Source organism: Lampetra fluviatilis (genome assembly GCF_964198595.1).
Source record: "Lampetra fluviatilis chromosome 74 unlocalized genomic scaffold, kcLamFluv1.1 SUPER_74_unloc_1, whole genome shotgun sequence".
Taxonomy (NCBI): Eukaryota; Metazoa; Chordata; class Hyperoartia; order Petromyzontiformes; family Petromyzontidae; genus Lampetra; species Lampetra fluviatilis.
The window spans coordinates 224,368-512,725 of record NW_027620433.1 but is presented as its reverse complement, the minus strand read 5'-3'; the positions used below and the strand labels follow the sequence as shown (position 1 = coordinate 512,725).

General features: G+C 45.7%; 5 protein-coding genes and 1 pseudogene across 5 annotated transcripts; 1 reads left to right on the top strand and 5 right to left on the bottom strand.

The window, feature by feature from the left end:
* The first annotated feature begins 121,324 nt into the window (after positions 1-121,324).
* Positions 121,325-223,444, top strand: LOC144953873 (uncharacterized; annotated as a pseudogene).
* On the bottom strand, positions 129,502-135,934 carry LOC144953867 (uncharacterized). Its single transcript, XM_078884520.1, has 3 exons — positions 135,391-135,934; positions 130,367-130,987; positions 129,502-129,515 (listed from the first exon to the last, which is right to left on the bottom strand). Exons 1-3 carry the CDS (start codon positions 135,932-135,934, stop codon positions 129,502-129,504), a joined length of 1,179 nt encoding a protein of 392 aa, XP_078740646.1.
* Positions 137,488-205,237, bottom strand: LOC144953866 (uncharacterized). The gene is made up of 9 exons (XM_078884519.1): positions 205,232-205,237; positions 203,796-204,318; positions 198,445-199,263; positions 196,475-196,581; positions 146,762-146,942; positions 141,316-141,819; positions 140,957-141,252; positions 138,641-138,751; positions 137,488-137,607 (listed from the first exon to the last, which is right to left on the bottom strand). Exons 1-9 carry the CDS (start codon positions 205,235-205,237, stop codon positions 137,488-137,490), a joined length of 2,667 nt encoding a protein of 888 aa, XP_078740645.1.
* Positions 223,445-253,901: 30,457 nt separating the features above from the next.
* LOC144953872 (uncharacterized) lies at positions 253,902-268,503 on the bottom strand. Its single transcript, XM_078884525.1, has 4 exons — positions 267,852-268,503; positions 262,960-263,199; positions 254,989-255,595; positions 253,902-253,948 (listed from the first exon to the last, which is right to left on the bottom strand). Exons 1-4 carry the CDS (start codon positions 268,428-268,430, stop codon positions 253,902-253,904), a joined length of 1,473 nt encoding a protein of 490 aa, XP_078740651.1. The 5' UTR covers positions 268,431-268,503.
* A 1,480-nt stretch (positions 268,504-269,983) lies between these two features.
* Positions 269,984-274,364, bottom strand: LOC144953871 (uncharacterized). Its single transcript, XM_078884523.1, has 3 exons — positions 273,261-274,364; positions 271,137-271,286; positions 269,984-270,103 (listed from the first exon to the last, which is right to left on the bottom strand). The coding sequence occupies exons 1-3, from the start codon at positions 274,362-274,364 to the stop codon at positions 269,984-269,986; spliced, it is 1,374 nt and encodes a 457-aa protein (XP_078740649.1).
* A 2,168-nt stretch (positions 274,365-276,532) lies between these two features.
* On the bottom strand, positions 276,533-279,586 carry LOC144953870 (uncharacterized). Its single transcript, XM_078884522.1, has 2 exons — positions 278,506-279,586; positions 276,533-276,537 (listed from the first exon to the last, which is right to left on the bottom strand). The coding sequence occupies exons 1-2, from the start codon at positions 279,584-279,586 to the stop codon at positions 276,533-276,535; spliced, it is 1,086 nt and encodes a 361-aa protein (XP_078740648.1).
* Between the last annotated feature and the right edge of the window lie 8,772 nt (positions 279,587-288,358).

The window sequence follows — 288,358 nt, the reverse complement described above, 5'->3', positions numbered from 1 at the left end:
GGCCGGCGGTCGGACGACCCGGCCCTTGCGCGTGGACGGCTCATGTAGTCACCACGCTGGTCGCGCAGCCGCCGTCCCGGAATCCTATGCGGAACAGCAGCAGCCAGCATGTCGTCGTCGCCCGAGTCGTCGGAGCAGTGGACCACCAGTCGTGGAGACCAAAAAGGCGGCCCGTTGATTTCTGGTTTCCCCGTCCACGCCGCCATCTGGTCCCAACGCTTAATATTAAATTTAGCGTCCAGGCAGCGCGCCACCCATCGCGATGTAAGCGGTTCGTGGCAGCACACTGGTAGCGAAATGTTGAGCTCCTGAGCCAACTCCAGCATACGGGAAAGGATGAGAGGATCCAAATGGTCGGCTGTCGCGTCGGGGTAGGCAGCCATGGCCAGCGCCATCAACGCCCCCCGATAAGCCAACGGCGATTCCTCCGATGCTCGGCGACGCGACATAAATTTTCTGGTGGCTGACGTCGGTGGGTCATAAAATTCTGCCATCTCTGCGAACGCGTCCCGCAGTGTCTTCTTCTTGGACGCCGGGATGGAGCGGAAGACCCCCAGAGAAACATCATCAAGCAGTGTAGGTAGCGCTCCCAGCGCTTCATCCTCCGTCCAGTTGACGGATCTAAAAGCTGACTCAAAGCGCCACGTAAAAGCACTCCAATCGCCCCCGGCGATAAATTATTTACTTTGTGGAAGGCGATGTCCGCGGTGGCAAGCACGCGCCGCGGGCGTCTCCGACTGCCGTTCCCGCTCTCCACCCGTTGCAGGCAAAATGGCGTCCGGCGGCCGCGTGGCGGTAGGCGCGCCCAAAATGGCGCCCGACGGCTCCGGCGCAGCCACCCCACCCAAAATGATGGCGTCCTCCTGCGTGGCAGGAGTAATGGCGGACGCAGATTCCTTTGCAGGACCCCTTCCCGTGGCGTCCAGCTGATCGGCGATCTGGCGACCCGCGGCTGGTGAGGAGGCCACCGCGGTCACCAGGCTAAGCAGAATGGCGCGTAATGACTCAATCTGCTCCGCCATCAGCCGCCACTCGTCTTTTGTTCCTGCGGTGGTCGCATCTTCCCCCGGTCGACGCTGAGAGGCGTCGAGGAGAATATTATCAGCAGGCGGCATAGGGGCTGTAGCTCCCAACAGCTCATCTTCATCCGTCTCGACCTCTTCCTCCGATAGAGGCACGGGCAGGTTATTTTTTCTGGGGTGCTTGGACATCTTGACGATCGTCCAAACAGTCGCAGAAGCACTTCTGACACCAGTGTAATAATCCTTCTGAGACGGCTTCGGAATCGGTCCTCTTTATTTTCACTTCCACAATACACTTTACTCACACACTCTCCGTTGCTGGCAGACTTCACACCAGTTCCCACCGCGCACGTGGCACCCAGAGCCCCCGTACGCGCGTGGCTCTCGCTCTGTTCGTTTCCCAGTCTGCTCCCGATCGTTCTCTCTCACTCTCTCTTAATCCCTTCGTCACGTGGTCCCCCCAGCCAATCCTCCATGGACAGCCTTGACCATTCTCCATGGTTCCCTGTCAATCCCGGGACCACGCCTCTCATCCGGCTCCCCATTAGCTGGGGCCCCGAATGGCTAGGCCAATCACTCCTGATGACATGCCGTGATCACGCCGTGATCACGCCGGGGCCATGCTCCCTATCTCAACCCTTATTGGCTACAAAGCAGGACCGGCAAGCCAATCCCCACGTGAACCCTCTATGGCTGTTATTACACACGCATGTGTGCGCCCACGTGTGTGTGCTATTGTTTGGACTCATTGTGCCCTTTCTGACAAAGAAGCCTGCACCGGGACTCAAGGTAAGTGAAAATAAACGTTTTTTTTTCTATTTGTGTTATTTTATTTTATGTTTTATCTACTGTAAAATATTTATTACAGCATTACATGCAATTGTACATTATTTATTTTCATTTATGAGTGAAACAATGCTTCCCTTTTTTGTTAAACCATAACAATTTCATAGTTCGACCTCAGGAACGAAACCCATACGTTTGTAAGTCGACAACAGCCTGTACATACGACTGTTCGTTAAATAAGTTGTTGTTATATAATTCATTATATAAATACAGTACATTACTTTATTTTAACCTACAGATATGTCTGTAGGTTGAACGGCACTCAGACTGTCTATACGCATATTCGTATTTTTTTGTTAAAGTGAATGCATTTTCATATATATGTATACATACCTTACTAATTGGCTGTGTCAGGTGGTGGTGGGTTAACATCAAATTTATATTTACGTGACCTAACCCAATAGCATGTGTAGAGGAGTCGGAGACTGGGTTACTCACTGGTTTATTCTTCAACCCACAGCCACACTCGTTCCCAAACCAACCCTGAACACGCGTCTCACAGCCCCGTTTAAACCCTCCATCTCCGCCGTCGTTCCCAATACACATCCGCGTCTCACGGGCCGGGTCCGTGTGATGTCAGTACCCTTTAACCCTTGACCCCGGTCTAGTATATTCCCGTGCGTGATTGGTCCGTGTTATGCTGAGTGTGGAGATTTAATGTCTGCGTGGTGCGAGTGCGTTAGGATGGCTCGCAGATCTCATACACCCCCCCCCCCTTCCTTGAGAAAAAGCCATCCTCAGCTCAACAACTGTATGCCTCAGCCAGTCAAAGCCAACTGCGGCCTGTCGAATATAATTTCAAAAACAACAACAAAAAGTGCAATGAAGGCAAAGTAACACAACACAATTCCCCCTCTGTCCCCTTGTTGACAAGTGCAGCGCCTCTATCGCAGACTTCTCCCATGATTCGATCCCTCGACCGAACACAACAGGGTTTCAGGGATGTCCATGTCCACAGCTGCGACGAGGTGGCGTGAGCGAATTAAGGGGCCCCATCCTGTGGCCAAGTCCTCGGCCGATGCTGCGGCTGCATCTTTAGCCACGGACTGGTGCTGGCGTCCCGGTCACCTGTAGTTCTGCAGGATGGACAGTGGCTGCATTGTCAGTCAGACGCGTAGCAGGCTGCGAGTGTGACAACCTCCTCTCATAGGGGCAGCTCGGCCGAGATGTAACGTTTTAGCCTCGAAGGGTGCACGTACGACCTATGCTTTCCCATCTGAATGCGAACACAATGAGGTCACAACACCTGCACCACTGTGACTGGGCCCTGCCAGGATCGGTGCAGTTTCGCTGACGTCTGTAACGGTATCTGTGGGCAGTGCAGCCAAGCCAGGTCACCCACTGAAAAGAGATCTGTGACCGGAGGCTTAGCCCGCAAGCGCTCGTTTGTAGCTTGCACAGACGCGAATGCTGCCGAGGCCGCCTCGCGAGCATCATGCAAATACTTGAGCAAGTGGTGGAATGTGGCTGGCCAATCTCCTGCACGTGATGGGACAGGGCATAACTGTGTCTCAATCGGAGGGCTCGGTTCACGTCCATAGATCAAGAAAAAGGGTGAGTATCTCGTTGCATGCAGCGCCGAGTGATAGGCTGTCAAAATCCCAGGGATGCGCAAATCCCAGTCTGTCTGCTGATCATTGAAAAGTGACACAGCATCCCCGAGATGGTGCGGTTAAAGGGTTCCACCATCCCGTCCGTTTGTGGGTGGTAAGGGGACGTCCGCACCTTTTTGACACCCAGCATGTCACAGACCTGCAAAAGCTTGGAGGAAAAGTTTCTGCCCTGGTCCTCAGCAGCCGCTCCGGAGCCCCATTGTCAGTGACATACCCATTTACAAAGGCGTCTGCTATGGACGCCGCAGGCAAAGGGCCATCGTGCAAAGTACTCCATCCCCACCAGTAGGTATCTACTTCCTCGAGGAGTGGCGGGGAAGGGGCCCAATATATCGAGGCCCACCAGCTCGTTTACCCAGGAAACTTTAATGGACTGCAGGGGAGCGTATTGCACAACCGGCGGGGGCTTCCTTTCCATACAGTCCGCACACGCCGATATCTCACGGTGAATATCGGTGGATATGCCTGGCCAAAAATAGCGAAGGCGTAGCGCAGCCTCGGTCTTAAGCCTACCTAGATGGAGCAACTGTCGGGTGTGAACATCGTAGCATATCTGACTCCACAGGGAAGTGGGCACCACCAGGACTTTACAGTTCTCAGCCGTCTCCCAGCTCATCAACAAGCCTTCCCACATGAGGAAATACTTCTCCGACGTGGGGAGATCGTCAGCGCATGCCATCTCCGCCAGACGGCGAAGCGGTGCTAAAGCCGTGTCAGCCTGCTGCCGGTCCCTCCATTCCAACAGGGTGAGCCCCAAGTCGCTATCAAGCGAAAATGGTGGCCCCACCCGGTCCATGTCCCCAGCGGAAACCGGCGCCATGATCTCGGGTTGCGCCACGGCCGCTGGTCTACAGTGCGTGGATCCATTGCCGAAGGTGCACTTAACGGGGGCTGCCAGTCTGGACAATGCATGAGCGTTTGTATACTTGATTTCTTTCCGATGCACCACTCGATACATATACTCTTGCAGCTGCTCCAACCATCGGGCCATCTGATCGGTCGCTTGGTCAATGCGGAGTGAGTACTGCAATGCCGCATGATCCGTCTCAACAGTGAAGTCGCGGCCGTACAGGTAGCGCCGAAACTGCTGAACAAAGTGAACGGCAGCAAGCAGCTCGTGGCGCGTAACGCAATACCACTGCTCGGCCTGCGACAAGATACGACTTTCGTATCCATGTTGAACAGGTATGGAATCGAAAAATCGGGGTATGCTAGTGGCGGCGCTTCTGTCAAATGGTGGAGCAGTGTCAAGAACCTGTCGGTCTCTGCCTGGCCCCAAAGAAACGACTGCCTCTTCACCGTGAACGCATGCAAGGGATTCGCAATGGTTGTAAAGTTCTCGACAAAACGGCGGTAATAGGATACAAACCCCATGAATCTGCGGACTTCAGGCATGAACGTAGGTGTTGGCCAATCATGGACGCACGCCGTTTTGTCGGGATCTGTCGCGAACGCCAACGCATTAACGACATGACCCAAGTATTATAGAGAGGAGCGAACCAGATAGCATGTTTTAACTTGAGGTTCGCGTCATTAATTTTCGAAAATACCTGTCGCAACCGGGTCAAGTGCTCCTCAAAAGTGCTAGCGAATATGATTACATCGTCCAGATAGCTGAGGAACGACTCCCACAGCAATCCCACAAGTACCAGCTCCATCAATCGCTGGAAAGTGGCGGGAGCCATCTGTAAACCCATCGACAAATAGTTGAAATTAAAGAGACCTTGAGGCATTCTGAAAGCCGTTTTCGGTCTGGATTCGGTATCTAGTGGTAGCTGCCAGAATACCGCCAAAAGGTCTAGTGTGGAAAAAAATGTTTGCTCCTGCGAGTGCATCCAATGAGTCGTCTATGCACGGGAGCAGGTAGGCATCCACCAAGGTAACTTTGCTAAGCCATTTGAAGTCTATGCAAAACCGCAAGGATCCATCCAATTTTTTAACCAATACAATCGGCGCACCCCACAGACTCGTAGATGGCAATATGATGTCAGACTCCATCATCTCCTCCACTGCACGCCGCACATGCTCCTTCTCGCTCGGACCCATCCTATAGGCGTTCTGCCGAATGGGTGGCGCATCGCCCATATCAATGTGGTGCGCCATCATCGTTGTGCGACAAACATCATAGGGACCCTGACTGAACACCTCTGCAAAGTTACTCAAAGTCCTGAGCTCCCCCGATACCCTTGCCGACAGATCGGTGTTCTGTGCTAGGAGCGCGTCTATCCATGACATATTCTCTGCACCGACAGACCGACCATCCAATTGCACATTTTGATGGTCTGCGCCTCAGGTTTCGAATGCATGGGACTGATATTTGCAAACAAGGTCCCTTCCTGAACGGTAATGGGTGTGTCAGTCTTGTTAAGGACCTGCAGGAACAGTGGCTGATTTCCACGCACAAGCGTGTCAGCCGCTGCTAGGCAATGGCGACCCACCAATGATGGCTCCACGGAGACGATGAGCGGAGCATCCGACCGGGAAGTGACGAGCGGGGTGCGATATCAAAGTGGCATCAAGGCCTGTGCACCAGGCGGAATCGAGACCATAGTCCCGACCAGCGCCTGAACTTGCAGAAGCTGCTTCGGTTCCCCGTCTGGACGCATGAAATACAAGCTACCACCGACGGAGTTTCAACGCAGCCTTCGTCCGTCAAGATGCGAAGGGGCATGTGACTCAACAGGTCCGTGCCCAGCAAGCAGGGAACTGTGAGCATACTGGAGACCAGTGCCGGAGCCCGTACTTCCAACTCCCCGATGCCGACCGGCACTACCACTTGCCCTATTATCCCCATGCTTCCCCCATTTGTGGCTATGTACCTGCCTGAACCGGAAAGAGACGACACTGTCCTGGTAACAAGCCAAAGACGTGCAGGGATATGACGCTAGCCGACGCACCCGTGTCAACCAACACGTGGACGCTAACCTCTGCAACCGAGCCTACCAATATGGGTGTCCCTGCCATAGCCGCCACCATCCTTCTGGCCAACTGACTTCACTTATGTGGCCCGGACCTTCAGCGGGAATCCTTGCCGCCACCCCCGGGGAATGAGATGCGTGATGTGGTGAACCTGGGGTGGATGGCTCCGGCCGGGTGTCCGCAGTGTCAGCACTCACCTGAGTCAGAACGGCCGCAGACCAAGGCTGACGATTCTGGCTGGTCGTCCCCGGCGCACTCGTCCTGATGCTGCATCCGCGGGCGATGCGTCCCTCACGATCGCAGCGATGGCAGATTACTTCTTTGGTGACTCGATGATGCTCTTCTGCCACGCGAGGTTCCCAGCGCCGGGGTCAGCGCTCCACTTCTTGACGTCACCGCAGCCCGATGTGATGTATTCCACACTTCGCGCGGGTCCCACCATCTCTTCGTAAGCGCAGAGATGTCGTGCAACCCATAGCGAGGTGCTGGCTTCCTCCTTCACCACCGGCAACATCACTCCCGCCTTCTGTGCCATGGCAAGGAGCTGCTCCGCCAGCAGGGAGTCCATGCCCGGCTCGTTGAGCCGCGGGAAAGTGGCTTCTGCCAGCGCCATCTCCTTGTAGACGCCCTGCAGGGATCCTCTTTTTGCAGGCGGAATCCGGTCGAACACTGCCAGTGCAGGGTCGTCCAACACAGTGGGCAGCATTGTCAGAGCTTGATCTTCTGTCCACTTCATTGCCCGGGCGGCCGTCTCGAACTGGTGGACAAAAGCGCGCCATTCTCCCGATCTGGACGCGAACCTCTGTATCGTGCCCAGCTGGAGGCTCCATCCTGGTCCTCCCTCCATGGGCTGCCTCGACTGAGTTTCTGGCTGAATTTCACTCCCGACCTGTGTCCTTTCCCCTTGCCCGGTCAGCTGCTCTCCGCTGTGCTCCAGTCGTTCATTTCCCCTCGTTGCCGCTGCTGTCGGAGGATATCAGGAGGACAGACCAGAGTTTTCTCCCAGGTCCCATGTGGGACCTGCTGCTCCATCCCCTGATCGATGCTGCAGAGTGCCGGCTCGGGAAGGCTGACCGAAAACCACTGTGGGTGGCCAAGTGGAATGTATGAATGTTCACCGCGGAGGAGAGGCTGCCACTCCTCTGTCGGGAGCTGGACTGGTACCACCTGGATCTCTGCGGTATTCAGGAGGTCCGGTAGAATGGCTCTGCTGTCTGCCACCATGAGAGTTGGAGAGTCCTCTACTCGAGGCAGGTGACTGGCAAACAACAGGGCGTGGCTCTTCTGCTGAACAAAATAATGGAGGTGGCGTAGGAATGTGGCGGTTAGGTGTCAAAAGCTTTAAGCCCCAGGCTTCTTTAGGCTCACCTTCCCATCAACCAGAGGTGAGGAGTGGTGGTCATAGAGACCCTAGCTGACAGAGGAGGTGTTCCGGCTGGCTGTGAAAAAGCGACAGGCCCACTCTCACCGTCTACAGCATCCCACGTTAGAGAATGAGGCTTATCACAGCCTTCGCTCGGAGGTTCGGAGAGCTGTGCGGTGCTGCAAGGATGGGTGGTGGTCACGTGTTGCTGTGGAGATGAGTCTGCCTCAGTAGCCCATGATTACAAATCACTCTTTAACTCCATAAAAAAAGTAACTTGCAGCACCACACCTATCACCATCATTAACAGAAAAAAGGTGATCTGATTTCTCACCCCCAGGAACAGGTTTACAGATTTGCTGAGCATTTATGGGATTTATTTGGGGAGGGGAAATACCCCAGCCTGGAACACATCATGGGACAAAGTGGGGATGACCCTGCTGAGACTGCCGTGCCTGAAATATTGGAAGAAGTGGTCACCCCCTGGGAGTGGCTGGCTGAAATCTCATCTATTGAGGAAGGACGGAAGGTGATCCAGAGTCTGAAATCAGGAAAAGCACTGGGCAGATATGATTTCTCAAGGGAAATGCTGAGGGAGGGTGGCGTTTGTGCACAGATTGCCGTATATTACATAATAAGTCTGAACTACTTGGCGGGTTCTGCAGGATTGTAAGGATGCCCTGGTGATCTCCCTCTTTAAGAAGGGGGACCGCACAGACTTTAACAACTACAGGGGCATCTCCATCAGTGTGCCTGTAAAGGTCATGACAAGGATTATTCAACATCACCTTGCAAAGGCACGCTGAGGAGAGGATTGCGGAGCCCCATTATGGTTTCAGGAAAGGGCGGTCCTGCCATATTTTCTGTGTGTCTGCTAAAGCAGAGGTGTAGAGAATTCCAACATGACCTACATCTCTGCTTTATTGTCCTTGCCAAGGCCTGACTCTCTGTTCACGGTCATTAAGGACCTTCATGATGGTGGGCATGCTCAGGTAAAAACTTGGTTTTCGTACTCAAGTTAAAATTGGTTTTCTTAGTTGTCCGCCGACCCGCTTCGAGCAGACATATAATGAACTTGTCCGTGTTTGGTGAAACCCAAGAAAGTCATCCATATTTATTTAATTGGTTTTAATGACCTTCTGGTGGATTCCCCCCTCCCCTCACCCCCGCCATGTATCTGAGGAGATGCTGATGACCATGCTCATCAGCATCTCCTCAGTGACATGACCATCAGAGATACGTTCTGGTGGTTACCGGTCTTAAGAGTTTTTGACAAGCAGAAACAGTCCATATTAGAACATTAACAATGAGCAAAACAAACAGCTCAGCTGCTGAACAGTGGTTAATTACCACAAACGGAGTGCCAGTTTTAACATAAGTATTAAAACCTTGTTTGTTCATATGTTGTCCACTGACACGCTCCAATTAGACATATTATGAACCCATAACAGAGCTTGTGACAGAGGGGAAAAAGGTCTCGCCCTCTTGTTCACCCTCTACTGGTACACTGCGGCTGAAAGGGCCACGTTACTCAACCTGCCTTCCTTTTGGTCCAGTGTATCCAACTTTTACTGTGTTGTGAATGTATGTTGAGACTTCCACATGGCTGCTCTGCAAATATCCACCAATTATGCGCCTGCCCTGCTCGCCCAGGACAATGTCATTGGTCTCGTGGAATGTGGGTGGTACCTACCCAATGGTATAGCCCCTCTTAACCTATACACCCCCATGATGCATTCTCACACCCAAGGGGCTATCCTCTGTTCTGACGGTGGTTGACCCCTCTTTTTGTGGCCATGCAACATGGACAGTTGATTGGACATTATCCATAACTTTGACCGCTGCAAATTAAAGGCTTACTGGGTCTAGCCTATGCAATATTTTTTCCACCTGATTCTGGAAGGGGAAGGGTAAAACGCTGAGATGACAATTTCCTGATTTACATGAAAATCTGGCGAGACTTTAGGAACAAATCTCGGTAATGTTCTCAATACAGCCTTCTTCTATGATAACGTTAACGGTGGCTTAGTTACCAGAGCCTGCAGATCACTCACTTTCCTGGCTGATGTTATTGCCAAGATAAACTTTTTAATTTTAAGCAAACGCTCAAGAGTACGTTGCTAGCAGCTCGAATGGTGGCCCACATAGGACATTCAGTACCCAATGTAAATTCCACGGGGCTCCCCCTGATCTTAATTGCTGTTTCTTCTGATCATTTGCCCTATATAGCCTAGCCATTATCCTGCTAGTGCCCACTGTGCTCCTGTGGGGGTCGCTGGCCCCCGAGATCCCTCCCTCTGTACCGCTAACGGCCGGGTTAACCTCATTACTCACCCCCTCGCTGCTAGGCGAACCGCTGCTGGGTTCTTCACCCATGGGGTGAGAGCCGTCGCTCGAGGATTCCCCTCCCCCGCGGGTCCGCGTAGTAGGCATGGTTAATTACGTACGCGCACACCCACACACAGCTCTGCGCGGCACTCGCTCAACACTGACCACTCACGTTAGGATCGCGCACCTGTATTATACACGTCGTGAACGTGCGCGCACACACACGCATACAGCTCCACACGCGATACCCACTCTTGCGCCGCGCTCGCCGCCCGCTGGCCACTCACGTTATGATCGCGCACCTGGGGTACGCCGATTACGCACGCCGTGAGCTTACGCATACACAGTACCACACGCGTTCACACTTATAACACGAGATCACACGAGGCCACGATCAGCTATTAATGATTTATTGTCTGCTACCTGGGACTGGTTGTTGAGTCAGTATGAATCGACGAGGCTGCCTTCTCTACTATCCCGGGACCTATTCCCTATTTATCGTTCACGAAATACTTTTACCTCCTTACTCACGGTTCGAGGCACTCGACGTTCCGTGGGTTTTCCTCGCTGCTTGCCTCGACACGTCGCACGGACGTCCGGAGGGCAGAGCTGGGGGCCGCCTTGGACGCTGGCTTCTTGGAGTAAGAGAGAGTCTACCTCGCTACGCTCCCTTTTTATCCTAATTCCCAGACTCAGGCCCCTACCCCCTTCCCACGTACCGTGCGCCTTCGCTATGCTAATTAATCCTCTGTCCGCGCGGCGTAAACTCTAAACAATGGCTCGCGCCCCCCTTGCACGGGCACGGCGGCTTCGCGGCGCCTCCACGGTGCTTTTGTTCCGCTAATCAATGAGCGACCTGCACGGCGCAAATTCCAATCAATCCCTTTCTCACGCAGGCCCCCCCATTATTGCAGTTCATGCGGCGGCGTCCGTCACAAAGGTGCGCCGTGGGAATTTGTGCACGGCTCCCCGCGTGACCCCGCTCTCCCGATTACTCATACTAACAGCCTTATCCTTTAACTCCCCTAACAATGGTGCCTGCGTGCCCGAGCGTAATTATGCCGTCCCTCCGCTGCCTGTGCGGGGGGTGCCTGATTATGCAATTCAGATGCGCTGCGTGTTTTCTAATGATGCTCCTCCATCACAATGCTTATTCCCCCTGCCTGCCCCGTCGATACTTGCGTGTGTGGGGGGAAATGCGCCTCAACCGCGGTGGCCGAATGCCCCACGCCGCGACCACACCATATTAAGGCCGGTCGCAGCGCCGCGGCGCAACGTAGCACGGGGGAGGTCATCCAATTCCCTGATCGCCGGAAACCGTGAGAGTTAATCCCGATAAGGGTTTCTCGGATAAAAACCGGTCGATCAGGTGTCCTCCCCTCCCAGCTCTATGGGGGGGGGGGGGATGCGTGCGGGTGTGGTCATGTGAGGTGCGGTGAGGGGGACGAGGGGTTGGCTCCGTTGCTTGGTGGTGGCGAGGTCGGGGATGGGACGCCTGCCGAACGGCTTCGTGGCGGGGGCATCACACTCCTTTCTACATTCTCATGGGATGCTGCAATGGCCAACACCCTGGCCTTCAGTGTGGTTACCTGAGGTATTCCACAGGGTACTGGGTCAACGTCCTGGTTAAGGCACCAGGCCTTATGTTTACTCCAATAGGATCTCCTTTTGGACTTCAACAGCATCTGCTGTACGCTATCATGCAACCCTAATTTCTCAAACTTAGCCCTTTTCATTTCCATATAGTCAGATTCCTTTCTCTTAGATCCTGGTATGCTAACCCCCAATGGCTGAGGAGGTCAATCCTTTGCAGCAACTGCCATGCCGGAGGAATCTGCATTCCCAATAGGTCCGAGAACCAGGCCCTCCTGGGCCACATGGGTGCTATTAGTACTGCCGATACTGCTTCCTCTGCTATATTTGCCAGTACTCTGGAGATGAGAGGGATCGGCAGGAAGAAGTACCCATGATCCTTCCCCCAATTTTTTGCCATGGTGTCCATCATCAGCGTCTCCGACTGCTGGTACTGCGGTGCGTGGTGACGCACCTTTGCATGTTCCTGACACGAACTAGTCTATCATGTGTCTGCAGAACCTGTCAGCCACTTGAAAAAACATCTGAGGATGAAGTTACCACTCTCCTGGGTCTAGTGTGTTGCGACTTAGCCAATCCACTGTGCAGTTCTCTACACCCGCTATGTGCCTGGCTACCATCCTTACTACTCGACTTTCTGCCCACAACATCCACCTAACTGAATCTCTCATTACCGCATTGCTTTGGTGACCTTTCCTTGTTTACCATGGCCACCGCAGGGACATTGTCACACCTGATCAAAACATTACTATCTACCACCAGATGTTCCAAATTCGTGTAAGGTGAGACGAATTGCGAGTTCGAGCACGTTTATGCTCTCCCTCTTTTCTTCCCTCGACCATCTCCCATGAACTGATGTGCCCTGGTAGCATGTTCCCCAACCAAACTGGCTTGCGTCTGTCTCCACTAGTACGTCTTCTTTGAAAAATCCTATGGGGTTGTCCTCTTGCAATCTTGGTGATGTCCTCCACCATCTCAGATTTTGATTGCCGCCTGTGTATACCTGACAAAGATGTTCATCTCGTCTTCAGTTGGGTCTCAGGTTTCTAGCAGACACCACTGAAGTTGTCGCGTTGACATCTAGCCCATGGTACCATTTAGACAATGGCTGTCATATTACCTAACACCAAAACGGACTGCCTGTCACTGCATCCTCTCCTGGTGATCAGTCTGTCTACTTCGCTTCCCAAGTTTTAAAAGTTGGTCTTGGTCGGGATTACACGACCTCTCTCCATGTTGATTGTCGCAGCCAGGTGTGAAAACATCTCCGTCGGCCAAAGCCTACAATAGCGTCTCCCTCGTATGGGCTCTCACCAGCAGGTCGTCTAAGCAAGGATAGATGTGTAACTCTTCTTTCCTTAAGAGTGTAACCAGTACATCTAGCACCTTCGTGAATACTTTTGGTGCTGATGATAATCCAAAAGGGAGCACCTGGAATTACCAGTGTTTTTCTAACACCTGGAACCTCAAAAATGCGTGATCTCTCCTCCAGATTGGTATGTGCAGGTAAGCATCCTTAAGATAGACTACTGCTATCCATTCTCCTGGCCTTACAACTCTGGCTATTGCCTTTATAGATACCATTTTTAATTTACTGGAACGTATGTGCTCGTACCATCTCCTGAGGTCTAAGATACCCCTGAAGCCTCCCCCCCCCCCGACACCTTGGAGGTCATGAAGTACCTGGAGTAAAATCCTGATTGTTGTAATTTGCTGGGGGTCTCCCAAATTTCCCCTTACTCCAGAAGCCTTGCCATTTCTGCCTCCAATGTTTCCTTCTTTAGTGGGTCTGATGGAGGTCTTGACTGGACAAAATGTGTCCCTGGTACTTGTTCCATGAACTCTAGACTACCCATCTTTCACTATATTCCGGACCCACTTATCGTGTTTGGTCCCGGCCCAGACTGAAGCGAACTGAACCAGTCGTCCCCCAGTCTGTTGGGTGGTGGGGTTACTAAGTGCCCCCCCCCCTTCCTCTATATCACTTGGGGAAGATGGCAGACTGAGATAATTTCTCTACAGCTCCTTTTGAGGCACAAGCCTTTCCTCTGCCACGCCCTCGATGAGACCTGTTTCCTCTCCAAGACCTATGTCCTCAGTTTTGAGAATTGTCTGTACTTTGTGACTTGTAACAGCCCCTCCTGCGGCTGCTTGGCAGAAAGGGCTAGCGAAACGGCTGTTGTTGAGGCCGATATGTCTCCCTCTAATCCTTATGCTCTTTATCATGCTGTTCTAGTGCCGTTTGGGCCACTTTTCCCAACAACAAATTCCCTTCCACTGGGAGCTGAAACAGCGAGTTTTGCAGGGCCTGCTGTACATTTAGTCATTTCATCCACAGTACCCCCTGAGTGGAAACTAACAATGCCAGTGCCTTGGTGTTCCAGTTCACCAAATCTAGTCCAGAATTTGTGGTAAAAACCATAGCTATCTGGACCTGTTCCAACACCTTTTTGAGGGCTGTACTGTTGGCCCTATTGTGCTAATTTCTCACAAGAAGCTACATACGTACCTGCTCGTGCAGACATAGAGGCAGCAATAATCATTATTTTACTTTCCTTCTCTGCTGTCCTATTATTATCTGGAAAAAATAGTGGCGCATCTTCTACCACCTCGGCATTGTGATGTATAATACTCCTGACCATTGGTGCATCTACCAATGTTAGAGCCATCAATGCTTCCTTTTGATCATCTGGAAGAACATACAACTTGTCTAGTCCCTTAGATATCTTAAAACCTTTAGTTCGTCTGGCCCACTCTTGTCACAACATATCTACAATGTGCGATCCATGGGTTACTTCTGTCACCTTGCTACCCACTGGTTTTGCAAACACTAGTGATTTCTTAACTACCTCCTTATCCTCAAAAGTGGTCTTGGATAAAGTGGGTGCTACCACCTCCAGTGCTTCAATTAAGCTTTTCCTCAGCCGCTTAATTTCTGCCTGTAAAAAGTGTCTGGCAAACACCTCCTCACTTGTCTCAGAGTCTTCGGAAGAGGAGCATTCGCCATCCTCTCTAGGTCTTTTACTGAACATTTCCTCCACTGAGTCGACCCCCTCACTTGGCTTCTTTTTACATTTTACAATATTTACAAATAAAAGTGGCCCAAGTCACTCATGCTACCCGCTAGTGCACTCCCCGTGCTAACTAACACACTGTAGTTCTTTACTACTATTACTACTGCTCGCTAACTCTTAATAATAGTTACTAGCTACAAAGTTCGTGAGCTTCTTGAGCAGACACTCAAAAACACTTAGGTGATGCTGATGAGCGTGACCACAAGGTACACGGGAAGGGGGAATCCACCGGATTGTCATACAATTTAAATAAATAAATATGGATATGCTTGCGTTGTGGCCGAAACGTCGTGAGAATTATTTTATTATGTTGTATTTTTATTATTTTATTATTTCCCTTCTACATGACTTTACCGAAAGAACCAAGAAGATGGATATTTTTCTTGGGTTTTACCGAACATGAACAAGTTTATCATGTCTACTCGGAGCATGTCAGTGGCCAACATATGAACAACTACACGATCGGGAGTCGGAACCATTGCCTGTTGACCTTGGGGTGTGACAGGATTGTCTTTTGGTTCCCACATCATTTAACATCTATTTCAACCACGTAGTTTGTGAAGCCTTCGATGGCTGTGCCGGTGGAATTTCCATCTGGTACGGATACAATGGGAGGCTGATCAATGCACGGGTGTGGTCAAGACATGGCTCTATATTGGTCAACCATGTTATGTATGATGATCTTGTGATTGCTGCTCACTCAGAGGAGGAGTTGAGGTGAACCTGGAGCATGCCACAAAGAGGTGGGGCCTTACCATAATCCCCACCAAAACTAAGCACCTGCCTGGGAATTTTGGGCCATCAGACCCTCCACCCCCACAACTCCCAATTGGTGATGGGGCAGTTGTGGAGTTAGTGGAGAGTTTTCCATACCTGAACATTGTGCTCATGACCCGCTCCAGTTTGACAGCAGAGATCTCATTCCGAATCAGTTGAGCGGCATTATCTTTTAATCGGCTGCATAACGCTGTGTGGAAGCAACCTGGTATGTCACTGCACACAAAACGTCGAGTCTTCTCGGCCATGGGCATGCCTTCTCTTCTCTATGCTTGCGAAACGTGGACTACTCTAATGGAACATCATCGCCAGTTAGAAACATTTAGGCTGGCCTGCGTACGCTTCATCTTGGGTTTAAACAGGCTAGATTGTGTGACGAGATAACAAATCCTTGAAAGATCTAGACAAAGTCCCATTGGTGAGCCCGTCCGACAGGCAAGACTGTGTTGGCTGGGTCATGTAGCCCACGCACCCAGCCACCGCATGCCTAAACAGCTTTTATTCGGACGGATTTAGGGGGCTAAACGGGCGTGGGACGGGCTAGAGAACAGATAGAGTGATGTGGTACAAAATGATTTGGAGTTGAGTGAACTTGCCAAAGACTGGTACCAGTGGTGTCAAGATCGGCCTCTGTAGTGGAGGCTCGTGAAGGACGCGACTGGGAAGTTGGAGGCATTGCCCTCCAGCAACATCGGAGGGCAGAGGAGTGATGCTCACAACAACGAGCAGAATGCCGGGTGGTTAAAACTCAGCAAGTTGGCACAGTAGGGGGCACAGGTGGTGCATCGGCCAGTCATCTCACTCAGTCGACCCATGGCACCTGGGTCTGTCCGGTGACCTCCTGCCAGCGGGCATTCGACACTTCACATGGCCTTAACGTGCACATAGCCTGGTACAAGCGCCGTGGTGATGTCACTGCCACTCAGTGGAAAATGCGGTTATTTGTGTTGTGTGGGTGCGCATATATATGCCCCGTGTGTGTGCACAATTGTGGTTACTCATTGCACCCATGCCAAAAAGCAAGCCAGCATCAGGTCTCAAGGTAAGTGACAATATTACCTATAAACATCATTTTTTGTCTGTCTGTCCGTCTGTCTGTCTGCGTATGCGTGCTTGCGAAGGATTTGGCTAGAGAACCGTAGGGGTTACGTTTAAAAAAAGTAGCCAGGTACCACGCCCCTTGGTGAGCCAGCGCTATTCCGTTTTCCCATCCGTCAACTTTAAAGTAGTTAAATAAACAATTTAGTGCGATTTGTATTTATTTAATTGTTTCCCCGTGACGCTAAAGCTGCCCGGGGGTTGTCATCGGTGGTGGATGTGGTGGATTTCCCATTCGAGTTCAAAATACAAAAAAAAATACACGCAACTCTGAGGTGAATTCATCAAAGTTTCATGTTCTCTTCTCCCCCCCTCCCCCACCCCAAAGTATGCACTTACTACTATAGGGTCGGTAGATACTAGTATTATAGCGCTTAGATAGTATTATTGTAGCACGGGCGGGGAGATGGTGGGGGCGGGGGAAGCGGCCCAGCCCCCAGCCTAGGCCAGCTAGGCAATCTAGGTGAGGCCGGGGGCTCTGCATGAGACTAGGCCTCACCACGGAACTCTGTCAGGTGAGTACTTTGTGCTTTAGAGTCGGTATATACTGCTTTAGAGTCAGCATGTACTATTGTAGTGATAGCAGGTACCACCACAGTATGCACTGTTGTAATCATAGCAGGTCCCACCACAGTCAGTATGCACTACTGTAATCATAGGAGGGACCACCACAGCCAGTATGCACTGCTGTAATCATAGCAGGTACCACCACAGTCATTATGCACTGTTGTAGTAGAAGCAGGTTCGACAGTCAGTATGCACTGCTGTAGTGAAAACAGGTGACACCAAAGTCGCTATGTACAGTTGTAGTCACAGCAGATACCAACACATTCGGTATGCACTTGCGTAGTGAAAGCAGGTACCACCTCAGTCGGAATGCACTGCTGTAATCATAGCAGGTCCAACCACAGTCAGTATGCACTGCTGTAATTATAGCAGGTACCACCACAGCAGTATGCACTGCTGTAATCATAGAAGCTGCCACCACAGTCAGTATGCACTGATGTAGTGAAAGCAGGTACTACCACAGTCGGTATGCACTGCTGTAGTTATAGCAGGTACCACCACAGCAGTATGCACTGCTGTAATCATAGAAGCTGCCACCACAGTCAGTATGCACTGATGTAGTGAAAGCAGGTACTACCACAGTCGGTATGCACTGCTGTAATCATAGAAGCTGCCACCACAGTCAGTATGCACTGCTGTCGTGAAAGCAGGTACCACCACAGTCAGTATGCACTGCTGTAATTATAGCAGGTACCACCACAGCAGTATGCACTGCTGTAATCATAGAAGCTGCCACCACAGTCAGTATGCACTGATGTAGTGAAAGCAGGTACTACCACAGTCGGTATGCACTGCTGTCGTGAAAGCAGGTACTACCACAGTCGGTATGCACTGCTGTCGTGAAAGCAGGTACCACCACAGTCAGTATGCACTGCTGTAGTGATAGCAGGCACCTCCACAGTAGTTATACACTTCTGTAGTGAAAGCAGGTACGACCATAGTCGATATGCACTGCTGTTATGATAGCAGGTACCACCACAGTCAGTATGCACTGCTGTAGTGATGGCAAGTACCACCACAGTCAGTATGCACTGCTGTAGTGATAGCAGGCACCTCCACAGTAGTTATACACTTCTGTAGTGAAAGCAGGTACGACCATAGTCGATATGCACTGCTGTAGTGATAGCAGGTACCACCACAGTCAGTATGCACTGCTGTAGTGAAAGCAGGCACCTCCACAGTAGTTATACACTTCTGTAGTGAAAGCAGGTACGACCATAGTCGATATGCACTGCTGTAGTGATAGCAGGTACCACCACAGTCAGTATGCACTGCTGTAGTGAAAGCAGGCACCACCACAGTCAGTGTTCACTGCTGTAGTGAAAGCAGGTACCACCACCGCAGTATGCACTGCTGTAAACATAGCAGTTACCACCGCAGTCAGTATACACTGCTGTTATCATAGCAGGAACCACCACAGTGAGTATGTGCTACTGTAATCATAGCAGGTTCCACCACAGTCAGTATGCACTGGTGTCGTGATAGTAGATACTGCCATCGAGTTGGTAGATACGGCTATGTCGAGTTAGTAGATACTTAAACAGTCAGTATATACCACTGCTGGCTCAGTAGATACTACTGTGCAGTCAGTAGATACAACTACAGAATCTTAATTTTGGAGCTTTTGTGACTGCAGGAATTATTCTTTGTTTTTTTCGGTAAAGTCACGTATAAAGATAAAATAATAAATTAAATAATAGCATACGACGTTTCGATTGCAACACAAGCAATCATCATCAGGTATAATGAAATAGCGACATAGAATCTAACCAGAAAACTATAGACAGACATATAAGCAGACAGATATCACCAAGATACATAGAGAGAGCAACCCAGGTACAGAGAGGGGTGATCGTCTCTGTGGGGTGGCCTTGCTAGGTTATTTAACATGTCGTTCGGGCAATATACCAGATTACATATTCACATCCGCTGATGCTGTAACTGTGATCAGGCTTGTGACGTGCAAATTGGCATTTCCAATTATTTTCTCCAACCGTCACAACAATGTCATACAGAGAATGGAAACGACTGGGCCACGATGCATTCCATCTGGTCATCATCACCGTGTCTAAATGCTGCATCGACGGTCGATTCAATTGCAGCTCAAATAGAAAATAACATCACTACTCTTCTTCACGAACTGGTGCCCATCCGAACAAGCATGAAGAAAATGGGGAAAGCACGCAGTAACTGGCTATCACCTGAGGTGATCACAGTGATGCCTACGCAGAGGCTGGAGCGTCTTTGAAAGAAAACTAGTTTCGAGACTATCCGACTCACAGTGCCGACTGCCGGTTTGCAAAACGACTCATTATTGAGTCTCTCAGATCGTTCTCTGCTCTGCTCGTAAATGACTCGGCTCATGACCTCCATGCTTTATGGTGTGTCGTGAAGGGTATGCTACACTCCAACCACCCGTCAACTAGTCAACAAGGTCTGTGCACAGTACTTCTGATGTTCTTTGCCAATAAAATAGTGACAAGTTTCTAACCTGAAGGCAACGCATTCTACCGGTCTGCTCTCTGAGTTTTATTAATCTGGAATGAATGTAAAAGTCGAGACTCTGTCACCAACGTCAGTGGCAGAGATGTCGATGTTCATCGCACGGGTGCCAAAGAAAAGATATTGCCACGAGACTACAATCATACGTCGATTCACAAATCATGTTTGGACGTGATCGAGCCATTGATAGTCCACCTGGCTCATTTTTAATTCAGCGAGGGCTATTTCCCAGACCAGTTCAAAATGGCAAAGGTAACACCACTCCCAAGAAAAAAGTTGGCTTAAGCCATAGTGACCCCACAAACTATCACCTGATCATAAACTTGAGACCTATTTCAAAGGTCATAAAGCATATTTTCTGAAGTGGTTACTTCCCCATGTTGTTGCAACAGGAAGATTCAACCAATTTAAGTAGGCATACTGGCAGTTTAACAGCACTGAGACGGCTCTACCATAAATGACCGATTACCTCTAGAAGATAATGGATGGCTGGTGCGCAACAGTATTGGTTGGCCTCGATTTCCCAGCCGCCTTCAACACCATTGACCGTGATATACTCATCAGGTGGCCATGAACAAGGTTCATAGGGATGGGATAGTTGCTTAGAGCAATTTAAGATGAGCTATAGTGAAAACACAACTTTTGTGAACACTTGCTAATTTATATATATATGTACTTTACAGTTACACAAGATTAAGTATGCAATGCATGGCATAATACATGCTCCTCGGAATGTATTCATCAACCGATTCATGTGTTCATTGCTATATGCAGGTGCATTGTGCGAAGGTGGAAACGAAGCTTGAAATACTTGAGGTAAAACCCATGTTTCATACCCCACACTACATGCCAACATATGCATTTCTATGAAGGTGTATGTACATTGCAGGACTGTGCAGTCATTGAACAGAATTCTGCTCTACCATACTCCTAAACCGACCACCATTTAATCTGCTCTCAGCGGCTTGCTTCTGGATTCTGTTGTTTGCAGATTTAACATTCATAAATGCAATTCTTCAGTTGTTTGGTCTCATACAGCATATGTAATGCCCTACTCAAACCCTCGGACATACTCTGGAATCACAGCAACCTTTGTATAATTGATGCAGGCTCATCTGATCATGTTGCAGTAATCTACAAGATGTACGTATTTTGCTTGCTCTCTTCCCATCAATGCTAGATGTCTCACTCTACTACTTATATATCAATTACTGAGGCCTATGCCCTTTCCTACCTCTTTAAGGAAACTGCTTTGTTACGCAAAGCCACTCTTTTAACCTAACTGATTTCTGCCACGAAGCCCTCATTCAAATAGCTTTGGATGATGAAAGCAATGGTTTATAAACCTGAGCGGGTCTGGAGGAAACCAGTTGTTACCATTATTCGACAGTTTTATTTTTTATACATCACTCGACAACTACAAGGATATCAACTCTCAAGTGATAAATGTCATTTTTGCCCACCCAATGATAAACCAGGAAGTTTAATCGTAAAATTATATTTGCCACTTTTAATCCCCTTTTTAATCCAGGCCAATAACTTAATAAAGTAATCTCTATAATTTTTTATATAATCAGCACCATTTAAGTTCAATTTCAAATCTCCCACATTTGTTCAAAAAATCTTTAGCGTGTAGTTACCACACTGTTTCAGTAACATTTGTCCTTAAACAACTTTATTGATCCATTTCAGTCAGGTTTTAGACCAGGGTGCAGCACCGAGACAGCTCTGGTGAGGGTCATCAATGATTTTCTAACGTCTACACATACATTTTTTTCAAGTATTCTCCTTGATCTAAGCACAGCTTTTAGTTGTCTTGATCAGAGCCTTTTACTTGATCAGTTGAAACTCATAATAAAAGTATCAGACATTGTGTTGCAATGGTTCCACTCCTTCCTTGCAAACCGTGTCACTATGGACAGTTTTAAAATCTGTTCTCGGTTGCACTTTATTCAGTGTGTACATGGTCCTGATTGGAGCTTGGCTTAAACAGCAAGGGATATGTTACCATTGACACAAGTGTAGTGAGTCACTCTGATACACTAATAGTAGGAGACATTTTATTTACTATAGCCTTCACAGGTACAGGGAGTAACTACACTATGGTCAGGACAGTTAACACACTGCCTGACTAATAACGCCGAGGAGGTGAAGAGAGTGACGAAAACTCCTGCAGCACGACGGGTTCCACTCCAACCAACAACCTCGAACCTTGCTCAGGACCCCCCTTTTATCCACCCAGCATAGCCTTGCTCCACCCTCAGTCACGCCCCCCGGCTAGAACCTACTAGAAGGTTCCTGGGCTTTACCTCACGTGTCCCCTTTGTCACTTTTGCCCCACTTCCCTCTCTCCGGCTTATCACATTACCTGCTGGCAGACAGATCCCCTTCACTGCCAGCGACCAGCACTATTTTCCATAGTGACCCATTCGATGTCACTACATCACCCTTCCCGTGAAAAAAAAAACAGCCGTCCCAGCTGACCTCCATACCCCGCGTAGCAGGACAACAAACACAACAACAACAATCATCATCCCGCCCGCGAAACGAATTAACAACAACAATAAATAACCAGAGATAACATTCGCAAACACACGGCAATAAAACCGGCCCCGTCAGCGTTCCACAGCCCGCGAGCAAGGGAAGAACCTCAGGTCAACCGACAGCTACAGCCCGGCTCGTGTCTGCAACTACCCGCCAGATGGCGTAGGAATAAATAGAATAAAGGATGGGGCGGGTTTTTTTAACCTGACAGTGTTGGAACGGATCCTTTTCGCCGGCCCCTCAGGCAGGACAAGGATGGGTTTCCTGGAGACCACGGGGACATGTAAATTGTCTAGCGGGCGTGGCCCCTCCCGGGAAGAAGATGAAGGGAAATAAGAGGTGGGTGGCGGTCGTTCCGTGCCCCCTGGCTCGCCTGTGGACGGTGCCGCCGGTGGTTCCGCGGGTGTCAGGCGCTGGGATCCTGTAGGTAAAAGAAAGGAATCCTGCTGAGGCATACCCTCCGTGGCCATACGCCCGGGCTCGTCCGACACATCAGACACCCGGCTGTCTGCTATTGGGGATGAAACGACATCACAAGGTGGGAAATAGGGTTTCAGCCGTGACGGGTGCACATACCAATGCCTGCGACTGACCTGGATGTGCACGCACTGTGGCCTCCTGACCTCGATCACCTTTACCGGGCCCTGCCATGGTCTGTGCAAATTTTGCTGACGTTCCCAGGGGCACCTGGGGGCAATGCAGCCACACCATGTCCCCCAGGTTCCATGGGTTTTCGGATGCATGGAGTCGCACAATCTTCTCATTGGCAGCTTGCCGTTTGGCCGAATTACCCCGAGACGCCTCTCATGATTCCCCCAGTTGCTTGAGGGTAAGGTGTATGGGCGTGGGCACAACGGCCCTCTTTTTGCCCAGATCCATGTTCAACTGAACCTCCCTCGGGGAATCACATTCCCTCCCATACATGAGTAAAAACGGGGAGAATTCAGTTGAGGCATGAGGGGCCATTCTGTACGCGGCAAGAACACCCGGAACGTGCAAATCCCAATCGGACTGCGCCTTTGTGACCTATTGGCACAGCATGGACATGAGAGTCCTATGCAAGTGCTCTACCATCCCGTCAGTCTGGGGATGGTAGGACGACGTCCGGATCTTTTTAATACCCAGGGAATCGCACACCTCCTTTAATAATTTCAAGGAAAAATGCAGACCTTGTTCTGTAAGGAGACGTACCAGGGCTCCCTTATCTAAAACATAGCCATGTAAGAATGCGTCTGCGAAGAACGCGGCTGACTTATCCGGCAAAGGCCATGCCACCGGCCACTGGGCCAGGTACTCCACGCAAAAAAAATTTCCTCTCTGGGTGGCGGGAAGTGGCCAGAGGAAGTCAAGAAGAATGAGCTCACTAAGGGGGAAAACTTCAATGGACTGCAACGGTGGCCAGGTCTACCTCAGCGGGGTCTTTCGGTGAGTGCACTCAACACAACCCTTCAGCATGTTGTGGACATCCTCTGACATCCCGGCCCAAAATAAATCATGCTTCAGGGTTGATAAGGTTTTCCGCATCCCAAGGTGCATCAACCTCTCATGGACAGCCCGCGTCACTCTACCCCGCAGAGCAGTTGGCACGACGATGCAGTAACGCTGCACCTCCTCATCCCACCTCATCAGTAACCCATCATGGAGGACCACAATGGTCCCTGTCTACTACCCTTCACTCCGACGCGGTGCCGCAATTTTAACAGGGAGGCGTCCTCCACTTGGAGGCGTCCCCACTCCGCGTGCGTGAGACCGATCGTGTTATCGTGGAAATTGGTTGCTGCAGGTGGTAAAACATCAACCGATGCCACGACGGTGTCCTGCAATCTTGCAACCACAGGTTTACAACGGCCGGCACCCAACAAACATGCACATTGGTTCTTTGGCAGCACTCGCGACAACGCGTCTGCATTACAGTGGCGTGTACATTTCCTGTAGGTGACCGTAAATAAATTATCCTGTAAAATTTCCAACCAGCAGGAGAGCTGGCTGGGCAAATTTACGATGGCCAATAATTTGTGGCGCATCACACAATAACGCTGCTCTGTGGGGGACAAAACATGGCTCCCATAAGCAACGACCCTCTCAACCCCGTTTACCACCTGTGATAGCAAAGCACCGATTCTGGTGTCACTGGCGTCTGTGTCTAGCACAAATGCTAAAAAAAATCGGGGTACCCAAGGGGAGGTGCGTTGACAAGGCCGTCACGCAGCATGACAAACGTGGCATCCTCCTCCTTCCCCCACCAACATATTTGGCCTTTCACGGTGAGAGTGTGGAGCGGTTTTGCGATTGTCACAAACTGGGGCACAAAGCGGCGGTAATACGACGCGAACCCGACAAAACTGCGAACTTCACCCACCGACGTGGGGGTTGGCCATGTGCGCGCACACGCAGTTTTGTTGGGGTCCGTGGCTATCCCAGCCTCACTGACAATGTGACCCAAGTAGCGAACCGACGTCTGCAGGAGATGATAGGCTGCCCGCACTTTGACAAACACCGATCGCAACCGCTGCAGGTGCTCCTGGAACGTACATCCGAAGACGATCATGTTGTCCAAATAAATAAGGCATGAATCCCATTGGAGGCCTGCTAAAACCAGCTACATAAGTAGCTGCAACATGGCCGGAGCCGAGTGAAGTCCCATCTGGATACAATTAAACTGGAACAGACCTTGAGGTGTTCGGAACACAGTTTTGACTTTAAAGCTCTCATCCAGAGGCAACTGCAAAAACCCTAACAACAAATTGAGGGTGGAAAAAAACCGCGCACCTGACAGGGTGTCCAATGAATTGTCCATCCATGGGAGCAGGGATGCATCTACCACGGAGACTTTGTTCAACTTGCGGAAATCAACACCAAGCCGCAGACTCCTATCGTGTTTTTTTAACAAGAACGATGGGAGCTACCCACGGACTGGTGGTTGGGGAGATGATATCGGTGGCCAACATCTCGTCGACCGCCTGTCGAACATGGTCCTTCTCATTGGGACTGAGTTTATGTGAATTCTGCCGTATGGGAGCAGCATTACCCATATCAATGTGGTGCTGCATAAGGTACGTGTGGCCAATGTCGTATTTATTCAGACTAAAGATGTCCGAAAATTGCCAGAGCAGTGCACACAACTCGACCAGCTACTCGTCGGATAAATTCTCAAAGCACAGCGCATTCATTAACGACTCGTCAGGCTCACCTCCTCGCTCCACCGAAGCAACGACCTCTGTGGCCACATCGCCGGCCCACCCCGCAACACGCTGCCGTCGCATGGGCCAGAACCGTACGCGCCTGGACAACCGTGGCACCCAGGTTGATGCTCAACACCTGTAGGAAGGGTTCCTGGTCCCCCCTTACGATCGTCTGGGCCCCCACCAATGCGAGACTAGACCTGCTCTGTTTGAGCGAAGCGCAGGCTTGTGCCAGCTCCTGGTGCTCTGTCTCGTCCTCGCGCAGGCAGCCACCCCGGCTCGCCGTTGCGGGTTGAAATGAGCCTGGATGCAACGGGCTACCTTGAGCGAAGTCAGGTCCTCTTCCTCCATTGCAGGCAGAAAAATGCTCATCTCTTGGGCCAGCGACAGCAGACTCTCTAACACCAGGGAGTCCAGCGCCGCCTGCTCCATCTTGGGATATGCGGCATGGGCCAGCGACAGCAGCATGCAGTGAAAGGCAAGGGGTGTCTTGGTCTCCCCCCGTCTTTGTATGACAAACTTCCGATGCTCATTTGATGGCGGGTCGAAAATCGCCGCCATCTGGGCATACGCTTGATGGAGCGTCGCCCTGTCTGCCGGGGGAATGGCGTCAAATGCTGCAAAAGCATTGTCGTCCAGGGTCGTTGGAAGATCCCGCAGCACCTCCGCATCGGACCATCCTGCGAGGGCGTAAGGCAGTCCAGTCGCCCCCCACAGCTACAAACTCTTACACGAATGGCAGATATTTCTTGACGGAAGGCATGTCCGGGCTGGACGCCGATGCCAGGTCGAATTTGGCATGGAGTGATTCCCACCCAATCGACAAAATTGTGGCTTGCACAGGCTGGGGCTCTGCCACTTCCCATGCTTGGATAATGTTGGAGCCGTCCACTTGCTGCGCCTGTGCAGCTTCTACCACTGGCTCCTCCACGTGAAGCTGCGCTACCAGCGCTGCCGCCATGGAAAGCAGGTCCACAAAGCGCGCATTACGCAAGGGGTCGCTGTCCCCCGCACTCTGCTCCATTGGGATCGATGTCGGGGGAACCATCTCACCGTCGTCCTCTTCGCCTGAGGACACAACGGTAGGAGCCTTCTCCAAATGTAGTGAGTCACTCTGAGACACTAATAGTAGGAGGCACTTTATTTATTATAGCCTTCACAGGTTAAGTGAGGGAAAAAAGTATTTGATCCCCTGCTGATTTTGTACGTTTGCCCACTGACAAAGAAATGAGCAGTCTATAATTTTAATAGTAGGTTTATTTGAACAGTGAGAGACAGAATAACAACAACAAAATCCAGATAAACGCATGTCAAAAATGTTATAAATTGATTTGCACTTTATTGAGGGAAATAAGTATTTGACCCCTCTGCAAAACATGGCTTAGTACTTGGTGGCAAAACCCTTGTTGGCAATCACAGAGGTCAGACGTTTCTTGTAGTTGGCCACCAGGTTTGCACACATCTCAGGAGGGATTTTGTCCCACTCCTCTTTGCAGATCTTCTCCAAATCATTAAGGTTTCGAGGCTGACGTTTGGCAACTCGAACCGTTAGCTCCCTCCACAGATTTTCTATGGGATCAAGGTCTGGAGAGTAGCTAGGCCACTCCAGGACCTTAATGTGCTTCTTCTTGAGCCACTCCTTTGTTGCCTTGGCCGTGTGTTTTGGGTCATTGTCATGCTGTAATACCCATCCACGACCTTTTTTTAATGCCCTGGCTGAGGGAAGGAGGTTCTCACCCAAGATTTGACGGTACATGGCCCCGTCCATCGTCCCTTTGATGCGGTGAAGTTGTCCTGTCCCCTGAGCAGAAAAACACCCCCAAAGCATAATGTTTCCACCTCCATGTTTGACGGTGGGGATGGTGTTCTTGGGGTCAAAGGCAGCATTCCTCCTCCTCCAAACACGGCGAGTTGAGTTGATGCCAAAGAGCTCCATTTTGGTCTCATCTGACCACAGCACTTTCACCCAGTTGTCCTCTGAATCATTCAAATGTTCATTGTCAAACTTCAGACGGCCATGTATATGTGCTTTCTTGAGCAGGGGGACCTTGCTGGCGCTGCAGGTTTTCAGTCTTTCACGGCGTAGTGTGTTACCAACTGTTTTCTTGGTGACTATGGTCCCAGCTGCCTTGAGATCATTGACAAGATCCTCCCGTGTAGTTCTGGGCTGATTCCTTACCGTTCTCATGATCATTGCAACTCCACGAGGTGAGATCTTGAATGGAGCCCCAGGCCGAGGGAGATTGACAGTGCTTTTGTGTTTCTTCCTTTTGCGAATAATCGCACCAACTGTTGTCACCTTCTCACCAAGCTGCTTGGCGATGGTCTTGTAGCCCATTCCAGCCTTGTGTAGGTCTACAATCTTGTCCCTGACATCCTTGAAGAGCTCTTTGGTCTTGGTCAGGGTGGAGAGTTATGAATCTGATTGATTGATTGCTTCTGTGTACAGGTGTCTTTTATACAGGTAACAAGCTGAGATTAGGAGCACTCCCTTTAAGAGTGTGCTCCTAATCTCAGCTCGTTACCTGTATTAAAGACACCTGGGAGCCAGAAATCTTTCTGATTGAGAAGGGGTCAAATACTTATTTCCCTTATTAAAATGCAAATCAATTTATAACATTTTTGACATGCGTTTTTCTGGATTTTGTTGTTGTTATTCTGTCTCTCACTGTTCAAATAAACTTACAATTAAAATTATAGACTGATCATTTCTTTGTCAGTGGGCAAACGTACAAAATCAGCAGGGGATCAAATACTTTTTTCTCTCACTGTAGAGGGAGTCCTGACACTATGGTCAGGACAGTTAGCAGACTGCCTGACCAATATCGCCGAGGATGGGATGTGAAGATGGTGACCAACGGGTTCCACTTCAACTAACAACCTCGTAACCTTGCTCGGGGTCCCCCTTTTATCCACCCAGCGTGGCCTTACTCTGCCCTCAGTCACGCCCCCCTTCTAGAACCTACTAGAAGATTCCCGGGCTTTACCTCACGTGCCCCGTCTGTCACCTTTGCCCCACTTCTTTATCTCCGGTTTATCACATGACCTGCAGACAGACAGGGCTGCTACATTAGCAGATCCGCTTCTCTGCCAGCAACCAGCGCTGCATGCCATAGTAACCCATTCCATGTGACTACACGTGGACAATACAATAAACTATGCCCAACTCGGATCGGACTTGTGTGTCGTTGGCATGTGTGCTCTCATATTCGCTCTCTCTCATGAACTATTGAAATGTATTCCTCCCACCAGCTGTCCAAGGTTGGCCCCCAACAATCTGGTGATACACCATCATAATTTCCATCTCACAAAACGAAGCTAGAAATCTTGGCGTCTTCTTGGATCAGTCTTTATAATTTCATTCACATGTCACAAAAGTTGTGATGACATCATTCTTTTATTTAAGGACTGTTGGCCCACTGGCACCACATTCTCTGTTCTGAACATGCTGAGAAACTGTACCCTGTGCTCGTTTAACAATGCTTTGCTCCCCGAAGCCCCGAGTAACCACCTGAGTAGCCTGCAGTCTGTCCACATTGTCACAGCCCGAGGCTCATTCGCACTCTTCCTCACGACCTCTGTATGTATGTTGAACTTCTTTCACACCATACGTAACCAGCCGTGCTAATGGAATAAATGACCACGTTTCACCTGTGCTGATGTCTCTGCAATGGCTTCCATTTTAAACGTGAATTGTGTTTATAATTCCTCCTACTTGGGTGTAGGGCTTCAAATGGGTCTATTGCAGCTTATATCCAGGATTTGATTCAGACACACACTCCACTATCCAGTCATATAGTAAATTAAATATTTGTGCTATCCTTGGAAAGTTGTATTAGTTTCCTCTTCGCTTCTTATAAAATGTAAGGATGTAAAAAAATATTAAATTCTGAAGATGACCCTTTACATAAGACCTGAAACATTGGCAGCAGCTGCCACTGCACTGCTCTAAAAGTGGCGGATTGAGTTATTTACCACAGATAAACCACAATAAAGGTGATATTTTATTGATGGCCATGAAACACTCATAATTGTAACAAATTGTGAGTCTCAATCGCTACACTGGAGATTTGACACGGATGTGGTATTGGTGGAGGCTGTGGAAGGGGGGGGGGAGTTTGCCCACACAAGAATAGGCAGTGGTGGGTGAGGGTATTTGTTTAGGGCAACTAAAGATGAGCTCGAGTGAAAACACAGCTTTTGTGAACACTTACTCATTGCTATATATGTACTTTACAGTTACACAAGCTTAAGTTTGCAATTCCTGGCATAATACATGCTCCACGGAATTTGTATAACTGTATTTATTACCTGATGCATGTGTTCATGGCTATATCCAACAGAATGTGAATATGGAACAGAAGGAAGAAAAAGATGAGGTAAAATCCAAACTTCACAACACAGTCAGCGACATTTCTATTAATGATGTAGTCTCATTTGATCACTGTGCAGTAATTACTAACATATTAGCATTGGTGCATAGGGATTAGTATGTCAACATAAGCATGTAAATTAAGGTGTATGTAGATAGTAGGACTATGCAGCCTTTGCTGCAAATTCTGTATTATTGTTCTCCTAAACCATCCACCACCTGATCTGCTCTCAGCGGCTTGCTTCTGGCCTCTGTTGATTGCAGATTGTAACATTCATGTAATTGCCCCTTTACATTATTCAGTTACAAAAAGTCCTTGCAATTCTTCAGTTGTTTGGTCTCAAACAGCATATTTAATGCCCTACTCACACCCTCGGACATACTCTGGAATAACAGCGACCTTGATATAATTGATGCAGGCTCATCTGATCACTGTACAGTCATCTCCAAGGTGTGCTTACTTAGCTCACTCTGTTCGCATCGATGCCAGAAGTATCGCCGTATGATAAACTCCACTAATTATATATCAAATACTGAAGCCTTGGCCCTTTACTGCTTCTTTAAGGAGGCTGCTTTTTTAGTACAAAAATACAGCACCGATAAATCTCTGGTGAGAGTCATCAATGATTTGCTAACGTCTACCAACAAAAAACACAGCTTTTAGAACAATTGACCTTTGCATTTTAGTAGATAAGTTGAAACTCATGATAGAGGTATTGGACAATTCCTTGCATTGGTTCCACTCCTTCCTTGCAAACCATATCACTAGGGGATGTTTTAAGATCTGTGCTAGGTTGCACTTTATTCAGTGTTCATATAGCCTTGCTACCAGAGGCTCACTTGCACTCCTCATCATGACGATGTCACACCTGTGCGGATGTTTCTGCATTAGCTTACATTTCAAACGCGAATTGAGTTTAGGATTCCTCCTACTTGGGTCCGTGGCTTCAAATGTCCTTACTGCAGCTTATATTCAGGATTTGATTCAGCCACACACACCAATATCCAGCCACATGCTCCAATATCCAATTCAAAAGCAAATGTAATAATTGTGCTATCCTTGGAAAGTTGTATTAGTTTCCTGTTCACTTCTCATAAATTGAAAGGTTGTAAAGAAAGATGAAACTCTGAAGCTGACCCTTTACATAAGACCTGAACCATTGGCAGCAGCTGCCAGTACACTGCTTTACACAGGCCTGAAAGAGTTATATACAACAGATAAAACACAATAAACGTGAAACTATATTGCCTGGTCACGAGACACTCACAATTGTGACAAAGCATTATGCTTGAGACTTCTCAGGTGTGGAGTATGGGTGGAGGCTGTGGAAATGGAGGGGGTTGTTGTCCGCGCAAGAATATGTAGTGGTGGGTGAGGACATTATTAGAGCAATGTAAGATGAACTCTAGTGAAAACACATCTTTTGTGAACACTAACTTATATCCATATATGTACTTTACAGTTACACAAGCTTAAGTATGCAATGCATGGCATAATACATGCTACACAGAATTTATATGAATGTATTCATCACCCGATTCATGTGTTCGTGGCTATTTCCAGGAGCGTGTGAAGAAGGACAAATCTGAGGTAAAACCCACGCTTCGCAACGCAGTTAGCGACATTTCTATTATTAATGCAGGCTCGTCTGATTACCGTGCAGTCATCTCAAAGATGTGCGTACTCTGCTCACTCTCCTTACCATAAATTACAGATGTTGTACCATATGTTAAACTCTGCTAATTACGTAAAAAAAACTGAGGCGTTTGCCCTTTCCTGCCTGTTTAAGGGGACTGCTTTTTTTAAATACAAAGTTTAGATCCCTTTACTCCTCTCAATACCTTACTGATTTCTTCCACTAAGCCCTCCCCATATCTTTTAGAATATCTATGGACGATGAAATCAATGGTTCCTAAATCTTACCTGGTCTGGAGGAATTCAAGCCTTGTTTTTTATCGACAACTCTTTAATACATCACGCTACAACTACAATGATGTCATCTCTCAAGTGAAATCTGTCCAATTTGACCGCCGAATTACGACCAGAAAGTTAAATAGTAAAATTGTATTTTCTACTGGTAATCACTTTCTTAATACAGGCATGTAACTGGAATTGAAATATCTGCTGATCATTGCAATTCTCAAGGCAACAGTTTTACTTCTCTAAATCGGCACTATTTAATCACAATTACGACCATCACCAATAGTCCAGATACCTCCATATTTCCACCCACATCTTTGTAAGGGCACCACAATTTAAATCCAATTTTAAATCTCTCACATTTGTTTAAAAATACTTTAGCGTGTAGTTACCACACTGTTTAATTAACATTTGTCCTTAAACAACTTTATTGATCCATTTCAGTCAGGTTTTAAACCAGGGTGCAGCACCGAGACAGCTCTAGTGAGGGTCATCAATGATTTCCTAGCATCTACAAATGATACGTTTTGCAAGCATTCTCGTTCTCCTTGATATTATCGCAGTTTTTAGTACGGTTGATCAGAGCATTCTAGTTACCAGTTGAAACTCATAATAGCGGTTTTGGACATTTTCTTGCAATAGTCCACTCTTTCCTTGCAAAAATTGTAACTATGGGCAGCTTTAAGATCTGTACCAGGTCGCACTTTATTCAGTGTGTACGTGGCACTGCTTGGAGCTTCGCTTAAACAGCAAGGGCTATGTTACTATTGATACACGAACAACACAACAATCTATGTTTAACTTGTATAGGACTCTGTGCAGTTGGCATGTGTGCTCTCATCTTCGCTGTCTCTCATACACTTTGAATTTCGCAGAATTTTCTCTAAGTTAATGGGGATGAAAGAGAGATCCCTCTCATTGACTTCCCCCCCACCAGCTGTCCAAGGTTGGCCCCCATCAATCTGTTGATCGACCATCATTATGTCTGCCTAACAAAACGAAGCTAGAAATCTTGGTGTCTTCTTCGATCAGTCTTTGACTTATGTTCACATGTAACAAAAGTTGTGAGGAGATTTTGCTATTGAAAAAATGTTGCCCCACTGGCACAACATTCCTTGTTCTGAGCATGCTGAGAAAGTGAACTTTGTGCTCGTTTTGCTCTGTGGAGCCCCGTGTAACCTCCTGAGTAGTCTGCAGTATGTCCAAAATGTGACTGCCCGAGATTCACTTACACTCCACTTCATGACCTCTGTATGTATGTTGAACTTCATTCACACTATAATTGGCCAGTGTTGCGAATCGGAGACGTGACCACCTCTCACCTGTCCTGATGTCTTTGTATTGGCTTCAGACCCGAATTGAGTTTAGGATCTCCTGTTTGTGTTTAGGGCTGTAATTAGGGCATAATGCAGCTCATATCCATTCGTTTATTCAGGCACACAATCCACTACCCAGCCACATGCCCCAATATTCAGTCCTATAGTAAATGTAATAATTTTACTATCCTTGGAAATTTGTATTGGTTTCCTGTTCGCTTCTCATAACATTAAAGGCTGTAAAGAAAGATGAAACTTCAAAGCTGACCCTTTACATAAGACCGGAACCATTGGCAGCAGCTGCCAGTGCACTGCTTTAAACAGGGCTGAGTGAGTTATTTACAACAGATAAACCACAGTAAACGTGAGATCACATTGCCTGGCCATGAGACACACAATTGTGACACATTGTAAGTCTGAAGCATTATACTTGAGACTTGACAGGTATGGGGTATTGGTGGAGAATGTGGAAGGGGGGAGTTTGACCACACAAGAATAGCTCGTGGAAATACAGCATTTGTGAACACTTCCTAATGGCTATATATGTACTTTATAGTTACACAAGCTTAAGTATATATTGCATGACATTATATATGCTCCTCGGAATGTGTATGAATGTATTCATCACCCGATTCATGTGAACATCGCTATGTCCAGGTGGCGCGTGTGGAGGCAGAAACGAAGCTCAAAGTCTTTGAGGTAAAACCCATGCTTCACAAACCACACTTAGCATGTTAACAATGGTGCATATCCTTCTGCGTGGAAACGTATGCATTTATATGAAGGTGTTCGTACATTACAGAATTGTGCAGCCATTGCTGTGAATTCTGCTTCACAGTACTCCTAAACCGACCACCATCTGATCTGCTCTCAAGAGCTTGCTTCTGGATTCTGTTGTGTTCAGATTTAACATTCATGTAATTTACATGATTCATCCTCTTGGTTCTTTCAGTAATGTCACGTAGAAGGGAAGTAATAAAATAATAAAAATAAAACATTATTTTATTATGTATTTTATTATAAAGTCACGTAGAAGGGAAGTAATAAAATAATAAAAATAAAACATTATTTTATTATGTTTTATTTTTTTTAATTTATCACTTCCCTTCTACGTGACTTTACCGAAATAACCAAGAAGATGAATCCCTGCAGTCACGAAAGCTTTAAATCGAAATTTACATCATGCAGTTACAGAAGTTCTTGCCATTCTTCAGTTATTTGGTCTAACGCAGCATGTTCAAGGCCCTACTCACACCCTCAGAAATACTATGGAATAAGTGTGCTCCATGAGCTTCCCAGTCAGCAACCTTTCTATTTTTGATGCAGGCTCATCTGATCACTGTTCAGTAATCACCAAGATGTGCTTACCCTGCTCGCTCTCTTCCCGTCAATGCCAGATGTCTCACTGTATGCTACATTATACTAATTACGTATCAATTACTTAGGACTTTACCTTTTCTTGCCTCTTTCAGGAGACTGTTTTGTTGTGCAATCTCACTCTTCACACATTTACATCACTTAACTTCTCTCATGATTTAACTGATTTCTGCCACGAAGGCCTCCCCATGGTATTCAGCAGAACTATAGACGATTAAAGTAATGGTTTATAAATCTTAGCGGATATGGAGAAAGTCAGGTACAGTATTACTATTTATCGACAACTCTTTAACACGTCACTAGACGAGTACAAGGATGTCAACTCTCAAGGGAAATGTTTCCATTTTGCCCGCTTAATTACTGACAAGAAAGTTTCATCCTAAAATTATATTTGCCACTTTAAATTACCTTATGAATCGAGGCCAGTAACTTAATTACTAAATCTCTATAATTTGTGATAAAATCTGCACTATTTGCTTGAAATTACTGTAATCAGCAATGGTCTCGATACCTCCAGATTTAAACTCACATCTTTGGAAAGGCAGCACAATTTCCGTCCAATTTTATATGTTTAAAATACTTGAGCATGCAGTGACCACACGTTCATCAATATTTGTAATTAAACAACTTGCTTGATCCATTTCAGTCAGGTTTAAGACCAGGGTGCAGCACCAAGACAGCTCTGCTGAGTCATCTTCTTGGTTCTTTCGGTAAAGTCACGTAGAAGGGAAATAATAAAATAATAAAAATAAAGCATAATTAAATAACGTTCACGACGTATCGGCCACAACGCAAGCAGCCGTCCTCAGGTGAAGACCAGGTATGTCGGGGAGACAGCGTCTGAATGACGAATGGCGCTGTCTCCCCGACAGACCTGGTCTTCTCCTGAGGACGGCTGCTTGCGTTGTGGCCGAAACGTCGTGAGAATTATTTTATTATGTTTTCTTTTTATTATTTTATTATTTCCCTTCTACGTGACTTTACCGAAAGAACCAAGAAGATGAATCCCTGCAGTCACGAAAGCTTTAAATCGAAAAAGCCTTGATGAGGTTCATAAATTATTAGATAATGTTGACAAACAAAACGCTACACTATGGGAACCTCATTTGCCAGTAAAAATATGATAATTGGTTCTTTACCCTTCTATCTGGCAACAAAACTGACACCTTTTTACAAGGAGTCATGTTTGCATAGACCGCAATACCTGCAGTCATAATACAAACAAAAGAACATAACTCTGATAATGTGCACTGTCCTTAAAGTTGATTGATCCACACCCGAGACAGCTTTCCTTAGAGCCTAGTCTCATATGGGTTGGACCAGATGACGCCAAAAGGCGCACTTTTGTATTATGACTGCAGGTATTGCGGTCTATGCCAACATGACTCCTTGTAAAAAGGTGTCAGTTTTGTTGCCAGATAGAAGGGTAAAGAACCAATCATCAAACAAAACGCTTTCAAGCATTCTCCTTGATCTGAGAACAGCTTTTAGTATTCTTGATCAGAGCAGTTTACTTGATCAGTTGAAACTCATAACAGAGGTCTCGGATATTGCCTTGCATCACTTAACTCCTTCCTTGCAAACCGTGTCACTATGGGCAGTTTTAAGATATGAGCTCGGTCGCATTTTATTCAGTGTGTACATGGTCTTGATTGGAGCCTGGCTTAGCCAGCAAGGCCTATGTTACCATTAACACATGGACAGCACAATAAACTATGCCCAACTCGGATCAGACTCTGTGTCATTGGCATGTTTGCTCTCATATTCGCTCTCTGTCATGAACTATTGTACGTGGCAGAAATATCTCCAAGTTAGTGGCGACGAAACCGCGATCCCTTTCATTGGCTCCCCCCCACCAGCTGTCCAAGATAGTCCCCCATCAATCTGGTGATCGACCATCAATGTCTGTCTAACAAAACGAAGCTAGAAATCTTGGTGTATTCTGGGATCAGTCTTCATCATTTCTTTCACATGTCACAAAAGTTGTGAGGACATAATTCGGCGATTGTTTTTTTCGCTGTGTTTGTCCCCACCTTAGGACGGACGCTTCTGTTGTGCCCGAAACGTCGTGATCTAATTTAGTTGTTTTCATTTTATTTTATTTTTACCTACGTGACTTTACCGAAAAAAACAAAGAGTATGGATCCTTTCAGTCACGAAAACTTCAAATCTGAAAGAGGACATAATTATTTTATTCAAGGAATGTTGCCCAACTGGAACTTTATTCACACCATACCTTGCCAGCCGTGTTAATTGGAGACATGACCACGTCTCACAGTGCTGATGTCTGCATTGGCTTATGTTTCAAACGTGAATTTAGTTTAGGATTTCTCCTACTTGGGTGCAGGGATTCAAAAGGGCCTCCTGCATCTTATATCGAGGAGTTGATTGAGCCACACACTCCACTATCCAGCCACATGCCCCAATATCCAGTCCTATAGTGAATGTAATAATTGTACTATCCTTGGAAAGTTCTATTAGTTTCCTCTTCACTTCTCGTAAAATGTAAGGCTGTAAAGAAAGATGAAACTTTGAAGCTGACCCTTTACATAAGACCTGAACCATTGGCAGCAGCTGCCTCTGCAATGCTTTAAACGGCTGAGTGAGTTATTTACAATAGATAAACCACAATAAACTTTATATTCCATTGCATGGCCACAAAACACTCAAAGTATGCGATATTGGTGGAGGCTGTGGAAGAGGGGTGTTTTCCCCACACAAGAATAGGTAGTTGTCGGTGGGGACAGTTTCTTAGAGCAATATAAGATGAGATCTCGTGAAAACACCGCCTTTGTTAACACTACCTTATTGTTATATATATATATTTATACTTTACAGTTACCCAAGCTTAAGTATGCATTGCATGGCATAATACATGGTCCACAGAATTTGTATGACTGTATTCATCACCCGATTCATGTTTTTTCATGGCTATATCTAGGAGGAGCGTGCAGAAATGCTGAGAAGGATTAATTCCCTTGAGGTAAAACCCATGCATAACAAACCACATTGGCATGTTGTGTTTACGTGACAACCCTTACTAATGGGATGTGTCTGGTGGTGGCGGGTTTCACAACACTTTTATATATTTATACGATCTAGCTAAAAATGTATATGTATTATGGATAGCACCAATGGTGCATAGCAATCTGAATGCAAAGTATACATTTCTATGAAGGTGTTCGTACATTGCAGAACTGTGCAGTCATTGCTGCGAATTCTAATTTACCGTACTCCTAAACCTGATCTGCTCTTAGCGCGCTTGCTTCTGGATTGTGCTGTTGGCAGCTTTTAACATTCATGTAAATGCCCCATTGTATCATTCAGTAGCAGACATCCTTGCCATTCATCAGTTGTTTGGCCCTACTAACACCATCCGACAAACCCTGGAATAATTGTGATCTATTGGCTTCACAGTCAATGATCTTTCTATTATTGATGCAGGCTCATCTGATCACAAGATGCGCGTACTTTGCTCACTCTCTCCCCATCAATGCCCAGATGTCTCACCATATTCTAATCTCCACTATGTATGTGTAATAACAGCCATAGAGGGTTCACGTGGGGATTGGCTTGCCGGTCCTGCTTGTAGCCAATAAGGGTTGAGATAGGGACCATGGCCCACGCGTGATCACGACAGTTCATCAGGAGTGATTGGCCTAGCCATTCGGGGCCCCAGCTAATGGGGAGCCGGATGAGGGGTGTGGTCCCGGGATTGACAGGGAACCATCGAGAATGGTCGAAGCTGTCCATGAACGATTGGCTGGGGGAACCACGTGACGAAGGTATTAAGAGCGAGTGAGAGAGAACGATCGGGAGCAGACTGAAACTGACAAGAGCAGGGTCACGCGCGGACGGGGGCTCGGGGTGCCACGTGCGCGGTGGGGACTTAGTGCGTAGTCCGTCCTCTCTCCGTTGTCTGCCAGCAACGGAGAGTGAGTGAGCAAAGTGTATTGTGGAGTGGAAATAAAAGGACTGATTCCGAAGCCGTCTCCCGAAGGATTATTACACTGGTGTCAGAAGCAATTCTGCGACTGTTTGGACGATCGTCAAGATGTCTAAGCACCTCAGAAAAAAGAACCTGCCCGTGCCTCTATCGGAGGAAGAGGTCGAGACGGATGAAGATGAGCTGTTGGGAGCTACAGCCCTGGTGCCGCCGGCTGATGACGCTCGCCTCGACGCCGCAGGACCGAGAGACGAATTGCGGCTGATGGCGGAGCAGATTGAGTCATTGTGCGCAATTCTGCTAAGACTGATGACCGCGGTGGCGTCCTCACCAGCCGTGGGTCGCCAGATCGCCGATCAGCTGGACGCCGCGGGAAGGGGTCCTGCTATGGAAGCGGGACCCGCCATTGCTCCTGCCACGCGGGAGGACGCCGTCGTCTTGGGTGGGGCGGCTGCGCCGGAGTCGTCGGCCGCCATTTTGGGCGCGCCTACCACCACGCGGCCGCCGGACGCCATTTTTTCTGCACCGAGCGGAGAGCGGGAACGGCAGTCGGAGACGCCCGCGGCACGCGCCTGCCACCGCGGACATCGCCTTCCACAAATAAAATAATTTATCGCCGGGGGCGATTGGAGTGCTTTTACGTGGCGCTTCGAGTCAGCTTTTAGATCTGTCAACTGGACGAAGGAAGAAGCGCTGGGAGCTCTACCTACGCTGCTCGATGATGTGTCTCTGGGAGTCTTCCGCTCCATCCCGGCGTCCAAGAAGAAGACACTGCGGGATACGTTCACAGAGATGGCGGAATTTTACGACCCGCCGACATCGGCCACCAGAAAATTTATGTCGCGTCGCCGGGCACCGGAGGAATCGCCGTTGGCCTATCGGGGGGCGTTGATGGCGATGGCCATGGCCGCCTACCCCGACGCAACGGCCGAGCATTTGGATCCACTCATCCTTTCCCACATGCTGGAGTTGTCCCAGGAGCTCAAAATCTCTCTACCAGTGTGCGGCCACGAACCGCTTTCATCGCGGTGGGTGGCGCGCTGCCTGGACGCTAAGTTTAATATCAAGTGGTGGGACCAGATGGCGGCGTGGACGGGGAAACCCGAGATCGACGGGCCGCCTCTGGGGTGGTCTCCGCGACTGGTTGTCCACTGCTCCGACGACTCGGGCGACGACGACATGCTGGCTGCTGCTGTCCCGCATAGGATTCCGGGACGGCGGCTGCGCGAGGGCCGGGTCGTCCGACCTCCGGCCGACGTCGGCCGCGTGTTTTAAGTGCGGCAGATGGGGCCACTTCGCCCGTGACTGCCGCTGCTGACCTCTGCTGTCGCCTCCTCAGCCAAGGGGACCTCCATCTCCTCTACCTGCTGCGGAGCTGCAACAACCTCGGGCGAGTCGGCACAAATCGGACACCCGGCAGGTCGTGTCACATCACTCATCCACTCGCACTCATTCTTACACTCCTAAGGATAATTTTACTTCTCCTGCTCTATTGACACGCTCTGCTACACAGTGGAAGAAATTGGCTCGCAGGATTGTGGCTGCGGCGTCGGGCTCGTCGACGGTACGCGGTACCATCGACGGCGTTGACGTCCGTATCTTGGTGGACACTGGCGCATCGGCTACCATCATTTCGGATGTAATTTTTCATTTGTTGTCCATTCCTGCGTCGAGAATACGCAAGGTTAATGATGCGTGTGTTGCCGCCAATGGGGGGAGCATGGGTATCTGCGGACAGGTGGATGTGAGCATCGCTATCGGAAATATTACCGCCGCAGGACCTGTGTCAATTTCTCGCTCGCTAGCTGTTCCATGCTTGTTGGGTACGGATTTCCTGCGCCAGATGCCGTTGCGAATACGGGTCGACCAGGACTGTTTGGAAATGCCGGGGGGTCGTAGGATGGCGTTCCTGCATTCCCTGCTGGCCAAGGCGCCTACAGGTAACGCAGTTACTGCTGTAGTTGCGGCTACGGTGGAGGTTCCATCTGGAGCGCAAATGCTTATTCCGCTACGTTACCGAAAACCACTTCAAATGGGAAGGGGTGCGAAAGGCGTGCTATTATCCCCATCGAATTCCGTATCGAAATCTTTTTCTTTGGCGGCGGCACAAACGATCGTGCGCCCAGGTCAGGCACCTTTCATACAGGTCTTGAATGGGGGACCTGATCGCGTTGTTGTTCCGGAGGGATCGGTGCTGGCTCACGCCACTACCGATTTCGCCTCTTGTGAAAAACCGCCGCGCGCTCGGATGCCCGCGGATGGGCCTCCGCATGATCGTTCACAAGAACGCTGGATCGCGGATTTATGCGGAGAGAATTCTTCCTTGTCAAATGAACATAGGAACGCCTTGCATTCGCTGTTGCTGCAGTACGCTGATGTGTTCAGCAGAAATAATTTGGACCTCGGCCGCACATCTCTTTTGTCGCACCATATTGAAACCGGTGCGGCGCCTCTTGTCTGTATGCACCCTCACCGCATGAGCCCGGCGGAAAGGGAACACGTGCGTGGGGCGGTAGATGAATTGCTGGCGGCGGATATTATCTCGCCATACAACAGCCCTTGGGGCGCTCCCGTCGTTTTGGTTAAGAAAAAAGATGGTGGTACGAGGTTTTGCGTTGATTTCCGCCGGTTGAACAAAATCTTGGTAGCGGACGCGTACCCCTTACCGAGGATGGATGACTCATTGGATGCTTTATCGGGTGCTAAATTCTTTTCCACCCTTGACCTGTCCTCGGGCTTCTGGCAGCTTCCCCTCGATGACGAGTCAAAAGCCAAAACGGCATTCCGCACGCCGCAAGGCCTCTTTGAATTTAATCGGTTGCCGATGGGCCTGAACGCGGCTCTGGCCACGTTTCAGCGGCTCATGGAATTGGTGTTGGCGGGACTGCAGTGGGAAACGTGCCTCATATATCTAGACGATATCATTGTCTTTAGCCGCACGTTCATGGAACATCTCCAACGCCTTGAGACAGTTTTTCAAAGAATGCGTGCGGCTGACCTTAAGTTTAAACCGAGGAAATGCCACCTCCTGCAACACTCCGTCCGTTACCTGGGTCATATTGTCAGTTCGGACGGTGTATCCATCGACCCTCTGAAAACAAAGTGTGTACGTGAGTGGCCCACACCCACTTCAGTGGGTGATGTTCGGCGGTTTATTGGATTCGCTTCCTATTATCGCCGCTTCGTTAAGAACTTTGCGACGTTGGCAAAACCATTACACGTTCTGACGTGCAAAAATCAAAGGTTTAAATGGGGGGCGGAGGAAGAAAGTTCCTTTATGGCACTTCGGGACCACCTCGCCACGGCACCTACGTTAGATTTCCCAGATTTTTCACAGCCGTTCATCCTTGATACGGATGCTAGTGATATCGGCATTGGGGCCGTTTTGTCGCAACGTAAGGACGGGGTTGAGAGGGTGGTGGCGTATGGCAGCAGGGTTCTGTCCACTGCGGAAACGCGATATTGCGTGACAAGGCGGGAACTTTTGGCAATTGTCCATTTTGTTCGATTGTACCGACCGTACCTGTATGGACGGAAATTCCTGGTCCGCACTGATCATGCGGCTTTGCAATATTCCCTAAAATTGGATCAGCCGTCAGGCCAATTGACCCGGTGGTTGGAATCGTTACAGGAATTTTCCTTCGATATAACATACCGAAAGGGGGACCGTCATGCGAACGCTGATGCGCTCTCAAGGCTGCCGCCCGTTCCTCCGTGCACTTGCCTGATGGGCACGCACCGCTGCGCCGCACCGCCCACGTCGCCCTGCCCGGTTATGGGGGCGATAGCGAATGAGGACGACGCAGGGGCGAAAGCGAAGGAGGAGGACCAGCAGGTGTCGGTGGACACCGATGATACCTTACGGCTGCCGCACACGGTCTGGTTGCGCGAGCAGGAGGCCGATGCCTCGCTGTCTCCGCTACGTAAATTGGTTGGGAAACAGAAATCGCAATTGGCGGGCTGTAAGTGGCAGATGTTCCGGGGTAAGTCGGGATTGCTAATGTGTACCGACGGGGTGTCTGACCGACCACGCTTGGTGGTGCCTACTTCGCTTCGCTACGACCTGCTCCGTGCTCTGCACGCTGATAAGTTGATGCACCTCGGTGTCCAAAAGACTGTGGCCGCGATGCAAAAGGATTTTTTCTGGGCCGGTATGACGGCGGACATCAATGATTTTGTCCGCTCGTGCCATGATTGTGCGAAGAGGAAGCTGCCTCGGAACCACTACGTACCACCGTTGCGTTCCATTGAAGTGTCCCGTATCAACGAATTAGTGGCTCTCGACATTCTGGGGCCGTTTCCCCCGATGGCTAGGGGCAATAAATACCTTCTGGTCGGGGTGAAATATTTTTCTCGATGGCCGATGGCCTGGCCTCTGCCCGACCAAACGGCAGCGTCCATCACCGACGCTTTCTTGAACGGGTATGTCATGGACAAGGGGGCACCTGAAAGGCTGCTGACAGATCAAGGCCGGAATTTCTCCTCTAAATTGCTTAGGGAAGTTTGTGACGCGCTAGGTACAAAGAAAGTTCGCACCTCCCCATACCATCCACAAACAGATGGTATGGTGGAACAATTCAACCGTACCCTTTCCGCTATGCTTTGTCACACGGTCAGTGAAAAGCAAACCGATTGGGACTTGCACATACCAGGCGTCTTGGCGGCATACCGCATGGTTCCACACACGTCCACGGGATACTCACTGTTTTTTTTTATGTATGGCCGTGAAAATGTTCCACCCATCGATGTGCAACTGGGTACGCCGAGTAAACAACCGTCCCGCTCCCTGCCTGACCACGTGCGTGACTCGCTTGAACGAGTAACGGAAGCGCGAGAGGCTGCCCGGTGTGCGACGGCCCGTGCTCAAGCAAGGAACGAACGGTACGTGCGTCGATCGCATACTCACATGCCTTGGTCAGTGGGAGACCTGGCTTGGCTCCACTGCCCCCAGGTACCGGCGGGCACATCCCCTAAACTGCACAGGCCATGGCGGAGGCCTGTGATGCTCGTAGATGTTCGGAACTCGCAAAGTATCCGCGTTCAATACGGCAAACGTCGGTGGTATGTTCATTCCTCGCGACTTAAACCCTATGTTGACGCGCGTGTCGGTCCTTCAACACCAATAGCTGACCTGCCGGGTTCTGCTGGGCCAACTACGCCGCTTGACACGCCCGTTGATCCCAGGGGGGACTGTGTTGTGCCTCCTGCAGATGAACAGGTTCTGAGGGCTGAGGAAGCCCCCGCTGCCCCCCCTCCAACGGGGCCCGTCCTGGACGTGACCAAGCACCAACAACCGACTTCTTCTTCGAGCCTGCCACCTCCTGTCCATCCGGAAGCAAAGCGACCTTGCGCTGGGAGCGGAGAGGGTCCCGCGTCGCGTACGCGGTCGAAATCTCTTCCGTTTCGTTAACGTTTGATCGTTCACTGATTCCCTGTCGTTACCGCGCTGCAGGGGTGCCCTAATGTATGTTGTGATTTTTTTTTTTTTATTATGGGTGACTGTTTTAAATGTTGTTAGGCGCGGGAACGCCGGTTCACCCTCAAATTGTTTAACGCACCTTGGTGCCCTAATAAGATGTTGCGGAATTGGTTCTTCACCCTTTTCCCAGCCGAGACGGCTAAATTTTTTCACCGGGGGGGGGGGGGGGGGTGATGTAATAACAGCCATAGAGGGTTCACGTGGGGATTGGGTTGCCAGTCCTGCTTGTAGCCAATAAGGGTTGAGATAGGGACCATGGCCCACGCGTGATCACGACAGGTCATCAGGAGTGATTGGCCTAGCCATTCGGGGCCCCAGCTAATGGGGAGTCGGATGAGGGGCGTGGTCCCGGGATTGACAGGGAACCATCGAGAATGGTCGAAGCTGTCCATGAACGATTGGCTGGGGGAACCACGTGACGAAGGTATTAAGAGCGAGTGAGAGAGAACGATCGGGAGCAGACTGAAACTGACAAGATCAGGGTCACGCGCGGACGGGGGCTCGGGGTGCCACGTGCGCGGTGGGGACTTAGTGCGTAGTCTGTCCTCTCTCCGTTGTCTGCCAGCAACGGAGAGTGAGTGAGCAAAGTGTATTGTGGAGTGGAAATAAAAGGACTGATTCCGAAGCCGTCTCCCGAAGGATTATTACATATGTATCAATTACTGAAGACTTTGCCCTTTACGGCCTCTTTTGTAGACTGATTATTACATACAAATGTTAGAACCCTTGACTCGTTTTCAGGCCTAACTGATTTCTGCCACTAAGCCCTCCCCGTGGCATTCAGAAGAGCTATGAAAGATGAAATCAATGGTTTATATTCTGAGCGAGTCTGGAGGAATTCAGGTTTAGCTATTTATCGACAGCTCTTTAACACGTCACTAAACAAGTACAAGGATGTCAACTCTTAAGCGAAATGTGTAAATTTTGCCCGCGTGATTACAAGCCATAAAATGTCATCCTAAAATCATTTTGGCCATATTAAATCACCTTTTAATCCAGGCCGCTAACTTAATTGCATGATTTCTTTAATTTGTGATCAAATCAGCACTATATGTTTGCAATTACTGCCAACAGCAATGGTCCAGATACCTCCAGATTTCCACCCACATTATTGAAAAGGCACCATAATTTCAATCCAATTTTAAATGTTAAAAATACTAGAGCATGCAGTGACCACACGTTCATCAATATTTGTCTTTAAACAACTTGCTTGATCCATTTCAGTCAGGTTTTAAACCACGGTGCAGCACCGAGAGAGCTCTGCTGAGGTTAATCAATGTTTTGGTAATGTTTAAAAAAAATCTTTCAAGCATTCTCCTTGATCTGAGCACAACTTTTAGTAGTCTTGATCAGAGCAGTTTACTTGATCAGTTGCAACTCATAATACAGGTTTTGGATATTGCCTTGCAATGGTTCCACTGATTCCTTGCGAACCGTGTCACTATGGGCAGTTTTAAGATATGAGCTCGGTCGCATTTTATTCAGTGTGTACATGGTCCTGATTGGAGCCTAGCTTAGCCAGCAAGGCCTATGTTACCATTGACACATGAACAGCACAATAAACTATGCCCAACTCGGATCAGACTCTGTGTCATTGGCATGTTTGCTCTCATATTCGCTCTCTGTCATGAACTATTGTACGTGGCAGAAATATCTCCAAGTTAGTGTCGACGAAACCGCGATCCCTTTCATTGGCTCCCCCCCACCAGCTGTCCAAGATAGTCCCCCATCAATCTGGTGATCGACCATCAATGTCTGTCTAACAAAACGAAGCTAGAAATCTTGGTGTATTCTGGGATCAGTCTACATCATTTCTTTCACATGTCACAAAAGTTGTGAGGACATAATTCGGCGATTGTTTTTTTCGCTGTGTTTGTCCCCACCTTAGGACGGACGCTTCTGTTGTGCCCGAAACGTCGTGATCTAATTTAGTTGTTTTCATTTTATTTTATTTTTACCTACGTGACTTTACCGAAAAAAACAAAGAATATGGATCCTTGCAGTCACGAAAACTTCAAATCTGAAAGAGGACATAATTATTTTATTTAAGGAATGTTGCCCAACTGGAACTTTATTCACACCATACCTTGCCAGCCGTGTTAATTGGAGACATGACCACGTCTCACAGTGCTGATGTCTGCATTGGCTTATGTTTCAAACGTGAATTTAGTTTAGGATTTCTCCTACTTGGGTTCAGGGATTCAAAAGGGCCTCCTGCATCTTATATCGAGGAGTTGATTGAGCCACACACTCCACTATCCAGCCACATGCCCCAATATCCAGTCCTATAGTAAATGTAATAATTGTACTATCCTTGGAAAGTTCTATTAGTTTCCTCTTCACTTCTCGTAAAATGTAAGGCTGTAAAGAAAGATGAAACTTTGAAGCTGACCCTTTACATAAGACCTGAACCATTGGCAGCAGCTGCCTCTGCAATGCTTTAAACGGCTGAGTGAGTTATTTACAATAGATGAACCACAATAAACTTTATATTCCATTGCATGGCCACACAACACTCAAAGTATGCGATATTGGTGGAGGCTGTGGAAGGGGGGTGTTTTCCCCACACAAAAATAGGTAGTTGTCGGTGGGGACAGTTTCTTAGAACAATATAAGATGAGCTCTAGTGAAAACACCGCCTTTGTTAACACTACCTTATTGTTATATATATATTTATACTTTACAGTTACCCAAGCTTAAGTATGCATTGCATGGCATAATACATGGTCCACAGAATTTGTATGACTGTATCCATCACCCGATTCATGTGTTTTCATGGCTATATCTAGGAGGAGCGTGCAGAAATGCTGAGAAGGATTAATTCCCTTGAGGTAAAACCCATGCTTCACAAACCACATTGGCATGTTGTGTTTGCGTGACAACCCTTACTAATGGGATGTGTCTGGTGGTGGCGGGTTTAACAACACTTTTATATATTTATACGATCTAACTAAAAATGTATTTGTATTATGGAAAGCACCAATGGTGCATAGCAATCTGAATGCAAACGTATACATTTCTATAAAGGTGTTCGTACATTGCAGAACTGTGCAGTCATTGCTGCGAATTCTAATTTACCGTACTCCTAAACCTGATCTGCTCTTAGCGCGCTTGCTTCTGGATTCTGCTGTTGGCAGCTTTTAACATTCATGTAAATGCCCCATTGTATCATTCAGTAGCAGACATTCTTGCCATTCATCAGTTGTTTGGCCCTACTAACACCATCCAACATTCCCTGGAATAATTGTGATCTATTGGCTTCACAGTCAAAGATCTTTCTATTATTGATGCAGGCTCATCTGATCACAAGATGCGCGTACTCTGCTCACTCTCTCCCCATCATTTATACTTTACAGTTACCCAAGCTTAAGTATGCATTGCATGGCATAATACATGGTCCACAGAATTTGTATGACTGTATCCATCACCCGATTCATGTGTTTTCATGGCTATATCTAGGAGGAGCGTGCAGAAATGCTGAGAAGGATTAATTCCCTTGAGGTAAAACCCATGCTTCACAAACCACATTGGCATGTTGTGTTTGCGTGACAACCCTTACTAATGGGATGTGTCTGGTGGTGGCGGGTTTAACAACACTTTTATATATTTATACGATCTAACTAAAAATGTATTTGTATTATGGAAAGCACCAATGGTGCATAGCAATCTGAATGCAAACGTATACATTTCTATGAGGGTGTTCGTACATTGCAGAACTGTGCAGTCATTGCTGCGAATTCTAATTTACCGTACTCCTAAACCTGATCTGCTCTTAGCGCGCTTGCTTCTGGATTCTGCTGTTGGCAGCTTTTAACATTCATGTAAATGCCCCATTGTATCATTCAGTAGCAGACATTCTTGCAATTCATCAGTTGTTTGGCCCTACTAACACCATCCAACATTCCCTGGAATAATTGTGATCTATTGGCTTCACAGTCAATGATCTTTCTATTATTGATGCAGGCTCATCTGATCACAAGATGCGCGTACTCTGCTCACTCTCTCCCCATCAATGCCCAGATGTCTCACCATATTCTAATCTCCACTATGTATGTATCAATTACTGAAGACTTTGCCCTTTACGGCCTCTTTTGTAGACTGATTATTACATACAAATGTTAGAACCCTTGACTCATTTTCAGGCCTAACTGATTTCTGCCACTAAGCCCTCCCCGTGGCATTTAGAAGAGCTATGAAAGATGAAATCAATGGTTTATATTCTGAGCGAGTCTGGAGGAATTCAGGTTTTACTATTTATCGACAGCTCTTTAACACGTCACTTAACAAGTACAAGGATGTCAACTCTTAAGCGAAATGTGTAAATTTTGCCCGCGTGATTACAAGCCATAAAATGTCATCCTAAAATAATTTTGGCCATATTAAATCACCTTTTAATCCAGGCCGCTAACTTAATTGCATGATCTCTTTAATTTGTGATCAAATCAGCACTATATGTTTGCAATTACTGCCAACAGCAATGGTCCAGATACCTCCAGATTTCCACCCACATTATTGAAAAGGCACCACAATTTCAGTCTAATTTTAAATGTAAAAAATACTAGAGCATGCACTGCCCACACGTTCATCAATATTTGTCTTTAAACAACTTGCTTGATCCATTTCAGTCAGGTTTTAGACCACGGTGCAGCACCGAGAGAGCTCTGCTGAGGTTAATCAATGTTTTGGTAATGTTTAAAAAAAAGCTTTCAAGCATTCTCCTTGATCTGAGCACAACTTTTAGTAGTCTTGATCAGAGCAGTTTACTTGATCAGTTGCAACTCATAATACAGGTTTTGGATATTGCATTGCAATGGTTCCACTGATTCCTTGCGAACGGTGTCACTATGGGCAGTTTTAAAATATGTGCTAGGTCGCATTTTATTTAGTGTGTACATGGTCCTAATTGGAGTTTAACTTAACCAGCAAGGCCTATGTTACCATTGACAAATGGACAACACAATAATATATGTCAAACTCGGATCGGACTCTGGGTCGTTGGCATGTTTGCTCTCATATTCGCTCTCTTTCATGAACTATTGTACGTGGCATAAATATCTACAAGTCTGCGTTGATGAAACCGCGATCCCTTTCATTGGCTCACCCCACCAACTGTCCAAGATAAGCCCCATTAATCTGGTGATCGACCATCAATGTCCGTCTAACAAAATAAAGCTAGAAATGTTGGTGTCTTTTGGGATCAGTCTTTATCATTTCGTTCACATGTAACAAAAGTTGTGAGGACATCATTCTTTTATTTAAGGAATGCTGCCCAACTGGCACCACATTCTTTGTTCTGAATATCCTGAGAAACTGGACCCTGTGCTCATTTAACAATGCTTTGCTCTCCGGAGCCCCGAGTAACCTCTTGAGTAGCCTGCAGTCTGTCCAAAATCTGAGTGACCGAGGCTCATTCGCACTTGTCAACAATGACGTATGTATGTTGAACTTTATTCACACCATACCGAGCCAGCCGTGCTAATCGGAGACATAACCACGTCTCGCTGTGCTGATGTGTCTGCATTGGCTTGCATTTTAACGCGAATTGAGTTAACAATTCATCGTACTTGGGTGTAGGGCTTGAAATTGGTCTGCAACTTATATCCAGGATTGGATTCAGGCACAGACTTCACTATCCAACCACATGCTCCAAAATCCAGTCCTAAAGTAAATGTAATAATTGTACTATCCCTGAAAAGGTGTATTAGCTTCCTGTTCGGTTCTCATAAAATGTAAGGCTTTAAAGAAAGAGGAAACTTTGAAGCTGACCCTTCACATAAGACCTGAACCATTGGCAGCAGCGGCCACTGTCCTGATTTAAAGGTGGCTGAGTGAGTTATTTACAAAAGATGAACCACAATAAACGTGGGATTCTATTACATTGCCATGAAACACTCAAAACTGTAACAAATTGTGAGTCTCAATCGCTACACTTGTGATTTGACACGTATGTGGTATTGGTGGAGGCTGTGTAAGGGGAGTGTGGGGATTTTGCCCACACAATAATAGGCAGCGGTGGGTGCGGGAAGTTGCTTAGGGCATATTCTTTGGTTCTTTTCGGTTAAGTCACGTCTAAAAATAAAATAATAAATCAAAATAAAACAACACATTACGACGTTTCGATTGCAACACAAGCAATCATCATCAGGCATAAAAGAAATAGCAACAAAAATCTAACTAGAAAACTATAGACCGACATACAAGCAGACAGACATCACAACGGCACACATAGAGAGGAGTATACAGGCACACGAAAATTAAATAACCTAGTAAAATATTGAAATGTGATGTAATACAACACAGAGAGTCGGTTAACACACAATTAACGCATGGCCTGGTTGACTACGTGTTTCAAAATTTGCTAAGTTAGAATTTTAAGTGTGAGCAACAAATATCTAACTAGAAAACTATAGACAGACATACAAGCAGACAGACATCACAACGGCACACAGAGAGAGGACACAAATCGGCTGTGTGAGCAACAAAAATCTAACTAGAAAACTATAGACAGACATACAAGCAGACAGACATCACAACGGCACACAGAGAGAGGACACAAATCGGCACAAAGAGATGGTCGTTTCTGTGACGGTCCCTTAAATATAGAGAGGAGGGGGAGGGGACGGGGGGAGGGAGAGGGCGGGGAGATCAATGGGTGCACGCCAACGTACTCCTATTGTAAGTGAGATGATAGACGCGGCACGGGAGGCAAACCTGAAAATTAGGACAAACGCGGCACGGGAGGCAAGCCTGAAAATTTAATTGTGTGTTAACCGACTCTCTGTGTTGTATTACATCACATTTCAATATTTTACTAGGTTATTTAATTTTCGTGTGCCTGTATACTCCTCTCTATGTGTGCCGTTGTGATGTCTGTCTGCTTGTATGTCGGTCTATAGTTTTCTAGTTAGATTTTTGTTGCTATTTCTTTTATGCCTGATGATGATTGCTTGTGTTGCAATCGAAACGTCGTAATGTGTTGTTTTATTTTGATTTATTATTTTATTTTTAGACGTGACTTAACCGAAAAGAACCAAAGAATAATTCCTGCAGTCACGAAAGCTCCCAAAATAAGATTGCTTAGGGCAACTTAAGATGAGCTCGAGTGAAAACACATCTTTTGTGAACACTTATTCATTACTATATATGTACTTTAAAGTTACACAAGCTTAATTTTGCAATTCCTGGCATAATACATGCTCCACAGAAGTCGTATGAGTCTTTTTCACCCGATGAATGTGTTCATGGCTATATCCAACAGATGGTGAATATGGAACAGAAGGCAAAAAAAGATGAGGTAAAATAAACACTTCACAACACAGTGAGCGACAATTATATTAATGATGCAGTCTCATCGTATCAATCTACAGTAATTACTAACATATTAGAAATGGTGCATGGGAATTAATATGCATGTAAATGAAAGTATATGTTGATAGCAGGATTCTGCAGCCATTGCTGCAAATTCTGTATTTTCTGTACTCCTAAACCAACCACCACCTGATCTGCTCTCAGCGGCTTGCTTCTGGCCTCTGTTGAATGCAGATTGTAACATCCATGTAATTGCCCCTTCACATTATTCAGTTAGACACGTCCTTGCCATTCTTAAGTTGTTGGGTCTCACGAAGCATGTTCAAGGTCCTACTCACACCATCGGACATACTCTGGAATAAGTGTGTCCCATTGGCTTCCCAGTCAGCGACCTTTCTATTCGTGATGCAGGCTCATCCGATCACTGTGCGGTATTCTCCAAGGTGTGCTTAATTAGCTGACTCTGTTCACATCAATGCCAGATGTCTCGCCGTATGAGAAACTACATTAATTATATATCAATTACTGAAGACTCTTTGCCCTTTCCTGCCTCTTTGAGGAGACTGCTTTTTGAGTGCAATAATATTGCACAGATACAGCTCTGGTGAGTTTCATCAATGATTTGCTAACATCTACAAACAAAAATCTTTCCAAGCATTCTCGTTCTCCTGGATCTTAGCACAGCTTTTAATACAATTGAACATTGCATTTTAGTAGATCATTTGACACTCATGATAGAGGTATTGGACAATTCATTTCATTGGTTCTGCTCCTTCCTTGCAAACCGTATCAATATGGGCTGTTTTAAGATCTGTGCAAGGTTGAACTTCATTCAGTGTTCATATAGCCTTGCCATAAATGGCTCACCTGTGCTGATGTGTCTGCAATAGCTTATATTTCAAAGGCGAATTTAGTTTAGGATTCCTCCTACTTGGGTCCTGGGCTTCAAATTTGCCTCCTGCAGCTTCTATTCAGGATTTTATTCAGCCACACACTCAACTATCCAACCACATGCCCCAATATCCAGTTCAATATTGAATGTAATAATTGTACTATCCTTGGACAGTTGTATTAGTTTCCTGTCCACTTCTCATGAAGTGAAAGGTCGTAAAGAAATAATAAACTTCAAAGCTGACCCTTTACATAAGACCTGAACCATTGGCAGCAGCTGCCAGTGCATTGCTTTAAACAGGGCAGAGTGAGTTATTTACAACAGATAAACCACAATTAACGTGAAATCTCATTGCCTAGCCATGAGACACTCACAATTGTGACAAATTGTGAGTCTCAAGCATTATACATGAGACGTATCAGGTATGGGGTATGGTTGGATGCTGTAGAATGGGGAGGGAGAGTTTGTCCACGCAAGTATAGGTAGTGGTGGGTCAGCACAGATGATTAGAGCAATGTAAGATGAACTCTAGTGAAAACACATCTTTTGTGAACACTTATTAATGGCGATATATGTACTTAACTGATACACAAGCTTAAGTATGCAATGCATGGCATAATACATGCTACACAGAATTTATATGAATGTATTCATCACCCGATTCATGTGTTCGTGGCTATTTCCAGGAGCGTGTAAAGAAGGAAAATGCTGAGGTAAAACCCATGCTTCACAACGCAGACAGCGACATTTTTATTATTAATGAAGGTTCGTCTGATCACTGTGCCGTCATCTCCAAGATGCTCGTACTCTGCTCACTCTCCTTACCGTCAATTCCAGATGTTGTACCACGTGCTAAACTCTACTAATTACATATCAATTACTGAGGCGTTTGCCCTTTCCTGTCTCTTTAAGAGGACTTATTTTTTAGATACAAAGTTTAGATCCCTTTACTATTCTCAATGCCTTACGGATTTTTGCCACTAAGCCCTCTCCATATAATTCAAAAGATCTATGGACGATGAAATCAATGGTTCCTAAATATTAACGGGTTTGGAGGAAGTTCAGCTTTGTCATTTATCGACAACTATTTAATTCATCACCCAACAACTACAAGGATGTCATCTCTCAAGGGAAATCTGTCCATTTTCCCACCGAATTACGACCAGAAAGTTTAACAGTAAAATATTATTTTCTACTGTTAATCACTTTCTAAATACAGGCCAGTAGTTGAAATTGTAATATCTACTGATCATTGCAATTCATACCAACAGTTTTATTTCTCATAAAATCAGCACTATTTGCTCACAATTACTGCCATCACCAATGGTTCCCTTAACATACGACCTGAACCATTGGCAGCAGCTGCCAATATACTGCTTTAAACGGGGTTGAGAAAGTTATTTACAACAGATAAACCACAATAAATCTGAGATTCCATTGCATGGCCACAAAACACTCAATATTGTAACAAATTGTGAGTCTCAATCGTTATACTTGAGATTTGACACGTATGTGATATTGGTGGAGGCTGTGGAATGGGGGGGGGGAGTTTTCCCCACACAAGAATAGGTAGTGATCAGTGGGGACAGTTTCTTAGAGCTCTAGTGAAAACACCACCTTTGTTAACACTTATTGCTATATTTGTACTTTACAGTTACCAAGCTTAAGTATGCATTGCATGGCATTATACATGGTCCACAGAATTTGTATGACTGTATTCATCACCCAATTCATGTTTCCATGGCTATATCTAGGCGGAGTGTGCGGATATGCTAAAAAAGATTGAAAAGCTTCAGGTAAAACCCATGCTTCAAAACCACATTGGCATGTTCTTTTTACGTGACAACTCTTACGAATTAGCTTTGTCTTGTGGTGGTGGCGGGTTTAATGACACTTTTATATATTTTCCGATCTAAAAAAAAAACATGCATTATGGATAGTACCAATGGTGCATAGCAATCTGCATGCAAATGTATGCATTTATATGAAGGTGTTCGTACATTGCAGAACTCTGCAGCCATTGCTGCGAATTCTGAATTACCATACTCCGAAACCCACTACCAACTGATTTGCTCTAAGTGGCTTGCTTCTGGATTCTGCTGTTGGCACCTTTTAACATTCATGTAAATGCTGCATTACATTATTCAGTTGCAGACATCCTTACCATTCTTCAGTTGTTTGGCCCTACTAACACCATCCAACATACCGGGAATAATTGTGATCTATTGGCTTCACAGTCAATGACCTTTCTATTATTGATACAGGTTCATCTGATCACTGTGCAGTTTAATCCAAGATGCGCATACTCTGCTCACTCTCTCCCCATCAATGCCCAGATGTCTCACCATATTCTAATCTCGACTATGTATGTATCAATTACTGAAGACTTTGTCCTTTACGGCCTCTTTTGTAGACTGCTTATTACATACATATGTTAGATCCCTTGACTCGTTTTCAGGCCTAACTTATTTCTGCCACTAAGCCCTCCCCGTGGCTTTCAGAAGAGCTATGAAAGATGAAATCAATGGTTTATATTCTGAGCGAGTCTGGAGGAATTCAGGTTTTACTATTTATCGACAGCTCTTTAACACATCACTAAACAAGTACAAGGATGTCAACTCTTAAGCGAAATGTGTAAATTTTGCCCGCGTGATTACAAGCCATAAAATGTCATCCTAAAATCATTTTGGCCATATTAAATCACCTTTTAATCCAGGCCGCTAACTTAATTGCATGATCTCTTTAATTTGTGATAAAATCAGCACTATATGTTTGCAATTACTGCCAACAGCAATGGTCCAGATACCTCCATATTTCCACCCACATCTTTGGAAAGGCACCACAATTTCAGTCCAATTTTAAATGTTAAAAATACTAGAGCATGCAGTGACCGCACGTTCATCAATATTTGTCTTCAAACAACTTGCTTGATCCATTTCTGTCAGGTTGTAGACCACGGAGCAGCACCGAGAGAGAGCTCTGCTGAGGTTAATCTATGTTTTGGTAATGTCTAAAAAAAAAGCTTTCAAGCATTCTCCTTGATCTGAACAAAACTTTACTAGTCTTGATCAGAGCAGTTTACTTGATCAGTTGCAACTCATAATACAGGTTTTGGATATTGCCTTGCAATGGTTCCACTGATTCCTTGCGAACCGTGTCACTATGGGCAGTTTTAAGATATGTGATAGGTCGCATTTTATTTAGTGTGTACATGGTCCTGATTGGAGTTTAACTTAACCAGCAAGGCCTATGTTACAATTGGCAAATGGACAACACAATAATATGTCAAACTCGGATCGGACTCTGGGTCATTGGCATGTTTGCTCTCATATTCGCTCTCTTTCATGAACTATTGTATGTGGCATAAATATCTCCAAGTTTGCGTTGATGAAACCGCGATCCCTTTCATTGGCTCACCCCACCAACTGTTCAAGATAGGCCCCCATTAATCTGGTGATCGACCATCAATGTCCGTCTAACAAAATGAAGCTAGAAATGTTGGTGTCTTTTGGGATCATTCTTTATCATTTCGTTCACATGTAACAAAAGTTGTGAGGACATCATTCTTTTATTTAAGGAATGTTGCCCAACTGGCACCACATTCTTTGTTCTGAATATCCTGAGAAACTGGACCCTGTGCTCATTTAACAATGCTTTGCTCTCCGGAGCCCCGAATAACCTCCTGAGTAGCCTGCAGTCTGTCCAAAATCTGAATGACCGAGGCTCATTCGCACTTGTCTTCATGACGTATGTATGTTGAACTTTATTCACACCATACCTAGCCAGCCGTGCTAATCGGAGACATGACCACGTCTCGCTGTGCTGATGTGTCTGCATTGGCTTGCATTTTAAACGCGATTTGAGTTAACAATTTATCGTACTTGGGTGTAGGGCTTCAAATTGGTTTGCAACTTATATCCAGGATTGGATTCAGGCACACACTCCACTATCCTACCACATGCTCCAAAATCCAGTCCTAAAGTAAATGTAATAATTGTACTATCCCTGAAAAGGTGTATTAGCTTCCTGTTCGGTTCTCATAAAATGTAAGGCTTTAAAGAAAGAGGAAACTTTGAAGTTGACCCTTCACATAAGACCTGAACCATTGGCAGCAGCTGCCAATTTCCTAATTTAAAGGTGGCTGAGTGAGTTATTTACAAAAGATGAACCACAATAAACGTGGGATTCTATTACATTGCCATGAAACACTCCAAACTGTAACAAATCGTGCGTCTCAATCGCTACACTTGTGATTTGACACGTATGTGGTATTGGTGGAGGCTGTGTAAGGGGGTGTGGAGATTTTGCCCACACAAGAATAGGCAGCGGTGGGTGCGGGCAGTTGCTTTGGGCAACTTAAGATGAGCTCGAGTGAAAATACATCTTTTGTGAACACTTATTCATTGCTATATATGTACTTTAAAGTTACACAAGCTTAATTTTGCAATTCCTGGCATAATACATGCTCCACAGAATTCGTATGACTGTCTTTTTCACCCGATGAATGTGTTCATGGCTATATCCAACAGATGGTGAATATGGAACAGAAGGCAAAAAAAGATGAGGTAAAATAAACACTTCACAACACAGTGAGCGACAATTATATTAATGATGCAGTCTCATCGTATCAATCTACAGTAATTACTAACATATTAGAAATGGTGCATGGGAATTAATATGCATGTAAATGAAAGTATATGTTGATAGCAGGATTCTGCAGCCATTGCTGCAAATTCTGTATTTTCTGTACTCCTAAACCAACCACCACCTGATCTGCTCTCAGCGGCTTGCTTCTGGCCTCTGTTGAATGCAGATTGTAACATCCATGTAATTGCCCCTTCACATTATTCAGTGAGACACGTCCTTGCCATTCTTAAGTTGTTGGGTCTCACGCAGCATGTTCAAGGTCCTACTCACACCATCGGACATACTCTGGAATAAGTGTGTCCCATTGGCTTCCCAGTCGGCGACCTTTCTATTCGTGATGCAGGCTCATCCGATCACTGTGCGGTATTCTCCAAGGTGTGCTTAATTAGCTGACTCTGTTCACATCAATGCCAGATGTCTCGCCGTATGAGAAACTACATTAATTATATCTCAATTACTGAAGACTCTTTGCCCTTTCCTGCCTCTTTGAGGAGACTGCTTTTTGAGTGCAATAATATTGCACAGATACAGCTCTGGTGAGTTTCATCAATGATTTGCTAACATCTACAAACAAAAATCTTTCCAAGCATTCTCGTTCTCCTGGATCTTAGCACAGCTTTTAGTACAATTGAACATTGCATTTTAGTAGATCAGTTGACACTCATGATAGAGGTATTGGACAATTCATTTCATTGGTTCTGCTCCTTCCTTGCAAACCGTATCAATATGGGCTGTTTTAAGATCTGTGCAAGGTTGAACTTCATTCAGTGTTCATATAGCCTTGCCATAAATGGCTCACCTGTGCTGATGTGTCTGCAATAGCTTATATTTCAAAGGCGAATTTAGTTTAGGATTCCTCCTACTTGGGTCCTGGGCTTCAAATTTGCCTCCTGCAGCTTCTATTCAGGATTTTATTCAGCCACACACTCAACTATCCAACCACATGCCCCAATATCCAGTTCAATATTGAATGTAATAATTGTACTATCCTTGGACAGTTGTATTAGTTTCCTGTCCACTTCTCATGAAGTGAAAGGTCGTAAAGAAATAATAAACTTCAAAGCTGACCCTTTACATAAGACCTGAACCATTGGCAGCAGCTGCCAGTGCATTGCTTTAAACAGGGCAGAGTGAGTTATTTACAACAGATAAACCACAATTAACGTGAAATCTCATTGCCTTGCCATGAGACACTCACAATTGTGACAAATTGTGAGTCTCAAGCATTATACATGAGACGTATCAGGTATGGGGTATGGTTGGATGCTGTAGAATGGGGAGGGAGAGTTTGTCCACGCAAGAATAGGTAGTGGTGGGTCAGCACAGATGATTAGAGCAATGTAAGATGAACTCTAGTGAAAACACATCTTTTGTGAACACTTATTAATGGCGATATATGTACTTAACTGATACACAAGCTTAAGTATGCAATGCATGGCATAATACATGCTACACAGAATTTATATGAATGTATTCATCACCCGATTCATGTGTTCGTGGCTATTTCCAGGAGCGTGTAAAGAAGGAAAATGCTGAGGTAAAACCCATGCTTCACAACGCAGACAGAGACATTTTTATTATTAATGAAGGTTCGTCTGATCACTGTGCCGTCATCTCCAAGATGCTCGTACTCTGCTCACTCTCCTTACCGTCAATTCCAGATGTTGTACCACGTGCTAAATTCTACTAATTACATATCAATTACTGAGGCGTTTGCCCTTTCCTGTCTCTTTAAGAGGACTTATTTTTTAGATACAAAGTTTAGATCCCTTTACTATTCCCAATGCCTTACGGATTTTTGCCACTAAGCCCTCTCCATATAATTCAAAAGATCTATGGACGATGAAATCAATGGTTCCTAAATATTAACGGGTTTGGAGGAAGTTCAGCTTTGTCATTTATCGACAACTATTTAATTCATCACCCAACAACTACAAGGATGTCATCTCTCAAGGGAAATCTGTCCATTTTCCCACCGAATTACGACCAGAAAGTTTAAAAGTAAAATATTATTTTCTACTGTTAATCACTTTCTAAATACAGGCCAGTAGTTGAAATTGTAATATCTACTGATCATTGCAATTCATACCAACAGTTTTATTTCTCATAAAATCAGCACTATTTGCTCACAATTACTGCCATCACCAATGGTTCCCTTAACATACGACCTGAACCATTGGCAGCAGCTGCCAATATACTGCTTTAAACGGGGTTGAGAAAGTTATTTACAACAGATAAACCACAATAAACCTGAGATTCCATTGCATGGCCACAAAACACTCAATATTGTAACAAATTGTGAGTCTCAATCGTTATACTTGAGATTTGACACGTATGTGATATTGGTGGAGGCTGTGGAATGGGGGGGGGAGTTTTCCCCACACAAGAATAGGTAGTGATCAGTGGGGACAGTTTCTTAGAGCTCTAGTGAAAACACCACCTTTGTTAACACTTATTGCTATATTTGTACTTTGCAGTTACCAAGCTTAAGTATGCATTGCATGGCATTATACATGGTCCACAGAATTTGTATGACTGTATTCATCACCCAATTCATGTTTCCATGGCTATATCTAGGCGGAGTGTGCGGATATGCTAAAAAAGATTGAAAACCTTCAGGTAAAACCCATGCTTCAAAACCACATTGGCATGTTCTGTTTACGTGACAACTCTTACGAATTAGCTTTGTCTTGTGGTGGTGGCGGGTTTAATGACACTTCTATATATTTTCCGATCTAACAAAAAAAAACATGCATTATGGATAGTACCAATGGTGCATAGCAATCTGCATGCAAATGTATGCATTTACATGAAGGTGTTCGTACATTGCAGAACTCTGCAGCCATTGCAGCGAATTCTGAATTACCATACTCCGAAACCCACTATCAACTGATCTGCTCTAAGTGGCTTGCTTCTGGATTCTGCTGTTGGCACCTTTTAACATTCATATAAATGCTGCATTACATTATTCAGTTGCAGACATCCTTACCATTCTTCAGTTGTTTGGCCCTACTAACACCATCCAACATACCGGGAATAATTGTGATCTATTGGCTTCACAGTCAATGACCTTTCTATTATTGATACAGGTTCATCTGATCACTGTGCAGTTTAATCCAAGATGCGCATACTCTGCTCACTCTCTCCCCATCAATGCCCAGATGTCTCACCATATTCTAATCTCCACTATGTATGTATCAATTACTGAAGACTTTGCCCTTTACGGCCTCTTTTGTAGACTGCTTATTACATACAAATGTTAGATCCCTTGACTCGTTTTCAGGCCTAACTGATTTCTGCCACTAAACCCTCCTCATGTCTTTTAGAAGAGATATGGACGATGAAATCAATGGTTCCTAAATCTTTAACGGGTCTGGAAGAATTTAAGCTTTGTTTTTATCAACAACAAGGATGTTATCTCTCAAGGGAAATCTGTCCATTTTGCCCGCCGAATTATGACCAGAAAGTTTAACAGTAAAATTATATTTTCTACTGGTAATCACTTTAAAAAATCAGGTATGTAGCTGGAATTGTAATATCTGCTGATCATTGCAATTCAAGGCAACAGTTTTACTTCTAAAAAAATCGACACTATTTAATCAAAATTACAGCCATCACCAATAGTCCAGATACCTCCATATTTCCACCCACATCTTTGTAAGGGCACCACAATTTCAGTCCAATTTTAAATCTCCCACATTTATCTTCTTGGTTCTTTCGGTAAAGTCACGTAGAAGGGAAGTAATAAAATAATAAAAATAAAACATAATAAAATAAAATAATTCTCACGACGTTTCGGCTACAACGCAAGCAGCTGTCTTCAGGTGAAGAATGAGACACTGCCAAGCTAGGAGCTTATATATAAGCTGGGTTGGAGGTGGAAGGAGAGAGCCTTAACAAAAAGAATGTGCATATCAAAAGGAATTTAGCATATTCATGGGAAATGCGTAGGAGGTGGGCGGGGGGGTTTCAAAGTCATATTATGCCCATGCATTATGCAGGACCAGCAGCATCAAAGGGAGGGGATGGGGGTAGCATTAACAAAGGGAAGGAATGTTAATAGTATGTAGCTGCAGTTACTAAACAACCACGTAGAAAACTAAAGTATAAACGACATAAAAAACTAAAGTATAAACTGCATAGCATCATCAGTATACTTACTATACTCTAAAATAAGCTGAGTTACTAACAGTAAGTAATACATTACAAATCTACGTCGTAAAAATTATATAATATGCTTCCATCTAAACTTTATTCTCTTACATCACACGAGTATACACCGTACTATATACTGCCATAGACAAACCCAACATTAAATTATATTCTGTATTGCTATAAACCACCCTATACCTCATACATTTTAACATAACACTATGTATTATTCTACCCACCCTAATGTGAATCACACTGCTATATGTTTACTATACAATTACGATACTATATATTACTTTTTACATTGTATTAAGCATATAAATGTTATACTATTTGTTATTATACACTGTACCATTGACCGTCGTGTCAATGGGTGAGTCGTGGGGGGAAACTTGCAGCGGAGCAAAGAATCCATTCCCTGCGGAGAATACAATGCCAGTGAGTGGAACGCGGTCTGAAAGTCACCGTAAACGTGAACACAATCAGTTAAGATCCGAAATGGTTTATTACGTCCTTCCAATGATTGCTAAGCCAGAATCCATCTTCTCGGTTGAAATTGTCTCTGTGTTTGTATATGTGGATCGCCTCATGAACGAATCTCTCATGATAGCCAGATGGCTTGCAGAGAACCTCTGTCTTGGAGAAGTCTCTCCGGCGCCCCCTTGTCCATAATGTACCCAAACAAAAAGGCGTCGGTGATGGCCGCGGCCGACTGATCGGGCAACGGCCAGGCCATCGGCCAACGGGAGAGATACTCAACCCCTACCAGCAAATATTTATTTCCCCTCGCCGATGGTGGGAAGGGTCCCAATATGTCCAGTGCCACCAATTCATTGACTCGAGACACCTGAATCGACTGGAGAGGCGGCACGTAAGGATGTTTAGGCGGCTTACGCCGGGCGCATTCAGGGCACGCGCGCACGTGCCCTACGACATCTGTCGCCATGCCGTGCCAAAAATAATGACGTTGTAACGTCAACAAGGTCTTCTGCACCCCTAAATGTAAGAAAGTGTCACAATGGAGGGTTCTAATCAACTCGAATCGCAAGGACGTTGGTACCACCAGGCGCCAACGTTCCTGGAACCCCTCCCGCCACATAAGCAGACCATCTCGGAGAGCGGTTTGCGGCCCCACAGCCGTACTCGGACTCCCATTGTCCTTAGCAGACCGCTTCCGCAAGGACACCAATGACTCATCCATCATCTGTTCCCGGATCCAGACAGACCGCGGCAGATTCAAAACCCCGTCAGCCGGTCCCGGTTCCATCGGAGTGTCCGACTTCTCGACGGCCAACGTAAGCGGCTGAGGGGGGTTTGGAATCGGCGAACACCTATGCGTCCCCGACTCACATTTACAAGGGGCGCGCCGCGGTAATCTGGAAAGTGCGTCAGCGTTCGCATGGCGCACTCCCTTCCGATGTTGAATTTGGAAGGAAAATTCCTGTAGCGTGTCCAACCAACGTGCCAACTGTCCGGATGGCTGGTCAATTTTAAGGGCATATTGCAAGGCCGCATGATCCGTACGCACAATAAAAGAACGACCGTAGAGGTATGGTCGAAATTGCCGTAGGAAAAAAACAACCGCCAATAATTCTCTGCGAGTGACACAGTAGCGGGTTTCCGCAGGAGACAAGACTCGGCTACCATACGCCACGACACGCTCTACACCCCCTTTAGACTGTGATAACACCGCCCCAATACCTGTGTCACTCGCGTCCGTATCAAGAATGAATGGGTGATCGAAATCGGGATAATCCAATGTTGGGGCCGTGGCCAATAGATCACGCAGACTCCGAAAGGCCGCCTCCTCCGGCTGTCCCCAAACAAACTTCCGTCCTTTACCCGTAAGGAGATGCAAAGGCCTCGCAATCGTCGCAAAACCCGGCACAAATCTTCGGTAATACGAGGCAAATCCCAAAAACCGCCGAACATCCCCCACGGTGGCCGGAGTCGGCAAATCCCGGACGCACGCCGTCTTTTCCGGATCCGTGGACACTCCCTCAGCGCTCACAATGTGCCCCAAATAGCGGACGGACCGTTGCAGTAGGTGACATTTCTTTGGTTTGAATTTCAATTTGGCAGAACGCATCCTCGTGAACACTGTCTCCAGCCGCGTCAAATGCTCATCAAAAGTGCGGCTGAAGACAATGATATCGTCCAAATATATAAGACATGTCTCCCACTGCAACCCCGTCAAAACGAGCTCCATCAATCTTTGAAATGTAGCAGGGGCCGCATTCAATCCCATCGGGAGACAGTTGAATTGAAATAACCCCTGCGGCGTACGGAATGCGGTTTTCTCCCGTGAGGACTCGTCAAGGGGAAGCTGCCAAAATCCCGAAGAGAGGTCCAGTGTGGAAAAGAACTTAGCCCCCGACAATGCGTCGAGGGAGTCATCCATACGCGGCAGGGGGTACGCATCTGCCACCGATATCTTATTCAATTTGCGGAAATCAACACAAAATCGCAATTTGCCATCCTTCTTCTTAACCAAGACGACTGGAGCGCCCCATGGGCTGTTAGATGGCGATATAATGTCCGCAGCCAACATGTCTTCCACTGCCCCCCGTACGTGTTCTCGCTCCGCAGGACTCATCCGATGCGAATTTAATCGAATAGGGGCAGCATCGCCCGTCTCAATGTGATGGTAAAGCAAGGAAGTGCGGCCCAAATTTAAATCATCGGAGCTGAACACATCGGAATATGTCAACAGCAATTTACGCAGCGCACCACGTTGCTCCATGGACAGGGAAGAATTTTCGTCACATAACTGAGCAACCCAACGATCATCCGAACTCCTTGGCTCGGAAACCCCAGCAACAACTCCCCGGCTATGTGGCCAATCATGGGTCGCAAACGCCGTAGTGGCATGTGCCACAACCGTACCGGCCGGGACACGGACGTTTTCCCCCCCCGCATTAAGCACCTGTAAAAACGGTAATTGATCCGGCCGGACGATGGTCTGTGCCCCCACTAACGCCAACCCGGTTGTTATCGTGGCGGACGGTGACAACAAGACCCCTACTGCTCCTAGCCGATCAGGCAGGGGCTTCCGATACCGCAAGGGTATAAGCATCTGTGTACCAGGTGGGATGTCCACAGATGCGACGGACAGCGCCTGCACTTGTACGGCCGAAGCAGGTCGCCCCCAGGGCGACGGCAGAAACGAGATTTGACGGCCCCCCGGCAGTTCAATACAATTCTCATTGATTTTGATCAAAATGGGCATCTTAGCCAAAAAAATCGGTGCCTAACAAACAAGGAACCGCCAAAGATCTCGATATCAACACAACACCCGAGGCCGACACATCCCCAATAGATATCTTAGCATCCACCTGACCCACGATACCCATGCTACCCCCGTTCGCAGCGACGCACGACCCATAAACCGGACGCACAGCCCCCGACGGAATGCCCAACAGATGGAAAATGACATCCGATATAATAGTCGCAGACGCCCCCGAGTCAACCAAAATGCGCACGTCCACACCTTGTATGGACCCCGGTACAGTGGACGAACCCGTAGCGGCCGCGACAACTCTCCGTGCCAATTTGCGCCACTGCGTAACTGAATGAAAAGGCCCCGTCGATGGCCTTTCTTTAACAACAACAATAGGATCGCTGTTGTATATGTTGGGTGTGAAAATTTTGATGTGTTGTATGCGTGCGTGGGTGAAATTATTATGTTGTATATGTGGGTTATGAATATTCAGTGAAAATAATAATAATCAATCGAAATTTGGCCAAAGGTGTAATTATCCGGAAATACTTTAATCCATGTAATTACGCACATTTAATTATGCCAATTCGAGAGGTAATTGTAGTAATTATGCGAGTGGGTGTAATTATGATAATGCAAGTCGTTATGATAACCAGACCCCGCCTCGGTGACGAGGGTGGGTTATCGATCGGAATAAGGCAATTAATCGTATGCAGTTATGCAGGTGTGGTGTAAGTATACAAGATTAACTTAGATTAACTCGGCATCGTTGTCTAGGTTCGTCTCATTCTCGCTTATTTAGGTCCCCGGTTCGCCCCGTTATCGCTTTAACATTTACTGAGTATGTGTTAGTGTGTTTATAAAGGTCACCAAGTTCAGATCTCAACGCAGAAGCAGATCTTATGCATAGATTTCAGGAAGGAATCACACAACCACTTCTGTATTAATCAATTTATTACTAATTCAACCTCAACTATGATATAGTATGCGAACTCTCAATCTCGGAACGTCAGTACGGCATCAATACAGTATCATCAACGATTGTCTGATTTCACTTGACAACGGCACATGGATCCCGCGTAACGCGATGGTTGTTAGTGAGAGAGAGTCGTTAAAACATGCAAATACTATGCTAAGAAAACCTTAACGTTAATGAATGATTATACTTGAAAGATTATACGGCGATAAAACACAATCAAAACAGTTATTATTCTTAAAGGCACCAATCTCAACAGATACATCGCAGGTTATCTGACAACAGAGTGGCTCGGCGGAAGGAGGTGCCAAGAATCAATTCGTGTTGATGGATCTGTTGGGAATTTATGCGATTAAGAGTACAGTCCACTAAATATTAAAGATAATACTCTTACAAATGACGGATGGCCATCACTCGGTCTCGAGTTTTTCTTCACAGCCACGGATGGCTTATGGGTTCGAGTGGGTTTGAGTGGTAAGAGTTGTCTTCAATAGTCAGTGTTCGGAGTCGGTTCTTTATGTCAAACAAACGCCTGGTGGTCGTGTGGTGAGGGGGCGGTGCGCGTCATACGTATTAGTCGCTCCTCTGTCGCCGTGGGGAATTGGTTGGATGCCTGTTGATACGCTGTCGTAGTTCGGAACCCGGTCGGTAGGTGGCGCCCGCAGCTCGCTCGCAGCGCACCGTCGTCCTCTCGTCACCAGACCGCGACCCTGGCTGCCAGCAGGGGCTTCTGACGCGGCAGGTTGAGCTGTCAAGCGGGTCTTGCCCGCCTGCAGAGGAGACGGGGAGCTGCTTGAGTCGAGCCCCGAGAGCCAGCTGAACTCGGCTGAGTCCCAGAAGCTGAAGAGTCGAGCCGACCCGTTAGTCGCAGCTCGGCTGGTGAGTTCGACCCTCTTGGTCGAACTCGGCTGATGAGTCGAGCCGACCCTTCCGGTCGAGCTCGCTCATGAGTCGACCCTGTTGGTCGCACTCGTGATGAGTTGACTCCTGGTCGAACTCGGCTGATGAGTCGAGCCGACCCTTCCGGTCGAGCTCGCTCATGAGTCGACCCGTTGGTCGCCCTCGTGATGAGTTGACTCTCCTGGTCCAACTGGTTTCCAATGCTCAGAGTCCTTTCTTTTATGCCGAAAAATCCCTTTGGGTCCTGCCCACAAGGCGGGGTTTTCTTTTGATTTACTGTGTCAGGATCTGTCCGTGTGTAGGTGTGTTCATGTGTGTGTCCGTACGTCCGTGTGTCCTTGTGTGTATCACCCACGGCATTTTCCGTTGTCATACTCCCTCCATAAAATCCATGAGCAAACAATCAGATGTTACAAATTGCCTCGAAGTCGTCTCTCTGTCTGGGTGCGATTCATCCCTTGTTTGGCCTTCTTCATGAACCAAAACACAGACGTTACAAATCGTCTCATAGGCGTCTTTGTCCGTGTTGCACCACCTGGAGGGAGGGGCACACTCCCCCCGACCCTCGCTGACGCATGAAGAAATGATTAAAAGTTTTAACATTTGTCCCTTACCATTTCCCAGTTATGATTCTATGTGTAACCTAAGGTCTGTCATTTCCCATCGTGGTGCTTGACTCAAGTGGAGGTGTTTCCCCGAGCACATACACACTCCCATCCCGCGCTGCGGGGATACAAAGACGGCCGGGATCTCCCTTTCTCTCCGACCCTGGATTTAACATCGCTCTTTTATTATGTATTTATTCGACCTGGTGGTGATTTATCCCGTTATGCTTCGGGTCGAGTTGTATCAATAACTTTAGCCTACCCTGTTGTTAAACTCCGACTTTAACGTTATTTTAATAGCAATACAGAATAATTGAGCTTTTCGACTTAACTAGGCAAACACGAACTTTTGGTAACCCCCCCCCCCCCGCAGCCTCGCTGTTCAGCTGAGCCTGCAGCCTTGAGAGAGAGAGAGAGCAACACCCTTATTTTCGTCTCACTGTGGTCATCCAACCTTCTGCTCTGGGAGTGTGATTAATTTCAGGACAAGGCCCCCTCACGTTCAGACGTGCAGTGGTTGTTAATCAGCCCCCTCTCCTGTGTTCACAACCTTGAGCTGAGTTTATCTTTCAGCTGCAGAGAACAAGGCGTGTTCCTCCTCCCTGTGTGCACGTGTTCCAATTAGCTCGAAATCCCTAACACACAATCAGTGATGACCCCCCCGGCCTTCTGTGGCCGTGATCCAGACAAAGGCGCCTCTGCTCCTTTCATTGCCCAATTATTTGCCCATGTGCTGAGGTCATAGATGGTTGGGCTTTTTGCTTTAACTGTCTGGCTGACTCTCCCACTGTCTCTGCCCTTGCACGGGTGACATGCCCGTTTCTCAGGCCTTATCTATCCCTGAAGCAAGGTTGCAATTCTGCCATCTTAGCCCTCCTCCCGTTCATTACTACAACACCTGGTGTTTTGCAGTTTGCTGCGCTTTAGTGTTTTCATTCATTATATATCAATGATGGAAGAAGGCTAGAATACAACATTCCGCCCTTTTAAAAATGGCCAGTGGTCAAATGGCCACGGGTTATTTTTAAAAAAATGTATACCCTTCTTCCATCATGAACCATCGATTGTCCTCAAGTTTTGCTGCTATTTCCTTACAACGCGCGCGTACGTGTCACAACTTACATGGTTATATGTGACAAAAAAAAAAATATTCTAAAGGAAGGTAAAACGATAAGGGAGGGAGAAATTATTCTATTGACTACGTGTTATAGGAGATATCGTTAAAAGTATAGTTTCTACGGTTATTCTTGGGTGGCATCATCAGGCCTTGGCTCTATCCCTGCTCCTGGACTCGAATGGTAGGTGGCTTGTGCCTGCGATTAGTCTTTTAAGTTCGGTCTTCACTTTGGCCACATGGTATGTTAAGGTTAGAATAGCCAGGACTAGTATGATTATCCCTGTTGCCCCTGTGATTCCCATCCCCATCTGTTGATTTCGCTGATATCCAGCCTCTTTGGTCGCCCAAGTAAGATCTGTTATGTTAATCTCTGATTCGCTGAGGGATAATTTCACCATGTGGAATTCTTTACTGTTCAACAAGTTGGACAGAGTGCTGCTTATCTCAAACTTGTGGCCTCGGAATGTGTCTACTATTTCTACCTCCGCTTGGTGTAGGCTTTTGTCTAGGTTATATAATACCTTGTCCCCTATGCGTACGAATGTTCCTCTTGGTATTGTGACCCGTGCGACGTGGCTTGGAATCGGAACTTCCATGGTGATGGAGTGTTGATCGGTAGAAACAATTGCCGTATCTAGAGGGGTGCTAATCAACCACTGAGCATTAGCTATCATGGCCACTGTTCCGGTTCTTTCTTTGGGTTTACTTAGCTTCAACTTGCAAGTTTCCTTAGAGCTTAGGTTTGACAGACCACACATTATTTCTGCTGTATTGGTCAGAAATGGTTCCCCTGGGCAGAGCCAATGAACCTCTTTCATTATTTGACACAGGTTTAGGTCAGGCACCAGGTACTTAAGGGGGCCTTCTTCCTGGTAGGCCACCACTACGGGAGTTTCCATCTTGGAGTAAATGTCGTTATTCCATGTACCCACGTTCAATACTGTCCGCAATCGAAATACATTTCCGGGTTTGACCAGGGGTAAATTTAGCAAAAATGCCAGCTGTCTAGTTCGGGGGTCCACATGTATGGGTGTGGCTGTACCCATGTTGAAGGCAATTTGTACTTGAGTTGGACTGATTGTTTCCGGGGATGCTGCTTGTAGCACATCTTTTATCAGCGTTGGAGTTACCAGATATGACGGAATTTGTCCTTGTATAAGATCACTGATGCTGCCGCTGGTGCTACGCAACAAGTCTTGGATCACCCACTGAATTGGCTCTCGAATACTCTCTTCTTCGTATAGATCTCGGATTGCAGAACTCAATTCTTGGAATGTTAAGTTAATCATGATAGAATGTAGGTTTACGAGAACCACGGTGTCTCGGAGGGTGGATCCCATTTCGACCAGATTCTTTTGTTGGTGCTGTATTTGCTGCTGGATCTGATGCATATCGAGCTGTAAATTCTCGATACCTTGCGTGAGGTGTCCAATCTTTACGGCGTTGGATATGGATACTCCTAGTGTGATTAAGGAACTAAAACCGGATAGTATTCCAAAGACCCCTCCCAGGCCGATAGACCTCTTGGAACGTGTTAGGTTGACAGTGGTGGGGGGAAGTATCATGGTTCTTTGTAATTGCTTCAGGATCGTTCCGACATTCTGTTCACTGTATCTTAGGAAGTCATAATACCATATTCGGGTTGCTTGGGTAGCTTGGGGTGGTAACTTCCCGAAGTGCTTCTTTACCACCAAGGCAGGTTCCAAGGAGACATAGACTTGTTGGGTTACTATTTTCGTTTCGGTTACTAGGAAGCTGGAGGAGTCTCTCAGCATCACCCCGGATTCTGGTCCTGGCTTGATCAGCTCTTGGCTCCCTTCTAGCTTGGCAAGGTACGTTAGCAGGAGCGTGAGCAGGAGGGCTGCCATTTCCTGGAAAACATGTTACACATTATTGTAGTGTGATATGCCCCTTAGTTTAGTTCCCCCCCCCTTTTCCTACCTTTATTCCTTATCTTGCTCCACCAGCACAGGGTACGGTTTGATTTGGTTGATGTGCACCCACTTGTATTGCTGCTCTCTTCCTGTCTTTGTGATTTTTAGCTGATATACTACTGGGGACATTTTGTCAACAACCTCGTGTGGTCCTGTCCAGGAAGGTAGGAATTTCCTGCACTTCTGTTTTCTTTTCTCGTAATTGAGGTACCACACCTGGTCTCCTAGCTGGTATTCTGCGTGGCTGGCTTTTTGGTCATAGTATGCTTTGCTCCCCTGAGCCTCTACTTGCAACTGGTCCCTGACCATAGCGAATGTGCTCTGTAGGTGACTACTGAGTCCCGTCAGGTATTCAGTTGGCGTCATTGCCGTCGGGGTCTCGTCCTCCGCTGGGACATATAACAGGTGTACTGGGAGGGTCATTAGCCTCCCTGTCATGATCTCGAAGGGTGTCCTGCCTGTAGCTCGGTTGGGTGTTGCTCGCATGGCCATCAAGACTAGGGGTAGTTTCGTATCCCAGTCGCGGCCCGTGGTAGACACATATTTCTTTAGGAGGCTCACGATGGTCCTGTTGGCTCTTTCCACCTGTCCTGAGGATTGTGGATGGTATGCGACATGTAATTGTCTTTTTACTCCCAACATCTTCCACACTTCTGTGATGACCTCGGCTGTGAAGTGGCTTCCTTTGTCTGAATCGATCGTTGACGGTAGGCCCCATCTACTGAATATTTGGTTGATCAGTAGGATAGCGGTCGTTTCCGCGGTGTTGTTGGGTGCTGGTAAACACTCTGTCCATTTAGAGAATGCACAGGTCACAGTTAGCATGTACTTGTTCCCTTTGGTTGATCGGTTGACAGGTCCTATCCAGTCGATTTGTAGGTTGGCCCAAGGATAATCTGTTCCCCTCCTCTGTAGGGGTGCCCTATGCTATGAAGTCGTTGGCTGGTACTTACAACACACGAGACAGTTGGACACATGTTTGTGTATGTCTTCCCCCATTTTTGGCCAGTAGGCCACCTGTCGCAGCATCTGTCCCGTATTCACCTCGCATCGGTGGCCGCTGCACGGTTCATTGTGGGCGTGTTGTAACATTATTTCCCGATATTGAGAGGGGACTACCCATCTAGGTCGACCGTCTTTTTCGTTTGTGTACACCAGTAGCCTTTTCTGCATTGAGAACCTTTTGATTTGGCTATGCATGATCTCGAGCTCTTTGTTGTCATTCAAGTTGTCAGTAGTGATCGGTTTTCCTGCTGGATCTTGGATATGATCGGCGAGGGTCTTTAGTGTTTCGTCCTCTTGTTGCATTCTGATCAGGTCTTCGGAAGGCTGGGCACTGTTCAATTGGGCTCTGGTTCCAGCTTCTGCCGGGTTCTTCCCACTTCTTGTGACCAGTCTTATCACGGCGATGTCTTGGTTCGTCGACTCTTGTTGTCCGTCTCTGTCGGTTTGGTCTTCTAGCTTCCACGGGGTGCCTTCCAGGCTTCCCACTTTTGCTATGGCATCTGCTTGGTCGTTCCCCGTTTTCTCTTGACCAGGTATCTTGGAGTGCCCTTTTACTTTCTTCCAAAATATCTTCATATCCTTGTTCTGAACCATCTTATCTATGGCCTCGAATAGTTCTCGATGGTGAATTGGTTTATTCCTATAGTTCTTCATCTCGTTTTTTTTCCATATGGGTAGGTGGTGCAGGAAGCTGTGCTGTACGTAGTTGGAATCAGTGCACACCACCATGGTCCGTATTTGGTTATCGGATGCCATTTGGACAGCGATGTGTACCCCGACCAACTCTGCATACTGGTTTGACTTTGGTCCCAGCTGAAATCCCTCTTGAATCCCTGTGAGTGGGCCAGTTTCCCAAATGACTCCTGACCCAGCGTGGAGCTTGTTCTCCCTCATCTGGGAGCATCCATCGATGTATACCACTGGTAGGTCGGCACATGTCTCCTTCCTGAAGGGCAGGTACCTGTTGTCCTCCGGAGGTATCTTTTCGTCCTCTGCTTCTACGCTGTCAAAGGTACAATCATGTAAATCGGCAAGACCTTGGGCCATTGGACTTTTCTTGTTTTTTGCGTAGTTCACTGTGATTGGTAGGCCTTGGAGTGTCAGTGCCCAGCTGGCTATTCGGCTGCTGGTTACGCGGCCCTCTCGAATCTTCTTACTGTTGAGGTATGCCAAGGATTCATGATTCGTTTCCAGGATGATCTTCTCTCCGTTCAACAAGTTCCGAAAATGTTGTATGGCCCAGATGTTTCCAAATATCGCCTTCTCACACTCGGAGAACTTCATCTCCACTCCCCGGAGGGCTTTGCTGGCATAGGCAATAACTCGTTTCTCTGCTTCCTGTCTCTGGTACAGTACCGAGCTGATACTATGATCTGAGTATGCGGTCTCCAGGTAGTATTCTTTCCCTTTCTCTGGGTATGCTAGGCAGGATGCCTCTGTGATCTGTCGTTTTAATTCTTTTTCTGCGGCTTCCTGTTCCCGTCCCCACTCCCATGGTTCGTCTTTTTGCAGTAGTTTGACTAAGGGTCGAACGATTCCTGCGTAGTCGTCCACAAACTGTCGAAGGTAGTTGCAAATCCCTAAGAAGCTCCGAAGGGTCGTGACTGTGGTGGGCGATTTGAGTGCGAGGAGGGCTCCAAGTCTTTTGGTTTGGGGTAACAGTCCCTCCGTGCCGACCTGGAGCCCGAGGTAGTCCACCCTCTTGCGTGCCCACTGTCCTTTTTGTATTGAAATCTTTGCGCCTGCTTCCTTTAACTGATCGAGGGTATGCTGGAGGCTCTCGCGGTGTTCTTCCCATGAGGAGTCCTTGACCAGTATATCGTCGACATAGACGATGGTACCTCGCTCTTTTGCGTCGTCCATTGCCTTGTGTAGGAATATGTTAAAGTCCGCAGGTGAATTTGAGTATCCAAATGGACATCGGTTCCAAGTATACTGTATTCCATTGAATGTAAATGCCAACTTGTATTGATCCGCTTTTTTCACGGGCATGGTCCAGCAGCCATTTGATAGATCCATGGTGGTGAGAATTTTTGTGCCTTTTATTTGGTTGAGATTCTGGTCGATCTCTGCCATTGGCCATCGAGATAGGGGAACCGTTTCGTTGAGTTGCCTATAGTCGATGGTGAGTCGCCACTTGCCTGTGGGTTTCAATACAGGCCAAATCGGTGAGTTGTAGGTTGAGTTGCATTCTCGAATTATATTCTTCTTGAGTAGGTTCTCCAAGGTTTCTTGGATTGATTCGTAGGCAGCCAGTGGAATCTTGTATTGTTTCACATATACCGCTGGCGCTCCTTCCAGTGTGGGAATAGATACCACGTGTAGGTCGGTTTTGCCGCAATCATAGGGGTCTTCTGAGAACAGGGAGTGGTATTTGTGGAGCAGTTGACGAAGCTCATTTCGTTGAGTGTCGGTCTCGAGGGCGTCTGCTGCTTCAATTTGTTGTTCGATTTGTTCTTCTATTATGGAGACTCCTTGTCCTGGGTCTGGGTCCAAGGCCTTCGTGGTTTCGGGCGGCTCGGTTGAAAGTTCCTTTTGCGTTACTATCGGTTGAGTTGCCTTGGCTTCATCCGAGGGTAATACGCTCTTGCCCTCGTGTTCTCCTTCATCAGTTTGCAGTTCGTCGGTTTGGCCTCCAGGGGGCGGTATATACTCCATGAGGGGATGGTCATTTGGTGGTACTGACTCTAAGTCGGCTTCCTTTCGGTCTTCTCTCAGTCTGTTAGTCATTAGCTGAGTGATTCGAATACCTGCTGGGTCCTCGTCTTCGTTCCTGATTGTCGTTGATAGGACGTTGAGCTCTTGTGTTATCCCTTGGATTCCCGTGGAGTCTCTCATAACGTCTTCATCTTCTGAGTCCCTTAGTTGCTCCGGCATTGATTGTGCCCAAATTTGTCGGGATTCAAGGTTCATAATGGGTTTCAGGCGATTCATTAGTTCTATCCCAATGATCAACTCTTTTCCGGGGCTCCGTACGACATATAGGGGATGGTTCATGTTGATTTTGTTGAACGTCAACTTCGTCATAACTTTGCCCAATGGTCGCATGTGGGTCCCTTCACATCCTGAGTAGGTAAGTTTACTTGGCATCATCTGTAGTGTTTCATTCTTCCTCTGGAGGGCAGTCTGGAGTTCGTCAAATAATTCTCTGGATATCATGGATATTTCTGCTCCAGTATCACAAAGGCCCTGGCTAGTCAGGGTGTCTTGCAGTATTACTTCCACGTGGACTCGTCCGACTGGTCCTACGGGAATCAATTCCCCCAGATGGTACCCTTTTCCCTCTGGTACCACTTCGATGATTGCTTCTGGGCTTCTTGTCTTCCCTACGTTCACTTGGGCTACCTTTGCTCTGGGTGTGTCCTCCTCCGGTGTGGGTATAGGTGGTATTCTTCCCTTCGCTATTTGCATGGGAGTCTTCATACTCCCTAGGAGCTCTCTTTCCATCCTAATGTGGTGAGCATATCGATTCCTGTTAGCTAACGGTGGTCTATGCTCTATTGTTAGTGGAGGCGGCAGTAGGGGACGATATGGTGACTGGTTTGGTGGGCGTCAGCCTCCGCGGGGTAGGTATGGCCCGTCACTCGCTTTTCCTCCTCCATAATTCCAGCCTCCGCCCTCTTCTGCATTCCATGGTGGTGGCGGCTGTGAGTGCCAGGTTCCCCTTGACTCGTTCCTCCCCCCACGTGGAACGCTATTCAGCGTGTTGTGGACGGGTGTTGGTTCTATTGGGTTAGGCGCCCTCTCCTGGGGGAATTCATGTCCACCCCGTGTGGCTCTAATATTATTCCTTGGAGATTCGCTTCCCTCCAGATCGAGGCATTCTTTATCTCTGGTGACGATGTGGGTTTTGGCTATGCTAGTGGTTTTCCGTCCGTTCACCCAGGCCGTGTGGGCCTTGCTTTCAATCTGGCGTAGGGAGGCAGTCTCGGGGTCCAACATCATTCCTACTATTCTCACTATTTCAGGTCTCAATGATTGAAAGAACATCACTTTTAAAACTGTCTTATCTCCCTGGGCATTGTCCCCGTCCCCTGCGTAATATGCTTTCTTAAGGCGTAGGAGATAATCTCGTGGGTCTTCGTCTACACGCTGGGTCATCAACTTTGCCGCGTTCAATCCTTCGGATAGTGTGGAGTATTCCCCAAATCTCTTAACTACTGCTCGGCTCAATTGTTTAAAGTCACTCTTCACCCTATTTGGCAGGGAGGCTACCCATGGTCTGGCGGGTTCATGTAGGCTCCTTGATAATAAACATGCCTTTTCTGCTGATTTACCCAGACCCCGGATCTTAGCCTCCTGTTCTACTGTAGCTATGTAAGTGTGTATGTCCCCGTTCTTGTTATGTGGATCGAAGTAGGGAATTCTCACGAGTGCTTTGTCCATTAGTTTTAGTGTCTTACTGTTAAAAGTGTGTTGTTCGTCATCAGTGGTGTCGGTTCCTGAGGAGTGCTCACCTGAGCTACCCTTGTCTCTACTATCACTGTTGTCATGTTTCCCGTGTCTGTGTCGTGATCTCCCTCTGTCCGAGGATTCGTATCTGTCCCGTTGCTTGTGTCTCTTGTTTTCCTTACGTGGGTCTTGTGATTCGTGCTTGTGGGTTGGTGTGCGTGGTCTCCTTGAGCGGTGTCTATGTGGTGAGTGTTTTTGTCCTTGTCCTTCATGCTGCCTACTACGTGTGGAGTGCCTGCTAGGTGAGGTGTTGTATTTACGTTTGTCTCGTGCTTCATGGTTATCGGGATTCCTGTCTCTGTCATCTGTGGTGCGGGTGGTTTTGCGTGGGTGATTTTTACGGGTCATGCGTCCCTCTGGTGAGCTGTGTCTGTCATCTGCATCATGTCGGTCATGTTTGCGTGAGGTGTGTCTCTCTGGTGAGCGGTGTCTGTCCTGTTTACGTGAGGTGCGTCTCTCTGGTGAGCTGTGTCTGTCATCTGCATCATGTCGGTCATGTTTGCGTGAGGTGTGTCTCTCTGGTGAGCTGTGTCTGTTATCCGTGTCGTGTTGGTCATCGTCAGAGGAGTCAGTGTCAGATGAGCCGTCACCACCACGGTGGCTCTGCTTAACATGACTTTTGTAGTGCCTTTTGCCCCTGTAACGTGGGTCAACTTGGCTCGGTGATTTCTGCTTATCCCATGGCTCATGCTTGTGTGACGTGCGTCTCTCTGGTGAGCTCCTGTTACCCGTGTCGTGTTGGTCGTGTTTGTGCGAGGTGCGTTTCTCTGGTGAGCTGTCTCTGTCATCTGCATCATGTCGGTCATACTTGCGTAGCGTGCGTCTGCCTGGTGTGCTGTTTAGGTCATGTTTCCCGTCTTGCACCAGCTCCGCCCTTTTCCGCCCTATCATTACAGTGTATCCTGATGACTTAGGGTTAATTATTTGTCTCTCTCTAACGTTGGGGTGGTCGGCCTCATGTTTTCCCGTTTGTATTATTATTTCCTCTTCTCTCTCCTCGATTTGCGAGGGTGTTACTTCATCAAAATTGCTTTGCACAGTAGCCATACTCATTGTGGGATCTGGCCCTGGGCTACGTCCACGTGGCTCGGAGTGTGGTAAATTGTTACTCCCGTATGTGTTCTGTGTATCAGCGTCTGGGTGTTCCACTGGTGCATTTAGTGCGGATTCTTTCTCTCTCACGAGGGCGTGCAGATTCTTTACCTGCTCCATTAAGGACAGTTTCTCTTGTCTTTCCCTTTCAAATTTTTCCTCATTCCATAATCTTTCTCTGTCTGTCTGTGCGAGGAGATACGAGTCTACCCTCGCTATTTCTGCAATTTTTACGTCACGTTTGGCTTTGCCACATTTCATCACGTCCTTAAGTAGCTTCCTTCTGTGGGCCTTAACATCTTCTGTATGGCACCCCTCCCATATATCTCTCTGCTCCGTCTGCTGGCTAGCAGTCCGTCCAGTACGTTTTAACACAAATTCCCGATATTGTTTTTCCATAGATTCCATCTCCTCCTCAGAGGTCCACTCTGTATCAGTGTTATGCGTTGGTGTGTCAACCTCAGAATGCTGTGAATCCTGTGCCATCTCTATTACGTAGTGTGGTTAATAGACTTAAGAGTGTATCTTAATTCTAACCTCTCATGTGCGGCGTGAGTTACTCTAGAATTCCCCTTCAGAGCACTTATAAACAATTGTATCACAGGATGCGTCAGTTCAACTCGAGCAAATAGTCTCAGCCCAGCTGTCTTTGTTATACTCTGCTACTCTGGTATTTCCCTTCAGAGCGCGTTTTGTTTTGTTTTACGCCCGTTTACAATCACAAGGCAACGTTAGTTCACACCACTTTGATTAACACAACAGTGATTCGTTCCTGAATTCATGCATAAACTGTCTGCGAGAAATCCCGGACCCGAGCCCCCATTATGTTGTATATGTTGGGTGTGAAAATTTTGATGTGTTGTATGCGTGCGTGGGTGAAATTATTATGTTGTATATGTGGGTTATGAATATTCAGTGAAAATAATAATAATCAATCGAAATTTGGCCAAAGGTGTAATTATCCGGAAATACTTTAATCCATGTAATTACGCACATTTAATTATGCCAATTCGAGAGGTAATTGTAGTAATTATGCGAGTGGGTGTAATTATGATAATGCAAGTCGTTATGATAACCAGACCCCGCCTCGGTGACGAGGGTGGGTTATCGATCGGAATAAGGCAATTAATCGTATGCAGTTATGCAGGTGTGGTGTAAGTATACAAGATTAACTTAGATTAACTCGGCATCGTTGTCTAGGTTCGTCTCATTCTCGCTTATTTAGGTCCCCGGTTCGCCCCGTTATCGCTTTAACATTTACTGAGTATGTGTTAGTGTGTTTATTAAGGTCACCAAGTTCAGATCTCAACGCAGAAGCAGATCTTATGCATAGATTTCAGGAAGGAATCACACAACCACTTCTGTATTAATCAATTTATTACTAATTCAACCTCAACTATGATATAGTATGCGAACTCTCAATCTCGGAACGTCAGTACGGCATCAATACAGTATCATCAACGATTGTCTGATTTCACTTGACAACGGCACATGGATCCCGCGTAACGCGATGGTTGTTAGTGAGAGAGAGTCGTTAAAACATGCAAATACTATGCTAAGAAAACCTTAACGTTAATGAATGATTATACTTGAAAGATTATACGGCGATAAAACACAATCAAAACAGTTATTATTCTTAAAGGCACCAATCTCAACAGATACATCGCAGGTTATCTGACAACAGAGTGGCTCGGCGGAAGGAGGTGCCAAGAATCAATTCGTGTTGATGGATCTGTTGGGAATTTATGCGATTAAGAGTACAGTCCACTAAATATTAAAGATAATACTCTTACAAATGACGGATGGCCATCACTCGGTCTCGAGTTTTTCTTCACAGCCACGGATGGCTTATGGGTTTCGAGTGGGTTTGAGTGGTAAGAGTTGTCTTCAATAGTCAGTGTTCGGAGTCGGTTCTTTATGTCAAACAAACGCCTGGTGGTCGTGTGGTGAGGGGGCGGTGCGCGTCATACGTATTAGTCGCTCCTCTGTCGCCGTGGGGAATTGGTTGGATGCCTGTTGATACGCTGTCGTAGTTCGGAACCCGGTCGGTAGGTGGCGCCCGCAGCTCGCTCGCAGCGCACCGTCGTCCTCTCGTCACCAGACCGCGACCCTGGCTGCCAGCAGGGGCTTCTGACGCGGCAGGTTGAGCTGTCAAGCGGGTCTTGCCCGCCTGCAGAGGAGACGGGGAGCTGCTTGAGTCGAGCCCCGAGAGCCAGCTGAACTCGGCTGAGTCCCAGAAGCTGAAGAGTCGAGCCGACCCGTTAGTCGCAACTCGGCTGGTGAGTTCGACCCTCTTGGTCGAACTCGGCTGATGAGTCGAGCCGACCCTTCCGGTCGAGCTCGCTCATGAGTCGACCCTGTTGGTCGCACTCGTGATGAGTTGACTCCTGGTCGAACTCGGCTGATGAGTCGAGCCGACCCTTCCGGTCGAGCTCGCTCATGAGTCGACCCGTTGGTCGCCCTCGTGATGAGTTGACTCTCCTGGTCCAACTGGTTTCCAATGCTCAGAGTCCTTTCTTTTATGCCGAAAAATCCCTTTGGGTCCTGCCCACAAGGCGGGGTTTTCTTTTGATTTACTGTGTCAGGATCTGTCCGTGTGTAGGTGTGTTCATGTGTGTGTCCGTACGTCCGTGTGTCCTTGTGTGTATCACCCACGGCATTTTCCGTTGTCATACTCCCTCCATAAAATCCATGAGCAAACAATCAGATGTTACAAATTGCCTCGAAGTCGTCTCTCTGTCTGGGTGCGATTCATCCCTTGTTTGGCCTTCTTCATGAACCAAAACACAGACGTTACAAATCGTCTCATAGGCGTCTTTGTCCGTGTTGCACCACCTGGAGGGAGGGGCACACTCCCCCCGACCCTCGCTGACGCATGAAGAAATGATTAAAAGTTTTAACATTTGTCCCTTACCATTTCCCAGTTATGATTCTATGTGTAACCTAAGGTCTGTCATTTCCCATCGTGGTGCTTGACTCAAGTGGAGGTGTTTCCCCGAGCACATACACACTCCCATCCCGCGCTGCGGGGATACAAAGACGGCCGGGATCTCCCTTTCTCTCCGACCCTGGATTTAACATCGCTCTTTTATTATGTATTTATTCGACCTGGTGGTGATTTATCCCGTTATGCTTCGGGTCGAGTTGTATCAATAACTTTAGCCTACCCTGTTGTTAAACTCCGACTTTAACGTTATTTTAATAGCAATACAGAATAATTGAGCTTTTCGACTTAACTAGGCAAACACGAACTTTTGGTAACCCCCCCCCCCCCGCAGCCTCGCTGTTCAGCTGAGCCTGCAGCCTTGAGAGAGAGAGAGAGCAACACCCTTATTTTCGTCTCACTGTGGTCATCCAACCTTCTGCTCTGGGAGTGTGATTAATTTCAGGACAAGGCCCCCTCACGTTCAGACGTGCAGTGGTTGTTAATCAGCCCCCTCTCCTGTGTTCACAACCTTGAGCTGAGTTTATCTTTCAGCTGCAGAGAACAAGGCGTGTTCCTCCTCCCTGTGTGCACGTGTTCCAATTAGCTCGAAATCCCTAACACACAATCAGTGATGACCCCCCCGGCCTTCTGTGGCCGTGATCCAGACAAAGGCGCCTCTGCTCCTTTCATTGCCCAATTATTTGCCCATGTGCTGAGGTCATAGATGGTTGGGCTTTTTGCTTTAACTGTCTGGCTGACTCTCCCACTGTCTCTGCCCTTGCACGGGTGACATGCCCGTTTCTCAGGCCTTATCTATCCCTGAAGCAAGGTTGCAATTCTGCCATCTTAGCCCTCCTCCCGTTCATTACTACAACACCTGGTGTTTTGCAGTTTGCTGCGCTTTAGTGTTTTCATTCATTATATATCAATGATGGAAGAAGGCTAGAATACAACATCGCGCAACACAGGTGGTGGGTGAGGTGGAAAGCCTTGCCGAGTGTCTGGTGCGTGCCGACATGCCTGTTTCGGAGGATCTTTAGCCGACTTGACCGGTGCCGAGGCCTCCTGCTGCGGCGGAGCCGGGAAGCGGGCCCAGCAGTCTCTGGCGTAGTGGCCCCTACGCCCGCAGCGGAAACATTCGGCCTCGTTGCGCCGAAGCGCAGGCCTCGCCTCCTGACGGCCCCGTCCTGGTAGCACCGCGCGCGGTCTCGGCCCGCCGCGTCCCGTCCATGGAGCGGAGGCGGCCGTCAGTTGTTGAGGGCCCCGGTCATCCGGAACATAGACGGCCTGCGCAGGGTTCCACCCCAGCGCCTCCCCTTCTTTGACGGGCCCCCCCGTCCACGCCGTCACTTGTTTCCAGCGACGGAGGTTGAATTGCGCATCGAGACACTTAGCAGCCATCCGGGAAGTTAGCTTCTCATGCCCACACACAGGCATGGGGATCCCTAGATCCCGAGACAGCTCCAACATTTTCCCTAATATGAGAGGTTCAAGCAGGTCCTGTGGCGTCTCAGGATAAGCTGCCATGGCCAGCTCCAGCACCGCACCCCTGAACGCCACGGGCGACTCCTCTGGTGCTCGTTGTCGTTGAGCGAATCGCCGATGCGCATCATCTGGTGGCTCATAAGCATCGGCCATTTCTTGAAAAACACCACGTAAAGTTGCCTTCTTATCGGTCGCTATGGAACGGAAGAATCGGACAGATTCGTCGTCCAGGAGAGTCGGCAACACCTCCAAAGCCTCCGCATCGGTCCATCTTGCTGTGCGTACCGCCGCCAAGAAGCGGCAGGCGACCGCGCTCCAGTCCCCACCGACGGAAAATTCTTTAACCGTTGTAAGGTGGCGACTCCGACTCCTCTTCCCGCCGTCTTCCAATGGTGGTGGTTGTGATGGCAAATTCAAAATGGCGTCGGCCCGCGGCGTGGCCAAGATGGCGGTTTGGCGCCACGGAGCGCGCAAAATGGCGGCCTCTTGCCGCGTGGGCAATGGCGGCGGCAGGACAGGCAACGTGGCGGCCCGCGGAGCACCACTTGCATCATCCATCGTCCCTGGCGCGACGAGATGGCATAGATGCGCCAGGACGTCCTTAAGTGCCTCCAGTTGTACCGCCATCGCTTGCCATCGTTGATCCGCAACTGATGATGTCGACGGACCCGCCACCGCTCCAACATCCTCCACTCCCGTTCCCGTGGTCGCCTCAGCCGGGCTCTCCTCCACCACCCCAACAGGATCCGTGGTTGGAGGGAGTTCGTCGTCGTCGGACGAAGAAGCCGATGCAGGCGCCGGATTAACTTTCTTCCTCACTTGTTTCGACATGCCGTTGCACTTCCGACACCAGTGTAATAAACGACTGGACCACGATGTCTGGCTCAGTGTCCTTTATTATTCGGTTCGTGCTGTACACCCACACGGCTGTCTTTACTCTGTAGCTTCTCCACGGTGCTGACTCCAATGTCGGCCCGATCCACAACAGCAGCTCCGCTGCTGTTTCTCTCACACAGCCCCCCTTGGCTGTACTCGCTGCTGCTCTTCTCCCTCCGCAGCTCTGACAGCTTCTTGCTCTCTCTCTCTCTCTCCGCAGCTCCTCCTGGCAGCCACACCGCTGCCTCTAACATGCAGCCCTCTCTCTCTCTCTCCGCAGCTCCTCCTGGCAGCCACACCGCTGCCTCTAACACGCAGCCCTTCTGGCTGTCTCCTCTGCAGCTGCACACCACTCCGCAGCTTCCTCTTATCTTCGGGGTTGGCTCCCGATGGCCGTCGGCGCCCCCCCCTCTCCACACACGCCCGCGTGGCCTCACTCTTTTCCGCTCACACCCCGACTACCTTCTCCTTCCGGTTTACCCGCTTAAGGACCCCCTACCTTTCACCCACGTCACCTGGCTCCGCCTCCTCGTGACGTCACATCCGGAAGGTCGCTTTCGCCCGCATTACACCTACACCAATGGGGACTAAGCTCTAAAGAAAGCCGTCTCGGGTGTGGGCCAATCAACTTCAAGGACAGTGCATATTATCATCTTTATCAGAGTTGCTTCTTTTTGTTTGCTTTTTTGACTACTTGTGTTGTGGTCATGGCAAACATGATGCCTTGAATAAAGGTGTCAGTTTTGTACCAGTTAAAAGGGTAAAAACCTACTATTATATTTTGCCACTGGTAAAAGAGATCTCATAGTGTAAATGCTTACCCCGAGCTCTCAATACTCTGATATTGCACTGTGTTTGAGTTGTACGCCTTCTGGTGTCATCTGGCCCTACACCAATGGGGACTAGGCTCTAAAGAAAGCCGTCTCGGGTGTGGGCCAATCAACTTCAAGGACAGTGCATATTATCATCTTTATCAGAGTTGCTTCTTTTTGTTTGCTTTTTTGACTACTTGTGTTGTGGTCATGGCAAACATGATGCCTTGAATAAAGGTGTCAGTTTTGTACCAGTTAAAAGGGTAAAAACCTACTAAGATAAACCACAGTAAACGTGAGATCACATTGCCTGGCCATGAGACACACAATTGTGACACATTGTAAGTCTGAAGCATTATACTTGAGACTTGACAGGTATGGGGTATTGGTGGAGAATGTGGAAGGGGGGAGTTTGACCACACAAGAATAGCTCGTGGAAATACAGCATTTGTGAACACTTCCTAATGGCTATATATGTACTTTATAGTTACACAAGCTTAAGTATACATTGCATTACATTATATATGCTCCTCGGAATGTGTATGAATGTATTCATCACCCGATTCATGTGAACATCGCTATGTCCAGGTGGCGCGTGTGGAGGCAGAAACGAAGCTCAAAGTCTTTGAGGTAAAACCCATGCTTCACAAACCACACTTAGCATGTTAACAATGGTGCATATCCTTCTGCGTGGAAACGTATGCATTTATATGAAGGTGTTCGTACATTACAGAATTGTGCAGCCATTGCTGTGAATTCTGCTTCACAGTACTCCTAAACCGACCACCATCTGATCTACTCTCAAGAGCTTGCTTCTGGATTCTGTTATTTTCAGATTTAACATTCATGTAATTTACATGATTCATCTTCTTGGTTCTTTCGGTGAAGTCACGTAGAAGGGAATTAATAAAATAATAAAAATAAAACATTATTTTATTATGTTTTAAAGTCACGTAGAAGGGAAGTAATAAAATAATAAAAATAAAACATTATTTTATTATGTTTTATTTTTATTATTTTATTACTTCCCTTCTACGTGACTTTACCGAAATAATCAAGAAGATGAATCCCTGCAGTCACGAAAGCTTTAAATCGAAATTTACATGATTCAGGTACAGAAGTTCTTGCCATTCTTCAGTTATTTGGTCTAACGCAGCATGTTCAAGGCCCTACTCACACCCTCAGAAATACTATGGAATAAGTGTGCTCCATGGGCTTCCCAGTCAGTGATCTTTGAATGATTGATTCAGGCTCACCTGATCATTGCGCAGTAATCACCAAGATGTGCTTACCCTGCTCGCTCTCTTCCCGTCAATGCCAGATGTCTCACAGTATGCTACATTATACTAATTACGTATCAATTACTTAGGACTTTACCTTTTCTTGCCTCTTTCAGGAGACTGTTTTGTTATGCAATCTCACTCTTCACACATTTACATCACTTAACTTCTCTCATGATTTAACTGATTTCTGCCACGAAGGCCTCCCCATTGCATTCAGCAGAACTATAGACGATTAAAGCAATGGTTTATAAATCTTAGCGGATATGGAGAAAGTCAGGTACAGTATTACTATTTATCGACAACTCTTTAACACGTCACTAGACGAGTACAAGGATGTCAACTCTCAAGGGAAATGTTTCCATTTTGCCCGCTTAATTACTGACAAGAAAGTTTCATCCTAAAATTATATTTGCCACTTTAAATTACCTTATGAATCGAGGCCAGTAACTTAATTACTAAATCTCTAAAATTTGTGATAAAATCTGCACTATTTGCTTGAAATTACTGTAATCAGCAATGGTCTCGATACCTCCAGATTTAAACTCACATCTTTGGAAAGGCAGCACAATTTCCGTCCAATTTTATATGTTTGAAATACTTGAGCATGCAGTGACCACACGTTCATCAATATTTGTAATTAAACAACTTGCTTGATCCATTTCAGTCAGGTTTAAGACCAGGGTGCAGCACCAAGACAGCTCTGCTGAGTCATCTTCTTGGTTCTTTTGGTGAAGTCACGTAGAAGGGAAATAATAAAATAATAAAAATAAAACATAATTAAATAACTTTCACGACGTCTCGGCCACAACGCAAGCAGCCGTCCTCAGGTGAAGACCAGGTCTGTCGGGGAGACAGCGTCTGAATGACGAATGGCGCTGTCTCCCCGACAGACCTGGTCTTCTCCTGAGGACGGCTGCTTGCGTTGTGGCCGAAACGTCGTGAGAATTATTTTATAATGTTTTCTTTTTATTATTTTATTATTTCCCTTCTACGTGACTTTACCGAAAGAACCAAGAAGATGAATCCCTGCAGTCACGAAAGCTTTAAATCGAAAAAGCTCTGCTGAGGTTCATAAATTATTTGATAATGTTGACAAACAATAAGCTTTCAAGCATTCTCCTTTTAGTATTCTTGATCAGAGCAGTTTTCTTGATCAGTTGAAACTCATAACAGAGGTATCAGATATTGCCTTGCATCACTTAACTCCTTCCTTGTGTAATAAACCTTCTTGAGACGGCTTCGGAATCAGTCCTTTTTATTTCCACTTCCACAAATACACTTTACTCACACACTCTCCGTTGCTGGCAGACAACGGAGAGAGGGCAGACTTCACACCAAGTCCCCACCGCGCACGTGGCACCCAGAGCCCCCGTACGCGCGTGACTCTTTCTCTTGTCGTTCCCCAGTCTGCTCCCGATCGTTCTCTCTCTCTCTCTCTTAATCCCTTCGTCACGTGGTACCCGCCAGCCAATCCTCCATAGACAGCATTGACCGTTCTCGATGGTTCCCTGTCAATCCCGGGACCACGCCTCTGATCCGGCGCCCCATTAGCTGGGGCCCCGAATGGCCAGGCCAATCACCCTGCTAACATGCCGTGATCACGCAGAGGCCATGCTCCCTGTCTCAACCCTTATTGGCTACAAAGCAGGACCGGCAAGCCAATCCCCACGTGAACCCTCTATGGCTGTTATTACATCTGCAAACCGTGTCACTATGGGCAGTTTTAAGATATGAGCTCGGTCGCATTTTATTCAGTGTGTACATGGTCCTGATTGAAGCCTAGCTTAGCCAGCAAGGCCTATGTTACCATTGACACATGGACAGCACAATAAACTATGCCCAACTCGGATCAGACTCTGTGTCATTGGCATGTTTGCTCTCATATTCGCTCTCTGTCATGAACTATTGTACGTGGCAGAAATATCTCCAAGTTAGTGGCGACGAAACCGCGATCCCTTTCATTGCCCCCCCCCCCCACCAGCTGTCCAAGATAGTCCCCCATCAATGTCTGTCTAACAAAACGAAGCTAGAAATCTTGGTGTATTCTGGGATCAGTCTTTATCATTTCTTTCACATGTCACAAAAGTTGTGAGGACATAATTCAGCGATTGTTTTTTTCGCTGTGTTTGTCCCCACCTTAGGACGGACGCTTCTGTTGTGCCAGAAACGTCGTGATCTAATTTAGTTGTTTTCATTTTATTTTATTTTTACCTACTTGACTTTACCGAAAAAAACAAAGAGTATGGATCCTTGCAGTCACGAAAACTTCAAATCTGAAAGAGGACATAATTATTTTACTTAAGGAATGTTGCCCAACTGGAACTTTATTCACACCATACCTTGCCAGCCGTGTTAATTGGAGACATGACCACGTCTCACTGTGCTGATGTCTGCATTGGCTTATGTTTCAAACGTGAATTTAGTTTAGGATTTTTCCTACTTGGGTTCAGGGATTCAAAAGGGCCTCCTGCATCTTATATCGAGGAGTTGATTGAGCCACACACTCCACTATCCAGCCACATGCCCCAATATCCAGTTCTATAGTAAATGTAATAATTGTACTATCCTTGGAAAGTTCTATTAGTTTCCTCTTCACTTCTCGTAAAATGTAAGGCTGTAAAGAAAGATGAAACTTTGAAGCTGACCCTTTACAGACCTGAACCAATGGCAGCAGCTGCCTCTGCAATGCTTTAAACGGCTGAGTGAGTTATTTACAATAGATAAACCACAATAAACTTGATATTCCATTGCATGGCCACAAAACACTCAAAGTATGCGATATTGGTGGAGGCTGTGGAAGGGGGGGAGTTTTCCCCACACAAGAATAGGTAGATGTCGGTGGGGACAGTTTCTTAGAGCAATATAAGATGAGCTCTAGTGAAAACACCGCCTTTGTTAACACTACCTTATTGTTATATATATATTTATACTTTACAGTTACCCAAGCTTAAGTATGCATTGCATGGCATAATACATGGTGCACGGAATTTGTATGACTGTATTCATCACCCGATTCATGTGTTTTCATGGCTATATCTAGGAGGAGCGTGCAGAAATGCTGAGAAGGATTAATTCCCTTGAGGTAAAACCCATGCTTCACAAACCACATTGGCATGTTGTGTTTACGTGACAACCCTTACTAATGGGATGTGTCTGGTGGTGGCGGGTTTAACAACACTTTTATATATTTATACGATCTAACTAAAAATGTATATGTATTATGGATAGCACCAATGGTGCATAGCAATCTGAATGCAAACGTATACATTTCTATGAAGGTGTTCGTACATTGCAGAACTGTGCAGTCATTGCTGCGAATTCTAATTTATCGTACTCCTAAACCTGATCTGCTCTTAGCGCGCTTGCTTCTGGATTCTGCTGTTGGCAGCTTTTAACATTCATGTAAATGCCCCATTGTATCATTCAGTAGCAGACATCCTTGCCATTCATCAGTTGTTTGGCCCTACTAACACCATCCGACAGACCCTGGAATAATTGTGATCTATTGGCTTCACAGTCAATGATCTTTCTATTATTGATGCAGGCTCATCTGATCACAAGATGCGCGTACTCTGCTCACTCTCTCCCCATCAATGCCAGATGTCTTACCATATTCTAAACTCCACTATGTACGTATCAATTACCAAAGACTTTGCCCTTTACGGCCTCTTTTGTAGACTGCTTTTTACATCCAAATTTTAGATCCCTTAACTCAGGGGTCGGCAACCAAAATAACAAGAAGAGCCATTTCTTTCCAATTCGGTACAAAATTCAGTATTTCAAGAGCCGCAATGCATCTATGTACATACTGTACATACGTACATATCGTCAAGAAGCAGCCCGTAAAGAGCCGCATGCGGCTCCGGAGCCGTAGGTTGCCGACCCCTGCCTTACCTCCTTTCCAGACCTAACTTATTTCTGCCACTAAGCAATCCCCATGGCATTCAGAAGAGCTATGAACGATGAAATCAATGGTTTATATATCTGAGCGGATCTGGAGGAAGTCAGGTTTTACTATTAATCCGCAGCTCTTTAATACGTCACAATACAAGTATAAGGATGTCAACTCTCAAGCGAAATGTGTCCTTTTTGCCCGCGTGATTACAACCCATAATGTTTAATTCTAAAATTATTTTGCCACGTTAAATCACCTTCTGAATCAAGGCCGGTAACTTAATTGCGTAATCTTTATCATTTGTGATAAAATCAGCACTATTTGCTTGCAATTACTGCAAACAGCAATTGTCCACATACCTCCAGATTTCCACCCACGTCTTTAGAAAGGTACCACAATTTCTGTCCAATTTTAAATGTTAAAAATACTCGAGCATGCCATTAAACAACTTGCTTGACCCATTTCAGTCAGGTTTTAGACCACGGTGCAGCAGCGAGACAGCTTTGCTGAGGTTCATCAATGATTTGGTAATGTCTACAAACAAAAAGCTTTCAAGCATTCTCCTTGATCTTAGCACAGCTTTTAGTATTCTTGATCAGAGCAGTTTACTTGATCAGTTGAAACTCATAATAAAGGTTTCGGATATTGTGTTTCAATGGTTCCACTCCTTCCTTGCAAACCGTGTCACTATGGGCAGTTTTAAGATATGTGCTAGGTCGCACTTTATTCAGTGTGTACGTGGTCCTGATTGGAGCTTAGCTTTACCAGCAAGGCCTATGTTACCATTGACACATGGACAACACAATATTCTTTGCCCAACTTGGATCGGACTCGTGTGTCGTTGGCATGTTTGCTCTCATATTCGCTCTCTGTCATGAATGATTGTACGTGGCATAAATATCTCCAAGTTAGCGGTGATGAAACCTCGATCTTGAGATTTCATTCCATGCCCACAAAACACTCAAAATTGTAACAAATTGTGAGTCTTAATCGTTATACTTGAGATTTGACACGTATGCAATATTGGTGGAGGCTGTGGAAGGGGGGGGGGAGTTTTCCCCACACAAGAATAGGTGATTGTGGGTGGAGACAGATTCTTAGAGCAATATAAGATGAGTTTTAGTGAAAACACAGGCTTTGTGAACACTTAAACCTCATTGTGGGACCCCGGGGTCCTATAAGACCTCCGTCTCTCGCATAACCTGCGTTGCGACGTCATTTTATGTCTGTTGAAGGCGAACGATACGGCAATCTATTCCTCTCCACGAGCTCTACACAATGCGCTAATCAAAGTGTGATAAAGGACTCTCTCTCATATGTCGATCTCCGTTGTCCTTTATTTGGTTCGTAGAATCTTGTTACCACGGCGTCCTCGTTCAGGCCCGCGTCTCTCCCGACGATCACTCCACAGCCAATCTGCTGCTCCGATATGCAGTCTCCCTGCTGCTCCAATATGCAGTCTCCCTGCTGCTCCGTCTCGCAGCCACACCGCTGCTCCGCTCTCCAGCTTCACTGCGGCCCCGTCTGCAGCTAGCCTCCCACAGCCCGCTAGCTCTCTTCGTCTGACACCGATGGCTGACGGTGTCGACGTCTCCCACCGCGTGGCTACCGCGCCACTCTCTCCGTACTGCCCAGCGTGGCCTCCTCCCGTTTCACTCCGTCTCAACTCCCCCTTCCCCTTCTGGTCATCCCCCTAAATCCTCTCTCCCACGTGACCCTAACTCCTCCCTCTCCCCACGTGACCCATACTCCGCCCCCCCCTCAATCCTTGCTCGCATTACACGACCCCCCCCCCCCCCTGATGAAAACCCAGCCGTTCCCGGCTGCAATAAATATAATAAAATAATGCGAGCAACATTTTAACCATCTGGCATCACTGCACAATGGAGAATATAACAACGATAACAAGAACAACAAGAACAAGAACAATCAACGAAAGTAAAGGGATTTGGAACGCGTGCGGGTCGCCGGCCCGTCCCGAACGGGCGGCGGTCCCCCCACGGACCGAGAACGCGACGGGGTTTTAAGATCGACGGGAGTAGAACCGCCCGATGCTGTTGGAGGCCCGTTAACGCCAAGGTCCCGTTCCCCAGAGAGACCTTTGTCCGGGGTCTCTGGCAACCGTGTCTGTGGTGGGGTTGGAGGGGCAGCGGGGTCAAGTGGCCCCGTCGCCGTGGTAGGCCCACCCAGAGCAGGATTCGCCGCATCTGCACCTGTAAGAACGGGGGCTGGCCCGGCCGGACAATCGTTTGTGCCCCAACCAGCGCCGAGCCGCCCGTTATAGCCGTGGACGGAGATAACAAAACCCCGCCGCTCCCTCAACGCCAGGCACTGGCTTCCGATATCTCAACGGGATAAGCATCTGCGAACCATGTGGAATGTCAACAGATACCACGGACAGCGCATGTACCTGGCAAACAGGGGCAGACCGGCCCCATGGCGACGGTAAGAACGAAATTTTCCGCCCCCCGGTAATTCAATGCAATTTTGATCAACCATTATTTGAATGGGCATTTTTGCCAGGAAATCAGTCCCCAACAAACACGGTACCGTGAGGGACCTAGAGATCAAAACGGTCCCTGAAGCTGACACCCCCCCAATCGATATGTTGGCGTCCACCTGGCCCACAATGCCCATACTTCCCCCGTTCGCCGCTATGCACGAATCATAAACCGCTCGCACTCTCCCTGGCGGAATGCCCAAAAGATGGAAAATGACATCCGAAATAATGGTCCCGGACGCACCGGAGTCCACCAAAATACGCACCTCGACCCCCTGAATAGAACCCGGTACCGTGGACGACCCAGTAGCGGCCGCAACTACCCTCCATGCCAATCGTCGCCATTGCATCAGCGAGCGACACGGGTCAATCGGCGGCACCTCGTTGTTAACGACACACGGACCGCGCGGCGATGGTGATGCATGAGGTGACAGGCCTTGCCGGGTGTCTGATGCACACCGACTTGCCTGTCCTGGCTGGTCTTTTCGCGTGACGTCCATGGTCGAGGCCTCCTGCTGGGGCGGCCCCGGGATGCGAGCCCAACAGTCCCTGGCGAAGTGGCCCTTACGGCCGCAGCGGAAACACTCCACGTCGTTTCGGCGAGCGGCACCCCCTCTGTCACGATGCTCCCGCACCGGCGGGCCGGACCTCGGCCCCGTTCCCCCCCGAGCAGGCCACTGGGCGGAGGCGGCCGTAAACTCCTGCGGACCCTTGTCGTCAGGAACGTGGACCACCTTCTTAGGATCCCACCCCGTAGCACCGCCTTCAACGATGGGGCCCCCCATCCAAGCTGACACCTGTTTCCAGCGTCGGAGATTAAATTGAGCATCCAAGCACTTAGCCGCAGCACGGGACGTCAACTTATCATGACTGCACACCGGCATGGGGATCCCCAGGTCTCTAGACAATTCCAGCATCTTGCCCAACACAAGGGGCTCCAACAAATCCTGCTCGGTCTCGGGGTATGCTGCCATCGCCAGTTCCAGAACGGCGCCTCTGAAAGCCACCGGCTATTCTTCAGGCGCCCGTTGCCGCTGTACAAATCTACGATGGGCATCGTCCGGAGGCTCGTACGCATCCGCCATTTCCTCGAAGACACCCTGCAGCATCCTCTTCTTGTCGGCCTTGATGGAGCGGAAGAACCGGACGGACTCGTCGTCGAGAAGTGTTGGTAGGACTTCCAGGGCCTCCGCGTCCGTCCATTTGGCGGATCGTACGGCCGCTTGCAAACGGCAGGCGAATGCGCTCCAATCGCCGCCAATGGAGAATTCTTTGACCGTTGTTAAATGACGGCTGCGGATCCTTGCTCCGCCGTCCTCCGCCGATGGTGACTCATGCGGCAGCGACAAGATGGCGTCACTCCGCAACGTGTGCAAGATGGCGGCTTCCCGCGGCGGAGGGCGCAAGATGGCGGCTTCCCGCCGTTCCTCCTCGGCCACACCCAAGATGGCGTCTTCGTGCCGCGTGGTCGAGAGGGCTGATGGCAACGGCAAGGCTCCGGCCCGCTGTTCCCCGCCGGGCCTCCCCGAAGTCGTCGCCGGCGTCACAAGGTCGCACAACTGCGGCAACACCATCTTCAGCACCTCCAGTTGGGCCGCCACCTGTCGCCATCCGTCATCAGCGTCCACTCGCGCGGATGGGCCCACCGAGGCGGCCACGTCCTGCACGCCCGGACCCCCGCTCATCCCAGCGTCGCTTTCCTCCTCCATCGTCGGTAGCGCCACCGCTGGAGGGAGGTCGTCGTCAGAAGATGCTGCAGAAGATGGTGCAGGGACGTTCTTCCTTCTGAGCTGTTTTGACATGCCGTTTTACTTCTGACACCAATGTAATAAAGGACTCTCTCTCATATGTCGATCTCCGTTGTCCTTTATTGGGTTCGTAGAATCTCGTTACCACGGCGTCCTCGCTCAGGCCCGCGTCTCTCCTGACGATCACTCCACAGCCACTCTGCTGCTCCGATATGCAGTCTCCCTGCTGCTCTGATATGCAGTCCCCCTGCTGCTCCGTCTCGCAGCCACACCGCTGCTCCGCTCTCCAGCTTCACTGCGGCCCCGTCTGCAGCTAGCCTCCCACAGCCCGCTAGCTCTCTTCGTCTGACACCGATGGCTGACGGTGTCAACGTCTCCCACCGCGTGGCGACTGTGCCACTCTCTCCGTACTGCCCAGCGTGGCCTCCTCCCGTTTCACTCCGTCTCAACTCCCCCTTCCCCTTCCGGTTCTCCCCCTAAATCCTCTTTCCCACGTGACCCTAACTCCTTCCTCTCCCCACGTGACCCAGACTCCGCCCCCCCTCAATCCTTGCTCGCATTACAAAAGTTTAAACGTTTTGTTTATGACTACGGCTGTACTTGGACGACATGACAACAGAATGATCCGCGCCAGGTGGGTCGTAGCATTTATGTGCGCGGTGGGATGGAGTCGCCAAAAATAAATACATTAATTACGATTTTTGCTTCTTTTCTTTGGGACCCCGGGATCCCGCCGTAAGGTTCACTTACTGATTGCTAAATATGTACTTTACAGTTACCCAAGCTTAAGTGTGCATTGCATGGCATAATACATGGTTCACGGAATTTATATGACTGTATTCATCACCCGATTCATGTTTTCATGGCTATATCTAGGTGGAGCGTGCGGAAATGCTAATAAGGATTGAAAACCTTCAGGCAAAACCCATGCTTCACAAACCATGTTCCACCCACATTTTTGTAAGGGCACCACAATTTCTCTACAAATTTAACAAAAAACTTTGCAAACAATCTTGTTCTTTATTTGAGGACAGATTTTTTTTTCGTCTTGATCAGAGCATTTTACTACGATCAGTTAATACTCATGATAGAGATGTTGTAGCGCAATTCACAACTCCGAGGCAGGTTGCTGTTAGGGTCTCACGCCACGTTTATTAAGGGCTTACGCCAGGTTGTTAAGGGCTTACGCCAAACCAACACCCCCCTAGCCAATAACTCACCAGGGGACAGGGTACTGGGATCCCTACACCCCGGCTAACCCGGCTCTCCACGCTGCCCCGGACTGGGACTACCCCCAACCTCGGCTGGTCGGGCGGAGTAGCCTCCCCTAGCCTCGTGTGAGGACAAACTACCCGAGTCCCCACTCCTACCCCCGATGAACCCCGGTTACATCCCGGGTCCCCCTTTAAATACCCCCTGGGGGCATGACGTCACCGTCCCCCACGGCCCGCCTGACGTCACGTCCCGCGACGCCACTCTCTCCGAGGCCACGCGTGACGTGATGTCACCCACTACTCCTCTACAGAGGTATCGGACATTGAATTTCAATGGTTACACTCCTTCCTTGCCAACCGTGTCACTATGGGCGGTTTTAAGATTTGTGCTAGGTCGAACTTCTTCCAGTGTGTACATGGTCCTGCTTGGAGCTTTGCTCGAACAGCAAGGGCTATGTTACCATTGACACACGAATGACACAACACTTTATTTTTAACTTCGACATTGGCATGCGTGCTTCGCTCTCTCTTAGTAACTATTGGATATGGCAGAATTTTCTTGAAGTTAACAGTGATGAAAGAGAGATCACTCTCATTGCCTCCCCCCACCAGTTGTCCCAGGTTGCCCACCAGAAATCCGGTGATCCACCGTCATACTGTCTGCCTAACGAACGAAGCCAGAAATCTTGATGTCTTCTTAGATTAGTATTTCACTTTTCGTTCACATGTCACAAGAGTTGTGAGGACATAATTATTTTATTCAAGGAATATTGCCCAACTGGCACCACATTCCTTTTTATGAACATGCTGAGAAACTGGTCCATGTCCTCGTTTTGCAATGCTTTGCTCTCCAGAGCCCCAAGTAACCTGCTGAGTAGCCTGAATTCTGTCCAAAATGTGGCTCCCCGAGGCTCCCTCGCACACCTCTTCTATGCATTGGCATCAAATGCACACTACCCAGCCACAAACTCCACTATCCAGCCGCAAGCCTCAATATCGAGTCATATGTTCCACTATCAAGCCACATACTCCACTGGGAGCTCTGAGATCCACCAATCGTGCCTTACTCAGCGTAACCATACTCCAGGATTAAAAACTGGGCTACCACTGCGCTTTTGTTTGTACGGCACCCAGGCTCTGGAATTCCCTGGCCTTAGAAGTCAGGAACTCACAGTACTTTGAGACGTTTAAGTACTGGCTAAATACCCACTTGTATAAAAGGCCTTTTCCTTCTATTTCCCTATCTTGTGTCTATTTTCCCAGTTGTTTTGCACTTATATTCCTCATTTACATCCGTGGCACTCTCATATGTATTGTTTCCAGGCGTCTTATAAATACAAATGTTCAATATATCGTATTATAAAATTCAAGTCATGAAAACATCATCAATAAGCATTAACTTTTCGTGATTTTTTACATACGGTCATATGTTTACATTTTGAAATATATATTTTGCTATCGTATGTATCTCCAAGGCATTCTAACATAAAGCACTGTAAAATGTTGTTGATATAAAATGTAACGTACTATATTTCTTACCTGTATGCGTGAATGCAGAGACGGCGCTGGTGGAACCTTTAGTAAGCGTCCAAGTAACGTTTTAATTTTAAGGCATTATCTCTGTCTGCATAACTTTATCATGATTAATCGTAAATTCAAGATGATACAATATAAATTGATGTTTTTAAAACAGTTACGTGATTGTTATTATTTAGCTGACAGAAACGCGGCCAAATTGATAAAGGGGTTGGCCAAAATTTGGTGATAAAAAACTGCTCTTCAATTGAACGGTTGGTATCATCACACATTATCTGCGAACCTCACCTCCCAAAGATGTCGTTAAATGTGACGCCATCTTCCACAACCACGTTAGCAGTACACTTTATTTAAGTTCTATTCTCTGCGATTGTATTCATCTCTACAAATTCCCCCTTCAGATCCTCAAAAATCCCAATTCCTAACATTATTTTCATTTGTTTCCCTTCAATTCTTCTTTCTCTAAAATCCACATTCATCAACCCCTCCTTCTTGTAGAATGCATCCAATCCAGGTGTTCTTCTGCTGGCTTCCGAATTCGTTTCTCTTTTGTTGATGCTTTTAAAAATGTATTCATCAGTCTTTTTCTATGTCCAGCTACTCTGTGCAACCTCCACATCTACGTCTCAAATGCTTCTAACCGTCTAACTCCATCATTTTTAACAACTACGTCTCAGCTCCATGCCTAGCTATGCTCGACATCATCGTGACTCTTGTTCTTCACTCTTTCCACTCATCGTAATTGTTGAGAACTTTTTCCTTCTGTAAATGCCTCTTTTGCCATCAATTCTCGATCTTATTCTGCTATATAAAATTAATAATCTGCTTCGGTTGTTATTTTAAGTTTCGATTATATTCATGGGTGGATTTTTACTTAGTTGTGTTACTTAATGGGTAATTTTGGTTTGAATAATGTAAAGATTTTGACCAAATACATCACGTTATTTGTGTGTAGTTTATTTGATTGAATAAAAATCACTGAATTACATTTGTATGCCTCATCAGGATCGTTTTTCTTTTGTGGTAATAATTGTATTTTCAACTTTTTTTTATCTGTGGTAATGAAATAAGAGGTCCAAAAATATGGGTAACGCAAACCCTTAAATAGTTTGTGTAAATTAGAGGTTCATACTCTTAGGTTTATTCGGTAAAGTCACGTAGGTAAAAATAAAAATAAATAAAATGATAGAAATAATAATAGAAATAAAATAATAAATATTTGTACCTATGTGACTTTACCCAAAAAAACTAAGAGTATGAATCCTTGCAGTCACGAAAGCTTCAGAGCTGAAATTAGAGGTGGTGTTGTGTGTAGGCCTTGATAATTAATACATGTATTTTTTTTCTTCTTTTCTCAAGATGTTATAAAAATACATCCTTAACTTTTAAATTTAAAGATGTATCTATTGTATTGACACCAAAACCACTCAGAAATCCAGAGAATATGTCGTAAAAAATGTAAATGTTCAAACAGTACTGGACTGCAGACAAACTTTCTGTACCACGTTGTTTACACCGCAAACATTAGCAAAGCGAAATCGATCAATACAATTAATGCAATTATCACTTGAAATTGGCTCTGCATACTTAACAGTCTTTCGGTATGGTGACTTATTTAGTCTTGACAGTCTTGGTTTCTAGCTCATTGATATGTTTGCGAAGCAAATGGTTTCCTCAGATTTACTGTTGATTATGTAATGAGTTCAATTTAGGCACACACAACTTCTTGGGAGGCACCACTCATTTATTAGAACAGTAAGTATTATAACACTGTACATTACACGTAGGGTGGTGACCACCGACCTACTCTAGCTAACACACACTTCTCTAACTCTCTGCTACTCTAGCGTGACCCAGCCAGGTGGGCTACTGGCAGGTCCGCTGACTGGAGGCTTCTTCACGATGCATCTTCATTCTTGGCACGGGCAGCCTCGAACCTCGTGAGGAGGTTGCTTATATGGGCCTCGGCGTGCCCGGGCCCCACCCCGGCCACGTCTCCCTTCGAGAACCCTCTCGAAGCCCCCCTGCTGTCCACGTGCCCCCCGAGGTGCCCCCCTGGGCCCCCGGCCCCCCACTGGGATCCGGTCACGTATCCAGCCGGGATCACAGAGCGTGCCACGACCTCACACCACCCCCCGTGGCCTCTCGAGTCCAGAACCGGCCCTGACGTCAATCCCGCCTCCAGCCGGGATGACGTTATTTGTGAGTGTAGACCCACTTGGTAGTGACGCTCCCGGCATAATGACGTCACACGTGTGTTGATCATTACGTATATACTGATGGCATCGAGAGAGTGGTGTAGCATGGCCGGCATAGATCCTGGTGCAATTAATTAAATGGAGCCCCCTGTCCAATTCCTTACCCCCAGCCCCCAATGAACCTTGGTGCAGTTACTCCGTCTGCACACTTGATATACACCTCCACACCCAGCTATTTATTTACATTTACCACTGACTCCACAAACATCTTTCTCTTCACGTAAATCTCATCTCTATCTCAGCAACATCTCCCGCATGTACAATATCCTTATTCCAGTTGCTTCCAAGAACCTCATCCATGCATTGATCATATAAATACAGCACAGATTCAGCACATAATATAATGTATTGGTGCAATACACACACCACATATACAGGAAGCAAACGTTACAAAGAGACATTTGCCTTTTTTAACCAAAATTGTAATGCTCATCAGAAGGCACATAAACTCATTGTGGTCAGTGTTATAAAATACGTTAGGGTTCAAAAAGGGAAGCATTGTTAAACTTATAAATAGGAACATTGTGCATTCGCATATACTTTAATAAACATATAACAAATAAAACGTAAAATTAAGTATCAAATAGAAGATATTTTTTTTTTCACTTTACCTTGAGTCCGGAGAGTGTCCGGAGCATATAGAGTCCCCACAATTGCACACACACGGGAGCACGCACGCACACATATACACACACAACATCGACAACGATCCCCCATTTAGACTTCACAAGCTGTTTGGGCAAGTGCTGTAAGCGAGCAGCGCCGACGAAGGCCATGACGGCACACGATGGGGTGGGTGTGTAATGAGTGGCTCCGACACGGTAAGTAACGTCAAGGTATTTATTAAATCTTCGGTACAGCCACCCTCTCTCCGCGGATGTCGACCAGCTGTCGTGGCTGTGCTGCCCCACGCCACGTGGCGCTCACCCTACTTGCCAACGCACCGCCTAGCTGGCGGCGCGCTATGGAGCGGCTGAGCGGCTGGAGGTCGAGCCGCCACGTGGCAGGTGGAGATGGCAGTGGCGGGGAGCTCCTCTTCGATCTTCAACCACCGACCCCGCACGCTGCTGTGCCCCCGGCTTATATTCCCTTCTCGAAGGCTAAGCACCGCCTTTGTTCCGGAGTCTTCCCTGCTTGATCCGCACCCATTCACCTTTCCCCCAGATAGAATTCCTACTGTAGATAATACGTGGACTGTATCAATGTAAATGTAACCCCCACAATAATGCAGGAGATGGCGCTCTCTTATTACAGGTGGATAGTACCACGCCTGGCCACCTTTCACTCCCCAGTGGCAATGTTTACACATCACACCAGGTATACTCATTTGAGGATGAGTCGACCTAGGGGAGACCCAGGACCGATTAAAATCATCGTCAATGATGTTGGTCGTGAATTTAACTGGGGCCACCAGGTTTGTTGCGCACTATGAGCATGTGCGCATATTCACACACTCACTCCCAGCACGAGCCTGACTCATTACATCTCACGCAGGATCACTCTGGTGAACAAAATAGTCCCGTGGTTTAATTTGCATGTGCGAGTTCACGTTTTAAATCAATATAAACATATATATTATTTCATGGAAGCTGGTTCGTAAGTGCGCGTGGTCGTAAGTTAAGGATTCCTCCAGGATAAATAAACATTCTGATCTGAACTCCGTGTCATATACAAACTTTTAAGTAATCACCTTCAACATAATCTCTATGACTGAGTTCATTCTGTTTTTTGGAAAAATATATCAACTGAAACTGCTTTACTTCTTGTCTTAAACTATCTCTTATCTTACGACTGTATCACTAACTTACGTACTCCTCCTGGATTTATCCTCTGCATTTGATACTATCTTTGGGCTCCCCTGCACCCCCCGCCTCCTCGTCATTGTTTGTTAAATAATAATTTATCGCTAAATAATTTTAAAATAACATATTTTAAAGCCCATTGTCCATTTTGTTGGAACAGTCAAAGACAACGGCATCCTCCTTCTGACCAAGTGTACCCAACACAGCCTGCTCATAACAAACAGCATTTCGAAAAAGAGACTAACGAAATACCACATGGAACCAACCCTGGTCCAAGCACTGGCACCATCATCCGTCCGTATCAGTGATCTGAGAGACATTTTATTACAAAGGCCACAAAGAGATTCGAGGACTGCTGGACCGACTATCCTCTTGTGCGCTTCGTGATGGCTATTCACCTGGTGCTGAGATACCGGAGGACCAGGAAGGTCAGCCAGAGAAAGCGGAATCTTTCAGCCAAAAAGGCCAGAGAGAGCGAGAGGAGCTTTAAGCACCACATCAGACCACATTGGAAAATCTTTCAACACCAGAAGCCACCACCATCTACGCACAATGGGACCAGCTCAAAACCGCTGTACTAGATCTTGACTTAAAGCTTTTGTGACTGCAAGGAATGCTTATTCGTTTGGTCTTTCGGTAAAGTCACATAGCAAATAAATAAACTGAGCAATCATTGAAAGGACGTTATCAACCAGTTTAAGTCATAACTGGCTGTGATGTTCCCAACCTACATTAACAGGTTAAATTTCCCACGCTAACACAGCCACCTCGCTCTCCGAGCACGACGTTGCTGCTCTGTGATCTCCCATTTACATGCGAATCTCTCACATTAACATAGCCACCTCCATGCCCTCGTCATGGAGGCTGCTCTCAGATCTTAAATGAAAATGCAAATTTCTCACATTAACATCATTAGCCCTCGATTTAAAGCTTTCGTGACTGCAGGGATTCATCTTCTTGATTCTTTCGTTAAAGTCACGTAGAAGGGAAATAATAAAATAATAAAAATAAAACATAAAATACAATTCTCACGATGTTTCGGCCACAACGCAAGCAGCCATCCTCAGGTGAAGAACAGGGCTGTCAGAAAGACAGCGTCTGAATGAGCACCACCAAGCTTGGCAGCGTATATTTAAGCTAGGTTAGAGGGGGAAGGGCGCCTTGACAAAGTAATTTGCATATCAAGAGAAATTTAGCATATTTATGGAAAATGCAGATATGGGATTAGTCACTACTTGTGGAATGCGTAGGAGGTGGGGGGGGGGATCTCAAAGTCATATTATGCCCGTGCATTATGTAGGATAAGCAGCATCAAAGGGAGGGAGTAGGGTTAGCAGTAATAAAAGGAAGGAATCTTAAACAACTACGCTGGTTTGGTCGTCTGCGTGCGTATCTGGACGTTAATTTATTTACGGACCCGCCCAAACAGCTAGCTCTGATTCGTCGATAAAAAATAATAAAACAGCGGGCAAAAAGCCACAGCTCACTTTCATTCGACAAATATAAATAAATAAACCTGCCGCACAACAGCGTCTCTTCGGTCAACAATTGCACCTACTTTCACGCAACACCATATTCACAGTGATGGTCGCAACGCAAAATCTACTGTAGGTACAGTGTTGCTGTTGCACCCGCCGAACACTGCGTTCTGGTGGCGATATCTCCCCAACGAAGAACGTCCGCGGCTGAAACCAAGAACCCTCCACTAATCAGATAGCCACATACATTTTCAATTCCAGAACTTTCAATAAAATCTGTTCATTATTGGTGGGGTTCGGTTCGACGGCCCAGTGGACAAAACTGACCACTCTTTCGTACGCAGCTCGATCAATATTGCGCCCAATCCCTTGAAACCACTGTGCTTAATCTTTCATTGGGCCGAAACAAGTGTGTGCAAAGTGGCCCTGCACAGTTCCCGGCCCTACATATCAAACCAGCGCTCGAGAAATTCTGTCGGTGTTGCCTTCAATCTCATTGGACTAATTAATTATCCCTTACATTTAATTGCCTCAAAGTGGCCTGCATGCTTTGTGGCGGCAGCACGCGTCAGTCAGTCAGTCGTCCATTTCCAAACAAGCAGAAGCACACAGAAGGTAAGCGCTGTGTGATAGCATAGGTCTGCCAAGGTCTGCGCCGCAGTGCTGCAGTGCACTGTGGGCACAGACCCTGCGCTGTGTGAGTGTGCTGTGTATGTAAGTGTGCGAATGGTTGTTACGGTTATACACGTATATTTATGTATATACATATTTTTTCTGGAAAAATGGGTGCTGCGTGCTGCGATTAGTGGAGTCCCCAAACAACTTTACCTTACGAGTAGGCACGGGTCGCTATACAGTGAGTCTTAGCGGACTGAGCTGGCAGCTTCACCTGCAGGGACCACGGCCAGTTGCGTAGCGCACCCCTACAGTTTCGCCCATGGGTCAATACCCCCATGGGGCAACCCAGCTGACTGTTTGATGGGTATGTAGTGGTGACAGTGATGGATCACGGGGCGGCGCGGGGTGCGGGGTTGGGCACGCGTTGTGGGCGTGGTGTGGACGCGCGCGCCGGGAGTGACAGATGACGGGGCGGCGCGGCGTGGGTGGTGAGGCACGCTGAGATGTGGGAAAACAGGATCGTAGCCAGCGCCCAGTGATTGGTCGAATAGGATGGGTGCTCGCAGCGACGTCCGCAGGTGGGGTATAAAGGGGGACGCGCGAGAGCACTCGGGGAGAAGTTACCCAGTTGAAGACCAGAAGACGGAGCTGAAGACCTAGTGCCCCGAGACCCCTAGTCCCGCCGTCCTTGTAGGGACCGGGGCCCTGTGTGGCTCGGAGGCGAGACTGTGGGACCCAGGGTCCGACGCCCACGTGGGTCGGGCTGGGGACCCACAGTCAAGACGGACACCCCGGGCAGGGAGTGTCCCGAGTAGCTCAGTGGGCGTTAGTCGCCAGGGTAGCTAAGTGGGTGTTGGTCACCCGAGTAGCTCAGGGGCGTTAGTCGCCGAGTAGCTAAGTGGGTGTTGGTCACCCGAGTAGCTCAGTGGGCGTTAGTCGCCGAGTAGCTAAGTGGGTGTTGGTCACCCGAGTAGCTCAGTGGGCGTTAGTCGCCGAGTAGCTAAGTGGGTGTTGGTCACCCGAGTAGCTCAGTGGGCGTTAGTCGCCAGGGTAGCTAAGTGGGTGTTTGTCACCCGAGATACTAAGTGGGTGTTTGTCACCCGAGATACTAAGTGGGTGTTTGTCACCCGAGATACAAAGTAGGTGTTAGTCACCTGTGAACGAGTTTGGTAAAATAAAGAGTGTGTTACCCGTGAAGTCGTCTCCCGCCGAGTTACTACATTACAACTGGCGTCAGAAGTAAACCTGTCTTCAAGAAGTATGGACACGAGGAAGACTACCCGTACCCACGAGCGAGGTCGGGACGACGACGGCGTACCGGGGACACCAACCTCGGGAGGAGAGGACGAGGAGTTGCCGCCGATGCAGCACTTCGCGGTGATGGCCGACGCTCCGCTCGCCTCCGACACCAGCCTCCAAGACGCACACTCCCGGTTGGCGGAGTTGCTACTCGCCGCCGCCGCTGTCTTGGCGGACATCTCCGTTCCGGCGAGCGGAAAAACGGCTGCGGGGTTGGTGGAGAAAGCGACGTTGGAGGGATCCCGCCAAAAGGCGCTTCGCGCCAAAAGTCTGGAAGTTGCCGCCGTTTTTGAGGGGCCGCCATCGATTGGCGGGAAACACGGACACCACGTGGCCGGAGACCTCCGCTCAGCGCAGCCCACGTCATCAGAGCGCGCCGGAGCTCTCCATTTTGCGCCTTACAACCGAGCCGACATTTTACACAACTACAGCGGAGCGCGGGAAAATCTCTCCGACGTCGACGACGATCGGGTCCTCCAGCAAAGATTGCCCGCGCTGTCGGCGTTCAAGGCGGATGGGGGCGACTGGGGAGCCTTCCAACGAAGGTTCCTCGCTCATCAGGAGATGTCGGGGTGGTCCGACACCACTGCCCTGCGTGCGTTGCCAGCGATGCTCGACGACGACGCGCTTGCAGCCTTCACATCTGCTGCAAGGTCGTCCCGCTCTACGCTCCAGGCCGCACTACACCTGATGGCGAAGGTGTTCGGACCGCCCTCCACGTGTCGCCACCAGTTCTACGATCGGCGGAAGGTGGCTGGAGAAACGACGCTCGCCTATCGCACGGCACTGCTCGCCTTGGCGGACGCAGCTTTTCCCCGCATGGATAAGGAGGGGAAGGACGCCATGGTGACGGAGCAGCTGCTGGCGTTGGCCCACGAGTTGGGGGTCCCCATCAATGTGGCGGACGAAATGGATATCTGCTCCCTGGCGATCGCCACGAGCATTCACGCGTACGAGGTCCTCAAACGCAAGCCGGGGGTCGTCTGCAAATGGGCGGGGAACGCGGCACTGGCCGCCACGATCGCCGAACCTCAGCCAGCTGCGGATCAGGAGCAGGCCTTCGCTGCATCGCGTCCGGGGGAGTGGAGAACGGGGGGTCGTTCGCCCACACGTTCATCCCGCAAGCTGGAGCAACCGAAACCTACGACGTCCCTCGTCGTCTGCTACAACTGCGGCCTTCGGGGTCACGTCGCAGCCGGGTGCCGGGCCCCGCGTCAGCGCGCCACAGGACCACGTCGGGACGACGACCAGGCCCACAAGTCATCCCAACAAAACCCGGCAAGTCGCGGCACCTCACACGTTCGGTCCATAAACACGGCACATTCGGGTCGCCGCTTGGCGGTGGGGGGTTCGCGGCTGGGTGCCGGGGGTTCACTTCGGCGAGGGGGGTCCGTACACGGCCCGCAAGCAGTCGAGTGGTCCGAATTGGCCCACAGGATAGTGGCTGCGTCGGCCGGGTCGTCCGTGGTGACGGGGTTTATTGACGGGGTTGAGGTCCGGGTGCTTGTGGACACGGGTGCGTCGGCCACTATCATCTCGGACCTTATTTATAGCATTCTTCCCGTCCAAAGTAGACCCCTTCTGCCAGTAGACGTGCCATTTTATGCGGCGAATGGGGGATCCCTGGGGATCATCGGCCAGATTCGGGCGACTATTTGCATTGGTGAAATCAAAATTGGCAGACCACATCAAATTTAATATCGCCAAATTGACTGAAGCGCGGGAGGCGGCGAGGTTGAATTCGCGGTCTCGGCAAATCGCGAACGAGAGATTGCATGGGCGGAGGGTGCATACGCATGATTGGAAACCAGGCGATAAGGCCTGGCTGCATTGTCCACATGCACCGTTGGCTACGTCCCCCAAGTTGTTGAGACCTTGGAGGGGACCGGTGGAAATTGTGCGGGTTGCACGACCCCAGAGTATACAGATTAAATGGGAAAAACGCCGTTGGTACGTGCACCCCTCCCGACTGAAGCCCTATGCGGCACCGTGTGACCCCGTTCTGTGCCGTAACGACCGGGCGTGTGATGTGACCGTCGACTCGGGGAGGGAGGTGTCGCAGGCTGATCCTCACGTGTCTCCACCTGACCCACCCCCAGGTGCCTCGGATTTGACGGCTGCTGACCGTCGGGAGCCTGAACCCCGCGGCACGCACGGGTCCTCGATGCCTGGCCGATGTCTTCCTGAACCGCCGGCACCACCGGACGTTCAACCGCGTCTGGTGCCGTACGACGGACCGGCAAGGCGGACTCGGGCTAGGGCACAACAATTTTCATGAAGACGTTTTTTTCTCAACACCGAGCTCGCCCGGTGTTCCCCTCTGCCGCGGTAATGTCCCGTTGTAGGGACGCTCGGAAAGAATGGGACGCTGCACGAGTGGAGAAAAAAAAAAAAAAAAAAAAATTCCATTTATTTTTCTTTCTGCATACACATTGCTATTGTCACTCGCCGGATTGTATATATTGTTCTATTGTCGCGGTGGCATTGGTTGATGGTAGTGTTCGCGTCGTGTTGTTACGTTAGTTGTTTTGTTATGTTACGGGGCACACAGGGGGGTTTGTATATTTTTATAGCAGCCGGGTCGGCTGCGAGCTATGTGGTAGGGGGTGATGTAGTGGTGGTGTTGACGTGCGCCGACTGTGACAGTGATGGATCACGGGGCGGCGCGGGGTGCGGGGTTGGGCACGCGTTGTGGGCGTGGTGTGGACGCGCGCGCCGGGAGTGACAGATGACGGGGCGGCGCGGCGTGGGTGGTGAGGCACGCTGAGATGTGGGAAAACAGGATCGTAGCCAGCGCCCAGTGATTGGTCGAATAGGATGGGTGCTCGCAGCGACGTCCGCAGGTGGGGTATAAAGGGGGACGCGCGAGAGCACTCGGGGAGAAGTTACCCAGTTGAAGACCAGAAGACGGAGCTGAAGACCTAGTGCCCCGAGACCCCTAGTCCCGCCGTCCTTGTAGGGACCGGGGCCCTGTGTGGCTCGGAGGCGAGACTGTGGGACCCAGGGTCCGACGCCCACGTGGGTCGGGCTGGGGACCCACAGTCAAGACGGACACCCCGGGCAGGGAGTGTCCCGAGTAGCTCAGTGGGCGTTAGTCGCCAGGGTAGCTAAGTGGGTGTTGGTCACCCGAGTAGCTCAGGGGCGTTAGTCGCCGAGTAGCTAAGTGGGTGTTGGTCACCCAAGTAGCTCAGTGGGCGTTAGTCGCCGAGTAGCTAAGTGGGTGTTGGTCACCCGAGTAGCTCAGTGGGCGTTAGTCGCCGAGTAGCTAAGTGGGTGTTGGTCACCCGAGTAGCTCAGTGGGCGTTAGTCGCCAGGGTAGCTAAGTGGGTGTAATAAAATAATAAAAATAAAACATTTTATTATGTTTTATTTTTATTATTTTATTACTTCCCTTCTACGTGACTTTACCGAAAGAACCAAGAAGATGTAATAAACTGTCTAAAAAGGTTGCAGCCCGGCCCCCGCCGCTGTCACTCTTTGGCCGTTGCACAAGCCATATCGGAATTTGCGACATGCTAAAACAATGAGTACAGTGTGACACCACCCGGGTAACTCCCGGGATCAAATTGGGCATTGGAAAGTGATCGCTTTATTGAGATGATTATGGTACTACCACAGGGTATTGTGAACGGTTCAGGAAGAGGAGAGGTCTGGATTTCTAAGTCTCACAGTACCGGTAAGAAGCGCCGGGTGGGGGATGCCCTCCACTGGGGTACAAATTCTGTCATTATTAGTATACGATCATGCATTGTTTCTATCTGCAAGCTGTCATAACTGAAACGATCCCCGTTATTGTTCGATTGAGAAATGGAGTGACCCACACCTCTGATATCATATGTGAGGAACCCAAAAATCTGATGCATGCGTAAAACACCCACAATGGGAATACGTAAACGTAAAAACACCAACAAAATAATTTGTATAATAAAAAAAATAGGTGGCCCCATAACGGATTTGTCTGTGTGTGTACATACAGACGGAGGATGCAGGGGCTAACCTGTGTGCGATCGGAACGGTGCAATTTCTGACCAATGTCACTGTGGATGGCGCACACGCTGACGCACACCGGAGCTGTGTCTTTGCCATGCAAGGGCATGGTGGATGGTGGAGCCCATATGGATGGTGCGTTACGTATAAAATTAAACAAAACAAACCGCTGGAAGCAGCCATGCGAGCAGGCTACCTTGAGAGCGATCGCGAATGGGTTGCGTGTCTGGAAGAAGCCTCGCTCTTTCAGATGCCGTACCAGCTTCGTCAACTCTTCGCTACCATTCTGCTGTATTCCATGCCAGCAGATACCAAGGCTCTCTGGGATAAATTCTACGACGAATTGGCTCGCGATTACGAGTACCAGTACCGCCAGCTGACCAACAAAGAAGAAATGCTAAATCTTCTTGGTTCTTTCGCTAAAGTCACGTACAAGGGAAGTAATACAATAAAAAAAGATTAAACATGATAAAATAATTCTCACGACGTTTCGGCCACAACGCAAGCCGCCGTCCTCAGGTGAAAACCAGGTATGTCGAGGCGACAGCGTCTGAATGAAACAGCACACGTGCTTGGAACATATATATAAGCTGGGTTAGAAGGGGGGGAAACGGCGCCTTGACAAAAGAATTGGCATATCAAGAGCAATTTAGCATATTTATGGGAAATGCAGGTATGTGATTAGTACTACTTATGCCCGTGCATTATGCAGGATTAGCAGCATCAAAGGGAGGGGATATGGGAAATGCAGGTATGTGATTAGTACTACTTATACCCGTGCATTATGCAGGATTAGCAACATCAAAGAAAATAAAAAAAATGGTAAAGTTCAAGACCCTTCACAGCCTCCAAGAGTTCCTCACGGCAGGTGGGATGGCTCTGTCGGACTTTGACGACCTCCCGCAGCTTTCCGAGTACCCACACTTGGTCTTGGACTCGCTGCTTGAGAACAACCATATCTGCCGCGAATTGGACACGAAGGACTTCCCATATCGACTTCGGCGCAAACAGTTCCCCATTGTCCCAGCATTCGCGATGACCATCAACAAGGCGCAAGGGCAAACTGTTCACAACCTGGGATTATATCTACCAACGCCATGCTTCTCGCATGGCCAACTGTACGTGGCATTATCGCGAGTCACGGCAAGATCCAACATCAAGGCGCTTATTGAGGGACCTGACGACGAGGAGGAAGACGGAGTGTACACGAAGAATATCGTGTATCGCCAGATATTTGAATAAGTTGCATTCTATATTTGAATAAGTTGCATTCTTTAATATTGTCGATTGATCGTCTCATAAAAATTAATATAACCTCACAAAAATAAACATAAAACAATCACCAAAACATGTCTATTGTGTCCAGCCACTTTGAACTCCCCACCAACCAAGTATATATACACCGCCCGCGAAGCGGGCGGCGACTGCTAGTATGTAAAATAATCGCACAAACCCAATATTAGCCCGTGAAATAATGAATCGTTACAATTGTAATGACTCCGGACTCAGACTGCAGAGGGTTCTTTGATTTAGCCTTTAACGCGGCTTAAGAACCAGGCGTCACGATATAGCAACGACGACGACGAGACAGCAACCAGCCAACACAGCCCCAAACCTCGTTCCTCCCCCTCTCTCATTCTCGGCGTGAACCTCCGCCCACACTTGGTCTCGCCTTCCCTTCTCGAACTCTCTCTATCTTGTTGTCACCACTTGTCGCTTAGTTGACCCACTGTCTTTACATCACCCACCTCTATGACCTCTACCTGACCCCGCCATGGTCGGAGCAACTTGGGGGATTTTCCCGGTGGCACCTGTAGGCAATACACCATGCCCTGTCCCCCACTGCCCATGGAAGCACGTACTCCCGCCGGCCCGTGTTCTTTTCATTCACGGATTGCGCTCTGGTGGGGAAAGGTCCTCGTTATGAATCGTTTCGCAACGTTCAGGTCCAGAATACCGAAGTATACCGGGAATCACCTGCACTTAAAAAACATGTAAATTGATAACACTATAAACAATAACACTAAACATTTAACGACAAAAAACCTACCAACTGGTTTTATAATTTGTACCACCATAAACGGAGGTACGGTATTTTAATTGCATTACAAGTATTATAATGGAACTCTACATATGATGGTTAATTGTCAGTTCAATCGAACTGACGGTAGGATATGTGAACTGTGGGGGTAGAGGGTAGGAATCGCATTCAAATTTTAGAATAACAATATGGTCGTATTAGCAAATTACTGTGCTTTAATGTAGGTTATGTGCAAATGCAAATCGTTAGTCGTAAATGCGAGGGAGAAGTTGAGAGGTCCATGTTTAATCCAGTTATAACATTTACTTTAGCATACTATTTAATGACACTATTGTTGATAAGAATTCGTCTGGAAGTGGCACGTGCCTTGTTCTACTCGATCAACAAAAATTAGTACAATGTCGGTCATAAGGGAGCGCGTTTTCATACATACGAGCAGCGTTCGCTTGCACGTTCACTATACATAAATATGCGCAGTGTGATTCCAAGACGATCACATTGCGATTCTAATACTTCTAATTATATTCTAATATTGTATTAGAATATGTCTATTCTTTGGTTCTTTCGGCAAAGTCACGTAGGTAGAAATAAAACAATAAATCACGACGTATCGGACGTAACACAAGCGCCCAAAACGATGTCTGCAGCAGACATCGGGCTGCTCGCAGTAGACATCGCGGACAATGCGATTCTCACCTGAATGCGCTTGTGTTGCGTTCGAAACGTCGTGATTTATTTTGTTTTATTTCTACCTACGTGACTTTACCGAAAGAACCAAAGAGTATGGATTCCTGCAGTCACGAAAGCTTCAAATCAATATTACATACATATTACATGCATACATACTACATACAGACATGTTACATGCATATATACTTACTTCATACAGAATGTTAAATACAGACATGATACATGCACATATAGTTACTACATACAGAGATGTTACATGCATACATTTTACATTCTTACGACCGTAGTGTGATTCGAAGAGGACCACGGAGTGATTCGAATAATTTGAATGCGATTCGAATATCACACTTCAATGTAGGTTGTTCTAATCTATAACACTAGTTAATAATGCTATTATATAGCGTTATAATGTATAGCTCATAGGTTATATTGTTAGAGTTTACTATAACACTAGTTTACAGTAATTTGTAGATTCTTCAAATGTATATTTTAATGTTTAAGTGATATTGTTGGAATTCATAATCTTAAAGTTCACAGTGTGAGAGTTTACAATGTAACAGTATATCAAAAGGCGTCGATCGATGGCTTCGATCTGGTAGGTTGCATCAGAGTTTTTCATCAAAGGCGTTATCCCATCACGGGACACCAACATGCTGCGCATATAACAGTAACAGATGCAACTACAGCAGCTACGAAATCGTTCGATGGCACATGAGACCCCACACGTCTATGGAAATAATTGAGATGATCCTATCTGAGTTGAGATTTGAGAGACTAAAGTTTACTTTGTTAAAACATAACAGTGTAGGTTCGTGCCATCTGTGTTGAGCGAATACTGCTGAAGAATTAGCTCACACTCATTTATGACGTAATTTGGTATAATTTTGGTTGTCTACGAATTCTTATCATATACAGTGTACTTAACTATATTGCTAAAATAACGTCAACACACGAATAAACTTGCAGGTCTTAGCACCCTCATATCGTTGCTTCGCAGAAGCTCGAGATTGAGTGCCCTGCTGTGGTCCGAATTGTTTACTGTGATAACATTTGGCTGCTCAAAGCAGTCTGCAACCGTGGATTGTGCAGCTTGGAATAATTGAGGACATCACATCCATTTAGTTGGTTCTCGAAAACTGAGGCCAATAATTAGGAGGCAAATTACGAGCGAAAGCGATAGTATTTGCCAAGAATGTCTTCATTAATCGAGAACGAAAGTAAGTAGTTCGAAGGCTGTCATATACCGCTACATTTACGAGTTGGCTCTTTGGGGCTGTACAATGTGTATAGTTGAAGGTGCTAGGTGTTGTCTTCTTCTAACAGATACTAACATGCGTGTGATGACTGCTTTTTTGGATTTGTCCATTGTTATTATTTGGTTCTTTCGGTTAAGTCACGTCTAAAGATAAAATAATAAATTAAATTAAATAATAGAATACGACGTTTCGATTGCAACACAAGCAATCATCATCAGGTATAATGAAATAGCGACATAATATCTAACCAGAAAACTATAGACAGACATATTAGCAGACAGATATCACAAGATACATACATAGCGAGAGCAACACAGGTGACAGAGAGGGGTGATCGTCTCTGTGGGGTGGCCTTAAATAGACAGAGGGGGGGCGGAGGCAGAGAGAGGGAGGGGGGTTAGAAAAAATTAGCATATCAATGAGTGGTCCAAAAGAAAAGGTGGTGCTGCGAGTACGATGGCACAGCAAGCAAGCCTGAAAATCAGGAGAAAGACACACTAAAATTAAATAACCTAGTAAAATATCGAAATGTAATGTAATACAACACAGAGGGTCGGTCAACACACAAGTTGAAATGTAATGTAATACAACACAGAGGGTCGGTCAACCAAGGCCATATATCCAACGAACGCGTCATCAATGTACATCCTGAAATCGGATATCTAAAGTCGAATAATACCAATCAAAAAAAGCTATTTACTTTTCGATTTAAAGCTTTCGTGACTGCAGGGATTCATCTTCTTGGTTCTTTCGGTAAAGTCACATAGAAGGGAAGTAATAAAATAATAAAAATAAAACATAATAAAATTAGCTGCTTGCGTTGTGGCCGAAACGTCGTGAGAATAATTTTATTATGTTTTATTTTTATTATTTTATTACTTCCCTTCTACGTGACTTTACCGAAAGAACCAAGAAGAAAAAAGCTATATACTTGAAAAAAAACGTTTAAAATGTTGAGTAAAGATATACCTCCAGACGCATTCCAACTTTAGCTCAACAGGAACACTTAACGACTACAATTGAACCCTCTCACAACCAGTGCTCATCACACCACTTCGGCAAGTAATCCGATAATATTACAAACCACCACTGTGCACGTCATTAAACTCTCAAAAAAACTGTAAAACTAAAATGGTCAAAATTACACACAAAAGTACTCGATACGGCTTAATAGGTATAACCGCATGCAACATTATATTTCAGTCACCCCGAGCTCTCGGTTTGATCCTCGAGCCACTCCATTACATCCAGCCAACTCTCGGGATCCAACTGCATGGGATCGAAGGTGGAATTATCTTCAGGACTCATTGCAGCACCTTGAATTTCAGCTTTTGATTTCAGTTTCCTATCATTGTGGACCTTCTGATGCCTGTTAAGAGTTGACGACTGTGAAAATGCCTTCCCACACACAGGGCACATGAATGGCTTCTCGCCCGTGTGTGTTCTCTGATGAGTTTGAAAAGTTGATGAGTGTGCAAATGTCTTCCCACACACAGGGCACAGGAATGGCTTCTCGCCCGTATGTGTTCTCTGATGAGTTTGAAGAGTTGATGAGTCTGCAAATGTCTTCCCACACACAGGGCACAGGAATTGCTTCTCGCCCGTATGTGTTCTCTGATGACTCTGAAGATGTGATGAGTGTGCAAATGTTAAGAGGTGCAAGTTTAATCTAGTGTTAACGTTTATGTTACCATTATATTTAAGGACACTATTTTTGAAAAGAATTCGTCTGGACATGGCACGTGCCTTGTTCTACTCGATCAACCAAAATTTATACAATGTCGGTCATAAAAGGAGTTCATTCATGAGCAGTATTCGCTGAGTCATGATGACACTAACCTACATACAGTTATGGTTAAACAAAGTAATCTTTAGTCACTTAATGTTGTTGCTGCTGTTGTTGCAGCTGTAGCTGCTTCTTTTGAAGTTATATACGCAGGGAGGTGGTGGTCCGTGATAGGATGACGCCTTTGATTAAAGTCTTTGATCAAACGCACCCGATTGACGCCCTTGATCGTCTCGTCACATTTGATCAACTCTGACATTGTAAACTCTGACATGTTAAACTTATTGAAACATAATATGTATAACCTATGACCTAAAACCTATCTATTGTAACGCTGTAAAATACTAATAACTGTTATAGTGTGTAACCGCATAAATGGAGGTATTGGTTTAGGATCGTATAATAATAAGTAGAATCGCACTGTGCTCATATTACAATCACACTGTGGTCGTACGTATAGATATGCAGGATTATAATCGAATTACAATCTCGATTTAAAGCTTTCGTGACTGCAGGGATTCATCTTCTTGGTTTTTTCGGTAAAGTCACGTAGAATGGAAATAATAAAATAATAAAAATAAAACATAATAAAATAATTCTCACGACGTTTCGACCACAACGCAAGCAGCCGTCCTCAGGTGAAGACCAGGTCTGTCGGGGAGACAGCGTCTGAATGAAACAGCACCACGCTTGGAGCGTATATTTAAGCTGGGTTGGAAGGGGGGAAGGGCGCCTTGGCAAAAGAATTTGCATATCAAGAGGAATTTAGCATATTTATGGAAAATGCAGGTATGTGATTAGTACTACTTATGCCCGTGCATTATGCAGGATTGGCAGCATCAAAGGGAGGGGATATGGGAAATGCAGGTATGTGATTAGTGCTACTTATGCCCGTGCATTATGCAGGATTAGCATCAAACGGAGGAGATATGGGAAATGCAGGTATGTGATTAGTGCTACTTATGCCCGTGCATTATGCAGGATTAGCAGCATCAAAGGGAGGGGATATGGGAAATGCAGGTATGTGATTAGTGCTACTTATGCCCGTGCATTATGCAGGATTAGAAGCATCAAAGGGAGGAGATATGGGAAATGCAGGCATGTGATTAGTACTACTTATGCCCGTGCATTATGCAGGATTAGCAGCATCAAAGGGAGGGGATAGGGGTAGCATTAATACACAAGAGGACACACACTGGCGAGAAGCCGTTCCTGTGCTCTGTGTGTGGGAAGACATTTGCTCAGTTATCACATCTTCAGATTCATCAGAGAACACACACGGGCGAGAAGCCATTCCTGTGCTCTGTGTGTGGAAAGGCATTTTCACACTCATCAAACATGAACAGGCATCAGAAGGTCCACAATGATAGGAAACTGAAATCAAAAGCTGAAATTCAAGGTGCTGCAATGATTCCGGAAGAAGCTTCCACCTTCGATCCCATGCAGTTGGATCCCGAGAGATGGCTGGATGTAATGGAGTGGCTCGAGAGTCAACCAGAGAGCTCGGGGTGACTGAAAAAATATTATGTCATGTGGTTATACCTTTTAATGTTATCGGATTACTTGCCGAAGTGGTGTGATGAGCACTGGTTGTGAGAGGGTTCAATTGTAGTGTTCCTGTTGAGCTAAAGTTGGAATGCGTCTGTAGGTACATCTTTACTCAACATTTTAAACAGTTTTTTTCAAGTATATAGCTTTTTTTGATTGGTATTAATCGACTTTAGATAGCAGATTCCAGGATGTACATTGATGACGCGTTCGTTGAATATATGGCCTTGACTTCAACATAGACGCACAGTGAACAAATGTGATGAACTAATAAGGAAATCATGGGGAATGATACTTTAACGCTTTGGTATTCCTGGAACAGAAATGGTTTGCATGGTACTGGAAATGTGTGAACATAGGACATAATAAATATTCCCGTCGAGTTTTGACGTAAAAATGATTGCAGATGAATAAAAACGTATTTTTAACAAATGTTTGTCCGTTCTTTATTTTATAATGTTCCTAGAAAAAACATGTTAAGATAATTTCAGGTGGAGGATCTCCGTCACACAAGTGTGCCCTTAACCGGCAGAATCTTGGCTGTCTGCCCGATTAACACGTGTTCCTTGAGAGGAAAAGTCCCCGTAGTTAATCGTTCATCAACGTACCAGTCCCTAATCCCGAAGTATGTCGGGGATAAACTGTACTCATAACATGTAAACTGTCATACTATACACGATAACACTAAACATTAAACGATTATAAACTAGTGTTTAAAATTATAACCATATAAACGGAGGTAAGGTATTATAATATCATTAGAACCATTAGAATCACAGTGTGGTCGTATAAGAATTTCTAATATGTATGTATAGTGTACATGCAAGGATCGGATAAAATGTATTACAATAACAACATGGTCATAACACAATCACGATTTTCACTGCTAGATGTCATCGAATAATAAAAGACGGAATATATTTATATAAATCCACGCTCAACCCCATTATAAACTCATGAGATTATGAATCGTTACAATTATTATAACAATCACAAATTGTGAAAAAGAGAAATTCCAGCAAGCAAAACACCACGCTCACGTGACGAATTCTTAAACAAACCGCAACACTCAAGTGACAGAACTCAACAAAAAAAACGCCGCAATAAAAAGAACAACATCAATTAACAAATCCTAAAAACAGACAACACACGCACGTTAGTAGCTGTTAGAAGAAGACAACACCTAGCACCTTCAGCTATACACATTATACAGCCAACTCGTAAATGGGGCGGTATATGACAGCCTTCGCTGCTGTCGACGGGGCCAAGCAGCGAGTATTTAACTCCATTGTTTCAGAATCCGTGTCATCACCCGGCCACAGCGCCTTACCCAAACGATATCTCCCGAACAAGGCAGCCTTCCCTATACTGTGTATTTACTCAGTATATTTACCAATGCACTTGAAGATAACAATTTGTCTAGAAAAGGCAGGCGACTTGTTCTACCAACACGATTTCAAATTTCGATCCGAAATAAGTATGAGTTCATTCGTGAGTAGTATTCACTAAGCCCCGATGGCACTAACCTACACACAGTTATGATTAAACAAAGCAAACATTAGTCGCTCATCCCAGCTCAGACATGATCATAGCAATTATTTCCAAATCCGTGTCGGGTCCCACGAGAACAGGGCAAGGCCACAAACTCTCAGATTGAAGAAGTCGCTGCTTTGCCATCGAATGGTTTCGTAGCTGCTGTAGTTGCTTCTGTTACTGTTATATTGGCAACATGTTGGTATCCCGTGATGGGATAACGTCTTTGATAAAAAAAAAAAAACTATGATCGAACCTACCAGACCAACGCCATCGATCGACGTCTTGGATATACTCTCACATTGTAAACTCTCACATTGTAAATTCTCACACTGTGAACTTTAACATTATGAACTTCAACAATGGTAACTTAAAAACATTCACATATACATTTGAAGAATCTACAAATTACTGTAAACTAGTGTTATAGTAAACTCTACATTTGTGAACTCTAACAATATAACCTATGAGCTATACATTATAACGCTATACAATAACATTATTAACTAGTTCTAGATTTGAAGCTTTCGTGACTGCAAGGATTCATACTCTTAGTTCTTTCGGTAAAGTCACAGACATAATTTCAACCGTGATGATGGGTACAAACTTAGTAATCATTAGAAAGATGTTATCAACCATGCAAAAAAGATTTAATTACACATTTTTGGACCATCTTATCTTTTACTTCACCGAGTGTTAACATCCCTAACGTTTAACAGTACTCTTTATTGGCAGCCAACACTGGTATAAACATGGGCATTTCCGCTCCTTTTCTATTATGTACATCCACAATTACTTGCGCAAAACGTCCCTGACCACGAGTCCATTCATCCCACAGTGACTTGCGCACAAACAACATAACAAAGAGCGGCTTAATCGTATCTAATTCATTTACCCACCCAGCAGTATAACAAAATCAGTAATTGACCACTTCATAACTCCTCCTCCCTTGATCACTATATAAGGTACAGATATTTTGCTGTGACGGTTTCACCTGAAGACGGAAGCTTGTGTTGCCTCCGAAACGTCGTGATTTTTATTGTTTTATTTGTATTAATTTTAATTTAATTTTTTACCTACGTTACTTTACCGAAAGAACTAAGAGTATGAATCCTTGCAGTCACGAAAGCTTCAAATCTAGAATCATTACCACCCTTCATAATCACCACCCATCATCATCATCACCACCATCCATTATCAAGAAACATCATCACCACCCATCATAAATAACAAACACACACAGGTACAAACATAGATATGTAACCTGACACAGACGTAGATAACAGACACACACAAATAAACAATCTCATTAACAACTTAATCATAAAAAGCCCATATTACCACTGCCAGGATAGGTGCACACAGACACATCCTTTACACAATAATAATTTACATGGAACTCAAATGCACACTTAGTACAACCACCTCACTCACTTAAATATAACTACAGATCAATAACTATACTACAAACCTGAATTTAAAAGTAAAAACCAATGGGATGGTGTTCATACGCTTGAAATGTAATGAATGAAATGCAAGTTAATAATTCCAATTAAACAAAAAATAACTACGAACAAATATGAAGCCTGAGGCCTAGGTATATGCCAGGCCTGATGGCCAGGCATCGCTTCAGTCCTCGCCGCAGTAACGGCGACATCAAAGACAGCACAAAGCGAGGGGGCAAATGTTTAATGTCGAACCGAGGGCTCTGCTGTTTCCGGTGACGCACACCACCCGCACTGCACCACGTGGTGCGCCCGCCAAGCGAGTGGGGGCGGAGCCTCGCTGTAGTGACGTCACCTCTGTTACGTCATAGCCACGCCTCCACCCGCAGTGGAGAGGAATGCGCACGAGTGAGCAGCAGAAGAAGAAGCCTTTGCAGAGCGAATCCTCAACGAGGTGAGAGCGTCCCTGTTGACGATGTGTGTTGTTTATTTTTATTGCACGTTTTGACTACAAACTAAAGCTTCATTACTTTTGTATATGTTGGTATTTGGATTTTCTAAAACCAAATGTATTGAATGTTATCCAACACGGGGGAGGAGTCTGCCTTTTAGTTCAGACCCTAGCTGCTGCCATAGACGTCTCCTATCTGTGACGTCACAGCCACATGGGCGGTAACTCTGACATCACGTGACCTACGACGTCATTCTCGGGTTATAACAAATAATTAAAGTATGGTCATTTGACCCCAATGACCTACAAGACATAGGGGGGTCTTTATCAAGCAGTCGATAAATACAAATGGGCTGTGCATCAACATGCTTGTCTGGATTTTGGAGCTTTCGTGACTGCAGGAATTATTCTTTGGTTCTTTTGGTGAAGTCACGTATAAAGATAAAATAATAAATTAAATAATAGCATACAACGTTTCGATTGCAACACAAGCAATCATCATCAGGTATAATGAAATAGCGACACAAAATCTAACCAGAAAACCACAGACAGACATATAAGCAGACAGATATCACCAAGATACACAGAGAGGGCAACACAGGTACAGAGAGGGGTGATCGTCTCTGTGGGGTGGCCTTAAATAGACAGAGGGGGGCGGAGGCAGAGAGAGGGAGGGGTTAGAGAAAACATTTACATGTCAATGAGTACGAAGAGACGCGTAGTAAAGTACGCAGGCTTAGAGGGAGAAAGAACACACTAAATTAAACAACCTAGCAAAGTATCGAAATGTTATGTAAAACGACACAGAGAGTCAGTCAACACACAATTAACGCATAGCCTGGTCGATTACGTATTTCAAAGATTGCTAAGTTAGAATTTAAGTGTGAACATTTTGCCTCCGCCCCCCTCTGTCTATTTAAGGCCACCCCACAGAGACGATCACCCCTCTCTGTACCTGTGTTGCCCTCTCTGTGTATCTTGGTGATATCTGTCTGCTAATATGTCTGTCTGTGGATGAGTGAGTGATCTGACGCACGCGTGAGTGGGCAAACAAGCGAGTGAGTGGACTTGTAAAACAAACGGCACGAAAGTGATTTGATTGGTACAGCGAGGGCTCAAATATGTAACAATTGAGAGGATGAGTGATTCAAAAGGTTGCTAAATCTGAGCGTTTTTACAACCTCCCCAGGCCCTCCAACATCAAACAGAAACTACTCCTTCCCAACAACATGGACAGACAACGCAAGTGGGCTGACATCTTGGAGGACTATGATGGTAAGTCCCAGTTACCTGCATCACGTGGCTTTTATGCAGAGGAGGCAGCTCCCTGATTAATTATTTTTAGTGGACGTGGCTTGGTGGTGATGGGAAGAGGTAACGGTCAAGTGTGGCAGACAGCATGGATTTAGAGCTGCGTTTCAGCCATATTGGTTTATACGGGGGTCTCAACTTTATGAAATTAATGATCTCAACATGCTTACAAAAATATGACTTGTAATGTTTTACTGCCATGTGACTAATGTTTCTCAACAGCAGGTCATGTTATGTGTTAAGAGGTAATTGCAGGAATCTCAGAATTAGTTGTGTGAATATCCACGTGCTTCGTTCTCTAATACATTACTCGTCCTTTGAATTAATTTTGTTTTCCGTAGCCCGGGAGTCATGGCGCCAGTCGACCACGTGGGGGGACATTATGGATGAAGTGGACCCTTTCCCAGGCCAAAGCTATGAAAATCGTTCCCCAAAGGTGTGTATGTGGTCTATGGGAGTCAAACACCACATTCTCTCCACACTCCCACACCATTGCACCAAAACATCACTACACCTCACATCACCACACCATCTCTTCACATCACCTTTCTCATCACACCACACCACCACCAACTCAATACAATATATTCTTAGATTTTTTCGGTAAAGTCACGAAGGTGACTTTACCGAAAAAACCTACCGGAAAAACCTAAGAGTATGAATCATTGCAGTCACGAAAGCTTCAAATCGAGAATCAATACAATATCATAGAGCCTCATAAAGCATCATTACCATCACAAGGCACCGTCTCTCCAGAACATTCCACAATTTCACCTCTCCATATCACAACACCATCTCCCAACACCGTCACTCCATCCCTCCATCATCACGTCATGCCATGAGTTAATGTGCATGTTTGCATCCGTACATAGATGTGCCAGAATGCATTTTTGTTTGTCTATGTGCCCGTCCATGTTTGTGTGCCTGCGAGAATGGATGTTGTCCTGAGTGCGCATGTCTGAATGGTCATGTGCTTATCTTCGCGTGAACAGAGGAGCATTGGGGAGGTGAAGAACTTCAGCAGAGTGAAGCGTCTCCAGGAGGACAAGCGCCTTGCAAAGGAGAAATGCACAATGGAAGAGAAGCGCCCCAATGAGGTGAAGCATCTCGCCAAGGTGAAGCACCAAACGGAGCAGAATTGCCTTCGAAACAAAATCCTCAACGACGTGAAACGCGTCATGGAAAAGCGCCTCCTTGAAGAAACGCGCTTCATGGAGGAGAAGCGCCTTGGCGAGGTGAAGCGTCTCAAGGAGAAGCATCTGGAGGAGGAGAAGGGCCTCATAGATGTGAAGCGGGTCAAGGAAGAGAAGCGCCTCATGGAGGAGAAGCGGGTGGAAGAAGAGAAGCGCCTTGTCGAGGAGCAGCGCCTCATTGAGGTGCAGCGTCTCATAGAGCTGAAGCGTCTCGAGAAGAAGAAGAAGCGTCTTGAGGAGAGGCGCTTTCGCAAGGTGAAGCTCCTCGAGGAGAAACGTCTCATGCAGGAGAAGCGCCTCGTTGAGGTGAAGCGTCAAGAGGAGGAGCACTTGATGGAGGAGAAGCGTCTTGTGGAGCAAAAGCGCCTCGAGGAGGAGGAGGAGCGTCTCGCCAAGATCGAGCGACAATGGCTCCAGACCGATACCACCAGCAGCACCACCACCACTGCCACCGCCACCACCGCTACCACCACCGCCGCCACATACTCCAATCCTGTGTGGGGCCCAATTGCTCAGAGCTTTGGAGAAGAGGGCTTCCAAGAAGATAAAGAAAACTCCGGAGTCGCTGAGCCACGGTAAACCAGTCTGCGTGTGCATCCCCTGTGTGTTTATTTTTGTTATTTATTGCCATGCTTCTCACGCAGCATCAGCCTTACTCAGTCACGAAACTTTTTTTCAGGAGGATCCTGCCAAGTTTGCTCGCATTTTGCAACAAAGTTGCTACTGTTTGCGATCCAAATTGAACGATTTGCATTGCTTGTGTGGGTTCAGTAACAGGGAGAAAGCTGCAGAACCTTCCCAGAACAGGTGGCTGCATAATCCACACGGAGAATGTGGCCAAACGTGGAAATCAAACCCAGGTCAATGTTGCTGTGACGCACAGGTGCTCAAGCCTGTCTCTCTCTCAAAATTCACAGACATTGCAAACCCCACGTGTACATTCCGCTATACTGTGGACAGATTTATTTTTCATAACTTGTTTCGGGGTTAGACCACATAACGAAGTGGCATATCTTCACCATGTAACCCTCCATCCACCGTGAGATTTTCGCTGTCTATCGCCTGTTTCCAGGCCAGCTGCCAAGTCGCCTCGTAATGCACAGCGACAGCTACCACTGAGAGGGGTGTCCAATTTAAAACGCGATGAGATGAGAGATGCGAGAGGCTCATCGCATGCAATGCACTCTGAGATGCCTTCGATGTCAAGGGAGGTGGCTCTCTCGACCACAAATCACCGACGGACACTTTTTTGAAATCGTGGACGTGTTGAAGCGGCCAAATGGTCGTGCACTCATTCTTCACCGCTTACAGTTTAGATCTTGCTTCCCGCCTTGGCTATTATTGCTGCTGCATTGACCACACAGATCCACACCCATTCCGTCACAGTGGACGTTCAGGATCTCTATCGATGCCATTTGAATTGCTTAGGACATTATGTGCAAGGGGTCAATTAGAATATACATATAGAAAGTTTCAATCTAGAATTTTGTTCGAGACTACAGGGATCCATACTCTTTGGTTATATCTCTAAATTCATGTCGGTATGAAATAAAATAAATTAAATCACGACGTTTTGATGGCCATGTCGTTATTGCAAGAAAGTTTCTTGCCGTGGTTTTCCCACCTGATGATGATTGCTTGTGTTGCAATCGAAACGTTGTGATTTAATTTATTTTATTTTATACCTACGTGACTTTACCGAAAAAAAACAAAAAAATGTCACTTAAAATTATTCAGCTGAATTTGCACAGCAACGCCACCCACTACTGTGAAGCTACAGCAGTCTGTGTGAGACACAGCTGCACCTATCTCAGGATAGCCTGGCGCCATGAGAATGACAGCACCAATACTAAGCACACTCACTGGCCATGTCGTGATTGCTGTTTCTATTCAGCTCGAATTAATCCGCCACACATTCCACCCACGGACGATGGGGAGATGGCCATGTCTGCCGTAGCAGCAAGGTGGAACGGTGTCGTGTTGTCTCTTCACAGATCTGAGCCAGTGCAGCCCTCCTCCTCACTCGTCCAGGCCTTTGAAGTGAAGACAGAGGTTATGGAGAAGGAGGCGAAGGAAGTGGTGAAGGAGATGATGGAGGATGAGGTAGAGACAGAGGAGGAGGAGAAATCGGAGGAAGAGAAGGCAAAGGAGGACGAGATTGTGATGGTGACAATGGAGGAGAACACGGAGGGAGAGGAGAAACACAATGCAGAGATGGAGGACAAGGAGACAACAAAGGATGAACAGATGGTCGTGCTGGAGGACATGGAGACGACGGACAAAAAGGAGACAATGGTGGTAGAGGAGGAAGAGAAGAAGGTGGTGGAGAAGGTGGTGCCAGAAGGTGAGGAGGAGATGAATGAGGAAGAGATGGTGCTAGCGGAGGAGAAGAAGATGGAGAAGATGGAGGTGGCGCAGGAAGAGGAGGAGGATAAGATGGTGGCGGAGGATGAAGAAGAGGGGATGGAGGAAGATGAGACGGAGGAGAAAACGGAAGAGGTGCAGGTGGAGATGCACGAAAAGAAGAGGAAGCTAGGGAGCCTCGCTCGCGTGGCGAGAGCGATCGCCTCACTCCTCCGCCGCGTGCTGCTTTGTGGTGACAGGTCCACCGCCCAGTAGGGGTGGTGGCGGTGGTCGTGCATCGGTGCCAACCGTGACCACTATCACCACACTACCCACCCACCCAGTGATACTCGCTACACACACCACACGGTTCCCCAGAGAGACGGTGCCACTGGGACCACAGCTGGGGAATGAAGCTGAGCAGCAGATGCCAGGACTACAGCGGAGAATGACTGCTGCCAGGAGACCTCACATCACACACACACGGGACTATGCCATTAGCATAGCCGGCCCCACACTGGGCCCCTTCCATGCTGGTTTTCATCCAGGCAGTCCTCATGGGATGACCTTGCCATGGTTTCCAGGACATGGTCGTATTAGCATTTTATTGTGCTTGAATGTATGTTATGTGCAAATGCACATCATTAGTCGTAAATGCGAGGGAGGGGTTAAGAGGTGCACGTTTAATCCAGTGTTAACATTTATTTTAGCATCATATTTAAGGACACTGTTGTTGATAAGAATTCGTCTGGATGTGGCACGTGCCTTGTTCTACTCGATCAACCAAATTTAGTACAATATCGGTCATACAGGAGTGTGATTTCATTCATGAGTAGTATTCACACAGCCCCGATGACACTAACCTACCTAAAGTTATGGTTAAACAAAGTAATCTTGAGTAACTTCATTCTCAGCTCAGACATGATCATCGCAATCATTTCCAAAGACGTGTGGGGTCCTGCGAGAGCAGGTCCTGACTACAAACAGCTGGGCAGCAGAATCGGAAGTAGCTGCGTCGCCCTCGAAATGTGATGTTGCTGCTGTTGTTGTCGCTGCTGTTGTAGTTGCTTCTGTTGCTGTGAAAAACGCAGGGAGGTGGTGTTCCGTGATGGGATGACGCCTTTGATTAAAGCCTCTGATCAAACTCACCCGATTGACGCCCTTGATCGTCGCATTTGATCAACTCTGATATTGCATACTCTCACATGTTAAGCTCTATCAAAGTGAAACATAATATTATAACCTATGAACTACAACCTATCCATTGTAACGCTGTAAAAGAATATTACCTATTGGGTTTCACTCCCTCGTCGAGAAGGCCGCTCTCTTCCTTTTTTAAAGTTACATGCTAATTTCTCTACATTCACTTTAAATCGAGGACAAAGTTTTTCCATTTATTCAAAATAAGCGCACAATTACACACTGAGATGCACATACATATTCATGCATGAAGCACAATGGGCACATTACAATTCGGTATGTTAATAGACATGCGGATTGTACCTTCCAAAATGAACAATCGAATGCAAATATCCTGAAAGACAAAGGATTGGATCCTAGGGGGGGAGTTATAAGGCGGCTCAGAAGCAGAGCTCGATGCCATTTCCAGAAGGAACTTGATGAGGTTGGACGCTCGACTCGTCGCTCTGCTGATCGCCCTTCAACCGCCAGACAACGCAGCCTGGCGAGCACAATTGCTGTGTCGACAGTTAGGCGACTTTGCGTCGGGAGAGTTCGTGGCGACATCTTCAGACGGGTTCCAGACATCGATATACCGTGAATCTCCTAGTAAGTGTCTATTTTCGTGGATAAACTCTTAAACGTGTTCGTCGTCAAATTAGCGGGAATTTTTTGCGTCTCGGTTAGACGCGAGTGTCGTTCTTGTTTTAGCAGTTAACAAAATCCAAAACTCAACGCTAAACACTTTAAATCGAGGCCGATAGCGTACTTTTGACTCGATAACACCGCTGCTGTTACTACGCTCACATGGAGCAGAGACGCTCTCCACAGCCCCACGTACACGGAGGCAAGAATCCATTCAATTGCTCTGTGTGCGGGAAGTCCTTTTCACGACCATCACTTCTTCAGAGACACCAGAGAACACACAAGGGCGAGAAGCCATTCAATTGTTCTGTGTGTGGGATGGCATTTGCAGAGTCATCAAAACTGAACAGGCATCAGAAAACACACACGGGCGAAAAGCCATTCCTGTACCCTGTGTGTGGGAAAGCATTTGCACAGTCATCAACTCTTTAAACTCATAAGAGAACACACACGGGCGAGAAGCCATTCCTGTGCCCTCTGTGTGGGAAGACATTTGCACACTCATCACATCTTCAGAGTCACCAGAGAACACACACGGGCGAGAAGCCATTCCTATGCCCTGTGTGTGGGAAGGCATTTGCACACTCGTCAACTCTTCAAGACCATCAGAGAACACACACGGGCGAGAAGCCATTCCTGTGCCCTGTGTGTGGGAAGGCATTTTCACACTCGTCAACTCTTCAAGACCATCAGAGAACACACACGGGCGAGAAGCCCTGTGTGTGGGAAGGCATTTGCACACTCGTCAACTCTTCAAGACCATCAGAGAACACACACGGGCGAGAAGCCATTCCTGTGCCCTGTGTGTGGGAAGGCATTTTCACACTCGTCAACTCTTCAAAACCATCAGAGAACACACACTGGTGAGAAGCCATTCCCGTGCTCTGTGTGTGGGAAGGCATTTGCACGGTCATCAGCCATGAACAGGCACCAGAAGGTCCACAATGATATCAAAAGCTGAAATTCAAGGTGCTGCAATGAGTCCTGAAGAAGTTTCCACCTTCGATCCCATGCAGTTGGATCCCGAGAGATGGCTGGATGTAATGGAGTGGCTCGAGAGTCAACCAGAGAGCTCGGGGTGACTGAAAAAATATTATGTCATGTGGTTATACCTTTTAATCCGTATCGAGTACTTTTGTGTGTAATTTTGACCATTTTAGTTTTACAGTTTTTGTGAGTTTAATTACGTGCACAGTGGTGGTTTGTAATGTTATCGGATTACTTGCCGAAGTGGTGTGATGAGCACTGGTTGTGAGAGGGTTCAATTGTAGTCGTTAAGTGTTCCTGTTGAGCTAAAGTTGGAATGCCTCTCTAGGTACATCTTTACTCAACATTTTAAACGATTTTTTTCAAGTACATAGCTTTTTTTATTGGTATTAATGGCCTTTAGATAGCCTATGTCAGGATGTACATTGATGACTCGTTCGTTGGATATTTGTCCTTGACTTCAACATAGACGCACAGTGAACAAACGTGGTGAACTAATAAGGAAATCATGGGGAATGAAACTTTAACGCTTTGGTATTCCTGGAACGGAAATGGTTTGCATTGTACTGGAAATGTAATAAATATTCCCTTCGAGTTTTGACGTGAAATTATTGCAGTTGTATAAAAACGTATTTTTAACAAATGTTTGTCCAGTCTTTATTTTATAATGTTCCTGGCAAAAACATGTTCAGAGAATTTCAGGTGGAGGATCTCCATCACACAAGTGTGCCCTTAACCGGCAGCATCTTGGCTGTCTACCCGATTAACACGTGTACCTAGATAGACAAATACTAAAAACAGACGTTAGTAGCAGTTAGAAGAAATCAACAACTAGCACCTTCAACTATACACATTATACATCCAACTCGTAAATGGAGCGGCATATGACAGCCTTCGCTGCTGTCGACGGGGCCAAGCAGCGAGTGTTTAACGCCATTGTTTCAGAATCCGTGTCATCACCCGATCACAGCGCTTACCCAAACTGCATCTCCCCAACAAGGCAGCCTTCCCTATGCTGTGTATTTTAGCAGTTTATTTACGGACGCACTTGAAGATAACAATTCGTCTAGAAAAGGCAGGCGACTTGTTCTACCAACAGGATTTCAAATTTCTACCGAAAGAAGTATGAGTTCATTCATGAGTAGTATTTACTAAGCCCCGATGGCACTAACCTACACACAGTTATGATTAAGCAAAGTAAACATTAGTCGCTCATCCCAGCTCAGACATGATCATAGCAAATATTTCAAAATCCGTGTCGGGTCCCACGAGAACAGGGCACGTCCACAAACTCTCAAATTATAAACTCACATTGCATACTCTAACATTATAAACTCTAACAATATAACCTTTAAACTATGAGCTATACATTGCAACGCTTTAAAATAACACTACAAACTAGTGTTATAGTAAACTATAATGTTGTGAACTCTAACAATATAAGCTATGTGCGATACATTATAACGCTATAAAATTACATCATAAACTAGTGTTACAGATTAGAACACCGTACATTGAAGTGTGATTTTCGACTCTCATTCGAATTCTTAGCTTCACACCGTGATCCTCTAAGAATCACACTATGCTCGTGAGTATGTAACATGTCTGTATGTAACATGTATGTATGTAATATGTATGTGTGTAACATGTATGTATGTAATATGTATGTGTGTAACATGTATGCATGTAACATGTATGTATGTAATATGGACGTGCGAAACAAGGGTGGAATATGTGAAACGACTACAAACAGCTGGGCAGCAGAATCGGAAGTAGCTGCGTCGCCCTGGAAATGTGATGTTGCTGCTGTTGTTGTCGCTGCTGTTGTTGCTGCTGTAGTTGCTTCTGTTGCTGTGATATACGCAGGGAGGTGGTGTTCCGTGATGGGATGATGCATTTGATTAAAGCCTCTGACCAAAATCACCCGATTGACGCCCTTGATCGTCGCATTTGATCAACTCTGATATTGTAGACTTTCACATGTTAAGCTCTATCATAGTGAAACATTATATTATAACCTATGAACTACAAACTATCCATTGTAAAGCTGTAAAAATTAACCCGTAAAAACTAAGTTTTTCACTATAAATCCTTTATATGCGTGGCGGCTAGAGTCCTCTCGTCCTCTGGCTTGAGATTGCTGCCACCTATGGGTCAGATGATTGCCTGCCACCATTAAGCAATTGGTAATGACATACAATTTTTTTCCTAAAAAGTGTAAAATTTTGGAGAAAAACATTTCACGAAAATTAACTGTCATGCACAACGAGTCTATGTGCAAAATGTCAGCTCGATTGCATCACGGGAAGTGGGTAAGAAAACGACTGAAAGATTTGCACGGTCGTAAGCGCGCAAGCAAGCAAGCAAGCGCGCAAGCAAGCAAGTGAACTTAATATAAAGGATTTAAAAAGAATATTACCTATTGGGTTTCACTCCCTCGTCGAGAAGGCCGCTCTCTTCCTTTTCTAAAGTTACGTGCTAATTTCTCTGCATTCACTTTAATCGAGGACAAAGTTTTTCCATTTATTCAAAATAAGCGCACAATTACACACTGAGATGCACTTAAATATTTATGCATGAAGCAGGGATTGTGCCTTCCAAAATTAACAATCGAATGCAAATATTCTGAAAGACAAAGGATTGGATCCTAGGGGGGGAGTTATAAGGCGGCTCAGAAGCAGAGCTCAATGCCATTTCGAGAGAGAACTTGATGAGGTTGGACGCTCGACTCGTCGCTCTGCTGATCGCCCTTCAACCGCGAGACAACGCAGCCTGGCGAGCACAATTGCTGTGTCGACAGTTAGGCGACTTTGCGTCGGGAGAGTTCGTGGCGACATCTTCAGACGGGTTCCAGACATCGATCTACCGTGAATCTCCAAGTAAGTGTCTATTTCGAGGATAAACTCTTAAACGTGTTCGTCGTCAAATTAGCGGTCTTTTTTTGCGACTCGGTTAGACGCGAGTGTCGTTCTTGTTTTAGCAGTTAACAAAATCCAAAACTCAACGATAAACATCCTTGCGGCCGATAGCGTACTTTTGACACCGCTACTGGTACTACGCTCACATGGAGCAGAGACGCTCTCCACATCCCCACGCACACGGAGGCAAGAAGCCATTCAAATGCTCTGTGTGTGGGAAGTCCTTTTCACGGCCATCACATCTTCAGAGTCACCAGAGAACACACACGGGCGAGAAGCCATTCCCGTGATCTGTGTGTGGGAAAGCATTTGCACGGTCATCACATCTTCAGAGTCATCAGTGAACACACACGGGCGAGAAGCCATTCCTGTCCTCTGTGTTTTTTGGGAGGCCTTTACACAGGCATCAACACTTCAAACTCATCAGAGAAAACACACGGGCGAGAAGCCATTCCCGTGCTCTGTGTGTGGGAAAGCATTTGCACGGTCATCAGCCATGAACAGGCACCAGAAGGTCCACAATGATAGTAAACTGAAATCAAAAGCTGAAATTCAAGGTGCTGCAATGAGTCCTGAAGAAGTTTCCACCTTCGATCCCATGCAGTTGGATCCCGAGAGATGGCTGGATGTGATAGAGTGGCTCGGGGATCAAACCGAGAGCTCGGGGTGACTGAAAAAATATTATGTCATGTGGTTATACCTATTAAGCCGTATCGATAACTTTTGTGTGTAATTTTGACCATTTTAGTTTCACAGTTTTTGTGAGTTTAATGACGTGCACAGTGGTGGTTTGTAATGTTATCGGATTACGTGCCGAAGTGGTGTGATGAGCACTGGTTGTGAGAGGGTTCAATTGTAGTCGTTAAGTGTCCCTGTTGAGCTAAAGTTGGAATGCGTCTGTAGGTACATCTTTACTCAACATTTTAAACGTTTTTTTTTCAAGTAAATAGCTTTACTTGATTGCTATTAATCGACTTTAGATAGACGATTTCAGGATGTATATTGATGACGCGTTCGTTGGATATATGGCCTTGACTTCTACATAGACGCACGGTGAACAAATGTGGTGAACTAATAAGGAAATCATGGGGAATGATACTTTAACGCTTTGGTATTCCGGGAACGGAAATGGTTTGCATTGTACTGGAAATGTGTGAAAATAGGACGTAATACATATTCCCTTCGAGTTTTGACGTAAAAATGATTGCAGATGAATAAAAACGTATTTTTAACAAATGTTTGTCCGGTCTTTATTTTATAATGTTCCTAGAAAAAACATGTTAAGAGAATTTCAGGTGGAGGATCTCCGTCACACAAGTGTGCCCTTAACCGGCAGCATCTTGGCTGTCTACCCGATTAACACGTGTTCCTTGAGGGGAAAGGTCCCCGTAGTGAATCGTTCATCAACGTACCAGTCCCTAATCCCGAAGTATGTCGGGGATAAACTGTACTCTATAACATGTAAACTGTAATACTATAAACGATAACACTAAACATTAAACGATTATTAGCTAGTGTTTTAATTCATAACCATATAAACGGAGGTAAGGTATTATAATAGCATTAGAATCACACTGTGGTCGTATAAGAATCTAACACTGTTCAAATGTATGTATAGTGTACGTGCAAGGATCGGATAAAAATTATTACAATTACAACATGGTCATATTTCAATCACGATTTTCACTGCTAGATGTCATCGAATAACAAATTACGGAATATACTTATATAAATACACGCACAAATCCATTATAAACTCATGAAATTATGAATCGTTACAATTATTATAACAATCACAAATTGTGAAAAAGAGAAATTCCCACAAGCAAAACACCACACTCACGTGACGAATTCTTAAACAAACTGCAACATTCAAGTGACAAAACTCAACAAATAACGCCGCAATAAAAATAACAACACCAATGGACAAATCGTAAAAACAGACAACACACGCACGTTAGTAGCTGTTAGAAGAAGACAACACTTAGCACCTTCAACTAGACACATTATACAGCCAACTCGTAAATGGGGCGGTATATGACAGCCTTCGCTGCTGTCGATGGGGCCAAGCAGCGAGTGTTTAACTCCATTGTTTCAGAATCCGTGTCAAGGATTCATACTCTTAGGTTATTTCGGTAAAGTAACGTAGGTAAAAATAATAATAAAGTAATAAATGAAAATAACTAAATTAAATCATGACGTTTCGGAAGCAACAAAAGCCTCCGTCATCAGGTGTAACTTCTGTAGCGTGTGAAGAAAGCTATTCAGGGAGGAGCCAATGAGTGGGGGGGGGGGAGAAAACCATCCCCCGACCCCGACTCATTGGCTCCTCCCTGCCCAGCACCCGATATAAAAAACACGTGTCTTGAATAGCTTACAGTAATTTTACTGGAGCAGTTACACCTGATGACGGAGCCTTGTGTTGCTTCCGAAACGTCGTGATTTAATTTAGTTATTTTCATTTATTTTTATTTTATCATAATTGCTTTAGTATTAGAAGTATTAGACTCACAATGTGATCGTAATAGAATCACACTCTGCGCATATTTACGTGTAGTGTACATGCAAGCGAACTGTGCTCGTATGTATGTAATATGTCCTTGGGAACATGTGAACCGGAGGTCGTATATGCGAACTGGGGGATGCAGGATTAGGATCGCATTAAAATGATTAGAATAACACTATGGTCGTATTAGAATTACACTGAGCTAGAATGTATGTTATATGTAGATGCACATCGTGAGTCGTAAATGCAACCTGGGAGGTGCGCGTTATAGAATCGCATTAAAATTATTATAATAACAACGTGGTCCTATTAGAATCACGCTATCGACTGCTGCTGATGTTCGGGTGGCGGCCTCCGATTCGAGCAGCTGGGTGATGGCATCCGTTGAGTTTGTCAACTTTCTCTTCAAGTTGAGGCCGTCTCCCTCGTGGTCTCCTCCCTCTGGGCGTGCTGTGGGTTGCTCATGGCCGAGGTGGAGCTGCATACTCTTAGTTCTTTCGGTAAAGTCACGTAGGTAAAAAATGAAATTAAAATTAATAAAAAAGAAAATCACGACGTTTCGGAGGCAACACAAGCTTCCGTCTTCAGGTAAAAAATCTGTATCAAGTGGAGAGAAGTCCCTCGGGATCCAACTGCATGGGATCGAGATGGAAACTTCTTTAGGACTCATTGCAGCACCTTGAATTTCAGCTTTTGATTTCAGTTTCCTATCATTGTGGACCTTCTGATGCCTGTTCATGTTTGATGCGTGTGCAAATGTCTTCCCACACACAGGGCACAGGAATGGCTTATCGCCCGTGTGTGTTCTCTGGTGACGCTGAAGATGTGATGAGTGTGCAAATATCTTCCCACACACAGGGCACAGGAATGGCTTCTCGCCCGTGTGCGTTCTCTGATGAGTTTGAAGAGTTGTCGATTGTGCAAATGTCTTCCCGCACACAGGGCACAGGAATGGCTTCTCGCCCGTGTGCGTTCTCTGATGAGTTTGAAGAGTTGTCGATTGTGCAAATGTCTTCCCGCACACAGGGCACAGGAATGGCTTCTCGCCCGTGTGTGTTCTCTGATGAATCTGAAGATGTGATGACTGAGCAAATGTCTTCCCACACACAGGGCACAGGAATGGCTTCTCGCCCGTGTGTGTTCTCTGGTGACTCTGAAGATGTGACGAGTGTGCAAATGTCTTCCCACACATAGGGCACAGGAATGGCTTCTCACCCGTGTGTGTTCTCTGGTGTCTCTTAAGACTTGATGGCCGTGAAAATGCCTTTCTACACAGAGAGCAATTGAATAGCTTCTTGCCTCCGTGTGCGTGGGGCTGTGGAGAGAGTCTCTGCTCCATGTGAGCGTAGAAACAGCAGCGGTGTTATTGAGTCAAAAGTACGCTTTCAGCCGAAAGGATGTTTAGCGTTGAGTTTTAGATTTTGTTAGCTGCTAAAACAAGAACGACTCTCGCGTCTAACCGAGACGCAAAAAATTCCCGTAAATTTGACGACGAACACGTTTAAGAGTTTATCCGCGAAAATAGACACTTACTTAGAGATTCACGGTATAAAAATGTCTGTAACCCGTCTGAAGATGTCGCCACGACCTCTCCCGACGCAAAGTCGCCTAACTGTCGACACAGCAATTGTGCTCGCAAGGCTGCGTTGTCTCGCGGTTGAAGGGCGATCAGCAGAGCGACGAGTCGAGCGTCCAACCTCATCAAGTTCCCTCTCGAAATGGCATTGAGCTCTGCTTCTGAGCCGCCTTATAACTCCCCCCCTAGGATCCAATCCTTTGTCTTTCAGGATTGTTAATTTTGGAAGGTACAATCCGCATGTCTATTAACATACCGAAGGGTAATGTGCCCATTGTGCTTCATGCATGAATATGTAAGTGCATCTCAATGTGTAATTTTGCGCTTATTTTGAATTAATGGAAAAAACTTTGTCCTCGATTTAAATTGAATGCAGAGAAATTAGCATGTAACTTTAGAAAAGGAAGAGAGCGGCCTTCTCGACGAGGGAGTGAAACCCAATGGGTAATATTCTTTTACAGCGTTACAATGGATAGGTTGTAGTTCATAGGTTATAATATTATCTTTCACTATGATAGCGCTTAAGATGTGAGAGTCTACAATATCAGAGTTGATCAAATGCGACGATCAAGGGCGTCAATTGGTTAAGTTTGACCAGTCTTTGATCAAAGGCGTCATCCCATCACGGAACACCACCTCCCTGCGTATATAACAGCAACAGAAGCAACTACAGCAGCAACAACAGCAGCGACAACAACAGCAGCAACATCACATTTCGAGGGCGGCGCAGCTACTTCCGATTCTGCTGCCAAGCTGTTTGTAGTCGGGACCTGCTCTTGCAGGACCCCACACGTCTTTGGAAATGATTGCGATGATCATGTCTGAGCTGAGAATTAAGTCACTCAAGATTACTTTGTTTAACCATAACTTTAGGTAGGTTAGTGTCATCGGGGCTCTGTGAATACTACTCATGAATGAAATCACACTCCTGAATAACCGACATTGTACTAATGTTGTACTAATTTTGGTTGATCTAGTAGAACAAGGCACGTGCCATGTCCAGACGAATTCTTATCAACAACAGTGTCCTTAAATATGATGCTAAAATAAATGTTAACGCTGGATTTAACGTGCACCTCTTAACCCCTCCCTCGCATTTACGACTAACGATTTGCATTTGCACGTAACATATATTAAAGTCCATTAAAATGCTAATACGACCAAATTGTTATTCTAAAAATTGAATGCGATTCTTGCCCTGTACCCCCCCCCCCCCCACAGTTCACATATCCGACCCCCGGTTCGATTGAACAGATAATTGACATACATATCTGTATGTCCCCCAAGTTGCACCGCCCATGGCGGGGTCAGGTAGAGGTCATAGAGGTGGGTGATGTAAAGACAGTGCATCAACTAAGGGACAAGATAGAGAGAGTTCGAGAAGGGAAGGCGAGACCAAGTGTGGGCGGAGGTTCACGTCGAGAATGAGAGAGGGGGAGGAACGAGGTTTGGGGCTGTTTTGGCTGGTTGCTGTCTCGTCGTCGTCGTTGCTATATCGTGACGCCTGGGGTCTGAAACCGCGTTAAAGGCTAAATAAAATAACCCTCTGCAGTCTGAGTCCGGAGTCATTGCAATTGTAATGATTCATTATTTCACGGGCTAATATTGGGTTTGTGCGATTATTTTACATATTCATACTGAATATTGTTATTTGATTCCATTTAGATGGAACATCCATCCATTAGTGGACAGCTTGATATTAATACCACCAAAGTGTTATTCAAATAATTTTAATCCCATCCTGATCCTGCACCTTCCGTTTCACATATCCCACCCTTTGTTCGCACGTCCATATTACATGCATACATGTTACATACAGACATTACATTCATGCATATTACATACATGTTACATACTCACGAGTGTGAAGCTAAGAATTCGAATGAGATTCGAATATCACAATTCAATGTACGGTGTTCTAATCTGTAATACGAGTTCACAACATTATAGTTTACTATGACACTAGCTTGTAGTGTTATTTTAAAGCGTTGAAATGTATAGCTCATAGTTTAAAGGTTATATTCTTAGAGGTTATAATGTTAGAGTATGCAATGTGAGTTTACAATTTGAGAGTTTGTGGACGTGCCCTATTCTCGTGGGACCCGACACGGATTTGGAAATAATTCGTATGATCATGTTTGAGCTGGGATGAGCGACTAATGTTTACTTTGATTAATCATAACTGTGTGTAGGTTAGTGCAACCGGGGCTTAGTGAATACTACTCATGAATGAACTCATACTTATTTCGGTAGAAATTTGAAATCGTGTTGGTAGAACAAGTCGCCTGCCTTTTCAAGACGAATTGGTATCTTCAAGTGCGTCCGTAAATATATTGCTATAATGCACAGCATAGGGAAGGCTGCCTTGTTGGGGAGATGTCGCTTGGCTAAGTCGCTGTGGCCGGGTGATGACACGGATTCTGAAACAATGGAGTTAAACACTCGCTGCTTGGCCCCGTCGACAGCAGCGAAGGCTGTCATATACCGCCCCATTTACGAGTTGGCTGTTTGGGGCTGTATAATGTGTTTAGTTGAAGGTGCTAGGTGTTGTTTTCTTCTAACAGCTACTAACGTGCGTGTGTTGTCTGTTTTTAGGATTTGGCCATTGATGTTGTTCTTTTTATTGGGCGTTTTTTTGTTGAGTTCTGTCACTTGAGTGTTGCAGTTTGTTTAAGAATTCGTCACGTGAGCGTGGTGTTTTGATTGTGGGATTTAGTTTTTGTCACAATTTGTGATTCTTATAATCATTGTAACGATTCATAATCTCATGAGTTTATGATTCTGTACGTGTATTTATACAAATATATTCCGTCTTTTGTTATTCGATTACATATCGCAGTGAAAATCGTGATTGTAATATGACCATGTTGTAATTGTAATAATTGTATCCGATCCTTGCATGTACACTATACATACATATTAGCGATTCTTATACGACCACACTGTGATTCTAATGCTTCTAATGATATTATAATACCTACTAATACACTAGTTTATAATCGTTTAATGTTTAGTGTTATCGTTTATAGTATTAGTTTACATGTTATAGAGTACAGTTTATCCCCGACATAAGTAGGGATTAGGGACTGGTACGTTGATGAAGGATTAACTACGGGGACCTTTCCCCTCAAGGAACACGTGTTAATCGGGTAGACAGCCAAGATGCTGCCGGTTAAGGGCACACTTGTGTGACGGAGATCCTCCACCTGAAATTCTCTGAACATGTTTTTTGCTAGGAACATTATAAAATAAAGACCGGACAAACATTTGTTAAAAATACGTTTTTATTCATCTGCAATCATTTTTACGTCAAAACTCGAAGGGAATATTTATTACGTCCTATGTTCACACATTTCCAGTACAATGCAAACCATTTCCGTTCCAGGAATACCAAAGCGTTAAAATATAATTCCCCATGGTTTCCTTATTAGTTAACCACATTTGTTCACTCTGCGTCTATGTTGAAGTCAAGGCCATATATCCAACGAACGCGCCATCAATGTACATTCTGAAAACCGGCTATCTAAAGCCGATTAATACCTATCAAAAAAAGCTAAAATGTTGAGTAAAGATGTACCTACAGACGCATTCCAACTTTAGCTCAACAGGAACACTTAACGACTACAATTGAACCCTCTCACAACCAGTGCTCTTCACACCACTTCGGCAAGTAATCCGATAACATTACAAACACCACTGTGCACGTCACGAAACTCTCCCAAAAACTGTAGAACTAAAATGGTCAAAATTATAACCAAAAAGTACTCTATACCGATTAAAAGGTATAACCACGTGACATAATATGTTTTCAGTCACCCCGAGCTCTCTGGTTGACTCTCGAGCCACTCCATTACATCCAGCCATCTCTCGGGATCCAACTGCATGGGATCGAAGGTGGAAACTTCTTCAGGACTCATTGCAGCACCTTGAATTTCAGCTTTTGATTTCAGTTTCCTATCATTGTGGACCTTCTGATGCCTGTTCATGTTTGATGACCGTGCAAATGCCTTCCCACACACAGGGCACAGGAATGGCGTCTCGCCCGTGTGTGTTCTCTGAGGGTTCTGAAGAGTTGACGAGTGTGCAAATGTCTTACCACACACAGGGCACAGGAATGACTTCTCGCCCGTATGTGTTTTCTCATGGCGTTGGCAGTTTGCTGAAAGTGAAAATGCCTTCCCACACACAGAACACAGGAACGGCTTCTCGCCCGTGTGTGTTCTCTGATGAGTTTGAAGAGTTGATGCCCGTGTAAAGGCCTGCCCACACACAGAGCACAGGAATGGCTTCTCGCCCGTGTGTGTTCTCTGATGTGTTTGAAGAGTTGATGCCCGTGTAAAGGCCTGCCCACACACAGAGCACAGGAATGGCTTCTCGCCCGTGTGTGTTCTCTGATGACTCTGAAGATGTGATGAGTGTGCAAATGCCTTCCCACACACAGAGCACGGGAATGGCTTCTCGCCCGTGTGTGTTCTCTGATGACTCTGAAGATGTGATGACTGTGCAAATGCCTTCCCACACACAGAGCACGGGAATGGCTTCTCGCCCGTCTGTGTTCTCTGGTGTCTCTGAAGATTTGATTGCCGTGAAAATGCCTTCCCGCACACAGAGCAATTGAATGGCTTCTTGCCTCCGTGTGCGTGGGGCTGTGGAGAGCGTCTCTGCTCCATGTGAGCGTCGTAACAGCAGCGGTGTTATTGAGTCAAAAGTACGCTATCGGCCGCAAGGATGTTTAGCGTTTAGTTTTAAATTTTGTTAACTGCTAAAACAAGAACGACACTCGCGTCTAACCGAGATGCAAAAAAATACCGCTAATTTGACGACGAACACGTTTAAGAGTTTATCCGCGAAAATAGACACTTACTTGGAGATTCACGGTATATCGATGTCTGGAACCCGTCTGAAGATGTCGCCACGAACTCTCCCGACGCAAAGTCGCCTAACTGTCGACACAGCAATTGTGCTCGCCAGGCTGCGTTGTCTCGCGAGGTCTGGATTTGTAAGTCTCACAGTACCGGTAAGAAGCGCCGGGTGGGGGATGCCCTCCACTGGGGTACAAATTCTGTCATTATTAGTATACGATCATGCAATGTTTCTATCTGCAAGCTGTCATAACTGAAACGATCCCCGTTATTGTTCGATTGAGAAAAGGAGTGACCCACACCTCTGATATCATATGTGAGGAACCCAAAAATCTGATGCATGCGTAAAACACCCACAATGGGTTTACGTAAACGTAAAAACACCATCAAAATATTTTTTTATAACAAACAAATAGGTGGCCCCATAACGGATTTGTCTGTGTGTGTACATACAGACGGAGGATGCAGGGGCTAACCTGTGTGCGATCGGAACGGTGCAATTGCTGACCAATGTCACTGGATGGCGCACACGCTGACGCACACCGTAGCTGTGTCTTTGCGATGCAAGGGCATTGTGGATGGTGGAGCGCATATGGATGGTGCGTTACGAATAAAATTAAACAAAACAAACCGCTGGACGCAGCCATGCGAGCAGGCTACCTTAAGAGCGATCGCGAATGGGTTGCGTGTCTGGAAGAAGCCTCGCTCTTTCAGATGCCGTACCAGCTTCGTCAACTCTTCGCTACGATTCTGCTGTATTCCATGAGAGCAGATACGAAGGCTCTCTGGGATAAATTCTACGACGAATTGGATCGTGATTACGAGTACCAGTACCGCCAACTGACCAACAAAGAAGAAATGGTAAATATTCTTGGTTCTTTCGGGAAAGTCACGTAGAAGGGAAGTAATAAAATAATAAAAATAAAACATAATAACATAATTCTCACGACGTTTCCGCCACGACGCAAGCAGCCGTCCTCATGTGAAAACCAGGTGTGTTGAGGCGACAGCGTCTGAATGAAACAGCACACGTGCTGGGTTGGAAGGGGGGGATAGGGCGCCTTCACAAAAAAATGTGCATATCAAGAGGAATTTAGCATATTTATGGGAAATGCAGGTATGTGATTAGTACTACTTATGCCCGTGCATTATGCAGGATTAGCAGAATCAAAGGTAGGGGATATGGGAAATGCAGGTATGTGATTAGTTCTACTTATGCCCGTGCATTATGCAGGATTAGCAGCATCAAAGGGAGGGGATATGGGAAATGCAGGTATGTGATTAGTACTACTTATACCCGTGCATTATGCAGGATTAGCAGCATCAAAGAAAATAAAAGAAATGGTAAAGTTCAAGACCCTTCACAGCCTCCACGAGTTCCTCACGGCAGGTGGGATGGCTCTGTCGGACTTTGACGACCTCCCGCAGCTATCCGAGTACCCACACTTGGTCTTGGACTCGCTGCTTGAGAACAACCATATCTGCCGCGAATTGGACACGAAGGACTTCCCATTTCAACTTCGGCACAAACAGTTCCCCATTGTCCCAGCATTCGCGATGACCATCAACAAGGCGCAAGGGCAAACTGTTCACAACCTGGGATTTTTTATCTACCAACGCCATGCTTCTCGCACGGCCAACTGTACGTGACACTATCGCGAGTCACGGCAAGGTCCAACATCAAGGCGCTTATTGACGGACCTGACGACGAGGAGGAAGACGGAGTGTACACGAAGAATATCGTGTATCGCCAGATATTTCAATGAGTTGCATTCTATTATTGAATAAGTTGCATTCTTGAATATTGTCGATTGAGCGTCTCATAAAAATTCATATAACCTCACAAAAATAAACATAAAACAATCACCAAAACATGTATATTGTGATAGTAGGTTTTTACCCTTTTAACTGGTACAAAACTGACACCCTTTATTCAAGGCATCATGTTTGCAATGACCACAACACAAGTAGTCAAAAAAGCAAACAAAAAGAAGCAACTCTGATAAGGATGATAATATGCACTGTCCTTGAAGTTGGACAGTGCATATTATCATCCTTATCAGAGTTGCTTCTTTTTGTTTGCTTTTTTGACTACTTGTGTTGTGGTCATTGCAAACATGATGCCTTGAATAAAGGTGTCAGTTTTGTACCAGTTAAAAGGGTAAAAACCTACTATCATATTTTGCCACTGGTAAAAGAGATCTCATAATGTATATTGTGTCCAGCCACTTTCAATTCCCCACCAACCAAGCATGTACACACCGCCCGCGAAGCGGGCGGGGACTGCTAGTAACTGTATGTATGTTAGTGTCATCATGGCTCAGCGAATACTACTCATGAATGAACTCACACTGTTTTATGACATAAATTGTAATGATTTTGGCTGCCCGTATAGGACCAGTCACCTTCCTTGTCTAGACGCATTCTAAACACAACACTGTACTTAATATGTTGCTAAAATAACGTCTACACCGGATTCAACATGCAGCTCCAACTCGGCCATGAGCAACCCACATCACGCCCAGAGGGAGGAGACCACGAGGGAGACAGCCTCAACTTGAAGAGAAAGTTGACAAACTCACGGATGCCATCACCCAGCTGCTGCAACGCCTGTCGGATGAGACGCTGCGTCCCGCGGCACCATCCAGGCGAGTAAAGGAAGAGCTGAGCCCGAATCGGAAGCCGCCACCCAAACATCAGCAGCAGTAGATGGCGTGATTCTAATAGGACCACGTTGTTATTATAATCATTTTAATGCGATCAAAACCGCGCAACTCCCATTTTGCATTTACGACTCCAGATGTGCATCTACATATAACATACATTCTAGCTCAGTGTAATTTTAATACGACCATAGTGTTATTCTAATCATTTTAATCCGATCCTAATCCAGCACCCGCCAGTTCGCATATACGACCTCCGGTTCGCATGTCCAAAGGACATATTACATATGCATATTACATACGTACATACGAGCACAGTTCGCTTGCACGTACACTACACGTAAATATGCGCAGAGTGTGATTCTATTACGATCACATTGTGATTCTAATACTTCTAATTATATTCTAATTTTGATTTGACGCTTTCTTTCGCTAAAGTCACGGAGGTAAAAAAATTATAATAAAATAAAAATAAATGAAAATAACTAAATTAAATCACGACGTTTCGGAAGCAACACAAGGCTCCGTCATCAGGTGTAACTGCTCCAGTAAAATTACTGTAAGCTATTCAAGACACGTGTTTTTTATATCGGGTGCTGGGCAGGGAGGAGCCAATGAGTCGGGGGGGGGTGGTTTTCTCCCCCCCCCCACTCATTGGCTCCTCCCTGAATAGCTTTTTTCACACGCTACAGAAGTTACACCTGATGACGGAGGCTTTTGTTGCTTCCGAAACGTCATGATTTAATTTAGTTATTTTCATTTATTATTTTATTTTATTATTATTTTACCTACGTTACTAACGTGCGTGTGTTGTCTGTTTTAACGATTTGTCCATTGAGGTTGTTTTTTTTGCCGCGTTTTTTTTAGGTCTGTCACTTGAGTTTGTTTAAGAATTCGTCACGTGAGCGTGGTGTTTTGCTTGTGGGAATTTCGCTTTGTCACAATTTGTGATTCATAATATCATGAGTTTATAATGGGTTTGTGCGTGATTCTTATACGACCACACTGTGATTCTAATGCTTCTAATGATATTATAATACCTTACCTCCGTTTATATGGTTATAAATTAAAACACTAGTTAATAATCGTTTAATGTTTAGTGTTATAGTTTATAGTATTACAGTTTACATGTTTTAAAGTACAGTTTATCCCCGACATACTTCGGGATTAGGGACTGGTACGTTGATGAACGGTTAACTACGGGGACCTTTCCCCTCAAGGAACACGTGTTAATCGGGTAGACAGCCAAGATGCTGCCGTTTAAGAGCACACTTGTGTGACGGAGATCCTCCACCTGAAATTATCTTAACATGTTTTTTCTAGGAACATTATAAAATAAAGACCGGACAAACATTTGTTAAAAATACGTTTTTATTCATCTGCAATCATTTTTACGTCAAAACTCGAAGGGAATATTTATTACGTCCTATTTTCACACATTTCCAGTACAATGCAAACTATTTCCGTTCCAGGAATTCACCACATTTGTTCACTGTGCGTCTATGTTGAAGTCAAGGCCATATATCCAACGAACGCGTCATCAATATACATCCTGAAATCGTCTATCTAAAGTCGATTAATAGCATTCAAAAAAAGCTATATACTTGAAAAAAACGTTTAAAATGTTGAGTAAAGATGTACCTACAGACGCATTCCAACTTTAGCTCAACAGGGACACTTAACGACTACAATTGAACCCTCTCACAACCAGTGCTCATCACACCACTTCGGCACGTAATCCGATAACATTACAAACCACCACTGTGCACGTCATTAAACTATCACAAAAACTGTGAAACTAAAATGGTCAAAATTACACACAAAAGTTATCGATACGGCTTAATAGGTATAACCACATGACATAATATTTTTTCAGTCACCCCGAGCTCTAGGTTTGATCCCCGAGCCACTCTATGACATCCAGCCATCTCTCGGGATCCAACTGCATGGGATCGAAGGTGGAAACTTCTTCAGGACTCATTGCAGGACCTTGAATTTCATCTTTTGATTTCAGTTTTCTATCATTGTGGACCTTCTGATGCCTTTTAAGAGTTGACGACTGTGAAAATGCCTTCCCACACACAGGGCACAGGAATGGCTTCTCGCCCGTGTGTGTTCTCTGATGACTCTGAAGATTTGATGAGTTTGCAAATTTCTTCCCACACACAGGGCACAGGAATGGCTTCTCACCCGTGTGCGTTCTCTGATGCTCTTGAAGAGTTGATGACTGTGCAAATGCCTTCCCACACACAGAGCACAGGAACGGCTTCTCGCCCGTGTGTGTTCTCTGATGCTCTTGAAGAGTTGATGCCCGTGTAAAGGCCTCCCCACACACAGAGCACAGGAATGGCTTCTCGCCCGTGTGTGTTCTCTGATGACTCTGAAGATGTGATGACTGTGCAAATGCCTTCCCACACACAGGGCACAGGAATGGCTTCTCTCCCGTGTGTGTTCTCTGATGGTCTTGAAGAGTTGACGAGTGTGCAAATGCCTTCCCACACACAGGGCACAGGAATGGCTTCTCACCCGTGTGTGTTCTCTGATGACTCTGAAGTTGTGATGACTTTGCAAATGTCTTCCCACACACAGGGCACAGGAATGGCTTCTCGCCCGTGTGTGTTCTCTGATGAGTTTGAAGAGTTGATGACCGTGCAAATGCCTTCCCACACACAGGGCACAGGAATGGCTTCTCGCCCGTGTGTATTCTCTGATGAGTTTGAAGAGTTGATGACCGTGCAAATGCCTCCCCACACACAGGGCACAGGAATGGCTTCTCGCCCGTGTGTGTTCTCTGATGACTCTGAAGATGTGATGACTGTGCAAATGCCTTCCCACACACAGGGCACAGGAATGGTTTCTCGCCCGTGTGTGTTCTCTGATGAGTTTGAAGAGTTGATGCCCGTGCAAATGCCTCCCCACACACAGAGCACAGGAATGGCTTCTCGCCCGTGTGTGTTCTCTGGTGTCTCTGAAGATGTGATGGCCGTGAAAAGGACTTCCCACACACAGAGCAATTCAATGGCTTCTTGCCTCCGTGTGCGTGGGGCTGTGGAGAGCTTCTCTGCTCCATGTGAGCGTAGTAACAGCAGCGGTGTTATCGAGTCAAAAGTACGCAATCGGCCTCGATTTAAAGTGTTTAGCGTTGAGTTTTGGATTTTTTTAACTGCTAAAACAAGAACGACACTCGCGTCTAACCGAGACGCAAAAAAATTCCCGTAAATTTTACGACGAACACGTTTAAGAGTTCATCCGCGAAAATAGACACTTACTTGGAGATTCACGGTATGTCGATGTCTGGAACCCGTCTGAAGATGTCGCCACGAACTCTCCCGACGCAAAGTCGCCTAACTGTCGACACTGCAATTTTGCTCGCCAGGCTTCGTTGTCTCGCGGTTGAAGGGCGATCAGCAGAGCGACGAGTCGAGCGTCCAACCTCATCAAGTTCCCTCTCGAAATGGCATTGAGCTCTGCTTCTGAGCCGCCTTATAACTCCCCCCCTAGGATCCAATCCTTTGTCTTTCAGGATATTTGCATTCTATTTGGTAATTTTGGAAGTTACAATCCGCATGTATATTAACATACCGAAGGGTAATGTGCCCATTGTACTTCATGCGTGAATATGTAAGTGCATCTCGGTGTGTAATTATGCGCTTATTTTGAATACATGGAAAAACACGTTCTCCATTCCCTCCATTGTCCTCGATTTAAAGTGAATGCAGCCCCGTGGCGTTGCCAAAAATCGCGTAAACACACATATGTACTTACTCACACACATGTGGACTAAGACACACACACATGGGCTTAGACACACATAGATAGACTGATACACACACAGCCCTACACACATACGACACACAGACATCTACTTGAGATACACAGACATGGATGTACACACATATGGACTCACACAAACGCATTGACTTACACACACATATTGAGTGACACACACATGTATAGACTTACATACACATGTGGACTAACACACATGTGGACTAACACACACACATGTGGACTAACACACACACATGTGGACTAACACACACACATGTGGACTAACACACACATATGGACTGACACACACATACACATGGGCGTACATGGCCACATCACAGACAGGCAGACCGTCGCAGCGTCATAAAAGCGCAGCAAAAAATGGAAAATTTAGCAACCTAAAAATAAGGAGTTTTGTGCACACAAACATTATTATTGTAATGTTTGTCAACTAATGTGTTTAATAATAGAAAACATTGGACTTGATTTGTTAGTGTAAGAAACTTGGAACTTTGTACTTACCATAGGCGTGTTGAGGCCTTGTGCCATGCGTAGCCCCCCTCCTGGCCTACATTGGCGAGGAGGCGGAGTTGGCACGTTGCCAGGCTAGGGGCTGGGCCGCTACCCCCCCACCCAGCATCCCCCGCCCTTGCAAGAATAATGGTATGTAAGCAGTAAAATATTATTATCTACGGAGTCTGTAGTATAAACTGGACACATCGTGTTGGGGGGGAGGGGCGAAGAGGACATGAAACTGTGAAGAAATATCCGCAGCGTCATGTGTGTATGTGTTGGCTGTTAAACGCGTAAAAGTAAATGTCCCGTGAGGTGGAGCGAATGCGCATCACTTGGTAGGCTCCCCACATGAACCTCGACATTCTCAGTTTCAAAAACAATGAACATGTATTTTAAAAATACGTTTTTTAAATCATGTGTATTGTTTATATGTAAAAATGTGTGATTGTTATATTCTTTGTATGTGTATATACTGTATATAGCTATTCTATTACATTGATACGACACATTCATCCAACAGTTGACAGTGTGATTCTAATACGACTAGCGGGATTCGAATAATTGTAATTCGATTCTTATGCTGCATATCCTACCCCTGGTTCGCATATTCACTTACCATACGTACGACCACAGTGTGAGAGATTAGCATGATGTTAATGTAATAAATAAGCATGTAACCGTAGAATAGGAGGAGAGCGGCCTCCTCGACGAGGGAGTGCAACCCAACGGGTGCAATCCAAAGGGCATGAGAGCATGATTTATAATATTATATGTTTGAGTTTAACATGTGAGAGTTTACAATGTCTGAGTTGATCAAATGCGACGATCAAGGGCATCAATCGGGTGCGATTGATCAAAGTATTTAATCAAAGGCGTCATCCCATCACGGACCACCACCTCCCTGCGTATATAACTTCAAAAGAAGCAACAACAGCAGCAACAACACATTTCGAGGGCGACGCTGCTACTTCTGATTCTGCTGCTTCTGCTGCCCGGCTGTTTGTGGCCGGGCACTGCTCTCGCGGGACCGCACACGTCTTTGGAAATGATTGCGATGATCATGTCTGAACTGAGAATTAAGTGACTAAATATTACTTTGTTTAATCATAACTGTATGTAGGTTAATGTCATCATGGCTCAGCAAATACTACTCATGAATGAACTCACACTGTTTGATGACAGAAATTGTAAAAAAATTGGCTGCCCGTGTAGGACAAGTCACCTTCCTTGTCGAGACGCATTCTAAACACAACACAGTCCTTAAATATATTGTTAAAATAACCTCTACACCCGATTCAACATGCAGCTCCAACTCGGCCATGAGCAACCTACAGCACGCCCAGAGACAGGAGACCACGAGGGAAACGGCCTCAACTTGAAGAGAAAGTTGACAAACTCACGGATGCCATCACCCAGCTGCTGCAACGCCTGTCGGATGAGACGCTGCGTCCCGCGGCACCATCCAGGCGAGTAAAGGAAGAGCTGAGCCCGAATCGGAAGCCGCCACCCAAACATCAGCAGCAGTAGATGGCGTGATTCTAATAGGACCACGTTGTTATTATAATCATTTTAATGCGATCAAAACCGCGCAACTCCCATTTTGCATTTACGACTCCAGATGTGCATCTACATATAACATACATTCTAGCTCAGTGTAATTTTAATACGACCATAGTGTTATTCTAATCATTTTAATCCGATCCTAATCCAGCACCCGCCAGTTCGCATATACGACCTCCGGTTCGCATGTCCAAAGGACATATTACATATGCATATTACATACGTACATACGAGCACAGTTCGCTTGCACGTACACTACACGTAAATATGCGCAGAGTGTGATTCTATTACGATCACATTGTGATTCTAATACTTCTAATTATATTCTAATTTTGATTTGACGCTTTCTTTCGCTAAAGTCACGGAGGTAAAAAAATTATAATAAAATAAAAATAAATGAAAATAACTAAATTAAATCACGACGTTTCGGAAGCAACACAAGGCTCCGTCGTCAGGTGTAACTGCTCCAGTAAAATTACTGTAAGCTATTCAAGACACGTGTTTTTTATATCGGGTGCTGGGCAGGGAGGAGCCAATGAGTCTGGGGGGGGGTGGTTTTCTCCCCCCCCCCCCCACTCATTGGCTCCTCCCTGAATAGCTTTTTTCACACGCTACAGAAGTTACACCTGATGACGGAGGCTTTTGTTGCTTCCGAAACGTCATGATTTAATTTAGTTATTTTAATTTATTATTTTCTTTTATTATTATTTTTACCTACGTTACTAACGTGCGTGTGTTGTCTGTTTTAACGATTTATCCATTGAGGTTGTTTTTTTTGCCGCGTTTTTTTTTAGGTCTGTCACTTGAGTGTTGCAGTTTGTTTAAGAATTCGTCACGTGAGTGTGGTGTTTTGCTTGTGGGAATTTCGCTTTGTCACAATTTGTGATTCATAATATCATGAGTTAAGAATGGGTTTGTGCGTGATTCTTATACGACCACACTGTGATTCTAATGCTTCTAATGATATTATAATACCTTACCTCCGTTTATATGGTTATAAATTAAAACACTAGTTAATAATCGTTTAATGTTTAGTGTTATAGTTTATAGTATTACAGTTTACATGTTTTAAAGTACAGTTTATCCCCGACATACTTCGGGATTAGGGACTGGTACGTTGATGAACGGTTAACTACGGGGACCTTTCCCCTCAAGGAACACGTGTTAATCGGGTAGACAGCCAAGATGCTGCCGTTTAAGAGCACACTTGTGTGACGGAGATCCTCCACCTGAAATTATCTTAACATGTTTTTTCTAGGAACATTATAAAATAAAGACCGGACAAACATTTGTTAAAAATACGTTTTTATTCATCTGCAATCATTTTTACGTCAAAACTCGAAGGGAATATTTATTACGTCCTATTTTCACACATTTCCAGTACAATGCAAACTATTTCCGTTCCAGGAATTCACCACATTTGTTCACTGTGCGTCTATGTTGAAGTCAAGGCCATATATTCAACGAACGCGTCATCAATATACATCCTGAAATCGTCTATCTAAAGTCGATTAATAGCAATCAAAAAAAGCTATATACTTGAAAAAAACGTTTAAAATGTTGAGTAAAGATGTACCTACAGACGCATTCCAACTTTAGCTCAACAGGGACACTTAACGACTACAATTGAACCCTCTCACAACCAGTGCTCATCACACCACTTCGGCACGTAATCCGATAACATTACAAACCACCACTGTGCACGTCATTAAACTATCACAAAAACTGTGAAACTAAAATGGTCAAAATTACACACAAAAGTTATCGATACGGCTTAATAGGTATAACCACATGACATAATATTTTTTCAGTCACCCCGAGCTCTAGGTTTGATCCCCGAGCCACTCTATGACATCCAGCCATCTCTCGGGATCCAACTGCATGGGATCGAAGGTGGAAACTTCTTCAGGACTCATTGCAGGACCTTGAATTTCATCTTTTGATTTCAGTTTTCTATCATTGTGGACCTTCTGATGCCTTTTAAGAGTTGACGACTGTGAAAATGCCTTCCCACACACAGGGCACAGGAATGGCTTCTCGCCCGTGTGTGTTCTCTGATGACTCTGAAGATTTGATGAGTTTGCAAATTTCTTCCCACACACAGGGCACAGGGATGGCTTCTCACCCGTGTGCGTTCTCTGATGCTCTTGAAGAGTTGATGACTGTGCAAATGCCTTCCCACACACAGAGCACAGGAACGGCTTCTCGCCCGTGTGTGTTCTGTGATGAGTTTGAAGATTTGATGAGTTTGCAAATTTCTTCCCACACACAGAGCACAGGAACGGCTTCTCGCCCGTGTGTGTTCTCTGATGAGTTTGAAGCGTTGATGCCCGTGTAAAGGCCTCCCCACACACAGAGCACAGGAATGGCTTCTCGCCCGTGTGTGTTCTCTGATGACTCTGAAGAGTTGACGATTGTGCGAATGCATTCCCACACACAGGGCACAGGAATGGCTTCTCGCCCGTGTGAGTTCTCTGATGAGTTTGAAGAGTTGATGCCCGTGCAAATGCCTTCCCACACACAGAGCACAGGAATGGCTTCTCGCCCGTGTGTGTTCTCTGGTGGCTCTGTAAATGTGATGGCCGTGAAAAGGACTTCCCACACACAGAGCAATTGAATGGCTTCTTGCCTCCGTGTGCGTGGGGCTGTGGAGAGCGTCTCTGCTCCATTTGAGCGTAGTAACAGCAGCGCTGTTATTGAGTCAAAAGTACGCTATCGGCCGCAAGGATGTTTAGCGTTTAGTTTTAGATTTTGTTAACTGCTAAAACAAGAACGACACTCGCGTCTAACCGAGATGCAAAAAAATACCGCTAATTTGACGACGAACACGTTTAAGAGTTTATCCGCGAAAATAGACACTTACTTGGAGATTCACGGTATAAAGATGTCTGGAACCCGTCTGAAGATGTCGCCACGAACTCTCCCGAAGCAAAGTCGCCTAACTGTCGACACAGCAATTGTGCTCGCCAGGCTGCGTTGTCTCGCGTTTGAAGGGCGATCAGCAGAGCGACGAGTCGAGCGTCCAACCTCATCAAGTTCCCTCTCGAAATGGCATTGAGCTCTGCTTCTGAGCTGCCTTATAACTCCCCCCCTAAGATCCAATCCTTTGTCTTTCAGGATATTTGCATTCGATTGTTAATTTTGGAAGGTACAATCCGCATGTCTATTAACATACCGAAGGGTAATGTGCCCATTGTGCTTCATGCATGAATATGTAAGTGCATCTCAGTGTGTAATTGTGCGCTTATTTTGAATAAATGGAAAAACTTTGTCCTCGATTTAAAGTGAATGCAGAGAAATTGGCATGTAACTTTAGAAAAGGAAGAGAGCGGCCTTCTCGACGAGGGAGTGAAACCCGATGGGTAATATTCGTTTACAGCGTTACAATGGATAGGTTGTAGTTCATAGGTTATAATATTATATTTCACTATGTTAGAACTTAACATGTAAGAGTCTACAATATCAGAGTTGATCAAATGCGACGATCAAGGGCGTTAATTGGTTAAGTTTGATCAGTCTTTGATCAAAGGCGTCATCCCATCACGGAACACCACCTCCCTGCGTATATAACAGCAACAGAAGCAACTACAGCAGCAACAACAGCAGCGACAACAACAGCAGCAACATCACATTTCGAGGGCGGCGCAGCTACTTCCGATTCTGCTGCCAAGCTGTTTGTAGTCGGGACCTGCTCTTGCAGGACCCCACACGTCTTTGGAAATGATTGCGATGATCATGTCTGAGCTGAGAATTAAGTCACTCAAGATTACTTTGTTTAACCATAACTTTAGGTAGGTTAGTGTCATCGGGGCTCTGTGAATACTACTCATGAATGAAATCACACTCCTGAATAACCGACATTGTACTAATGTTGTACTAATTTTGGTTGATCTAGTAGAACAAGGCACGTGCCATGTCCAGACGAATTCTTATCAACAACAGTGTCCTTAAATATGATGCTAAAATAAATGTTAACGCTGGATTTAACGTGCACCTCTTAACCCCTCCCTCGCATTTACGACTAACGATTTGCATTTGCACGTAACATATATTAAAGTCCATTAAAATGCTAATACGACCATATTGTTATTCTAAAAATTGAATGCGATTCTTGCCCTGTACCCCCCCCCCCCCACAGTTCACATATCCGACCCCCGGTTCGATTGAACAGATAATTTACATACATATCTGTATGTCCCCCAAGTTGCTCCGCCCATGGCGGGGTCAGGTAGAGGTCATAGAGGTGGGTGATGTAAAGACAGTGCATCAACTAAGGGACAAGATAGAGAGAGTTCGAGAAGGGAAGGCGAGACCAAGTGTGGGCGGAGGTTCACGTCGAGAATGAGAGAGGGGGAGGAACGAGGTTTGGGGCTGTTTTGGCTGGTTGCTGTCTCGTCGTCGTCGTTGCTATATCGTGACGCCTGGGGTCTGAAACCGCGTTAAAGGCTAAATAAAATAACCCTCTGCAGTCTGAGTCCGGAGTCATTGCAATTGTAATGATTCATTATTTCACGGGCTAATATTGGGTTTGTGCGATTATTTTACATATTCATACTGAATATTGTTATTTGATTCCATTTAGATGGAACATTCATCCATTAGTGGACAGCTTGATATTAATACCACCAAAGTGTTATTCAAATAATTTTAATCCCATCCTGATCCTGCACCTTCCGTTTCACATATCCCACCCTTGGTTCGCACGTCCATATTACATGCATACATATTACATACAGACATTACATTCATGCATATTACATACATGTTACATACTCACGAGTGTGAAGCTAAGAATTCGAATGAGATTCGAATATCACAATTCAATGTACGGTGTTCTAATCTGTAATACGAGTACACAACATTATAGTTTACTATGACACTAGTTTGTAGTGTTATTTTAAAGCGTTGAAATGTATAGCTCATAGTTTAAAGGTTATATTCTTAGAGTTTATAATGTTAGAGTATGCAATGTGAGTTTACAATTTGAGAGTTTGTGGACGTGCCCTATTCTCGTGGGACCCGACACGGATTTGGAAATAATTCGTATGATCATGTTTGAGCTGGGATGAGCGACTAATGTTTACTTTGATTAATCATAACTGTGTGTAGGTTAGTGCAACCGGGGCTTAGTGAATACTACTCATGAATGAATTCATACTTATTTCGGTAGAAATTTGAAATCGTGTTGGTAGAACAAGTCGCCTGCCTTTTCAAGACGAATTGGTATCTTCAAGTGCGTCCGTAAATATATTGCTATAATGCACAGCATAGGGAAGGCTGCCTTGTTCGGGAGATGTAGTTTGGCTAAGGCGCTGTGGCCGTGTGATGACACGGATTCTGAAACAATGGAGTTAAACACTCGCTGCTTGGCCCCGTCGACAGCAGCGAAGGCTGTCATATACCGCCCCATTTACGAGTTGGATGTATAATGTGTATAGTTGAAGGTGCTAGGTGTTGTTTTCTTCTAACAGCTACTAACGTGCGTGTGTTGTCTGTTTTTAGGATTTGGCCATTGATGTTGTTCTTTTTATTGGGCGTTTTTTTGTTGAGTTCTGTCACTTGAGTGTTGCAGTTTGTTTAAGAATTCGTCACGTGAGCGTGGTGTTTTGATTGTGGGATTTAGTTTTTGTCACAATTTGTGATTGTTATAATAATTGTCACCATTCATAATCTCATGAGTTTATGATTCTGTGCGTGTATTTATACAAATATATTCCGTCTTTTGTTATTCGATTACATATCGCAGTGAAAATCGTGATTGTAATATGACCATGTTGTAATTGTAATAATTGTATCCGATCCTTGCATGTACACTATACATACATATTAGCGATTCTTATACGACCACACTGTGATTCTAATGCTTCTAATGATATTATAATAACTACTAATACACTAGTTTATAATCGTTTAATGTTTAGTGTTATCGTTTATAGTATTAGTTTACATGTTATAGAGTACAGTTTATCCCCGACATAAGTAGGGATTAGGGACTGGTACGTTGATGAAGGATTAACTACGGGGACCTTTCCCCTCAAGGAACACGTGTTAATCGGGTAGACAGCCAAGATGCTGCCGGTTAAGGGCACACTTGTGTGACGGAGATCCTCCACCTGAAAATCTCTTAACATGTTTTTTCTAGGAACATTATAAAATAAAGACCGTACAAACATTTGTTAAAAATAAGTTTTTATTCATCTGCAATCATTTTTACGTCAAAACTCGAAGGGAATATTTATTATGTCCTATGTTCACACATTTCCAGTACAATGCAAACCATTTCCGTTCCAGGAATACCAAAGCGTTAAAATATAATTCCCCATGATTTCCTTATTAGTTAACCACATTTGTTCACTCTGCGTCTATGTTGAAGTCAAGGCCATATATCCAACGAACGCGCCATCAATGTACATTCTGAAAACCGGCTATCTAAAGCCGATTAATACCTATCAAAAAAAGCTAAAATGTTGAGTAAAGATGTACCTTCAGACGCATTCCAACTTTAGCTCAACAGGAACACTTAACGACTACAATTGAACCCTCTCACAACCAGTGCTCTTCACACCACTTCGGCAAGTAATCCGATAACATTACAAACACCACTGTGCACGTCACGAAACTCTCCCAAAAACTGTAGAACTAAAATGGTCAAAATTATAACCAAAAAGTACTCTATACCGATTAAAAGGTATAACCACGTGACATAATATGTTTTCAGTCACCCCGAGCTCTCTGGTTGACTCTCGAGCCACTCCATTACATCCAGCCATCTCTCGGGATCCAACTGCATGGGATCGAAGGTGGAAACTTCTTCAGGACTCATTGCAGCACCTTGAATTTCAACTTTTGATTTCAGTTTCCTATCATTGTGAACCTTCTGATGCCTGTTCATGTTAGATGAGTGTGCAAATGCCTCCCCACACACAGGGCACAAGAATGGCTTCTCGCCCGTGTGTGTTCTCTGGTGACGCTGAAGATGTGATGAGTGTGCAAATGTCTTCCCACACACAGGGCACAGGAATGGCTTCTCGCCCGTGTGTGTTCTCTGGTGACTCTGAAGATGTGACGAGTGTGCAAATGTCTTCCCACACATAGGGCACAGGAATGGCTTCTCGCCCGTGTGTGTTCTCTGATGAGTTTGAAGAGTTGACGAGTGTGCAAATGCCTTCCCACACACAGAACACAGGAACGGCTTCTCGCCCGTGTGTGTTCTCTGGTGTCTCTGAAGATGTGATGGCCGTGAAAATGCCTTCCCACACACAGAGCAATGGAATTGCTTCTTGCCTCCGTGTGCGTGGGGCTGTGGAGAGCGTTTCTGCTCCATGTGAGCGTCGTAACAGTAGCTGTGTTATCGAGTCAAAAGTACGCTATCGGCCGCAAGGATGTTTAGCGTTGAGTTTTGGATTTTGTTAACTGCTAAAACTCTCGCGTCTAACCGAGACGCAAACAAATCCCGCTAATTTGACGACGAACACGTTTAAGATTTTATCCGCGAAAATATACACTTACTTGGAGATTCACGGTAAATCGATGTCTAGAACCCGTCTGAAGATGTCGCCACGAACTCTCCCGACGCAAAGTCGCCTAACTGTCGACACAGCAATTGTGCTCGCCAGGCTGCGTTGTCTCGCGGTTGAAGGGCGATCAGCAGAGCGACGAGTCGAGCGTCCAACCTCATCAAGTTCCCTCTCGAAATGGCATTGAGCTCTGCTTCTGAGCCGCCTTATAACTCCCCCCCTAGGATCCAATCCTTTGTCTTTCAGACTATTTGCATTCGATTGTTAATTTTGGAAGGCACAATCCGCATGTCTATTAACATACCGAAGGGTAATGTGCCCATTGTGCTTCATGCATGCATATGTAATTGTGCGCTTATTTTGAATAAAAACTTTGTCCTCGATTTAAAGTGAATGCAGAGAAATTAGCATGTAACTTTAGAAAAGGAAGAGAGCGGCCTTCTCGACGAGGGAGTGAAACCCAAGAGGTAATATTCTTTTTAAATCCTTTATATTAAGTTCACTTGCTTGCTTGCGCGCTTGCTTGCTTGCTTACGACCGTGCAAATCTTTCAGTCGTTATTTTACCCACTTCCCGTGATCCCATCGAGCTGACATTTTGCACACAGACTCGTTGTGCGTGACAATTTATTTTCGTGAATTTTTTTCCCCAAAATTGTACACTTTTAAGGAAAAAAATTATTATATTTAATTACCAATTGCTTAATGGTGGCAGGCAATCATCTGACCCCTAGGTGGCAGCAATCTCAAGCCATAGGACGAGAGGACTCTAGCCGCCACGCATATAAAGGATTTATAGTGAAAAACTTTGTTTGACGGGTTAATTTTTACAGCGTTACAATGGATAGGTTGTAGTTCATAGGTTATAATATAATGTTTCATTATGATAGAGCTTAACATGTGAGAGTCTACAATATAAGAGTTGATCAAATGCGACGATCAAGGGCGTCAATCGGGTGAGTTTGATCAGAGGCTTTAATCAAATGCGTCATCCCATCACGGAACACCACCTCCCTGCGTATATCACAGCAACAGAAGCAACTCCAGCAGCAACAACAGCAGCGACAACAACAACAGCAACATCACATTTTCAGGGCGACGCAGCTACTTCCGATTATGCTGCCCAGCTGTTTGAAGTCAGGACCTGCTCTCGCAGGAACCCACACTTTTTTGGAAAGTATTGCGATGATCATGTCTGAGCTGAGAATTAAGTCACTCAAGATTACTTTGTTTAACCATAACTTTAAGTAGGTTAGTGTAATCGGGGCTCTGTGAATACTACTCATGAATGAAATCACACTCCTGTATGACCGACATTGTACTAATTTTGGTTGATCGAGTAGAACAAGGCATGTGCCATGCCCAGACGAATTCTTATCAACAACAGTGTCCTTAAATATGATGCTAAAATAAATGTTAACACTGGATTTAACGTGCACCTCTTAACCCCTCCCTCGCATTTACGACTAACGATTTTCATTTGCACATAACATACATTCAAGCACAGTAAAATGCTAATACGACCATATTGTTATTCTAAAATTTGTCCTGTACCCCCCACAGTTCACATATATGACCCCCGGATCGATTGAACAGATAATTTACATACATATCTGTAGAGTGCGATTTTAATACTTCTAATGAGATTTATTTTATTACGTCCCTTCTACGTGACTTTACCGAAAGAACCAAGAAGACTATGAACTATTGTTTAAATTTAGAACCATATAAACGGAGGTAAGGAATTATAATCTCATTAGAAGCATTAGAATCACAGTGTGGTCGTATTAGAATCACACTCTGCTCATATGTATGTATAGTCTCCGTGCAAGGATCGGATAAAAATGATAAAAATTACAACACACAATCGAAATGCTATATACAGTATATATACACATACAAAAATCTTAACAACCACACATGGTAACATATATACACCACATTATTTCAAATATGTATTTAAAAATATGTTTTAATTTTTTTAAAAATTTAGAATGTCGTTGTCCATGTGGGGAGATGGAGCGCAGTGGATCGTTTCGTCTAAGCTGCTTTTCGGAATCCGTGTGATAACCCAGTCACATCGCCTAACTCCAGTCAAAGCACCTTACCCAAACTACATCTCCCCAACAAGGCAGCCTTACCGCTGCTGTGTATTGTGTTTATGGGATAACAGAGGTGTGTATTATCCCATACGCCTTGCCCAAAACGACTGATTGTCCGCTTAACAGCCTAGCCCATAAACCACCATTGGTGACAGTGTTGTTTGAGAGCAGCTATTAAAGTCGTTTAGGCAAACGAGGTGGTGGCTGGCCAAACCATGCCTCGCTGTTTGTCTCCGGAGTGATGACGGATTGGTGCCGCGGGACGCAGCATCTCATCCGACAAGCGTTGCAGCAGCTGGGTGATGGCATCCGTGAATTTGTCAACTTTCTCTTCAAGTTGAGGCCGTCTCCCTCGTGGTCTCCTCCCTCTGCGCGTGCTGTGGGTTGCTCATGGCCGAGGTGGGACTGCATGTTGACTCGGGTGTAGACTTTATTTTAGCAACATTTAAGTACAGTATTGTGTTTAGAATGCGTCTCGACAAGGAAGGTGACTTGTTGGATCAGAGTTTTTCATCAAAGGCGTTATCCCATCACGGGACATCAACATGATGCATATATAACAGTAACAGAAGCAACTACAGCAGCTACGAAACCGTTCGATGGCAAAGCAGCGACTTCTGCTTCTGCTCAAACTGCTGCCCGAATGTTTGTGGCCGGCCCTGCACTCGTGGGACCCCACACGTTCATTGAAATAATAGAGATGATCCTGCGAGGAACCGGTGCCTGGAGCCCAGTCATATTCTTCAAAAGAAGCCAGGGACCTGCCTAATCCTTCAAGGCTGCGGTGCGAACCCTTGACGCCCCGAAATGCACAAGATTCTACCATGGGCGCGGGACGGGCGTCGAGAACCAGGTCAAAATGCGCAAGGTTGCGCTTGTAGGCTCCACGCCCAATATCAATACTGTATTTTGCTATTCGGTGCCATTGCGATGTAACATTCTACCAGCAGTGGGCAGCTTGATTCTAATACGACCATGGTGCGATTTTAATAATTTTGATGCGATTCTAAATCTGGCACCACCCAGGCCGCATTTACGACTCCCGATGTGCATCTACATTTAACATACATTCTAGCTCAGTGTTATTCGAATACTACCAAAGTGTTATTATAATCGTTTTAATCCGATCATAATCCTGCACCCCCCCGTTCGCATATCCGACCACCGGTTCGCATGTCCAAAGGCCATAGATGCATATTACATGTGTAATGTAGTAACTCGGCGGGAGACGACTTCACGGGTAGCACACTCTTTTATTTGAACCAACTATGTTTACACGGGTGACCAACACCCACTTAGCTACACGGGTGACCAACACCCACTTAGTTACTCGGGTGACCAACACCCACTCAGTTACTCGGGTGACCAACACCCACTTAGTTACTCGGGTGACCAACACCCACTCTGTTACTCGGGTGGCTAACACCAGCCTAACCCACACAGTTCTCCTGGCTACACCAACACGGGCTCTTACGCCCCGTAGCCTCTCGGAACACACCCAGCCGGGGTGTCCGTCTCGACTCTGGGTCCCACAGTCTCTCGGCCCACATGGGCGTCGGACCACGGGTCCCACAGTCTCGCCTCCGAGCCACACAGGGCCCCGGTCCCGATAAGGACGGCGGGACTAGGGGTCTCGGGGCTCTACTCCTTCAACTCCGTCTTCGATCTTCAACTGGTTAACAACCACGAGTGCTCTCGCGCGTCACCCTTTATACCCCTCCTCTGGACGTCGCTGAGAGCACCCATCCCATTTGACCAATCACTGGGCGCTGGCTACGATCCTCTTTTCCCACCTCGTGTCAGCGCGCCTCACCACCCACGCCGCGCCGCCCGTAATCCCTCACTCCCGGCGCGCGCGTCCATACCACGCCCACATCGCGTGCCCAACCCCGCACCCCGTGCCGCCCCGTGATCCATCACTGTCGGCGCACGTCAACACCACCACTACACATGCATACGAGCACAGTTCGCTTGCACGTACGCTATACATACATATGCGTAGAGTGTGATTTTAATACGATCACGTTGAAATTCTACTGCTTGTAATGAGATTATAATACCGTACCTCTGTTTTTGCTGTTATAAATGATTAAACTAGTTTATAGTAGTTTAATGTTTCGTGTTATCCTTTATAGTGTTACAGTTCACATGTCATAGCGTACAGGATTCCCTGTATACTTGATGATTAGGGACCGTAACGTTGTGAATCGATTAATAATGGGGCCCTTTCCCCTCCAGGAACACATGTTAATGGGGAGACAGCCAAGATGCTGACTAAGATCCTCCACCTGAAACTCGCTTAAAACAAGTTGTTGATATGAATAAATAAACGGACACACATTTGTTAAAAAAACGTTTTTATTCATCTGCAATCATTTTTAAGTCAAAACTCGAACCGAATGTATTATGTCCTATGTTCAAACAGTTACAATACAATGCAAACCATATCCGTTCCAGGAATACCAAAGCGTTAAAGTATCATTCCCCATGATTTCCTTATTAGTTCACCACATTTGTTCACTGTGCGTCTATGTTGAAGTCAAGGCCATATATCCAAAGAACGCGTCATCAATGTACATCCTGACATCGGCTATCTAAAGTCGATTAATACCAATAAAAAAAGCTATATACTTGAAAAGACGTTCAAAATGTTGAGTAAAGATCTAACTACAGACGCATTCCAACTTTAGCTCAACAGGAACACTTAATGACTACAATTGAACCCTCTCACAATCAGTGCTCATCACACCACTTCGGCAAGTAATCCGATAACATTACAAACCACCACTGTGCACGTCATTAAACTCTCAAAAACCTGTAAAACAAAAATGGTCAAAATTACACACAAAAGTACGCGATAGGGCTTAAAGGTATAACCACATGACATAATATTTCTTCCGTCACCCCTAGCTCTCGGGTTGATCCTCGAGCCACTCCATTACATCCAGCCATCTCTCGGGATCCAACTGCATGGGATCGAAGGTGGAAACTGCTTTAGGACTCATTGCAGCACCTTGAATTTCAGCTTTTGATTTCAGTTTCCTATCGTTGTGGACCTTCTGATGCCTTTTAAGAGTTGACGACTGTGAAAATGCCTTCCCACACACAGGGCACAAGAATGGCTTCTCGCCCGTGTGTGTTTTCTTATGATTTTGAAGAGTTGACGACTGTGAAAATGCCTTCCCACACACAGGGCACAGGAATGGCTTCTCGCCCGTATGTGTTTTCTGATGGCGTTGGCAGTTTGCTGAAAGTGAAAATGCCTTCCCACACACAGAACACAGGAACGGCTTCTCGCCCGTGTGTGTTTTCTGATGAGTTTGAAGATGTGACGAGTGTGCAAATGTCTTCCCACACACAGAGCACAGGAACGGCTTCTCGCCCGTGTGTGTTCTCTGGTGTCTCTGAAGATCTGATGGCCGTGAAAATGTCTTCCCACACACAGAGCAATTGAATGGCTTCTTGCCTCCGTGTACGTGGGGCTGTGGAGAGAGTCTCTGCTCCATGTGAGCGTAGTAACAGCAGCGGTGTTATCGAGTCAAAAGTACGCTATCGGCCGCAAGGATAATTTACATACATATCTGTAGAGTGCGATTTTAATACTTCTAATGAGATTGATTTTATTACGTCTCTTCTACGTGACTTTACCGAAAGAACCAAGAAGACTATGAACTATTGTTTAAATTTAGAACCATATAAACGGAGGTAAGGAATTATAATCTCATTAGAAGCATTAGAATCACAGTGTGGTCGTATTAGAATCACACTCTGCTCATATGTATGTATAGTCTCCGTGCAAGGATCGGATAAAAATGATAAAAATTACAACACACAATCGAAATGCTATATACAGTATATATACGCATACAAAAATCTTAACAACCACACATGGTAACATATATACACCACATTATTTCAAATACGTATTTAAAAATATGTTTTAATTTTTTAAAAAAATTAAAATGTCGTTGTCCATGTGGGGAGATGGAGCGCAGTGGATCGTTTCGTCTAAGCTGCTTTTCGGAATCCGCGTGATAACCCAGTCACATCGCCTAACTCCAGTCAAAGCACCTTACCCAAACTACATCTCCCCAACAAGGCAGCCTTACCGCTGCTGTGCATTGTGTTTATGGGATAACAGAGGTGTGTATTATCCCATACGCCTTGACCAAAACGACTGATTGTCCGCTTAACAGCCTAGCCCATAAACCACCATTGGTGACAGTGTTGTTTGAGAGCAGCTATTAAAGTCGTTTAGGCAAACGAGGTGGTGGCTGGCCAAACCATGCCTCGCTGTTTGTCTCCGGAGTGATGACGGATTGGTGCCGCGGGACGCAGCATCTCATCCGACAAGCGTTGCAGCAGCTGGGTGATGGCATCCGTGAATTTGTCAACTTTCTCTTCAAGTTGAGGCCGTCTCCCTCGTGGTCTCCTCCCTCTGCGCGTGCTGTGGGTTGCTCATGGCCGAGGTGGGACTGCATGTTGAATCGGGTTTAGACGTTATTTTAGCAACATTTAAGTACAGTATTGTGTTTAGAATGCGTCTCGACAAGGAAGGTGACTTGTTGGATCAGAGTTTTTCATCAAAGGCGTTATCCCATCACCGGACATCAACATGCTGCCTATATAACAGTAACAGAAGCAACGACAGCAGCTACGAAACCGTTCGATGGCAAAGCAGCGACTTCTGCTTCTGCTCAAACTGCTGCCCGAATGTTTGTGGCCGGCCCTGCTCTCGTGGGACCCCACACGTTCATGGAAATAATAGAGATGATTCTGCGAGGAACCCGTGCCTGGAGCCTGGTCAAATTCTTCAAAAGAAGCCAGGGACCTGCCTAATCCTTCAAGGCTGCGGTGCGAACCCTTGACGCCCCGAAATGCACAAGATTCTAACATGGGCGAGGGACGGGCGTCGAGAACCAGGTCAAAATGCGCAAGGTTGCGCTTGAAGGCTCCACGCAAAATATCAATACTGTATAGTGCTATTCGGTGCCATTGCGATGTAACATTCTACCAGCAGTGGGCAGCTTGATTCTAATACGACCATGGTGCGATTTTAATAATTTTGATGCGATTCTAAATCTGGCACCACCAAGGCCGCATTTACGACTCCCGATGTGCATCTACATTTAACATACACTCTAGCTCAGTGTTATTCGAATACTACCAAAGTGTTATTATAATCGTTTTAATCCGATCATAATCTACATCTACTCGAGCAATTATATCATTAACTGGTATGTGTCTAGGTGTGACTGCAAAGTTTAATCCTTTAGCTAAAACGGATTTCAAACCTTCAGAAATAGGACTGTTACTGCGATTAATTACGACTTTGTTAACATCTAGCTTTTCAATGTGTGGGTCCGGTTTCTTGTTTGAGAGGCGGTTGAATTTGGAAATCAAGTTGTCCTTACATTTAGTCGACATATCGGCAGCTGAAGAGGCAGTCATTTTTTCCACGTGTTCCCAATCCGATGTGGACATTGTTGCACTCAAAGATAAGTGTGATTTGTAGAGTGTCTTGTCTAACTGATCTAGTTCGGTGCGCGTAAGTCTGATTTTCTCTGAGATAAGAGCTAAGCTAGTTCTAGACAGAATTCGTTTCGCATTAGAAGAAGTTACAGCAGCAGATGTTAGTGTAAATGCGTTTGGTATTACCTTAGAGTCGCGGCATCTCTTCAGAAAGGTGAGAGACTCGATTAGCTGAGCCTTCTTATCCCGGAGCTTGTTGAAGGATCTCAAAGTTACGTGGAAACCCTCCCCGTAGAGGCGGTTAAATTTCGATTTAAAGCTTTCGTGACTGCAGGGATTCATCTTCTTGGTTCTTTCGGTAAAGTCACGCAGAAGGGAAGTAATAAAATAATAAAAATAAAACATAATAAAACAATTCTCACGACGTTTCGGCCACAACGCAAGCAGCCGTCCTCAGGCGAAGAATGAGACATTATCAAGCTAGGAGCTTATATAGGTGTAGCGAGGAGGAGCGCCTTAACAAAAGAATGTGCATATGAAGAGGAATTTAGCATACCAATGGGTAATGCGTAGGAGGTGGGCGGAGGGGTTTCAAAGTCCCATTATGCCCATGCATTATGCAGGATCAACAGCACCACGGGGGGGCGCAAGGAACAGCGTTAATAAAGGAAAGGAATGTTAATGATATGTAGCTGCATTTACCAAACAACCACGTAGAAAACCAAAGTAAAAACTACATAAAAAACTAAAATATAAACTGATACTTACTATACTCTACAATAAGCTGAGTTACTAACAACAAATAATAAATTACAATTCTACGTCTTAAGAAGTATATAATATACTTCCATCTAAACTTTATTCTCTTAGCATATACAGTACTATATACTGCCATAGATAAACCCAACATTAAATTGTATACTGTATTGCTGTAAACCACCCTATACTTTATACATTTTAATATAACACTATGTATTATTCAACTCACCCTAATGTGTATCGAAATGGTTTATTACGTCCTTCCAATGATTGCTAAGCCTGAATCCATCTTCTCGGTTAAAATTGTCTCTGTGTTTGTATATGTGGATCGCCTCATGAACGAATCTCTCATGATAGCCAGATGGCTTGCAGAGAACCTCCGTCTTGGAGAAGTCAATGTCATGTGAGCCCACTGAGTTGTAACAGTGGTCTGCCACGGCTGAGGTGTTTGTCCTACCGTGTTTTAGATCAGCTTTATGTTCACGAATGCGGTCTGAGACGTGTCGTTTGGTTTCCCCAATGTAACTGCTACCACAGAGGCAACTTAGTTTGTAGACGCCAGGGTACTGTATGTCTGGAATCACATCTTTTACAGACGGTACCAGATCACGGATTTTATGTACTGTGTTGAATCGGACCTGGATCTTGTGTTTAATCAGGATTTTGGAGATCTTTTTTGTGATCCCAGCAATGTAGGGTAAGGTGATGGTCTTGAAAGGCTCCTCAACAGGATCTTTCTTGATGGTTGGAGTGATGGCTTTGCGGATTGTGTAGTCGGAGTAACCATTAGCCTTAAGAGCTTGGCGTACGTGTTTGAGTTCACTGGAAATGTGTTCATGGTCGGAGATGCATTGGGCTCTATGATATAGAGTCTTGATGAGGGAATTCTTCTGGGATGGATGGTGTTGGGAATCCGGTTTTAGATAAGCATCCGTGTGGGTGGCTTTCCTGTAGACAGAGTGGCTCATTGAACCATCAGGTCTCCTTTTGATTAGGACATCCAAAAAGGGTAGCTTGCCATCATTTTCGACTTCCATGGTGAATCTGATGGCTGGGTGTATGGAATTGATGTGGTCGAGAAATTGGTCTAGAGCAGGCCGGCCATGTGGCCAGATGACAAAAGTGTCGTCTACGTACCTCTTCCATAAGGTCGGGCGTAGAGTGGCAGTCTGGATGGCGTCCGTCTCAAATATCTCCATGAAGATGTTGGCTACAACCGGAGATAGGGGGGAGCCCATTGGGGTGCCCTCAATTTGCTTGTAGAAGGTTCCATTCCAGGTGAAGTATGTATTGGTTAAGCAGTGTCTCACCAGGGGGGGTACCCCAGCATTTAGTCCTTGATGAACCAAGTCTTCAATGATTGCGATGGTGTCAGGCACAGGCACCTTGGTGAACAAGGAAACCACATCAAAACTGACAAGCAGGTCGTCTGGGGACAGGGCAATCCCCTTGATTGTCGATACCAGGTCAGTAGAGTTTAGTACTGCAGAGGTGGTTTTTCCAGTGAAAGGCCGTAGGATTTCGGACAAAAAACGAGCCAGTTTGTAAGTGGGGGAGTTGATAGTAGAGACAATGGGACGAAGAGGTGTATCTTCTTTATGTATCTTTGGCAAGCCGTACAATCTTGGTGGCCTGGCTGCAGAAGGTTTCAACGAGAACTGTTTGGTCTGATCAAGTAATGCGGTTGAAGCAGAAATGATGTTGTTGGTTTTGGAGACGAGGCTGTTGGTGGGGTCTCTTTTTATGTTTGTATAGCTGCCATCGTTGAGTAGTTCTTGAATTTTGTTGTTGTATTCTATTTTGTCCATGATGACAGTGGCATTGCCTTTGTCGGCTGAGAGGATGACAATGTCATCCCTCTTTTTTAATTGAGCTAATTCAAAACGCTCATCTTTGCTGATGTTGCTAGCTGGCATCTTAGCCAGCTAGCAGTATATACACACATTTAAAGAGTATAACAATCACACATTATAACATATATACAATACACATTATTTAAAAAACGTATTTAAACAGTTCTATTTATTATTATTTTTACTGAGAATATCGTTGTGGAGCGCAGTGGATCGTATCATCTAAGCTGCTTTAACGAATCCGCGTGATAACCCAGTCACATCGCCCAACTCCAGTGACAGCACCTTACCCAAACTACATCTCCCCCAACAAGGCAGCCTTACCGATGCTGTGTATTATGTTTATGGGATAACAGAGGTGTGTATTTTCCCATACGCCTTGCCCAAAAAGACTGATTGTCCGCTTAACATCCTCGCCCATAAACCACTATTGGTGACAGTGTTGTTTGAGAGCAGCTATTAAAGTCGCTTTGGCAAACGAGGTGGTGGCTGGCCAAACCATGCCTCGCTGTTTGTCTCCAGAGTTATGACGGATACAAACCAGACCAAGCGGAGACCATGTACCAGATCGGATTTTGCTTACTGATGTTAGAGTGATTGTATTGCAAGTGTGGTCACTACGCGTCTGTACGTGCTCACTCCCGAAGCTCGGCGATTTTTGGCAACGCCACGGGGCTGCATTCACTTTAAATCGAGGACAATGGAGGGCATGGGGAACGTGTTTTTCCAGCGCTAATCAGATTTAGTCAAAATAAGCGCACATTTACACACTGAGATGCACTTACATATTCATGCATGAAGCACAATGGGCACATTACGCTTCGGTATATTAATAGACATGCGGATTGCATCTTCCAAAATTAAAAATCGAATGCAAATATCCTGAAAGACAAAGGATTAGATCCTAGGGGGGGAGTTATATATTTAAAATAATCGCACAAACCCAACATAAGCCCCTGCAATTATGAATTGTTACAATTGTAATGACTCGTTTGATAAAAGTATTTGATCAAAGTTTGTTATCCCATCACGGAACACCACTGGAACTGAAGCATTTTAAGCAGCAACAACAGCAGTAGCAGCAACTGCAGCAGCAGCAACAGCAACAACAGCAACATCAGTAGCAAGAACATCAGCAGCAACAACAGCAGCAGCTACAGCAACAACTGCAGCAGCAACAGCTGCAGCAGCAGCAACAGCTGCAGCAACAGCTGCAGCAGCAACTGCAGCAACAACTGCAGCAGCAGCAACACCTTCATCCAGGCGACGAAAGGAAGAGCAGTGCAGGTGATTCCCGGTATACTTCGGTATTCTGGACCTGAACGTTGCGAAACGATTCATAACGAGGACCTTTCCCCACCAGAGCGCAAGCCGCTAATGAAAAGAACTCGGGCCGTCGGGAGCACGTGCTTCCATGGGCGGTGGGGGACAGGGCATGGTTGTATTGCCCACAGGTGCCACCGGGTATGTCCCCCAAGTTGCTCCGCCCATGGCGGGGACAGGTAGAGGTCATAGAGGTGGGTGATGTAAAGACAGTGCGTCAACTAAGAGACAAGTGGTGACAACAAGATAGAGAGAGTTCGAGAAGGGAAGGCGAGACCAAGTGTGGGCGGAGGTTCACGCCGAGAATAAGAGAGGGGGAGGAACGAGGTTTGGGGCTGTGTTGGCTGGTTGCTGTCTCGTCGTGGTTGCTATATCGTGACGCCTGGGGTCTGAAACCGCGTTAAAGGCTAAATAAAAGAACCCTCTGCAGTCCGGAGTCATTACAATTGTAACGATTCATTATTTCACGGGCTAATATTGGGTTTGTGCGATTATTTTACATATTCATACCGAATATTGCTATTTGATGCCATTGAGATGGAACATTCATCCAGCAGTGGACAGCTTGATCCTAATACCACCAAAGTGTTATTCAAATAATGTTAATCCCATCCTGATCCTGCACCTTCATGTTTCACATATCCCACCATTGGTTGGCACGTCCATATTACATACATGTTACATACATACATGTTACATACATACATGTTACATACTTACGAGCATCGTGTGATTCAAAGAGGACGACGGAATGATTCTAATAATTCGATTGAGAATCAAATATAACACTTCATTGTACGGTTTGCTAATCTATAACACTAGTTAATAATGTTATTTCATAGCGTTGTAATGTATAGCTCATAGGTTATATTGTTAGAGTTTACAAATTTTAAGTTTACCATAACACTGGTTTACAGTATTTTGTATATTCTTCAAATGTATATGTTAATGTTTAATGTATATTGTTGGAATTCATAATGTTAAAGTTCACAGTGTGAGAGTTTACAATGTAACAGTATATCAAAGGCGTCGCTCGATGGCTTCGATCTGGTAGATTGCATCAGAGTTTGTCATCAAAGGCGTTATCCCATCACGGGACACCAACATGCTGCCTATATAACAGTAACAGAAGCAACTCCAGCAGCTACGAAACCGTTCGATGGCAAAGAAGCGACTTCTGCTTCTGCTCCAACTGCTGCCCAGCTGTTTGCACGCCTGCTCTGCTCTCGTGGGACCCCACACGTCTATGGAAATAATTGCGATGATCCTATCTAAGCTTAGATTTGAGCGACTAAAGTTTACTTTGTTTAAACATAACAGTGTAGGTTAGTGCCATCGGTGTTTAGCGAATACTACCGAAGAATTAGCTCACATATTTACGACGTAATTTGGCATAATTTGGGTTGATTAAAGGGAACAAGACACCTGCCATGTCGACGAATTCTTATCATAAATGAACTTAACTATCTTGCTAAAAAAACGTCAACACACGAATAAACTTGCAGGTCTTAGCCCCCTCATATCGTTGCTTCGCAGATGCTCGAGATTGAGTGTCCTGCTGTGGTCCGAATTGTTTACTGTGATAACATTTGGCTGTTCAAAGCAGTCTGCAACCGTGAATTGTGCTGCTTGGAATAATTGAGGACATCACATCCATTTAGTTGGTTCTCGAAAACTGAGGCCAATAATTAGGAGGCAAATTACGAGCGAAAGCGATAGTATTTGCCAAGAATGTCTTCATTAATCGAGAACGAAAGTAAGTAGTTCGAAGGCTGTCATATACCGCTACATTTACGAGTTGGCTCTTTGGGGCTGTAAAATTTGTATAGTTGAAGGTGCTAGGTGTTGTCTTCTTCTAAGAGATACTAACATGCGTGTGATGACTGCTTTTTTGGATTTGTCCATTGTTGTTCTTTTTTAGGCTTTTTTTGTTGTTTTGTCACTTGAATGTTGCAGTTTGAGAATTTGTCATGTGACAGTGGTGTTTTTCTAAGTATTAATATAATAATATTCCGTCTTTTGCTATTCGATGACATTGAGACGAGACCTTCATCTAGCAGTGAAAATCGTGATTGTAATACGACCGTGTTGTAATTTAATTTGTTTTATCCGATCCTTGCACGTAGACCATACATACATATGAGCAAAGTGCTATTCTAATAAGACCACACTGTGAATCTAATGCTTCTAATGAGATTATAATACCTTACCTCCGTTTATATCGTTCTAAATTAAAACACTAGTTTATAGTCGTTTTATGTTTAGTATTATCGTTTATAGTGTTACAGTTTATATGTTATAGAGTACAGTTTATCCCTGGCACACTTCGGGATTAAGGACTGGTACGTTGAGAAACGATTAACTACGGGGACCTTTCCCCTCAAGGAACACGTGTCAATCGGGTAGACAGTCAAGATGCTGCCGGTTAAGGGCACACTTGTGTGACGGAGATCCTCCACCTGAAACTCGCTTAACATGTTTTTGCTAGGAACATTATAAAATAAAGAACGGACAAACATTTGTTAAAAATACGTTTTTATTCATCTGCAATCATTTTTACGTCAAAACTCGAATGGAATATTTATTATGTCCTATGTTCACACATTTCCAGTACAATGCAAACCATTTCCGTTCCAGGAATACCAAAGCGTTAAAGTATCATTCCCCATGATTTCCTTATTAGTTCACCACATTGGTTCACTGTGCGTCTATGTTGAAGTCAAGGCCATATATCCAACGAACGCGTCATCAATGTACATCCTGAAATCGACTATCTAAAGTCGATTATTACCAACCAAAAAAAACTTTATACTTGAAAAAAAACCTTTTAAAATGTTGAGTAAAGCTCTAACTACAGACGCATTCCAACTTTAGCTCAACAGGAACACTTAACGACTACAATTGAACCCTCTCACAACCAGTGCTCATCACACCACTTCGGCAAGTAATCCGATAACATTACAAACCACCACTGTGCACGTAATTAAACTCACAAAAACTGTAAAACAAAAATGGTCAAAATTATACACAAAAGTACTCGATACGGCTTAATAGGTATAGCCAAATGACATAATATTTGTTCAGTCACCCCGAGCTCTCTGGTTGACTCTCGAGCCACTCCATTACATCCAGCCATCTCTCGGGATCCAACTGCATGGGATCGAAGGTGGAAACTTCTTCAGGACTCATTGCAGCACCTTGAATTTCAGCTTTTGATTTCAGTTTCCTATCATTGTGGACCTTCTGATGCCTGTTCCTGGTTGATGAGTCTGCAAATGTCTTCCCACACACAGGGCACTGGAATGGCTTCTCGCCCGTGTGTGTTCTCTGATGATTATGAAGATTTGATGACTTTGAAAATGTCTTCCTACACACAGGGCAAAGGAATGGCTTCTCGCCCGTGTGTGTTCTCTGATGACTATGAAGCGTTGATGAGTCTGCAAATGCCTTCCCACACACAGAGCACAGGAACGGCTTCTCGCCCGTGTGTGTTCTCTGGTGTCTCTGAAGATGTGATGGCCATGAAAAGGACTTCCCACACACAGAGCAATTGAATGGCTTCTTGCCTCCGTGTACGTGGGGCTGTGGAGAGCGTCTCTGCTCCATGTGAGCGTAGTAATAGCAGCGGTGTTTTCGAGTCAAAAGTACGCTATCGGCCGCAAGGATGTTTAGCGTTTATCCGCGAAAATAGACACTTACTTGGAGATTCACGGTATTTCGATGTCTGGAACCCGTCTGAAGATGTCGCCACGACCTTTCCCGACGCAAAATCGCCTAACTGTCGACACAGCAATTGTGCTCGCCAGGCTGCGTTGTCTCGCGGTTGAAGGGCGATCAGCAGAGCGACGAGTCGTGCGTCCAACCTCATCAAGTTCCCTCTCGAAATGGCATTGAGCTCTGCTTCTGAGCCGCCTTATAACTCCCCCCCTAGGATCCAATCCTTTGCCTTTCAGGATATTCGCATTCGATTGTTAATTTTGGAAGGCACAATCCGCATGTATATTAACATACCGAAGGGTAATGTGCCCATTGTGCTTCATACATGAATATGTAAGTGCATCTCAGTGTGTTATTGTGCGCTTATTTTGAATAAATGGAAAAACACGTTCCCCATGCCCTCCATTGTCTTCGATTTAAAGTGAATGCAGCCCCGTTGCGTTCCCAAAAATCGCCGAGCTTCGGGAGTGAGCACGTACAGACGCGTAGTGACCACACTTGCAATACAATCACTCTAACATCAGTTACCAAAATCCGATCTGGTACATGGTCTCCGCTTGGTCTGGTTTGTATCCGTCATCACTCTGGAGACAAACAGCGAGGCATGGTTTGGCCAGCCACCAGCAGCTATTAAAGTCGCCAAAGCGACTTTAATAGCTGCTCTCAAACAACACTATCACCAATGGTGGTTTACAGGCTAGGCTGTTAAGCGGACAATCAGTCTTTTTGGGCAAGGCGCATGGGAAAATACACACCTCTGTTATCCCATAAACATAATGCACAGCATCGGTAAGGCTGCCTTGTTTGGGAGATGTAGTTTGGGTAAGGTGCTGTCACTGGAGTTAGGCGATGTTACTGGGTTTTCACACGGATTCCTAAAAGCAGCTTAGACGATATGATCCACTGTGCTCCATCTCCCCACATGGACAACGACATTCTCAGTTTAAAAAAAAATGAATAGAAATGTTTAAATACGTTTTTTTAATCATGTGTATTGTATAAATGTTATAATGTGTGATTGGTATACTCATTGATACGACACATTCAACCAACAGTGGACAGTGTGATTTTAACACGACTATTGGGATTCGAATAATTGTAATTCGATTCTAATCCTGCATATCCTACCCCCGGTTGGCATATTAACTTACCATACGTACAACCACAGTGTGATTCTAATTAGCTCAGTGCGATTCTAATGATTAGTATGCGATTATAATCCCATACCTCCAATTATGTGGTTCTGCACTATAACAGTTAATCGTATTTTAAAGCGTAACAATGGATAGGTTGTAGTTCATAGGCTATAATATTATATTTCACTATGTTAGAGTTTAACATGTGAGAGTTTACAATGTCAGAGTTGATCAAATGCGACGATCAAGAGCGTCAATCTTAATCGACGCAGAAGCAAATACAGCAGCAGCAACATCACATTTCGAGGGCGACGCAGCTACTTATGATTCTGCTGCTTCCGCTGCTCAGATATTTGTTGCCAGGCCCTGCTCTTGCGGGACCCCACACGTCTTTGGAAATGATTGAGATGATGATGTCTGAGCTGATAATAATTTAATAAAGAGTACTTTGTTTGTGTGTAGGTCTGTGTCATCGGGGATCAGCGAATACTGCTTATGAATGAACTCACACACCTTTATGACTGACATTGTACTAGTTTTGGTTGATCGAGACGAACAAGGCACGTGCCATGTCCAGACGAATTGATATTAACAATATTGCCCTTAAATATAATGCTAACACTGGATTAACGTTAATACTGGATTAAACATGCACATTTTAAACAGTGCCTCGCATTTATGACTAACGATTCGCATTTGCACATAACATATATTCAAGCACAGTAAAATGCGCATACGAACATATTGTTACTAGAATAATTTTAATGCGATTCTAACCCTGCAAACCCCCACAGTTCGCATATCCGTCCCCCGATTCGATTGAACGTATACTTTACAAACATATGAGCGATTAAAATGCTTCTAATGACATTCTCATACCGTAACTCCGTTTATGGTGGAATCTATTATATAAAATTTTTTTTTTAAGTCGTTTAATGTTTAGTGTTATTGTTCATAGTGTTATCAGTTTACATGTTATAGAGTACAGGTGATCCCCATAAAAACTTCGGGTTTCGGGACCAGAACGTTGTGAAACGATTTACAACGAGGAACTTTCCCTGCCAGAGCGCAAGCCGCTAATTAAAAGAACACGGGGTGGCGGGAACACGTGCTTCCATGGGCGGTCGTAGACAGGTTGTATTGCCCACAGGTGACACCGGGTACGTCCACCAAGTTGCTCCGCCCATGGCGGGGTCTTGTTGAAGTCATAGAGGTGAAATGGCCGCAGTGTGTACCCATGTAGTTATGTCCGTCCCCACCCAGACAGCTCATCCCCATGTCCTGTACAGCCCAAGTCTGGTGTGTCCGACGTGGTGGGGCACTCGGCAACGGAAACCGTACGCCAAAGGAAATGTGTTGTGGCGCCCACAGTTTCTGAGCCCCTGAGGCCCGGGGTGCCTCAAGGATCCGCCACGTGCGAGGAACCGGTGCCTGGAGCTCAGTCAAATTCTTCAAAAGAAGCCAGGGACCTGCCTAATCCTTCAAGGCTGTGGTGCGAGCCCTTGACTTACGACATTAGTGTGATTCTAAGAGGACCACGGAGTAATTCTAATAATTTGAATGCGAATCCAGTGTTAACGTTAATCCAGTGTTAGCATTATATTTAAGGACAAATTGTTGATAACAATTCGTCTCGACATGGCACGTGCCTTGTTCGTTTCGATAAACCAAAATTAGTACAATGTCGGTCATAATGGAGTACGAGTTATTTAATGAGTAGTATTCGCTGAGCCCCCAGATACTAACCTACACACAGTTATGATTAAACAAAGTAACGTTTAGTCGCTAAATTCTCAGCTCAGACATGATCATCGCAATCATGCTCCATGTGAGCGTAGTAACAGCAGCGGTGTTATCGAGTCAAAAGTACGCAATCGGCCTCGATTTAAAGTGTTTAGCGTTGAGTTTTGGATTTTGTTAACTGCTAAAACAAGAACGACACTCGCGTCTAACCGAGACGCAAAAAATTCCCGCTAATTTGACGACGAACACGTTTAAGAGTTTATCCACGAAAATAGACACTTACTTGGAGATTCACGGTATATCGGTGTCTGAAACCCGTCTGAAGATGTCGCCACGAACTCTCCGGACGCAAAGTCGCCTAACTGTCGACACAGCAATTGTGCTCGCCAGGCTGCGTTGTCTCGCGGTTGAAGGGCGATCAGCAGAGCGACGAGTCGAGCGTCCAACCTCCTCAATTTCCCTCTCGAAATGGCATTGAGCTCTGCTTCTGAGCCGCCTTATAACTCCCCCCCTAGGATCCAATCCTTTGTCTTTCAGGATATTTGCATTCGATTGTTAATTTTGGAAGGTACAATCCGCATGTCTATTAACATACCGAAGGGTAATGTGCCCATAGTGCTTCATGCATGAATATGTAAGTGCATCTCAGTGTGTAATTGTGCGCCTATTTTGAATAAATCGAAAAGCTTTGTCCTCGATTTAAAGTGAATGCAGAGAAATTAGCATGTAACTTTAGAAAAGGAAGAGAGCGCCTTCTCGACGAGGGAGTGAACCCCAATAGGTAATATTATTTTACAGCGTTACAATGGATAGGTTGTAGTTCATAGGTTATAATATTATGTTTCACTATGATAGAGCTTAATATGTGAGAATAGACAATATCAGAGTTGATCAAATGCGACGATCAAGGGCGTTAATCGGGTGAGTTTGATCAGAGGCTTGAATCAAAGGCGTCATCCCATCACGGAACATCACCACCCTGCGTATATCACAGCAACAGAAGCAACTACAGCAGCAACAACAGCGGCGACAACAACAGCAGCAACATCACATTTCGAGGGCGACGCAGCTACTTCCGATTCTGCTGCCCAGCTGTTTGTAGTCGGGACCTGCTCTCGCAGGACCCCACACGTCTTTGGAAATGATTGCGATGATCATGTCTGAGCTGAGAATTAAGTAACTCAAGATTACTTTGTTTAACCATAACTTTAGGTAGGTTAGTGTCATCGGGGCTCTGTGAATACTACTCTTGAATGAAATCACACTCCTGAATAACCGACATTGTACTAATGTTGTACTAATTTTGGTTGATCTAGTAGAACAAGGCACGTGCCATGTCCAGACGAATTCTTATCAACAACAGTGTCCTTAAATATGATGCTAAAATAATTGTTAACGCTGGATTTAACGTGCACCTCTTAACCCCTCCCTCGCATTTACGACTAATGATTTGCATTTGCACGTAACATATATTAAAGTCCATTAAAATGCTAATACGACCATATTGTTATTCTAAAAATTGAATGCGATTCTTGCCCTGTACCCCCCCCCCCCCCCCACAGTTCACATATCCGACCCCCGGTTCGATTGAACAGATAATTTACATACATATCTGTATGTCCCCCAAGTTGCTCCGCCCATGGCGGGGTCAGGTAGAGGTCATAGAAGTGGGTGATCTAAAGACAGTGCATCAACTAAGGGACAAGAAAGAGAGAGTTCGAGAAGGGAAGGCGAGACCAAGTGTGGGCGAAGGTTCACGCCGAGAATGAGAGAGGGGGAGGAACGAGGTTTGGGGCTGTTTTGGCTGGTTGCTGTCTCGTCGTCGTCGTTGCTATATCGTGACGCCTGGGGTCTGAAACCGCGTTAAAGGCTAAATAAAATAACCCTCTGCAGTGTGAGTCCGGAGTCAGTGCAATTGTAATGATTCATTATTTCACGGGCTAATATTGGGTTTGTGCGATTATTTTACATATTCATACTGAATATTGTTATTTGATTCCATTTAGATGAAACATTCATCCATTAGTGGACAGCTTGATATTAATACCACCAAAGGGTTATTCAAATAATTTTAATCCCATCCTGATCCTGCACCTTCCGTTTCACATATCCCACCCTTGGTTCGCACGTCCATATTACATGCATACATGTTACATACAGACATTACATTCATGCATATTACATACATGTTACATACTCACGAGTGTGAAGCTAAGAATTCGAATGAGATTCGAATATCACAATTCAATGTACGGTGTTCTAATCTGTAATACGAGTTCACAACATTATAGTTTACTATAACACTAGTTTGTAGTGTTGTTTTAAAGCGTTGAAATGTATAGCTCATAGTTTAAATGTTATATTCTTAGAGGTTATAATGTTAGAGTATGCAATGTGAGTTTACAATTTGAGAGTTTGTGGACGTGCCCTATTCTCGTGGGACCCGACACGGATTTGGAAATAATTGGTATGATCATGTTTGAGCTGGGATGAGCGACTAATGTTTACTTTGATTAATCATAACTGTGTGTAGGTTAGTGCCATCGGGGCTTAGTGAATACTACTCATGAATGCACTCATACTTCTTTCGGATTTAAATTGAAATCCTGTTGGTAGAACAAGTCGCCTGCCTTTTCTAGACGAATTGTTATCTTCAAGTGCGTCCGTAAATATAGTGCTAAAATACACAGCATAGGGAAGGCTGCCTTGTTGGGGAGATGTAGTTTGGCTAAGTCGTTGTCGCCGGGTGATGACACGGATTCTGAAACAATGGAGTTAAACACTCGCTGCTAGGCCCCGTCGACAGCAGCGAAGGCTGTCATATACCGCCCCATTTACGAGTTGGCTGTATGATGTGTATAGTTGAAGGTGTTAGGTGTTGTCTTCTTCTAACAGCTATTAACGTGCCTGTGTTGTCTGTTTTTACGATTTGTCCATTGATGTTGTTTTTATTGCGGCGTTCTGTCACTTGAGTGTTGCAGTTTGTTTAAGAATTCGTCACGTGAGCGTGGTGTTTTGCTTGTGGGAATTTCGCTTTGTCACAATTTGTGATTGTCATAATAATTGTAACGATTCATAATGTCATGAGTTTATAATGGGTTTGTGCGTGTATTTATATAAATATATTCCGTCTTTTGTTTTTCGATGACATCTAGCAGTACACTATACATACATATGAGCAGAGTGCGATTCTTATACAACCAGTGTTCTTCTAATGATATTGTAATACCTTACCTACGTTTACATAGTTATAAATTAAACACTAGTTTATAATCGTTTAATGTTTAGTGTTATCGTTTATAGTATTACAGTTTACATGTTATAGAGTACAGTTTATCCCCGACATACTTCAGGATTAGGGACTGTTACGTTGATGAACGATTAACTACGGGGATCTTTCCCCTCAAGGAACACGTGTTAATCGGGTAGACAGCCAAGATGCTGCCGGTTAAGGGCACACTTGTGTGACGGAGATCCTCCACCTGAAATTCTCTTGACATAGGAACATTATAAAATAAAGACCGGACAAACATTTGTTAAAAATACGTTTTTATTCATCTGCAATCATTTTTACGTCAAAACTCGAAGGAGATATTTATTATGTCCTATGTTCACACATTTCCAGTACAATGCAAACCATATCCGTTCCAGGAATTCCAAAGCGTTAAAGTATCATTCTCCATGATTTCCTTATTAGTTCACCACATTTGTTCACTGTGCGTCTATGTTCAAGTCAAGGCCATATATCCAACGAACGCGTCATCAATGTACATCCTTAAATCGGCTATCTAAAGTCGATTAATACCAATCAAAAACAGCTATATACTTGAAAGAAAAAATGTTTAAAATGTTGAGTAAAGATGTACCTACAGACGCTTTCCATCTTTAGCTCAACAGGAACACTGAACGACTACAATTGAACCCTCTCACAACCAGTGCTCATCACACCACTTCAGCAAGTAATCCGATAACATTACAAACCACCACTGTGCACGTCATTAAACTCTCAAAAAAACTGTAAAACTGAAATGGTCAAAATTACACACAAAAGTACTCGATACGGCTTAAAAGGTATAACCGCATGCAACATTCTATTTCAGTCACCCCGAGCTCTCGGTTTGATCCTCGAGCCACTCCATTACATCCAGCCATCTCTCGGGATCCAACTGCATGGGATCGAAGGTGGAAACTTCTTCAGGACTCATTGCAGCACCTTGAATTTCAGCTTTTGATTTCAGTTTACTATCATTGTGGACCTGCTGATGCCTGTTCATGGTTGATGACCGTGCAAATGCCTTCCCACACACAGGGCACAGGAATGGCTTCTCGTCTGTGTGTGTTCTCTGATGACTCTGAAGATGTGATGACTGTGCAAATGTCTTCCCACACACAGGGCACAGGAATGGCTTCTCGCCCGTATGTGTTCTCTGATGGTCTTGAAGAGTTGACGAGTGTGCAAATGCCTTCCCACACACAGGGCACAGGAACGGCTTCTCGCCCGTGTGCGTTTTCTGATGAGTTTGAAGAGTTGACGATTGTGCAAATGCCTTCCCACACACAGGGCACAGGAATGGCTTATCGCCCGTGTGTGTTCTCTGGTGACTCTGAAGATGTGATGACTTTGCAAATGTCTTACCACACACAGGGCACAGGAATGGCTTCTCGCCCGTGTGCGTTCTCTGATGAGTTTGAAGAGATGACGATTGTGCAAATGTCTTCCCACACACAGGGCACAGGAATGGCTTCTCGCCCGTGTGTGTTCTCTGGTGTCTTTTAAGATTTGATTGCCGTGAAAATGCCTTCCCACACACAGAGCAATTCAATGGCTCATTGCCTCCGTGTGCGTGGGGATGTGGAGAGCGTCTCTGCTCCATGTGAGCGTAGTAACAGCAGCGGTGTTATCGAGTCAAAAGTACGCTATCGGCCGCAAGGATGTTTAACGTTGAGTTTTGGATGTTGTTAACTGCTAAAACAAGAACGACACTCGCGTCTAATCGGAGACGCAAAAAAATCCCGTAAATGTGACGACAAACACGTTTAAGAGTTTATGTGCGAAAATTGACACTTACTTGGAGATTCACGGTTTATCGATGTCTGGAACCCGTGTGAAGATGTCGCCACGAACTCTCCCGACGCAAAGTCGTCTAACTGTCGACACAGCAATTGTGCTCGCCAGGCTGCGTTGTCTCGCGGTTGAAGGGCGATCAGGAGAGCGTCCAACCTCATCAAGTTTCTTCTCGAAATGGCATTGAGCTCTGCTTCTGAGCCCACTTATAACTCCCCCCCCAAGAATCCAATCCTTTGTCTTTCAGGATATTTACATTCGATTGTTAATTTTGGAAGGCACAATCCGCATGTCTATTAACATACCGAAGGGTAATGTGTCCATTGTGCTGCATGCATGAATATGTAAGTGCATCTCAGTGTGTAATTGTGCGCTTATTTTGAATAAATGGAAAAACACGTTCCCCATGCCCTCCATTGTCCTCTATTTAAAGTGAATGCAGCCCCGTGGTGTTGCCAAAAATCGCCGAGCTTCGGGAGTGAGCACATACAGACGCGTAGAGACCACACTTGCAATATAATCACTCTAACATCAGTAACCAAAATCCGATCTGGTACATGGTCTCCGCTTGGTCTGGATTGTATCTGTCATCACTCCGGAGACAAACACGAGGCATGGTTTGGCCAGCCACCACCTCATTTGCCAAAACGACTTTAATAGCTGCTCTCAAACAACAATGTCACCAATAGTGGTTCATGGGCTAGGGTGTTAAGCGGACAATTAGTCGTTTTGGGCAAGGCGTATGGGATAATACACACCTCTGTTATCCCATGAACACAATACACAGCATCGGGAAGGCTGACTTGTTGCGGAGATGTAGTTTGGGGAAGGCGCTATGACTGGAGTTCGGCGATGTGACTGGGTGATCACACGGATTCCAACACAGCGGAGACGATACAGTCCACTGCACTCCATCTCCCCACATGGACCTCGACATTCTCAGTTTAAAAAAAATGAACATGTATTTTAAAAATAAGTTTTTGAAATCATGTGTATTGTTTATATGTAAAAATGTGTGATTGTTATATTCTTTGCATGTGTGTATGTGTCGGGGTCGCTGGCCCCCGAAGTCCCTCCATGCTCCGTGCGTGTGGCAGGGGCCCCGCCCGACGGCTCCCCTCCCTGGTCCGTCCCTCCGCGAGCTCGTGTGAGAGGCATAGCTCGCCGCCCGCTCTCGTTCACCTGCAAACGCTGCGTTGTCTCTCCACGGCTCACGCGCTATTAAACGGGGGTCAGGGGTCGGAGGGCGAACGACGCTGCCCTCACACTGCGCGAGTCCCGGCGGCGACAGACGGAGCGGGGACCTGCGGGCGCACCGACCCCTTCCCCCACACTACGAGCGCACACACGCGACACCCACTCGTGCGCCGCTCTACGCAGCGCTCACTCACGTGGCGAACTACTGTGTACACACGCGCACCCACACACGCCGCTCCGCGCACTCCAACTCAACTCACGTTATGATCGCGCACCTGTATCACACACGGAGTGAACCCACGCGACACCCGCTCTCGCGCCGCTCTGCGCAGCGCTCCCCCGAGGCGAGCCGCAGCACTACACTCACCCCTGACTACTCGCGTTATGATCGCGCACCTGTATCGCGCACGGGGTGGACGCACGCACCTACACGCAGCTCCCCACGCGACACACTGCTCAACAAGATCACGCGAGACCACGCTTCGCTATTAATGATTTATTATCTGCTACTCGCGAATTGATGCTAAGTCAGTGAGTCGACGAGGCTGGCCCACGCTGATACCTTTATGCCTATTCCCGATTTATCTGCTATGATTATAATTCACCTCCTTACTCACTGTTAGGTGCTCACGGCGGTCCGTTGATCCCCTGCTCGCAGCGTACCTCGGTGCGTCACACGGACGTCCGGGTCGCTGGGCTGGAGCTGCGTATCGTCGCCTCGCGCTAGAGTGAGAGACCCCGATTTCCCCTTTGCGTCCACTATTTATCCTCCCTACCTCAAAGGGTGTCGGCTCTGAACAATGGGCTCGCGCCCCTCTAGCACGCGCACCGCGGTTCCGGGCGCCTGTGATATGCTAATCAGTGCGCGGCGTAAATTCTAATTAATCCCTTTCCCTCCCTAACAATGGTGCCTACGCGCTCAAGCGTAATATCCCAACCATCCGTGACTATGCGCAAGAGCCCCTGCGGTCCCGCTACTCATGCTGTCCCGTCCCTCCCCTGCTTGCCCCGTCGACACGTGGGTGGTGTGTGTGGGGGATGCGCTTCAACCGCGGTGGCCGAATGCCCCTCGCCGCGGCCACACCATCTTAAGGCAGGTCGCAGCGCCGCGGTGCAACGTAGCGTCGGGGGAGGCCGTCCAATTCCCTGATTGCCGGAAACCGTGAGAGTTAATCCCGATAAGGGTTTCTCAGATAAAAACCGGTCAATCAGGTGACCTTCCCTTCCAGCTCTATGGGGGGGGGGGGGGATGCGTGCGGGTGTGTTCATGTGAGGTGAGGTGAGGGGGACGAGGGGTTGGCTCCGTTGCTTGGTGGTGACGAGGTCGGGGATGGGGCGCCTGCTGAACGGCTTCGTGGCGGCGGCATCACATAATCAACGTACATTAGGCATGCGAATTAAGTGAACCCATTGTCCTTGTACTTCCTGTCGATTTTGTGTACTAAAATAGCCGTGCCAACGGTAATCCTAATTGAAGAATAGTGACCGGAATAGACATGCTTTAGTAACGAATTGTCATGTTCTGTTTAAGTGACAAACCTTACTATTTTGATGTGTCGGGTGGTGGCGGGTTTATCAAAATATATTTTTTACTTACGCAATTTATCCCCAAAAACCTGTTCGATTGAACATACACTATACATATTTATAAGCAGAGTGCTATTCTAAAACTTATAATGAGATTTTAATACCGTACCTCCGTTAATGGTGTAATAAATTATTAAACCAGTTTATAGTAGTTTAATGTTTAGTGCTATCGTTTATAATGTTACAGTTGACATGTTATAGAGTACAGGTGATATCCAGTATACTTCGGGATTAGGGACCAGAATGCTACGAAACGATTTATAACGGGGCCATTCGCCTCTAGGAACATGTTAATGGGGAGACAGCCAAGATGCTGCTCGTTAAGGGCAGACTTGTGTGACGGTGATTAGCGAATACTACCGAATAATTAGCTCACACTCATTTATGACAAGATTTGTCGTAATTTTGGTTGATTATGGAGAACAAGACACCTGCTATGTTGACGAATTCTTAGTACATATAGTGTACTTACCTATATTGCTAAAATATCGTTAACACTAGAATAAACTTGCAGTTCTTAGCCATCTCATCACGTTGCTTCAAAGATGCTCTAGGTTGAGTGTCCTGATGTGGTCTGAAGCATTTACTGTGATTAAATTGAAGCATTCAAAGCGGTCCACAACCCTGAATTGTGTAGCTTGGAATAAAGGAGGAATTCGCATTTATTTTTTGTTTTTTTGAACCTGAGGCCATAATTAGGAGGTACATCACAAGCGAAAGCGATAGTATTTGCCAAGAATATCTTCATTAATCGAGAACGAAAGTAGGAAGTTCAAATGGTGTCATATACCGCCTAATTTTCGAGTTGGATCTTTGGGGCTGTATAATGTGTAAAGTTGAAGGTGCTAGGTGTTTATCCCCGACATACTTCGGGATTAGTGACTGGTACGTTGATGAACGATTAACTACGGGGACCTCTCCCCTCAAGGAACACGTGTTAATTGGGTAGACAGCCAAGATGCTGCCGGTTAAGGGCACACTTGTGTGACGGAGATCCTCCACCTGAAATTATCTTTACATGTTTTTGCTAGGAACATTATAAAATTAAGACTGGACAAACATCTGTTAAAAATACGTTTTTATTCATCTGCAATCATTTTTACGTCAACTCGAAGGGAATATTTATTATGTCCTATGTTCAAACAGTTACAGTACAATGCAAACCATATCCGTTCCAGGAATACCAAAGCATTAAAGTATAATTCCCCATGATTTCCTTATTAGTTCACCACATTTGTTCACTGTGCGTCTATGTTGAAGTCAAGGCCATATATCCAACGAAAGCGTCTTTAATGTACATCCTGAAATCGATTAATACCAATAAAAAAAGCTATACACTTGACAAAAAAGTGTATAGCTTTTTACCTACAGACGCATTCCAACTTTAGCTCAACAGGAACACATAACGACTACAAATGAACCCTCTCACAACCAGTGCTCTTCACACCACTTCGGCAAGTAATCCGATAACATTACAAACCACCATTGGGCACGTCATTAAACTCTCACAAATACTGTAAAACTAAAATGGTCAAAATTACACACAAAAGTACTCGATACGGATTAAAAGGTATAACCACATGACATAACATTTTTTCAGTCACCCCGAGCTCTCTGGTTGACTCTCGAGCCACTCCATTACATCCAGCCATCTCTCGGGATCCAACTGCATGGGATCGAAGGTGGAAAATTCTTCAGGACTCATTGCAGCACCTTGAATTTCAGCTTTTGATTTCAGTTTCCTATCGTTGTGGACCTTCTGATGCCTTTTAAGAGTTGACGACTGTGAAAATGCCTTCCCACACACAGAGCACAGGAATGGCTTCTCGCCCGTGTGTGTTCTCTGATGAATCTGAAGATGTGATGACCTTGCAAATTTCTTCCCACACACATGGCACAGGAATGGCTTCTCGCCCGTGTGTGTTCTCTGGTGTCTCTGAAGATTTGATGACCGTGCAAATGCCTTCCCACACTCAGAACACAGGAACGGCTTCTCGCCCGTGTGTGTTCTCTGGTGTCTCTTAAGACTTGATTGCCGTGAAAATGCCTTCCCACACACAGAGCAATTTAATGTCTCCTTGCCCCCGTGTGCGTGGGGCTTTGGAGAGCGTCTCTTGTCCATATGAGCGTAGTAACAGTAGCGGTGTTATTGAATCAAAAGTACGCTATCGGCCGCAAGTATGTTTAGCGTTGAGTTTTGGATTTTGTTAACTGCTAAAACAAGAACGACACTCGCGTCTAACCGAGACGCAAAAAAATCCCGCTAATTTGACGACGAACACGTTTAAGAGTTTATCCGCGAAAATAGACACTTACTTGGAGATTCACGGTATATCGATGTCTGGAACCCGTCTGAAGATGTCGCCACGAACTCTCCCGACGCAAAGTCGCCTCACTGTCGACACAGCAATTGTGCTCGCCAGGCTGCGTTATCTCGTGGTTGAAGGGCGATCAGCAGAACGACGAGTCGAGCGTCCAACCTCATCAAGTTCTCTCTCGAAATGGCATTAAGCTCTGCTTCTGAGCCGCCTTATAACTCCCCCCCTAGGATCCATTCCTTTGTCTTTCAGGATATTTGCATTCGATTGTTAATTTTGGAAGGTACAATCCGCATGTATATTAACATACCGAAGGGTAATGTGCCCATTGTGCTTCATGCATGAATATGTAAGTGCATCTCAGTGTGTAATTGTGAGCTTATTTTGAATAAATGGAAAAACATTGTCCTCGATTTAAAGTGAATGCAGAGAAATTAGCATGTAACTTTAGAAAAGGAAGAGAGCGGCCTTCTCGACGAGGGAGTGAAACCCAATGGGTAATATTCTTTACAGCGTTACAATGGATAGGTTGTAGTTCATAGGTTATAATATTATGTTTCACTATGATAGCGCTTAAGATGTGAGAGTCTACAATATCAGAGTTGATCAAATGCGACGATCAAGGGCGTCAATTGGTTAAGTTTGATCAGTCTTTGATCAAAGGCGTCATCCCATCACGGAACACCACCTCCCTGCGTATATCACAGCAACAGAAGCAACTACAGCAGCAACAACAGCAGCGACAACAACAGCAGCAACATCACATTTCGAGGGCGGCGCAGCTACTTCCGATTCTGCTGCCAAGCTGTTTGTAGTCGGGACCTGCTCTTGCAGGACCCCACACGTCTTTGGAAATGATTGCGATGATCATGTCTGAGCTGAGAATTAAGTCACTCAAGATTACTTTGTTTAACCATAACTTTAGGTAGGTTAGTGTCATCGGGGCTCTGTGAATACTACTCATGAATGAAATCACACTCCTGAATAACCGACATTGTACTAATGTTGCACTAATTTTGGTTGATCTAGTAGAACAAGGCACGTGCCATGTCCAGACGAATTCTTATCAACAACAGTGTCCTTAAATATGATGCTAAAATAAATGTTAACGCTGGATTTAACGTGCACCTCTTAACCCCTCCCTCGCATTTACGACTAACGATTTGCATTTGCACGTAACATATATTAAAGTCCATTAAAATGCTAATACGACCATATTGTAATTCTAAAAATTGAATGCGATTCTTGCCCTGTACCCCCCCCCCCCACAGTTCACATATCCGACCCCCGGTTCGATTGAACAGATAATTTACATACATATCTGTATGTCCCCCAAGTTGCTCCGCCCATGGCGGGGTCAGGTAGAGGTCATAGAGGTGGGTGATCTAAAGACAGTGCATCAACTAAGGGACAAGAAAGAGAGAGTTCGAGAAGGGAAGGCGAGACCAAGTGTGGGCGGAGGTTCACGCCGAGAATGAGAGAGGGGGAGGAACGAGGTTTGGGGCTGTTTTGGCTGGTTGCTGTCTCGTCGTCGTCGTTGCTATATCGTGACGCCTGGGGTCTGAAACCGCGTTAAAGGCTAAATAAAATAACCCTCTGCAGTGTGAGTCCGGAGTCATTGCAATTGTAATGATTCATTATTTCACGGGCTAATATTGGGTTTGTGCGATTATTTTACATATTCATACTGAATATTGTTATTTGATTCCATTTAGATGGAACATTCATCCATTAGTGGACAGCTTGATATTAATTCCACCAAAGTGTTATTCAAATAATCAACGATTTTTGGGTTTAGATCGCGTTATTTATAAATGTGTCGTAACCCTCCACCACCCGACACGGCCAATCAGTAAAAAAAAAAAAGTGTCACGTTGACAAAAGACAAATAGTTCACTGCTTTAGCCCACCGGTGTGTTGAAGCGTGAAACCACAACATTTACAATTTGAGTACGACGTTTCGCTGGTAATTGCATCCAGCATCATCGGTCTTTTGTCAACGTGACACTTTTTTTTTTTTTTTTACTGATTGGCCGTGTCGGGTGGTGGAGGGTTACGACACATTTATAAATAACGCGATCTAAACCCAAAAATCGTTGATTATGAACAATATTGGTCGCGAAAGCCTACGTGTTAAACTGACTAACCTCTATGGGGAGGATACTTTTCTTAAAACCAGAAAATGCCCGATGATGCTGGATGCAATTACCAGCGAAACGTCGTACTCAAATTGTAAATGTTGTGGTTTCACGCTTCAACACACCGGTGGGCTAAAGCAGTGAACTATTTGTCTTTTGTCAACGTGACACTTTTTTTTTTTACTGATTGGCCGTGTCGGGTGGTGGAGGGTTACGACACATTTATAAATAACGCGATCTAAACCCAAAAATCGTTGATTATGAACAATATTGGTCGCGAAAGCCTACGTGTTAAACTGTTATTCAAATAATTTAAATCCCATCCTGATCCTGCACCTTCCGTTTCACATATCCCACCCTTGGTTCGCACGTCCATATTACATGCATACATGTTACATACAGACATTACATTCATGCATATTACATACATGTTACATACTCACGAGTGTGAAGCTAAGAATTCGAATGAGATTCGAATATCACAATTCAATGTACGGTGTTCTAATCTGTAATACGAGTTCACAACATTATAGTTTACTATGACACTAGTTTGTAGTGTTATTTTAAAGCGTTGAAATGTATAGCTCATAGTTTAAAGGTTATATTCTTAGAGGTTATAATGTTAGAGTATGCAATGTGAGTTTACAATTTGAGAGTTTGTGGACGTGCCCTATTCTCGTGGGACCCGACACGGATTTGGAAATAATTGGTATGATCATGTTTGAGCTGGGATGAGCGACTAATGTTTACTTTGATTAATCATAACTGTGTGTAGGTTAGTGCAATTGGGGCTTAGTGAATACTACTCATGAATGAACTCATACTTCTTTTGGATAGAAATTTGAAATAGTGTTGGTAGAACAAGTCGCCTGCCTTTTCTAGACGAATTGTTATCTTCAAGTGCGTCCGTAAATATACTGCTAAAATACACAGCATATGCCTTGTTCGGGAGATGTAGTTTGGGTAAGGCACTGTGGCCGGGTGATGACACGGATTCTCAAACAATGGAGTTAAACACTCGCTGCTTGGCCCCGTCGACAGCAGCGAAGGCTGTCATATACCGCCCCATTTACGAGTTTGCTCTTTGGGGCTGTATAATGTGTATAGTTGAAGGTGCTAGGTGTTGTCTTCTTCTAACAGCTACTAACGTGCGTGTGTTGTCTGTTTTTAGGATTTGTTAATTGATGTTTTTTTTTATTGCGGCGTTTTTTTGTTGCGTTCTGTCACTTGAGTGTTGCAGTTTGTTTAATAATTCGTCACGTGAGCGTGGTGTTTTGCATGTGGGAATTTCGCTTTGTCACAATTTGTGATTGTTATAATAATTGTAACGATTCATAATCTCATGAGTTTATAATGGGTTTGTGCGTGATTCTTATACGACCACGCTGTGATTCTAATGATATTATAATACCTTACCTCCGTTTATATGGTTATAAATTAAACACTGGTTTATAATCGTTTAATGGTTAGTGTTATCGTTTTTAGTATTACAGTTTACATGTTATAGAGTACAGTTTATCCCCAACATACTTAGGGATTAGGGACTGGTACGTTGATGAACGATTAACTACGGGGACCTTTCCCCTCAAGGAACACGTGTTAATCGGGTAGACAGCCAAGATGCTGCCGGTTAAGGGCAGATGTGTGACGAAGATCCTCCACCTGAAACTCGCTTAAAACACGTTGTTGATATGAATAAATAAACGGACACACATTTGTTAAAAAACGTTTTTATTCATCTGCAATCATTTTTAAGTCAAAACTCGAACCGAATGTATTATGTCCTATGTTCAAACAGTTACAATACAACGCAAACCATATCCGTTCCAGGAATACCAAAGCGTTAAAGTATCATTCCCCATTTTTTCCTTATTAGTTCACCACATTTGTTCACTGTACATCTATGTTGAAGTCAAGGCCATATATCCAACGAACGCGTCATCAATGTACATCCTTAAATCGGTTATCTAAAGTCGATTAATACCAACCAAAAAAAGCTATATGCTTGAAAAAAACCCGTTAAAAATGTTGAGAAAAGATCTAACTAAAGATGCATTCCAACTTTAGCTCAACAGGAAGACTTAAACACTACAATATTGTCCGGAATTGAATAATATCACAACCACTGCTCATCACGCCACTTCGGCAAGTAATCCGATAACATTACAAACCAACATTGTGCACGTCATTAAACTCTCACAAAAACGGTAAAACTAACAAATATTACCTGACGTAATATTTGTTCATTCATCCCTGACTCTCGGTTTGATCGTCGAGCCACTCCATTACATCCAGCCATCTCTCGGGATCCAACTGCATGGGATCGAAGGTGGAACATTTTTCAGGACTCATTGCAGCACCTTGAACTTCAGCTTTTGATTTCAGTTTCTTATCATTGTGGACCTTCTGATGCGTGTTAAGATTTGACGACTGTGAAAATGCCTTCCCACACACAGGGCACAGGAATGGCTTATCGCCCGTATGTGTTCTCTGATGGTCTTGAAGAGTTGACGAGTGTGCAAATGCCTTCCCACATACAGAGCACAGGAACGGCTTCTCGCCCGTGTGCGTTCTCTGATGAGTTTGAAGAGTTGACGATTGTGCAAATGCCTTCCCACACACAGGGCACAGGAATGGCTTCTCGCCCGTGTGTGTTTTCTGGTGACTATGAAGATGTGATGACTTTGCAAATGCCTTCCCACACACAGAACACAGGAACGGCTTCTCGCCCGTGTGTGTTCTCTGGTGACTCTGAAGATGTGATGACTTTGCAAATGCCTTCCCACACACAGAACACAGGAACGGCTTCTCGCCCGTGTGTGTTCTCTGGTGACTCTGAAGATGTGATGACTTTGCAAATGTCTTACCACACACAGGGCACAGGAATGGCTTCTCGCCCGTGTGTGTTCTCTGGTGACTCTGAAGATGTGATGACTTTGCAAATGTCTTCCCACACACAGGGCACAGGAATGGCTTCTCGCCCGTATGTGTTCTCTGGTGGCTCTGAAGATGTGATGGCCGTGAAAAGGACTTACCACACACAGAGCAATTGAATGGCTTCTTGCCCCCGTGTGCGTGGGGCTGTGGAGAGCGTCTCTGCTCCATGTGAGCGTAGTAACAGCAGCAGAGTCAAAAGTACGTTATCGGCTGCAAGGATGTTTAGCGTTGAGTTTTGGATTTTTTTAACTGCTAAAACAAGAACGTCACTCGCGTCTAACCGAAACAAATCCCGCTAATTTGACGACGAACAAGTTTAAGAGTTTATCCGCGAAAATAGACACTTACTTGGAGATTCACGGTACCCGTCTGAAGATGTCGCCACGAACTCTCCCGACGCAAAGTCACCTAACTGTCGACACAGCAATTGTGCTCGCCAGGCTGCGTTGTCTATCGGTTGAAGGGCGATCAGCAGAGCGACGAGTCGAGCGTCCAACCTCATCAAGTTCCCTCTCGAAATGGCATTGAGCTCTGCTTCTGAGCCGCCTTATAACTCCCCCCCTAGGATCCAATCCTTTGTCTTTCAGGATATTTGCATTCGATTGTTAATTTTTGAAGGCACAATCCGCATGGCTATTAACATACCGAAGGGTAATGTGCCCATTGTGCTTATTTTGAATAAATGGAAAAACATTGTCCTCGATTTAAAGTGAATGCAGAGAAATTAGCATGTAACTTTAGAAAAGGAAGAGAGCGGCCTTCTCGACGAGGGAGTGAAACCCAATGGGTAATATTCTTTACAGCGTTACAATGGATAGGTTGTAGTTCATAGGTTATAATATTATGTTTCACTATGATAGCGCTTAAGATGTGAGAGTCTACAATATCAGAGTTGATCAAATGCGACGATCAAGGGCGTCAATTGGTTAAGTTTGATCAGTCTTTGATCAAAGGCGTCATCCCATCACGGAACACCACCTCCCTGCGTATATCACAGCAACAGAAGCAACTACAGCAGCAACAACAGCAGCGACAACAACAGCAGCAACATCACATTTCGAGGGCGGCGCAGCTACTTCCGATTCTGCTGCCAAGCTGTTTGTAGTCGGGACCTGCTCTTGCAGGACCCCACACGTCTTTGGAAATGATTGCGATGATCATGTCTGAGCTGAGAATTAAGTCACTCAAGATTACTTTGTTTAACCATAACTTTAGGTAGGTTAGTGTCATCGGGGCTCTGTGAATACTACTCATGAATGAAATCACACTCCTGAATAACCGACATTGTACTAATGTTGCACTAATTTTGGTTGATCTAGTAGAACAAGGCACGTGCCATGTCCAGACGAATTCTTATCAACAACAGTCTCCTTAAATATGATGCTAAAATAAATGTTAACGCTGGATTTAACGTGCACCTCTTAACCCCTCCCTCGCATTTACGACTAACGATTTGCATTTGCACGTAACATATATTAAAGTCCATTAAAATGCTAATACGACCATATTGTTATTCTAAAAATTGAATGCGATTCTTGCCCTGTACCCCCCACCCCCCCACAGTTCACATATCCGACCCCCGGTTCGATTGAACAGATAATTTACATACATATCTGTATGTCCCCCAAGTTGCTCCGCCCATGGCGGGGTCAGGTAGAGGTCATAGAGGTGGGTGATCTAAAGACAGTGCATCAACTAAGGGACAAGAAAGAGAGAGTTCGAGAAGGGAAGGCGAGACCAAGTGTGGGCGGAGGTTCACGCCGAGAATGAGAGAGGGGGAGGAACGAGGTTTGGGGCTGTTTTGGCTGGTTGCTGTCTCGTCGTCGTCGTTGCTATATCGTGACGCCTGGGGTCTGAAACCGCGTTAAAGGCTAAATAAAATAACCCTCTGCAGTGTGAGTCCGGAGTCATTGCAATTGTAATGATTCATTATTTCACGGGCTAATATTGGGTTTGTGCGATTATTTAACATATTCATACTGAATATTGTTATTTGATTCCATTTAGATGGAACATTCATCCATTAGTGGACAGCTTGATATTAATACCACCAAAGTGTTATTCAAATAATTTAAATCCCATCCTGATCCTGCACCTTCCGTTTCACATATCCCACCCTTGGTTCGCACGTCCATATTACATGCATACATGTTACATACAGACATTACATTCATGCATATTACATACATGTTACATACTCACGAGTGTGAAGCTAAGAATTCGAATGAGATTCGAATATCACAATTCAATGTACGGTGTTCTAATCTGTAATACGAGTTCACAACATTATAGTTTACTATGACACTAGTTTGTAGTGTTATTTTAAAGCGTTGAAATGTATAGCTCATAGTTTAAAGGTTATATTCTTAGAGGTTATAATGTTAGAGTATGCAATGTGAGTTTACAATTTGAGAGTTTGTGGACGTGCCCTATTCTCGTGGGACCCGACACGGATTTGGAAATAATTGGTATGATCATGTTTGAGCTGGGATGAGCGACTAATGTTTACTTTGATTAATCATAACTGTGTGTAGGTTAGTGCAATCGGGGCTTAGTGAATACTACTCATGAATGAACTCATACTTCTTTTGGATAGAAATTTGAAATAGTGTTGGTAGAACAAGTCGCCTGCCTTTTCTAGACGAATTGTTATCTTCAAGTGCGTCCGTAAATATACTGCTAAAATACACAGCATATGCCTTGTTCGGGAGATGTAGTTTGGCTAATGCGCTGTGACCGGGTGATGACACGGATTCTGAAACAATGGAGTTAAACACTCGCTGCTTGGCCCCGTCGACAGCAGCGAAGGCTGTCATATACCGCCCCATTTACGAGTTGGCTCTTTGGGGCTGTATGTGTATAGTTGAAGGTGCTAGGTGTTGTCTTCTTCTAACAGCTATTAAGGTGCGTGTGTTGTCTGTTTTTAGGATTTGTCCATTGATGTTTTTTTTATTGCGGCGTTTTTTTGTTGAGTTCTGTCACTTGAGTGTTGCAGTTTGTTTAAGAATTCGTCACGTGAGCGTGGTGTTTTGCATGTGGGAATTTCGCTTTGTCACAATTTGTGATTGTTATAATAATTGTAACGATTCATAATCTCATGAGTTTATAATGGGTTTGTGCGTGATTCTTATACGACCACGCTGTGATTCTAATGATATTATAATACCTTACCTCCGTTTATATGGTTATAAATTAAACACTGGTTTATATAATCGTTTAATGGTTAGTGTTATCGTTTTTAGTATTACAGTTTACATGTTATAGAGTACAGTTTATCCCCGACATACTTAGGGATTAGGGACTGGTACGTTGATGAACGATTAACTACGGGGACCTTTCCCCTCAAGGAACACGTGTTAATCGGGTAGACAGCCAAGATGCTGCCGGTTAAGGGCAGATGTGTGACGAAGATCCTCCACCTGAAACTCGCTTAAAACACGTTGTTGATATGAATAAATAAACGGACACACATTTGTTAAAAAACGTTTTAATTCATCTGCAATCATTTTTAAGTCAAAACTCGAACCGAATGTATTATGTCCTATGTTCAAACAGTTACAATACAAGCAAACCATATCCGTTCCAGGAATACCAAAGCGTTAAAGTATCATTCCCCATTATTTCCTTATTAGTTCACCACATTTGTTCACTGTACATCTATGTTGAAGTCAAGGCCATATATCCAACGAACGCGTCATCAATGTACATCCTTAAATCGGTTATCTAAAGTCGATTAATACCAACCAAAAAAAGCTATATGCTTGAAAAAAACCCGTTAAAAATGTTGAGAAAAGATCTAACTAAAGATGCATTCCAACTTTAGCTCAACAGGAAGACTTAAACACTACAATATTGTCCGGAATTGAATAATATCACAACCACTGCTCATCACGCCACTTCGGCAAGTAATCCGATAACATTACAAACCAACATTGTGCACGTCATTAAACTCTCACAAAAACGGTAAAACTAACAAATATTACCTGACGTAATATTTGTTCATTCATCCCTGACTCTCGGTTTGATCGTCGAGCCACTCCATTACATCCAGCCATCTCTCGGGATCCAACTGCATGGGATCGAAGGTGGAACATTTTTCAGGACTCATTGCAGCACCTTGAACTTCAGCTTTTGATTTCAGTTTCTTATCATTGTGGACCTTCTGATGCGTGTTAAGATTTGACGACTGTGAAAATGCCTTCCCACACACAGGGCACAGGAATGGCTTATCGCCCGTATGTGTTCTCTGATGGTCTTGAAGAGTTGACGAGTGTGCAAATGCCTTCCCACATACAGAGCACAGGAACGGCTTCTCGCCCGTGTGCGTTCTCTGATGAGTTTGAAGAGTTGACGATTGTGCAAATGCCTTCCCACACACAGGGCACAGGAATGGCTTCTCGCCCGTGTGTGTTTTCTGGTGACTATGAAGATGTGATGACTTTGCAAATGCCTTCCCACACACAGAACACAGGAACGGCTTCTCGCCCGTGTGTGTTCTCTGGTGACTCTGAAGATGTGATGACTTTGCAAATGCCTTCCCACACACAGAACACAGGAACGGCTTCTCGCCCGTGTGTGTTCTCTGGTGACTCTGAAGATGTGATGACTTTGCAAATGTCTTACCACACACAGGGCACAGGAATGGCTTCTCGCCCGTGTGTGTTCTCTGGTGACTCTGAAGATGTGATGACTTTGCAAATGTCTTCCCACACACAGGGCACAGGAATGGCTTCTCGCCCGTATGTGTTCTCTGGTGGCTCTGAAGATGTGATGGCCGTGAAAAGGACTTACCACACACATAGCAATTGAATGGCTTCTTGCCCCCGTGTGCGTGGGGCTGTGGAGAGCGTCTCTGCTCCATGTGAGCGTAGTAACAGCAGCAGAGTCAAAAGTACGTTATCGGCTGCAAGGATGTTTAGCGTTGAGTTTTGGATTTTTTTAACTGCTAAAACAAGAACGTCACTCGCGTCTAACCGAAACAAATCCCGCTAATTTGACGACGAACAAGTTTAAGAGTTTATCCGCGAAAATAGACACTTACTTGGAGATTCACGGTACCCGTCTGAAGATGTCGCCACGAACTCTCCCGACGCAAAGTCACCTAACTGTCGACACAGCAATTGTGCTCGCCAGGCTGCGTTGTCTATCGGTTGAAGGGCGATCAGCAGAGCGACGAGTCGAGCGTCCAACCTCATCAAGTTCCCTCTCGAAATGGCATTGAGCTCTGCTTCTGAGCCGCCTTATAACTCCCCCCCTAGGATCCAATCCTTTGTCTTTCAGGATATTTGCATTCGATTGTTAATTTTTGAAGGCACAATCCGCATGGCTATTAACATACCGAAGGGTAATGTGCCCATTGTGCTTCATGCATGAATATGTAAGTGCATCTCAGTGTGTAATTGTGAGCTTATTTTGAATAAATGGAAAAACATTGTCCTCGATTTAAAGTGAATGCAGAGAAATTAGCATGTAACTTTAGAAAAGGAAGAGAGCGCCTTCTCGACGAGGGAGTGAACCCCAATAGGTAATATTATTTTACAGCGTTACAATGGATAGGTTGTAGTTCATAGGTTATAATATTATGTTTCACTATGATAGCGCTCAAGATGTGAGAGTCTACAATATCAGAGTTGATCAAATGCGACGATCAAGGGCGTCAATTGGTTAAGTTTGATCAGTCTTTGATCAAAGGCGTCATCCCATCACGGAACACCACCTCCCTGTGTATATCACAGCAACAGAAGCAACTACAGCAGCAACAACAGCAGCGACAACAACAGCAGCAACATCACATTTCGAGGGCGGCGCAGCTACTTCCGATTCTGCTGCCAAGCTGTTTGTAGTCGGGACCTGCTCTTGCAGGACCCCACACGTCTTTGGAAATGATTGCGATGATCATGTCTGAGCTGAGAATTAAGTCACTCAAGATTACTTTGTTTAACCATAACTTTAGGTAGGTTAGTGTCATCGGGGCTCTGTGAATACTACTCATGAATGAAATCACACTCCTGAATAACCGACATTGTACTAATGTTGCACTAATTTTGGTTGATCTAGTAGAACAAGGCACGTGCCATGTCCAGACGAATTCTTATCAACAACAGTCTCCTTAAATATGATGCTAAAATAAATGTTAACGCTGGATTTAACGTGCACCTCTTAACCCCTCCCTCGCATTTACGACTAACGATTTGCATTTGCACGTAACATATATTAAAGTCCATTAAAATGCTAATACGACCATATTGTTATTCTAAAAATTGAATGCGATTCTTGCCCTGTACCCCCCCCCCCCACAGTTCACATATCGATTGAACAGATAATTTACATACATATCTGTATGTCCCCCAAGTTGCTCCGCCCATGGCGGGGTCAGGTAGAGGTCATAGAGGTGGGTGATCTAAAGACAGTGCATCAACTAAGGGACAAGAAAGAGAGAGTTCGAGAAGGGAAGGCGAGACCAAGTGTGGGCGGAGGTTCACGCCGAGAATGAGAGAGGGGGAGGAACGAGGTTTGGGGCTGTTTTGGCTGGTTGCTGTCTCGTCGTCGTCGTTGCTATATCGTGACGCCTGGGGTCTGAAACCGCGTTAAAGGCTAAATAAAATAACCCTCTGCAGTGTGAGTCCGGAGTCATTGCAATTGTAATGATTCATTATTTCACGGGCTAATATTGGGTTTGTGCGATTATTTTACATATTCATACTGAATATTGTTATTTGATTCCATTTAGATGGAACATTCATCCATTAGTGGACAGCTTGATATTAATACCACCAAAGGGTTATTCAAATAATTTTAATCCCATCCTGATCCTGCACCTTCCGTTTCACATATCCCACCCTTGGTTCGCACGTCCATATTACATGCATACATGTTACATACAGACATTACATTCATGCATATTACATACATGTTACATACTCACGAGTGTGAAGCTAAGAATTTGAATGAGATTCGAATATCACAATTCAATGTACGGTGTTCTAATCTGTAATACGAGTTCACAACATTATAGTTTACTATAACACTAGTTTGTAGTGTTATTTTAAAGCGTTGAAATGTATAGCTCATAGTTTAAAGGTTATATTCTTAGAGGTTATAATGTTAGAGTATGCAATGTGAGTTTACAATTTGAGAGTTTGTGGACGTGCCCTATTCTCGTGGGACCCGACACGGATTTGGAAATAATTGGTATGATCATGTTTGAGCTGGGATGAGCGACTAATGTTTACTTTGATTAATCATAACTGTGTGTAGGTTAGTGCCATCGGGGCTTAGTGAATACTACTCATGAATGCACTCATACTCCTTTCGGATTTAAATTGAAATCCTGTTGGTAGAACAAGTCGCCTGCCTTTTCTAGACGAATTGTTATCTTCAAGTGCGTCCGTAAATATAGTGCTAAAATACACAGCATAGGGAAGGCTGCCTTGTTGGGGAGATGTAGTTTGGCTAAGTCGTTCTCGCCGGGTGATGACACGGATTCTGAAACAATGGAGTTAAACACTCGCTGCTTGGCCCCGTCGACAGCAGCGAAGGCTGTCATATACCGCCCCATTTACGAGTTGGCTGTATGATGTGTATAGTTGAAGGTGTTAGGTGTTGTCTTCTTCTAACAGCTATTAACGTGCCTGTGTTGTCTGTTTTTACGATTTGTCCATTGATGTTGTTTTTATTGCGGCGTTCTGTCACTTGAGTGTTGCAGTTTGTTTAAGAATTCGTCACGTGAGCGTGGTGTTTTGCTTGTGGGAATTTCGCTTTGTCACAATTTGTGATTGTCATAATAATTGTAACGATTCATAATGTCATGAGTTTATAATGGGTTTGTGCGTGTATTTATATAAATATATTCCGTCTTTTGTTTTTCGATGACATCTAGCAGTACACTATACATACATATGAGCAGAGTGCGATTCTTATACAACCAGTGTTCTTCTAATGATATTGTAATACCTTACCTACGTTTACATAGTTATAAATTAAACACTAGTTTATAATCGTTTAATGTTTAGTGTTATCGTTTATAGTATTACAGTTTACATGTTATAGAGTACAGTTTATCCCCGACATACTTCAGGATTAGGGACTGTTACGTTGATGAACGATTAACTACGGGGATCTTTCCCCTCAAGGAACACGTGTTAATCGGGTAGACAGCCAAGATGCTGCCAGTTAAGGGCACACTTGTGTGACGGAGATCCTCCACCTGAAATTCTCTTGACATAGGAACATTATAAAATAAAGACCGGACAAACATTTGTTAAAAATATGTTTTTATTCATCTGCAATCATTTTTACGTCAAAGCTCGAAGAGAATATTTATTATGTCCTATGTTCACACATTTCCAGTACAACGCAAACCATTTCCGTTCCAGGAATACCAAAGCGTTAAAGTATCATTCCCCATGATTTCCTTATTAGTTCACCACATTTGTTCACTGTGCGTCTATGTTGAAGTCAAGGCCATATATCCAACGAACGCGTCATCAATGTACATCCTGAAATCAGCTATCTAAAATCGATTAATACCAATCAAAAAAAGCTGTACACTTGACAAAAAAATCTTTAAAATATTGAGCAAAGATGTACCTACAGATGCATTCTAACTTTAGCACAACAGGAACACTTAACGACTACAATTGAACCCTCTCACAACCAGTGCTCATTACACCACTTCGGCAAGTAATCCGATAACATTACAAACCACAACTGTGCACGTCATTAAACTCACAAAAACTGTAAAACTAAAATGGCTAAAATTACACACAAAAATACTCGATACGGATTAATAGGTATAACCACATGACATAATATTTTTTCAGTCACCCCGAGCTCTCTGGTTGACTCTCGAGCCACTCCATTACATCCAGCCATCTCTCGGGATCCAACTGCATGGGATCGAAGGTGGAAACTTCTTCAGGACTCATTGCAGCACCTTGAATTTCAGCTTTTGATTTCAGTTTCCTATCATTGTGGACCTTCTGATGCTTGTTCATGGTTGATGACCGTGCAAATGCCTTCCCACACACAGAGCACGGGAATGGCTTCTCACCAGTGTGTGTTCTCTGATGGTTTTGAAGAGTTGACGAGTGTGAAAATGCCTTCCCACACACAGGGCACAGGAATGGCTTCTCACCCGTGTGTGTTCTCTGATGGTCTTGAAGAGTTGATGAGTGTGCAAATGTCTTCCCACACACAGGGCACAGGAATGGCTTCTCGCCCTTGTGTGTTCTCTGGTGTCTCTGAAGAAGTGATGGTCGTGAAAAGGACTTCCCGCACACAGAGCAATTGAATGGCTTCTTGCCTCCGTGTACGTGGGGCTGTGGAGAGCGTCTCTGCTCCATGTGAGCGTAGTAACAGCAGCGGTGTTATCGAGTCAAAAGTACGCAATCGGCCTCGATTTAAAGTGTTTAGCGTTGAGTTTTGGATTTTGTTAACTGCTAAAACAAGAACGACACTCGCGTCTAACCGAGACGCAAAAAATTCCCGCTAATTTGACGACGAACACGTTTAAGAGTTTATCCACGAAAATAGACACTTACTTGGAGATTCACGGTATATCGGTGTCTGAAACCCGTCTGAAGATGTCGCCACGAACTCTCCGGACGCAAAGTCGCCTAACTGTCGACACAGCTATTGTGCTCGCCAGGCTGCGTTATCTCGTGGTTGAAGGGCGATCAGCAGAGCGACGAGTCGAGCGTCCAACCTCATCAAGTTCTCTCTCGAAATGGCATTAAGCTCTGCTTCTGAGCCGCCTTATAACTCCCCCCCTAGGATCCATTCCTTTGTCTTTCAGGATATTTGCATTCGATTGTTAATTTTGGAAGGTACAATCCGCATGTATATTAACATACCGAAGGGTAATGTGCCCATTGTGCTTCATGCATGAATATGTAAGTGCATCTAAGTGTGTAATTGTTCCATTGTCCTCGATTGTAATCCCATACCTCCATTTACGTGATTATACAATGTAACAATTAATAGTATTTTACGGAGTTATAATGGATAGGTTGTAGTTCATAGTTTATAATATTATAAACTCTTTGGTTATTTAATTAAAAGTCACATAGGCATAAAATAAATCACGACGTTTTGGGCACAACACAAGCGTCCGTCATGTTGAAAAGCATTGTCTGCTGCTGAGGCAGACTGTTTTACAACGTTTGAAATGGGTGTAGACCTCGGGTCATAAAAAAGTGGCCGGGACTAGTGATGTTCACTTGAGAAATTAGCATGTAACTTTAGAAAATGAAGAGAGCGGCCTTCTCGACGAGGGAGTGAAACCCAATAGGTAATATTCTTTTACAGCGTTACAATGGATAGGTTGTAGTTCATAGGTTATATTATGTTTCACTATGATAGAGCTTAACATGTGAGAGTATACAATATCATAGTTGATCAAACGCGACAATCAAGGGCGTCAATCGGGTAAGTTTGATCAGAGGCTTTAATCAAATGCGTCATCCCATCACGGAACACCACCTCCCTGTGTATATAACTTCAATAGAAGCAACTACAGCAGCAACAACAGCAGCAACAACACATTTCGAGGGCAACGCAGCTACTTCTGATTCTGCTGCTTCCGCTGCCCGGCTATTTGTAGCCGGGCACTGCTCTCGCGGGACCGCACACGTCTTTGGAAATGATTGCGATGATCACGTCTGAACTGATAATTAAGTGACTTAAGATTACTTTGTTTAACCATACCTTTATGTAGGTTAGCGTCATCATGACTCATCGAATACTACTCATGAATGAACTCACACTGTTTGATGACAGAAATTGTAATCATTTTGGCTGCCCGTGTAGGACAAGTCACCTTCCTTGTCTAGACGCATTCTAAACACAACACTGACCTTTAATATGTTGCTAAAATAACGTCTACACCCTATTCAACATGAAGCCACATCACGCCCAGAGGGAGGAGACCACGAGGGAGACGGCCTCAACTTGAAGAGAAAGTTGACAAACTCACGGATGCCATCACCCAGCTGCTACAACGCCTGTCGGATGAGACGTTGCGTCCCGCGGCACCAACCAGGCGAGGAAAGGAAGAGCTGAGCCCGAATTGGAAGCCGCCACCTGAACATCAACAGCAGTCGATAGCGTGATTCTAATAGGACCACGTTGTTATTATAATAATTTTAATGCGATTAAAACCGCGCACCTCCCAGGTTGCATTCGCGACTCCCGATGTGCATCTACATATAACATACATTCTAGCTCAGTGTAATTCTAATACGACCATAGTGTTATTCTAATCATTTTAATCCGATCCTAATCCCCCAGTTCGCATATCCGACCCCCGGTTCGCAAGTCCAACGGACATACATATTACATACATACGACCATAGTATGTATGTATGCATACATATGTGCAGTGTGATTCTATTACGATCACATTGTGATTATAATACTTCTAATGATATTCTAATATTGATTTGAAGCTTTCGTGACTGCAGGAATTAATACTCGTTGGTTCTTTCGGTAAAGTCACGTAGGTGGAAATAAAATAAATCACGGTTCGGACGAAACACAAGCGCCCGTCTTCAGGTGAGAATCGCGATATCCGCGATGTCTGCTGCGAGCAGCACGATGTCTGCTGCAGACATCGTTTCGGGCGCTTGTGTTGCGTCCGAAACGTCGTTATTTATTTTGTTTTACTTCTTCCTACGTGACTTTACCGAAAAAACCAAAGAGTATAGATATTCTAATACTGTCCCTCCGTTTACGGTCTTATAAATTATATAAAAAAAACTAGTTTACATTCGTTTAATGTTTAATGTTATCTTTAAATCGTTACAGTTTACATGTTTTAGAGTACAAGTGATCTCCAGTATACTTCGGAATTAGGAAAAGGAACGTTGCTAAACTATTTATAACGGGGACCTTTCCCCTCTAGGAACACATGTTGATGGTGGAGACATCCAAGACGTTGCCGGTTAAGGTCAGACTTGTGTTGCTGCTGCAGCAGTTGCTGCTGCAGTTGTTGCTGTACACTATACATACATATTAGCGATTCTTATACGACCACACTGTGATTCTAATGCTTCTAAAGATATTATAATACCTACTAATACACTAGTTTATAATCGTTTAATCGTTGGTGTTATCGTTTATAGTATTACAGTCTACATGTTATCGAGAACAGTTTATCCCCGACATACTTCGGGATTAGTGACTGGTACGTTGATGAACGATTAACTACGGGGACCTTTCCCCTCAAGGAACACGTGTTAATCGGGTAAAATAAAGAACGGACAAACATTTGTTAAAAATACGTTTTTATTCATCTGCAATCATTTTGACGTCAAAACTCGAAGGGAATATTTGTTATGTCCTATGTTCACACATTTCCAGTACAATGCAAACCATTTCCGTTCCAGGAATACCAAAGCGTTGAAGTTTCATTCCCCATGATTTCCTTATTAGTTCACCACATGTGTTCACTGTGCGTCTATGTTGAAGTCAAGGCCATATATCCAACGAACGCGTCATCAATGTTCATCCTGAAAACCGGCTATCTAAAGTCGATTAATACCAATCAAAAAAGCTATATACTTGAAAAAAAAACCCGTTTAAAATGTTGAGTAAAGATGTACCTACAGACGCATTCCAACTTTAGCTCAACAGGAACACTTAACGACTACAATTGAACCCTCTCACAACCAGTGCTCATCACACCACTTCGGCAAGTAATCCGATAACATTACAAACCACCACTGTGCACGGAATTAAACTCACAAAAACTGTAGAACTAAAATGGTCAAAATTATACACAAAAGTACTCGATACGGATTAAAAGGTATAACCACGTGACAATATTTTTCAGTCACCCCGAGCTCTCTGGTTGACTCTCGAGCCACTCCATTACATCCAGCCATCTCTCCGGATCCAACTGCATGGGATCGAAGGTGGAAACTTCTTCAGGACTCATTGCAGCACCTTGAATTTCAGCTTTTGATTTCAGTTTCCTATCATTGTGGACCTTCTGATGCCTGTTGATGTGTGACTTGTGTGCAAATGTCTTCCCACACACAGAGCACAGGAACGGCTTCTCGACTGTGTGTGTTCTCTGATGAATCTGAAGATGTGATGACCTTGCAAATTTCTTCCCACACACAGGGCACAGGAATGGCTTTTCGCCCGTGTGTGTTCTCTGATGACTCTGAAGATGTGATGAGTTTGCAAATTTCTTCCCACACACAGAGCACAGGAATGGCTTCTCGCCCGTGTGTGCTCTCTGATGAATCTGAAGATTTGATGAGTTTGCAAATTTCTTCCCACACACAGGGCACAGGAATGGCTTCTCGCCCGTGTGTGTTCTCTGATGACTCTGAAGATGTGATGAGTTTGCAAATTTCTTCCCACACACAGAGCACAGGAATGGCTTCTCGCCCGTGTGTGCTCTCTGATGAATCTGAAGATGTGATGAGTTTGCAAATTTCTTCCCACACACAGAGCACAGGAATGGCTTCTCGCCCGTGTGTGTTCTCTGGTGTCTCTGAAGATGTGATGACTGTGCAAATGCCTTCCCACACACAGGGCACAGGAATGGCTTCTCTCCCGTGTGTGTTCTCTGATGGTCTTGAAGAGTTGCCGAGTGTGCAAATGCCTTCCCACACACAGAACACAGGAATGGCTTCTCACCCGTGTGTGTTCTCTGATGACTCTGAAGATGTGATGACTTTGCAAATGTCTTCCCACACACAGGGCACAGGAATGGCTTCTCGCCCGTGTGTGTTCTCTGGTGTATCTGAAGAGGTGATGGTCGTGAAAAGGACTTCCCACACACAGAGCAATTGAATGGCTTCTTGTCTCCGTGTGCGTGGGGCTTTGGAGAGCGTCTCTGCTCCATGTGAGCGTAGTATCAGCAGCTGTGTTATCGAGTCAAAAGTACGCTATCGGCCGCAAGGATGTTTAGCGTTGAGTTTTAGATTTTGTTAACTGCTAAAACAAGAACGACACTCTAACCGAGATGCAAAAAAATCTCGCTAATGTGACGGCGAACACGTTTAAGAGTTTAATCGCGAAAATAGACACTTACTTAGAGATTCACGGTATATCGATGTCTGGAACCCGTCTGAAGATGTCGCCACGAACTTCTCGACGCAAAGTCGCCTCACTGTCGACACAGCAATTGTGCTCGCCAGGCTGCGTTGTCTCGCGGTTGAAGGGCGATCAGCAGATCGACGAGTCGAGCGTCCAACCTCATCAAGTTCCCTCTCGAAATGGCATCGAGCTCTGCTTCTGAGCCGCCTTATAACTCCCCCCCTAGGATCCAATGTTTTGTCTTTCAGGATATTTGCATTCGATTGTTAATTTTGGAAGGTACAATCCGCATGTCTATTAACATACCGAAGGGTAATGTGCCCATTGTGCTTCATGCATGAATATGTAAGTGCATCTCAGTGTGTAATTGTGCGCTTATTTTGAATAAATGGAAAAACTTTGTCCTCGATTTAAAGTGAATGCAGAGAAATTAGCATGTAACTTTAGAAAAGGAAGAGAGCGGCCTTCTCGACGAGGGAGTGAAACCCGATAGGTAATATTCTTTTACAGCGTTACAATGGATAGGTTGTAGTTCATAGGTTATAATATTATTATGTTTCACTATGATAGAGCTTAACATGTGAGAGTCTACAATATCAGAGTTGATCAAATGCGACGATCATGGCGGGTTCAGGTACAGGTCATAGAGGTGGGAGATGTAAAATTGGAATGCGGTTCACATATCCGACCCCCGGTTCGATTGAACAGATAATTTACGTACATATCTGTATGTCCCCCAAGTTACTCCGCCCATGGTGGGGTCAGGTAGAGGTCATAGAGGTTGGTGCTGTAAAGACAGTGCATCAACTAAGGGACAAGTGGTGACAACAAGATAGAGAGAGAGTTCGAGAAGGGAATGCGAGACCAAGTGTGGGCGTAGGTTCACGCCGAGAATGAGAGAGGGGGAGGAACGAGGTTCGGGGCTGTGTAGTCATTACAATTGCAATGATCACGGGCTTATATTGAGTTTGTGCGTTTATTGAAACATATGCAGATATTGTATATTGCTATTGGATGTCATTGAGATGGAACATAAATGGAGCTGTGGGGGCCGTTGGCCCCCGGGGTCTCTCCCGCCATCATCCCCTATTCCGTTTATGTTACCCCACCTCCCTAATACCCGCTAGGGTTTCGCCGGCCTTCGAACGCGACGCCCCTACCCATACGGCTTCACGCAGCGCTCCCACGCTGCAAGCATACGTGCGCACGGCATCATCAATCAAACGCCATACTCCCCCTCTTTACGCCGCTACGTAAAGCTCTCGCACGCTGCGAGCGTGCGCCCGTCTACAGCCCTGTGCGGCACTCGCCACCACGTCGAATAACCACGTTACCAATGCGCACCCGTATCCGACACACAGCTCCCCGCGGCACCCACTCACCACGGAGCACTCACGTTGTGATCGCACACCTGTATCATATACGTAGTGAACACACGCGCACCGCTCTGCGCAGCGCTCCCCCGAGGCGAGCCGCAGCACTACAGAACCACTGCGTACACACGCTTCCCCACGCGCTCAGCTCCGCGCAGCGCTCACTCACGTGGCGAACCACTGTGTGCACCCGCGCCCCCACACGCTCACGCTGCACGACAAGATCACGCGAGACCACGCTTCGCTATTAATGATTTATTATCTGCTACCTGGTAATTTAATGTTATGTCAGTATGAGTCGACGAGGCTGGCCTATCCTACTTCCCCTGGACCTATTCCCTATTTATCGGCTTACGATACCCTGTCACCTTGCTACTCACGGGTCGAAGTATTCGGTCGTCCTGTGGCTTTTCCTCTATGCCGTCGGGGCACGTCGCGCGGACGTCCGGAGGCAGAGCTGGAGCTGCGTCTGGTCGCCTGGCGCAGGAGTAAGAGCGCGATTTCCCCTTTGCGCTCCCCATTTATCCTCCCTACCTCAAAGGGAATGCGGCTCTGGACAATAGGCTCGCGACCCTCTGGCACGCGCACCGCGGTTCAGGGCGCTTTTGATATGCTACTTAATGCTCAACCTGCGCGGCGCAAATTCCAATCAATCCCTTTCTCACGCAGGCCCCACCATTATCGCAGTTTATGCGGCGGCGTCCGTCACAAAGGTGCGCCGTGGGAGTTTGTGCACGGCTCCCCGCGTGACCCCGCTCTCCCGATTAGTCATACTAACAGCCTTATCCTTTAACTTCCCTAACAATGGTGCCTGCGTGCCCGAGCGTAATTATGCCGTCCCTCTGCTCCCTGTGCGGGGGTGCCTGATTATGCAATTCAGATGCGCTGCGTGTTTTCTAATGATGCTCCTCCATCACAATGCTTATTCCCTCTGCCTGCCCCATCGATACTTGCGTGTGTGGGGTGTGTGGGATGCGTTTCACCCGCGGTGGCCGAGTGGCCCCTCGCTGCGACCTTGCAATCTTAAGGCCGGTCGCAGCGCCGCGGTGCAAAGTAGCGTCGGGGGAGGTCGTCCAATTCCCTAGGTTGCCGGAAACCGTGAAAGTTTAATCCCGATAAGGGCTTCTCGGATAAAAACCGGTCGGCCAGGTGACCTCCCCTCGGAGCTCTATGGGGGGGGGGGAAATGCGTGCGGGTGTGTTCATGTGAGGTGAGGTGAGGGGGACGCGGGGTCGGCTCCGTCGCTTGGTGGTGGCGAGGTCGGAGATGGGGCGCCTGCTGAACGGCTTCGTGGCGGCGGCATGACATAGCCCCCCGAGGTGCTGGTCCCCGTCCCGGGTTGACTGGAGCACCTTGCTTGAGCCGCGCCCACGAGGAAACGCTGCGGGGTCCGGGGGGTCCGTCCGGACCTCGTGGCTGGTCTCGGGGCTGGTGGCTCCGTCCTCTGCAGCTCCTGCGGCGGCCTCCTCCTCCACTCCAGCGGCTCTCCCTGTCCCTCGGTACCTGCGGGCTGGGGTACAAACTCAGAAGCGGAGGGGTTTAGGGGCCGTCGTCCGCGCCGTCCCCTGGCGGGGTCGGGGCGTCTCGGGGGCCCGGCGGGGCCCATGTAGGGTGCGAGGCCCCCCAGCACGAGGGGTGCGGGTACTCCGGGATTTCGGGGCCTTCGGGTGACGGGGTTCTCTCTCGCCGGGGCCGCTTTCCACGGTTTTAAGCGGCGGACGTTGACCACCGTCTCTCGATCCCTCTCCCCGCAATAAATTAGTACCGTCCAGGGGGATATCGTTTAATCGTTGGTGTTATCGTTTATAGTATTACAGTCTACATGTTATCGAGAACAGTTTATCCCCGACATACTTCGGGATAAGTGACTGGTACGTTGATGAACGATTAACTACGGGGACCTTTCCCCTCAAGGAACACGTGTTAATCGGGTAGACAGCCAAGATGCTGCCGGTTAAGGGCACACTTGTGTGACGGAGATCCTCCACCTGAAATTATCTTAACATATTTTTTCTAGGAACATTGTAAAATAAAGAACGGACAAACATTTGTTAAAAATACGTTTTTATTCATCTGCAATCATTTTGACGTCAAAACTCGAAGGGAATATTTATTATGTCCTATGTTCACACATTTCCAGTACAATGCAAACCATTTCCGTTCCAGGAATACCAAAGCGTTGAAGTTTCTTTCCCCATGATTTCCTTATTAGTTCACCACATGTGTTCACTGTGCGTCTATGTTGAAGTCAAGGCCATATATCCAACGAACGCGTCATCAATGTTCATCCTGAAAACCGGCTATCTAAAGTCGATTAATACCAATCAAAAAAGCTATATACTTGAAAAAAAACCCGTTTAAAATGTTCAGTAAAGATGTACCTACAGACGCATTCCAACTTTAGCTCAACAGGAACACTTAACGACTACAATTGAACCCTCTCACAACCAGTGCTCATCACACCACTTCGGCAAGTAATCCGATAACATTACAAACCACCACTGTGCACGGAATTAAACTCACAAAAACTGTAAAACTAAAATGGTCAAAATTATACACAAAAGTACTCGATACGGATTAAAAGGTATAACCACATGACAATATTTTTCAGTCACCCCGAGCTCTCTGGTTGACTCTCGAGCCACTCCATTACATCCAGCCATCTCTCGGGATCCAACTGCATGGGATCGAAGGTGGAAACTTCTTCAGGACTCATTGCAGCACCTTGAATTTCAGCTTTTGATTTCAGTTTCCTATCATTGTGGACCTTCTGATGCCTGTTGATGTGTGACTTGTGTGCAAATGTCTTCCCACACACAGAGCACAGGAACGGCTTCTCGACTGTGTGTGTTCTCTGATGAATCTGAAGATGTGATGACCTTGCAAATTTCTTCCCACACACAGGGCACAGGAATGGCTTTTCGCCCGTGTGTGTTCTCTGATGACTCTGAAGATGTGATGAGTTTGCAAATTTCTTCCCACACACAGAGCACAGGAATGGCTTCTCGCCCGTGTGTGCTCTCTGATGAATCTGAAGATTTGATGAGTTTGCAAATTTCTTCCCACACACAGGGCACAGGAATGGCTTCTCGCCCGTGTGTGTTCTCTGATGACTCTGAAGATGTGATGAGTTTGCAAATTTCTTCCCACACACAGAGCACAGGAATGGCTTCTCGCCCGTGTGTGCTCTCTGATGAATCTGAAGATGTGATGAGTTTGCAAATTTCTTCCCACACACAGAGCACAGGAATGGCTTCTCGCCCGTGTGTGTTCTCTGGTGTCTCTGAAGATGTGATGACTGTGCAAATGCCTTCCCACACACAGGGCATAGGAATGGCTTCTCTCCCGTGTGTGTTCTCTGATGGTCTTGAAGAGTTGCCGAGTGTGCAAATGCCTTCCCACACACAGAACACAGGAATGGCTTCTCACCCGTGTGTGTTCTCTGATGACTCTGAAGATGTGATGACTTTGCAAATGTCTTCCCACACACAGGGCACAGGAATGGCTTCTCGCCCGTGTGTGTTCTCTGGTGTATCTGAAGATGTGATGGCCGTGAAAAGGACTTCCCACACACAGAGCAATTGAATGGCTTCTTGTCTCCGTGTGCGTGGGGCTTTGGAGAGCGTCTCTGCTCCATGTGAGCGTAGTATCAGCAGCTGTGTTATCGAGTCAAAAGTACGCTATCGGCCGCAAGGATGTTTAGCGTTCAGTTTTAGATTTTGTTAACTGCTAAAACAAGAACGACACTCTAACCGAGATGCAAAAAAATCTCGCTAATGTGACGGCGAACACGTTTAAGAGTTTAATCGCGAAAATAGACACTTACTTGGAGATTCACGGTATATCGATGTCTGGAACCCGTCTGAAGATGTCGCCACGAACTCTCTCGACGCAAAGTCGCCTCACTGTGGACACAGCAACTGTGCTCGCCAGGCTGCGTTGTCTCACGGTTGAAGGGCGATCAGCAGAGCGACGAGTCGAGCGTCCAACCTCATCAAGTTCCCTCTCGAAATGGCATTGAGCTCTGCTTCTGAGCCGCCTTATAACTCCCCCCCTAGGATCCAATCCTTTGTCTTTCAGGATATTTGCATTCGATTGTTAATTTTGGAAGGTACAATCCGCATGTCTATTAACATACCGAAGAGTAATGTGCCCATTGTGCTTCATGCATGAATATGTAAGTGCATCTCAGTGTGTAATTGTGTGTTACATGCAAATCCTAATACCACCAAAGTGTTATTCAAATAATTTAAATTCCATCCTGATCCTGCACCTTCCGTTTCACATATCCCGCCCTTGGTTCGCACGTCCATATTACATACATACATGTTGCATGCATACATGTTACATACGTACATGTTACAGGCACATATACTTACTACAGACATGTTACATACGTACATGTTACATACTTACGACTGTAGTGTGATTCGAAGAGGACCACGGAGTGATTCGAATAATTTGAATGCGATTAGAATATCACACTTTTAGGTAGGTTGTTTTAATCAATAACACAAGTTAATAATGTTATTGGATATGTAATGTAGTAACTCGGCGGGAGACGACTTCACAGGTAGCACACTCTTTATTTCACCAACTCGTTCACAGGTGACTAACAACCACTTAGTATCCCGGGTGACAACCACCCACTTAGCTACTCTGGCGACTAACGCCCACTGAGCTACTCGGGTGACTAACACCCACTTATCTACTCTGGCGACTAACGCCCACTGAGCTACTCGGGTGACTAACACCCACTTAGCTACTCTGACGACTAACGCCCATTGAGCTACTCTGGACACGCCCCGCCCGGGGTGTCCGTCTTGACTGTGGGTCCCCAGCCCGACCCACGTGGGCGTCGGACCCCGGGTCCCACAGTCTCGCCTCCGAGCCACACAGGGCCCCGGTCCCTACAGGGACGGCGGGACTAGGGGTCTCGGGGCACTAGGTCTTCAACTCCGTCTTCGATCTTCAACTGGATAACTTCTCCTCGAGTGCTCTCGCGCGTCCCCCTTTATACCCCACCTGCGGACGTCGCTGCGAGCACCCATCCTATTCGACCAATCACTGGGCGCTGGCTACGATCCTGTTTTCCCACATCTCAGCGTGCCTCACCACCCACGCCGCGCCGCCCCGTCATCTGTCACTCCCGGCGCGCGCGTCCATACCACGCCCACAACGCGTGCCCAACCCCGCACCCCGTGCCGCCACGTGATCCATCACTGTCACAGTCGGCGCACGTCAACACCACCACTACATCACCCCCTACCACATAGCTCGCAGCCGACCCGGCTGCTATAAAAATATACAAACCCCCCTTCCCCCTGTGTGCCCCGTAACACAACAACAACAACAAGAACAACAACTAAGGTAACAACACAACACAACGCGAACACTGCCATCCGCAACCATCAACCAATGCCACCACGACAACAGAACAATATATACAATCCGGCGAGTGACAATACCAATGTGTATGCAGAAAGAAAAATAAACGTATTTTTTTCTTTTTTTTTTTCCAACTCGTGCAGCGTCCCATTCTTTCCGAGCGTCCCTAGAACGGGACATTACCCCAGCAGAGGGGAACACCGGGCCAGCTCGGTGTCGAAAAAAAACGTCTTCATGAAAATTGTTGTGCCCTAGCCCGAGTCCACCTTGCCGGCCCGTCGTACGGCACCAGACGCGGTTGACCGTCCGGTGGTGCCGGCAGTTCAGGAAGACATTGGCCAGGCATCGAGGACCCGCGCGTGCCGCGGGGTTCCGGTTCCCGACGGTCACCAGCCGTCAAGCCCGAGGCACCTGGGGGTGGGTCAGGTGGAGACACGTGAGGATCAGCCTGCGACACATCCCCCCCCAAGTCGACGGTCACATCACACGCCCGGTCGTTACGGCACAGAATGGGGTCACACGGTGCCGCATGGTCCGTACGGACCGTAAAATGACGGCCGTAAAGATACGGCCTGAATTGCTGTGTAAAAAACACAATCGCTAACAATTCACGGCGAGTCACGCGATAGCGTTGTTCGGCGGGGGAAAGAACTCTACTACCGTAGGCGACCACCCGTTCAACCCCCCCGACCACCTGTGAGAGCACCCCCCCGATACCCGTGTTGCTGGCATCTGTGTCAAGCAAAAACGGTTGTGTGAAATCGGGGTAACACAAGGGGGGAGCCTGCACCAAGGCGTCACGAAGGGAGCAGAACGCAGCCTCCTCTTCCGCCCCCCAGTGAAACCGCACACCCTTAGCCGTCAAAGCGTGCAGGGGCCTGGCTATGGTGGCAAACTGCTTGACAAAACGACGGTAATAGGAGGCGAAACCAATAAAACTGCGAACCTCCGTGACCGAGGTTGGCGTTGGCCATGAGCTGACGCAGTGCGTCTTAGCAGGGTCTGTCGAGATCCCTGAACGACTCACGATATGGCCCAAATACCTGACCGATTCCCGAAGCAGAAAACATTTAGCCGGTTTAAATTTAAGCTTAGCGGAACGCATCCTGAGGAACACCGCTCTCAATCGCTGGAGGTGCTCCTCAAAAGTCCGACTGAAAACGATGATATCGTCGAGATAAATCAAACAGGTGTCCCATTGGAGGCCCGACAAAACCAATTCCATGAGTCTCTGGAACGTGGCGGGAGCGGAATGTAAGCCCATGGGCAAACGGTTGAATTCAAATAGGCCACCAGGTGTCCGGAAAGCGGTTTTAGGTTTAGATTCGTTATCGAGTGGTAATTGCCAAAATCCGGAAAGCAGATCGAGTGTGGAAAAAAACTGTGCTCCCGCCAAGGCATCCAGCGACTCATCCATCCTGGGGAGCGGATACGCATCCGCCATCGAGATTTTGTTTAAGCGGCGGAAATCGACACAAAACCGCAAGGACCCGTCCTGTTTTTTAACTAGGACAATAGGAGCACCCCACGGACTAGAAGAGGGCGAAATGATATCGGCCGCCAACATATCATTAACCGCCGATTGCACATGCTCCTTCTCGGCTGGGCTGAGCCGGAAGGAATTCTGTCGAATAGGGGCCGCGTCCCCTGTAGCTATGTGGTGGCGCAACAGGTCCGTGCAGCCGATATCGTACTTATGTTTGCTGAACACGTCAGCAAACTCGAGTAGCAGACCCCTCAATGCTCCCAATTGCACTTTGGACAAGTTAGCAGAACCGGCACACAACGAGTCCAACCACTCTGTCCCCTCATCACTTGGAGGATGCGACTCGACAGTGAAATCTGCTTGAGCCACGAGCCGTTCCTCAACGGGTAGCGGCGCGGCGTGAGCCAGCACCGTTCCCTGCGCAATTACGGCCGGCCGCGACCCCGTATTCAGGACCATTACGAACGGCTCACTGTCCCCTCTCACCATGGTTTGAGCAACCGCTAAGTCGAGGCCCCTTCTGGCCCCCCCTTCTGGCTCCATCTCCCCACATGGACAACGACATTCTCAGTTTTAAAAAATAATGAATAGAAATGTTTAAATACGTTTTTTAAATCATGTGTTTTGTATAAATGTTATAACGTGTGATTGTTATACTCTTTAAATGTCTGTATATACTAAAAATAGCTAATCAATTCCAATGAGTCACAGTCGTCAAAACGGAACAGGCATCAGAAGGTCCACGATGATAGTGTAGGGGTCTTACGGAGGAGATATGTGTAGAGGTGATATGTATGGGATCCTACGAGAAACTAGCACAGTGGGCGGGGCTTCGTGAGCACACGGGAGGGTGCTCGCAACGACGTCCGCAGATGGCACCCCAGCGTGGAGGGGTTCAAGATATAAGGGGATGAGCCGGAGGGCTCGAGGCAGAATGTGTTGGTAACTCTTGAAGACTGAAGACTGCCTAGTGAGAGCCCTGGTCTCCCCTGGAACGCCGCCCTTGTAAGGGCCGCGCAGGACCGAGCCAGCGGCGGGGCCCCGTGAATCAGAGCTAGGACTCTGGGACTCCGGGTGCCGTAACCCGACTCACCAGTGTCGGGCCAGACAGCCTCCCCTAGCCCAGTAATTGGAGGATTAAGAGGCAGGTTAGGATAGATAGCCGTGTGTTCCCAGCTATCCGGGTGAGGGGGCCGATACCCCCTCCAGTATTACGTGTCCCCTGTGCTTATTGTAAATGGATCCTAGGGGGGGAGTTATAAGGCGGCTCAGAAGCAGAGCTCGATGCCATTTCGAGAGGGAACTTGATGAGTTTGGACGCTCGACTCGTCGCTCTGCTGATCGCCCTTCTAACGCGAGACAACGCAGCCTGGCGAGCACAATTGCTGAGTCGACAGTTAGGCGACTTTGCGTCGGGAGAGTTCGTGGCGACATCTTCAGACGGGTTACAGACATCGATATACCGTGAATCTCCAAGTAAGTGTCTATTTTGGCGGATAAACTCTTAAACGTTTTCGTCGTTGAATTAGCGGGATTTTTTTGCGTCTCGGTTAGACGCGAGCGTCGTTCTTGTTTTAGCAGTTAACAAAATCCAAAACTCAACGCTAAACATCCTTTCGGCCGAAAGCGTACTTTAGACACGATAACACCGCTGCTGTTACTACGCTCACATGGAGCAGAGACGCTCTCCACAGCCCCACGCACACGGAGGCAAGAAGCCATTCAATTGCTCTGTGTGTGGGAAGTCCTTTTCACGGCCATCACATCTTCAGAGTCACCAGAAAACACACACGGGCGAGAAGCCATTCCTGTGCCCTGTGTGTGGAAAGGCATTTGCACAGTCATCACATCTTCAGAGTCATCAGAGAACACATACGGGCGAGAAGCCATTCCTGTGCCCTGTATGTGGGAAGACATTTGCAAAGTCATCAACTCTTCAAAATCATCAGAGAACACACACGGGCGAGAAGCCATTCCTGTGCTCTGTGTGTGGGAAAGCATTTCCACGGTCATCAAACATGAACAGGCATCAGAAGGTCCACAATGATAGGAAATTGAAATCAAAAGCTGAAATTCAAGGTGCTGCAATGAGTCCTGAAGAAGTTTCCACCTTCGATCCCATGCAGTTGGATCCCGAGAGATGGCTGGATGTAATGGAGTGGCTCGAGGATCAACCCGAGAGCTAGCGGTGACTGAAATATAATGTTGCATGAGGTATTAAGCTGTCTTGAGTACTTTTGTGTGTAACCCTTTAGTTTTACAGTTCGTTTGACAGTTTCTTGACGTGCAGGTGGTGAGTTTTGATGTTGTCGGATTACTTTGTGAAGTGGTGTGATGAGCAGTGGCTGTGAGATGGTTTAATTCCGGACAATTTTGTAGTGTTTACGTCTTCCTGTTGAGCTAAAGTTGGAATGCATCTGGAGTTAGATCTTTACTCAACATTTTAAACGTTTTTTCAAGTATAAAGCTTTATTTGGTTGGTAATAATCGACTTTAGGATGTACATTGATGACGCGATCGTTGGATATATGGCCTTGACTTCAACATTTTATAATGTTCCTAGCAAAAACATGTTAAGAGAATTTCAGGTGGAGGATCTCCGTCACACAAGTGTGCCCTTACCCGGCAGCATCTTGGCTGTCTACCCGATTAACACGTGTTCCTTGAGGGGAAAGGTCCCCGTAGTTAATCGTTCATCAACGTACCAGTCCCTAATCCCGAAGTATGTCGGGGATAAACTGTACTCTATAACATGTAAACTGTAATACTATAAACGATAACACTAAACATTTAACGATTATAAACTTATAACCATATACACGGAGGCAAGGTATTATAATATCATTAGAATCACAGTGTGGTCGTATAAGAATCATGCACACACCCATTATGAACTCATGAGATTATGAATCGTTACAATTATTATAACAATCACAAATTGTGACGACTAGTGGGATTCGAATAATTGTAATTCGATTCTAATCCTGCATATCCTATACCCGGTTCGCTTATTCACTTACCATACATACGACACCAGTGTGATTCTAATTTGAGTACAGTGCGCTTCTAATTATTCTTATGCGATTATAATCCCACTATAACAGTTAAAAGTATTTTACAGCGTTCATAGGTTATAATATTATGTTTCACTATGATAGAGCTTAACATGTGAGAGTCTACAATATCAGAGTTGATCAAATGCGACGATCAAGGGCGTCAATCGGGTGAGTTTGATCAGAGGCTTTAATCAAAGGCGTCATCCCATCACGGAACACCACCTCCCTGCGTTTATTACAGCAACAGAAGCAACTACAGCAGCAACAACAGCAGCGACAACAACAGCCCCTGCCTACTCGTAAGGTAAAGTTGTTTGGGGACTCCACTAATCGCAGCACGCAGCACCCATTTTTTACATAAATAAACGTAATATTAGCGTAACTACCATTCGCACACTTGCATACACACCACACTCACACAGCGCAGGGTCTGCGCCCACAGTGCACTGCAGCACTGCGGCGCAGACCTTGCCAAACCTATGCTATCGCTCTCTTCCGGGCGTGTTAATTAATTATTTTTATCGAATCAAAGTGAGCTGTGGCTTTATGCCGGCTGTTTTATTTTCATCGAATCAGAGCGAGCTGTTTGGGCGGGTCCGTAAATGAATTAACGTCCAGATACGCACGCAGACGACCAAACCAGCGTAGTTGTTTAAGACTAGCAGTCGCCGCCCGCTTCGCGGGCGGTGTGTATATGCTTGGTTGGTGGGGAGTTGAAAGTGGCTGGACACAATAGACATGTTTTGGTGATTGTTTTAGGTTTATTTTTGTGAGGTTATATGCATTTTTATGAGACGCTCAATCGACAATATTAAAGAATGCAACTTATTCAATAATAGAATGCAACTTATTGAAATATCTGGCGATGCACGATATTCTTCGTGTACACTCCGTCTTCCTCCTCGTCGTCAGGTCCCTCAATAAGCGCCTTGATGTTGGATCTTGCCGTGACTCGCGATGGTGCCACGTACAGTTGGCCGTGCGAGAAGCATGGCGTTGGTAGATATGTAATGTAGTAACTCCACGGGAGACCACTTCACGGGTAACACACTCTTTATTTTCTCAAACTTGGTTACAGGTGACTAACACCTACTTTGTATCTCGGGTGACAAACACCCACTTCGCTACTTGGCGACTAACGCCCACTGAGTTACTCGGATGACCAACATCCACTTAGTACTCGGGTGACAAACACCCACTTAGCTACTTGGCGACTAACGCCCACTGAGTTACTCGGATGACCAACATCCACTTAGTACTCGGGTGACAACCACCCACTTAGCTACTTGGCGACTAACGCCCACTGAGCTACTCGGATGACCAACATCCTCTTAGCTACTTGGCGACTAACGCCACTGAGCTACTCGGATGACCAACATCCACTTAGTACTCGGGTGACAAACACCCACTCAGCTACTTGGCGACTAACGCCCACTGAGCTACTCGGATGACCAACATCCACTTAGCTACTCGGCGACTAACGCCACTGAGCTACTCGGATGACCAACATCCACTTAGCTACTCGGCGACTAACGCCACTGAGCTACTCGGCTTCACTAGGTCTTCAGCTCCGTCTTCGGGTCTTCAACTGGGTAACTCTCCCCGAGTGCTCTCGCGCGTCCCCCTTTATACCCCACCTGCGGACGTCGCTGCGAGCACCCACTTATTCGACCAATCGCCGGGTGCTGGCTACGATCCTCTTTTCCCACATCTCATCGTGCCTCACCACTCACTCCGCGCCGCCTCGTCATCTGTCACTCCCGGCGCGCGCGTCCACACCACGCCCACAACGCGTGCCCAACCCCGCACCCCGCGCCGCCCCGTGATCCATCACTGTCACAGTCGGCGCACGTCAATACCACCACTACATCACCCCCTACCACATAGCTCGCAGCCGCCCCGGCTGCTACAAAAATTACAAACCCTCCCTGTGTGCCCCGTAACACAACACAACAACAAGAACAACAACTAAGCTAACAACACAACACGACGCGAACACCACCATCCGCAACCCTCAACCAATGCCACCGCGACAATAGAACAATATATACAAACCGGCGAGTGACAATAGCAATGTGTATACAAAAAAATAAATGGAAAATTTTTTTTTTCTTTCGACCCGTGCAGTGTCCCCTTTTCTTCCGAGCGTCCCTACAACGGGACATTATCCCGGCAGAGGGGAACACCGGGCGAGCTCGGTGTAGAGCACAAAAAAAAACCCGTCCTCATGAAAATTGTTGAGACCTAGCCCGAGTCCGCCTTGCCGGTCCGTCGTACGGCACCAGACGCGGTTGAACGTCCGGTGGTGCCGGCGGTTCAGGAAGACATCGGCCATGCATCGAGGACTCGTGCGTGCCCCGGGGTTCAGGCTCTCGATGGTCAGCAGCCGTCAAGCCCGAGGCACCTGGGGGTGGGTCAGGTGGAGACACGTGAGGAGCAGCCTGCGACACCTCCCTCCCCGAGTCGACGGTCACATCACACGCCCGGTCGTCACGGCACAGAACGGGGTCACACGGTGCCGCATAGGGCTTCAGTCGGGAGGGGTGCACATACCAACGGCGTTTCCCCCATTTAATCTGTATACTCTGGGGCCGTGCAACCCGCACAATTTCCACCGGTCCCCTCCAAGGTCTCAACAACTTGGGGGACGTAGCCAACGGTGCATGTGGACAATGCAGCCAGGCCTTATCGCCTGGTTTCCAATCATGCGTATGCACCCTCCGCTCATGCAATTTCTCGTTTGCAATTTGCCGTGACCGCGAATTCAACCTTGCCCCCTCCCGCGCTTCAGTCAATTTGGCGATATTAAATTTGATGTGGTCTGCCAATTTAGATTTTGCACGTGGCTGGGAAATCCCCAGTTGGACGTCCATGGCCGGATCGGCCTCCCGCCCATACATAAGAAAAAATGGGGAAAACCCTGTCGCCGCATGAGGGGCCATTCGATAGGCCGCGAGTACCCCCGGCACCTGTAAGTCCCAATCAACCTGATCGTCGCAGACCTGTTGGCACAACATAGACGTAATCGTTCTGTTCAGACGCTCAACCATCCCGTCAGTCTGCGGGTGGTAGGGGGAAGTACGCACTTTCTTTGTACCCAACAGGTCGCACACCTCGCGCAACAAAACGCTTGAAAAATTCTTCCCTTGATCCGTCAGCAAGCGTTCGGGGGCGCCCTTGTCCAACACATAACCCTGGACAAAGGCGTCCGCCACCGCCGCAGCCGACTGGTTGGCGAGCGGCCATGCCATAGGCCATCGGGTGAAGTATTCCACGCCAACCAGCAGGAACCTATTTCCCCTTGGTGTAACCGGAAAGGGCCCCAAGATGTCCAACGCTACCAATTCGTTTATACGCGAAACCTGAATGGATTGCAGCGGTGGATTAGCCGCCAATGGTGGCGGTTTCCTTTTGGCGCACTCTACGCATCCCTTAAGAATATTTGCCACGTCGTTACCCATCCCCGGCCAATAATAGTCTCGCTGGATTAGGGCGAGCGTTTTGTGAAAACCCAGATGCATGAGCCGTTCATGAGCTGCCAGAACAATCCTACCCCGCATAGCAACAGGCACCACGAGCACGTGACGCCGGGACATGTTGTCCCACCTCATCAACAGGCCCTGTCTGCACACCCAGGAACCGACCCGCGCCTCCCCTTGTTCGGGAGCGCCAACTTTCCGACGCAGCGTAAGTAGGGAGCTGTCGGACATCTGGAGGCGGCCCCACTCAATGAGGGGCAACGACAACAGCGAATCCCTCCCCGTGGGGGCGTCCTCTCCCGGGGTGTCAGTGGCGGCGAGCGCAACTCCCGGGGTGCCGGCGACCGGGGGTTTGCACCGCGCTGATCCCAACAAACATGTGCAGTCCGTGCACGGCGGCAACCGCGACAATGCGTCCGCGTTTGAGTGCCGCAACCCTTTTCGGTAAATCGTCGTGAATTGGTAGTCTTGAAGGACCTCCAACCATCGGGACAATTGGCCCAATGGCTGCGCCACGCGCATAGCGTATTGTAGAGCCGCATGGTCCGTCCGGACCGTAAAATGACGGCCGTAAAGATACGGCCTGAATTGCTGTGTAAAAAACACAATGGCTAACAATTCACGACGAGTTACGCAATAGCGTTGTTCTGCGGGGGAAAGAACCCTACTACCGTAGGCGACCACCCGTTCAACCCCCCCGACCAACTGTGAGAGCACCCCCCCGATACCCGTATTGCTGGCGTCCGTGTCAAGCAAAAACGGTTGTGTGAAATCGGGGTAACACAAGGGGGGAGCCTGCACCAAAGCGTCACGGAGGGAGCAGAACGCATCCTCCTCCTCTGCCCCCCAGTGAAACCTCACACCCTTAGCCGTCAAAGCGTGCAGGGGCTTGGCTATGGTGGCAAATTGCTTGACAAAACGACGGTAATAGGAGGCAAAACCAATGAAACTACGAACCTCCGTGACCGAGGTTGGCGTTGGCCATGAGCTGACGCAATGCGTCTTAGCAGGGTCCGTCGAGATCCCTGAACGACCCACGATATGGCCCAAATACCTGACCGATTCCCGAAGCAGAAAACATTTAGCCGGTTTAAATTTTAGCTTAGCGGAACGCATCCTGAGGAACACCGCTCTCAGTCGCTGGAGGTGCTCCTCGAAAGTCCGACTAAAGACGATAATATCGTCAAGATAAATCAAACAGGTATCCCATTGGAGGCCCGACAAAACCAATTCCATGAGTCTCTGGAACGTGGCGGGAGCGGAATGTAAGCCCATGGGCAAACGGTTGAATTCAAAAAGGCCCCCAGGTGTCCGGAAAGCAGTTTTAGGTTTAGACTCGTTATCGAGTGGCAATTGCCAAAATCCAGAAAGCAGATCGAGTGTGGAAAAAAACTGCGCTCCCGCCAAGGCATCCAGCGACTCATCCATCCTGGGGAGCGGATACGCATCCGCCATCGAGATTTTGTTTAAGCGGCGGAAATCGACACAAAACCGCAAGGACCCGTCCTGTTTCTTTACTAGGACAATAGGAGCACCCCACGGACTAGAAGAGGGCGAAATGATATCGGCCGCCAACATATCATTAACCGCCGATTGCACATGTTCCTTCTCGGCCGGGCTGAGCCGGAAGGGATTCTGACGAATAGGGGCCGCGTCCCCTGTAGCTATGTGGTGGCGCAACAGGTCAGTGCAGCCGATATCGTACTTATGTTTGCTGAACACGTCAGCAAACTCGATGAGCAAACCCCTCAATGCTCCCAATTGCACCCCGGACAAGTTATCAGAACCCGCACACAGCGAGTCCAACCACTCAGTCCCCTCATCACTTTGAGGATGCGACTCGACAGTAAAATCTGCTTGAGCCACGAGCCGTTCCTCAACGGGCAGCGGCGCGGCGTGAGCCAGCACCGTTCCCTGCGCAATTACGGCCGGCCGCGACCCCGTATTCAGGACCATTACGAACGGCTCACTGTCCCCTCTCACCACGGTTTGAGCAACCGCTAAGTCGAGGCCCTTACTGGCTCTGTTTGACGGCCCCAACAGCACCCCCTGTGCCTCCGCACCCACCTCGAGTGGCTTCCTGAACCGAAGGGGTACTAACATTTGCGATCCCGGGGGTACCCGTACAGTGTGAGTCGCCAGCGCCTGCACCGTCGCACAAACCGTGCGCACTTTGATAGGGCTCGACAAGAAGGCAACCCGCCGACCTGACGGAAGCTCTATGCAGGCCTGATCAATAAGAATTTTGATGGGCATTTTTGACAAAAAGTCCGTACCTAGCAAACAGGGAACGGCCAGCGATGATGATACAAAAATAGGGCCCGCTAATTTAATGTCCCCAATGCAAATAGTCGCCCGAATCTGGCCGATGATCCCCAGGGATCCCCCATTCGCCGCATAAAATGGCACGTCTACCGGCAGAAGTGGTCTACTTTGGACGGGAAGAATGTTATAAATAAGGTCCGAGATGATGGTGGCCGACGCACCCGTGTCAACAAGCACCCGGACCTCAACCCCGTCAATGAACCCCGTTACCACGGACGACCCGGCTGACGCAGCCACGATCCTGTGGGCCAATTCGGACCACTCGACTGCTTGCGGGCCGCGTACGGACCCCCCCCGCCGAATTGAACCCCCGGCACCCAGCCGCGAACCCCCCACCGCGAAGCGGCGACCCGAATGTGCCGTGTTTGTGGACCGAACGTGTGAGGTGCCGCGACTTGCCGGGTTTTGTTGGGATGACTTGTGGCCCTGGTCGTCGTCCCGACGTGGTCCTGCGGCACGCGGACGCGGGGCCCGGCACCCGGCTGCGACGTGACCCCGAAGGCCGCAGTTGTAGCAGACGACGGAAGTCGTAGGTTTCGGTTGCTCCAGCTTGCGGGGCGAACGTGTGGGCGAACGACCTCCCGTTCTCCACTCCCCCGGACACGATGCAGCGAAGCCCCGCTCCTGCACCGCAGCTGGCTGAGGTTCGGCGATCGTGGCGGCCAGTGCCACATTCCCCGGCCATTTGCAGACGACCCCCGGCTTGCGTTTGAGGACCTCGTACGCGTGAATGCTCGTGGCGATCGCCAGGGAGCAGATCTCCATCTCGTCTGCCACGTTGATGGGGACCCCCAACTCGTGGGCCAACACCAGCAGCTGCTCCGTCACCATGGCGTCCTTCCCCTCCTTATCCATGCGGGGAAAAGCCGCGTCCGCCAAGGCGAGCAGTGCCGTGCGGTAGGCTAGCGTCGTTTCCCCAGCCACCTTCCGCCGATCGTAGAACTGGTGGCGGCACGTGGAGGGCGGCCCGAACACCTTCGCCATCAGGTGTAGTGCGGCCTGGAGCGTAGAGCGGGACGACCTTGCAGCAGATGTGAAGGCTGCAAGCGCGTCGTCGTCAAGCATCGCTGGCAACGCACGCAGGGCAGTGGTGTCGGACCACCCCGACATCTCCTGATGAGCGAGGAACCTTCGTTGGAAGGCTCCCCAGTCGCCCCCATCCGCCTTAAACGCCGACAGCGCGGGCAATCTTTGCTGGAGGACCCGATCGTCGTCGACGTCGGAGAGATTTTCCCGCGCTCTGCTGGAGTTGTGTAAAATGTCGGCTCGGTTGTCAGGCGCAAAATGGAGGGCTCCGGCGCGCGCTGATGACGTGGGCTGCGCTGCGCGGAGGTGTCCGGCCACGTGGCGTCCGTCTTTCCCGCCAATCAATGGCGGCCCCTCAAAAACGGCGGGAACTTCCAGGCTTTCGGCGCGAAGCGCCGTTTGGCGGGATCCCGCCAGCCTCGCTCCTTCCTCCAACCCCGCAGCCGTTTTCCCGCCCGCTGGAACGGAGATCTCGGCCAAGATTGCAGCGGCGGCGAGCAGCAACTCCGCCAACCGGGAGTGTGCGTCTTGGAGGCTGGTGTCGGAGGCAAGCAGAGCGTCGGCCATCACCGCGAGGTGCTGCATCGGCGGCCACTCCTCGTCCTCTCCTCCCGAGGTTGGTGTCCCCGGTACGCCGTCGTCATCCCAACCTCGCTCGTGGGTACGGGTAGTCTTCCTTGTGTCCATACTTCTTGAAGACAGGTTTACTTCTGACGCCAGTTGTAATGTAGTAACTCCACGGGAGACGACTTCACGGGTAACACACTCTTTATTTTCTCAAACTTGGTTACAGGTGACTAACACCTACTTTGTATCTCGGGTGACAAACACCCACTTCGCTACTTGGCGACTAACGCCCACTGAGTTACTCGGATGACCAACATCCACTTAGTACTCGGGTGACAAACACCCACTTAGCTACTTGGCGACTAACGCCCACTGAGTTACTCGGATGACCAACATCCACTTAGTACTCGGGTGACAACCACCCACTTAGCTACTTGGCGACTAACGCCCACTGAGCTACTCGGATGACCAACATCCTCTTAGCTACTTGGCGACTAACGCCACTGAGCTACTCGGATGACCAACATCCACTTAGTACTCGGGTGACAAACACCCACTCAGCTACTTGGCGACTAACGCCCACTGAGCTACTCGGATGACCAACATCCACTTAGCTACTCGGCGACTAACGCCACTGAGCTACTCGGATGACCAACATCCACTTAGCTACTCGGCGACTAACGCCACTGAGCTACTCGGCTTCACTAGGTCTTCAGCTCCGTCTTCGGGTCTTCAACTGGGTAACTCTCCCCGAGTGCTCTCGCGCGTCCCCCTTTATACCCCACCTGCGGACGTCGCTGGGAGCACCCACTTATTCGACCAATCGCCGGGTGCTGGCTACGATCCTCTTTTCCCACATCTCATCGTGCCTCACCACTCACTCCGCGCCGCCTCGTCATCTGTCACTCCCGGCGCGCGCGTCCACACCACGCCCACAACGCGTGCCCAACCCCGCACCCCGCGCCGCCCCGTGATCCATCACTGTCACAGTCGGCGCACGTCAATACCACCACTACAGATATAATCCCAGGTTACACTATGAGATCTCTTTTACCAGTGGCAAAATATGATAGTAGGTTTTTACCCTTTTAACTGGTACAAAACTGACACCTTTATTCAAAGCATCATGTTTGCAATGACCACAACACAAGTAGTCAAAAAAAAGCAAACAAAAAGAAGCAACTCTGATAAGGATGATAATATGCACTGTCCTTGAAGTTGATTGGCCCACACCCGAGACGGCTTTCTTTAGAGCCTAGTCCCCATTGGTGTAGGGCCAGATGACACCAGAAGGCGTACAACTCAAACACAGTGCAATATCAGAGTATTGAGAGCTCGGGGTAAGCATTTACACTATGAGAACTCTTTTACCAGTGGCAAAATATGATAGTAGGTTTTTACCCTTTTAACTGGTACAAAACTGACACCTTTATTCAAGGCATCATGTTTGCAATGACCACAACACAAGTAGTCAAAAAAAGCAAACAAAAAGAAGCAACTCTGATAAGGATGATAATATGCACTGTCCTTGAAGTTGATTGGCCCACACCCGAGACGGCTTTCTTTAGAGCCTAGTCCCCATTGGTGTAGGGTCAGATGACACCAGAAGGCGTACAACTCAAACACAGTGCAATATCAGAGTATTGAGAGCTCGGGGTAAGCATTTACACTATGAGATCTCTTTTACCAGTGGCAAAATATGATAGTAGGTTTTTACCCTTTTAACTGGTACAAAACTGACACCTTTATTCAAGGCATCATGTTTGCAATGACCACAACACAAGTAGTCAAAAAAAGCAAACAAAAAGAAGCAACTCTGATAAGGATGATAATATGCACTGTCCTTGAAGTTGATTGGCCCACACCCGAGACGGCTTTCTTTAGAGCCTAGTCCCCATTGGTGTAGGGCCAGATGACACCAGAAGGCGTACAACTCAAACACAGTGCAATATCAGAGTATTGAGAGCTCGGGGTAAGCATTTACACTATGAGATCTCTTTTACCAGTGGCAAAATATGATAGTAGGTTTTTACCCTTTTAACTGGTACAAAACTGACACCTTTATTCAAGGCATCATGTTTGCAATGACCACAACACAAGTAGTCAAAAAAAGCAAACAAAAAGAAGCAACTCTGATAAGGATGATAATATGCACTGTCCTTGAAGTTGATTGGCCCACACCCGAGACGGCTTTCTTTAGAGCCTAGTCCCCATTGGTGTAGGGCCAGATGACACCAGAAGGCGTACAACTCAAACACAGTGCAATATCAGAGTATTGAGAGCTCGGGGTAAGCATTTACACTATGAGATCTCTTTTACCAGTGGCAAAATATGATAGTAGGTTTTTACCCTTTTAACTGGTACAAAACTGACACCTTTATTCAAGGCATCATTTTTGCAATGACCACAACACAAGTAATCAGAGAACACACACGGGCGAGAAGCCATTCCTGTGCCCTGTGTGTGGGAAGACATTTGCACACTCATCAACTCTTCAAACTCACCAGAGAACACACACGGGCGAGAAGCCGTTCCTGTGCTCTGTGTGTGGGAAGGCATTTGCACAGTCGTCAAAACGGAACAGGCATCAGAAGGTCCACGATGATAGGAAACTGAAATCAAAAGGTGAAATTCAATGGTAATAAGCCGGATAAACCGAAAAGTACCCATTGTACCCATCAAACAGTCAGCTGGGTTGCCCCATGGGGGTATTGACCCATGGGCGAAACTGTAGGGGGCGCTACGCAACTGGCCGTGGTCCCGGCAGGTGAAGCTGCCAGCTCAGTCCGCTAAGACTCACTGTATAGCGACCCCTGCCTACTCGTAAGGTAAAGTTGTTTGGGGACTCCACTAATCGCAGCACGCAGCACCCATTTTTTACATAAATAAACGTAATATTAGCGTAACTACCATTCGCACACTTACATACACACCACACTCACACAGCGCAGGGTCTGCGCCCACAGTGCACTGCGCCACTGCGGCGCAGACCTTGGCAGACCTATGCTTTTGCTCTCTTCCGCCTGTTTTATTTTCATCGAATCAGAGCTAGCTGTTTGGGCGGGACCGTAAATAAATTAACGTCCAGATACGCACGCAGACGACCAAACCAGCGTAGTTGTTTAAGATGGGATTATAATCGCATACTAATCATTATAATCGCACTGAGCTAATTAGAATCACACTGTGGTTGTACGTATGGTAAGTTAATATGCCAACCGGGGGTAGGATATGCAGGATTACAATCGAATTACAATAATTCGAATCCCACTCGTCGTATTAGAATCACACTTTCCACTGTTGGATGAATGTGTCGTATCAATGGAATCGAATAGCCATATAATTCTATACAGTATACACAAATAAATAGTATAACAATCACACATTGTAACATAGATACAATACACATTATTTAAAAAAACGTATTTACAAATATATGTTCCACTTTTTTAAAACTCAGAATGTCGTCGTTCATGTGGGGAGATGGAGCGAAGTGGATCGTATCGTCTAAGCTGCTTTTCGGAATCCGTGTGATCACCCAGTCACATCGCCTAACTCCAGTGACAGCACCTTACCCAAACTACATCTCCCCAACAAGGCAGCCTTACCGATGCTGTGTATTATGTTTATGGGATAACAGAGGTGTGTATTTTCCCATACGCCTTGCCAAAAACGACTGATTGTCCGCTTAACAGCCTAGACTGTAAACCACCATTGGTGATAGTGTTGTTTGAGAGCAGCTATTAAAGTCGCTTTGGCAAACGAGGTGGTGGCTGGACAAACCATGCCTCGCTGTTTGTCTCCGGAATGATGACCGATACAAACCAGACCAAGCGGAGACCATGTACCAGATCGGATTTTGGTTACTGATGTTAGAGTGATTGTGTTGCAAGTGTGGTCACTACGCGTCTGTACGTGCTCACTCCCGAAGCTCGGCGATTTTTGGCAACGCCACGGGGCTGCATTCACTTCAAATCGAGGACAATGGAGGGCATGGGGAACGTGTTTTTCCATTTATTCAAAATAAGCGCATAATTACACACTGAGATGCACTTACATATGCATGCATGAAGCACAATGGGCACATTACCCTTCGATATGTTAGTATATATGCGGATTGTACCTTCCAAAATTAACAATCGAATGCAAATATCCTGAAAGACAAAGGATTGGATCCTAGGGGGGGAGTTATAAGGCGACTCAGAAGCAGAGCTCAATGCCATTTCGAGAGGGAACTTGATGAGGTTGGACGCTCGACTCGTCGCTCTGCTGATCGCCCTTCAACCGCGAGACAACGCAGCCTGGCGAGCACAATTGCTGTGTCGACAGTTAGGCGACTTTGCGTCGGGAGAGTTCGTGGCGACATCTTCAGACGGGTTCCAGACATCGATATAAGTAAGTGTCTATTTTCGCGATTAAACTCTTAAACGTGTTCGTCTGTATGTCACGCTCCAGGCTTGGAGCGACTATTTATGCTGGGATGGAGGAGCGAAGAGCGTCTTGGCATATTTATGGAAAATGCAGTTATGTGATTTGCATTACTTGTGAAATGCGTAGGAGGTGGGCGGGGGGGTTTCAAAGTCATTATGTCCATGCATTATGCAGGATTGGCAGCATCAAAGGGAGGGAGTAAGGTCAGAATCTATATATATATAAAATCGCAAATCTGTCTGGTGAATGGTGAGTGGTGAGGGTGAGTGTTGAGGGTGAGTGGTGATTGGTGAGGTTGTGATTGGTGAAGATGAGTGGTGAGGGAGAGTGGTGAGGGTGAATGGTGAGGGTGAGTGGTGAGGGTGAGTGTTGAGGGTGAGTGGTGATTCGTGAGGGTGTGATTGCTGAGGATGAGTGGTGAGGGAGAGTGGTGAGGGTGAATGGTGAGGGTGAGTGCTGAGTGGTGAGGGTGTGTATATATGTAAGGTTATTAAGAAATATATTTTTCACCCGGGCAACGCCGGGTACTACTGCTAGTTAATAATATACAGCATTGATATTTTGCGTGGAGCCTACAAGCGCAACCTTGCGCATTTTGACCTGGTTCTCGACGCCCGTCCCGCGCCCATTGTAGATTATTGTGCATTTCGGGGCGTCAAGGGCTCGCACCACAGCCTTGAAGGATTAGGCAGGTCCCTGTCTTCTTTTGAAGAATATGACCAGACTCCAGGCACCGGATCCTCGCACGTGGCGGATCCTTGAGGCACCCCGGGCCTCTGGGGCTCGGAAACTGTGGGCGTCACAACACATTTCCCTTGGCGTACGGTTTCCGTTGCCGAGAGCCCCACCACGTTGGACACACCAGACTTGGGCTGTACAGGACATGGCGATGAGCTGTCTGGGTGGGGACAGACATAACTACATGGGTACACACTGCGGCCATTTCACCTCTATGACTTCTACCTGTCGCCGCCGTGGGCGGAGCAACTTGGTGGACGTACCCGGTGTCACCTTTGGGCAATACAACCTGTCTACGACCGCCCATGGAAGCACGTGTTCCCGCCGCCCCGTGTTCTTTTAATTAGCGGCTTGCTAATCGTTTCACAACGTTCTGGTCCTGAAACCCGAAGTATACTCTATAACATGTAAACTGATAACACTATGAACAATAACACTAAACATTAAACGACTTTAATTTTTTTTTTATATATATAATAGATTTCACCATAAACGGAGTTACGGTATGAGAATGCCATTAGAAGCATTTCAATCGCTCATATGTATGTAAAGTATACGTTCAATCGAATCGGGGGACGGATATGCGAACTGTGGGGGTTTGCAGTGTATCCCCGGATTAGGGACTGGCACGTTGAGAAACTATTAACAACGGGGACCTTTCCCCTCAAGGAACACGTGTTTAATCGGGTAGACTGCCAAGATGCTGCCGTTTAAGGGCACACTTGTGTGACGGAGATCCTCCACCTGAAACTCGCTTAACACGTTTTTACTAGGAACATTTTAAAATAAAGAACGGACAAACATTTGTTCAAAATACGTTTTTATTCATCTGCAATAATGTTGACGTTAAAATTCGAACCGAATGTTTATTATGTCCTATGTTCAAACAGTTACAGTACAATGCAAACCATATCCGTTCCAGGAATACCAAAGAGTTAAAGTATCATTCTCCAATATTTTCTTATTGGTTCATCACGTTTGTTCACCTGTGCGTCTATGTTGAAGTCAAGGCCATACATCCAACGAACGCGTCATCAATGTACATCCTGAAATCGGTTATCTAAAGTCAATTAACACCAACCAAAAAAAACGATATACTTGAAAAAAATCCGTTTCAAATGTTGAGTAAAGATGTACCTACAGACGCTTTCCAACTTTAGCTCAACAGAAACACTTAACGACCAGTGCTCATCACACCACTTCAGCAAGTAATCCGATAACATAACAAACCACCACTGTGCACGTCACGAAACTCTCACAAAAACGGTATAACTAAAATGGTAAAAATTACGCACAAAAGTATTCGATATGGCTTAATAGGTGTAACCACATGCAATATTATGTTTCAGTCACCCCGAGCTCTCGGTTTGATCCTCGAGCCACTCCATTACATCCAGCCATCTCTCGGGATCCAACTGCATGGGATCGAAGGTGGAAACTTCTTCAGGACTCATTGCAGCACCTTGAATTTCAGCTTTTGATTTCAGTTTTCTATCATTATGGACCTTCTTATGCCTGCTAAGATTTGAAGACTGTGCAAATGACTTTCCACACACAGGGCACAGGAATGGTTTCTCGCCCGTGTGTGTTTTCTTATGATCTTGAAGAGATGACGATTGTGCAAATGCCTTCCCACACCCAGAACACAGGAATGGTTTCTCGCCCGTGTGTGTTCTCTGGTGTCTCTGAAGATGTGATGGCTGTGAAAAGGACTTCCCACACACAGAGCAATTGAATGGCTTCTTGCCTCCGTGTGCGTGGGGCGGTGGAGAGCGTCTCTGCTCCATGTGAGCGTAGTATCAGCAGCGGTGTTATCGAGAACGCTATCTGCCGCAAGGATGTTTAGCGTTGAGTTTTGGATTTTGTTAACTGCTAAAACAAGAACGACACTCGCGTTTAACCGAGACGCAAAAAAATCGCGTAAATTTGACGACGAACACGTTTAAGAGTTCATGCGCTAAAATAGACACTTACTTGGAGATTCACGATATATCGATGTCTGTAACCCGTCTGAAGATGTCGCCACGAACTCTCCCGACGCAAAGTCGCCTAACTGTCGACACAGCAATTGTGCTCGCCAGGCTGCGTTGTCTCGCGGTTGAAGGGCGATCAGCAGAGCGACGAGTCGAGCGTCTAACCTCATCAAGTTCCCTCTCGAAATGGCATTGAGCTCTGCTTCTGAGCCGACTCATAACTCCCCCCCTAGGATCAAATCCTTTGTCTTTCAGGATATTTGCATTCGATTGTTAATTTTGGAAGGTACAATATGCGTGTATATTAACATACCGAAGGGTAATGTGCCCATTGTGCTTCATGCATGCATATGTAAGTGCATCTCAGTGTGTAATTGTGCGCTTATTTTGAATAAATGGAAAAACTTTGTCCTCGATTTAAAGTAAATGCAGAGAATTTAGCATGTAACTTTAGAAAAGGAAGATAACGGCCTTCTCGACGAGGGAGTGAAACCCAATGGGTAATATTCTTTTACAGCGTTACAATGGATAGGTTGTAGTTCATAGGTTATAATATTATGTTTCACTATGTTAGAGCTTAACATGTGAGAGTCTACAATATCAGAGTTGATCAAATGCGACGATCAAGGGCATCAATTGGGTGAGTTTGATCAGAGGCTTTAATCAAAAGCGTCATCCCATCACGGCACACTACCTCCCTGCGTATATCACAGCAACAGAAGCAACTCCAGCAGCAACAACAGCAGCGACAACAACAGCAGCAATATCACATTTCGAGGGCGACGCAGATACTTACGATTCTGCTGCCCAGCTGTTTGTAGTCAGGACCTGCTCTCGCAGGACCACACACGTCTTTGGAAATGATTGCGATGATCATATTTGAGCTGAAAATTAAGTCACTCAAGATTACTTTATTTAACCATAACTTTAGGTAGGTTAGTGTCATCGGGGCTCTGTGAATACTACTCATAAATGAAATCACACTCCTGTATGACTGACATTGTACTAATTTTGGTTGATCGAGTAGAACAAGGCACGTGCCATGTCCAAACGAGTTATTATCAACAACAGTGTCCTTAAATATGATGCTAAAATAAATGTTAACACTAGATTTAACGTGCACCTCTTAACCCCTCCCTCGCATTTACTACTAACGATTTGCATGTGCACATAACATACATTCAAGCACAGTAAAATGCTAATACGACCATATTGTTATTCTAAAATTTGAATGCGATTCATCTTCTTGGTTTTTTCGGTAAAGTCACAGAGAAGGGAAGTAATACAATAATAAAATAAAACATAATAAAATAATTCTCACGACGTTTCGGTCCCAACGCAAGCAGCCGTCTTCAGGTGAAGAATGAAACACCACCAAGCTTGGAGCGTACATTTAAGCTGGGTTGGAGGGGGGGGAGTTGGGAAGAAGAGCGCCTTGACAAAATAATTTGCATATCAATAGGAATTTAGCATATTTATGGGAAATGCGTAGGAGGTGGACGGGGGGTTTCAAAGTCATATTATGCCCGTGCATTATGCAGGACCAGCAGCATCAAAGGGAGGGAATGGGGGTAGCATTAACAAAGAGAAGGAATGTTAATAGTATGTAGCTGCAGTTAATAAACAACCACGTAAAAAACTAAATTATAAACTACATAGTATCATCAGTATACTAAATATACTCTCCAATAAGCTGAGCTACTAACAGTAAGTAATACATTACAATTCTATGTCGCAAAAAATATAATATGCTTCCAGCTAAACTTTTTTCTCTTACATCACACGGGTCTACCCCGTACTATATACTACCATAGACAAACCCAACATTAAATTACATACTGTATTACTATACACCACTCTATACCTTCGACTATAATATTACCGATTTAAAGCGTTCGTGACTGCAGGGATTCATCTTCTTGGTTCTTAAGTGACTTTACCGAAAGAGCCAAGAAGATATAATATTACCCTCAGTATTATTCTACCCACCCTTCTGTATACCACACTGCTGTATATTCACTATACAATTACGATACTGTATATTACGTTATACACTGTATTAAACATTACAATTTTATACTATTTATACAATCTGCTATACACTATACCATTGACCGTCGCGTGAAAGATACTAAGAGGATGCAATGAAATATGTCAATGGGAGAGTGGTAGTCGGAGACTTGCAGCGGAGCAAAGACACCATTCCCTTTGGAAAATACAAGATACATAGTCAATGCCAGTGAGTTATTCAATGACATCTAGCAGTGAAAATCGTGATTGTAATATAACCATGTTGTAATTGAAATATGTTTTATCCGATCCTTTCACGTACACTATACATACATATGAGCAGAGTGCGATTCTTATACGACCACACTGTGATTCTAATGCTTATAATGATATTATAATACCTTACCTCCGTTTATTTGGTTATAAATTAAAATACTAGTTTATAATCGTTTAATGTTTAGTGTTATCGTTTATAGTATTGCACTTTACATGTTATAGAGTACAGTTTATCCCCGACATACTTCGGGATTAGTGACCGGTACGTTGATGAACGATTAACAACGGGGACCTTTCCCCTCAAGGAACACGTGTTAATCGAGTAGACAGCCAAGATGCTGCCGGTTAAGGGCACACTTGTGTGACGGAGATCCTCCACCTGAAATTCTCTTAACATGTTTTTGCTAGGAACGTTATAAAATAAAGACCGGACAAACATTTGTTAAAAATACGTTTTTATTCATCTGCAATAATTTTTACGTCAATACTCGAAGGGAATATTTATTACATTTCCAGTACAATGCAAACTATTTCCGTTCCAGGAATACCAAAGCGTTAAAGTATCATTCCACATGATTTCCTTAATAGTTCACATTTGTTCACTGTACATCTATGTTGAAGTCAAGGCCATATATCCAACGAACGCGTCATCAATGTACATCCTGGAATCGGTTATCTAAAGTAGATTAATCCGTTTAAAATGTTGAGTAAAGATGTAACTGGACGCATCCCAAATTTAGCTTAACGACTACAATTGAACCCTCTCACAACCAGTGCTCATCACACCACTTCGGCAAGTAATCCGATGATATTACAAACCACCACTGTGCACGTCAATAAACTCTCACAAAAACTGTAAAACTAAAATGGTCAAAATGACACACAAAAGTTATCGATACGGCTTAAAAGGTATAACCGCATGCAACATTATATTTCAGTCATCCCTGACTCTCGGTTTGATCGTCGAGCCACTCCATTACATCCAGCCATCTCTCGGGATCCAACTGCATGGGATCGAGGGTGGAAAATTCTTCAGGACTCAATGCAGCACCTTGAACTTCAGCTTTTGATTTCAGTTTCCTATCATGGTGGACCTTCTGATGCGTGTTAAGATTTGACGACTGTGCAAATGCCTTCCCACACACAGGGCACAGGAATGGCTTCTCGCCCGTGTGTGTTCTCCGATGGTCTTGAAGAGTTGACGAGTGTGCAAATGCCTTCCCACATACAGAGCACAGGAATGGCTTCTCGCCCGTGTGTGCTCTCTGATGAATCTGAAGTTGTGATGACTGTGCAAATGTCTTCCCACACGCATGGCATAGGAATGGATTCTCGCCCGTGTGTGCTCTCTGATGAATCTGAAGATGTGATGAGTTTGCAAATTTCTACCCACACACAGAGCACAGGAATGGCTTCTCGCCCGTGTGTGTTCTCTGGTGACTCTGAAGATGTGATGACCGTGCAAATGTCTTCCCACACACAGGGCACAGGAACGGCTTCTCGCCCGTGTGTGTTCTCTGGTGACTCTGAAGATGTGATGACCGTGCAAATGTCTCCCCACACACAGGGCACAGGAATGGCTTCTCGCCCGTGTGTGTTCTCTGGTGTCTCTTAAGATGTGATGACCGTGAAAAGGACTTCTCACACACAGAGCAATTGAATGGCTTCTTGCCTCCGTGTACGTGAGGCTGTGGAGAGCCTCTCTGCTCCATGTGAGCGTAGTTACAGCAGCGGTGTTATTGAGTCAAATGTACGCTATCGGCCTCAAGGATGTTTAACGTTGAGTTTTGGATGTTGTTAACTGCTGAAACAAGAACGACACTCGCGTCTAACCGAGACGCAAAAAAATCCCGCTAATTTAACGACGAAAACGTTTAAGAGTTCATCCGCGAAAATAGACACTTACTTGGAGATTCACGGTATATCGATGTCTGTAACCCGTCTGAAGATGTCGCCACGAACTCTCCCGACGCAAAGTCGCCTAACTGTCGACACAGCAATTGTGCTCGCCAGGCTGCGTTGTCTCGCGGTTGAAGGGCGATCAGCAGAGCGACGAGTCGAGCGTCCAACCTCATCAAGTTCCCTCTCGAAATGGCATTGACCTCTGCTTCTGAGCCGCCTTATAACTCCCCCCCCCCCTAGGATCCAATCCTTTGTCTTTCAGGATATTTGCATTCGATTGTTAATTTTGGAAGGCACAATCCGCATGTCTATTAACATACCGAAGGGTAATGTGCCCATTGTGCTTCATGCATGAATATGTAAGTGCATCTCAGTGTGTAATTGTGCGCTTATTTTGAATAAATGGGATTAAAGTGAATGCAGCACTCCGGAGACAAACAGCGAGGCATGGTTTTGCCAGCCACCACCTCGTTTGCCGCAGCGACTTTAATAGCTGCTCTCAAACAACACTGTCACCAATAGTCGTTTATGGGCTAGGGTGTTAAGCGGACAATCAGTCGTTTTGGGCAAGGCGTATGGGATAATACACACCTCTGTTATCCCATAAACACAATACACAGCAGCGAGAAGGCTGCCTTGTTGGGGAGATGTAGTTTGGGTAAGGCGCTTTGACTGGAGTTCGGCGATGTGACTGGGTGATCACACGGATTCCGAAAAGCAGCGGAGACGATACGATCCACTGCGCTCCATCTCCCCACATGGACAACGACATTCTAGTTTCAAAAAAATTACATTGATTCGACACATTCAGTGGACAGTGTGATTCTAATACGACTAGCGGGATTCGAATAATTGTAATTAGATTCTAATCCTGCACATTCTACCCCTGGTTCGCATATTCACTTATCATACGTACGACCACAGTGTGAGAGATTAGCATGATGTTAATGTAAGAAATAAGCATGTAACCGTAGAAAAGGAGGAGAGCGGCCTCCTCGACGAGGAAGTGCAACCCAACGGGTGCAATACAAAGGGCATTAGAGCATGATTTATAATATTATATGTTTGAGTTTAACATGTGAGAGTTTACAATGTCTGAGTTGATCAAATGTGCCGATCAAGGGCGTCAATCGGGTGCGATTGATCATAGTTTTTGATCAAAGGCATTATCCCATCACGGAACACCACATCCCTGCGTATATAACAGCAAATAAAGCAACTACAGCAGCAACAACGATATCAGCAACGACAACAGCAGCAACATCACATTTCGAGGGCAATGCAGCTACTTCTGATTCTGATTTTTCTGCTGCCCGGCAGGACCCCACACGTCTTTGTAAATGATTGCTATGATCATGTCTGAGCTGAGGTTTGAGCGAATAAAGTTTACTTTGTCTCACCATAACTGTGTGTGGGTTAGTGTCATAGGGGCTAGGGCGCTAGGCGAATACTACTCATTAATGAACTCGCACTCCTTTATGACCGACATCGTACTAATTTTGGTTGATCGAGTAGAACCAGGCACGTTCCATGTCCAGGCGAATGATTATAAACAATAGTGTCCTTAAATATAATGCTAAAATTAACGTTAACACTGGATTCAACGTGCACCTCTTAACAACTGCCTCGCATTTACGACAAATGATTGCATTTGCACATAACATACATTCAAGCACAGTAAAATGCTAATACTATTGTTATTCTAGGAATTCTAATGCGATTCTTACCCTGCACCTCCCACAATTCGCATATCCGATCCCCGGTTCGATTGAACGAACACTTTACATACATATGAGCAAAGTGCGAATATAATACTTCTAATGAGATGTGAATACCGTATCCATAAATTGCCTAAATATGAAAATGCGTCGTTAAACCCGCCACCACCCAACACACCTAATTAGTAAGGGTTGTCACGTCCAGCACAATGGTGTGTTTGAGAGCCAAGCCACAACATATACAATCTGAGTACGACGTTTCGCCAGTAATTACAACAATCTTCATTAGGCGACGGCCAGTTTTGTGGAGACGTCCTCCTGTTTCGTTCCGTAAATAGAGAGGTAGATGTGATGACAAACGTGTGTGCTCTTCTTGCGCGAAGTGGGGAAGGGGGGGTGTTAATGGATACACATATATGGCTATGGGTACCCATTGCCGTTTGGGTTATTTATATGGTAATCAACGTACATTATACATGCGAATTAAGTGAACCCATTGACCTTGTACTTCCTGTCGATTGTGTGTACTAAAATAGCCGTGCCAACGGTAATCCCAATTGAAGAATAGTGACCGGAATAGACATGCTTTAGTAACGAATTGTCATGTTCTGTATTAGTGACAATCCTTACTATTTTCATGTGGCGGGTTTAACAAAATATATTTTTTACTTACGCAATTTAACCCAAAAACCTGTTCGATTGAACATATACCATACATATTTATTAGCAGAGTGCTATTCAATACTTCTAATGATATTTTAATACTGTACCTCCGTTTAAGGTGTAATAAATTATTAAACCAGTTTATAGTATGATAATAGTTTTTTTACCCTTCTATCTGGCAACAAAACTGACACCTTTTTACAAGGAGTCATATTTGCATAGACCACAATACCTGCAGTCATAATACAAACAAAAGACATAACTCTGATAATGTGCACTGTCCTTGAAGTTGATTGGTCCACACCCGAGACAGATTTCCTTAGAGCCTAGTCTCACATGGGTTGGACCAGATGACGCCAAAAGGCGCGTCCAACCCATGTGAGACTAGGCTCTAATGTATATCCTAAAGTCGATTAATACCAATCAAAAAAAGCTTTATACTTGAAAAAAAACGTTAAAAATGTTGAGTAAAGATGTACCTACAGACGCATTCCAACTTTAGCTCAACAGGAACACTTAACGACTACAATTGAACCCTCTCACAACCAGTGCTCATCACACCACTTCGGCAAGTAATCCGATAACATTATAAACCATCACTGTGCACGTCACGAAACTCACAAAAACTGTAAAACTAAAATGGTCAAAATTACACACAAAAGTACTCGACACGGCTTAAAAGGTATAACCACATGACATAATTTATTTTCAGTCACCACGAGCTCTCTGTTTGACTCTCGAGCCAATCCATTACATCCAGCCATCTCTCTGCATTCACTTTAAATCGAGGACAAAGTTTTTCCATTTATTTAAAATAAGCGCATTTTTACACACTGAGATGCACTTACATATTCATGCATGAAGTACAATGGGCACATTACCCTTCGGTATGTTAATAGACATGCCGATTGTACCTTCCAAAATTAACAATCGAATGCAAATATCCTGAAAGACAAAGGATTGGATCCTAGGGGGGGAGTTATAAGGCGGCTCAGAAGCAGAGCTCAATGCCATTTCGAGAAAGAACTTGATGAGGTTGGACGCTCGACTCGTCGCTCTGCTGATCGCCCTTCACAATTAACGCATAGCCTGGTTGATTACGTATCCCAAAGATTGCTAAGTTAGAATTTTAAGTGTGAAAATTCCAAAGAAAGGACACAGGCAGAGAGAACACATAGCCAGAGAGAGAAAAGGATAAGCTTAAAACTTCCCCGTAGAAGTGGTTCAATCTTAATTTTGGAGCTTTCGTGACTTCAGGAATTATTCTTTGTTTCTTTCGGTTAAGTCACGTCTAAAGATAAAATAATAAATTAAAATAATAGCGACGTTTCGATTGCAACACAAGCAATCATCATCAGACGTGACTTAACCGAAAGAAACAAAGAATAATTCCAGCAGTCACGAAAGCTCCAAAATTAAGATTGAACCACTTCTACGGGGAAGTTTTAAGCTTATCCTTTTCTGTCCTGTCCTCTCTTTGGAATTTTCACACTTTAAATTCTAACTTAGCAATCTTTGGGATACGTAATCAACCAGGCTATGCGTTAATTGTGTGTTAACCGACTCTCTGTGTTGTATTACATCACATTTCGATATTTTGCTAGGTTATTTAATTTTCGTGTGCCTTTCTTCTAGTTTTCAGGCTTGCGTGCCCGTGCCGCGTCGTCATCTTGCTTGCAGCAGCGGTGCGTTGCCGTACACTCATTGATGTGCTGGTTTTCTCTGCCCCCTCCCTCTCTCCGTCCCCGCCCCCCCTCTCTATGTTTAAGGGACCGTCACAGGGGCGGCCCCTCTCTTTGTGCCGATGTGTGTCCTCTCTCTGTGTGCCGTTGTGATATCTGTCTGCTTGTATGTCTGTCTATAGTTTTCTAGTTAGTTTTTTGTTGCTATTTCTTTTATGCCTGATGATGATTGCTTGTGTTGCAATCGAAACGTCGCTTTTATTTTAATTTATTATTTTATCTTTAGACGTGACTTAACTGAAAGAAACAAAGAATATAAAATGCACATATACTTACTACATACAGACATGTTACATGCATGCATGTTACATACTTACGACCGGAGTGTGATTCGAAGAGGACCACGGAGTGATTCGAATAATTTGAATGCGATTCGAATATCACACTTCAATGTAGGTTGTTCTAATCGAATTACAAATATTCGAATCCCACTATAGTCGTATTAGAATCACACTCTCCACTGTTAGATGAATGTGTGGTAATGGAATTTAATAGCTATTTACAGTATATACACACATTTAAAGAGTATAACAATCACACATTATAACATACATGCAATACACATGAATAGAAATTTAAACATTTCTATTCATTTTTTAAAACTGAGAATGTGGTTGTCCATGTGGGGACGGAGATCGGTGGAATGTATCGTCTCCGCTGTGTTTCGGAATCCGTGTGATCACCCAGTCACATCGCCTAACTCCAGTCACAGCGCCTTACCGTTCAAAAATAACACTACAAACTAGTGTTATAGTAAACTATAATATTGTGAACTCTAGCAATATAAGCTATGAGCGATACATTATAACGCTATAAAATAACATCATAAACTAGTGTTACAGATTAGAACACCGTACATTGAAGTGTGATATTCGAATCTCGTTCGAATTCTTAGCTTCACACCGTGGTCCTGTCTTTGCCGCTGGCCCCCGAGGTCTCTCCCTGCTGGGCGCCGACTGCAGGGGTCCCGCCGTTCCCCGACCCCTCGCTGGTCTGCGAACAGATGCTGCCGCCGCTGGGCTCATCGCTCGCGGGGTAAGGACTGTCGCCCGACGGTTCCCCTCCCTGGTTCGCACCTCCGCGAGTTCGCGAGAGGGGCATGGCTCGTCGCCGGCTCCCGTACGCCTGTAAACACATCGTTGCCTCTCCGCCAATCCAATGCGACGCCTCCCCTCACACAGCCCCGTGCAGCGATCACACGCTCTGAACGGGGGTCAGGGGTCGGAGGGCGAATGACGTTGCTCGCACACGCGCGACCGCCGCGAGCGGGTGATAACGTTCGTTTAAAGGGACCGCGGAACGGGTGTTACCGGTGGGTGTGAGCCCTCACGCCGCACAAGTCTCCACGGCGACAGGCGGAGCGGGCACCCGTGTTCTCTAACACACGTAAACTGTAACACTTTAAAGATAACATTACATATGAAACGAATATAAACTAGTTTTTTTATGTAATTTATAATACCGTAAACGGAGGGACAGTATTAGAATATCTATACTCTTTGGTGCTTTCGGTAAAATCACGTAGGAAGAAATAAAACAAAATAAATCACGACGTTTCGGACGCAACACAAGCGCCGGAAACGATGTCTGCAGCAGACATTGTGCTGCTCGCAGCAGACATCGCGGATATCGCGATTCTCACCTGAAGACGTGCGCTTGTGTTTCGTCCGAAACGTCGTGATTTATTTTGTTTTATTTCTACCTACGTGACTTTACCGACAAAAACAACGAGTATTAATTCCTGCAGTCACGAAAGCTTCAAATCAATAATAGAATATCATTCGAAGTATTATAATCACAATGTGATCGTATTCGAATCACACTCTGCGCATTTGTATGTATAATAGGGTACGTGCAAGCGAACTGTGCTCGTATGTATGTAATATGTATGTCCGTTGGACATGCGAACCGGGGGTCTGATATGCGAACTGGAGGGTACAGGATTAGGATCTAATAAAAATGATTAGAATAACACTATGGTCATATTAGAATTACACTGAGCTAGAATGTATGTTATATGTAGATGCACATCTGGAGTCGTAAATGTAACCTAGGAGGTGCGCGGTTTTAATCGCATTTAAATTCATCTTCTTGGTTCTTTCGGTAAAGTCACGTAGAAGGAAAATAATATGACTTTGAAACCCCCCCTCGCCCACCTCCTACGCATTTCCCATAAATATGCTAAATTCCTCTTGATATGCAAATTAATTTGTCAAGGCGCTCTTCTTCACCCTCCAACCCAGCTTAAATATACGCTCCAAGCATGGTTGTGTTTCATTCTTCACCTGAGAATGGCTGCTTGCGTTGTAGCCGAAACGTCGTGAGAATTATTTTATTATGTTTTATTTTTAAAACCTATTACTAGGATATAACGAGTTAAATAAGGGAAGGCGGGACAAAGGGTGGGGGTAGATTCACAACGAGAATAAGAGCGGGGGAGGAACGAGGTCCGGGGCTGTTTTGGTGGAATATCGGGTCCTGGCTGGTTGCTGTTTCGTCGTTGTCGTTGCTGTATCGTGATTCCGGTGTTGTAAGCAGTGTTACAGGCTAAATAAAATAACCCTCTATAGTCTACAGAGTCTGGAGTCATTAGAATTGTAACGATTCATAATCTCACGAGCTCATCGTGGGTTTGTTCAATTATGTATCTATTTCCATACTTGTATATTGCTATTCGATGCCATTGAGATAGAACATTCATCAATCAGTGGGCAACTTGATTCTAATACGACGATGGTGTGATTCTAATAATTTCATGCGATTCTAAACCTGGAACCTCGCAGGCCACATTTTGGTCTTCTGATGCGTATTTTCATATAACGTAGATTTGAGCACAGTGTAATTCTGGTACGACAAAAAATGTAATCAGATCCTGATCCTGCACCTTCCGTTTCACAGATCCCACCCTTGGTTCGCACGTCCATATTACATACGTACATATTACAAACAGACATATTACATACAGACATGTTACGTAAATACATGTAACGTACTTACGAGCAAAGTATGATTCTAAGAGGACTACGGAGTAATTCTAATAATTCGAATACGATTCCAATATCTCACTTCAATGTATGGTGTTCTAATCTATAACACTAACTTATAATGTTATTTTTTAGCGGTATAATGTAGAGCTCATAGGTTATATTGTTAGAGTTCACAACATGAGATTTTACTATAAAATTAGTTTACAGTGTTATTGTTAGAGCGTTTTAATGTATAGGTATAAAAGTAATATTGTTAGAGTTTATAATGTTAGAGCTTAGTTTATAACGTGAGAGTTTTTGGCCGTGCCCTGTCCTCGTGGGACCCCACATGGATTTGGAAATAATTGCAATGACCATGAATGAGCTGAGATTTGAGTGACTAATGTTTACTTTGTTTCAACATGACTGAGTGCAGGTTAGTGCCATCTGGGCTTAGCGAATACTACTCATGAATTAACTCATACTCCTTTATGAAAGACATTGTAATCATGCCTTTTCGTGACGAATTGTTACCTTCAATAGCGTCCTCAAATATAAGGCTAAATACACAGCAGATGGAAGACTGCTTGTTGGGGAGATGTAGCTTGGGTAAGGTGCTGTCACTGGAGTTAAACATTCGCTGCTTGGCCCCGTCGACAGCAGCGGAGACGATCCGATCCACTGCGCTCCATCTCCCCACAAGGTCCACGAAATTCTCAGTTTTTTTTTTATGAACGTATGTTTTTCAAATCATATGAAATGCAATTATGTTATAATATGTGATTGTTATACACTTTATCTGTTTACATACTGTTGTATCTATGCCCTGTTTTCCGTTATTAATATTAAGAATAATTAAGAATTTTTTTTAATTATTATATCTATATATATATTTTTTAAAATTAAATAATGAAAACAACCACTACAAGCACACCAGGAATCTGTGAAACGGCCATTAAACTGGTAAGAAGTCAGTCTCAGAGAGGTCAGAGACATCCAGATGGACAAAGATCGATAACCTGAACTCCCAAGACATCTTGAGATGCACGGAGGGGGTGCAGAGCAGAGTAAAGGATAATAACGGTTGCCACTCGCGTTTCTTAACGTTTTCCTAACCGAAAAGTAGAAACTTAACAAAAATAATTAACCAACAAACCATAGGTTTTTTTTATTAGTAATTAGCTTATATTACTCGTATTCACCGCATACATATTATTTAGAATTATATGTTTCCTATCTACACGACCTTCCGAAAAACTAAAGAGTACGAATTCCAGAAAGCTTAAGTGGAAACATAGTTACATTTAACCTCAGGACATTAAAATATAACTCAGAATAAAACACCAATCTCTGGAGAACTAAACTTGGCGAAGCCCCAAAATAATAATGTGACGAGGATCATTACGAATATTCATTAAACATAGACGAATGATAACCACGATACTAAGACCGAAGGAACTCATAAAATATAATTCAAGAATAAATGTAACACACAGGACCACATAAATGTATTGCATACATCTCCTCGACCACCTTTGTCTTCCAGCGGGGTCTGACCTCAGAATGACCCACGCAGGGCAAGCAAGAAGGGAGCAGAAAGGTCACAAAGGGGGGGGTTTGTGCTGACATTCGAGAACATCTGGGTTTTTTTTTCTGTTTATTTTCCCTCGCAAGAGACGCGGAGAGAGGAGAGGGTGCTCACGTTTGAGTTAAACACGGCCGTCTTTGTCTCCCCGCAGCACAAACAGATGGCCCATGAATGCTTGGAGGGTTAGGAAAGGTCGCGAGGAAGGGTCGCGGGGTGTCTGCTTCTTCTCGCTCTGTTTGTGTTTTTTGTTGCCCGCTCACAAGGAATGCGCAGTAGAGGGGAGTCACGTTTTGAGTTAGGCACGGGCGCACACACCGCCTGAGAGCAGTCTGGGTTGAGTCGTGCTCAGTCTCGCAACTCGGCTTGCGACGCGGTGTAGCGACGGGGCTCGCAAGAGAGGTGTGGCAGTCGTGCCTCAAGGAGAGATGGGACGACGAGACATCGTTAAAGTGACAGTCTGAGAGCAGTCTGTCCGAGGCGCTCGGTCTCGCAACTCGGCTTGCGACGCAGCGTTGCGACGGGGGCTCGCAAGAGAGCTGGGGCGGTTGTGCCTCGAGAAGTGATGGAACGAGGAGGAGTTGTTCGAGTCGCAGAAGTCTGAGTTCAACCTGGGTCGGGGCTGGGTTTCAGCCGTGCTCCGTCTGGCGGAGCGTCGTGAGGAAACGAAACACCGATGCCGATAGCCGGTGTCGCTTCTCGCAGAACGAAGTTAAGTGCGAGTGAAGCTGGCAGCTGCACGAACAAGGGAAGCACGGAGCAGAGAGAGTGACGAGTGACGACAAGCAATCAACCTGTAAAAGGGCGGAGATCGCCAAGCGTCGACCAAGCGTGCAAAGCAGAGAGCGCGAAGCAATGGAGAAAGCCTGGTCAAACGGCTGTGAGGAAGAGGACAGCGCCATCGAATGCCCCGTGTGTTTGAGGGCACACCTACCAACGACCAGTGTAAACAGACAAGACGTCCAGAGCGTCACCGAGCGTCGTGCCAACTCGTCATCCAGCAGTGGAGAGAGAGAGAGCGCAAGAGCAGCACGACTCGGACGTCACCGGGCGTCACCGAGCGTCGTGCCAACTCGTAGTCTAGCAGTAGAGGGAGAGAGAGCGCAAGAGCAGCACGACTCGGACGTCACCGGGCGTCACCGAGCGTCGTGCCAACTCGGCATCCAGCAGTGGAGGGAGAGAGAGCGCACAAGCAGAGACACGCAGGGGCTCGCGGCGGCCACGCCCAACCCAGAGAAAACTTCTGGCCGCTGTTTGTATCCTCCTACACCACACAAGCTAACAACACAATTAATATTACGAGGAGACAACGCACACACAGCACGCACACGAATAAGACTTAAAAAAAAAAATTATCTTTGCGTTTCAAAAAGGGTTGCCATTTCGAGGTGGTGCGTTCAATATCAACTGATCGTGCAAAGCAGTTGCTACCGTCGAGTTACATGAATAATAAATGTTTTAGTCATTCATTTTCGTTAAATGCATAATTTCGCCAATGAAGAAGTATTTTTAGTCATTCATTTTCGTTAATTGCATAATCTTGCCCATGAATTTATTGACGAATACCTGCTTTTGCATGATAGAATGTCACATGCTTGTTAGAATAAAATTGCTTAACACCAACTGTTCGAGTGCTTCTTTCCAAATCCATGCAAAACTATCTTATTCTTGATAACTTTATCCTGTGATGAGATATGAAAATGGAGACCTAAAATATCATAACACACACTAGGATAATCGGTAAACGTTTAATCGATGATAATCGTGTTATCCTGATTGATATAACACTGGATAAACGAAGCTGAGCCTAATTATCATAACTGCATACATTAACATAATCGCAAGCATCTGCATAAATTACTACGATTATCTCCGTGATTATAATAATTTGTGCATATAATTACTCACATTATCATAATTTATGCATATTAACTCACACATTAACATAATTAATGCGATTTGCGCATTTTTCGGAAAATTATTATTTTTTATTATTTTCATCAAAATTTCATAACCCGACACATACAACAATACCGTTTATAGCTATTCGATTAAATTGACATTACATTCATCCAACAGTGGACAGTCTAAAACGACTACAGTGGGATTTTAATAATGGTAATGAGATTCAAATCTTGCATATCCTACCCCCGGTTCGCATTCACTTAACATGCATATGGCCAAAGTGTGATTCTAGCATTATCACAGTGCGATTATAATTATTATTATGCGATTATAATCACGAACCTCCATTTATGTTGTTCAAAACTAATAATACCGTACCTCTGTTTTTGTTGTTATAAATTATGAAACTAGTTAAAAGATTATAGTATTTAAATTATTTTTGTTATCGTTGATAGTGTTACAGTTCACATGTCATACTTGATGATTTGGGACCGTAACGTTGCGAATAAATTTATAATGGGGACCTTTCCCCTCCAGTGACGAAGATCCTCCACCTGAAACTCGCTTAAAACACGTTTTTGCATTGAACATTGTAAAATAAATAAACGGACAAACATTTGTTAAAATACGTTTTTATTAATCTGCAATAATTTTTTCGTTAAAACTCCAACCGAATATGTATTATGTCCTATGTTCAAACAGTTACAGTACAATGCAAACCATATCCGTTCCAGGAATACCAAAGCGTTAAAGTATCATTCCCCATGATATGCTTATTAGTTTAACACGTTTGTTCACTGTGCGTCTATGTTGATGGAATGGCTTCGTGCCCGTGTGTGTTCTCTGGTGACTCTGAAGATTTGACGAGTGTGCAAATGTCTTCCCACACACAGGGCAAAAAAATGGTTTCTCACCAGTGTGTGTTCTCTGATGAGTTTGAAGAGTTGATGACTGAGCAAATGTGTTCCCCTCAAGGAACACGTGTTAATCGTGTAGACAGCCAAGATGCTGCCGGTTAAGGGCACACTTGTGTGATGGAGATCCTCCACCTGAAATTCTCTTACCATGTTTTTTCTAGGAACATTATAAAATCAAGACCGGACAAACATTTGTTAAAATACGTTTTTATTAATGTGCAATAATTTTTACGTCAAAACTCGAAGGGAATATGTATTATGTCCTATGTTCAAACAGTTACAGTACAATGCAAACCATATCCGTTTCAGGAATACCAAAGCGTTAAAGTATCATTCTCCATTATTTTCTTATTAGTTCATCACGTTGAAGTCAATGCCATATATCCAACGAACGCGTTATCAATGTACAACCAAAAAAATCTATATACTTGAAAAAACATCCGTATAAAATGTTGAGTAAAGATGTTCCTACAGACGCTTTCCAACTTGAGCTCAACAGAAACACGACCAGTGCTCATCACACCACTTTAGCAAGTAATCCGATATGATTACAAACCACCGCTGTGCACGTCACGAAACTCTCACAAAAGCTGTATAACTAAAATGGAAAAAATTACGCACAAAAGTACTCGATATGGCTTAATAGGTATAACCACATGCAATATTATGTTTCAGTCACCCCGAGCTCTCGGTTTGATCCTCGAGCCACTCCATAACATCCAGCCATCTCTCGGGATCCAACTGCATGGGATCGAAGGTGGAATTACCTTCAGGAATCATTGCAGCACCTTGAATTTCACCTTTTGATTTCAGCTTCCTATCATCGTGGACCTTCTGATGCCTTTTAAGATTTGACGACTGTGAAAATGCCTTCCCACACACAGGGCACAAGAATGGCTTCTCGCCCGTGTGTGTTCTCTGATGGTTTTGAAGAGTTGATGATTGTGCAAATGTCTTTCCACACACAGGGCACAGGAATGGCTTCTCGCCCGTGTGTATTTTCTCATGATCTTGCAGATTTGATGCCTGTGCAAATGCCTTTCCACACACAGAGCACAGGAACGGCTTATCGCCCGTGTGTGTTCTCTGGTGACTCTGAAGATGTGATGACCTTTCAAATGTCTTCCCACATACAGGGCACAGGAATGGCTTATCGCCCGTGTGTGTTCTCTGGTGACTCTGAAGATGTGATGGCCGTGAAAAGGACTTCCCACACACAGAGCAATTGAATGGCTTCTTGCCTCCGTGTGCGTGGGGCTGTGGAGAGCGTCTCTGCTCCATGTGAGCGTAGTAACAGCAGCTGTGTTATCAAGTAAAAAGTACGCTATCGACCGCAAGGATGTTTAGCGTTGAGTTTTGGATTGTGTTAACTGCAAAAACAAGAACGACGCTCGCGTCTAACCGAGACGCAAAAAAATCCCGCTAATTTGACGACAAACACGTTTAAGAGTTTTTGCGCGAAAATAGACACTTACTTGTAGATTCACGGTATATCGATGTCTGGAACCCGTCTGAAGATGTCGCCACGAACTCTCCCGACGCAATGTCGCCTAACTGTCGACACAGCAATTGTGCTCGCCAGGCTGCGTTGTCTCGCGGTTGAAGGGCGATCAGCAGAGCGACGAGTCGAGCGTCCAACCTCATCAAGTTCCCTCTCGAAATGGCAATGAGCTCTGCTTCTGAGCCGCCTTATAACTCCCCCCCAAGGATCCAATCCTTTGTCTTTCAGGATATTTACATTCGATTGTTAATTTTGGAAGGCACAATCCGCATGTCTATTAACATACCGAATTGTAATATGCCCATTGTGCTTCATGCATGAATATGTAAGTGCATCTCAGTGTGTAATTGTGCGCTTATTTTGAATAAATGGAAAAACTTTGTCCTCGATTTAAAGTGAATGCAGAGAAATTAGCATGTAACTTTAGAAAAGTAAGAGAGCTGCCTTCTCGACGAGGGAGTGAAACCCAATAGGTAATATTCTTTTACAGCGTTACAATGGATAGGTTGTAGTTCATAGGTTATAATATTATGTTTCACTATGATAGAGCTTAACATGTGAGAGTATGCAATATCAGAGTTGATCAAATGCGACGATCAAGGGCGTCAATCGGGTGAGTTTGATCAGAGGCTTTAATCAAAGGCGTCATCCCATCACGGAACACCACCTCCCTACGTTTATCACAGCAACAGAAGCAACTACAACAGCAACAACAGCAGCGACAACAACAGCAGCAACATCACATTTCGAGGGCGACGCAGCTACTTCCGATTCTGCTGCCCAGCTGTTTGTAGTCGGGACCTGCTCTAGCAGGACCCCACACGTCTTTGGAAATAATTGCGATGATCATGTCTGAGCTGAGAATTAAGTCACTCAAGATTACTTTGTTTAACCATAACTTTAGGTAGGTTAGTGTCATAGGAGCTCTGTGAATACTACTCATGAATGAAATCACACTCCTGTATGACCAACATTGTACTAAATTTGGTTGATCGAGTAGAACAAGGCACGTGCCACGTCCAGACGAATTCTTATCAACAACAGTGTCCTTAAATATGATGCTAAAATAAATGTTAACACTGGATTAAACGTGCACCTCTTAACCCCTCCCTCGCATTTACGACTAATGATGTGCATTTGCACATAACATACATTCAAGCACAATAAAATGCTAATACGACCATGTCCTGGAAACCATGGCAAGGTCATCCCATGAGGACTGCCTGGATGAAAACCAGCATGGAAGGGGCCCAGTGTGGGGCCGGCTATGCTAATGACATAGTCCCGTGTGTGTGTGTGTGATGTGAGGTCTCCTGGCAGCAGTCATTCTCCGCTGTAGTCCTGGCATCTGCTGCTCAGCTTCATTCCCCAGCTGTGGTCCCAGTGGCACCGTCTCTCTGGGGAACCGTGTGGTGTGTGTAGCGAGTATCACGGGGTGGGCGGGTAGTGTGGTCATAGCGGTCACGGTTGGCACCGATGCACGACCACCGCCACCACCCCTACTGGGCGGTGGACCTGTCACCACAAAGCAGCACGCGGCGGAGGAGTGAGGCGATCGTTCTCGCCACGCAAGCGAGGCCCCCTCGCTTCCTCTTCTTTTCGTGCATCTCCACCTGCACCTCTTCCGTTTTCTCCTCCGTCTCATCCTCCTCCATCCCCTCTTCTTCATCATCCGCCACCATCTTATCCTCCTCCTCTTCCTGCGCCACCTCCATCTTCTCCATCTTCTTCTCCTCCGCTAGCACCATCTCTTCCTCATTCATCTCCTCCTCAACTTCCGGCACCACCATCTCCACCACCTTCTTCTCTTCCTCCTCTACCACCATTGTCTCCCCTTTGTCCGTCGTCTCCATGTCCTCCAGCACGACCATCTGTTCATCCTTTGTTGTCTCCTTGTCCTCCATCTCTGCATTGTGTTTCTCCTCTCCCTCCGTGTTCTCCTCCATTGTCACCATCACAATCTCGTCCTCCTTTGCCTTCTCTTCCTCCGATTTCTCCTCCTCCTCTGTCTCTACCTCATCCTCCATCATCTCCTTCACCACTTCCTTCGCCTCCTTCTCCATAACCTCTGTCTTCACTTCAAAGGCCTGGACGAGTGAGGAGGAGGGCTGCACTGGCTCAGATCTGTGAAGAGACAACACGACACCGTTTCACCTTCCTGCTACGGCAGACATCGCCATCTAATAATAATAATAGTTCAATTTGTAACGCGCGCAAATTTGCAGAGGTAGTGGCCGCAACTCAGAGGCGCGGAGCCAAGCTCAGAGTCGCTCAAAAGCATGATTGTAGAGGTGAGTTTTTAAGTGTTTCTTGAAGGAGGCGATTGAGGTGATGCTGCGAATGTGCAGGGGGATATTGTTCCAGACTGTTGGGGCTGCCACCGAGAAGCGGCGCATAGACATGACCATCCTGGATCTTGGTATCGAGAGGAGGTCGTGAGTCGCGCTGCGCAGGCATCTGCCGTGTGCTGTTGTCAATAATAAAGAAAGGTACGGCGGGCAGGCGAATATGAAGGCATCGTCCGTGGGTGGAATGTGTGGCGGATTAATTCGAGCTGAATAGAAACAGCAATAACGACATGGCCAGTGAGTGTGCTTAGTATTGGTGCTGTCATTCTCATGGCGCCAGGCTATCCTTGAGATAGGTGCAGCTGTGTCCCACACAGACTGCTGTAGCTTCACAGTAGTGGGTGGCGTTGCTGTGCAAATTTAGCTGAATAATTTGAAATGACATTTTTTTGGTTCTTTCGGTAAAGTCACGTAGGTATAAAATATAGTAAATTAAATCACAACGTTTCGATTGCAACACAAGCAATCATCATCAGGTGAGAAAACCACGGCAAAAAACGTTCTTGCAATAACAACATGGCTATCGAAACGTCGTGATTTAATTTATTTGATTTCATACCTACGTGAATTTACCGATATAACCAAAGAGTATGGATCCCTGTAGTCACGGGAACTTCAAATCTAGATTGACATTTTTATATATGTATATTCTAATTGACCCCTTGCACATAATGTCCTAAGCATTTCAAATGGCATCGATAGAGATCCTGAACGTCCACTGTGACGGAATGGGTGTGGATCTGTGTGGTCAATGCAGCAGCAATAATAGCCAAGGCGGGAAGGAAGATCTGAACTGTAAGCGGTGAAGAATGCGTGCACGACCATTTGGCCGCTTCAACACATCCATTGCATGCGACGAGCCTCTCGCATCTCTCATCTCATCGCGTTTTAAATTGGACACCCCTCTCAGTGGTAGCTGTCGCTGTGCATTACAAGGCGACTTGGCAGCTGGCCTGGAAACAGGCGATAGACAGCGAAAATCTCACGGTGGATGGAGGGTTACATGGTGAAGATATGCCCACTTTGTTACGTGGTCTAACCCAGAATTCGGTTATGAAAAATACATCTGTCCACAGAATAGCGGAATGTACACGTGGGGTTTCCAGTGTCTGTGAATTTTGAGAGCGCGACAGGGCTTGAGCACCTGTGCGTCACAGCAACATTGACCTGGGTTTGATTTCCACGTTTGGCCACATTCTCCGTGTGGATTATGCAGCCACCTGTTCTGGGAAGGTTCTGCATCTTTCTCCCTGTTACTGAACCCACACAAGCAATGCAAATCGTTCAATTTGGATCGCAAACAGTAGCAACTTTCTTGCAAAATGCGAGCAAACTTAGCAGAATCCTCCTGAAAAAAAGTTTTGAGACCGAGTAAGGCTGATGCTGCGTGAGAAGCATGGCTATAAATAACAAAAATAAACACACAGGGCGCACACGCAGAGTGGTTTACCGTGGTTCAACGACTCCGGAGTTTGCTTTATCTTCTTGGAAGCCCTCTTCTCCAAAGCTCGGAGCTATTGGGCCCCACACAGGATTGGAGGACGTGGCGGCGGTGGTGGTGGTGGCGGAGGCGATGGCGGCGGTGGTGGAGGTGGTGTCAGTGGTAGTGGTGGTGCTGCTGGTGGTATCGGTCTGGAGCCATTGTCGCTCGATCTTGGCGAGGCGCTCCTCCTCCTCGAGGCGCTTTTGCTCCACAAGACGCTTCTCCTCCATCAAGTGCTCCTCCTCCTCCTCCTCTTGACGCTTCACCTCAACGAGGCGCTTCTCCTGCATGAGACATTTCTCCTCGAGGAGCTTCACCTTGCGAAGGCGCCTCTCCTCAAGACGCTTCTTCTTCTTCTCGAGACGCTTCAGCTCTATGAGACGCTTCACCTCAAAGAGGCGATTCTCCTCCATGAAGCGCGTTTCTTCAAGGAGGCGCTTTTCCATGACGCGTTTTACGTCGTTGAGGATATTGTTTCGAAGGCACTTCTGCTCCGTTTGGTGCTTCACCTTGGCGAGGCGCTTCACCTCATTGGGGCGCTTCTCTTCCATTGTGCATTTCTCCTTCGCAAGGCGCTTGTCTTCCTGGAGACGCTTCACTCCGCTGAAGTTCTTCACCTCCCCAATGCTCCTCTGTTCACGCGAAGATAAGCACATGACCATTCAGACATGCACACTCAGGACAACATCCATTCTCGCAGGCACACAAACATGGACGGGCACATAGACAAACAAAAATGCATACTGGCACATCTATGTACGGATGCAAACATGCACATTAACTCATGGCATGACGTGATGATGGAGGGATGGAGTGATGGTGTTGGGAGATGGTGTTGTGATATGGAGAGGTGAAATTGTGGAATGTTCTGGAGAGATGGTGGCTTGTGATGGTATTGACGCTTTATGAGGCTCTATGATATTGTATTGATTCTAGATTTGAAGCTTTCGTGACTGCAAGGATTCATACTCTTAGGTTTTACCGGTAGGTTTTTTCGGTAAAGTCACCTACGTGACTTTACCGACAAAAACTAAGAGTATATTGCATTGAGTTGGTGGTGATGTGAAGAGATGGTGTGGTGATGTGAAGAGATGGTGTGGTGATGTGAGGTGCAGTGATGTTTTGGTGCAATGGTGTGGGAGTGTGGAGAGAATGTGGTGTTTGACTCCCATAGACTCCATACACACCTTTGGGGAGGGATGCTCGTAGCTTTGGCCTGGGAAAGGGTCCACTTCATCCATAATGTCCCCCCACGTGGTCGACTGGCGCCATGACTCCCGGGCTACGGAAATTAAAATTAATTCAAAGGACGAGTAATGTATTAGAGAACGAAGCACGTGGAGATTCACGGAACTAATTCTGAGATTCTTGTAATTACCTCTTAACACATAACATGACCTGCTGTTGAGAAACATTAGTCACATGGTAGTAAAACATTACAAGTCATATTTTTGTAAGCATGTTGAGATCATTAATTTCATAAAGTTGAGACCCCCGTTTAAACCAATATGGCTGAAACGCAGCTCTAAATCCATGCTGTCTGCCACCCTTGACCGTTTACCTCTTCCCATCACCACCAAGCCACGTCCACTAAAAATAATTAATCAGGGAGCTGCCTCCTCTGCATTAAAGCCACGTGATGCAGGTAACTGGGACTTACCAACATAGTCCTCCAAGATGTCAGCCCACTTGCGTTGTCTGTCCATGTTGTTGGGAAGGAGTAGTTTCTGGTTGATGTTGGAGGGCCTGGGGAGGTTGTAAAAACGCTCAGATTTAGCAACCTTTTGAATCACTCATCCTCTCAATTGTTACATATTTGAGCACTCGCTGTACCAATCAAATCACTTTCGTGCCGTTTGTTTTACAAGTCCACTCACTCGCTTGTTTGCCCACTCACGCGTGCGTCAGATCACTCACTCATCCACAGACAGACATATTAGCAGACAGATATCACCAAGATACACAGAGAGGGCAACACAGGTACAGAGAGGGGTGATCGTCTCTGTGGGGTGGCCTTAAATAGACAGAGGGGGGCGGAGGCAAAATTTTCACACTTAAATTCTAACTTAGCAATCTTTGAAATACGTAATCGACCAGGCTATGCGTTAATTGTGTGTTGACCGACTCTCTGTGTCGTTTTACATAACATTTCGATACTTTGCTAGGTTGTTTAATTTAGTGTGTTCTTTCTCCCTCTAAGCCTGCGTACTTTACTACGCGTCTCTTCGTACTCATTGACATGTAAATGTTTTCTATAACCCCTCCCTCTCTCTGCCTCCGCCCCCCTCTGTCTATTTAAGGCCACCCCGCAGAGACTGTGTTGCCCTCTCTGTGTATCTTGGTGATATCTGTCTGCTTATATGTCTGTCTGTGGTTTTCTGGTTAGATTTTGTGTCGCTATTTCATTATACCTGATGATGATTGCTTGTGTTGCAATCGAAACGTCGTATGCTTATATTTAATTTATTATTTTATCTTTATACGTGATTTTACCGAAAGAACCAAAGAATAATTCCTGCAGACACGAAAGCTCCAAAATCCAGACAAGCATGTTGATGCACAGCCCATTTGTATTAATCGACTGCTTGATAAAGACCCCCCTATGTCTTGTAGGTCATTGGGGTCAAATTACCATACTTTAATTATTTGTTATAACCCGAGAATGACGTCGTAGATCACGTGATGTCAGAGGTACCGCCCATGTGGCTGTGACGTCACAGATAAGAGGCGTCTATGTCAGCAGCTTGGGTCTGAACTAAAAGGCAGACTCCTCCCCCGTGCTGGATAACATTCAATACATGCAATGCAGGGCACAATTATGCAGGCAATCAGAACACAATAATTATAGACATGTTAATCATATTTTATAAGACTAAAACAGGTTAGTTATGAACGTTTTAAATGTTGACTTGCTTTGGGTCTAAACAATGACAGTAACAGTAACATATCAGAGCATGCCAAGTAATCTAACTAATAGTCCTAATTTGGTTGCAGAAAATCCAAATACCAACATATACAAAAGTAATGAAGCTTTAGTTTGTAGTCAAAACGTGCAGTAAAAATAAACATCACACATCGTCAACAGGGACGCTCACCTCGTTGAGGAATCGCTCTGCAAAGGCTTCTTCTGCTGCTGCTCACTCGTGCGCATTCCTCTCGACTGCGGGTGGAGGCGTGGCTATGACGTAACAGAGGTGACGTCACTACAGCGAGGCTCCGCCCCCACGCGCTTGGCGGTCGCACCACGTGGTGCAGTGCGGGTGGTGTGCGTCACAGGAAACAGCAGAGTCATCGGTTCGACGTTAAAAACATTTGCCCCCTCGCTTTGTGCTGTCTTTGATGTCGCCGTTACTGCGGCGAGGACTGAAGCGATGCCTGGCCATCAGGCCTGGCATATACCTAGGCCTCAGGCTTTGTTTAATTGGAATTATTAACTTGCATTTCATTCATTACATTTCAAGCGTATAAACACCATCCCATTGGTTTATTTACTTTTAAATTCAGGTTTGTAGTATAGTTATTGATCTGTAGTTATATTTAAGTGAGTGAGGTGGTTGTACTAAGTGTGAATTTGAGTTCCATGTAAATTATTATTGTGTAAAGGATTTGTCTGTGTGCAACTATCCTGGCAGTGGTAATATGGGATTTTTATAATTAAGTTGTTAATGAGATTGTTTATTTGTATGTGTCTGTTATCTACCTCTGTGTCAGGTTACATATCTATGTTTGTAGCTGCATGTGTTTGTTTGTTCATTTACATAGCAGGCGTGACCAAAAAGATCTCCAAAATTGTATGGGCGCAGGAAGGTTCCCTGGGCCAACCGCAACGAGTTACACACAACATTGTTGGGAGGACGGAGGGTGGAATATTAGCCGTAAAGACCCTAAGACACAAACTTCTGCGCACATGAGAATAATAGGAAAGGGGCGAAAAGAGCAAAACAAACGAAGTCACGAACTAAGAAAACGATGGGTGGAGGTGTAACAGACGCTCCAGGTGAGGGCGGGGCATCAGTTGTAAATCGAAAGGTAGGCACGTGATTGGCTGCGCGACGCCCCCCCCTCTCCCCCGGGCCTTTGAAGTTTAGAGTATAAAGGTGGGAGCCCCGGGATGATGGGGGCAGTTGTCTACAACCTTCGGGCCGTCACGATCCACTCCCTGCCTGCTGCCCTGCCTCCTCAAGCCGCTCACAGCATCCGTGTGATGCCAGCGAGTGCTGCTGCGAGACAGTGATTGGATAAGTCTTCTCTCGTCCTTCTCCCTCCGACTCACTCAGCGTCCGTGGGATGCCGCGAGTCCAGTTTCGAGGTTCGTGGTAGGGCGTCTGAGTAGCTGGGTTCATAGGCAGAGTAACGCTAAGCTCTTCTCGCTTTATATTCTTCCTCCGGGTAATGCGTATTGGCGACATTAATAAACTCTAGTACAGAATATTGGTTTATTGTGATTTATGTGTGTATGGGCAGAACTTCGGCGTAGCGTCTATGATCTGTGTGTTGCGCGTTTGCGTGGAGAGACGGTGTGCCCGGTGTGAGCGCGAGCGCAGGGCTGCAGCGTGGGGGTGGTGTGAGTGATTGGAGTGTGCACGTGGGGTGCATGTACTACAGCACACACGGCCGCCGTCGTTTACACGCGCTTGCGCTCGTGTGCGTGTTTACACAGCGCGCTTTACACAGCGAGTTTGCACCGCGTGTTTGCATTAGGCTGCTGGGTCGTCCGGGGGACGTAGTGCTGGCCGTTGAGGAACCACGCGCCTTCCGATATTCACACAGTCCTTTAGCATTAGCCTTTGTGTGCAAGCGGATTAGGGTTTGACCCCGAAGGTGCACGCGCATATTCATACTGCCGTTTTGATTAGCGCCAGCCTTTGTGAGGGAAATACACGCCTGCAGGGGCGCGTATGTGCACGCCTCCGTATTCGTTTTTGTGTGGTGGGGGTACGTGTGCGTGTGGAAAATAACCCCGGGCGGTGGTGAGCCAGCGAGTGAGCGATGTCCCTCAGAAAGGGCGCTGGTGCGGGGGGGGGGGGCGATCACCCGACCGGCGGGGGCCTGGCGCGAGGAGGCGGAAGAGGAGGAGGGGGGAGTGGAGGGGGTGGACGTCGCGACCCGCCCGCTCACGGGGAGCAGGGAGTTGGACGTCGGCCTCCACACGTGCCGCACCCAATTTCACTGCTTGGTGCACAGAGGCAAGGGGGTTTAAGATACTTAATCATTTGTTTCAACTGCTGCGGCAGATGGTGTAGCAGAGGGGCAGTGGAGCAGAGAGGCAGGGGATCAATGGAGCAGAGGAGGGGCGGTTTGTTATGAAAAAGGCAAATAATCTGAATATGTTTCTCACCACCGCTTGTATGTGCTCTGTAGAAGGACCATTTCCCAAAACCTTTTTTGTTATCTATTTGTCGTTGTACCGCCACACACACAGCTGGGATACCGCACACACGAGCCAAGGCTCATTTAAAGAAACCCAGGCAGCACTCGCAAGCAATGCAACGTTACGTTGTGTCCTCAAGGGTTGATTTCACGAAGTTTATAGTAACAACAACAACAATTATATTGATCCTAATTCTTAACACAGCATCCTTGAGACTTGGCACGTGCATGTTTAGTTCATTGTCTGCACCAGACCCCTCCAGCTCTCTCACCCTGGGTCAGCTGCCCCTTCCATGTCCTGTAAACCATGGCAAGGTCATCCCATGAGGACCGCCTGGATGAAAACCAGCATGGAAGGGGCCCAGTGTGGGGCCGGCTATGCTAATGACATAGTCCCGTGTGTGTGTGATGTGAGGTCTCCTGGCAGCAGTCATTCTCCGCTGTAGTCCTGGCATCTGCTGCTCAGCTTCATTCCCCAGCTGTGGTCCCAGTGGCACCGTCTCTCTGGGGACCCGTGTGGTGTGTGTAGCGAGTATCACGGGGTGGGCGGGTAGTGTGGTGATAGTGGTCACGGTTGGCACCGATGCACGACCACCGCCACCACCCCTACTGGGCGGTGGACCTGCCACCACAAAGCAGCACGCGGCGGAGGAGTGAGGCGATCGCTCTCGCCACGCGAGCGAGGCCCCCTCGCTTCCTCTTCTTTTCGTGCATCTCCACCTGCACCTCTTCCATCTTCTCCTCCGTCTCATCCTCCTCCATCCCCTCTTCTTCATCCTCCACCACCATCTTCTCCTCTACCTCCTCCTCCTCTTCCTGCGCCACCTCCATCTTCTCAATCTTCTTCTCCTCCGCTAGCACCATCTCTTCCTCCTTCATCTCCTCCTCAACTTCCGGCACCACCATCTCCACCACCGTCTTCTCTTCCTCCTCCACCACCATTGTTTCCCCTTTGTCCGTCGTCTCCATGTCCTCCACCACGACCATCTGTTCATCCTTTGTTGTCTCCTTGTCCTCCATCTCTGTATTGTCTTTCTCCTCTCCCTCCGTGTTCTCCTCCATTGTCACCATCACAATCTCGTCCTCCTTTGCCTTCTCTTCCTCCGAGTTCTCCTCCTCCTCTGTCTCTACCTCATCCTCCATCATCTCCTCCTTCACCTCTCCCCTCGTCTCCTTCTCCATAACCTCTGTCTTCACTTCAAAGGCCTGGACGAGTGAGGAGGAGGGCTGAGCTGGCACAGATCTGTGTACAGACAACACGACACCGTTCCACCTTGCTGCTACGGCAGACATCGCCATCTCCCCATCGTCCGTGGGTGGAATGTGTGGCGGATTAATTCGAGCTGAATAGAAACAGCAATAACGACATGGCCAGTGAGTGTGCTTAGTATTGGTGCTGTCATTCTCATGGCGCCAGGCTATCCTTGAGATAGGTGCAGCTGTGTCTCACACAGACTGCTGTAGTTTCACAGTAGTGGGTGGCGTTGCTGTGCAAATTTAGCTGAATAATTTGAAGTGACATTTTTTTGGTTCTTTCGGTAAAGTCACGTATGTATAAAATATAGTAAATTAAATCACAACGTTTCGATTGCAACACAAGCAATCATCATGAGGTGGAAAAACCACAGCAAGAAACTTTCTTGCAATAACGACATGGCCATCGAAACGTCGTGATTTAATTTATTTTATTTCATACCTACGTGGATTTACCGATATAACCAAAGAGTATGGATCCCTGTAGTCACGAAAACTTCCACTCCAGATTGACATGTTTCTATATGTTTTTTCTAATTGACCCCTTGCACATAATGTCCTAAGCATTTCAAATGGCATCGATAGAGATCCTGAACGTCCACTGTGACGGAATGGGTGTGGATCTGTGTGGTCAATGCAGCAGCAATAATAGCCAGGGTGGGAAGCAAGATCTGAACTGTAAGCGGTGAAGAATGAGTGCACGACCATTTGGTCGCTTCAACACATCCACGATTTAAAAAAAGTGTCCGTCAGTGATTTGTGGTCGAGAGAGCCACCTCCCTTGACGTCGAAGGCATCTCAGAGTGCATTGCATGCGATGAGCCTCTCGCATCTCTCATCTCATCGCGTTTTAAATTGAACACCCCTCTCAGTGGTAGCTGTCGCTGTGCATTACAAGGCGACTTGGCAGCTGGCCTGGAAACAGGCGATAGACAGCGAAAATCTCCCGGTGGATGGAGGGTTACATGGTGAAGATATGCCCACTTCGTTGTGGTCTAACCCAGAAACCAGTTATGAAAAATAAATCTGTCCTCAGTATAGCGGAATGTACACGTGGGGTTTGCAGTGTCTGTGAATTTTGAGAGCGCGACAGGGCTTGAGCACCTGTGCGTCACAGCAACATTGACCTGGGTTTGATTTCCACGTTTGGCCACATTCTCCGTGTGGATTATGCAGCCACCTGTTCTGGAAAGGTTATGCAGCTTTCTCCCTGTTACTGAACCCACACAAGCAATGCAAATCGTTCAATTTGGATCGCAAACAGTAGCAACTTTCTTGCAAAATGCGAGCAAACTTGGCAGGATCCTCCTGAAAAGAAGTTTTGAGACCGAGTAAGGCTGATGCTGCGTGAGAAGCATGGCAATAAATAACAAAAATAAGTATAACCCGTAAAAACAAAGCTTTTCACTATAAATCCTTTATATGCGTGGCGGCTAGAGTCCTCTCGTCCTCTGGCTTGAGATCGCTGCCACCTATGGGTCAGATGATTGTCTGCCAGTATTAACCAATTGGTAATTAAATATTTAATTTGTTTTCCCTAAACAGTGTAAAATTTTGAAAAAAAAATTTCACGGACATTAATTGTCTCGCACATCGAGTCTGTGTGCAAAATGTCAGCTCGATTGGATCACGGGAAGTGGGTGAAAAAACGACCGAAAGATTTGCACGGTCGTAAGCAAGCAAGCAAGCACGCAAGCACGCAAGCAAGCGAACTTAATATAAAGGATTTAATAAACACACAGGGCACACACGCAGGGTGGTTTACCGTGGTTCAGCGACTCCGGAGTTTGCTTTATCTTCTTGGAAGCCCTCTTCTCCAAAGCTCGAAGCAATTGGGCTCAACACAGGTTTGGTTGCGTTGGCGGTGGTGGTGGTCGTGGTGGTGGCGGTGGTGGCGGTGGTGGTGCTGCTGGTGGTGGTGGTGGTCGTGGTGGTGGCGGTGATGGCGGTGGTGCTTCTGCTGGTGGTATCGGTCTGGAGCCATTGTCGCTCGATCTTGGCGAGGCGCTCCTCCTCCTCGAGGCGCTTTTGCTCCACAAGACGCTTCTCCTCCATCAAGTGCTCCTCCTCCTCATCTTGACGCTTCACCTCAACGAGGCGCTTCTCCTGCATGAGACGTTTCTCCTCGAGGAGCTTCACCTTGCGAAAGCGCCTCTCCTCAAGACGCTTCTTCTTCTTCTTCTCGAGACGCTTCAGCTCTATGAGACGCTTCACCTCAAAGAGGCGATTCTCCTCCATGAGGCGCTTCTCTTCCTTGACCCGCTTCACATCTATGAGGCGCTTCTCTTCCTCCAGATGCTTCTCCTTGAGACGCTTCACCTCGCGAAGGCGCTTCTCCTCCATGAAGCGCGTTTCTTCAAGGAGGCGCTTTTCCATGACGCGTTTCACGTCGTTGAGGATTTTGTTTCGAAGGCACTTCTGCTCCGTTTGGTGCTTCAACTTGGCGAGGTGCTTCACCTCATTGGGGCACTTCTCTTCCATTGTGCATTTCTCCTTCGCAAGGCGCTTGTCCTCCTGGAGACGCTTCACTCCGCTGAAGTTCTTCACCTCCCCAATGCTCCTCTGTTCACGCGAAGATAAGCACATGACTATTAAGACATGCGCACTCAGGACAAAATCCATTCTCGCAGGCACACAAACATGGACGGGCACATAGACAAACAAAAATGCATACGTGCACATCTATGTACGGATGCAATAATGCACATTAACTCATGCAAACATGCTAGCAAACGTATGAATATACACCATCACCTAATGTTATCAAAATACATGTTACATCCTCATATTCTCACAAATACAATACACGCACTTAATGCAGTGATAGTCTACAACGATTTCATGGCGATTGTTGCAACAATCATCAAGGGCAATAGTTTCCACAGAATGTTCCATTGTAAAGATCTGGATGCCCATAATCTGGACAAATTTTATTGCAGCACCCATAATGGGCAACTGTAATGTCAACTTCCAATCAGCTCACAGACATAATTCATGAGATTGCCTGATATCATTCTGTCTTCATTGGTAATGAATGGCGACTGCATTTGCCTGCACGAGTGGGATATGGCATGACGTGATGGTGGAGAGATGGAGTGATGGTGTTGGGAGATGGTGTTGTGATACGGAGAGGTGAAATTGTGGAATGTTCTGGAGAGACGGTGACTTGTGATGGTATTGACGCTTTATGAGGCTCTATGATATTGTATTGATTCTCGAATTGAAGCTTTCGTGACAGCAAGGATTCATACTCACGTATGTGACTTTACCGAAAAAAACCTAAGAAAGAGTCACATACGTAACTTTACCGAAAAAACCTAAGAGTATATTGTATTGAGTTGGTGGTGATGTAAAGAGATTGTGTGGTGATGTGAGGTGTAGTGATGTTTTGGTGCAATGGTAAGGGAGTGTGGAGAGAATGTGGTGTTTGACTCCCATAGACCCCATACACACCTTTGGGGAACGATTTTCATAGCTTTGGCCTGGGAAAGGGTCCACTTCATCCATAATGTCCCCCCACGTGGTCGACTGGCGCCATGACTCCCGGGCTACGGAAAACAAAATTAATTCAAAGGACGAGTAATGTATTAGAGAACGAAGCACGTGGATATTCACGCAACTAATTCTGAGATCCCTGTAATTACCTCTTAACACATAACATGACCTGCTGTTGAGAAACATTAGTTACATGACAGTAAAACTTTGCAAGTAATATTTTTGTAAGGATGTTGAGATCATCAATTTCATAAAGTTGAGACCCCAATTTAAACCAATATGGCTGAAACTCGGTTCTAAATCCATGCTGTCTGCACACTTGACCGTTACCTCTTCCCCTCACCACCAAGCCACGTCTACTAAAAATAATTAATCAGGGAGCTGCCTCCTCTGCATTAAAACCAAGTGCTGCAGGTATTTGGGACTTACCATCATAGTCCTCCAAGATGTCAGCCCACTTGCGTTGTCTGTCCATTTTTTGTGGTGAAGAAGTCGTTTCTGTTTGATGTTGGAGGGCCTGGGGAGGTTGTATAAAACGCTCAGATTTAGCAACCTTTTGAATCACTCATCCTCTCAATTATTACATATTTGACCACTCGCTGTACCAATCCAATCACTTTCGTGCCGTTTGTTTTACAAGTCCACTCACTCGCTTGTTTGCCCACTCACGCGTGCGTCAGATCACTCACTCATCCACCCACGCGAACATATTTATTCCAACTGCCTATTGCATTAAACATAATTGCCAGACATAACCGTGATGTTTAACCTCTAATCCAGACAAGCATGTTGATGCACAGCCCATTTGTATTAATCGACTGCTTGATAAAGGCCCCCCTATGTCTTGTAGGTCATTGGGGTCAAATGACCATACGTACATCATTTGTTATAACCCGAGAATGACGTCGTAAGTCACGTGATGTCAGAGGTACCGCCCATGTGGCTGTGACATCACAGATAGGAGACGTCTATGGCAGCAGCTAGGGTCTGAACTAAAAGGCAGACTCCTCCCCCGTGTTGGATAACATTCAATACATGTAATGCTGGGCACAATTATGCAGGCAATCAGAACACAATCATTATAGACATGTTAATCATATTATATGACATTTAAACAGGTTAGTTATGAACGTACTTAAATGTTGACTTGCTTTGGGTCTAAACAATGACAGTAACAGCAACATATCAGAGCATGCCAAGTAATCAAACTAATAGTCCTAATTTGGTTGCAGAAAATCAAAATACCAACATATACAAAAATAATGAAGATTTAGCTTGTAGTCAAAACGTGCAATAAAAATAAACAACACGCATCGTCAACAGGGACGCTCACGATAATTGTTTTTTTACCCTTCTATCTGGCAACAAAACTGACACCTTTTTACAAGGAGTCATGTTTGCATAGACCGCAATAACTGCAGTCATAATACAAACAAAAGAACATAACTCTGATAATGTGCACTGTCCTTGAAGTTGATTGGTCCACACGCGAGACAGCTTTCCTTAGAGCCTAGTCTCACATGGGTTGGACCTGATGACGCCAAAAGGCGCACTGTAAAAAGGTGTCAGTTTTGTTGCCAGATAGAAGGGTAAAAAAAAACAATTATCATATTTTTACTGGCAAATGAGGTTCCCATAGGGACGCTCACCTCGTTGACGATTCGCTCTGCAAAGGCTTCTTCGGCTGCTGCTCACTCGTGCGCATTCCTCTCGACTGCGGGTGGAGGCGTGGCTATGACGTAACAGAGGTGACGTCACTATAGCGAGGCTCCGCCCCCACGCGCTTGGCGGGCGCACCACGTGGTGCAGTGCGGGTGGTGTGCGTCACCGGAAACAGCAGAGCCCTCTGTTCGACGTTAAACATTTGCCCCCTCGCTTTGTGCTGTCTTTGATGTCGCTGTTACTGCGGCGAGGACTGAAGCGATGCCTGGCCATCAGGCCTGGCATATACCTAGGCCTCAGTCTTCATATTTGTTCGTAGTTATTTTTTGTTTAATTGGAATTATTAACTTGCATTTCATTAATTACATTTCAAGCGTATAAACACCATCCCATTGGTTTATTTACTTTTAAATTCAGGTTTTTGTTAGAGTTTTTGATCTGTAGTTATATTTAAATTAGTGAGGTGGTTGTACTAAGTGTGAATTTGAGTTCCATGTAAACTATAATTGAATAAAGGATGTGTCTGTGTGCACCTATCCTGACAGTAGTAATATGGGATTTTTATAATTAAGTTGTTAATGAGATTGTTTATTTGTGTGTGTGTCTGTTATCGATGTCTGTGTAAGGTTACATATCTATGTTTTTAGCTGTGTGTGTTATGATGGGTGGTGATGATGATGTTTCTTGATAATGGATGGTGGTGATGATGATGGGTGATGATTATGAAGGGTGGTAATGATTGGTGAGGTTATGATGATGGGTGGTGATGGTTATGGGTAGTGATGATGATGGGTTGTTGTGATTATGGGTGTTGATGATGATGGATGATTGGTGGTGGTTATGATGAATGTTGGTTGTGATGGTTGGTGATGGTGAGTTGATAGTGATAATGATGATTGGTGATGATAATGGGTGTTGATGCTGATGATTTGTGTTGATGATTATGGGTGGTGATGAGTAAATGAGCCACCACCCAATACATAACAGCAACAGAAGTAACTACAGCAGCACCAATAACATCAGCGACAACAGCAGCAGCAACAACACATTTCGAGGGCGACGCAACTACTTCTGATTCTGCTGTTTCTGCTGCTCGACTATTTGTAGCCAGGTCCTGCTCTTGCGGGACCCCACACGTCTTTGGAAATGAATGCGATGATCGTGTCTGAGCTGAAAATTAAGTGACTAAACTTTACTTTGTCTAACCATAACTGTGTGTAGGTTAGTATCTGCATGGGGGCTCAGCGAATACTACTCATGAAATAACTCGCACTCCTTTATGACCGACATTCTACTAATTTTGGTTGATCGAGACGAACAAGGCACGTGCCATGTCCAGACGAATTTTTATTACTAATATTGTCCTTAAATATGATGCTAAAATAAACGTTAACTCTGGATTAAACATGTACCTCTTAACCCCTGCCTCGCATTTACGACTAACAATTTGCATTTACACAAAACATACAGTCAAGCACAGTAAAATGCGAATACGACAGTATTGTTATTCTAGGAATTTGAATTCGATTCTAACCCTGCACCCCCACAGTTAGCATATCCAACCCCCGGGTCGATTGAACGTAAACTTTCTTTTATATGAGCAGATTTCCATTATAATACTTTTAATGAGATTCGAATATCGTATCCACGAATCGCCTAAATATGAAAATGTGTCGTTAAACCCGTCACCACCCACACACCCAATTAGTAAGGTTTGTCACGTAAACAGGACAGGCTAATTCGTTGCTAGTCCAGCACAATGGTGTGTTGGAGAGCCAAGCCACAACATTTACAATCTGAGTACGACTTTTCGCCAGTAATTACAACAATCTTCATTAGGCGACGGCCAGTTTTGTGGAGAAGTGCTCCTGTTTCGTTCCGTAAATAGAGAGGTAGATGTGATGACAAAACGTGTGTGCTCTTCTTGCGCGAAGTGGGGTAGGGGGGGTGTTAATGGATACATATATGGCGATGGGTACCCATTGCCGTTTGGGTAATTTATATGGTAATCAACGTACATTAGGCATGCGAATTAAGTGAACCCATTGTCCTTGTGCTTCCTGTCGATTGTGTGTACTAAAATAGCCTGCCAACGGTAATCCCAATTGAAGAATAGTGACCGGAATAGACATGCTTTAGTAACGAATTGTCATGTTCTGTTTAAGTGACAATCCTTACTATTTTCATGTGGCGGGTTTAACAAAATATATTTTTTACTTACGCAATTTAACCCCAAAAACCTGTTCGATTGAACATATACTATACATATTTATGAGCAGAGTGCTATTCAATACTTCTAATGCGATTTTAATACCGTACCTCCGTTTATGGTGTAATAAATTATTAAACCAGTTTATAGTAGTTTAATGTTTAGTGCTATCGTTTATAATGTTACAGTTGACATGTTATAGAATACAGGTGATCTCCAGTATACTTCGGGATTAGGGACCAGAATGCTGCGAAACGATTTATAACGGGCACCATTCCCCTCTAGGAACATGTTAATGGGGAGACAGCCAAGATGCTACTCGTTAAGGGCAGACTTGTGTGACGGAGATTAGCGAATACTACCGAATAATTAGCTCACACTCATTTATGACTAAATGTCGTAATTTTGGTTGATTACGGAAAAAAGTTCACCTGCTATGTTGACGAATTCTTAGTACATATAGTGTACTTACCTATATTGATAAAATATCGTTAACACTAGAATAAGCTTGCAGTTCTTAGCCATCTCATCACGTTGCTTCAAATATGCTTTAGGTTGAGTGTCCTGATGTGGTCTGAAGCATTTACTGTGATGAAATTGAAGCATTCAAAGCGGTCCACAACCCTGAATTGTGCAGCTCGGAATAATGGAGGAATTCGCATGAATTTTTTTGTTTTTTTTAACCTGAGGCCATAATTAGGAGGTACATCACAAGCGAAAGCGATAGTATTTGCCAAGAATATCTTCATTAATCGAGAACGAAAGAAGGAAGTTCAAATGGTGTCATATACCGCCTAATTTTCGAATTGGATCTTTGGGGCTGTATACTGTGTAAAGTTGAAGATGCTAGGTGTTGTCTTCTTCTAACAGCTACTAACGTGCGTGTGGTCTGTTTTTAGGATTTGTCCATTGTTGTTGAACTTGTTGTCGTGCGCATTTCTTGTTGAGTTCTGCCACTTTAGTGTTGCAGTTTGTTAAATAATCCGCCACGTGAGCGTGATGTTTTGCTTAGTGGGAATTTCGCTTTGTTACAATTTGTGATTGTTATAATAATTGTAACGATTCATAAGCTCATGAGCTTATAATGTGTTTATGCGTTTATTTATGAATAGAAAACTGTCTATTGTTCTTCGATACCATTGAGATGTAACATTCATCCAGCAGTGAAAATCGTGATTCTATAACGACCGTAGTGTAATTGTAATGATTTTAATCCGATCCTTGCACGTACACTATACATACATATGAGCAAAGTGCTATTCTAATAAGACCACACTGTGATTCTACTGCTTATAATGAGATTCTAATACCTTACCTCCGTTCATATCGTTCTAAATTAAAACACTAGTTATAGTCGTTTTATGTTTAGTATTATCGTTTATAGTGTTACAGTTTACATGTTATAGAGTACAGTTTATCCCCGGCACAATTCGGGATTAAGGACTGGTACGTTGAGAAACGATTAACTACGGGACCTTTCCCCTCAAGGAACACGTGTTAATCGGGTAGACAGCCAAGATGCTGCCGGTTAAGGGCACACTTGTGTGACGGAGATCCTCCACCTGAAACTCGCTTAACATGTTTTTGCCAGGAACATTATAAAATAAAGAACGGACAAACATTTGTTAAAAATACGTTTTTATTCATCTGCAATCATTTTTACTTCAAAACTCGAAGGGAATATTTATTATGTCCTATGTTCACACATTTCCAGTACAATGCAAACCATTTCCGTTCCAGGAATACCAAAGCGTTAAAGTATCATTCCCCATGATTTCCTTATTAGTTCACCACATTGGTTCACTGTGCGTCTATGTTGAAGTCAAGGCCATATATCCAACGAACGCGTCATCAATGTACATCCATAAATCGTATATCTAAAGTCGATTAATACCAACCAAAAAAAGCTATATACTTGAAAAAAGCTTTAAAATGTTGAGTAAAGATATACTTCCAGACGCATTCCAACTTTAGCTCAACAGGAACACTTAACGACTACAATTGAACCCTCTCACAACCAGTGCTCATCACACCACTTCGGCAAGTAATCCGATAACATTACAAACCACCACTGGGCACGTCATTAAACTCTCATAAAAACTGTAAAACTAAAATGGTCAAAATTACACACAAAAGTATTCGATACGGCTTAATAGGTATAACCGCATGCAACATTATATTTCAGTCACCCTGAGCTCTCTGGTTGACTCTCGAGCCACTCCATTACATCCAGCCATCTCTCGGGATCCAACTGCATGGGATCGAAGGTGGAAACTTCTTTAGGACTCATTGCAGCACCTTGAATTTCAGCTTTTGATTTCAGTTTCCTATCATTGTGGACCTTCTGATGCATGTTAAGAGTTGACGACTGTGAACATGCCTTCCCACACACAGGGCACAGGAATGGCTTCTCGCCCGTGTGTGTTCTCTGATGAGTTTGAAGAGTTGATGAGTGTGCAAATGTCTTCCCACACACAGGGCACAGGAATGGCTTCTCGCCCGTATGTGTTCTCTGATGAGTTTGAAGAGTTGATGAGTCTGCAAATGTCTTCCCACACACAGGGCACAGGAATTGCTTCTCGTCCGTATGTGTTCTCTGATGACTCTGAAGATGTGATGAGTGTGCAAATGTCTTCCCACACACAGGGCACAGGAATGGCTTCTCGCCCGTGTGTGTTCTCTGATGAGTTTGAAGAGTTGATGACTGTGCAAATGTCTTCCCACACACAGGGCACAGGAATGGCTTCTCGCCCGTATGTGTTCTCTGATGACTCTGAAGATGTGATGACTGTAAAAATGTCTTTCCACACACAGGGCACAGGAATGGCTTCTCGCCCGTGTGTGTTTTCTGGTGAATATGAAGATGTGATGACTTTCCAAATGCCTTCCCACACACAGGGCACAGGAATGGCTTCTCGCCCGTGTGTGTTCTCTGATGAGTTTGAAGAGTTGATGAGTCTGCAAATGTCTTCCCACACACAGGGCACAGGAATGGCTTCTTGCCTCCGTGTGCGTGGGGCTGTGGAGAGCGTCTCTGCTCCATTAGATGCGTAGTAACAGCAGTGGTGTTATCGAGTCAAAAATCGGCCGCAAGGATGTTTAGCGTTGAGTTTTGGATTTTGTTTGGAACTGCTAAAACAAGAACGACACTCGCGTCTAACCGAGACGCAAAAAAAATCCCGCTAATTTGACGACGAGCACGTTTAAGAGTTTATCCGCGAAAATAGACACTTACTTGGAGATTCACGGTATATCGATGTCTGGAAGCCGTCTGAAGATGTCGCCACGAACTCTCCCGACGCAAAGTCGCCTCACTGTCGACACAGCAATTGTGCTCGCCAGGCTGCGTTGTCTCGCGGTTGAAAGGCGATCAGCAGAGCGACGAGTCGAGCGTCCAACCTCATCAAGTTCCCTCTCGAAATGGCATTGAGCACCGCTTCTGAGCCGCCTCATAACTCCCCCCCTAGGATCCAATCCTTTGTCTTTCAGGATATTTGCATTCGATTGTTAATTTTGGAAGGTACAATCCGCATGTCTATTAACATACCGAAGGGTAATGTGCCCATTGTGCTTCATGCATGAATATGTAAGTGCATCTCAGTGTGTAATTGTGCGCTTATTTTGAATAAATGGAAAAACTTTGTCCTCGATTTAAAGTGAATGCAGAGAAATTAGCATGTAACTTTAGAAAAGGAAGAGAGCGGCCTTCTCGACGAGGGAGTGAAACCCGATGGGTAATATTCGTTTACAGCGTTACAATGGATAGGTTGTAGTTCATAGGTTATAATATTATATTTCACTATGTTAGAACTTAACATGTAAGAGTCTACAATATCAGAGTTGATCAAATGCGACGATCAAGGGCGTTAATTGGTTAAGTTTGATCAGTCTTTGATCAAAGGCGTCATCCCATCACGGAACACCACCTCCCTGCGTATATAACAGCAACAGAAGCAACTACAGCAGCAACAACAGCAGCGACAACAACAGCAGCAACATCACATTTCGAGGGCGGCGCAGCTACTTCCGATTCTGCTGCCAAGCTGTTTGTAGTCGGGACCTGCTCTTGCAGGACCCCACACGTCTTTGGAAATGATTGCGATGATCATGTCTGAGCTGAGAATTAAGTCACTCAAGATTACTTTGTTTAACCATAACTTTAGGTAGGTTAGTGTCATCGGGGCTCTGTGAATACTACTCATGAATGAAATCACACTCCTGAATAACCGACATTGTACTAATGTTGTACTAATTTTGGTTGATCTAGTAGAACAAGGCACGTGCCATGTCCAGACGAATTCTTATCAACAACAGTGTCCTTAAATATGATGCTAAAATAAATGTTAACGCTGGATTTAACGTGCACCTCTTAACCCCTCCCTCGCATTTACGACTAACGATTTGCATTTGCACGTAACATATATTAAAGTCCATTAAAATGCTAATACGACCATATTGTTATTCTAAAAATTGAATGCGATTCTTGCCCTGTACCCCCCCCCCCACAGTTCACATATCCGACCCCCGGTTCGATTGAACAGATAATTTACATACATATCTGTATGTCCCCCAAGTTGCTCCGCCCATGGCGGGGTCAGGTAGAGGTCATAGAGGTGGGTGATGTAAAGACAGTGCATCAACTAAGGGACAAGATAGAGAGAGTTCGAGAAGGGAAGGCGAGACCAAGTGTGGGCGGAGGTTCACGTCGAGAATGAGAGAGGGGGAGGAACGAGGTTTGGGGCTGTTTTGGCTGGTTGCTGTCTCGTCGTCGTCGTTGCTATATCGTGACGCCTGGGGTCTGAAACCGCGTTAAAGGCTAAATAAAATAACCCTCTGCAGTCTGAGTCCGGAGTCATTGCAATTGTAATGATTCATTATTTCACGGGCTAATATTGGGTTTGTGCGATTATTTTACATATTCATACTGAATATTGTTATTTGATTCCATTTAGATGGAACATTCATCCATTAGTGGACAGCTTGATATTAATACCACCAAAGTGTTATTCAAATAATTTAAATCCCATCCTGATCCTGCACCTTCCGTTTCACATATCCCACCCTTGGTTCGCACGTCCATATTACATGCATACATATTACATACAGACATTACATTCATGCATATTACATACATGTTACATACTCACGAGTGTGAAGCTAAGAATTCGAATGAGATTCGAATATCACAATTCAATGTACGGTGTTCTAATCTGTAATACGAGTACACAACATTATAGTTTACTATGACACTAGTTTGTAGTGTTATTTTAAAGCGTTGAAATGTATAGCTCATAGTTTAAAGGTTATATTCTTAGAGTTTATAATGTTAGAGTATGCAATGTGAGTTTACAATTTGAGAGTTTGTGGACGTGCCCTATTCTCGTGGGACCCGACACGGATTTGGAAATAATTCGTATGATCATGTTTGAGCTGGGATGAGCGACTAATGTTTACTTTGATTAATCATAACTGTGTGTAGGTTAGTGCAACCGGGGCTTAGTGAATACTACTCATGAATGAACTCATACTTATTTCGGTAGAAATTTGAAATCGTGTTGGTAGAACAAGTCGCCTGCCTTTTCAAGACGAATTGGTATCTTCAAGTGCGTCCGTAAATATATTGCTAAAATACACAGCATAGGGAAGGTTGCCTTGTTCGGGAGATGTAGTTTGGCTAAGGCGCTGTGGCCGTGTGATGACACGGATTCTGAAACAATGGAGTTAAACACTCGCTGCTTGGCCCCGTCGACAGCAGCGAAGGCTGTCATATACCGCCCCATTTACGAGTTGGATGTATAATGTGTATAGTTGAAGGTGCTAGGTGTTGTTTTCTTCTAACAGCTACTAACGTGCGTGTGTTGTCTGTTTTTAGGATTTGGCCATTGATGTTGTTCTTTTTATTGGGCGTTTTTTTGTTGAGTTCTGTCACTTGAGTGTTGCAGTTTGTTTAAGAATTCGTCACGTGAGCGTGGTGTTTTGATTGTGGGATTTTGTTTTTGTCACAATTTTTGATTGTTATAATAATTGTAACGATTCATAATCTCATGAGTTTATGATTCTGTGCGTGTATTTATACAAATATATTCCGTCTTTTGTTATTCGATTACATATCGCAGTGAAAATCGTGATTGTAATATGACCATGTTGTAATTGTAATAATTGTATCCGATCCTTGCATGTACACAATACATACATATTAGCGATTCTTATACGACCACACTGTGATTCTAATGCTTCTAATGATATTAAAATAACTACTAATACACTAGTTTATAATCGTTTAATGTTTAGTGTTATCGTTTATAGTATTAGTTTACATGTTATAGAGTACAGTTTATCCCCGACATAAGTAGGGATTAGGGACTGGTACGTTGATGAAGGATTAACTACGGGGACCTTTCCCCTGCAGGAACACGTGTTAATCGGGTAGACAGCCAAGATGCTGCCGGTTAAGGGCACACTTGTGTGACGGAGATCCTCCACCTGAAAATCTCTTAACATGTTTTTTCTAGGAACATTATGAAATAAAGACCGGACAAACATTTGTTAAAAATACGTTTTTATTCATCTGCAATCATTTTTACGTCAAAACTCGAAGGGAATATTTATTATGTCCTATGTTCACACATTTCCAGTACAATGCAAACCATTTCCGTTCCAGGAATACCAAAGCGTTAAAATATAATTCACCATGATTTCCTTATTAGTTAACCACATTTGTTCACTCTGCGTCTATGTTGAAGTCAAGGCCATATATCCAACGAACGCGCCATCAATGTACATTCTGAAAACCGGCTATCTAAAGCCGATTAATACCTATCAAAAAAAGCTAAAATGTTGAGTAAAGATGTACCTACAGACGCATTCCAACTTTAGCTCAACAGGAACACTTAACGACTACAATTGAACCCTCTCACAACCAGTGCTCTTCACACCACTTCGGCAAGTAATCCGATAACATTACAAACCACCACTGTGCACGTCACTAAACTCTCCCAAAAACTGTAGAACTAAAATGGTCAAAATTATAACCAAAAAGTACTCTATACCGATTAAAAGGTATAACCACGTGACATAATATGTTTTCAGTCACCCCGAGCTCTCTGGTTGACTCTCGAGCCACTCCATTACATCCAGCCATCTCTCGGGATCCAACTGCATGGGATCGAAGGTGGAAACTTCTTCAGGACTCATTGCAGCACCTTGAATTTCAACTTTTGATTTCAGTTTCCTATCATTGTGAACCTTCTGATGCCTGTTCATGGTTGATGACCGTGCAAATGCCTTCCCACACACAGGGCACAGGAATGGCGTCTCGCCCGTGTGTGTTCTCTGAGGGTTCTGAAGAGTTGACGAGTGTGCAAATGTCTTACCACACACAGGGCACAGGAATGACTTCTCGCCCGTATGTGTTTTCTGATGGCGTTGGCAGTTTGCTGAAAGTGAAAATGCCTTCCCACACACAGAACACAGGAACGGCTTCTCGCCCGTGTGTGTTCTCTGATGAGTTTGAAGAGTTGATGCCCGTGTAAAGGCCTGCCCACACACAGAGCACAGGAATGGCTTCTCGCCCGTGTGTGTTCTCTGATGAGTTTGAAGAGTTGATGCCCGTGTAAAGGCCTGCCCACACACAGAGCACAGGAATGGCTTCTCGCCCGTGTGTGTTCTCTGATGACTCTGAAGATGTGATGAGTGTGCAAATGCCTTCCCACACACAGAGCACGGGAATGGCTTCTCGCCCGTGTGTGTTCTCTGATGACTCTGAAGATGTGATGACTGTGCAAATGCCTTCCCACACACAGAGCACGGGAATGGCTTCTCGCCCGTGTGTGTTCTCTGATGAATCTGAAGATGTGATGAGTGTGCAAATGCCTTCCCACACACAGAGCACAGGAATGGCTTCTCGCCCGTGTGTGTTCTCTGGTGTCTCTGAAGATTTGATTGCCGTGAAAATGCCTTCCCGCACACAGAGCAATTGAATGGCTTCTTGCCTCCGTGTGCGTGGGGCTGTGGAGAGCGTCTCTGCTCCATGTGAGCGTCGTAACAGCAGCGGTGTTATTGAGTCAAAAGTACGCTATCGGCCGCAAGGATGTTTAGCGTTTAGTTTTAGATTTTGTTAACTGCTAAAACAAGAACGACACTCGCGTCTAACCGAGATGCAAAAAATCCCGCTAATTTGACGACGAACACGTTTAAGAGTTTATCCGCGAAAATAGACACTTACTTGGAGATTCACGGTATATCGATGTCTGGAACCCGTCTGAAGATGTCGCCACGAACTCTCCCGACGCAAAGTCGCCTAACTGTCGACACAGCAATTGTGCTCGCCAGGCTGCGTTGTCTCGCGAGGTCTGGATTTGTAAGTCTCACAGTACCGGTAAGAAGCGCCGGGTGGGGGATGCCCTCCACTGGGGTACAAATTCTGTCATTATTAGTATACTATCATGCAATGTTTCTATCTGCAAGCTGTCATAACTGAAACGATCCCCGTTATTGTTCGATTGAGAAATGGAGTGACCCACACCTCTGATATCATATGTGAGGAACCCAAAAATCTGATGCATGCGTAAAACACCCACAATGGGTATACGTAAACGTAAAAACACCATCAAAATATTTTTTTTATAACAAACAAATAGGTGGCCCCATAACGGATTTGTCTGTGTGTGTACATACCGACGGAGGATGCAGGGGCTAACCTGTGTGCGATCGGAACGGTGCAATTGCTGACCAATGTCACTGGATGGCGCACACGCTGACGCACACCGTAGCTGTGTCTTTGCGATGCAAGGGCATTGTGGATGGTGGAGCGCATATGGATGGTGCGTTACGAATAAAATTAAACAAAACAAACCGCTGGACGCAGCCATGCGAGCAGGCTACCTTAAGAGCGATCGCGAATGGGTTGCGTGTCTGGAAGAAGCCTCGCTCTTTCAGATGCCGTACCAGCTTCGTCAACTCTTCGCTACGATTCTGCTGTATTCCATGAGAGCAGATACGAAGGCTCTCTGGGATAAATTCTACGACGAATTGGATCGTGATTACGAGTACCAGTACCGCCAACTGACCAACAAAGAAGAAATGGTAAATATTCTTGGTTCTTTCGGTAAAGTCACGTAGAAGGGAAGTAATAAAATAATAAAAATAAAACATAATAACATAATTCTCACGACGTTTCCGCCACGACGCAAGCAGCCGTCCTCATGTGAAAACCAGGTGTGTTGAGGCGACAGCGTCTGAATGAAACAGCACACGTGCTGGGTTGGAAGGGGGGGATAGGGCGCCTTCACAAAAAAATGTGCATATCAAGAGGAATTTAGCATATTTATGGGAAATGCAGGTATGTGATTAGTACTACTTATGCCCGTGCATTATGCAGGATTAGCAGAATCAAAGGTAGGGGATATGGGAAATGCAGGTATGTGATTAGTTCTACTTATGCCCGTGCATTATGCAGGATTAGCAGCATCAAAGGGAGGGGATATGGGAAATGCAGGTATGTGATTAGTACTACTTATACCCGTGCATTATGCAGGATTAGCAGCATCAAAGAAAATAAAAGAAATGGTAAAGTTCAAGACCCTTCACAGCCTCCACGAGTTCCTCACGGCAGGTGGGATGGCTCTGTCGGACTTTGACGACCTCCCGCAGCTATCCGAGTACCCACACTTGGTCTTGGACTCGCTGCTTGAGAACAACCATATCTGCCGCGAATTGGACACGAAGGACTTCCCATTTCAACTTCGGCACAAACAGTTCCCCATTGTCCCAGCATTCGCGATGACCATCAACAAGGCGCAAGGGCAAACTGTTCACAACCTGGGATTTTTTATCTACCAACGCCATGCTTCTCGCACGGCCAACTGTACGTGACACTATCGCGAGTCACGGCAAGGTCCAACATCAAGGCGCTTATTGACGGACCTGACGACGAGGAGGAAGACGGAGTGTACACGAAGAATATCGTGTATCGCCAGATATTTCAATGAGTTGCATTCTATTATTGAATAAGTTGCATTCTTGAATATTGTCGATTGAGCGTCTCATAAAAATTCATATAACCTCACAAAAATAAACATAAAACAATCACCAAAACATGTATATTGTGATAGTAGGTTTTTACCCTTTTAACTGGTACAAAACTGACACCCTTTATTCAAGGCATCATGTTTGCAATGACCACAACACAAGTAGTCAAAAAAGCAAACAAAAAGAAGCAACTCTGATAAGGATGATAATATGCACTGTCCAACTTCAAGGACAGTGCATATTATCATCCTTATCAGAGTTGCTTCTTTTTGTTTGCTTTTTTGACTACTTGTGTTGTGGTCATTGCAAACATGATGCCTTGAATAAAGGTGTCAGTTTTGTACCAGTTAAAAGGGTAAAAACCTACTATCATATTTTGCCACTGGTAAAAGAGATCTCATAATGTATATTGTGTCCAGCCACTTTCAATTCCCCACCAACCAAGCATGTACACACCGCCCGCGAAGCGGGCGGGGACTGCTAGTAACTGTATGTATGTTAGTGTCATCATGGCTCAGCGAATACTACTCATGAATGAACTCACACTGTTTTATGACATAAATTGTAATGATTTTGGCTGCCCGTATAGGACCAGTCACCTTCCTTGTCTAGACGCATTCTAAACACAACACTGTACTTAATATGTTGCTAAAATAACGTCTACACCCGATTCAACATGCAGCTCCAACTCGGCCATGAGCAACCCACAGCACGCCCAGAGGGAGGAGACCACGAGGGAGACAGCCTCAACTTGAAGAGAAAGTTGACAAACTCACGGATGCCATCACCCAGCTGCTGCAACGCCTGTCGGATGAGACGCTGCGTCCCGCGGCACCATCCAGGCGAGTAAAGGAAGAGCTGAGCCCGAATCGGAAGCCGCCACCCAAACATCAGCAGCAGTAGATGGCGTGATTCTAATAGGACCACGTTGTTATTATAATCATTTTAATGCGATCAAAACCGCGCAACTCCCATTTTGCATTTACGACTCCAGATGTGCATCTACATATAACATACATTCTAGCTCAGTGTAATTTTAATACGACCATAGTGTTATTCTAATCATTTTAATCCGATCCTAATCCAGCACCCGCCAGTTCGCATATACGACCTCCGGTTCGCATGTCCAAAGGACATATTACATATGCATATTACATACGTACATACGAGCACAGTTCGCTTGCACGTAAACTACACGTAAATATGCGCAGAGTGTGATTCTATTACGATCACATTGTGATTCTAATACTTCTAATTATATTCTAATTTTGATTTGACGCTTTCTTTCGCTAAAGTCACGGAGGTAAAAAAATTATAATAAAATAAAAATAAATGAAAATAACTAAATTAAATCACGACGTTTCGGAAGCAACACAAGGCTCCGTCATCAGGTGTAACTGCTCCAGTAAAATTACTGTAAGCTATTCAAGACACGTGTTTTTTATATCGGGTGCTGGGCAGGGAGGAGCCAATGAGTCGGGGGGGGTGGTTTTCTCCCCCCCCCCCACTCATTGGCTCCTCCCTGAATAGCTTTTTTCACACGCTACAGAAGTTACACCTGATGACGGAGGCTTTTGTTGCTTCCGAAACGTCATGATTTAATTTAGTTATTTTAATGTATTATTTTATTTTATTATTATTTTTACCTACGTTACTAACGTGCGTGTGTTGTCTGTTTTAACGATTTGTCCATTGAGGTTGTTTTTTTGCCGCGTTTTTTTTTAGGTCTGTCACTTGAGTGTTGCAGTTTGTTTAAGAATTCGTCACGTGAGCGTGGTGTTTTGCTTGTGGGAATTTCGCTTTGTCACAATTTGTGATTCATAATATCATGAGTTTATAATGGGTTTGTGCGTGATTCTTATACGACCACACTGTGATTCTAATGCTTCTAATGATATTATAATACCTTACCTCCGTTTATATGGTTATAAATTAAAACACTAGTTAATAATCGTTTAATGTTTAGTGTTATAGTTTATAGTATTACAGTTTACATGTTTTAAAGTACAGTTTATCCCCGACATACTTCGGGATTAGGGACTGGTACGTTGATGAACGGTTAACTACGGGGACCTTTCCCCTCAAGGAACACGTGTTAATCGGGTAGACAGCCAAGATGCTGCCGTTTAAGAGCACACTTGTGTGACGGAGATCCTCCACCTGAAATTATCTTAACATGTTTTTTCTAGGAACATTATAAAATAAAGACCGGACAAACATTTGTTAAAAATACGTTTTTATTCATCTGCAATCATTTTTACGTCAAAACTCGAAGGGAATATTTATTACGTCCTATTTTCACACATTTCCAGTACAATGCAAACTATTTCCGTTCCAGGAATTCACCACATTTGTTCACTGTGCGTCTATGTTGAAGTCAAGGCCATATATCCAACGAACGCGTCATCAATATACATCCTGAAATCGTCTATCTAAAGTCGATTAATAGCATTCAAAAAAAGCTATATACTTGAAAAAAACGTTTAAAATGTTGAGTAAAGATGTACCTACAGACGCATTCCAACTTTAGCTCAACAGGGACACTTAACGACTACAATTGAACCCTCTCACAACCAGTGCTCATCACACCACTTCGGCACGTAATCCGATAACATTACAAACCACCACTGTGCACGTCATTAAACTATCACAAAAACTGTGAAACTAAAATGGTCAAAATTACACACAAAAGTTATCGATACGGCTTAATAGGTATAACCACATGACATAATATTTTTTCAGTCACCCCGAGCTCTAGGTTTGATCCCCGAGCCACTCTATGACATCCAGCCATCTCTCGGGATCCAACTGCATGGGATCGAAGGTGGAAACTTCTTCAGGACTCATTGCAGGACCTTGAATTTCATCTTTTGATTTCAGTTTTCTATCATTGTGGACCTTCTGATGCCTTTTAAGAGTTGACGACTGTGAAAATGCCTTCCCACACACAGGGCACAGGAATGGCTTCTCGCCCGTGTGTGTTCTCTGATGACTCTGAAGATTTGATGAGTTTGCAAATTTCTTCCCACACACAGGGCACAGGAATGGCTTCTCACCCGTGTGCGTTCTCTGATGCTCTTGAAGAGTTGATGACTGTGCAAATGCCTTCCCACACACAGAGCACAGGAACGGCTTCTCGCCCGTGTGTGTTCTCTGATGCTCTTGAAGAGTTGATGCCCGTGTAAAGGCCTCCCCACACACAGAGCACAGGAATGGCTTCTCGCCCGTGTGTGTTCTCTGATGACTCTGAAGATGTGATGACTGTGCAAATGCCTTCCCACACACAGGGCACAGGAATGGCTTCTCTCCCGTGTGTGTTCTCTGATGGTCTTGAAGAGTTGACGAGTGTGCAAATGCCTTCCCACACACAGGGCACAGGAATGGCTTCTCACCCGTGTGTGTTCTCTGATGACTCTGAAGTTGTGATGACTTTGCAAATGTCTTCCCACACACAGGGCACAGGAATGGCTTCTCGCCCGTGTGTGTTCTCTGATGAGTTTGAAGAGTTGATGACCGTGCAAATGCCTTCCCACACACAGGGCACAGGAATGGCTTCTCGCCCGTGTGTATTCTCTGATGAGTTTGAAGAGTTGATGACCGTGCAAATGCCTCCCCACACACAGGGCACAGGAATGGCTTCTCGCCCGTGTGTGTTCTCTGATGACTCTGAAGATGTGATGACTGTGCAAATGCCTTCCCACACACAGGGCACAGGAATGGTTTCTCGCCCGTGTGTGTTCTCTGATGAGTTTGAAGAGTTGATGCCCGTGCAAATGCCTCCCCACACACAGAGCACAGGAATGGCTTCTCGCCCGTGTGTGTTCTCTGGTGTCTCTGAAGATGTGATGGCCGTGAAAAGGACTTCCCACACACAGAGCAATTCAATGGCTTCTTGCCTCCGTGTGCGTGGGGCTGTGGAGAGCTTCTCTGCTCCATGTGAGCGTAGTAACAGCAGCGGTGTTATCGAGTCAAAAGTACGCAATCGGCCTCGATTTAAAGTGTTTAGCGTTGAGTTTTGGATTTTTTTAACTGCTAAAACAAGAACGACACTCGCGTCTAACCGAGACGCAAAAAAATTCCCGTAAATTTTACGACGAACACGTTTAAGAGTTCATCCGCGAAAATAGACACTTACTTGGAGATTCACGGTATGTCGATGTCTGGAACCCGTCTGAAGATGTCGCCACGAACTCTCCCGACGCAAAGTCGCCTAACTGTCGACACAGCAATTGTGCTCGCCAGGCTTCGTTGTCTCGCGGTTGAAGGGCGATCAGCAGAGCGACGAGTCGAGCGTCCAACCTCATCAAGTTCCCTCTCGAAATGGCATTGAGCTCTGCTTCTGAGCCGCCTTATAACTCCCCCCCTAGGATCCAATCCTTTGTCTTTCAGGATATTTGCATTCGATTGTTAATTTTGGAAGGTACAATCCGCATGTCTATTAACATACCGAAGGGTAATGTGCCCAGTGTGCTTCATGCATGAATATGTAAGTGCATCTCAGTGTGTAATTGTGCGCTTATTTTGAATAAATGGAAAAACTTTGTCCTCGATTTAAAGTGAATGCAGAGAAATTAGCATGTAACTTTAGAAAAGGAAGAGAGCGGCCTTCTCGACGAGGGAGTGAAACCCGATGGGTAATATTCGTTTACAGCGTTACAATGGATAGGTTGTAGTTCATAGGTTATAATATTATATTTCACTATGTTAGAACTTAACATGTAAGAGTCTACAATATCAGAGTTGATCAAATGCGACGATCAAGGGCGTTAATTGGTTAAGTTTGATCAGTCTTTGATCAAAGGCGTCATCCCATCACGGAACACCACCTCCCTGCGTATATAACAGCAACAGAAGCAACTACAGCAGCAACAACAGCAGCGACAACAACAGCAGCAACATCACATTTCGAGGGCGGCGCAGCTACTTCCGATTCTGCTGCCAAGCTGTTTGTAGTCGGGACCTGCTCTTGCAGGACCCCACACGTCTTTGGAAATGATTGCGATGATCATGTCTGAGCTGAGAATTAAGTCACTCAAGATTACTTTGTTTAACCATAACTTTAGGTAGGTTAGTGTCATCGGGGCTCTGTGAATACTACTCATGAATGAAATCACACTCCTGAATAACCGACATTGTACTAATGTTGTACTAATTTTGGTTGATCTAGTAGAACAAGGCACGTGCCATGTCCAGACGAATTCTTATCAACAACAGTGTCCTTAAATATGATGCTAAAATAAATGTTAACGCTGGATTTAACGTGCACCTCTTAACCCCTCCCTCGCATTTACGACTAACGATTTGCATTTGCACGTAACATATATTAAAGTCCATTAAAATGCTAATACGACCATATTGTTATTCTAAAAATTGAATGCGATTCTTGCCCTGTACCCCCCCCCCACAGTTCACATATCCGACCCCCGGTTCGATTGAACAGATAATTTACATACATATCTGTATGTCCCCCAAGTTGCTCCGCCCATGGCGGGGTCAGGTAGAGGTCATAGAGGTGGGTGATGTAAAGACAGTGCATCAACTAAGGGACAAGATAGAGAGAGTTCGAGAAGGGAAGGCGAGACCAAGTGTGGGCGGAGGTTCACGTCGAGAATGAGAGAGGGGGAGGAACGAGGTTTGGGGCTGTTTTGGCTGGTTGCTGTCTCGTCGTCGTCGTTGCTATATCGTGACGCCTGGGGTCTGAAACCGCGTTAAAGGCTAAATAAAATAACCCTCTGCAGTCTGAGTCCGGAGTCATTGCAATTGTAATGATTCATTATTTCACGGGCTAATATTGGGTTTGTGCGATTATTTTACATATTCATACTGAATATTGTTATTTGATTCCATTTAGATGGAACATTCATCCATTAGTGGACAGCTTGATATTAATACCACCAAAGTGTTATTCAAATAATTTTAATCCCATCCTGATCCTGCACCTTCCGTTTCACATATCCCACCCTTGGTTCGCACGTCCATATTACATGCATACATATTACATACAGACATTACATTCATGCATATTACATACATGTTACATACTCACGAGTGTGAAGCTAAGAATTCGAATGAGATTCGAATATCACAATTCAATGTACGGTGTTCTAATCTGTAATACGAGTACACAACATTATAGTTTACTATGACACTAGTTTGTAGTGTTATTTTAAAGCGTTGAAATGTATAGCTCATAGTTTAAAGGTTATATTCTTAGAGTTTATAATGTTAGAGTATGCAATGTGAGTTTACAATTTGAGAGTTTGTGGACGTGCCCTATTCTCGTGGGACCCGACACGGATTTGGAAATAATTCGTATGATCATGTTTGAGCTGGGATGAGCGACTAATGTTTACTTTGATTAATCATAACTGTGTGTAGGTTAGTGCAACCGGGGCTTAGTGAATACTACTCATGAATGAACTCATACTTATTTCGGTAGAAATTTGAAATCGTGTTGGTAGAACAAGTCGCCTGCCTTTTCAAGACGAATTGGTATCTTCAAGTGCGTCCGTAAATATATTGCTAAAATACACAGCATAGGGAAGGTTGCCTTGTTCGGGAGATGTAGTTTGGCTAAGGCGCTGTGGCCGTGTGATGACACGGATTCTGAAACAATGGAGTTAAACACTCGCTGCTTGGCCCCGTCGACAGCAGCGAAGGCTGTCATATACCGCCCCATTTACGAGTTGGATGTATAATGTGTATAGTTGAAGGTGCTAGGTGTTGTTTTCTTCTAACAGCTACTAACGTGCGTGTGTTGTCTGTTTTTAGGATTTGGCCATTGATGTTGTTCTTTTTATTGGGCGTTTTTTTGTTGAGTTCTGTCACTTGAGTGTTGCAGTTTGTTTAAGAATTCGTCACGTGAGCGTGGTGTTTAGATTGTGGGATTTTGTTTTTGTCACAATTTTTGATTGTTATAATAATTGTAACGATTCATAATCTCATGAGTTTATGATTCTGTGCGTGTATTTATACAAATATATTCCGTCTTTTGTTATTCGATTACATATCGCAGTGAAAATCGTGATTGTAATATGACCATGTTGTAATTGTAATAATTGTATCCGATCCTTGCATGTACACAATACATACATATTAGCGATTCTTATACGACCACACTGTGATTCTAATGCTTCTAATGATATTAAAATAACTACTAATACACTAGTTTATAATCGTTTAATGTTTAGTGTTATCGTTTATAGTATTAGTTTACATGTTATAGAGTACAGTTTATCCCCGACATAAGTAGGGATTAGGGACTGGTACGTTGATGAAGGATTAACTACGGGGACCTTTCCCCTCAAGGAACACGTGTTAATCGGGTAGACAGCCAAGATGCTGCCGGTTAAGGGCACACTTGTGTGACGGAGATCCTCCACCTGAAAATCTCTTAACATGTTTTTTCTAGGAACATTATGAAATAAAGACCGGACAAACATTTGTTAAAAATACGTTTTTATTCATCTGCAATCATTTTTACGTCAAAACTCGAAGGGAATATTTATTACGTCCTATTTTCACACATTTCCAGTACAATGCAAACTATTTCCGTTCCAGGAATTCACCACATTTGTTCACTGTGCGTCTATGTTGAAGTCAAGGCCATATATCCAACGAACGCGTCATCAATATACATCCTGAAATCGTCTATCTAAAGTCGATTAATAGCAATCAAAAAAAGCTATATACTTGAAAAAAACGTTTAAAATGTTGAGTAAAGATGTACCTACAGACGCATTCCAACTTTAGCTCAACAGGGACACTTAACGACTACAATTGAACCCTCTCACAACCAGTGCTCATCACACCACTTCGGCACGTAATCCGATAACATTACAAACCACCACTGTGCACGTCATTAAACTATCACAAAAACTGTGAAAGTAAAATGGTAAAAATTACACACAAAAGTTATCGATACGGCTTAATAGGTATAACCACATGACATAATATTTTTTCAGTCACCCCGAGCTCTAGGTTTGATCCCCGAGCCACTCTATGACATCCAGCCATCTCTCGGGATCCAACTGCATGGGATCGAAGGTGGAAACTTCTTCAGGACTCATTGCAGGACCTTGAATTTCATCTTTTGATTTCAGTTTTCTATCATTGTGGACCTTCTGATGCCTTTTAAGAGTTGACGACTGTGAAAATGCCTTCCCACACACAGGGCACAGGAATGGCTTCTCGCCCGTGTGTGTTCTCTGATGACTCTGAAGATTTGATGAGTTTGCAAATTTCTTCCCACACACAGGGCACAGGAATGGCTTCTCACCCGTGTGCGTTCTCTGATGCTCTTGAAGAGTTGATGACTGTGCAAATGCCTTCCCACACACAGAGCACAGGAACGGCTTCTCGCCCGTGTGTGTTCTCTGATGCTCTTGAAGAGTTGATGCCCGTGTAAAGGCCTCCCCACACACAGAGCACAGGAATGGCTTCTCGCCCGTGTGTGTTCTCTGATGACTCTGAAGATGTGATGACTGTGCAAATGCCTTCCCACACACAGGGCACAGGAATGGCTTCTCTCCCGTGTGTGTTCTCTGATGGTCTTGAAGAGTTGACGAGTGTGCAAATGCCTTCCCACACACAGGGCACAGGAATGGCTTCTCACCCGTGTGTGTTCTCTGATGACTCTGAAGTTGTGATGACTTTGCAAATGTCTTCCCACACACAGGGCACAGGAATGGCTTCTCGCCCATGTGTGTTCTCTGATGAGTTTGAAGAGTTGATGACCGTGCAAATGCCTTCCCACACACAGGGCACAGGAATGGCTTCTCGCCCGTGTGTATTCTCTGATGAGTTTGAAGAGTTGATGACCGTGCAAATGCCTCCCCACACACAGGGCACAGGAATGGCTTCTCGCCCGTGTGTGTTCTCTGATGACTCTGAAGATGTGATGACTGTGCAAATGCCTTCCCACACACAGGGCACAGGAATGGTTTCTCGCCCGTGTGTGTTCTCTGATGAGTTTGAAGAGTTGATGCCCGTGCAAATGCCTCCCCACACACAGAGCACAGGAATGGCTTCTCGCCCGTGTGTGTTCTCTGGTGTCTCTGAAGATGTGATGGCCGTGAAAAGGACTTCCCACACACAGAGCAATTCAATGGCTTCTTGCCTCCGTGTGCGTGGGGCTGTGGAGAGCTTCTCTGCTCCATGTGAGCGTAGTAACAGCAGCGGTGTTATCGAGTCAAAAGTACGCAATCGGCCTCGATTTAAAGTGTTTAGCGTTGAGTTTTGGATTTTTTTAACTGCTAAAACAAGAACGACACTCGCGTCTAACCGAGACGCAAAAAAATTCCGTAAATTTTACGACGAACACGTTTAAGAGTTCATCCGCGAAAATAGACACTTACTTGGAGATTCACGGTATGTCGATGTCTGGAACCCGTCTGAAGATGTCGCCACGAACTCTCCCGACGCAAAGTCGCCTAACTGTCGACACTGCAATTTTGCTCGCCAGGCTTCGTTGTCTCGCGGTTGAAGGGCGATCAGCAGAGCGACGAGTCGAGCGTCCAACCTCATCAAGTTCCCTCTCGAAATGGCATTGAGCTCTGCTTCTGAGCCGCCTTATAACTCCCCCCCTAGGATCCAATCCTTTGTCTTTCAGGATATTTGCATTCTATTTGGTAATTTTGGAAGTTACAATCCGCATGTATATTAACATACCGAAGGGTAATGTGCCCATTGTACTTCATGCGTGAATATGTAAGTGCATCTCGGTGTGTAATTATGCGCTTATTTTGAATACATGGAAAAACACGTTCTCCATTCCCTCCATTGTCCTCGATTTAAAGTGAATGCAGCCCCGTGGCGTTGCCAAAAATCGCGTAAACACACATATGTACTTACTCACACACATGTGGACTAAGACACACACACATGGGCTTAGACACACATAGATAGACTGATACACACACAGCCCTACACACATACGACACACAGACATCTACTTGAGATACACAGACATGGATGTACACACATATGGACTCACACAAACGCATTGACTTACACACACATATTGAGTGACACACACATGTATAGACTTACATACACATGTGGACTAACACACATGTGGACTAACACACACACATGTGGACTAACACACACACATGTGGACTAACACACACACATGTGGACTAACACACACATATGGACTGACACACACATACACATGGGCGTACATGGCCACATCACAGACAGGCAGACCGTCGCAGCGTCATAAAAGCGCAGCAAAAAATGGAAAATTTAGCAACCTAAAAATAAGGAGTTTTGTGCACACAAACATTATTATTGTAATGTTTGTCAACTAATGTGTTTAATAATAGAAAACATTGGACTTGATTTGTTAGTGTAAGAAACTTGGAACTTTGTACTTACCATAGGCGTGTTGAGGCCTTGTGCCATGCGTAGCCCCCCTCCTGGCCTACATTGGCGAGGAGGCGGAGTTGGCACGTTGCCAGGCTAGGGGCTGGGCCGCTACCCCCCCACCCAGCATCCCCCGCCCTTGCAAGAATAATGGTATGTAAGCAGTAAAATATTATTATCTACGGAGTCTGTAGTATAAACTGGACACATCGTGTTGGGGGGGAGGGGCGAAGAGGACATGAAACTGTGAAGAAATATCCGCAGCGTCATGTGTGTATGTGTTGGCTGTTAAACGCGTAAAAGTAAATGTCCCGTGAGGTGGAGCGAATGCGCATCACTTGGTAGGCTCCCCACATGAACCTCGACATTCTCAGTTTCAAAAACAATGAACATGTATTTTAAAAATACGTTTTTTAAATCATGTGTATTGTTTATATGTAAAAATGTGTGATTGTTATATTCTTTGTATGTGTATATACTGTATATAGCTATTCTATTACATTGATACGACACATTCATCCAACAGTTGACAGTGTGATTCTAATACGACTAGCGGGATTCGAATAATTGTAATTCGATTCTTATGCTGCATATCCTACCCCTGGTTCGCATATTCACTTACCATACGTACGACCACAGTGTGAGAGATTAGCATGATGTTAATGTAATAAATAAGCATGTAACCGTAGAATAGGAGGAGAGCGGCCTCCTCGACGAGGGAGTGCAACCCAACGGGTGCAATCCAAAGGGCATGAGAGCATGATTTATAATATTATATGTTTGAGTTTAACATGTGAGAGTTTACAATGTCTGAGTTGATCAAATGCGACGATCAAGGGCATCAATCGGGTGCGATTGATCAAAGTATTTAATCAAAGGCGTCATCCCATCACGGACCACCACCTCCCTGCGTATATAACTTCAAAAGAAGCAACAACAGCAGCAACAACACATTTCGAGGGCGACGCTGCTACTTCTGATTCTGCTGCTTCTGCTGCCCGGCTGTTTGTGGCCGGGCACTGCTCTCGCGGGACCGCACACGTCTTTGGAAATGATTGCGATGATCATGTCTGAACTGAGAATTAAGTGACTAAATATTACTTTGTTTAATCATAACTGTATGTAGGTTAATGTCATCATGGCTCAGCAAATACTACTCATGAATGAACTCACACTGTTTGATGACAGAAATTGTAAAAAAATTGGCTGCCCGTGTAGGACAAGTCACCTTCCTTGTCGAGACGCATTCTAAACACAACACAGTCCTTAAATATATTGTTAAAATAACCTCTACACCCGATTCAACATGCAGCTCCAACTCGGCCATGAGCAACCTACAGCACGCCCAGAGACAGGAGACCACGAGGGAAACGGCCTCAACTTGAAGAGAAAGTTGACAAACTCACGGACGCCATCACCCAGCTGCTGCAACGCCTGTCGGATGAGACGCTGCGTCCCGCGGCACCATCCAGGCGAGTAAAGGAAGAGCTGAGCCCGAATCGGAAGCCGCCACCCAAACATCAGCAGCAGTAGATGGCGTGATTCTAATAGGACCACGTTGTTATTATAATCATTTTAATGCGATCAAAACCGCGCAACTCCCATTTTGCATTTACGACTCCAGATGTGCATCTACATATAACATACATTCTAGCTCAGTGTAATTTTAATACGACCATAGTGTTATTCTAATCATTTTAATCCGATCCTAATCCAGCACCCGCCAGTTCGCATATACGACCTCCGGTTCGCATGTCCAAAGGACATATTACATATGCATATTACATACGTACATACGAGCACAGTTCGCTTGCACGTACACTACACGTAAATATGCGCAGAGTGTGATTCTATTACGATCACATTGTGATTCTAATACTTCTAATTATATTCTAATTTTGATTTGACGCTTTCTTTCGCTAAAGTCACGGAGGTAAAAAAATTATAATAAAATAAAAATAAATGAAAATAACTAAATTAAATCACGACGTTTCGGAAGCAACACAAGGCTCCGTCGTCAGGTGTAACTGCTCCAGTAAAATTACTGTAAGCTATTCAAGACACGTGTTTTTTATATCGGGTGCTGGGCAGGGAGGAGCCAATGAGTCTGGGGGGGGGTGGTTTTCTCCCCCCCCCCCCCCCACTCATTGGCTCCTCCCTGAATAGCTTTTTTCACACGCTACAGAAGTTACACCTGATGACGGAGGCTTTTGTTGCTTCCGAAACGTCATGATTTAATTTAGTTATTTTAATGTATTATTTTATTTTATTATTATTTTTACCTACGTTACTAACGTGCGTGTGTTGTCTGTTTTAACGATTTGTCCATTGAGGTTGTTTTTTTTGCCGCGTTTTTTTTTAGGTCTGTCACTTGAGTGTTGCAGTTTGTTTAAGAATTCGTCACGTGAGCGTGGTGTTTTGCTTGTGGGAATTTCGCTTTGTCACAATTTGTGATTCATAATATCATGAGTTTATAATGGGTTTGTGCGTGATTCTTATACGACCACACTGTGATTCTAATGCTTCTAATGATATTATAATACCTTACCTCCGTTTATATGGTTATAAATTAAAACACTAGTTAATAATCGTTTAATGTTTAGTGTTATAGTTTATAGTATTACAGTTTACATGTTTTAAAGTACAGTTTATCCCCGACATACTTCGGGATTAGGGACTGGTACGTTGATGAACGGTTAACTACGGGGACCTTTCCCCTCAAGGAACACGTGTTAATCGGGTAGACAGCCAAGATGCTGCCGTTTAAGAGCACACTTGTGTGACGGAGATCCTCCACCTGAAATTATCTTAACATGTTTTTTCTAGGAACATTATAAAATAAAGACCGGACAAACATTTGTTAAAAATACGTTTTTATTCATCTGCAATCATTTTTACGTCAAAACTCGAAGGGAATATTTATTACGTCCTATTTTCACACATTTCCAGTACAATGCAAACTATTTCCGTTCCAGGAATTCACCACATTTGTTCACTGTGCGTCTATGTTGAAGTCAAGGCCATATATCCAACGAACGCGTCATCAATGTACATCCTGAAATCGACTATCTAAAGTCGATTATTACCAACCAAAAAAAACTTTATACTTGAAAAAAAAACCTTTTAAAATGCTGAGTAAAGATCTAACTACAGACGCATTCCAACTTTAGCTCAACAGGAACACTTAACGACTACAATTGAACCCTCTCACAACCAGTGCTCATCACACCACTTCGGCAAGTAATCCGATAACATTACAAACCACCACTGTGCACGTAATTAAACTCACAAAAACTGTAAAACAAAAATGGTCAAAATTATACACAAAAGTACTCGATACGGCTTAATAGGTATAGCCACATAACATAATATTTTTTCAGTCACTCCGAGCTCTCTGGTTGACTCTCGAGCCACTCCATTACATCCAGCCATCTCTCGGGATCCAACTGCATGGGATCGAAGGTGGAATTATCTTCAGGACTCATTGCAGCACCTTGAATTTCAGCTTTTGATTTCAGTTTCCTATCATTGTGGACCTTCTGATGCCTGTTAAGAGTTGACGACTGTGAAAATGCCTTCCCACACACAGGGCACAGGAATGGCTTCTCGCCCGTGTGTGTTCTCTGATGAGTTTGAAGAGTTGATGAGTGTGCAAATGTCTTCCCACACACAGGGCACAGGAATGGCTTCTCGCCCGTATGTGTTCTCTGATGAGTTTGAAGAGTTGATGAGTCTGCAAATGTCTTCCCACACACAGGGCACAGGAATTGCTTCTCGTCCGTATGTGTTCTCTGATGACTCTGAAGATGTGATGAGTGTGCAAATGTCTTCCCACACACAGGGCACAGGAATGGCTTCTCGCCCGTGTGTGTTCTCTGATGAGTTTGAAGAGTTGATGACTGTGCAAATGTCTTCCCACACACAGGGCACAGGAATGGCTTCTCGCCCGTATGTGTTCTCTGATGACTCTGAAGATGTGATGACTGTGAAAATGTCTTTCCACACACAGGGCACAGGAATGGCTTCTCGCCCGTGTGTGTTTTCTGGTGAATATGAAGATGTGATGACTTTGCAAATGCCTTCCCACACACAGGGCACAGGAATGTCTTCTCGCCCGTGTGTGTTCTCTGATGAGTTTGAAGAGTTGATGAGTCTGCAAATGTCTTCCCACACACCGGGCACAGAAATGGCTTCTCGCCCGTATGTGTTCTCTGATGACTCTGAAGATGTGATGACTGTGCAAATGCCTTCCCACACACAGGGCACAGGAATGGCTTCTTGCCTCCGTGTGCGTGGGGCTGTGGAGATTGTCTCTGTTCCATGTGAGCGTAGTAACAGCAGTGGTGTTATCGAGTCAAAAATCGGCCGCAAGGATGTTTAGCTTTGAGTTTTGGATTTTGTTAACTGCTAAAACAAGAACGACACTCGCGTCTAACCGAGACGCAAAAAAAATACCGCTAATTTGACGACGTGCACGTTTAAGAGTTTATCCGCGACAATAGACACTTACTTGGAGATTCACGGTATATCGATGTCTGGAACCCGTCTGAAGATGTCGCCACGAACTCTCCGAACGCAAAGTCGCCTAACTGTCGACACAGCAATTGTGCTCGCCAGGCTGCGTTGTCTCGCGGTTGATGGGCGATCAGCAGAGCGACGAGTCGAGCGTCCAACCTCATCAAGTTCCCTCTCGAAATGGCATTGAGCTCTGCTTCTGAGCCGCCTTATAACTCCCCCCCTAGGATCCAATCCTTTGTCTTTCAGGATATTTGCATTCGATTGTTAATTTTGGAAGGCACAGTCCGCATGTCTATTAACATACCGAAGGGTAATGTGCCCATTGTGCTTCATACATGAATATGTCAGTGCATCTCAGTGTGTTATTGTGCGCTTATTTTGAATAAATGGAAAAACACGTTCCCCATGCCCTCCATTGTCTTCGATTTAAAGTGAATGCAGCCCCGTTGCGTTCCCAAAAATCGCCGAGCTTCGGGAGTGAGCACGTACAGACGCGTAGTGACCACACTTGCAATACAATCACTCTAACATCAGGTACCAAAATCCGATCTGGTACATGGTCTCCGCTTGGTCTGGTTTGTATACGTCATCACTCTGGAGACAAACAGCGAGGCATGGTTTGGCCAGCCACCAGCAGCTATTAAAGTCGCCAAAGCGACTTTAATAGCTGCTCTCAAACAACACTATCACCAATGATGGTTTACAGGCTAGGCTGTTAAGCGGACAATCAGTCTTTTTGGGCAAGGCGTATGGGAAAATACACACATCTGTTATCCCATAAACATAATGCACAGCATCGGTAAGGCTGCCTTGTTTGGGAGATTTAGTTTGGGTAAGGTGCTGTCACTGGAGTTAGGCGATGTGACTGGGTGATCACACGGATTCCTAAAAGCAGCTTAGACGATATGATCCACTGTGCTCCATCTCCCTACATGGACAACGACATTCTAGTTTCAAAAAAATTACATTGATTCGACACATTCAGTGGACAGTGTGATTCTAATACGACTAGCGGGATTCGAATAATTGTAATTCGATTCTAATCCTGCACATTCTACTCCTGGTTCGCATATTCACTTATCATACGTACGACCACAGTGTGAGAGATTAGCATGATGTTAATGTAAGAAATAAGCATGTAACCGTAGAAAAGGAGCAGAGCGGCCTCCTCGACGAGGAAGTGCAACCCAACGGGTGCAATCCAAAGGGCATTTGAGCATGATATATAATATTATATGTTTGAGTTTAACATGTGAGAGTTTACAATGTCTGAGTTGATCAAATGCGCCGATCAAGGGCATCAATCGGGTGCGATTGATCATAGTTTTTGATCAAAGGCATTATCCCATCACGGAACACCACATCCCTGCGTATATAACAGCAAATAAAGCAACTACAGTATAGTGTATGTGCAAGGATCGGATAAAAATTATTACAATTACAACATGGTCATGTTACAATCACGATTTTCACTGCTAAATGTCATTGAATATAAATACACGCACAAACCCATTATAAACTCATGAGATTATGAATCATTACAATTATTATAACAATCACAAATTGTGACAGAAATTCCCACACGCAAAACATCACGCTCACGTGACGAATTCTTAAACAAACTGCAACACTCAAGTGACAGAACTCAATAAAAAAACGCCGCAATAAAAAGAACAACATCAATGGACAAATCGTAAAAACAGACATACGCACAGCTGTTAGAAGAAAACAACACCTAGCACCTTCAACTATAAACATTATACAGCCCCAAAGAGCCAACTCGTAAATGGGGCGGTATATGACAGCCTTCGCTGCTGTCGACGGGCCAAGCAGCGAGTGTTTCAGAATCCGTGTCATCAACCGGTCACAGCGCCTTACCCAAACTACATCTCCCCAACAAGGCAGCCTTCCCTATGCTGTGTATTTTAGCAATATGTTTACGGACGCACTTGAAGATAACAATTCGTCTAGAAAAGGCAGGCGACTTGTTCTACCAACACGATTTCAATTTCTATCCGAAAGAAGTATGAGTTCATTAATGAGTAGTATTCACTAAGCCCCGATTGCACTAACCTACACACAGTTATGGTTAAACAACGTAAACATTAGTCGCTCATCCCAGCTCATACATGATCATAGCACGTCCACAAACTCTCAAATTATGAACTCACATTGCATACTCTAACATTATAAACTCTAACAATATAACCTTTAAACTATGAGCTATACATTGCAACGCTTTAAAATAACACTACAAATTAGTGTTCTAGTAAACTATAATGTTGTGAACTCTAACAATATAAGCTATGTGCGATACATTATAACGCTATAAAATTACATCATAAACTAGTGTTACAGATTAGATTACCGTACATTGAAGTGTGATTTTCGAATCTCATTCGAATTCTTAGCTTCACACCGTGGTCCTCTAAGAATCACACTATGCTCGTGAGAACGTAACATGTCTGTATGTAATATGCATGAATGTAATATGTATGTAACATGTATGCATGTAAAATGTATGTTTGTAATATGGACGTGCGAAACAAGGGTGGAATATGTGAAACGACTACAAACAGCTAGGCAGCAGAATCTGAAGTAGCTGCGTCGCCCTGGAAATGTGATGTTGCTGCTGTTGTTGTCGCTGCTGTTGTTGCTGCTGTAGTTGCTTCTGTTGCTGTGATATACGCAGGGAGGTGGTGTTCCGTGATGGGATGACGCATTTGATTAAAGCCTCTGACCAAACTCACCCGATTGACGCCCTTGATCGTCGCATTTGATCAACTCTGATATGGTAGACTCTCACATGTTAAGCTCTATCATAGTGAAACATTATATTATAACCTATGAACTACAACCTATCCATTGTAACGCTGTAAAAATTAACCCGTAAAAACAAAGTTTTTCACTATAAGTGCTTTATATGCGTGGCGGCTAGAGTCCTCTCGTCCTCTGGCTTGAGATTGCTGCCACCTAGGGGTCAGATGATTGCCTGCCACCATTAAGCAATTGGTAATTAAATATAATTTATTTTTTCCTTAAAA

Excerpts from the sequence above, each read along its gene's own strand:
- LOC144953867 (XM_078884520.1), bottom strand. The coding sequence starts at position 135,934 with ATGGAGCAGAGACGCTCTCCACAGCCCCACGCACACGGAGGCAAGAAG. Across the intron at positions 130,988-135,390 it reads CCATGAGAAAACACATACGG|GCAAGAAGCTATTCAATTGC; the intron begins GCGAGAAGTCAT and ends ACGCACACGGAG.
- LOC144953866 (XM_078884519.1), bottom strand. Across the intron at positions 199,264-203,795 it reads GAAATTTGCAAGGTCATCAC|CTCTTCAGATACACCAGAGA; the intron begins ATCTTCAGATTC and ends CACGACCATCAC. Across the intron at positions 137,608-138,640 it reads CTCCTCCCTCTGGGCGTGAT|ATATGGTTGTTCTCAAGCAG; the intron begins GTGGGTTGCTCA and ends AATTCGCGGCAG.
- LOC144953872 (XM_078884525.1), bottom strand. The coding sequence starts at position 268,430 with ATGGAGCAGAGACGCTCTCCACAGCCCCACGCACACGGAGGCAAGAAG. Across the intron at positions 263,200-267,851 it reads TGTGTTCTGTGTGTGGGAAG|ACATTTTTACAGTCATCACA; the intron begins GCATTTTCACTT and ends GTGTGTGGAAAG. Across the intron at positions 255,596-262,959 it reads AGAAGCAATTCCTGTGCCCT|AGGAGCATTGGGGAGGTGAA; the intron begins GTGTGTGGGAAG and ends TCGCGTGAACAG.
- LOC144953871 (XM_078884523.1), bottom strand. The coding sequence starts at position 274,364 with ATGGAGCAGAGAAGCTCTCCACAGCCCCACGCACACGGAGGCAAGAAG. Across the intron at positions 271,287-273,260 it reads CTGCAATGAGTCCTGAAGAA|CTCTTCCTTTACTCGCCTGG; the intron begins GTTTCCACCTTC and ends ATTCGGGCTCAG. Across the intron at positions 270,104-271,136 it reads CTCCTCCCTCTGGGCGTGCT|ATATGGTTGTTCTCAAGCAG; the intron begins GTGGGTTGCTCA and ends AATTCGCGGCAG.
- LOC144953870 (XM_078884522.1), bottom strand. The coding sequence starts at position 279,586 with ATGGAGCAGAGAAGCTCTCCACAGCCCCACGCACACGGAGGCAAGAAG.